Source organism: Brachycentrus maculatus, unplaced genomic scaffold (assembly GCF_059751285.1).
Source record: "Brachycentrus maculatus isolate JH-2025_06_01 unplaced genomic scaffold, ASM5975128v1 h1tg000305l, whole genome shotgun sequence".
Taxonomy (NCBI): Eukaryota; Metazoa; Arthropoda; class Insecta; order Trichoptera; family Brachycentridae; genus Brachycentrus; species Brachycentrus maculatus.
Window position 1 is genome coordinate 503,203 of NW_028281055.1, and position 219,897 is coordinate 723,099.

Consider the following 219,897-nt stretch of genomic DNA (forward strand, 5'->3'; position numbering starts at 1 on the left):
TGCGGCCAAAAAATGTTTTTTTTGTTGTTGAAAAAGCTCACTTACAATTAACAATATGGAAACACTCACGTACATATTTGAATGCAACGTTGTGTTAATATTTCAAGGGAGATTTAAGATATGGAACAAACGAATTCTGAATTTTCGATTTGTGTACATTGTCATATAAATTAAAAACTCGATCCTAGGTCTGTAAAGTGTTAAGCAAAGAAATGGCGGCTGAATGCATTGAACCGGAATTTCTCAGGGCGAAAGGTCAATTGCACATTTGATCAAGGCATGTGATATGGGCTTAATTTATGGGAATCGTACATGATACAAAGCGATGCTTTGACGTACATAAATTGCCCACATGAAATGAAAACCTATGCACCTATGCACTCATACGCACACACCTACATGCATTATGCATTATGTTATGTATCTCGAATTCTCACGCTACTCAGATCGAATTTAATCTCCTATATTATATTAATATAAATGACAATCAAATTTAAGTAAGTTTATTTATCATTTTTATATTTTAATACTTTTTTAATCAAATCACAGTTTTGTATAGGAAGTAACAATATCTCTTCGTAAACCTCAAAGACAAAGAAACGATATTTAAAGTTATCATGTCTCTCTCAAAGCTAAGGTTACTATACACATTACTTTACACTCATGTAAGTTTATGTGTATATATATATATATATATATATATATATATATATATATATATATATATATATATATATATATATATATATATATACATATATTTATATAAATATATATATATATACATATATATATATATATATATATATATATATATATATATATATATACATATTTATACATATTTATATAAATATGTATAAATATGTATATATATATATATATATATATATATATATATATATATATATATATATATATATATATATATATATATATATATATATATATATATATATATATATATATATATGTATATATAAGAATGTGCATAGATAACGTGCACATGCTTAGTATTTTTGTATTTATTACAAATAATATAAAGATAATAATAGTAAATTATTATCCACAAATTTGAAAAATATATTCACAGATATTACAAGATAACAAACCGCTCAAAGGTAAAGTAAACCGTTTTTTTTTTTAAATTTAAGTTTCTCTTTTTTGAATGCCAATATTAAAATAGTGATATTTACCAAGTAAAACTTAAAAACTCATAGATATTACCACAATGTGATTTCCTAAACAATTAATGAAATTAAATTGTTTTTAGTTGTATTAAAATCTAAATTTTGCAGTATTTTCTTCAATTTTACAAAATCTATACAAATATACATATTAATGATATATATTAGTATAAATTGATATATAGACAGGAACATTCCTTTTCAAATCGTATGATTAATATAATGAACAGGAACTACTCGTACTTGTCATGAAATCAAACGTCCATCAAATTACCGCTTTTTCCTTTCATTTACGAGTATTTACAGGTATAGCATTCGTAATGAGGGCCATTGTCAAATTACTAGTACAACATACATACACATTTACTAGTACATATATACTTGTGTCGGGTTGTGGTCCTGTGGTTAGTGTCGCGGACTCTTAAATTAGAGTTTCTAGGTTCGAACCCACTCTACCACGATTTGATGCCTATTTCTAATAACGAGCCGCTTAGACTCACAGAAATTGTATGAAATTGAAATATTTGTGTCACAAATATTTCTCTTTTCTTTTCAAAAAAAAAGCTCTTAAAAAAATTTAAATCGATCGTCATTAATAAATATTTGTAAACATACTTCCTGTACGAAATTCTCAAAAAAAGTTTCTACGTTATTTTAAGCTTGAACGTTATTATCACCACCTAATAACTAATTCGTCTGCCTCTGTAGTGTTATGGTTTATCTACCGTGCTGAAGGTCCCGGGTTCGATTCCCAGGGGAGTGAAAAATGTTTATAATATAATTATCTCTAATATTTATTTAATATTACCCTGGACTGGTTCCTGAGGCGCAGGAGTGATCACCTTGCTTTCCTGTAAGAAACGATCAAGATAACACTGCGTAAATACGATGCAATGCCTTATGCACCCTATGCATAATGGTTTGAAGACGAAGAAGATGTATGAAGAGATCCATGAATGTGGAAGTGGTGAAGAATGTTTGCAAAGACAGAGTAGTGGGGCGTTCTATCTTCTCTGCCTACCCCCGCTGGGAAACGGCGTGGTGGTTAGTTGGTAAGTTACAACCAAACATAACATAATGTTTGTAAACGTAACATAACATAATTAAAGTCCAGGTGTAATTATTTTATTGTAAAACCCTTATACTGGAAATTGTTATTGTATCTTTTGTGTGTAATGTATATAAAAAATGACATAAGCAGGAAATTAGGTGAATGATTGATCGTTGCCATTTGTTCAACAAGCCACTGTTTAAATAGGTACTACACACACACACACACACACACACACACACACACACACACACACACACACACACACACACACACACACACACTCACCCCAACCAACATAAGAATAGCATTATCGGAGGATTTTTTAATTGGCCATAGTTTGGTTAATTAATGTTGTAAAATATATTGTTTTGGCTGTAAAAATCCCAAATAAAATAAAATAAAAAAATTAAAAAAATAATCTAACAATAATAAAAAAAACAATAATAATAAAATTAAAAAAACCTATTTACATGTAAGTATTTCGGCTCTACACAGGCTATGCCTAAAGAGCCGTAATACGGGTAGTAAAAAAATAAAATGTGTTTACTTATGTATGAAATAAATAAATTTAAAAAAAAGTATGTCCATTCAACCGAAAAATTCATTCGTCGCCAAAAATGACTAAATGTACCTTGCTCATTGAATGTTATGACTAGGTTTATAATGATATGAGTGCATTTTTGCAGTCACTCTGCGATTCCACAAACAATATATGTGCGTTCTAGTTTCAGTAGCATTAATGTGATTCAGTTTCGCTTAATTCGTGGAGTTATGCGAATGCAGTTTCTTTTAGAAATTACAGTTAATCTATCAATCATATGTTTTCTTGGTGGAATTAGTAGAGAAGCTTTTAATTACTTTAATAAAAACTGTTCTACGTGGATATTACAATATATTATACGTTTTGCACGTTACTGCTACTTAATCATATCCACAAACCGCCTCTCAAGTCAGGTCTGCGTCTCGAAGTTCAGATGAGAAGTGTCGACGGATTGTCAACAGTGGATGTCCTGGCGTTTTATCGCGTAGATTTTTAAAAAAATGTTTTTTTTAACCTACGCAATAAAAAACATAAATCCTAAATTATAATAGTTGCCAAAAAGCACGCTTTCCACCTTGAGCAATATTTAATATTGCGTGTTTTCTGTTACAATCAACAGATGGCGCTGCCATTGCGATAAACAAATTTCTAAAATAAAACTAATGTTTTTACTGTCAGTCACAAAATATTGTAACACAAGCGTAATCAATTGCAATGTTGTGTAGAAAATTCAAAACTTTAGAAGATTTACGATTTTGAATAAACAAACATTTAAATTTCTATTTATACAGTTTCACTAATTTTTATTTTGGAAGGATCAATTTTTGAAAACGAAACAAACAACAGATCCTTTGAGTCGAATAAGTATTCATTGATTTCATTTTCCGTCAAGTAGGCTTCACTTTCAAAAATATTTGAAACTAATTACAAACACACGATAATTCACATCCTGCGCTTAGCTTGTACCCAGTACTTATATGGCTAGCCTTTTGAGAGCGGCATAGTGACCCAAAAACGCCCGTTTTTGGTCGAATATCCTACCGAAGCGCTGTCCCAAATCTGGGTAATTAATATGATGCGTACGCTTGATCAATATTCATACAGGGTTATTTAGTGGCTTGTTCGTCACGTCAGTATTTTTATTTGTCACGATCAAACAGGAGAGAAATTACTACATACGAAATACAATTGTTCCGCAGTGTGTTAGGCCAGCTATACATTGAGTCAGTAACTGAGTTCATAATAAAAATAGTGAAAGACGTTGGTACCATAAGCCAAGCTAGGACACAGAAAGCCAAACCCTCTTCTAGTGGAACGGGAGGCCTGTTGACGGTAGTCAACAGTATTTTTTTGTCTTTAAGTATTTATTCAAAGCTTCTCCTGAGGAGTTTTACGTGGTTTCCTCCCAGCGATGAACAGATGCTGAGGAAGTTCCTGATTGGCCCACTCTAGATTGTCCCTCCCATTCCCCCGATTAAAATAAAATATATTTTTTTAGTTAAAAGTAACTAAATTGCTTATTTTTTTTTACAAAATTTTTAATAAAATTAGTATATAACCACTCACCGAGATTTTTACGTCTACCGGTTTCGAGACGTACCCGTCTCTTCGTCAGGACAATCACTAACACAGCATGCAAACAATACTACCCTTCACCACCATAGCACCATTTACACACTCAAAACTACACAAAATGTCTAACACATGCGATTTTTGGTCGACCCGAAGACCAACATGCACTATAGTTTTCAATACAGACAGGCGTTACGAGCCGAGGTTAAACGTACATTTAAATTAGACTAGGAATCGAATCTACTTATTTTTAATACATTTTTGATAAAAGTATATAATTAGGGAAGTGATTCTATATTTTTTTGTTAGTTTTTTGTAATGATTTGCTTTTAAGGCCGTACTCGCCATTATAATATTCTCAATATTATTAATATTTAAAGCATTTACTTTGTGGTTAGTCATTTTTACTAATTTTTATTATTATTATTTTTTTCATTTTTAAAAATGACTAACCACAAAGTAAATGCTTTAAATATTAATAATATTGAGAAACTAAATTGATTTATAAACACTTTACATAATAAGCAGAGTAAATATTAAATGCCGAACCCTCTTCTATTGTAAAGTTTTTTGATGAGAGTCAACAGTCCGGCTTCTCCTGAGGAGTTTTACGTGGTTTTCTCTCAGCAATGAGCAGATCCTGAGAAGTTCCTTATTGGCCTACACGAGATTATCCCTCCTGTTCCCAGCACAGATTAAAACAAAATATCTTTTTTAGTCAAAAGAAATAAAAATGAACTTAATGATCTATTAACCCTGTACATTATAAGCAAGGTAAATAATAAATGCAACTACCATAAAAAATGAAAGAGGTTAAATAAAGCTTAAATATTAATAATTTCACTACCATCATTAATTAGGTTTTCAACCCAATTATCTCTTCTTTTGACGTATACATGAACTCTTCTAATAGCAGATGGGAAAAATTCTCAATGAATAATTGACTCGTATCAGATTCTACTGTTTTCGAGATTAATTTTCCTCACTGACTTTAATAGCGTGTTGGTAACCTGAAATAAAAACCTTGACTGATGACTACGTGTAAACAGTCAGTCAGTTTGTATTGGAGTTAGTAACTGGCTCAATGTAAATACGCCTTTACTGTCCTCTTAATTTATTTTCACCTGTTGAGACCTCCAATCGCCTTGTTTGTCTAATTTTGTCGAGTTTGTAGAGGGTGATATCAAACATATAAAACATTTTGACATCTCAGTAGGTATAGATGAAAAAAATATTGAATTCTGGGTATGTACAGAATCAACGACCTGTCATAGACTAAAACACTCTCCTTACCATCCATTGTTTACTTTGTGTAATACCACTTTTTAAAAACACTTATTTGTGACTACCGGTTTCGGAAAATTATTCCATCATCAGGTCGTTAAAATTAAATTAAAATTATTACGTTTTGACATTTGTATATTTATTTTTTTGAAGAGAGAAAGACGACAAATGAATCACAATGGGAATATTTTCAAAAGTGGACTCGAAGTTAAATTTAGTTGGTTTTTGCTAGTTTTGGTAAGTCTTTATTGATTGCTTTACTTATTTCTAATTTTTCTAGATTATCAAAACAATATTGTTAATAAAACTGGTCTTTGTACCCCATAATAAATAACCAACTAAATTTAACTTTGAGTCCACTTTTGAAAATATTCCCATTGTGATTCATTTGTCGTCTTTCTCTCTTTCAAAAAAAAATATGAAAAATATTACAAATGTCAAATGTTATAATTTTATTTTAAATACATATAATAATTTTAATGTTATCATTTAATTTTAATTTTAACGACCTGATGATGGAATAATTTGCCGAAACCGGTAGTCACAAAAAAGTGTTTTTAAAAAGTGGTATTACACAAAGTAAACAATGGATGGCAAGGAGAGTATTTTATTACCATACCACAAAGTTATCAATGCTTTTAATATACAAAATATGCCATAGACTAGCTTAAGAATTCTTAAATTTTAGTAGTATGGTTTTCAATTATGGGTAGAATGATCAGATGTATAAAATGATCACTTAAACCAACCTACGACATGACGTTAGCCCCCTGAATAAACAGATTTCCATTTTCTTCTTTATCTACGTTGAGGTGTCAAAATGTAAAAATAACTCTAACGCGGCGAAACCCAGATTTGTAAACAAGGATTTAGACACACCAAAAATGTCACCCACTTTAGGATTCATGTTTATATTTTTGATTTTTTTTAAAATTTAAATTGTAAAATATTTTTTTATAGTAAATAACTACCAAAAAATCCAGATTTCTGAACATGTGTTTGGACACACAAAATTGCAAAAATAGCAATAAAACTAGTCAAAAATATATCTTCATTTGGATAAATTTGACAAGATCCTCCAGATAGTTCATAACATGTTGACAAGGTGATCAGTCTTTTGCTAGTTCAGAGAAAAATATTGAGTTCATCTCAGCTAGAAAGGAGAATGCGATACACTTGTGAAAAAATAGTGGCAAACAAAAACAAAATAAGCTCTTTTACGAATCAAACCACTATTGTAGATAATTAGGTCAGCAAAACAACAATAGGTGACAATAAAAACGTGATGTCAATGTCGCATTGTTGGAAAAGGTTAATGAATAGCAAGAAATTGCCACCAGTATAGGTTTTCAAGATATTTATTACATATGACATATGATTTTATTTTTTAACATCTCATCAAAGATGAAGAAGAATATGGAAGTCTGGGCATTAACGGGGCTGATAACTGTCAGGCTGGTTTTACACACGTATATTACGTATTATCATTTTACACACGTGTCACATTCACCAATTCTACCCATTATCGACAACCACACTACTAAAATTATTGGATGTTCATATATATCAAATAACTCCTATAATTGGAGATAATCCAGATTTGTGAACAAGTATTTGGACACACTCAAAATGAATTAACTGGTCAAATTATAAGCTAAAATAATAAAAATGAAAACGATATTTTCTAGCGTTTCTCATGTGTGTGACTATAATACAGGATTCGGACCTCACAAACTAATATAAGAGTTTCTGCTCAATAAAAAGCTTCTTTTCAACTCACCAATAGATGTGTCTAGTGAAGTTCTAGTGATTCAAGAACAATGTTTCTAAATTGGTTCATATATATATATGTAGAACTTCCAAGAATTTGAGAAGTTTAGTTGTCAATAATGGGTAGAATTGGTGAATGTTACACGTGTGTAAAGTGATCACTTGAACCAGCCTATGACGGTCGTCAGCCCCGTGAATGCCCAGACTTCCATATTCTTCTTCATCTTTGATTAGATGTCAAAAAATAATTCGAAAAATAACTCGACTACAACCAGTGTTAAAGCCCGGCATTCGTTAAGTCGCAAAATATTTAAATCCAGGTAACATTGCACGTCATTGAATTTTTCTTGAAACACCGTTTTTGCATTGAAAAAATAAGTTTTTCTTCGAAATAATTGTATGGTTTTGAAAAGAAAAAAAACATTGAAAAATAAAGTAAAAAATCAATTAAAAATATATTTTCAATTATTATTTTTTGACATCTCATCAAAGATGAAGAAGAATATGGAAGTCTGGGCATTTACGGGGCTTACGACCGTCATAGGCTGGTTTGAGTGATCACTTTACACACGTGTAACGTTCACCAATTCTACCCATTATTTTCAATTAATTAACGCATAAAATATCATATTGAATAACTAAAAAAAAATACATAGTCATAAATTAAACCCTGAAGAGGGCAACAGGTTGTTGCCGAAATAGTTGGTTAATAAAAATGTGAGTGGATCAAAACACAAAGTATTTTTATTTCTCGAAATAATATATCAATATGATCCACAAAGTTAATGCTTTCAACATTCAAAACATAAAAAAATACTTTTCAATATTATTTTAAGTGTTGATTATTGGTTTTATAAGGCCAGGGAATTTTAATATATTTTTTATGATATTTCATATGTGTAAATGATTCTTTTCCCCATACTTCATCCCAAGGAAACAACTTTAAAAATCAGACCTAACTTCAGATACCGGGTTTAAAAATGATGCGGAATTCATTGTTACAGCAAAACTTAAATTAAAAATGGATAGATTTTACCGTAAAGTGAATGCTGAAACAATTACTGAAAATACTTGGTGTAACTTTATAAAAAAATTGACCACTTTTTTATTATTAATAAAAAGTGGTCGAAACCGGTAGGTTAAAACCTACCCGTTTCGACAAGAACCTTGTCATCATTAATTTAAACAATTTTAGAATTTAATAAACCCTGATTATGACAAGGTTCTTGTCGAAACCGGTAGGTTATATTAGGTTAGGTTAGGTTAGGTTAGGTTAGGTCGAAACCGGTAGGTTAAAACCTACCCGTTTTGACAAGAACCTTGTCATCCTCAATTTAAACGATTTTAGAATTTAATAAACCCTGATTATGACAAGGTTCTTGTCGGAACCGGTAAGTTAAAGCGTATTAATAATAAAAACAGTGGTTAAAACAAAGTTGTTTAATTTTATAAAGTTTATAAGATGTGCCGCAAAGTATCTGCGAAAAACATTCAAGATTTTTTTTATTTAATTAATAAAGTAGCAAAAATGGCTAAGAAAACAGATTAATCGTTTGCAAGAACTGTTGAATTAAGTGCTGCAAAGTAAATGGAGCACACGAGTGTCAAAAATAGTATCCATCCGTCTCAATCTAATTAAAAAAGATATTCATTGTCTATGATTCGTGATCGGAATATTAAATAGTTTTCGAATTTTAACCGTTAGCTTTATATTTCATCGCTTCCTTGAAGAAGGATCAGTATTCTTTTGTAGCTCGGAAGGGTGCGGTCGAACGATCATACAGTTGGCAGTGAATAGTATTGCAATTAATAATAAAAAATGGCGTTGGGAAAAGTCAAAGTTTTGTTCCTCGTGGTTATGACGGTGGCCATCTTGTTTGTGGACGCGGGAAAATGCGAAGAAAATTCAGAGAAGAGTGTGGATAGTGCTGGTTGGTAAAACATACAGTTTTATTTTTTATTTTTAAATATGTTTTATCTTAAAAAGTGGATTCATTTATAAATTTTAAGTTTTGAACATCTCTCATTTAAATTTCAAATATTTGCCCAGTGAACAATTTTAATTCTTTGTAATTATTGAAGTAGACATTTTATGACTAATAGTTGTTTTTATAAATGTTAACATACTTGAAACTTATAAATATACGTAGTTCAAAGGAATTTTTTTTATTGGTTTACAAAAAAAAATTAAACGGGATAGAAGTACGGAAATCAATTTAACAATATTTTTAATATTTTTACCTGAGACTTTATGGAATAAAACACAAATTATGTTTTTAACCACTTTTTTAATCTGATTTTTCAACCGGTTTCGACAAGCACTTTGTCTTCTCATGTTGGGAAATTAAAAAAAAAAAAAATTATTTTCAAAGAATTCTCGCCGATAATGTTTTTGTGCGCGGCAGAGAAAAGTAAAGATATCGACGTTATGTCAGTTTTTAAAAATATTTGATAAACTCAAGTGTCGTTTCTTTGTTTTACAGAATAAAACGAATATTGTGAGACTTATAAAATATGCGCACAGAGTAAAATTATTTCTTTTATTCTAGCATATTCTTGCTTGATTTTTCCACTTCAATATTTATTCAATTTAACCCTGTACTGGTACCTGAAGCATTAATACACGAAGGAAGGGTGATCAGCCTTCACCCCTCTGTTCAAGATAACACTGCGTTTATGATGGAGTATCCTACCCATCAACGGGTGCGGATGAGGGTTTTTAAAAAATCTTGCCATCCGCTATCATGCTTGTGTTTAAAAAAAATGTATTTTAGAAGGAAGAACGTTTGGTCACCATTTTCTGAAGAGGATGAGCTTCGCAGTTATCCCCATCATGTACAAGATGGGTATGATGACCACTCTCCTCATCACCCTGACTATCATGTCCACCAAGGGGTTGGCCATTGGAGTTCTGCTGTTGGTCCTTGGAATCAGTCAGGTAATTATTTCCCAAATTATATTGTATTTTAAACATAAGAAAAATTGGTTTGTAAGAAAGAATAATTGTGTGTTTTTAATAAAGATCTTGATTCTAAACCTTTTTGAAGTCAGGGAGCGCTTTCGATCATAATGAGAATTCGAGTTTCGCCAAAACTAAAGATTGAAAAAAAATAATTAAAAAAAACTAAAAAATTACATTGTTAAAAGCAATACATAAAAACGTGAAAACTCCAATATTTTTTTTGGGATGAAAATTATTTGCTTGAGCTTGTAGGCTTTTACAAATTTTAGTGATATTATTAGCTAATCTCGTTTCTTCATTCAAATTGCTAACCCTTTCGCGTTTGATTAATGTCGAGAAACCTAGCTTACAAAAATGTTGGCTCATTCGGGCCAATATTAAATTTTCGTTTTCATAATTTCGCGGAGCACATTAAGATCTGTATCAACGCGATTTGAAAGAGACAACAATGTTTTCTTCTTCCTTCAGATCATCACGAATTAAATTGAAACTTTAACATAAGAAAGAAGATTATAAGAAAAGGCTTATGTCACGATGTTGGATTATTGACTTGATGTGAAAAATCACAAGACTATCAATAACATTCTTATTGAAATATGCAGAGAACTAAGGGAGATGTTAAAATTTAAACTTCAGATATTTTTATTAAACGAAAAACGTGCGTTCTCATACGTCATCAAATTTCCGTCATCAAACGTTTTAATGATGTTTGGTTTATTGTCTATGGTTTAAAGAGCTGTAATAGTAGTAGTTTGGATTGTTTGTTTACCACTACACTACCATTTGTGTTATACAAATATGAGGAGAGGGGGGGATGGGAGGGTGTACCATAGACAAATAGAGTCACCAATAATTTAACAATTACATCAAGATTAAAATAACTCCATCATTTCTGTGACGTCATTCATTGCCAACTTACGAAAATAACGTTTTTTCGAAGGCCAATTTTTAAAACAAAATGATGAATGAAAATAATAATTATTTCGGCTGTTATAAACACACAACGAGTCTAATACAATCCTTTATACTATGAAGTATATAGGTTTAATATGTTATTTAGATATTCTTCCCGTCTGCAAAGATCCATTGTGTGTTTTATATCTATGTAAAGATTTGTATCAACGAGATTTGAAATAGGCAAAATGCTATCCTTCTTTTTCAGATCATCGCACGTTCCTTCAGCGTTTCCGGGCCCTTGGCAACAGCGTATCCTGCTCCATATGCTGTGCATGCTGCTCCAGCACCACCCGTATATCCAGTAGTATACTCCCAGCCTAAACCCGATTGGCCCGCAGTACTTCCCGTGGTCCAGAAACACGCCGTGCCAATAGTGCACAGCGCTCCCTCGTACGCCCAGACCTACGCCACCGGGTGGCACAAACATAGTCCTTATGCCAGAGAGGACACAGAAGAGGAACCCGAATACGTCAATAAGAACTGATCACCACCGTCAACCGTTAGATCTTAAATAAGCTCTAATTTAGATAATGTTAATCTCAGCCTTGCATTCTTTGCTTATTTATTTTATTTATTGGGAAATTACAGAACAGTTTCGTAAATACATTTGCAATAATGAGTAACAAAAAAACAGGTATTTGTAACATTCCATCAAAAAATATCTCATATCACTCACTCCTTTCAACAACGTCATAAATCGAAAAACTTGATTTTTCAGGAGATCGTTTTTAAAGTTTTAAAATACAATACAATGTATTAAAAATAAATATCAAGCCACTCACTGAACTTTTTACTGTGCAACAGACCTTTTTAAGTAAATCCTGAAGGTTTTTTCTCCATTTGAAAAATATTTAGTTTAAAAAATAATTAAACTTTTCCTTTTCTTCAAAATGCACAAACAACACTTTCTGTACTGTTGCGGATAAATATTGTGTTAAAAATATGCCTCTTTTGCTGGGATATAGTAGATTATCTGAGCATTCCGAAAACATGCATAACTGAAAATTGACGTTTTTTTATTTATGACGTTCTTGAAAGGAGTGAGCGATATGTCAGTAGATATAAATACCTGGAAGAGGGGCGGGAAGAAGGAAAAAGGGAAAAGGGAAAGATCAAAACTCAAGTCCAAGACAAATTATGTTAAAATTGGGACACAACACGACATAAATATCGACTTACTATGAATTCTCTTCTTATATCACCATTCGAACATGTATCGAATACATCGTTTTGCTGCAAATTATTCTAAAAAAATGCATCTCGACTACATTCAGCAGAGAGATCAGAACGCCAGAGCAATGTTTCTAGGCAAACAATCTTCGCCTCTTCCATATTCAAGCATCTTTTCTCATTCATACCCATCGATTATTTTTCCGACTTCCGACCTACCACTTTCAACTACATGAAATACTTGATCGTGTCAAGTTTTCCTCATTCTTACTCCATCCCTATTTCAAACTACACTCACCTCACAAATTTGTTGTACTGTTCTTTCTTCACTCATTCCATTCACTTGCCCAAACAATCTTAACACACATTTCCATCGATAAGGCTTATCTCAACCTTGTACTTTTTCCTCATATTACCATTTGAACTTTACATTAAAATTTCCCCGGGTTTTCGGGTTCGTAAAACCATTGAGAACCCTGAGTTTTTAGGATCGGGGAAACCCGCCTCAAAAACCCTAGCTGCAAAGCGAACAGGTTGATTATCAAAATACTTCCTTCTGATATTCTTTGCATACTAATTAAGGATAATATTTATGAAGGTAAAAATTCATCATTGCTGTGATGATTTAAAATTCAATTGACGGTAATTACTCACACGCAGACTGACAAATGAACTCAAATTAGAAATTGTATTTTTCTATTCTTTTCAACTTTGTCGCTTGCGTTAAATTACTCTTAATAGAATTTTGTATACCTACATATTTATTTAGTATTAATATTTATTCGACTTTGGAAGGTGTAATTATTTATTTTATCAGAAATAAAAGTCTCATCAATTTACTTATTTTTTTATTATTATTTATTCTATATATTAGACAATACCTCCATTTTCTTCTTTTTGATATTGAGATGTCAAGAATGTAAATATAACTCCTCAGTACAGAAACTCAGATTTGTGAACAAGTTTCTGGACACTTTTTGGAGTGTTTGTAAGAGATTTTTTCTTATCAAAAGTAGGTGTCAAATTGTGGTAAAATGGGTTCGAACCCATAAATTCTAAGCCTTTTACCATAAGACCACATCCTTAAAAAATTAAGAAGGATATGTTTTAATACCAATGGGAAAAGAGAGAGAAGTTATCGACACTTTATTAAATAAGGGTAATTTACCCGATTGAGGCGCTGATTGGAACTGCCCAAAACAGGGACACGTACTCTTAATGATGGTTATTATGTTATGGTTATCGATGGTTATGCCTGTAGGAAGAGCTTCCGCTATTCAGAACAATATCACGCTGGATATTGATCTGTTCTATGTATCTAAGGGGGTATTTCGAAGCGGAATTTTACTACAATTTTAACAAGAGTTTTTTGTCTTTGTATATATTTATATTTATATAATATATATATATATATATATATATATATATATATATATATATATATATATATATATATATATATATATATATATATATATATTTATATATCTATATATATATATATATATATATATATATATATATATATATATATATATATATATATATATCTATATATCTATATATATATATATATATATATATATATATATATATATATATATATATATATATATATATATATATATTTATATATATTTATATATATATATATATATATATATATATATATATATATATATATATATATATATATATATATATATATATATATATATATATATATTATATATATATATATATATATATATATATATATATATATATATATATATATATATATATATATATATATATATAAATATATATATATATATATATATATATATATATATATATATATATAATATATATATATATATATATATATATATATATATATATATATATATATAAATATATATATATATATATATATATATATATATAAATATATATATATATATATATATATATATATATATATATATATATATATATATTTAAGAATAATTTATTATTAAATAAATTGAATTCAATTTAGTGAAAGTAAACGTCGGAAGGATCTGACATGACACGTAAAGAAGAAGAATGCGTGTATAAATTGCTCACTTAAACCAGCCTATGCTAATATGTTGATATTTAAAAAAAATCATGAATATGTCAGCCGGTGCGGTTAGGGATCTGACGTCACGAGCCTTTGATTGAAATCGATTGAACCTTTATGAATATTCCAACATATTGAGTGATTGTTTTTGCGCAGCGTGTAATCACATCCTTTTACCGTTATCAGTTAATGCAGTACTTACTTTCCTCAACCTGTTGGAAAGCGGGCAGATATTTGTGTACTGTTTGACCACTAGGTCTAACGGACCGCTGACTGAGTAACATACTCTCCTGACACCCAGAACCCACCTTGAGGCCAACGGGTTATTGGATAAGGATACTTGAACCGTGCGTTTTTTAACAACCAATGCGATGCATGTATCAATTAACCAAGCATTTTTAAACAAACAATGTAATTTTCGAATCAAGTATTAAATAATGATAACACTTTTATACGACAACTTTTGAAAATTAAATTTTTTTCATGTTTACATTAAGGGGTACTCGCAAAAATCCGATTCATTAGCAATCGGCCGCGGGAAAGGCCAGACGTGTCTCCACGCTCAATTAAAAAAAATCAAAATAGGAATTTGTCATTTAAAAAAATTAATATAAGTATTGGATTTTTTAAATTATTATTTACCTTCTTACTTTTCAATTACTACTGTTTTTTTCAAAACCATATATTTATTTTGAAGAAAAACTTATTTTTTCAATGCAAAAAGGTGTGTTAAGCGAAAAAAAATCGTTAAATGTTACCCGGGTTTAAAGAAAATTAAGTTCCAATTTATCCTATATTGGGCCCTAATAAACTTAAAAAACTAAAAAAAAGTGTTAATTTTTTTTATTAAAATATCACGATATTCCACAAAGTCAATGCCAAATCAATACAGGCCAACATACTGCGACTAACGGAGGGTTAACATAATAAAACAGTTGCAGTGATCGTGAAAAAATGTACGATAATAGTGTTTAAATGTCTACCTAAGTATTCCGCCATCTATGTAGCGAGGGACTCGATTCTCACCCAAGCGAATCTTCCATTCTTGCATTTATGTAGCTTAACCGTTGCGTGCTCCGTGGGTATACGCGAGTGATCATTGGTCCAGTTTTCTAGTTAAAGCCGCACAGAGAGGCTGTCGTAGTGCATTCTACCACTCTCCTCCACACCGATACCAAAATAAACGAAAGAAAAGTTTCATCTGTCAAAAGTAGTTCTTAAAACCGCCACCAGAGGCGACGCGACGCCACTATGAGACAATCGGCACAGTTGATCCAAATTTTAACCATTTTTTTCTGTAGTAAAGTTTACTGTTTCAATGATTCTTCGAAGAGCAGTAGTGAAATAAAATCGAAAGCTGAAATTGATATCTCAAACGGAAAAAATGGAGGCTCATTTGAAGTAATTGACGGCGTTTTTATGAGTTTTTCCGGAAGTGAAGATGGCAACGGATATTTGAATTTTAAAATTGACGTTCCAGAACCAGGAAATGAAGGTAATTTTGTTTTTTTTTTATTGAAATTAAACGTAGACAGTTTGTAGATAGAGGAAGAAAGTTACAATTACTTTATATTATACAAGTAGATGATATAAAATAATTGTCTACGTAGGTAGAATAGTCTCACCTAACATTATACATATATCGCTCACTCCTTTCAAGAACGTCATATATCAAAAATCGTCAATTTTCATTTATGTATATTTTCGGAGTGCCCAGAAAATGTACTATATCCCAGCAAAAGCGGCATATTTTAAACTTAATATTTACCATCTACAGGGCAGAAAGTGATGTTTTTGCATTTTGAATAAAAGGTATTGTTTAATCATTTTTTTTAAATAAACTAAATATTTTTCAAATGGAGAAAAAAACTTCAAGTTTTACATAAAAAAATCTGTTGCACAGTAAAAAGTCCAATAAGTGGGATATTTAAAAAAAAATACATTTCATTATATTCTTAAACTTTAAAAACGATCTCCAGAAAAATCAAGTTTTTTGAAATACACATGACGTTGTTGAAAGGAGTGAGAGATATGTGCTAGAAGAAGCTTTTCTTCAAATGCAAAAACTTTCTGCCCTGTAGCGGGAAAAAATTAAAATTAAAATATTCCACTTTTGCTGGGATATAGTACATTTTCTGGGCATTCCGAAAACATTCTCAACTGAAAATTAACGATATTTGATATATGACGTTGTTGAAAGGAGTGAGCGAGATGTAAGTGGATCACAAAACAAAGTTTTTTTATTTCTCAAAATAATAAATCAATATGATACACAATGTTAATGCTTTCAATATTCAAAACAAGGCTAATATGTTTCACTGTTCCAGGTCGACATGGGGGTGGTGGAGGGGGTAAAAAGGACAAGAAATTACTGCAAAGGATCCTTCCTCTCTTCATAGTCCCTTTCCTCATCCAGTCAGCCATTATCCCGGTGTTCCTCAGTATGCTGAAGATGATGCTGATGAAGTCCCTGATGGTGGGCAAGATAGCGCTGTTGCTTATTGTCTTCAACGCGCTGAGGTTCGTCTGATAACAATGTTTATTCTGTGATAATAATGGTTCCAAATCAATAGTTTTAGTACTTACTTTGTGATTTTTTTTATTAGTTTATGATCATTAAGATACAGATTTTACTGTGAATTTACATTTAAAAGCTTTCAATATACCTGTCACTGCCAATCTAAAAAAATACAAGTTTGTAAATCCGTTACCAAATTTTATATATATATATATATATATATATATATATATATATATATATATATTATATATATATATATATATATATATATATATATATATACATATATATAAATATATATATAAATATATATATATATATATATATATATATATATATATATATATATATATATATATATATATATATATATATATATATATATATATATATATATATATATATATATATATATATATATATATATATATATATATATATATATATATATATATATATATATATATATATATATATATTATATATATATATATATATATATATATATATATATATATATATATATATATATATATATATATATATATATATATATATATATATATATATATATATATATATATATATATATATATATATATATATATATATATATATATATATATATATATATATATATATATATATATATATATATATATATATATATATATATATATATATATCAACAATATTAAATTAAAAAAGATTTTAAAAATCCTTTACTAAAACAAGTTTTATTTCAAAAATGTTTGAATAATATTGAAAAGATATTTTATGTACTTTGTTTTTTTTAGATCCAGTAATGCCTTTAAAAGTAGAAGTGAGGAGAATATAGCAGGTGCCCATTATGGATATCACGGAAGCGGGAATGAAGAATATGGAGCATATATTAATAGAAATTTTAATTAAAACATAAAACAATAAAAGTGTTTTCTTTATCCTAAAAATTAAGTGGCTAGTAATTATGAACAGGCAACAAATTGTGGTAGTGAGATTTCGAACCTGGAATCTCTGATTTAGAGTTCTCGTCACTCACTACGAGACAACAACTCGATGTTACGATTAGGTTGAAGATTCAAAAAGAAAAGGAATGAACAATTTTAATTAATTTATTATATCAGATACAAGAGTTTTCACCCTACAGATATTATAGATGTCACATTTGAGAGGAATCATTGTTTTTATACAAAAAACTATGAAATTATGGCCTCTACCTTCTTTCATATAATGATATACATCATGGGTGGCCAACCATTTGTAAAGCTTTTTCAAGATAGCAACAACCAAAGAATCATTGGATATCAGCCATGTTGGTTTTGTTTTTAATCCCGGACTGCCGGACGGTGAAATTCCGTGTAGTGCACAAGCGGCTTTAGGGCGGAGAATTCAGTGAAATGCAAAAATGGTTTATTTAAATTCATTTAGCATTAATTTGGTGTAATAACATGACGATTTTAATAAACAAAAAACTAAAACTACTTTTTGAGACTATTTATGTAAACACGACTAGTTTCGTGAACTAAGGATATTTTTTATAAAATTAAAAAACTTTGTTTTAACCACTTTAAAAAATATATATTGAAAAAATAGTTGTTTAGTTAAAAAAAAGTGGTTAAAACAAAGTTGTTTAATTTGATAAAGTTTCTAAAATGTGTCACAAAGTATCTGCGAAAAACATTCAAGAAATACGGATATTCTCATTGACAGTTGAAAATTCAAACTGGAAACAATACCTGGTAAAAATACCAGTTTGTGCTTTCACCTTTTTATGAGAAAATTTATTGTTCTCGAAACTCGTCGTGTTAATTAATAAATTTAATTTGTAAGGGATAAAATACAAGCGTTGTTATTATATTTAAAATAATATGAGAATAGTAATTTTACAATATTTTCTTGTTTTTCTTCCATATAAAACAGAAGCGTAACAGGACAATAAATTAATTAAGGATAACACAATTTGATATGACATTAATGAAAAGATTCCGAGAATTTGTGACGGTATTAATAATTCTTTTAGATTAATACTCACAATTCATTTATTTCATTATTTCTACACGGAGACCAACGAGAACCCACAATCGTGATAAATTGCATATTTTTAAAAGGAATATTAAGCAAAACCTCTACTTTAGGAGGCTTTTCTGCATTTAGGATAAAAAGGATCTTCTTCAATGCGTGTCATTCCAGATCCCCCTAATGTCGACTATCATTTGAGAGTAATTGTCATTGTGTTGGGAAACTCTTTACAGTGCCTCGACAGTCCCGATCCTCGTTTAATCTCGTATATTCCAGAACCAGGAGATCTGTCTTCAGTCTTTACCTCGTCAACTTATTATTTTTATTATTAATACTTTATTTTTATTGGTGGTAGCATACATGATAAAATAGTGAAAGACATGGGTAACATAAACCAAGCTAGGACACAAAATGCCGAACCCTCTTCTAGTGGAACGGAAGGTCTGCTGATGATAGTCAACAGTCCGGCTTCTCCTGAGGAGTTTGTAGCGTGGTTTCCTCCCAGCAATGAACAAATGCTGAGAAGTTAATGATTAACTCACACTAAATTATCTCTTGTAAAACTGTTTTATTATTATTTAATTAAATGTATATATATATATATATATATATATATATACAGGGTCCGCCATCTAAAGTTTTTTTTTCAACTAGTGCTTATTTCGTGAATGGTAACACTTAGCTCATGTCTGATTTGACAGATAATTAGTTTTATCCTTCCGCTGAGCGAATATGGTTGTGTATACGCTTGAACAACGCTGGGAAATATTGCGACATTACTTTGAAAATCATGGTAATGTTGCAGAATGTGTGCGAAAATTGCGTACGGTTTTTGGAAGAAGAGAAGCACCGTCAGCTCCGTATGTTCGTTATCTTGTGAAAAGTGAAAGAAACTGGCATCCTCATCGATAAACCAAAGCGTGAAAAGCCAAAAACAGTGCGTACACCCGAGAATATCGATGTTGTGGCAGAAAGTGTGCGTGAAGCGCCATCAACATCAATTCACCGTCGTTCTCAACAATTGAACATTTCGGAGACATCATTGAGACGAATTTTGCATAAAGACCTTGGTATGACGCCATACAAAGTCCAATTGGTTCAGGAGTTGAAGCCAACTGACCATCCAATGCGTTTTCGCTTCGCTGAGTGGGCCTGCGATCGACTTACAGAAGATGCCGATTTTGCCAAAAAAATCATCTTTTCGGATGAAGCTCATTTTGATCTTGGCGGGTATGTAAACAAGCAAAATTGTCGTATTTGGGGCACAGAAAACCCGCACGCATACATTGAAAAGCCGGTACACCCAAAACGAGTCACTGTTTGGTGCGGATTTTGGTCCAGAGGCATAATTGGGCCATTTTTCTTTGAAAATGAGCAAGGAGTGGCCGTTACAGTCAATGGCGATCGTTATCGGGCCATGTTGAACGGATTTTTGTTCACAAAAATTGAAGAGGAGGATATTGGCAACATTTGGTTTCAACAGGACGGCGCTACGTGCCACACAGCCGAAGCTACACTCGATGTTTTTTATAGCATTTTCAAAAAAAAAAAGTTATTTGGCGGACCCTTTATATATATATATATATATATATATATATATATATATATATATATATATATATATATATATATATATATATATATATATATATATATATATACCCCTATCCGCATCCCAATGGTGCATAGGGCACTGTGTCATATAAACGCAGTGTTATCTTGATCGTTTACACATGAAGGAAAGGTGATCAGCCCTCCGCTTCAGGTACCAGTCCATGGTAATATTGAATAAATATTACAGTGAAAAAATCATTTTATTTATTTTATCCCCCTTGGGAATCGAACCCGGGGCCTCCAGAACGGTAGCTGAGCGTGCTGACCATTTCACTACGGAGGCGGACACAAATATATATACATATATAAAGCATAAGTATTGACAACCCTACAAAGATGAAGAAGAGTATTCAAACATTTCATGAAGGTCTCTGCTTAGTTAAAAAAAACTTACTCAACTCAACCTTAGATATTTCCCAGAACTCACATGTGGAAAAAGCTGTGTTAAGGATAAATACAACTTCCGAAAGTTGAGTAGTGTGGTTACCATTCGGGATAGAATGATGAATGTTACATGCGTTTAATTTTTTTTATTTGAATTCTTTTATTATTATTTATTTTATTTTTACTTTTATTATTTATATTTAATATGGTTACAATATATTTTTCAAATAATTTTATTTAATTTTATGGACATTTCTACTTTTTAATCTTAAAACTGATAATGCAGTTTTCTACAATAAAGAGACTAAGCTCTTGTGCTTGGAGAGGGACTTACACTTATGGTTTATTGTTTCTGTTTGTTGGTACCTAATATAATTTATTTTTATTAAAATATTTTTTTATGTTTTTTTTCTTTTTTGTGATCACTTAAACCCGCTTATGTCCGATTAATACCCAGACTTCCACATTCATCGTCATCTATGCTGAAATATCAAAATAAAACAAATACTTACGTCTTTTGTTTTTCCGGGTGATGTATTACAGTCCGCTGTCATAACCAATATATCATGATAAAAATAACGAAATATTTTCGAGATAAGCGAATTATCTAAACGTATCTTGTACATAGATATATTATCTACAGCTTAGTTCGTCGATAGAAACATATATCGTATATATTTAATCATATATATGGAAAGATATATTGCTAGGAATACTTTGATTCATTTTCCTTGGATATCTTTTCCAATTAGTTCACTGTTGGTCGAGAAGTCGCGGTGTACGGAGTGATTTGGGAAAGTTTAGAGCAAAGTGGATTCAGTAATATATCGAGTTAAGAAACACGTGCTTTGCACGATAAATTCCCAGGTATGTAAACAAGGTGTCCTGGTTCCAACCCTTATGTATGGAAGTGAGGCATGGAGTTGGCAAAATAATGAAAGCAGACTGAATGCAGTCGAAATGCGTTCCCTCGACAAAAATATGTTAGATCGATGTTCGAATGGTGAAATAATGAAAGAATGCTGAGATAAGCATTATCGATAAAATTAAGAAAGGTGTGTTGAGATGGTTTGGACATGTGGAACGGATGAGTGAGGTAAGAACGGTTACAAAATTTATGAGGCAAATGTAGTTGGAAAAGAAGCAGGTATGTACCACCTCCGCCTCCGTAGTGTAATGGTCAGTACGCTCGGCTACCGTACTGGAGGTCCCGGGTTCGATTCCCAGGGGGGGTCAAATAAATATAAGTGATTTTTTCACTGTAATATTTATTCAATATTACCCTTGACTGGTACCTGAGGCGGAGGGCTGATCACCTTTCCTTCATATGTAAACGATCAAGATAACACTGCGTTTATATGAAGCAGTGCCCTATGCACCATTCGGTGCGTATAAGGATTTTAAAAAAATGTACCACTGTTTTAAGTGGTCCATTTATTTAAAAAAATCTTATTTAATTTTCAGTGAAGAAAAGTGAACTCAGTGAACAGTTCTAGTCGCGATGATCAGAAACGCGATAACATGGATGCTGGAACATAAAGCAGTGACAGTTCTAAGTGTTTTGTTGTTTTCGTTCTTCGTGGCGACCATCGCGGTAGCCGTGGAGAAGGCGAACAAACAAGATGAACTCAACCTGTGCCTGAAGAAGTTGAATGATGCCACGACCACTACTACTACTACCACTACCACCGAATCTCCAAATATCACCACGACATATACTACAACTGGGCCCCAGGAGGTAAATTTGTTGTAAATGTTTTATTTTAACATATCACTATACATATTTTATTTTAACTTAATAATAACGTCTACCGATTTCGAATTTAACTGCTTCTTTATCAAGTATTAATCAGTCTTGATAATGAATGTCCTGGTTCCAACTCTGATGTATGGAAGTGAAACATGGAGTTGGCAAAAGAAGGATGAAAGTAGACTGAATACAGTCGAAATGCGATCTCTCAGAAGAATGTGCGACAAAACGATGTATGATAGATGTACGAATAGTGAAATAAGGAAGGAAAGCAAAGCTGAGAAAAGCATTATCGATAAAATTAAGAAAGGTGTGTTGAGATGGTTTGGAAATGTAGAACGAATGAGTGAGGAAAGAACGGTAAAACAAATTTATGAGGTGAATATATATATATATATATATATATATAAGTCACTAGGTAAGTAACTCTATGTGAGTGACTGGTTTTTACGAGAGACAAATCTAGAATGCGTTTGCCAGACTATATGGGTATTCACACGATTGCGGCTATGTTGTTGTCATCACTGTCAATTTGTGTGTATGTTTCACAAAATTTTAACCCGATGTCGCTACAATCAGCCCTGCTACCCGTATTTGAAAGGGATTCAAGACAATTCATACACAAGTTCCAAAAATGAATGCAATATGGATATTCAATTATAAAACTGTAAAAGAAAAAACACTTGTTTTTTACCACTTGAGTTTATTTTATTAGAACGACTAGTTTCGGAAGCTATGCTTCCATCTTCAGGTCTAAATAAAGTCTAAACTGATATTCAATAATAGGCAGAATGATAAAAGTGCATAATGTGATCACTTAAATCAGCCAAATGCCTAAACCATAGCCCAATTTTCTAGAGAAAGGGGCAAATAAACAGAACACTTTTTTTGTTTTGAATATTGAAAGCATTAACTTTGTGGATCATATTGATATATTATTTTGAGAAATAAAAAGATTTTGTGTTATGATCCACTCACATTTTTATTAACCAACTAGTTAATTTAAACCCTGAAGAGGGCAACAGGTTGTTGCCGAAACTAGTTGGTTAATACAAATGTGAGTGGATCAAAACACAAAGACTTTCTATTTCTCAAAATAATAGAACACTTTTTGTCACTTTCCTTATCATTCACTTTGTATAACACCACTTTAAAAAAAAAAGTGAACGATGAATGATAAGGAGAGTGTTTTATAACCATACCAGAAAGTTTACAATGCTTTTATACAAAATGAAATACTTATTTTTTAAATGATTTGTCTCTTCAAAGTTTGTTTGTTCTAAAATCTTTATATATTTTTTTCAGACTGATTACTATCGCCTGTCTCCTGACATTGTCCCATCAAGTTATGTGATAAAACTTCATCCTGACTTACAAAAGGACACGTTCGATGGGGAAATAGATATTTCTATGAACATCTCTGCGCCAACTAATAAAATAGTCCTTCATAGTTTTGGGCTCACAATTTTATCGATGGTTCTGACCAAAGGATCTAATATTCCTGTAACCTACGAGATAATCGAGGATGACAGAGAATTCCTCGAAATCACATCCGACAGGATTCTTGAAGCCGGAGATTATGAACTATTTATTAAATACAATGGAACTTTAGATGGAATTATTGGTTTTTATTCCAGCACAGTTGACTTGGAGGGAAAAAAGTAAGTGACATTTTTAAAAAAAATCGATATCTCAATTTTTTTAACATAGATGAAGAAGAATATGGAAGTCTGGGTATTTACCGGACTTATAACCTATCACAGGCTGCTTAAGTGATCACTTTACACACGGGCAACATTTATCATTCTACCCATGATCTACAACCAGACTACTCACATTTTTGAAGTTGTATTTTTTCCTTTACACACCTTCTTTAACGTGTGAGTTCTCGGCACTATCTTTGGTTAAGTTTAGCGAGTTTTTTTTTCACATTTATCAACGCCCGTTTGCCAAAGCCAATTTGTGCATAATATATTACATATTGCATAAAATAATATGTTTTATATGTCAAACAAGGATGGACATATCGCTCACTCCTTTCAATAACGTCATAAATCAAAAAAACTTGATTTTTCAGGAGAACATTTTTACAGTTTAAAAATATAACACAATGTATTAAAAATAAATATCAAGCCACTTATTGAACTTTTTACTGTGTAACAGATTTTTTCTTCATTTGAAAAATATTTAGTTTATTTAAAAAATAATTAAACGATTCTTCAAAATGCAAAAACAAGATTTTCTGCCCTGTAGCGGGTATATTTTATGTTAAAAATATGCCTTTTTTGCTGGGATATAGTACATTTTCTGGGCATTCCGAATACATGCACAACTGAAAATTGTCGATTTTTTGTTTATGACGTTCTTGAAAGGAGTGAGCGATATAAAACAAGGAATTATGCATTACCTTGAAATATTGTAATTATTATTGCTTTATAGTTAGGAAGTGACATATTCCAGATATCGATATGGTCCACGAAATCGTTGCCGAGGTTTTGCATTCGGTGTATGGGAGTTTTGAATCCATACACTGTTTGGATGTTATTACAATAAAATGTTTGACGGTTTCTCGTGTTTCTGTTTGGGGCATAAATATTTATCATTTCCAATAACAAGGGACAGTCTAAAATATTATTTAAAACTTGTATAAATTAATAAGATCAAACAGTTATCTCCCATCACTCAACTGCATCAAATGTAGTAAAAAAAGCAATTGATTAAAATACAAATAATCCACAGGTGAATTATTTTGAATTTAGCAGAGACTTTCATGAAATTTATGTAAAATTCTTCCTGAATTACTTTACATACTAAGAGACACTTTGAAAATATAATTTGAAATTCTTATCAAACTTATAATTTGAACAGTTATTTTATTCAAAATATTTTGAGTGTGTCCAAATCTTTATTCAAAGTTCTGGGTTTTGTTTGCCTATTTTATTTTATGTTTTAGTTAGTAAATACCACTTTTTATAAAAATCTACTGTTACACGTGTTTTGATGCATTCCGCATCATTTTCAAACAACCTATTCATCGAAACACGTGTCACAGTAGATTTTAAGAAATAGTGGTATTTACTAAGTAAAACTTAAATTAAAAATGGATACATTTTACCACAAAGTGACCGCCGAATTAATTAATGAAATTACCTATTTTGAAATTACCTATATTGTATCTGGTTGAAGTGATCATGTGAACATTTACTATTTTACCCATAATTGACAACCACACCGCTCAAATTTCCTTGTATTTTTCCTAGTTGTATTTGAAGTTGTATTTTTCCTTTGTTTGACTTCATGAATTCTCGGCACCATCTATGGTTGAGTTTAGTAAGTTTTTTTCTACTTAGCAAAGACAAATTACAATATATTCACTATTCACTTCTTATTTTATATATTTTTTATAAATTTATTCGTGATTTGTGAACAAATATTTGGACACACTCAAAATACTATTTCACAATCACTCGTTTTCATTTTTTTTTTTTGCCTTAGGAAATTCTCCTTGCCAATTATGTACAAGGATTTAAAGCATATTTAGTTTGTATTTCTTAAAAATGTTAGTGGATGTGTATAGTAAATAGTTAATGATTAAAGTTGATACCTAAAAACAATACAATAGATCATTATATTCTCAATATTATTAATATTAGGAAAGCACTTAAAAATAATATTCCTCTAATTAACAACCAAATAAATTTTACATATAGTCCATTATTTGATTCGACATCGATTAAACACGATTCGTCAATATCCAATTCGAACCCCCCCCACTCCTCTCATCCTACAAGTATATAAGTAGATTCGATTCCTAGTCTAATTCTAATATACGTTTAACCTCGGCTCGTAACGCATGTCTGTATTGAAAACTATAGTGCATGTTGGTCTTCGGGTCGACCAAAAATCGCATGTGTTAGACATTTTGTGTAGTTTTGAGTGTGTAAATGGTGCTATGGTGGTGAAGGGTAGTATTGTTTGCATGCTGTGTTAGTGATTGTCCTGACGAAGAGACGGGTACGTCTCGAAACCGGTAGACGTAAAAATTTCGGTGAGTGGTTATATACTAATTTTATTAACATTTTTGTAAAAAAAATAAATAAGTAAATAGATCATTGTTCCGCAAAGTGTGTGCCGCGGCACACTGGTGTACCGTGGTTATTAGTTGGTGTGCCGCGAAAAAAAAGTTTAGTTTTGTGAAAATAACAAAATTGCACCAAATTTTGATTGAGCTTGTGCTCAGTTTAATAGGTTCACATTTCGCATTAAACATAATACGTTAAATATGTTACCAACATATGGTAATTTGCACCTATGAAATTTCTTTATTTGGTAGGTGTACCTTGTGTAGAAAAAGTTTGCGGAACACTGCAATGGACACAATGGATTCAATATCTTATGTGTATCAATCAAGATTTGTCACACAGCCCATTTATTTGTCTTAATCATTAAGTATATTATAATTACCCATATTCATTTTAGGTAATTTTTTATAATATTTTTATTATTATTTGATTCTTATTACATTCTAATCGAAAAGATTATTCTCACTTTATTGAAAATAGGATCAGGTAAAGTGTTGAGAGAGAGGAGGAGAGGGACATGATTAGAAGAAGAGATAATGATATTAAATATTGATTAGTCATTTACCCTGTAGAAATTAAATAAAAGACATTAAAAAAAAACACTACTTCATTGTATTAGATTTTTTTTTTATTTGTTATTTTAATTTTTTTATTATTTTTTTTGTTTTATTTTTTTAAATGTATATCACTATCAATATAATGACATATCAATATAAAATATCACTATCTCTTCTTCTAATCCACACTAATATCTAATATGTATAATACCACATTTGAGTTTAAAAACGATACACACAAATATTTGTATTACTAGTTTGTGTTTTCACCTGTTGATGAGAAAATTTGCAGTGTATGTATGATATTATTTATTGATTGGTTATAACTTTGTAGTATAACATGGTGATTTGAATATATAAAAAAAAATATATGACCGCATTTGGGTTTATCAACGATAAACAAAACTAGTTGTATTTTCAGTTTGTATTTTCACCTGTTTATGAAAACATTTGCAGTACCTATATGATATTATGTATTGATTTGGTATTAAGTTTGTGGAATAACATGATAATTTATATATAAATTAAACCAATTTGATAATGCAACATCAAATTATTTTTTGTTGTTGTTTATATTTGAAATTGATAAATAAATAAAAACTTACTCAACCCGATCATAGATGGTGCCAAAACTCATATTTGAAAGAAGGTGTCAACGAATGAACAAGTACAACTTTCTAAATTTGAGAAGTGTGGTTGTCAATCATGGGTAGAATGGTGAATATTACATGTCTTAAAAAGGATCACTGTAACCAGCCTGTAAATACCTACTTCCATATTCTTCTTCATCTATGTTAAGATGTCAAAACATTTTTGTACCTCAATTATTAAAACATTAATGCCCAACATACGTTAAATCGCTACTTAATTTTCTTTAAACACTGTTTTGCATAAAAAATAAGTATTTCTTCGAAATAAATATGTGGTTTTGAAAAAAAAAGTTATTGAAAGGTAACGAGATAATATTTTTTTTCAAAATATGTTCTAAAAAAACAACAAAAATCCAGTATATATTTTTTTATTATTATTTATTCGGGAATTGTACAGCTTTACATTTAGTAAAAGTATAAAATAAAAAATATTTGCATTAATAAAAATAAAGCCAATTACCCAATTCCACATTTAGGTTCTAAAAAAAAAAATCGGCGTGATGTGACGACCGGTTCTTAGCGCAGCCGGACAATTAATGAATTATATTATTGCGAGTAACGCCTTAAGCCTTTTCACGCCAACTCCTCATATCAACTTGGTGGATTTTATTATTCACAGCACGCGCATTCAAACACAGTTGATTAGACTTTTTTTTAGTATTTGTATAGTATAATAATTACCATTTTTTTGTAATCGCGGTAGTCCAGGGGTGTGCATTTTTGTATACGAAACTAAATTAATTATAAATTACATTCTCTTAGTTTTATCACATACGGATTTGGACAAAATCATCCAAATGTCTAGGTGCTACTTTTTAACATGTGAAACACTTTTCTCAATCTTTTAACACGTTGGATGCGATGTACGCGCCAGGTGCGCACTTTTAACTTCCGCCGGAGCGGGATACGCGCTAGGCGCCATCACGCCGCTTCCCCGCAGGGGTAGATAGAGAGAATAGAACGCCACACCATCTGTCTTTGGGAACAATCTTCGCCTCCTTCATACCAATGCATATCCTCATACATGCCCGCTGATTACTCCGACTCCTGACTCCTGACCACTTTCAATTATTTGAAATATTTGATGATGCCAAGTTTTCCTCGGTCTTCTTTTGCTTCTTTTACCAACCATATTTGTCTCACTTTGTCGAATTGTTTTTATTCTTCACTTTTCGTTCCACATGCCCAAACTATTTGAAAACATTTTCCAAAATTTTTTGATAATGCTTATCTCAGTCTTACATTCTTTTCATATATCTACAATTGAACATCTATCGTACGTCGTTTTACCGCACATTCATCTAGGCGTGCCGAAAACAGTGGAATATACCCAAAACCTAATTTATGATTAACACAACATTTTTTTGACAACCCTGATCTTGGGAAATATCTAAGGCAGTTCGTTATATATCTACTATTTATGCAGTTGCTTACGTAACAGTTTATGTGATTATAATAGTATTACTATGACAGGATTATGTCTGTATACGAAAACACAGGTACTAAAGTGTTATTTGATTTCGTAACACGAGGTCGCTATTCAAGCATGACTGCAAATTTATTACAAAATTTCTCATGCTCTCAGCTTTGGTGACGTTTAGGAGGATTAAAAATATATATTTTTAATATATCAAACTTCTTGTACGAGATATGTGTACAATGGGCAGCTTATTGTTACTTTATATAACTGTATTGACCCCAAGAGATTCCTTTACATTTTAAACAAATACCGTATTCCAATGCGTTTTAAGTATGTTCTCAAACCTAGCACCATTCTTTTACTTTAACTTAGTCGGACTAATAATAATATGAAAAACGTTTTGTTGATTTGTATTACATACATATAAAACAATGCAATATTTTCCCTCTGGTTTAAAATTATATTATAGAGACCGTTAAGTTTTTTGAATGACAATAAAATATTACTAACATATATTTTTACATCTCTCCAGTTCGCTAAACTTTCCAAGTTACCTGTTCGAAGATATCTAAAGTAATATATTCAAATTTAATATTTGCGATATCCTACTGACGCAAATATTTGGATAAAAAGTATAGGGGTCTAGTCGAATACCTATTAACTTATCTAATAGAAGATAAATGGTCGACCTCAGCACCAATCTAAATGTATTTTGTTAATTGGTTCCCCCTGTGCTATGTCCTTCTTAGTCATGATTATGTGTTTTGATACTCGGTCGCCATGTATAAATATTTTGTCATACGAAATGAAAAGTCAAACGGGCTATTGAAGTGGATAATTATCTAATGACAAATGTCCGAGTGATAAACTGATCATATTTATCTAACCAAACTCAGTAGATACGCGTACCTACGCACAACAAGATGATAAATATTAATTTTGTATATACCGCGATAATTTTGTTATCTTTTCACTTTTGCGAATCTATGAATAATACTGGAGAAATATCTATGGTATTCAGTGGCGGGACCGCAAACCGAACTGTCATCGGCGATAAGGAATTTTATACCCGCAATTCTAAGTTGAATTTGATCAGTGATCGTAAGAATCTACCGTCGGTTATTTCAGGGAATGCCAACAATAAAAATAATCTAGGAATTACGATGGCTACCTCCGCGACACCGCAAAAGCACCCTGCTAACATTGGTTTTCGTCTTTCAAAATATGTGACACCCACTCATTATGACTTGCACTTGATTCCCGACTTGGAAACCGGACTTTTTAGCGGTATCGTGAAGATCGAGTTAAATATTTCGAGCAAGACTGAAAGTATCGCATTGCATAGCAAGTATTTGAATATTACAAAAGGTATTTTGTTCTCTAAAGCCGAAAATGGTTGCAACCAGATTCCGATCACGAAAATGTACAGCGTCGATTCTCTGGAGTATTTTGTGGTGGAATTCGGTTCGGTCATAGAACCCGGCATATATATTTTAACATTAGAGTACAATGGTGACATGAAGAATCGCATAATTGGTCTGTACGCAAGTTCTTACAAGTTGCCGAATGGTGAAAGTAGGTAAATATTCATTTTCTAATATTGTACTTAATAAATAAAAGACGTAAACAAAAAGTAAAGAAGAACAGCAACAATCGCTATGGCAATTGGGTCACTTGCACCAAAATTTACAGTATTTCTTTTGTCTCTACCGATGGCTGATGAGTTCTATTACGGTGCGTGTAACGGGAGGGATTTTTCCCTATAAACTTTTTTACTTAACCTTTCCCTTCCGGTGCTAAAATATAAACGCGCATCTTGGTGTTGGGTAGTCACTACGCAATAAAAAATTAGCGATTTCAAATCGGAAAAATGCGGACATTCATAGGTAATCCCCTTAATTAATTATAAATAAAGTAAAAAATTATAATAATTTAGATTTATTTGCTGAAAACATTAAAAAAACATCTGGCAACGCTCACGGAACAAGCATAGGTCCACTCGGAAGCCCAAGAGCTACTGCCGCTAGCCAGCGAACATTGAGCTTTGAGCTCCTCACGCTTGCACAGTGCAAGTATGCAAGAGTGAGATGCGAATATAGTGTCGCGGTTCCCGCATACTCTTCATGCCCTGTTTAAACGCGAATTTGTTTCCGATATTCACAAAACACCTCTGATGTACCTGATAAATTCTGATAATTATTAATATTATTTTTTAAATCAATAAATATTTTATGGAGGAATACCTAAAATCTTAGCCTTGTATTTATTATATTTATAGAGATATTAATGGTTATTAGAAGCAATGTGTACAAGGTACATAACACCGAGAAGAGAGGGTTAAGACCACGATTCGGTAGGTTTCCGCGGTTCGCAATCCTATATCAATCATAAATACAGCAGGACCTCTATAATACGAACACCAAAAATTTACCGTCTATTTGGACTAGTAAAGTCTTTTCGTTTACAGTACATAGAATCTGTAGGTTATTATAATCCGTATCAAATAAAACAATTATGTATTGGGAAATGCATCTGCCTCCGTAGTGTAATGGTCTGCATGCTCGGCTACCGTACTGGAAGTCCCAGATTCGATGTCGGAAGACAGACTTCCTCGTATCGTCCTTCAAGGAAACCCTGAAGGACGTAGACCTCCAGGCAGATCCCCAAAAAGGTGGAGAGATAGTTGGCAGTCAACATCCCAAGAGCGACAAGCGGAGGCACAGACAGATCCAAAGTCAGAAGTCCAAAAGAAGTTTCTGAGGTATCTCTACATGAGAGAGTATTATCCTTGGCTCTACCCGACCGAGCTTCTCCAGGGTATGCTTGGCTACAATAGTTGAGAGACTAGAAGGAATGTGTATTTGATTACGCATTTTTATCGATTGTTGCGCGGTATGATTGACAATCCTGAAATTATCCGGAGCGTTGGTAAGCGTCTGTATGTTCCCGATAGTTACCTAAGACAGCGTCGGCATAGATTGTTTCACATTCCTATACACAGGACTAACTTGCCGATGGTTATGCCTGTAGGAAGAGCTACCGCTATGTTGAACAATATCTCATTGGATATTGATCTGTTGCATGTGTCTGAAGGAGTTTTCCAAAGCGGGATTCTTCTACACCTTTTGCAATAGTTGCAAATATTTTATTTTAATGTATACGCTTTAATTTTTTTTTTAGTTTGTAATGTATATGTTAATTGAAAATAAATAAATTGAAATTTAATTGAACCCTGAGGATCTATAAAAAGGAGAAAAAGAAGAACTTTATACTGATTATTTCATTACTTTCAGGATAATTGCCACATCTAAGTTCGAGCCTACTTATGCGAGACAAGCTTTCCCCTGTTTCGATGAACCATCCATGAAGGCTACATTCAAGGTGACGTTAGTGAGACCCAAGGATTACATTTCTCTCTCCAACATGGATCTGGTATGCTTATTTGCACACTCCTTTTTCTATATTATTCTTTTTCTAACCCTTATCTGTCCTCCTCCGTAGTGTAATGGTCAGCACGCTCGGCTACCGTTCTGGAGGTCTCGGGTTTGATTCCCAAGGGGGGTAAAATAAATATAAGTGATTTTTTCACTGTCATATTTGTTCAATATTACCCTGGACTGGTACCTGAAGCGGAGGGCTGATCACCTTTCCTTCATGTGTAAACGATCAAGATAACACTGCGTTTATATGACGCAGTGCCCTATGCACCATTGGGGTGCGGATATGGGTTTTATTTATATTTTATATATATCTGCACCCAATGCCCCATAGGGCACTGCATCGTATTGACACGGTATCATCTTGATTGTTACTTATATGAAGGCAAGGTGATCACTCCTGCGCTTCGGGGACCAGGGTAATATCAAATAAATATTCTTCTTCTTCTTCAAACCCTCATCCGCACCCAGTGGTGCATAGGGCACTGCATCATATGAGTGTTATCTTGTTCGTTAACACATGAACGATAGGTGATCAGCCCTGCGCTTCAGGTACCAGTCCAGGGTAATATTGAATAAATATTATAGTGAAAAAATCACTTATAATAATTTGACCCCTCCCCCTGGGAATCGAACCTGGGACCTCCAGTACGGTAGCCGAGCGTGCTGACCATTACACCACGGAGGCGGACAAATATATAATACTGTTTAAAAAAACTAGCAATGTATAGTATTCTATGAAACCAGTATTGTTTGAGATAATAAATACTTGACTCTATGATTTTAATCTATGATTTAATGGAATTGTTTCTTATTATTTCAAGTGATAAATTGTTTTATCCGATAAAGCTGTCACCTGAGTTTTATCTCATAACCAATAAAATTCAAAACCGATTTAATTGACGTGTTTTATTTTGATTACTTGTGATTAGGTATATTTTTTACATTACTTATCTGGAATATTATTAGATAAAAACTAACTAACCATCACGCCGTTTCCCTGCATCGGTAGGCAGAGAAAGATCAGGCTAATATAACGAATGAGTAGAAAAGAACATTACAGTTATAAATGGTTATAAGTCGATGGTTGCTTCTCGTTGGAAGGGACAAGGTAAAAAGTGAATTAATTAAAGTCCAGGTGTAATCATTTTATTGTAAAACCTTTAAACTGTAAATTGTTATTGTATCTATTGTATGTAATGTATATAATCTAATAATCTAAAAAAAAATTAATAATAATAAAAAAAAAAAATTGTACTAATATGTAAGTATTTAGGCTCAACCCAGGCTATGCCTTAAGAGCCGTAATACATATAGTATAAAAAAATGTATGTATCTATGATAAACTAACCAACTAACCATCACGCCGGTTCTCCGCAGGGGTTGGCAGAGAGAATAGAACGCCACACCACTCTGTCTTTGCAAACATTCTTCGCCTCTTCCACGTTCATGCATCTCCTCATAAATACCCGCCGATTGTTACGACTCCTAACCTGACCACTTACAAGTATTTGGCATACCTGATCGTGCCATGTTTTTCTCGATCACCTTTCCTTCATGTGTAAACGATCAAGATAACACTGCGTTTATATGAAGCAGTGCCCTATGCACCATTGGGGTGCGGATAAGGGTTTAATTATTTCATTTATTTTTTACTGTTTGTTAAAATCACAAAGCTGAAATTTTTAGCATACAAATATGTACCTAATTGGGGTTGTTAAAATTTCATTTTTTGATTGCGTATACCATTGTCTCCTTAGTTGCCTTCCCCACCTAACGACGTCGTCGATCTGTCATATTTCTCTTATCCTGGTGTTCCTTATTCTGTCTCGTAGACCCTTGCCAGATATGCTCCTTATGGTAGGGACTGACCGGAGCCATTTCGTCGTAACGTAACAGGTTACGATGCGAGCACTTCATATAGTCAGTACAGTAAGCCGAGCGCCATCCATAGTCGCGAGCGATGTTATGACTCCGGTCAGTCCCCATCTTTAAAGTCCTCATTTTTGACACTCAAAGCGCGTTTTTGTGCCTACAGTGTCCGCTCTACTCTCCATCCCATACGTCACAATGGGTCCCACACAATTTTTTTAAATTTTGACTAATTATAAAACAAAGAGCATGGTCACTTCGAGACACCCAATACGATGCAAATTTGCGATCGATAATGAATTCATAGAGCAAGTTATGCAATTCAAGTATCTGGGTGTCGAAGTGTCCAGCAGCAATAACCTCTACAATAAGGTAAGAGAGCAAGCAAATAAGGCCTCTGCTGTAGCTGGATGCTTAAAAAAAATTGTATGGAGAAACAAATACATGCTTAAAGAGAGTAAGGTGAGGATCTATAAAACCTGCGTAAGACCGATCTTGACATACGGCACGGAAACAAGAGCCAACACCGCGAGAACAAAAAGCCTTCTTAGGACATCGGTTCTGAAGACTCTACGATCCATTGCAGGCCTAACACTTCGCGACAGAGTAAGAAACTCAAAAATAAGAAAAATCTGCGATTTTGAAGATATTGTGCGATGGGGAAGAGAAAGAAGACGTTTCTGGAGAGATATCGTGGGAAGAGCGAGTTCGGATCGGGTGGTGAGGGTGGCAGCGAACAGCAGCATAGGCGGGATCAGGCCCCAAAAAAGAGGATGGAAGGATAGCTGGTCTTCCACCTCCCAGGAGCGACCCGAGAATGACAGGACCTAGTCCTAAAATAAGAAGAAAAAGAAGAAGACTAATTATAATATTTTAATTGTGTTTTTTTTTAGGAGCAACCTGGCCTTGAGGTTCCGGGTTACCCTGACTTATTGCAGGACAAATTTTCTGAAAGTGTCCCGATGTCAACCTATCTGGCGTGCTTTATCATTTGCGATTTCAAAAACAAATCTAAGGTTGTCGATGCCAAGGGAATTGGAAACGATTTCGAATTTTCGGTATTTGCAACGGAAGCGCAACTGTCCAAGGTTGATTACCCATTGGATATAGGAGTGAAGGTCACGGAATATTATATAGATTATTTTAAATTGGAATACCCATTGCCAAAACTAGGTAATTATAATTTCACAATATTTTGAGTGTGTTCAAATACTTGTTCACAAATCTGGATAATCTCCAATTGGGAGTTTTTTTTTAAAAATTATGTTTTGTCATCTCAACATAGATTAATTAACCTGTTGACCGGGCGGTCCGCTTTCCAACTATGCAACTTGTAACGGGCGCGAATACTGATTCACTCCGTGTCTTAAATTCATGTCGAGACATGTATGGATGACTAATACCTTTGTTGTTTGAAAAATATATGTCCATATATAATATAAAAACATATATTTCAAGGACGTATTCCTGTCCTACCCGTATCTGATATTGTTTACGTTTGACGTGTTTTTGCGTCCCGCCCGGTTAACAGGTTAAGAAGAATATGGAGTCAGTGGCATTTACGAGACTTACGACCGTCATAGGCTGCTTATGCTGCTTAACACATGGTAACTAAACATTCGTCAGGCGGACTACGCAATTAAAAAACGTGAAAATTATCAAATGATTATATTGAAAATAGGAACTGGTTACATGACACTTAAGTTTGGTTTATTAGGAATGAATGTAAGAGACATTTAACAATAAATCACTATTCCGTAAACAAAGCCTGGCGGGTGCGGGGTGCAGGGAAGTAAGCGCACTTGACTTTTTCAGAGAAGGGCGTCGTCGCGTGGACGAATGTTTAGCTATCTAGGGTTAATAAAAAGCTTATCTCATCTCACTATAGATGCCCATAGTGAATTTAACCACTATGTTTCAAATTTGAACAATATATTTAGACGTTCCAAGAATTTGAGTAGTGTGGTTGTCAATCATGGGTAGAATTGGTGAATGTTACTCGTTTGTAAAGTGATCACTTAAACCAACCCATGATAGGTTGTAAGCCCTGTAAATACGCAGACTTCCATATTCTTCTTCGTCTGTGTTGGAAGTGGATACAATAATCTACAATTATTCTACGTTTTCTAGTTTTATGGATAGATGGTAATATTTCGTTTTGTTGAACAGATATGATTGCGATTCCGGACTTTGTGTCCGGAGCCATGGAGCATTGGGGCTTGGTGACCTTCCGGGAGACCAACCTTCTGTATGACGACAAGACCAATTCTCCCGCCAATAAACAGAATATCGCGCGAGTTGTGGCGCACGAAATCTCACACATGTGGTTTGGAAACCTCGGTAAGTTGAACCAGACTTTACTTATCCACATTGTACCGCGAAGGTGCAATGAAGAGATTGTCTAGTACCCTGGTGATCAATCTTGAAGCCCAGGACTGAATGTTAACCCTCTCCTACATTTAGGCCTCATACGAGGTCTAAAAAATAGAGTGTCGAGTGTAGAATGAAAAGTGTCGCCAAATTGTAAAAATAGCACTTAAATTTCAAATTTGTTTACTGTGAAGACTTGCTTTATCAAAATGCCACCATAGGGGCTGTAGGAGGAAAACTTGTTACGTGTGCTAACGATGTAACGATGAACGGTTAGAAATACCTTTCCTGTCCATAGGGCGTTTGTCCACTACACGGAATTACACGGAATTTTACCGTCCGGCACATCAGTTAGCGTTTTACAACCAAGATTGTCTTGGATTGGCTTGTGCTTTTGTCCATCTTTCTTCGGATCAGCTCTTGATCGGTGCGTGAACATATTGCGCGTGAATTCGATCACGCTAAACTGCCGTAGTTGCTTTAATTTTTCAAAACCACACTGCCGGACGGTAAAATTCCGGGTAGTGGACAAGCGCCCATAGTGTGTTAACATCATCATTAAAATCTCACAATTCCATATTATGCTCCCTCAAATGCAAATAAGCCTCGTTTGATGCCTTCTGAAATTCATAAAAGATATATACCTGAATAAAATAAAATATTTTCCTTTTTTGCCTAATAACCTAAATAAATTTCACACTAGAGATATTTTATGCTTGGAAAAAATGTATGAATTAATCAATTTTATTTTTAAAATTATTTCAGTCACAATGGATTGGTGGAATGATCTTTGGCTGAATGAAGGGTTTGCTTCTTACATGCAGTACAAAGCACTGGACAATGTGACCGTAGAGTGGCAAATGGTATTTTAAAAATATTGGCTCATTTGAATTGTGATTGACTATGTCGGCGATAAACATTTGTGTTTTTACTTTTGTATATTTTTTTACAAAAATGTTCGTAATATTAGTATATAACCACTCACCGAGATTTTTATGTCGATTTTTATGTTAACGGTTTCGAAACGTACCCGTCGCTTCGTCAGGACAATCACTATAACAGCATGCAAACAAAACTACCCTTCACCACCATAGCACTATTCACACACTTTTTAAAAAAATATTTATAATGGTGTTTCATATAAAATATATTGCTTTTGCCAATGTCAAGTTAATTAACCGGATCCACGCGGCTTGCATAACCGTATGTGTTTTAACAAGACATGCCCCATACGCGGCTGACATAAGCGTTTGTGTTTTCACTTTGCTCCAAGTTTCGAACCTCAGTTCAACTTGGAGGGATTTTTTCATGGTGTGGAACTTTGGATAAAATAAAACGTCAATCCTCGGCCTTATGACATCTGTTGAAATATCTGACTAATAATTTTTAACATCACAAGGATAAATAAAACAACAGATCCCTGATTTTTCTTGCGGTCGGTAATTAGTCCGCGCCATAATCATGCCCTATATCTGTCTCACTCTCGACGCTACGCATCGCCAGTGGGTAAGAGTGACACACGATGTGTGCTTTGATTTATTTATGTTACGATCTAATTTGTTTATATTACGATATATTTCAACAATAATGTGACACACGTGTATTATAGAGTACCAAAAAGGCACAATGAATCCCATTGAACGTTTTGGTTTAGGAAAATAAATCGTTTCATAACTAAATATGTACATGATAAAAGTAATCATTTAAAAAACGGCGAAATACCGCCGCGCACGGGCGTCTCTTAGGAACAAAGTTAACGCGTTTAAAAGGTTAAATAATATAACTTAATTATAAAATATGATAGACTTATTATTTAACTATAAATTAAAGCTGTTCAATTAAAAAAAAACAACGAAAAGTTTGTGGATAGTTGGGTTCCTGCTCGGCAAACAGAATATATGGTTAAGGTCTTCCTCTTCAAAACTACCCAAAATGTTTATCACATGTGATTTTGGTCGCAGTGTGTAGTTCACATTTTGTGTAGTTTTAAGTGTGAATAGTGCTATGGTGGAGACGGGTAGTATTGTTGGTATGCTGTTGTAGTGATTGTCCTGACGAAGAGACGGGTACGTCTCAAAACTGGTAGACATAAAAATCTCGGCAAGTGGTTATATACCAATATTACTAACATTTTTGTAAAAAAAAAAATAATAAAAGTAAAAATGACAGACCAAAAAGTAAATGCTTTGAATATAATTATATTGAGAATATTTGTGTTTTACTAACCAAAGTTTATTTTCAGCTGGAACAATTTATTGTGTCCAATACGCATAGCGTTCTCGCTCTCGATGCTACCCTGTCTTCCCATCCTATTGTGCAAACTGTCAACACACCTGATGAAATAACGGCCATTTTTGATGCCATATCTTATAACAAGGTAATTTTATTTACAACGTTTTGAGTGTGTCCAAATACTTGTTCACAAATCTGGATTATCTCCAATTACAGGAGTTATTTTTCATATTTCTTTTTGACATCTCAACATAGATGAAGAAGAATATGAAAGTCTGGGCATTTACGGGACTAATGACCGTCAAAGGCTGGTTTCTCATCTATATGATTATAATCCGGGATTCAAACCTCACATGCGAATAAAGGAGTCTTTGCTCAATAAAAAAGTTTCTTCATCTCAACAATAGATGTTTCTAGTGACAGTTGTGATTCAAATACAAAGTTTCAATCATGGGTAAAATTGGTGAATGTTACTCATGTGTAAAGTGATCACTTAACCAGCCTATGACGGTTATAACCCCGGTAAATGCCCAGACTTCCATATTCTTCTCCATTTATGCTGAAATGTCAAAAAATAATATGAAGGTAATTTTATTTATGTTGCAATGTATCGTGGAGTGAGTCCTATAATTAGGTAATAGACAAGGCGAAAGCTAAAATAGTAGTGCACAACAGAGCCCTGGCACCAGATGTTGGGCAGGACGCCTCCCTGAGTGATTGTAGGTTTTACAACGTCGGAGAGCAGCTTTTTGAGATCCCGTCATCGTGAAAAGTCAACTGCAGATGGCGAGCGGTGATGCTGGTCTTCTTGTTGTCTCTGGCGGTATTGCTGGGCATCTCCAACACCTTGTGTGTTGGAGATTGTAGTGTCAATAACTGGGCTGGATCACAAACAATCCAGCTTACCCTTATGATATAATAAACTCTATTATAACTTATTTATTTTTTTACAAAAATGTTAATAATATTAGTATATAACCCCTCACTGAGATTTTTATGTCTACCGGTTTCGAGACGTACCCGTCTCTTCGTCAGGACAATCACTATTACAGCATGCAAACAATACCACCCTTCACCACCATAGCACCGTTTACACACTTAAAACTACACAAAATGTTTAATACATGCGATTTTTGGTCGACCCGAAGACCAACATGCACTAAAGTTTTCACCACAGACATGCGTTACGAGCCAAGGTTAAACATGCACTAAGGTTAAACGTATTAATCAAAACAGCTTACATACTCGTAGGATGAAAGGAGTGGGCGGGGTTTGAATTGGCTATTGACGAATCTTGTTTAACCAATGTTGAATCAAACAATGGACTATAAGTAAAATTATCTGGTTTTTAAGTAGAGGGATATTATTTTCAAGTGCTTTCCTAATATAAAAAATCTTCATATTATTTAGTTTTAACTCTTTATTATTAGTGTTTAATATTTTTACTCCTGTGTATTTTTTTAAGACGTGATTTGAATCTATGAGATGATTGGCAAATTCGGAGAAGTTATTATTGTTTACACATCGTATATGTTCTTTTATTCTAGTATTAAAATTAAAATTTGATTGCAGGGTGCTGCCATTCTTCGAATGCTAGAAAATTTTGTCGGCGAAGAAGATTTTAAAAAAGGTGTCACAAATTATTTAAATAAATACAAATTTAAGAATGCTATCACGCAGAACTTGTTGGATGAGTTGGCGGCTTTATTTGAACCTAAAAATACCGGTCTGGATTTGACGTAAGTAATATCAATTGTTTTAGTGTGGAGATTTTTTCTTATACATATGTATGCTAAAATTGGTGATGACATTTTTGGAAAAATTTTCCTTTTCATAAGGTGTATACAAAATCATCAATATTTATCTCAAATATTGACTGATTTTAGTATTTCTGTCTGGTATTGGTGGAGAACATATTTAACTACTCAAATAAAACAACATTTTGTAATAAACATACCACTTTGAGTATAATAAACATTTTCGTACGATATTTGACTATTACTTTGAATATCACTTTAAATATCACTATTGGATGCATCCGACATTATAAGGGTCGGGTTGTGGTCCCGTGGTTAGTGTCGCAGACTCTTAAGTCAGAGTTTTTCGGTTTGAACCCACTCTACCACAATTTGATACCTATTTCTAATAATGAGCTGCTTAGGCTCACAGAAATAGTATGAAATTGAAATATTAGTGTAAATAATAAAAACTCAAATATTTCTCTTTAAAAAAAAGGTTAAAAAAAAATCTATTTCTTTTATTCACCAAAAATTTGTTGGTTAAGTTTATTTGTGAATATTGTTGACAAATGATTTTCAATTTTTATTATAATTCGTACGCGCTTAAAATATTGTGATTTAATAACTGGTCAAATTTTAATAAAAATTTAAAATGTTATCTCAAGTGTCTCCTAGTATGTAAAATAATGGATCATTGTCAGATGGGAGGAATATCTAATTTAACACACTCAACCTATAAAGGATTTATTACAATCCTTGTTTTGTATTTATAACATCCAATATAATCAATATTTTCATTCAAAATTTACTTTTCGAAAATTCGCCTTCGTAAATATGGTGTTTTCGTAAGTTGGTAATGAATGACGTCACAGAAACGATGGACTTATTTTAATATTGGTAACATTGCTTAGTTATTGGCGGCTCTATTTGTTGATGTCCATGGTCTACCCTCCCACCCCCCTCCCCTCATATTTGTTGAACACAAACATTTGATGACGGAAATTTGATGACGTATGCGAACGCACGCTTTTCGTTTTATTAAAATATCTCATCTTTAAATCTTAATATCTCCCTAAGTTCTCTACAGATTTCATTAAGAATGTTATTGATAGTCTTGTGATTTTTCATATTAAATTATCAGCCAATAAACCAACATTGTGACAAAAATCCATTCGGAAAGAATTTTACATACATTTTAAAGGTCTCATTGCAGAACTAATTCAACTGAACCATAAATGGTGCTGAGAACTAGTATGTGAAAGGTGTCGGTTGAGGCATAAATACATCATCAAAAAAATAAAAATAATTTGAGTAGTGAGGCTGTCAATCATGGGTAGAATGGCGAATATTACAGATGTGTAAAATGATCACATAAACCAGCCTTTGATAGGTCATAAGCCCTGTAAATACTCAGACTTCCATATTTTTCTAAATCTATGTTAAAATTTCTATACAAATATGTACTAAGTGGACTAACCCAAATTTGTGAACAAAAGTTTAGAGACACTCGAAACCTTGTGAATTCTGTTCTCTGTTTTCAGATATATCATGGATACGTGGACCAGGCAAATGGGTTTGCCAGTGGTGAGCGTCACTCGCAAAGATGCTACCACATATGTCCTTACACAGAAAAGATTCCTAGCGGACCCTGACACAAAACCCGAGACCCCTTCGACATACAAGTATGTGGAACTTTATATTTATTTGTATACATTTACATATTCAAATCACAATTTATACATATTTAGAACTTTTTTTTTGCTGAGACCCACCAAGCCACCTTGTGTGTCTTATCGGTGGAGTTCTTTTTTAATATATTTCTTATTCTTTTATCAATTTTAACCTAATATAGACACAAAAAAGAGAAAAAAATTAAGAATTTAAATATTTTACAATTTTCATAAAATTTACTCTTGACCCTTTTGTTTTGCCTTTGTTCCGTATTTTATTTTGACCTCTAACATCCGTCGGCAACAAATTGAAAATGTTCGGAACGATACGTTGCACTGTTCGACTCCCATATTTATTGTTAATTCTTGGGACTATCAAACCTTCGTTGTGTGTAAATCGTATATCATGGTTGTGTACTAAAGGATTTCGATATTTTTGTCTAGTTTGTTGTTCAACGATGATACTCATCCACAATATTCCACGTACCGGCAGTAAAGTTTTGATATATGTACAGCGAAACCCCTATTTTACGTTTTTTTATAAAAAATAAACATATATGGAAGGAAAATGTAAATGCGGGCTATTGAATAAAAACATTTAAATAGTTTTTTGGTGAAAATAATTTAGAACCGACATTTCTTGGTGGAACTGCATTTTATAGAATAAAATAATAACAGTTGTTTCCACATGAATTCTATTTGACCAGCAACCTGGTTTTGTCGTAACCAACCTTCTGTGTCTGCCTCATTCAAAGTCAGGAAAGAAGGATTTATTTAATGTTTTTATATGAATATTATGTAAAATCTCTATGTTAATGTCTAAAGTATATGTACACAATTATCAAATCCCGTCGCCAGTGGTCCGCAGGCTTAAAAAAACACCCGTCCAAAATGTGTTAGTAGAAAAAATACTAAATTTAAAATATAAATATTGTCATTATTATTAAATAAACCCTATACAAATGTAGTAGTCATTGTTTAGAACTGGGGCATTGCTTAGCACTTCCTTCTTCCAAAAACTTCCACACACTCCGTAAAAAATCCTAAATGTTATTTTTATTATGCATTGCATAGCAACCCCAAATAACAACTAATGGAATCACCCAATAACAGTATGTATAAAGCCGCGCCTATTTTATTCGCCTCCGTAGTGTAATGGTCAGCACGCTCGGCTACCGTTCTGGAGGTCCCGGGTTCGATTCCCAAGGGGGGTAAAATAAATAGAAGTGATTTTTTCACTGTCATATTTATTCAATATTATCCTGGACTGGTACCTGAAGCGGAGGGCTGATCACCTTTCCTTCATGTGTAAACGATCAAGATAACACTGCGTTTATATGACGCAGTGCCCTATGCACCATTGGGGTGCGGATAAGGGTTTTATTATTATTATTATAAAGCCGCGCACGCATACGTAAAATGGAGCACACACACAAAAACCTACTCTGCGGAATTTTTAGGAACAGAAATTGGTGAAATATAAATAATGTGGTTAAAACAAAGTTGTTCAATTTTAAAAAGATAAGTTTAATTATATAAAGTTTATAAGTTTGAAAGTGATCAAAAAACTAAATACATGTATACATTGTTGTTTCAGTGATCGCTGGTACATTCCCGTGACATATAGGACTCAAAGTGGGTCTGAGAAGATAACTTGGTTCTCAGATAAGGCTCAAAGTGGTAAGTCTAGATTAAAATCAAGCTTTAATCTCTCTGGGAGATTTGTTAGGAAGACCATGTACAGCCGTACATGGTCTTCCTAACAAATCCTTTCTCAAAGGAATGTGGATAGAGCCCGGTGGCATTTATTTCTGTAAAGGTGAAGACTGACCGGAGCATTTCGTCGTAACATAACGTCGTAACATCGCCCGCGGCGAGCATCACCGAGCATCCGAAACTATGGACGGAGCGCTCGGCTCGGTGTACTGACTGCCTGCATGCTTGCATCGTAACGTGTTACGTTACGACGAAATGCTTTGGTCAATCTCCGCCTTAATGGTACTTGCACTATAATCTGTGGCTGTATTGAAACAAAAACCACACCTCGGATTATTTTTCTCTTTTACCTGTGACATTTTACTTAAAAATAATGTTTGCGTGAAGGCATCGTAATAACGCTATAAAAGAATACATGAAATAAAACTTCAATAGTTTTGATTACCTGAATACTAGTTTTTTTTTTCAGTGGAGTTGAAAGTTACCGCGGCTGATGATCTTTTGAAAATAAATAATGACCAAGTCGGATATTACAGAGTTAATTATTCCCCGGAAATGTGGACGGAGTTCATAACGGAATTGGGCAAAACCGATTCAAAGGTATTCATTTAAGATTTTTTTATTATTTATCAGATACTGAATCATTCAACCTATGGATGATATATCAATATATGTGGAGGTCCTCACCAAAAAGTTGCCTTTCCTATATATTGCATAAAAAATCCTTTAAATGCAAATCTGTTCTGTTTACTGTATCTATCAAAATCCAAATAAAGTTGCGACAAAACGTGACCAATCCTGTGTTAAACCAATATGAAATCATTAAATCGCACCAAAACGTAACAATTTTATAAGCTAGAATTCCTGATAAAATTTAACGTTTTCGTGAGGACTTTCACATATCGCTCACTCCTTTCAACAACGTCATATATCAAAAAAACTTGAATTTTCAGGAGATCATTTTTGAAGTTTAAAAATATAATAAAATGCATTCAAAATAAATACATATCAAGCTTTTTACTGTACAACAGATCTTTTTAGGTATAACCTGAATGTTTTTTCTCCATTTGAAAAATATTTAGTATGTTAAAAATAATAATTAAACGATACTTTTTCTTCAAAATGCAAAAACGACACTTTCTGCCCTATAGCGGGTAAATATTAAGTTAAAAATATGCCGCTTTTGCTGCAATAAAGTACATTTTCTGGGCTTTCCGAAAACATGCACAACTGAAAATTGTCAATTTTTGATAAATGACGCTGTTGAAAAGTGTGAGCGATATATCAACACATCATATGTGAGAGGCGAGTTTTACAGTCCTCAGTCCATCAATTGCTGTTTGTGAGAGATTGTGATCACAATTATCAAAAATTTTACCGCAGTAGGGGGAGACTGCGTTTTTCTTATTATATCGCAATGTTTAAGGTTTATAGTGACATCTGTTGTATTTTCATCAAAGCTTTATTATAGGAGTATAACTCGGGACTATTACACTCTTATTACTGGCACTACTCTTTCGTAAAATATTGACTTTATTACATACTATTAGTGTATATTCATTAGTGTATTTTAAGTTTATAATAAAAAATTATTAAGTGCACGTAATAAACTAAATCATAAAAAAAATCGTAGCCATAATGATTTTTTAAATTTTGATACAAAATCAGTAACTTTAATTAAGATTTTGATAGAACACAGTTACCAGAACAGATTTGCATCTAAATGATTTTTTGTGCAATAGAGGACCTCCACAGATAATCCAGATTTGTGAACAAGTATTCGGACACTCAAAGTGTTGCGATTCCTTTTTAGCTGGACAATTCCGATAAGGCGAATCTTCTCAATGATGCGTATAATTTGGCGGAAGCCTCGGAACTGGATTTCAACACGTCTTTGGATATTACTCTTTACTTGAAGAAGGAGACTGAGTATGTTCCGTGGGCCGTCGGCTCATCCATATTTACCTCGCTTAAGAGAATCCTCTCCAATTCCATCGGATTTTTAGACTTCAAGGTATTTATTGTCTGCGTAATTTTTATTTATTCGTCTGCCTCCGTGGTGTAGTGGTCAGAACGCTCGCCTGCCGTTCTGGAGGTTCCGGGTTCGATTCCCAGGGGGGGTCAAATAAATATAAGTAACTTATTTATTTTTTTACAAAAATGTTAATAATAATAGTATATAACCACTCACCGAATATATACTATTATTATTAACATTTTTGAAAAAAAAAAGTAAAAATGAAAATGACTAACCACAAAGGAAATGCTTTAAATATTAATAATATTGAGCATATTAAATGTAAGTAATTTTTTTACTGTAATATTTATTAAATTTACCCTGGACTGGTACCTGAATCACCTTTCTTTCATGTGTTAAATGATCAAGATAACACTGCGTTTATATGATGCAGTGCCCTGTGCACCGTAGGGTGCGGATAAGGGTTTGAACTAGATGAAGAATAATTTTTATACGTAAAGATCCTATAGATTATGGCTAAAGAGATACCACTGAGTCACCGCTTTTCCTCAAGATCACCAAAGAGATGGAAAGATAGCTGGTCGTCAACATCACAGGAGGAGTCACCTTCTTGAAAAACAGATCTTGACATCTAATACAGTGAAACCTCTCTTAACGAGTTATTCGCATGATGAGCAAAAAAAAGGGAAGAGAGGGAGAGGAAGATCCGCCACATGGTGGACCGATCTAGTTAAGATAGCAGCTGGCACTTTGGTGGTTGGAGCATATCGTAGTCATACAGGAGAAAGTGACCAAGTGCATTGTTTTACAAAAACGTGATCATTGACTATTTGATATCTTACTAGCTTAATATTGCCCTGAAAAACATCCCTAAAACTTGGAAGTATAATATATTGACTTGTTAAAAATGACTAACTGCATTGATGTTTATTTTCTTGCCAAGCAAAAGTGACTTAAATGGCCCTCCTGAACATTTTACGTTTTGTTAGATGGTCACTTTCTCCTGTACGACTATGATATGGACAAATTAACTCTCCAAGCGCAAGAGCTTGTCTCTTTTTTTTGGAAGATACCGCATAAAAATACAATGGAACCTCTCACAACGAGTAATTGTATAATGTGCAAAAATAAATATGAAAAAGTTCTGCCTTAACAAGCGACATTTCGCATAACGAGTACAGAGAAGGGCAAGTCCGTTTTTCCCGACACTCACTTGTGAGCCGGGAAATCAGCGCTAGTCAAAACAATTTTTTTTTTCGCTTAACAAATAAGATTCTGGAAGGAACTATGCTCGTTACGAGAGGTTCCACTGTAAAAAAAAATGAAGAGAAGTAATTTTTATGGTATACATGATGGGGCAGAATAACAGGCCATTTTGAAGAAAAAAAATATATTCAGTATTTGCCAGATTTAGTAGTATGTAGTCTTCTTTTTTTCTGCTTGGTGTAGGCCTTGTGGCCTGTTTTTAAGAGGGATTAGCCTCTTGCGATGTTAATTCCCAGCCATCAATTAATCTCTTTGGTGGTCTGCCCGTGATGTGTCTACCTTGGGTTGGTCGTGCAATGCAATGTGCGGGAGTCTGGATGGTTCCACTCTCCTCACATGCGCATACCGTTGTCTCCTTCGTTGCCTTCCCCACGTAACGACATCTTCGATCTTGCATATTTCCCTTATCCTGTTGTTCCTTATTTTATCTCGTAAACTCTTGACAGATATGCTCCATAGAGCCTTCAGACACTCTTAGCGCGTTTTTTGTTACTGCGGTGTCTGCTCTGCATTCGATTCCATAGGTCATTATGGGTCGCACATAAGTTTTATATATTTTGACTTTCCTGCCTATCTTCATGTCAGGGTTTTTCCATAAAGAATTTCATTAGTACATATGTATATAGAACATGTTTTTTTTGTTATTGTTCATATTACATGGTTAATTTTTCAGGCTTACGTAAGGAATCTTTTAGGAGATGTGTACAAACATGTCACTTGGGTCGAAATCGCCGAAGAGAAACACGTTACCAGGTAAATATTATTTCATTTCGCATAATCTTGAAAATGTCCTTCTTTCTGGCTCTTTGTGGATGGTGTCCATCTGCCATGGGCAATGAATGTTATCATAAGCTCCGAGCTGATAATAAGAATGTTATTATCAGCGTACGTAGTGTAATGGTCAGCACGCTCGGCTATTGTTCTGGAGGTCCTGGGTTCGATTCCCAGGGCGGGGGTCAAATAAATATAAGTGATTTTTCACTCTAATATTTATTCAATATTACCCTGGACTGGTACCTGAAGCGGGAGGCTGACCACCTTTCCTTTGTGTGTTAACGATCAAGATAACACTGCGTTTATATGAAGCAGTGCTCTATGCTCTATTGGGGTGCGGATAAGGGCTTGAAGATGAAGGAGATGTTACGACTTGTCACTGGCTGGTTTAAGTGATCACTTTATTCTACTCATGATTATTTTTCTTCTGCAGTTTGCTCCGTTCCACCATTCTGAGTCTGGCTTGTTCGTTTGGCCACGAGGAGTGCCTGACTGAAGTTCAGACGAGATTCAAAAAATGGTTAAATGACAAAGTTGCAATAGATCCAAATTTGAAGAGCGTTGTGTACTACTACGGTAAGGAAACAATGATAATTTGTTAAATAATATTAATTTAGTTTGTATTTCACTTATCAACCTCTTGGAAAAAAGTGGGGCTTGTTAGTAAAAACATGAGCCTTAACATAGCCCCACAAAAAATAATCTAAAGGCGTCAAATCGCACGATCTAGGCGGCCAATTGACTGGTCTCAAACGTGAAATAAACTGTTCACCGAACTTGCCTCTCAATTGGTTCATTGTTTCGCATGCTGTGTGGCATGTGGCACCGTCTTGTTGAAACCACATGTCATGCAAGTCAAGTTCTTCCATTTTGGGCAAAAAAAAGTTGGATATCATTTCACGGTAGCGCTCACCATTCACAGTTACATTGCGATTCGCACCATTTTTGAAGAAGTACTGTCCAATGATGCCACCAGCCCATAATCCGCACCAAACAGTAACTTTTTCTGGATGCATTGGTAGCTCTGTATGTCGGAATGTCCGACAATGTAAATTTAGTGCGAAATTTAGTCACAATAGCACAAATAGCCGCTTCAGTAGGTCGATCAAACTCCCAGAGATACCAGCCGAAATGTTGGAAAGTGTAAGCCAAAATTGGACTAAGCGGATGGACCATTTGAGGAGCAGCCGCGGTCAATATTTGAATGAAATAACCTTCAAACATTAAATTATATGGACCTTACTATCGATTTAAATAAAGATTTCATGCATTTCTCTGAATTTTATTTGTTTTTTTTTTAAAAAAAAAACCATAGCTACTAAAAAATCACACATTATAAACAATTTTTATTTCATATAATTTTGTAATTAAGTATTGTAAAATGTGCCCTCGGCTCGGGAAAACCCAGTAGCGGCATAATATTGTAAATTGTAATTATGTGTAAAATAAATAAATAAATACACAGTGAAGTGAAGTGCAATTTAAAATCAAATCATTCATCAATTCTACCCATGATTAACCACCACACTTCTAAAATTGTTGAATGTCACTTAGCCAAGCCTATTTTGCCCTGTGAATGCCCAGACTTCCATATTCTTCTTCATCTACGTTGATATGTCAAAAAAATAACTCCTAATTGGAGATAATACAGATTTGTAAACAGTTACATATTTGCATACATTAACCTTTTAACTGCGTTCACTTTGTTCCTGAGAGACGCCTGTGCGCGGCGGTATTTTGCCGTTTTTTAAATGATTACTTTTATCATGTATTTGGTTAAAAAACGATTTATTTTCCTAACCAAAAACGTTCAATGGGATTCATTGTGCCTTTTTGGTACTCTATAATACACTCGTGTTACATTATTCTTGAAATATATCGTAATATAAACAAATAAGATCGTAACATAAATAAATCAAAGCACGCATCGTGTGTCACTCTTACCCACTGGCGATGCGTAGCGTCGAGAGTGAGACAGATATAGGGCATGATTATGGCGCGGACTAATTACCGACCGCAAGAAAAATCAGGGATCTGTTCTTTTATTTATCCTTGTGATGTTACAAATTATTAGTCAGATATTTCAACAGATGTCATAAGGCCAAGGATTGACGTATTATTTTATCCAAAGTTCCACACCATGAAAAAATCCCTCCAAATTGAACTGAGGTTCGAAACTTGGAGTAAAGTAAAAACACAAACGGTTATGTCAGCCGCGTACGGGGAATGTTTTGTGAAAACACATACGGTTATGCGAGCCGCGTGGATCCGGTTAAAGAATTTATAAAATAGCTTTTTAGTTTTTACTAGTATTGTTATTTATTCAGAAACATGAATTCTTCAGATTATTTTCAATTGATACAGCAATCTTGTTATTCTGTGAGTGACTTGTGGCATAATATCTCAAAATTTAATAAATTCGATTGTTAATTTTAGGTATTGAAACAAATGGGGAGAAGGAATGGCTTCAGCTTTGGGATATTTACAAGGCAGAGTTGGATGCGCAAGAAAAATCTAAACTGATGCAAGCTTTGGCTGCGTCCAGAGATCCTGTCATTTTGCAGAGGTTTGTAATATTCCCGTATATATTTCTTCTTTTTTTTTTCCATGTTCGCTCCCTAGGTGAAGCATATGGCCATTGAAAGCTGTCCCACCGCATTCCCAGATCTAATGCAGAAGCATCTAGGCTTCCTGACAGACCTTCTCTTGCAAAGCTATTTTTTTATGAACTTTATTGCAAAATTAAGAGAAAATGTGAAACAAAATTGTATCGCCATTTACTGTAAATTAACATTTAACTTCTTCTACTTCTACTACTAGCCTCACGCCTTTTCTTCGCAGGGGTAGGCAGAAAGGATGGAACGCCACACTCTTCTGTCCTGACATACACTCCTCGCCTCCTTCACATCCATACATCTAGTCATACATGCCCTCCGATTACGCAGACTTTTTACACCACCAGATTTTAGGTTCTGACTGATCTGATCGTGCCAAGTCTTTTTCAGTCGTCCTCGTTCTGTTTCCCCGCTCACATTTGCCACATTTATTTTCTTAGTCATTCTCTCGTTATCCATTTGCTCCACATGTCCATACTACCGTAAAAAACTCTTCCTAATCTTTTTTATTGTTCAGCCTTAAATTCCTTTCTTATACCTTCGTTTTTAATTCTATCATACAATGATTTTCCACACATTCGTGTGAGGGAGCGCATTTCAACAGTGTTCACTCTGCTTTCGTCCTTTCTTTGCCAGTTCCATGTTCCGCTTCCATACGTTAGTGTCGGTACCAGGACGCCGTTTTGAACCGCTAGCTTGGCTTCCATGGACATATTTTTATTTGAAAGCACATTTAAAAGCTTTCAATATCCCTGTGACTGCCAATCTAAATGAATAAAACTTTGTAAAACCACCACCAAACTTTCTAGAAGTGCCCTGGTGTAGGCAGTGAAAGGGATTAGTGGTTGGTTAATTCAGCTCAGTTTAGAGGAAAATATTACTTCTGGTGTAATTCTCGGTTACGTCCACTTTACACGCTATTTTCTATCTGATTATTATATTATTATTTTATTAACCTGTCCATACACAGACATGTACACATATATGTATACGTATGTGTGTATGTGTGTATGTATGTGTATGTGTGTTTGTCTGTGTATGTGTGTGTCTGTGTTTGTGTAATAACTTTATAACTTTTTTTATGATGTAAATTTGTATGTACATAAAAGAAAAAATAAATAAATAAGCTTTATTACTTATTTGGTATTTAATTTCAGGTATTTGAATCTGGCCTGGGAGGAGGTCAACGTGCGTGGACAGGACTACTTCTCGGTGATGCAGTACATCTCCGCCAATCCCGTCGGGACTTCCATCGTGTGGGATTACTTCCGGGAAAACTGGAATAAGATTGTGGATCGATTCTCCCTTAACAACAGGGTCCTGGGAACTACGGTTCCGGCAATCACCAGGAGTTTCGCCACGGAATATAAACTCAAAGAGGTATGTACAGATAATTTTTTTTTCTTCAAAAAAGTAATTATTCCCTTTTTTATGTTATTTTTATAACTTCAAATCGTGAAATGTTTCAAAATATTGTTTTGAATTAAAACCACAATGATTCATATAGGGTTATTTACTTTAACCTTACTATGAGTATTTCAATGTTTTAGAATTAGTATATAAACCCTGATGATGACAAGGTTCTTGTCGAAACCGGTAGGAAAAAGTGTAACAATAAAAAGTGGTTAAAATAAAGTTGTTTTATTTTATAAAGTTTATAAAATGTATCTGCGGAAAACATTCAAGAAATTCCTTATATTTTTACTTTGAAATGAGACCAGCGCATAAGGTAGAAATACCCTTCCCGTCCTTAGGCATCAATCGACCGAACGGGTAAAAATACCTTTCCCGCTCTAAGTGTGTAAACAAGTTTGTTTTGATGATTCCAGATGGAGACTTTCTTTGAAAATAATCCCGAGGCCGGGGCTGGTGCCACAGCGAGACAACAGGCCAAGGAAAACGTCAAGAACAACATCAAGTGGTTGAAGACTCACGAGGAGAATGTGCGGAAGTGGTTCGAAAACCAAAAAGCTTATTAGTCAACACACTTGACAATTCTCAATTCCTTACAAACTGGAGAAAAGTGCGGGTTCATATTTTTCACAAATAAAAAATTTCAATGATTTTTTTATTATTTCATAAATAGAGGAAGTTAGAAGCAAACTCAAAATTATCCACTTAAATAAGTGAATTATGACACTGACATAAAATTGATATAATAAGCTATATTTTAACACCGTTTTGAAACGCCTAAAAATTGGGTTGAACCCTTAAATGCATGATTTATTAATTTTTCTTTTACGAATCAGCAGTGTCCAAGTTACGCACGCTTGCACAAGTACAGGTATGCAAGCCTGAGTGCCCTAATCATTACTAGCATTCTAATTTTCTAAATGTCCAAAAAACCAAGTTAAACTGTTAAATGCATGGTACATTAATTTTTCTTGTATAAATTAGCAGTGTCCAAACTACGCAAGGTAGCACAAGTACAGGTATGCAAGCCCTAGTGCCCATTGCTACTATTGTACTTTTCCTTCCATCCTTCCAACTTATCTCGTCCATTTCCTTTCCTATATATATCAGTGATGTCTTTCGCTTTGAGTTCCTTCACTTACATCACAGTATCCTGTCAAATATATTCCACTCCTGTATCCAAGAATCTGGAGCACAGGACTGTCAACATTGCTTTCACGTAATTAATGATCAAGTTAACACTGCGTTGATCCAATGCGATGCCCTAGCAATAATAAAAAATATGTATTTTTCACTTATATACTTTATTTATTATAATCCTATTTTTTCTTTTACATTTTTAAATTATTTTCATTTTGATCAATTCTCGGTTAAATTTTGCATATATAATAATGCTATTTTCTCTTTTACAAATTTTTTTACTTTTTTTATTTCTCGGTTATACACTGCATTTATTATAATGCTCGTTTCTCTTTTAATGTCTACAATAAACTTTAGTTTCATGAATTCATCTGAATTTTTTATTTTATTTTTAACCAAAACCTAACTTTTGATTTATATAATTCAGATTGCATTTTCTTTAATTTTTTTCATTGTATAGCAATAAATGGTTACTTTTTTGTTTTATGTATATTTAAAAAAAAAAAAATCTTTAGACTATTGTTTATAAAGTATGAAATAAATAAATAATGCCTTTTTTTCCTCTTTGGTATTTTATTCCTTCTTACTTAATAATGATATAATCATAATACAATTTAAAAACTGTCATTATACAATACATTAAAAATGGTGATATAGGTAAAAAATGCAAGGCTACAAGTGATAAGCATTATCGATAAAATTGAGACAGAACAATAAAACTTATTTATGAAGCAAATGAAGATGATAATAATAGCAGAGGAAGACCTAGGAAAACTTGGCACAATCGAGTATTTCAAATAATTTAAAGTGGTCAAGTCAAGTCAAGTAGAAGAAGCGAAGATTGTTTGCTCAGACAGATTGATGTGGCGTTCTATCCTCATGGTTAGTTATGTCTTTGCAAGGCTCTCATATACAAATGATTTTAGTAAGATATTGGAAATCTATGCTTGAAAGTTAAATTAAACAAACTCTCGATATGTATATTTATAAGCACATAAATGTACCGTAGAACGGAGCTACTTGAACTTTGATGTGTTACTTGAGCCCAGTACAAAACAATGATATAAATCTGTATTTGGTCTACAATAATGAACGTATCGTGACAATAAGTGTCACCTGTCAGGGAAACAATGAGTCATGTTGATACATTCATTATTGTAGACCAAATACAGATCTATTTTTTTTTAATACTAATCTCAAGTAACACATCATAGTTCAAGTAGCCCCGTTCTACGGTACATAAAATGGCACGTCTAATAAATTGGGGAAAAGGTAATTTCGTATTTTGCGCCCTTTTTTTAATGTATATCTCAGTCATTATTCGTCACATCGGATCATACGATACGGCGCTGTAAGGGTGTGAGTGTATACTGCAAACGTGTTTTTGATAGTATTAAGCTTGGTTGGTTCAGTCGTAAACTATTGTGCTTCAAGTATAGAAGTCTCAAAGGAAGAAATTCACCATATTTTACATTTATACTATCTGAAAGGGAAAAACACGTCGAAAACAACTAAAAAAAATTGACAGTTATTGAAAAATAAAGTGAAAAATACAAAATTACTTTTTTCCCAACATAATAAAAAAATTATTTTTTGACATCTCATCAAAGATGAAGAAGAATATGGAAGTCTGGGCATTTACGGGGCTGATGACTGTCATAGGCTGGTTTAAGTGATCACTTTACACATGTGTAACATTAACCAATTCTACCCATTATTGACAACCACACTACTCAAATTCTTGGAAGTTCTGTATATATGAACCAATTATGAAACATTGTTCTTGAATCACTAGAACTTCACTAGAGACATCTATTGGTGAGATGAAAAGAATAATAATGTTGTGAATAATATGTAAAGTTTGGTGTAGGTGTTTAGGTTAGATTGGGTTCCAACATTTGCTATTTTTGAACATTGAGGCACTACTTTATTTGGCAGAAAAGTATTTGATCAAATGCTATTTATATTTTCATCACATGGGTATGTCATTCAATACGTTTTCTTCCTTTTCTATTTTACAGTTTCCGCGTATTCTGTGTCGTCATCGTTCATATCTTGGTCCCCCCACCCCCAGAACTGCCCGCTATGATCGTGTTGCTCGTTGAATTTCCGAGATCCGTCGCCCGTTCTCAATGCCCGTTTTTGAATAATTTCCGTCGGCACAATCTTCATATCGTATGCCCATCCTGCAATGAATTTTATTGATTTTTTTAATATACATTGCTTAATTATTGTAACAAATGCTTGTATCACAGTTAAAAACATGGAAAAGTGGTCACATGACAGTTACACGTACGAACAAATACTAACATGACAGTTACACACATGGACAAATACTAACATGACAGTTACACACATGGACAAATACTAACATGACAGTTACACACATGGACAAATACTCACATGACAATTACACAAAGGCAAACACTCACACGATTGTTACACACACGGACAAATACCCACATGACATTTACACACATGGACAAATACTCACATGACATTTACACACATGGACAAATACTCACATGATAACTACATAAATAGAAAAATACTCACTTTACAGTTACACACATAGACAAATACTAACACGACAGTTACTTACCATATATAAAGAAATACTCATTTAACAGTTACACACATGGACAAATAGTCACATGACAGTTACACATCCATATGTGTATATTGTCCATACAAATGCTCACATGAGAGTTACACACGTGGACAGATCGGCTGTCCAAACTCAAAACACAGTAAGGGACATTTTTTTGTAGTACGTTTTTTTTCCATTTTTGGACTAAGTAGAATCTACTTTGGATAGCCGACATGCTTAGGCGATAGTTACACACGATAAAATATAAAAAATAATCGGAAGTGTGGTTTTAGTGTTTAAATTCAACCACAGATGGCAGTACAAGTGCCATTTTAGAAATAAATGTTGCCGGGTTTTAGTGGCCGTTCATGTTGCCCAAACTCCTTTGATGAAAGTTTTGTTTGGATGATCATGTACGACCACACTGTACGGCCACATGTACGGCCACAGGCTGCTGCCCATAATTTTTCCTCACCAATATTGTGGAAGAAGTCTAGTAGTCCTGTAGTCAAATTGGTGTTGTAGTTGCCAAGTTCAGCCGCTTTGTAGTCCCACGGGAACACGTGGTGGTAGTTGTGCCAACCCTCACCAAAAGCTCCCAGGGCCACTTTCCAGTTGTCCGTGGCACCGATATTTCTGAATGTGGAACCATCAAAATGTATCCATACAATTTATAAGATAAATGAAAAGATCTCAACAATACGTTGAATATTATTAAATCAATTATAATGAATAATTTTTTTTTGGAATGAATTGATGTCAAAACATAGGCAACTAGAAACTGCTGAAATGCAAATGCTTAGACGGTCAGCTGGAGTGTCCTTAAAGGTGGAGACTGACCAGAGCATTTTGTCGTAACGTAACACGTTACGATGCGAGCATTCAGGCAGTCAGTACAGCGAGCCGAGCGCTCCATCCATAGTTTCGGATGCCAGGTGATGCTCGCCGCAAGCGATGTTACGACGTTATGTTACGACGAAATGCTCTGGTCAGTTTCCACCTTTAGAGACAAAATAAAGAGCATTATCATTACGCATTCGTGGAAGCCTGGGTGCAACTGACATCAATAGTTAGGTAGAGTAAAGGCAATTGAAATGGTATGGGCACATAGGACGTACAGAACCTAAACATATTGTAAACCAGGCAATCGCCATGGATCTGTCTTGAAAGGCATCTAGGGGAATAGGTACCAAAAATTCATGCATGCTATAGAAAAATAACATGGAAAGGCATGACCTAGGTGACGTTGTATATCATAGAAGGACCTACAACCCGCGGACGAGGAGAGCTGACTCTAATTTGGATGTCCATCGTAAATTTTAGTAAGATAAAAAATCTAGTGTTAAATTAAAAAAAATATATATATGGCTAGACTTTTTCATAGTATATTTTGAAAATATAGTTTGTGCAGACCTGTCATATGGCCGGTTACCCCAGATGTGAGCTGCGCTGTTGACCAACCAAGTCATGTTCAGGGATAGCGCGAACTTGGCGATTCCGGCCACATACCAAGACACCATGGCCTTTTCGTTCCAGAAGTACCAGGGAATCACAGAGGGTATTATCAAGCAACACAGGGGTGCTAGTATTCTGTAGTATCTGGAATATTGCAAAAAGGTTGCATTTCACATGTTTACAAAGACCAAAAATGCCATGCAATATCTGTATTCATAAACACAGTGTTTATGGGTTTTAAGAAAACATCTCGACAAGAATAGAATAAAAGAGAGAAGGGCACTTTGAACAATAATATAATAATTATATTTAATAAAACCCTTATCCGCACCCCAATGGTGCATAGGGCACTGCGCCATATAAACGCAGTGTTATCTTAATCGTTTTACACATGAAGGAAAGGTGATCAGCTCTCCGCTTCAGGTACCAGTCCAGGGTAATATTGAATAAATATTACAGTGATAAAATCACTTGTATTTATTTTACCCCCCTTGGGAATCGAACCCAGGACCTCCAGAACGGTAGCCGAGCGTGCTGACCGTTACACTATTTTTCTTTGTCTTGGTGTAGGCCTTGTAGTCTGTTTTTAAGAGGGATTAGACTCCTGCGATGTCGATTCCCAGCTGTCAATCCATCTTTTTGGTGTCTTCTTCCGGATGTTATCTACCTTGGAGTTGGCCGTGCAATGCAATGTGGGGGAGTCTGGATGGTTCCATTCTCCTCACATGCACATACCATTATCTTCTTTGTTGCTTTCCCCACCTAACGACATCTTCCGTCTCGCATATTTCTCTTATCCTGGTGTTCTTCATTCTTCCTCGTAGACTCTTGCCAGAAATGCTCCTAGCTAGTCTTCATTTCTGACACTCTTAGCGCTTTTTTTTGTTATTGCGGTGTCCGCTTTGCAAATTGCAATGATATGTTATATATGAGTATAATGAAATATATGAGTAATTACAAAATGGTGTTTTATTTGAGTATGTAGTTTGAAATGTTCTTTACCAATACCAGAAAGAAATACTAAAATTGGTCCAGATTTAAGAAAAATATTGTAGATTCTATTACGTAACTAATAATAAAGACTAATTTTGCAAAAAAAATATCTTCAGCAATTTTAGCATGTATTTTTAACAATTTAAAAAAAAATTAAAAGAATTTCTAATATTTTTTTTGAAGAGTCAATATATTGATACTGGATACCCAGATAACTTTTGTTGTGTACTAACTTCTTTTGAAACATAACAATAGGATCTTGTTCTAAGTCGCTCATGTCAACTACTCTTCCTTTCTCCTTCACATCCGGATGTTTCTTCACCATGAGCCATCCTATGTGAGAGAAGAAGAAACCTCTTTTGGCATTGTGAGGATCAGCATTAGTCTCTGTAAACTTGTGGTGTACTCTGAAAATTTTAAATAATTGTGTAAAACCGGTGTAAACTTAAGCTGGTACAACACATTGAATGCTTCCGACCGCATTTCTGGATCTGATACGTAAATTAAGGCTCCAGTAAGCAGATGCCCCTACAGTCCTGACCAGCGCATCAGACACAGAGTGGTGCTAAGGCATTTACAATAACATAACATAATTGACAATATGATTATGACTATAGCCTCCCCACTATTATCTATGTTGCCACTAATGAAAAATAAGAAACAGCTCCTACCCCCTCTTCATCCTTCAATGTCCCAAGGATACAACCCTTAAATTTAGACTTAGTTTCACATACGGTGTTTGGAAATGATTGTGTCACAGTAGATTTTAAGAAATAGTTGTGTTTACCAAGTGAAATTTAAATTAAAAATGGAAAGCTATTACCTACCTTAAAATATCTATCCATTTTTAACATACATAGGGCGCTTATCCACTATCGGGAATTTTACCGTCCGGCAGTCCGGTTTTGAAAAAAGAAAGCGACTACGACAGTTTAGCGTGATCGAATTCACGCGCAACGTGTTCACGCACCGATCAAGAGCTATAAATCCAAAGAAAGATTAACAAAAGCTCAAGCCAATCGTTTTAAAACGCAAACTGACATGCCGGACCGTAAAATTTCCTGTAATTCCGTGTTGTGGACAAACGTCCATAGGCTACATCGTAGAACGTTACACATTCAATGGACCGATATAGCCATTAATGTATGCTCGATATGCTCCAGAGTAATAGCAGAAAGACAGTAGTTGCCGACTGATACCAAAGTCCAGAAGGTGCCCTATCTGGGGCATGTGCCTAGAGGGAAGAAGTACAAGCTATTGCACCTAATCATAAAAGGCAAAATAGACGGTCGACTAAGTGTGGGCAGAAGACAGATCTCCTGGCTCCGGAATATACGAGATTGGACTATGATCAGATCTGTCGAAGCGCTGTTTAGAACTGCCCAAGCAAGGACAATTTACTCTCAAGTGAACACGCACAAGGAAGAAGATTACCACAAAGTGACAGCTGAATCAATTAATGGGATTTATTTTATTTTTAAAAGATATTTTAGTTTACCTATGATCTCGAACCCATTCATATATGTGGTTTTGTAGTGCTACAGTTTGTAAAATGGCCAGCAGTAAACGTAGCTGCCAAGTAGCTTTATAAGCTCTGTGTGCCCATAGTCTGTGTGCTCCTGCCGTTATTCCCAAACCGCTCACAACTGCAGTCGCCAAGGCTGAAAAACAATGAGTGATTGATAAATGATCTAGAAATGTTCTAGAATCTAACAAGGTTCTAGGTTCTCAAACTTTTTTGGCCTAGCATCCCCTCAAAAATATTTATTCCTCTTTTTCAATCGCTTTTCACCGTTCTAGAGTATTCTAGCCAGGGTTCTAGCAAAAATCTGACAGTCAAATTGACCATTCATAATTACATGTAAGTTTATTTAGTTCATAAGTTATTAATTAAAATTGAAGCAATTTTTAATTAAACTCACCAAACACAGATGTTTTCCAGTTTGCTACTGCGATGACAAGATACAGTCCGTATATAAAGCCTAAGTGAAGGTAAACAAATGCTAAAACGTTTCTCCAAACTATCTGTAACCTGAGAAAGAAAATTGGTTTAAAAATAATTTGAAATATTTTGCATATTTAAAGCATCGTTAACTTTGTGGTGTAGTTATAAAACACTTTTGATAATATAACACTTTATGGTAATATAGACAGGTGCCGTGGCGTAGTTGGGTAGACGCTCGACTACGAATGTGGGTTCGATTCCCGCCAATTGCAAAATAATTTCAAGAAAGATTTATTTTCAATTAATTTGTGATATATGTATTTTTCACATTTACTTTCCCTCTTCTATCTGAAGACAAGTCTCTAAAATAGAGACTTTGCGGGTTATTCGCTTAAAAAAAAAAACAGTCTACATTTGACCTAATGATGTAATGATTATTCCAAAACCGTAACTTTTTTATTTTTGTATTTTATTTATTTATTGTAAAACCAACAGAATATTTCACAAATATAACATAATATTATAAAATTAAAAAAATAACATTCCAATTAGAGGTTTTCACTTAAGTAATCTAAAAATAAAAATTAACTGTCATGTACTTAAAAGTATAACTATATAATAAATTTACATTACCTACATGTTTTTCCATCCGCCTCCGTAGTGTAATGGTCAGCACGCTCGGCTACCGTTCTGGAGGTCCCGGGTTCGATTCCCAGGGGAGGTCAAATAAATATAATTGATTTATTCACTGTAATATTTATTCAATATTACCCTGGACTGGTACCTGAAGCGGAGGGCTGATCACCTTTCCTTCATGTGTAAACGATCAAGATAACTCTGCGTTTATATGACGCAGTTCCCTATGCACCATTGGGGTGCGGATAAGAAATTATAGAAATTTTCTTTATCAACTAGTCACGTAGATATCAACAATATTTCGCATAAACGTATTAAAAGAAACATTATTGATGTCTGTTTCATTAAGCATTACATTGCACATATCGCAGGCTAGATTTAAAAATGAATTTTGGTAGGACTTGGTGTGCATTTTAGGGATTTTCAATAAAAAATCTTCTTCAACTTTGATGAGATGTCAAAAAATAATATGAAAATAACTCCTGTAATTGGAGATAATCCAGATTTTGTGAACAAGTATTTGGACACACTCAAAATGTTGTAAATAAATTGTCTGGTCAAATTATAAGCTTCAATAATAAAAATGAAAATGGTATTTTCTGGCGTTTCTCATGTGTGTGATTATAATCCAGGATTTGGACCTCACATACTAATATAAGAGTTTCTGCTTAGTAAAAAGCTTCTTTACATCTCACCAATAGATGTCTCTAGTGAAGTTCTAGTGTTTCAAGAACAAGGTTTCTAAATTGGTTCATATATACAGAACTTCCAAGAATTTGAGTAGTGTGGTTGTCAATAATGGGTAGAATTGGTGAATGTTACACGTGTGTAAAGTGATCACTTAAACCAGCCTATGACGGTCGTCAGCCCCGTAAATGCCCAGACTTCCATATTCTTCTTCAACTTTGATGAGATTTCAAAAAATAATATGAAAATTACTCCTGTAATTGGAGATAATCCAGATTTTGTGAACAAGTATTTGGACACACTCAAAATGTTGTATATAAAAATTTTGTTTCTGGTAATAAAACGGTAATAATGAATCAATACATTGAATAAATAAATAAAGTCACGAAGTAGTGTTTTTAAGTGGTTTTATACAAAGTGAACAATGAATGATAAAGAGAGTATTACGATTATTATTTTTTTAAAACGTAAAATCATGAAAAAGGTCTTACTTGTACTGATCACCTGATGAAGAATTATACTGGTGTGGTTTTTCTAAGGCGTTTCCAGTATATTTGCAGTACTTTTCTTGGGTAATTGTCTCTTCCGCTAGCAGTAAATTATTACTAGCCATTATTCCTGGTGACATTTCTGTAATGTTAATCTGAAACAAAAAAAGATAAATGTTTAATTATTTTAATTTCGCAATTTTTACAGGGATTTTTAAATTAAATTTACGCAATATATTGCCACATGCATAGCCACATGTGGTCGCGACAACGCGCGACCATATGTGGCTATGATGACCCAACACAAGCTAAATGAGTTAAATTGGGATGTTATCAAGCATCCACCGTATTTTCCAGATCTAGTTCTTTCTGATTTTTATTTATTCAGATCACTGCAAAAAAAATTAAATGATGAAAAAAATTATACAATAGAGCAGGTAAAAACATCCCTTACTTAATTTTTCGCATCAAAATCCACGGAATTTTTTACTACTGGTATTAATAAGATGATAGAAAGATGGGAGAAGGTTATAAGAACTGATGGAAATTATATAATTTATTAAATAAATAATACATTTAAAAAAATATATAAAAAAAAATTGTATGTAATAAACCGTCAAAACTTTTGCATCAACCCAATAGTATACCTATGTAATAAATTAATAAAAGGTAATTTTTAGATAAATTCTTATAATAGTTGCCGTGGTTCTGTCTAGTTGAATGGAAAGAAAAGAAAAGAGAAAGCACACTTTTTATTTTATTTTTTTAATATGTTTAATATCAAAATGCTTGTAGGTATATTACATGCAATGTATCGTATTGCATGTTTCTTTTATGCTTAACAGATGGCGTTACTAAAGGAGTAAAATAAGTTTAAAAAAAATATTTTTAATTAAAGTTTCACTCAGTAAATACCACTATTTCTGAAAATCTATTGTGACACGTCGGCTGTCCAAAATAGAGTCTACTTAGTCCAAGAATGCAAAAAATCGTACTACAAAAAAAATGTCCCTCTTACTGTGTTTTGAGTTAGGACAGCCGACGTGGTTCGATGCATTACGCATCATTTTCAAACACCGTATTTGAAATGTGTTTGAAAATGATAATTTTTTATGCCCTTATCCGCTGGTGCATAGGGCACTGCATCATATAAACGCAGTGTTATCTTGATCATTAACACATGAAGGAAAGGTGATCAGCCCTCCGCTTGGTACCAGTCCAGGGTTATATTACAGTGAAAAATTAGTTATATTTATTTGACCCCCCCTGGGAATCGAACCCGGGACCTCCAGTACGGTGGCCGAGCGTGCTGACCATTACGGAGGCGAACAATGTACATATATCGCTCACTCCTTTCAAGAACGTCATAAATCAAAAATCGACAATTTTCAGTTGTGCATGTACAGAAAATGTCTATATCCCAGCAAAAGAGGCATATTTTTAACTTAACATTTACCCGCTATAGGGCAGAAAGTGTTTTTGCATTTTGAAGAAAATATATACTTTAATATTTTTTTAAAATATACTAAATATTTTTCAAATGGAGAGAAAACCATTAGGTTTTACCTAAAAAGATCTGTTGCACAGTAAAAAGTTCAGTAAGTGGCTTGATATTTATTTTTAATACATTTTATTATATTTTTTAACTTTAAAAACGTTCTCCTTAATAATTATTTTTTTTGATTTATGACGTTCTTGAAAGGAGTGAGTGATATGTACACATTATTATTGTTAAACAAGGAAGGGGTGATTTTTTATTATCATTACTGTAATTGGTGACTATGGCGTGTTGTTAGCCCGTGAATACTGAGATTTCCATATTCTTATCTTAAAGAGCCACTCCATGCATCATATAAATAGCTTGTAAGTGGGTTCCAGTCAGTATTTGTGTACAAATATTTCTACAAACTCTGAAAATTGTTTGTATTCATTGTGGAGGTCCTCACCAAAACGTTTCATTTCCATTATAAATGATTTTATGTAATCAGGAATTCTAGCTTGTAAAATGGATACATTTTTGCGCGATTTAATGATTTCAAATTGGTTTAACACAGGATTGATCACGTTTTGTCGCAACTTGAATTAAAATTTCGATAGAATACAGTAAACAGAACAGATTTGCATTAAGAGGTTTATTTGTGCAGTAGGAAATGTAACTTTTTGGTGAGGACCTCCACAATTAATCTAAGTAATTTAATTTCTCTAATATTCATATCATACATAGTCGTGTCAGCGAATCGTGCCTCTTGACATTGGGTATATGTTTAAACATAACAATATTGAATTGCAATGATAATAATTATTATCTCTGTAAAATAATTGGAGCACGTGCGCTTTCGAATTTTCAAAGCAATCAATTTTATTATTTACTAACAGTAACCGGCCATGCGTTCCTTTGGCTCAGTCTGGTTAAATGAAAATAAAAGAAAGAAAATAGATTGCGCTCATTTCTAATATGTTTTATTTCACAATGCTTTGAAGGAATGAAAATAAAAAAAATATATGGCACAGCGTTCTATGAAAATGCTAAATGACAGCTACTCTCGAGAATCAAACTCTCCGATTTGTGCGATGTTTTATTTACATTTTTTATATGTTCCCCTGTAATATGTTTTATAAAACAGGGATAACATGATACTATAAACAAAAAAGAAGAAAAAAGTCCCTCTCTAAGTTGTTGTTTTTGGAGAAGCTCAGGATATGTATAGAAATTATATTAAATTGTAAATTAAATTATTGAAAAAATGTGTCTTGAGGTGGTTTGGATATGCGAATCAAGTTCCAAAAATTTGAGCCCTGTAAATAGATTTCCATAATCATCTTCATTTATGTTGAGATGTCAAAATATATTTAGCAGTAAATTTGTCGGACACTAAAAATATAGGTTTTACATTTTTAGTCAGAAAAAATGTTGTAGTAAATTGGAAAAAAAATGTTTTCCTTTATTTAAGGGTCATTAAAACGATATTGATACATTTTTAATCGTGTTATACACTATTAAATTTGAATTATATTACATTATTTTGGTTCTTTATTAATTTGTGCTCCAACTGCTCCTGACAATCCATCAATTTCTATGATACTTCAGCGTGAAATAACACTTCACAATAAAAAGTAAATTAATGCCCATATTTGAAGAAAAAATATGACGCAATTTTATGTTGTTTTTATTTAAAAATGCGTCGTTATTGATAAAACGGACAAGGGATATTGTTTTTATTGTCGTTTTCATCATTACATATTATTATCAAAATTTATCGAATCATCATTAAACTCAATATTATAATGTAGATATCTATCGTTGTGTAAAATAAACAATTATTGTGTTATTGAACGATCAGGTGTCACCTTTGCATACGTCAAAAATTCAATCCAGAGAAAAAAAATACAAAAGAGGTGTTTCCATTCGATCGTTCAATCAATTATTCTTATTTATCTTATAATGTCCGCCTCCGTAGTGTGATGGTCAGCACGCTCGGCTACCGTTCTGGAGGTCCCGGGTTCGATTCCCAAGAGGGGTCAAATAAATATAAGTGTTTTTTTTCACTGTAATATTTATTCAATATTACTCTGGACTGGTACCTGAGGCGGAGGGCTGATCACCTTTCCTTCGTGTGTAAACGATCAAGATAACTCTGCGTTCATATGACGCAGTGCCCTATGCACCGTTGGGGTGGGGATAAGGGTTTTATTATTACTATTATACATATATAAATATATATATATATATATATATATATATATATATATATATATATATATATATATATATATATATATATATATATATATATATATATATATATATATATATATATATATATATATATATATATATATATATATATATATATATATATATATATATATATATATATATATATATATATATATATATATATATATATATATATATATATATATATATATATATATATATATATATATATATATATATATATATATATATATATATATATATATATATATATATATATATATATATATATATATATATATATATATTTATACATATATTTTTTTGTTTTTTGTTTTTTTGTTTTTGAATATATAAATAATATGTACACGAGGACTGTTCAATTAGTACGTAGATTGATGTCATAAAACAGAATGAACTTTATTTAGAATTTATTTGTCTGGGTCCTTCAATGTAGTCACCTACCCGACACACACACACACTTATCCCAACGGTGTTTCCACTTTTGGAAACAGTCCTGGAACGCTTCTTTTGTAATGTCCTCCAGCTACTTTGTCACATATGCCTTAATCTTGGAAATTATCTCAAAAGTTCTACCTCTCAAAGGTGTTTTGTGTTTGGCGAACAAGCATAAGGCAGAAGGAGCGAGATCAGATGAGTAGGGTGGGTGGGGAGGAACAGTGAACGAGTGTTTGCCCAAAAACTCACGACTTCTGAAACCAGAATTTGCTGGAGCGTTATCCTGAGGGCTGTTGTTTCATCAGCTTCAGCCCGATTTACTACGTTCTTCGTAGTACCGTATAACGCGGCTACTTGAACTTTGGTGTGTTACTTGAGCCCACTACAAAAAAATCTGTATTTCGTCTACAATAATAAGTGTCACCTGTCAGGGAAACAACGAATCATGTCGATACGTTCATTATTGTATACCAAATACAGATCTAAATATTTTTTTGTACTGGGCTCAAGTAAGTCACCAAAGTTCAAATACATATTCAAAATTTCAATTCACATTGTATCGTACATACTACACGTCTATAAAACTATAAAATTTTTGCAAGTTATATTTATTTGATCACCCGGACTGGTAACTGAAGCGCAAGATTGATCACCTCGCCTCCGCGTAACCTCAAAGATAACATTGCTTCGGAATGAGGCAGAGCCCTATGCACCATCGTGGGTGTATAAAATGAAGAATAATAATAACAATAATAATAGAAGTTTGTTTACTATGGTTTGTAAAGAACACTACCTTGAACATATGTATTGATATATTGATAAATATGAAGATTAAGGTACTACGTGATGGATTTAAAATAAAATGTGATATGTTTTATCGCTAATGAATAGATATTGGTTAATTATAACTGACGTAAAATTTATAATTAGACGGATTATAACGTAAACCAATTATGAGAAAAATGATATATAAAAAAGTAATTATATATTGTAATGATGATTTTACGAAATTTATGAGAAAAATAATGTATAAATATCGAGTTTTTAGTGTAATGATGATTTTACGAAACATCAAAACTAAATTCACTTCATTTTAAAATTTCGCTCAAATTATTTATTGAAAAAAGAAAGATTTTAGTACCTTCTTCTTTTAAACGTATAACTCATGTGTTTGCTAACTTTTTTAATTTTCATATTTCAGTTTTTTTTTGTTTTCTGTTAAAATCAAATATTTGTAGTTTATATCAGCACTTTTAATGTAATTTTATTTCTGATATCTATTGTATTCATGCCAGTGCCCCTTTGTAACCCAAAATAATACCCACACACAGGCCATGCCTTTGTGGGATCGTTTTTTTGTATTAATATTATACTTTTTTGTACTTGTAATTATAATAAATTGTGATATGCTAAAAAAGGATTTAAATAAAGAAAGAAAGAAAACGTGTATTTTATAATTTTATAAATGTTTAGCATTTATCATATAATGTAGTGATAGAAGTTGTATATATATATATATATATATACACATATATATATATATATATATATATATATATATATATATATATATATATATATATAATATATATATATATATATATATATATATATATAAATATATATATATATATATATATATATATATATATATATATATATATATATATATATATATATATATATATATATATATATATATATATATATATATATATATATATATATATATATATATATATATATATATATATATATATATATATATATATATATATATATATATATATATATATATATATATATATATATATATATATATATATATATATATATATATATATATATATATATATCACGAATAAGGCACAAGTATGAAAATGAAATAAAAAAAGTGTAAAGGATGAAAGTAGACTGAATGCAGTCCAAATGCGATATCTCAGACGAATGTGCGGCAAAGGCGATATGTATGAAGAGATGCACGAATATAGAGAAGATTGTTTTCAATAACAGATTGGTGTGGCGTTATATTATCTCTGCCTACCCCTTCCGAGATGCGGTGAGATGGTTAGTAAGTATTAATTTTTCAATCACATCTGGTTAACCTATAATAAACAGTTCACACGATAAGACGAACAGTTAAAATTTGATTACTGTAAGCAGCATGGGAGTTACGTGGATCCGACGTGACTTTGCGTTATCAGACATTGTGGCATGATGGAGGTACGCATAAACAATTACGTAAAAAATAATAAATATTGCTATCTGCCTTGGCCACGCGTCTAACACTAGATTAACCGTCGCTTTGCTTCTGATAATCGTCATATTTATTCTCAAACAACGGTTCCCAATCAGCGGTACTGCCCCCGACAGGCGTTGGAATAATCTTCTAGGGAGTAATAAAAGTGAAATTGATTGTTACTGATGTAATTTATTTATTGAATTGACATTAACGTTGTAGAATTTCATCGTTACTTCTTCGTAGGTTATTTGTGATGATTACTTTGCTTCTTTTATGGTTAGTCCCCAGCCATCTCTATCCTCCGCTCGTCCGTTCAACTCGGTATACCTGCTACAACGCGTATCGGTGATAATTTAGCCCTCTGTAGTTTTTGCCTTTGCACGTGCCTTTGTCGTCGTTTATGATTATCAGTATTATTTATTGATTTGGCGTTTAATTTGTAGAACTCCATTTTAATTTAATTAAATCACACACAGATTTTGTGAGTTGTATTTTATTGAAAACACATAAAAATTAATATTGTGATAATTGTTTCGCCTAGTTATGGCATTTTCAAACGAATGTTTGTTCGTTTGACTCAAAAATCTGTTTTTGATTAAAAAATTAATTTATAAATTATCAATATTCTTTATACCATCAATTTGAAACTCTGTACAGAATGTATGTACATTGGTAGGCTCATAAGTAAGCAATATATAGTTTTTCTTTCTTTTCCATTTAACCAGACTGAGCCACGGCAATGCGTTGCCAGGTACAGCTAGTATTATAATGATAGCTCACTCCATTCAAGAATGTCATAAATAATTTTAAAAAACTTGATTTTTCAGGAGAACGTTTTAAAAATAAATATCAAGCCACTTATTGAACTTTTTACTGTGCAGCAGGTCTTTTTAGGTAAAGCCTGAAGATTTTTTCTCTATTTGAAATTTTTTTTGTAAATTTCTAAAAATTATTAAACAATGCCTTTTCTTCAAAATGCAAAAATAACACTTTCTGCCCTGTAGCGGGTAAATATTAAGTTAAAAATATGCCTCTTTTGCTGGGATATAGTACATTTTCTGGGCATTCCGAAAACATACACAAATGAAAATGGACGATTTTTTATTTGTGACGTTCTTGAAAGGGGTGAGCGATATGTTACAACAAGGCCAAATAATATCTCCAACTTTCATTAACTCAGTTTAAAAAAAAATATATGTATTATGTATTCATTATTAAATTTGAACGAATGTGTGGAAAAAAGGTGATGAAGATGTTCAAATGGTGATACAAGAAAATAATGCAAAGCTGAGATCAGCATTATCGATAAAATTTAAAAAAAAGTCGTGTTGAGATAGTTTGAGCATGTCGGACGAATGAGTGAAAAAACAGTAAGAAAAAGCGGCAAATGTATGTAGTTGGAGACAGAAACTTGGGAAGACCGAGGAAAACTTGCCATGATCAAGTTTTTCAAATAAGAGTCGGAATAATCAGCAGGTGTGAATGAGGAGATGAAATTGACGTTTCTCCTGTGTTTGATTATAATCCAGGATTCGGACCTCACATACTGATAAAAGAGTTTCTGCTCAATAAAAAGCTTCTTTTCATCTCACCAATAGGTGCCTCTAGTGAAGTTCTAGTGATTCAAGAACAATCTTTCAAAATTGGTTCATGTATATTGAACTTCCAAGAATTTGAGTAGTGTGGTTGTCAATAATGGGTGGAATTGGTGAATGGTTTACACGTGAGTAAAGTGATCACTTAAAACAGCCTATGACAGTCATCAGCCCCGTAAATGCCCAGACTTCCATATTCTTCTTCATCTTTGATGAGATGTCAAAAAAGAATGAGGAGATGCATCAATATGGAAGAGGCGAAGATAGTTTTCAAGGACAGATTAGTGTGGCGTTCTACTCTCTCTGACTAGCACTGCAGGGAGGCGGTGTGATCGTTAGTTAGTTGTATATAATAATAAAGGGTTGACTACTCATGTGCATACATGCATACACGCAAAACACTATTTGGAGACGTGATTATTGATTGTCGTTGTATTATGAGGTCATTAAAAGCGTAATTAGTTTATCACCGATATATCTACATACAAAGACTTCAAGAACTGGTTACAAACATATAAGTTTATATTATTTCTGCATAAACAGTATCGAACAGATCAACTGAAACAAAAGGTTTTTTTATAATTTATTTTTGAAACATTATTTTTTGATATCTCATCAAAGATGAAGAAGAATATGGAAGTCTGGGCATTTACGGGGCTTACGACCGCCATAGGCTGGTTTAAGTGATGACTTTACAATCTCACCAATAGATATCTCTAGTGAAGTTCTAGTGATTCATGAACAAGGTTTCTAAATTGGTTCATATATATATAACTTCCAAGAATTTGAGTAGTGTGGTTGTCAATAATGGGTAGAATTGGTGAATGTTACACGTGTGTAAAGTGATCACTTAAACCAGCCTATGACAGTCGTAAGCCCCGTAAATGCCCAGACTTCCATATTCTTCTTCATCTTTGATGAGATATCAAAAAATAATATGAAAATAACTCCTGTAATTGGAGATTTTGTGAACAAGTATTTGGACACACTCAAAATGTTATTTTTGAAATATTAGAAATTAAAAAAGCAATTAATAATAATTTACAATTATTAAATATACAAGTAAATGATTTTTCTAAAACTCCGTTATTAAATATGTTTCCATTCACTCATCATCCCTGATCCCTTTTGACTGTGACTGCCAATCAACAAAAAATAAAGCCACTTGAGATCCATCCAAGCTCCTTTGTATAACCGTCAAAATATTTTGAATTTTGTTTAGTAGATAGTGTTTTAGTATTAATCAGTCTTGATAAAGTAGCGGTTAGCTTCGAAACCGGTAGACATTATAATTTAGTTATAATAAAATATTTATAGTGATTTTAAAACAAAGTAAAATTTTAATTATAAAATGGAAAATCACAAAGTTAGTGCTTCAAATATAAATTATAAATAATTTTTTGGCTATTTTTATTGCTATTTTTGAAATATTTTAAGTGTGTATAAATACCAGAAATCTGGATTTTTTGGTACTTATTTATTATTTAAAAAATTAGTAACTTTTTTAAAACAAAATTTCTCCTAAGTGGTTACATTTTGGTTGTGTCTAAATCCTTGTTTACAAATCAGGGTTTCGCCACCATACAGTTGTTTTTACATTTTGACACCTCAACCTAGATAAAAAAAGAAAAAGAAAATCTCTTTATTCAGAGGGCTAACGTCATGTCGTAGGCTGGTTTAGGTGATCATTTTATAGGCATGATCATTCTGCCCATAATTGAAAACCATACTACTCAAATTTAATCACAAAGTTAGTGCTTCAAATATAAATTATATTCTTTGTCTTTGTTCTAGAAAGGCAAAGATTATTATTTAGAAAAATGTCGTTAGTAAATTAAAGTGTGCTAATTACTTAAAATAATAAAAAAAGTTTTACAATCGGTAAAACACATACAAATTAAAAAATATCACTTGATTCGTCATCTTAGAACGCGTGAACATTGAATACAATATATAATATGTAGATAATTCATCTTTAATTTTGTTTTCGTAAGATAAAAATATATTTATTCATTGGAGATGTAATAAAGGTTATCATGTTATTATAAGGTCGATTAAAATATTAAGGAAAGGTGTTGATTAACCTCTTTTAGTGCAGACTTCAGGTTTCTATTTAACCCTTTGGCTACCAGGACTTTTGGGGTTACTATGCCAGAAATACCGCGATTTTAATATAAATAATTCAAAGTCAAATTAAAGAATCCCCAATGTATTGTCTAAAATGTACCCGATTATTTTATTAAGACCAAGTATTCGTTATGTCGTTACTATGTTTTCTCTATATCCAGGTAACATTTTACGAAAATGACTTTTTTCTTAAAACATTGTTTCGCATTGAAAAATAAGTTTTTCTTCGAAATAATTACACGGTTTTGAAAAGAAAAGAGTTATTGAAAGGTACATCAAAAAAAAATATATATAAGAATATAAATATTTTTTCCAAATACATAAGTATATTCTAAAAAGAAAAAAACTATTCAACATTTTAAAATAATAAAAAATTTGCTTGAGCACACGACCAGCCCTGAGCGCGGCTGAACGCACTTGACTGATTTGAACGCTTGAGACAATCTTGAGGATATAAACCTTAAGCATGACGTCAGATCCGACGGATCCGGTATTTCTCGCTAGAGTACCGAAAGCCGATATATGGGATTTTGGTAGTCAAAGGGTCAAGGTTCCCGACGCTTTTTCGGGTCAGTTTCATGACTTCCATTGGAATACACATACAAAAACTAGTTGTATTCAATTGATACCTCAATACAGATCAAAGAGAATATGGAAGTCTGGGTTTTAACGACCTGTGATAGGCTGGTTTTAGTGATCACTTTATACACATTTAAATATAGTAAAATATATCCATTTTTAATTTGAGTATTACTTAGTAGACAAAGAGATCGCTACACTAATCAGTCTTCGCACACAATACTTGATCATGCCAAGTTTTCCTCGGTCTTCTTCCGCTTCTATTACCAACCACATTCACCTCGTAAATTTATTTAACTATTCTTTTTTCACTCGTTCAATTTACATGCCGAAACCATCTCAACACACCTTTATTAATTTCAATTAAAAAATGCTAGTTTATTAAATGTTTTTATCTCACCAATAGATGTCTCTAGTGAAGTTATAATGATTCAAGAACAACGTTTCGAAATTGGTTCATTTAAACATAGAACTTCCAAGAATTTGAATAGTGTAGTTGTCTATAATGGGTAAAATTAAGTATTAAGTAATCACTTAAACCAGCCTATGACGGTCATCAGTTTTGAAACATCCAGTTTAAAATATCAATATTTCCACAATTCACTCTTTTTAAACCATTTATACTTATGTATAAATAGTATTTTTTTACATATCATCAAAGAAGAATAGGGAAGTCTGGACATTTACGGGGCTGAAGACCATCATAGGCTGGTTTAAGATATTTACTGGTATAAGCCTATGACGGTCAACGCCCCGTTAATGCCCAGACTTCCATATTCTTCTTCATCTTTGATGAGATGTCAAAAAATAATATTAAATGTTTCAATTTTAAAAGAAACGAAACATTGTATTTGTGTAGTATTATTATCTCTCATCCTAGGTAGACGTTATCATTTAAAATTATATGTTTTACATAAAATATATAATATCCAAGTTTTAATAACGAATTAACGTTATCTAATCGCTTTCTTCTTTTTTAAATACGAGGTTATCTAACAAGTCAAATTTAATAATTTAATCATCGGGATATTTTGTACAACACATAATTTTGATATTTTAAGCTGTTTTTGACCCCACAGTTCATGAAAATAAATTAAATTAAAGACACCTCAACGCAAGCAAGAAGCTTGGGCATCAACTGGGTATAAAACCTGTCAAGCGCAGGTGTGTTTAAATTTATCAACCGACTCACCTGCGGCGTTCCAAAAGATGTCAAAAAATAATATGAAAAATAACTCCAATAATTGGAGATAATCCAGATTTGTGAACAAGTGTTTGGACACACTCAAAATGTTGTATTTTCATTCCCTGTCAACCGTGGATAGAATGTATATTAAACGTATCGCTCACTCCTTTCAAGAACGTCATAAATAAAAAAAATGATTTTTCAGGAGAACGTTTATAAAGTTTAAAAATATAACACAATGTATTAAAAATAAATATCAAGCCACTTATTAAACTTTTTACTGTGCAACAAAACTTTTTAGGTAAAACCTGAAGGTTTTTTCTCCATTTAAAAAATATTTAGTTTATTTAAAAAAAAATCATTAAACAATACCTTTTCTTCGAAATGCAAAAACAACATTTTCTGACCTGTAGCGGGTAAATATTAAGTTAAAAATATGCCTCTTTTGCTGGGATATAGTACATTTTCTGGGTACTCTGAAAATATGCACAACTGAAAATTGACGATTTTTGAATTATGACGTTCTTGAAAGGAGTGGGCGATATATCTTTACATAACTTTTGATCACTTAATCAGCCTACGACAGGTCATCACCCCTGTGACTACCCACACTTTCATTTCTTCTTCATCTATGATATAAATTTAAATTTGTCTTTGCAATTCATACTTCATTACCTTATTTTATTATATTATTAACTTACACTAAATTAAATGGAATTGATATTAATTAATACGTAGGTACTTCTCCTGCATTGAAGTGGTTGATGTTGCCATACAGTGTTTTAAAGATAGAACGAAATTTTCAACTGTAAGTTTTTATCTTTTATATTTCAACGGGATTTCGAGAAAATTTTCCCAGATTACACGGATATTGACTCTGAAAGAGATAATTGGCTTGGTAACAATAAAAACACTTTATCTTTCAAAAAATTAAGAAAATTTACAGCTTTATATATATATGTATATATATATATATATATATATATATATATATATATATATATATATATATATATATATATATATATATATATATATATATATATATATATATGTATATATGTATATATATATATATATATATTTATATATATATATATATATATATATATATATATATATATATATATATATATATATATATATATATATATATATATATATATATATATATATATATATATATATATATATATATATATATATATATATATTTAAACATCACACCGTTTCTCTGCAAGGGTAGGCAGAGAGGATGGAACGCCACACTCGTCTGTCTTGACGTACACTCCTAGTTTACATCACACATACATATATATATATATATATATATATATATATATATATATATATATATATATATATATATATATATATATATATATATATATATATCTTATTATATATGTACGAGTATGTCCTCCGATTACCTAGATATTTGACTCAACCGAATTTTTAGTTTTAATGTGAAAGAAAATATCTGTAAGTTATAAAAAGAATCATCTTCATAATAAACTACCTCATCTAGAAAAAACAGTGTTAGATTATATATAAGTATACGAGAAAATATAATATATAATTTTTTAAATGTCCAAATCTGAAATCTCTCATAGTTATTATAGAATTTTGCATAACGTGTATATTTTTGTCATCTTCTTCTAACCCTTATCAACACCTTATGATGCACAAGGCACTGCATCGTATTGACGCGGTGTCAGTTGATCGTTACTTACACGAAGGCAAGGTGATCACTCCTGCGCTTCAGGGACCAGTCCAGGGAAATATTTAATAAATAATCAGGTGTAAAATTACTAATTTTTATTTTCACCCCTACTGGGAATCGAACCCGGGACCTCCGACATGGTAGCTTAACACGCTAACCATTACACATCGGAGCAAAGGTCAGAAAATAAAGATACAACTTTGCATTCAAATACTAGCGTTTTTTTAATAAATTGTGTTTTAAAAATGTTTTTACCTGTGACAGGTAAAAACATATTTTTCAAAACAATTTTTTGTCCACAATGTCAGCGCCATCTGTTGAACGTAACAGGAAACACGCAATACCCAAACATAGCTCATGGCAGACAGCGTGCCTCTTGACATCTGGTGTCATTTATAATTTTCAACGTTTTGGATTGCGTTGTTTTTACATATATTTTTAATATGTTCATTCACAAAACTTTGTGAAATTAAGCGTTTTAGAAACGTGTGCTTTTTACTATACAAGATAACTCCGCATAGTAAATATGTTCCCCTGTAATATTTAAAAAAATTAAGTAAGACGTGATACCATAAACAAAAAAAAGAAAAAAGTCCCTCTCCAAGCACAAGAGCTCAGTCCTTTTTTGGAGAGGCTCACCGCAAATGAAATTATACCAAAGGTTTTTTCTAAGTAGAAATGTATAGAAATAAAAAATAAAAAAAACTATATTTTTTTTCCATTTTATAAGAGTGAGCCTCAGCAACGAGTGGCCGGAAACTACTAGTATGAAATAGATAATAAATGTTTATGTAAATACGTATTTATTTGCAAGATTAATAGCGAATAATCATATTGATAAATCAATAATGAATTTGCAGGTCTTTTCAAAAAGGTATTTTTCTGTGGTATTGAATTTAATCGGATATTATGAAAACACTTGAGATTTTCTACTGATTCGCACTCATTTCCCCATCGGCGAGTGGAAAGAGGTGAGGTTAAGGCTAATCACTCGTACTGATAATTTATACCAAGCTTAGTGTAATAGTCAGGGATCGTACACCATCGAATTAATTCCTAAATTAATATGTATACAATTAAAAGATACAATTACATTAATTATGTATTATAAAATATAAAACATAATAATAATAACCCTTATCCGCACCCAATGGTGCATAGGGCACTGCATCGAATCGACGCAGTGTTATCTTGATCATTTCTTACATGAAGGCAAAGCGATCACTCTTGCGCTTCAGGAACCAGTCCAGGGTAAAATTAAATAAATATTACAGTGTAAAAATCACTAATATTCATTTTCACCCTCCTGGGAATCGAACCCGGGACCTCAAACACGGTAGCTAAACACGCAGACCATTACACCTGATAATAAATATAAATAAAATGATAAAAAATTACAACATTTTGAGTGTGTGAAAATACTTGTTAACAAATCTGGATTTTCTCCAATTATGGGAGAAAATCAAAATCTGACCAGTAAATGCCCAGACTTCCATATTCTTTTTTTAATAAATATTTTACTCAGTAAATACCACTATTTCTTAAAATCGACTGTTATATCCATATTCTTTTTCTTATTCTTCTTCATCTTTGATGAGATGTCAAAAAATAATATGATAAATAAAATTATCACCCTCCTTATTAATTATCCCTCACTTTGTGTAATACCACTTTTATAAACACTAATTCGTGACTACCGGTTTCAAAATAATCTTATATTTATTTCACCCCCCTCTGGGAATCGAACCCGGGACGTCCAGTACACTACGGAGACGGACAAAACACCAATTTGTAAACAAGTATTTGAACATACCCGTACATAACAACCATATATAACTATTGCGAGCTATTTTTTAACTTTTGTTCACTTCCTGTGTGTTAGTTGGTGTGAATGTGTGTAGAACAGTCTGGAAACTAGAAACTAGAGCCAGAGATCTTGTGAATTGTAGTCAGACGTATTACCTTACACTAAAAACTATTGTTATATATGATATTTTATTATTAATTTAAAAAAAATGTTGATAAATTGATGCAATTTTCATGGGATTTACTTGAATGATAAGTATAAAATGATTTCAAGCAATTAGGGTTTAAGTACAATATTATGCGTCATTTCGTGAAACAAGGTATCAGACATTATACACGCATGCATTCGTATATAGTCGGAAGGCGCATTAAAGCAGTTTAGTTGATTTACCACGCAAATCATATTAATTTTCAAGGTCCCTATACACGAAAAGTCGTTTAAAAATATAAAATATATTTTTCAACTCCTATTAGGAGTAACGATTCCATTCGTACTCGAATTTTGATAAACTCATTCATAAAACAAGAAGAAGTAAACTCAGTAGATGCAAAATAATTGCTTTCTCTCAGACGAATGTGCAGCAAAGCGATGTATGATAGATGTTCAAGTGTCGATATAAGAAAAAAATGCAAGGCTGAGATAAGCATTATCGATGAAATGAATAAAGTCGTGTTAAAATGGTTTGGGCATACGGATCAAATGAGTGAAGAAAGAACAGTAAAATAATTTTATGAAGTGAATATGTTAAGTAATAGAAGCAGAAGAAGACAGAAGAAAATTTGGCATGTTCGAATATTTCAAATGCTTTGGCGAGATCGGATCTTTGGGCATGTGGAACAAATAAGTAAAGAAAGAACAATAAAACGATTTTTTGAAGCGAATGTAGTTGGAAATAGGAGCAGATGAAAACTGAGGAAAACTTGACTTGGTCCCTTTTTCAAACAGATTTCGACTGGCACCCTGTCATCTTCTGGGATATGTATATACAAGTACATGACAAGAACCTTGTCTACTTTAGGGATGCATATGTATAAGTATATATTTATACATTTATTTATATATATATATATATATATATATATATATATATATATATATATATATATATATATATATATATATATATATACATATATATATAAATATATATATATATATATATATATATATATATATATATATATATATATATATATATATATATATATATATATACATATATACATAAATGTATACATATATTAATTAATTAATTAAATTCGAGCAAGTTTCCGCCAGTTGCGCACCCCTGTCGTATCGATAACACAATATATTCGAATAGTCCAGACCTCGGAAAGTGCCCTGATATTGCGAGCATTATTTAATACTCGCTCCTTTATGTACATCACCCATAAAGCACACACATAGCAAGGTATTAGCATTCACAAGTAGCGGAATGCTGTCAATCCATCAGTGTACAGTACCAGCGCATCACGTGTAATAAATTGGCGCGGTATCATTCGCAAACCGAATCATCCTCGAATTATCGCTAATAATTGTGATTAATACGCGGACAAAGAGACAATTTGTTCAGTGATTTGATTTGCAGTGATACTGATTGTAGTGAGTGGACACTTGGAAGATTTTTCGAGAATCGAGTAAGTGAATTGTTATAGCCTTAAAATAACGTATTTAAATACTTTTTATTTAATATATATTTTTAATTGTTTTTTTTTTTAACTTAAAAAACATTTAAAATTCTCTTTTAAAAACCAGTCCTTATAGACTCGCTAAGTTTCAGACTATAACACCTGAATTGTTATAGTCTGACACCTTAACATGACCATCAAGGATTTTTTATTATTTTTTTTTCGAAATAAAAAAAAACTTTTTTTTTCGAAACCCCTTCGAAAAACCCCTTCGAAAAACCTAGTTTTAGTTTAAACATAACTTACAAGGATTTTTAAAATATTTTTATTGCTTTTTTCATTTTACGTATTTTTATTTTCAAAACCAAAATTGTAAAGAAAAAATAAGAACACAACATAAATTATTTAAAGTAATAACAGTATACTGAAAGTGAAATGAAGATATATAAATATATATTATATTTATATATATATATATATATATATATATATATATATATATATATATATATAAATATATATATATATATATATATATATATATATATATATATATATATATATATATATATATATACATATATATATATATATATATATATATATATATATATATATATATATATATATATATATATATATATATATATATATATACTTTTATCTTTGCAAAATTTTATATTTATTATTATGTATTCACAGTGTTATTCTTCAAAATAAATGTCAAATAACTATTTTTTTATCGAGTTTAAACTACAATATATTATTTAAGTTATTGTGAAATATATTTAAAAATGCAACCTATCTCAATGTACTCTTGAGATAGGTTGAAATTATCTATCAAATATAGAGATAATATGAATGTGCGTGAGGATAAAAGAAAAAACCTAATACATTTGTATTTTTGTCTTAATCTGCTACTATGTTAAAAAATGTTTTTCTTTTCCGTTTATCGAAAAATCTAGAGTTATTGCATAGAATTTAAATTAACTCATATGCGTAAGTCATTTTAACACGATACGCGATTTATTCACAACGAAGGGTTGATGGTCTCAAGAATTTATTACAAATGTGGGAGTAGAACACTTAAACATATAGTTACGAACATTTTTAATTTGTTGTCGACCGAGGTAAAAAGTTCCAATAAAATATGAAACAAAGGTAAAATCAAGGGATGGGTGAATGATAAGGAGTTCATACTTTGAAAATAGTAAAAAAAAATATTTTTTTTCTTACTGTTTTTTGGTTGTATATTATGTTAAAATAGATAAAAAAAAACTTGTTGGGTGTCTGTAAAACAAAATGTTGATTATGTTTATGAATTTTTAAATAAATGTATGTACATCTACTTACGTATGTTTTTATTTTTATATATATAATTAACAAATAAATGTTTTAATTTAAAAAACGATTACAAAAGCAAAACTACAGTCTTTTTCTATAAAAATATATTATAAACTTCTAATTTTACTTGACATATACCACTTTTTATTTAAATTTATTGTGACAGTATCATCATTTTGATGCTGAATGCATCAAAACACGTGTTATAAAAGATATAAATAAAAAGTAAAATTTCAATAAGTGGATATATATTACTTCAATACACCTGCCGAATTAATTGATGAAAACAAAAACAAGAACAAAATACTTGAATGTGGTCAGGCCATAAGTTGGAATAATCGGCGGGTATGTATGAGGAGATGTTTGAATGGGGAAGAGGCTAAGATTGATTGATTTTAACGATCCAGCTACACCAATTTAACGATCCAGCTACTAGTATTTTTTTTATTATGTGAGAAAATCGCGTGTCGCAACTCGTAAATACAGTCATAAAAATTAATACAGATAGCACCAAGTCAAGGTCTAATGCAAATAGATAAAATTATTATAGCGATTTGACCTGCCTTACGATCATCCGATGTTTCGGGCACACATCACAGGTATGAACTATTATATACGTTTGCGAGGGTTATCGACATGGGTTATCAAGTTTTTTTGACATGGTAACATCTTTTGATCATGCACATTCGCTAAGTATTCACTAAGTTACAAGTAAATTTTCTCTATTTTTTTTATTGTTTCGTCATTTGCTTTATGGTAAGACACGTTGAAATTATTAATGAAAACACTTGAGTTTACGTTTAGACCCGAAGATGGAAGCTTAGATTCCGAAACTAGTCGTCATAAAATCAACTCAAGTGGTAAAAAACAAGTGTTTTATTTTATAAATTTTCTCTAAATTCTAGTAAAATTTTACATAATTGTTTAATTCTTCTTAAAACTCCGTTTTTGCATCGAAAAAAATGTTTTTTCTTAGAAATATTTAAATGGTTTTGAAAAAAAGTAAGTGAATGATAAGAGTTACAAAAATATATTTTCTATGTATGTTCTAAAAAACAAAGAAAAAACCAATAACCATTATTTTTAAAATCGGGCACGGAAAGACGTGTTACCTCTACGGCGGTTGGCTGGTGATCGAATTCCTTGTTGCGTTGTATCCCTTATGCTACAGACGCTATACGAAATATGTAGTAACTTCAAATGGTACAACTGTTAATTTTAGTCGGAATTCAAGCACAATTTCATATACATATAAATTGTGTCGGGTTGTGTCCAGTGGTTAGTGTCACAGACTCTATGTCGAAGTTTCTAGGTTCGAACCAAATGTTCAACAATTTTATGCCTATTTTAACGAAATTCAAATGTTTGTTTTCATAATAAAAACATATTAATATTTATGTAAAAACTAATAATTTCCTTTGTAGTCAGTCATTTTAACTAGTATATAACCCTGCATTGTTTGCATACTAGTGTAGTGATTGTCCTGACAAAGAGACAGGTAAAAACTGCTTTTTTTATTTATTATAATTATTGATATCTCTTTATTCATCGTTTAAGATGAACGATAAGGATAGTGTCATAAAAATGACTACAGATATTATATTAGTGTGGTTTTCAACCATGAATAAAAAAGTGAACGTTACAAGTGTATAAAATGACCACTTAAACCAGCCTATGACAAGTCTGAAGCCCTTTTTTAACCCAGACCTCTATATTCTTCTACATCAATATCCAAATACCAATATTAATAACTCCTAAGTGGAAGTAATAAAGATTTGGACGCCCTCAAAATATTGTAAAAACTGTTTTTACTTAAACTCTTTTCTTAGGAATCAATCCCCTGGGAAAATATTGCTTTGCAATAATTTATCGCAAAATGAAATTGATCTACCGAGTAGCGCACTTTGATCCATGATTGGCCACACAAAGAATTACACATATGATTCAACTGATAAATCTTTTATACGATTAGATTTCTCGACAGTTACGAGTTGATGATATGTAAGTGGCCTATTCTGAATGTAAATTGAGGGAGTTGTTTAAATTTAAATGACAGTAGCTACTAGCTTCAACTAAGTATGTTAGAATTTTCTATAGTGAAAAGTAAAATGAAATACGTTTGTACTTATATACGAGTAGTAAAGGTGTTTCAGCTAAGATGAATCATCTATCGCTTTGATACGAATGAAGTCCAAGTATTCCAGGGCTTACGACCTGGCATTGGCTGACTGAAGTGATCACTTTATACACCTGTGCATTAATTTGTGCCACATTACATTAATTTTTGAAAACGTATTTATATGTGCACTGTTGGATTCTTTTCTGCTGAATTTTAAATGTGGCTGAGGGTATTGCCTTCAGATGAATATTTATACATATGTACATATGTATATACGTTTATAGAATTCTCCAATTGAACATAGTTAAAAATTATTTATATTATTTCGAGAAATAAAAATATTTTGTGCTTTTATTCACTCACATTTTTATTAACCAACTAGTTTCGGGAACAACCTGTTGCCCTCTTCAGGGTTTAAATTATAACAGTATATTATTAGTCATAAATTAAACCCTGAAGAGGGCAACAGGTTGTTGCCGAAACTAGTTGGTTAATAAAAATGTGAGTGGATCAAAACACAAAGTATTTTTATTTCTCGAAATAATATATCAATATGATTCACAACATTAATGCTTTCAATATTCAAAACAAAATTTATTTAGATTTCGTTCTCATTTATATTAAGGAGCGAGAGCCAGAAATTGCATTTTAATTGTTAGTTTTAATTTTTTTCTCACTAATTTTTCAAAAAGTGTAAAATTAAAAAAAGGGTGTACGTTTCTATAATTGAATATAGATAAGCCTCGGAATATTCGGACTTCCATCTCTTTTCGTATAAAAATAATAGACGCTTTGTCTCAGTTAAGGCGCCTTTAATAAATTTTTAATTTCATCCATGAGGTGAATAACCCAACGAAAAAAGTAGTACCTTATCCTACCATGCTATTTATAAATTTTAGTTTTGTTTTAATTCGGATAAGGAAGATAACGATTTAATCAACACACTGCTAATGAATGTAAAGAAGTATAATATAAGAAATCTTATCTGGGACACTTCCGAGAGATGACAAATATTCCCTTTTCCTTACTATCATTAAAGGAGAACTTCGAAGAATTCGAGATGTTGGAACAAAAGCAGATGTCCTGACTAAAAAATTTAAGAGCATCGACAAGAGGGAGAATAAATAAACGGAATAATAAATATAAGGGAATATAATTTATATTTGAAGCACTAACTTTGTGATTTTCCACTTTATAATTGAAATGTGTCTTTGTTTAAAAATCACTTAAAATATTTTATATAAACTTGATTATTATATCTACCGGTAGACATTTTAATCCGCCTCCGTAGTGTAATGGTCAGCACGCTTGGCTACCGTTCTGGAGGTCCCGGGTTCGATTCCCAGGGTGGGTCAAATAAATAAAAGTGATTTTTTCGCTGTGATATTTATTCAATATTACCCTGGACTGGTACTTGAAGCGGAGGGCTGATCACCTTTCCTTCATGTATAAACGATCAAGATAACTCTGCGTTTATATGACGCAGCGCCCTATGCACCATTGGGGTGCGGATAAGGGTTTAATTATTATTATTATTATTAAAGTAAAATATGAAAAGTGATTTTAAAACAAAGTTACATACATTTTAATTCTAAAATATAAGGGAGTTGTTGCGAACAGCATGAGACAGTTTTCTCCTTAATGCAAAATTATCGCATAGATCGGTGGAATGTAACATGACACCCAGAGAAGACGAAGAAGAACTCACATTGAAAAAACGATCTGTCAGAATTGTCATTTCAAATTTTTATTATGTTTTGATTTGGCATTAATTTGGACGAATAAATAATATGATTTATTTTGTATATTAAAAGCATTGATAATTTTGTGGTAAGCATCGAACAAGACTATTCTTAAGTTAATCAATGTAAACACGACTAGTTTCGAGAACTTCAGATGTTCTCATCAACAGTTGAAAATACAACAAACCATAAAAATCTCGTAACTTGTCTTATTTACACAATTAATCACAAAACTGGTCTAAATACAAGTGTTTATAAAACACTCTCCTTATTATTCATTGTTCACTTTGTGTAATACCACTTTTATACAAGTGTTTGCTTTTATATTACTAAAATTATCATAATATTAATTACGAAATTCATTTTAATAATATTCACACTTAATAAATTAATCAATGAATAATATTTCACAATTAGTTAATTCCAAATCAATAAATAATACTGGCCAACAATGATTTTGTAACTGAAATTTCGATGACTGATTTGGACTAAGTTCTTACTCAAAGTCTATATGGTGACAAGCTTGTATCACGTCAAGTTTTGATGCTACAGTCACATTATTGTTTGTATGGACCCCATACGTTGAAACCGTAATAGTGGTTGGTATCTAGACATATTTTAGTCTAATGTCTAAGGGATTAAAAAAAAATATCGATAATTATGGAGTAACACTGGAAATATTTTAACTTATTAATATTTAATACGAAAGCATTATTTGTTTATACATATTTATACATAAATTATAGGATAACCTTTAGTCAATATCAGAATTCAAAATATTCATAACTAAAAAATCTGACGTGCTACGTTTTTTGCTATCGTTTTTCGATTCAGCTATGCAAAGTGCACAAAGATTAGGTATTTTCGTGCCAGTTACAGAATAAAAGTTGTAAATTGTTGGCCAGTGTAATTTATTGATATTGATCAGAGACAGTTTTTGTATTATAAAGCATTTGAATTCAAGGTTAATTTATTTTAAACTAACGTTATTTGTTTAAGTAAATATAAAAGACGTATATATAAAATAATTTAAATGATTTATTCCATATTGTCGTGTAAGAACTAGCTATGAACTTTGATTTTTTTTTAAACTATTTGATATTGAAGGTAATTTATGTAAATGTTTAGTAATGGCTGGCATTGCAATATTTACATCCAAATAATGTTTTCACTATATTTTCACTAACAAACGCTGTTGGTATCATCGCCTCTTCTACATTCATGCATCTATATCCTCATACGTACCCGCCGATTGTTCCGACTCCTAATCTTAACACATTCAAGTATATATGTACTTAACGATGCCAAGTTTTCCTAGATATTCCTATGCTTCTATTCGCCCCAAAAAAATTGTTTTAATGTTCTTTCTTCACTCATTCGATTCACATGCCAAAAGCATCTCAACACACCGTTTTTAATTTTATCGACAATGCTTCTCTGAGTCTTGCATTCTGTCCTTATATCACCATTCGAACATTACTTAATATTTATAAACATTACCATTTTGGTAATTATATGAAATATCGAATAATATTTTAACATGCTAAAAAATTCAGATATAATCTCATATTTCTTCTTCTAACCCTTATCCGCACCCAATGGTGCATAGAGCACTGCATCTTATTTACCCAGTTTTATCTTGATCGTTACTAACACGAAGGCAAGGCGATCACTCTTGTGCTTTAGTGACCAATTCAGAGTAATATTGAATAAATATTAGAGTGTAAAATAACCAATATTTATTTTTGCTCCTCCCTGGGAATCGAACCCGGGACCTCCAGAATTGTAGCTTAACACGCTAACACGGTAATCTTATGGTAATCTTATAATTACCTTATTATTTATATCGATGTTGATATGTTGGTAGGATCGATAATACTGAAATTATCCGGAGCATTGGTATGTATGTTCCCGATAGTTACCTAAGACAGCGTTGGCATAGATTGTTACACATACCTAGAGGACCAACCTGCCGATGGTTATGCCTGTAGGAAGAGCTACCGCTATGTTAAACCATATCACACTGGATATTGATCTGTTCCATGTGTCTGAAGGAGTATTCCGAAGCTGGATTCTTCTACATCTTTAACAAGAGTCTTCTTGCTTACTTTTTAATATAAACGCCTTAAATGTTAGTTTGTAATGTTTATATTAATTATATAATTAAAATGTAACTTAGTTTTAAAATCAATATAAATATTTAATTATAAATTAATTCTTATGTCTACCAGTTTCGAAGCTTACCGCTTCTTTATCAAGACTGATTAATACTTGTCTTAACGATTAAGTCTTGATAAAGAAGCGGTTAGTTTCGAAACCGGTAGACATTATAATTAAGTTATAATAAAATATTTATTGTTATTTTAAAACAAAGTTACATTTTAATTATAAAATGGAAAATCACAAAGTTAGTGCTTCAAATATAAATTACATATTATTTTATGACATCTCATCAAAGATGAAGAAGAATATGGAAGTCTGGGCATTTACAGGGCTGACGACCGTCATAGGCTGGTTTAGGTGATCACTTTACACACGTATAACATTCACCATTTCTACCTATTATTGACAACCACACTACTCAAATTCTTAGAAGTTCTATATATATGAACCAATTTAGAAACCTTGTTCTTGAATCACTAGAACTTCACTAGAGACATCTATTGGTGAGATGTAAAGAAGCTTTTTATTAAACAGAAACTCTTAAATCAATATGTGAGGTCCGAATCCTGGATTATAATCACACACATGAGAAACGCAAGAAAATACCATTTTCATTTTTATTATTAAGCTTATAATTTGACCAGATAATTTATTTACAACATTTTGAGTGTGTCAAGTATCTTGAGTGTTCCAACAAGTATTTGGACACACTCAAAATGTTGTAAATAAATTATGTATATTAATTTTGGAATAAATTTTATTGAATTGAATTGAAAATTTAAATTAATTAATTAATTGAATTATAATTAATATTGCCGAATACTCAATACGGAAATGTATTTGAACGTCCAAATATTTCATACTGATGAATTTTGTCACGTATCTAACGACGTTGAAGATTCATCAAGATACATCTATTAAAACATTATGTTTAATATTTATAAATAATAAGACCTTGCTACCTTCCTTGACGTTGGTACTCACGTATCAATTATGCCTCGTACACCCAATGACATTGAATATGGACAAGCTTTATCCCCCAAACCGTAGTAGCTATTATTCGAATAAAGAAATTTCCAATTTCCTCAAAATTGTGTAAATAAACCACAACCTTATCGTCTTGCGTCAATTGCATTGAAATCTAGATTTTTAATTATTTATTGTAGATTATTTTTTTGACATCACAACATACATAAGAGAAATATGGAAGTCTGAACATTTACGGGGCTTACGACAATCATAGGCTGGTTTAAGTGGTCTCTTTACTCACGTGTAATATTTACCAATTCTACCCATGATTCTTCTATATACTTATGTATATTGTTCAAATTCAAAACAAAGAGCTTCCAAATTCAGTAGAATTTACATAAAAACATTTATGGTGAGATAAAAGAGGCTTCTTGTTGAGTAGAAACTCTTTTATTTGAATGTGAGGTCCGAATCCTAGACTATAATTACATACATGAGAAATGCTAGATCCTTTTTATTTATTTATATTTTAAGCTTATAATTAAGCCTTGTCAATGCCCAGACTTCTATATTCTCCTTCATCGTTTTTGAGATGTCATAAAAATAATATAAAAAATAACTCCCCAATTGGAGATAATCCAGATTTGTGAACAAGTATTTGGACACACTCAAAATGTTGTAAATAAATGGTAGATATTTTCCTCGCTAAAATCACAAAAGTGTCAAATTTGTGATTATTTACAAAAGTTCCATCGTCTTTCGTCAAATTTGTGTAAATTTACAAAATCTCCATCGTCTTGCCTTTGGTGCAAGACGATGAAGTTTTGGTAAATTTACACAAATTGGAATTTTAGAGACGATAGAGTTTTGGAGATGGATTTGAATCCATGGGCATGCTACAATTATTACCGTTTGATGCCATCTTCAAACACCGTTCCAATGCTAATTCAAACCATAGTAATTTTGTCCGTATAGTATGAGTTCGGAGCCACAGTGCGTTGTCTTGCTTTAAAAGGAAATGTTTTCTATTGTATTCAAACTTATCTGTTCTGCACATGACTTGAATTATTCACGTATTGGTCAGATAGACGTCACGAGATTTACAGCCGAGTGCGACATCTGCGGTGGAAGAGGGATATTAAAATAAATAAACATCTTATACACACACACACACACATATATACAGGGTGTCCAATAATCCGACGTATTCCTTTTAAGGGGTGTTAGGCCAGCTCATAATTCATCAAAAAACGAAAATATGACCGCCGTAAAAGTGCCTTAATTATCAAGATATTTGCACTTGAATGAATTTTCCGAAAATCTACCCCTAAATCAGTTTTTTGAGTGCATCTTCTTCTAATTTTCATACTTTAGGACTCTAATTTATGTTTCACAATACTGAGTAACTATTCTATTGATAACAGTAAAAAATATTACCAATACTGGTTTGTCTTGGCTGAAAAAAAATTTAATGCCCGGTCAATGATTTTAAAATTAATTTTTAGGTGACTTTGACTCTTCACCCTGAAAAAAAATATATGACGCTAACCTGAGAAGTTATTTTAAAAGTTTTTTCAATTTATTTATTTTAGAAAACAGTATAACATTTACTTTTTTTTACATTATGAAAAAAGATATTGCTTTTTTAATGCAAAATGAGCTGATTTTATAATTATTTTATTTATTAGGAATCCTAATGTAATGAATTGCTTTGTTTTAGTAAAGTGAAAAGTATTTATGTAAAATCAAATCATTTTTGTATGTTATTGTGAAACTAAAAATTGAATCCTAAGATAAGAAAATTGGAAGAAGTAGCATCAAAAAAACTGATCTAAGGGGTAGATTTTCGGAAAATTCATAAAAGTGGAAATATCAGGAAATAAAAGTGGGAGACGCTTGAAAACTGGATATTTTTATATGATAAGGCTGCTTATCATTTGACCAGCTAGTAGTTGACATTTTGGTTGGGTCCAAATCTTTATTCATACATCTGGATATCTCCAATTAATTTTATAGAGTTATTTTCGCATACAAAAAAGTTTATTTGTGAAAATGTCTATGAGTCTGTATATATAAAATGAACTAGATCATTAATTTCACAGAAACAAGTAAATCATTTAATTACATTGAAAACAATGGTTCATCAATCAATGTATTGGTAGAGGTCAATTTAGGTTAGGAACTTTAATTATTATATTATACCACCCTTATCTGTGCTTATTGATACGAAGACAATAAATTCAGGTTAAATCTGACAGTGGAAAAATACTTCTCAAAATGAAATCATATGAAAATTGAGATAAATGAATTACTAAGAAAAATCGCGACGTAGCATTTTCAATGACATTTATTTTCATTTTACGTATTTCACATGAAACACAATATAATTTTATTTGTGTTTGGGTTTATATTTTGATACTAGTGTCTCAACTTCATTTGAAATATCTCTCATTTTTAATGAAATAAGATCTTAAAATCTAAGGATATAAGATCTCAGGATGTCTCAGCATCCCAAGGCTTTACAACCTGGCATATGGCTGGTTACACTTGTGTAAAGTTGACCATTTTGCCCATTATTGAATATCAATATTGTAAAAATTAAAAAAAAAAAACATTTTATATGCAATGTTCACAAAAATTAATGCAATATGGATTTTCAATGATAGGAATAATGGTGAACTTTACACAAGTGTATAAAATGATCACTTAAGCCAGCCAGATGTCCGGTCATAAACCCTGGAATGCTCTGATTTGTATCTTCTTTGAAATAAAATGTATACACAAGTGTATAAAAAATCATATCGATATTATTAATAATAAGTATTGTTTGCATGCTGTGGTAGTGATTGTCCTGACGAAGAGACGGGTACGTCTCGAAACCGGTAGACATAAAAATCTCGGTGAGTGGTTATATACTAATATTATTAACATTTAAAAAAAAAATTAAAATTACTAACCACAAAGTAAATGCTTAAAATATTAATAATATAGAGAATATAATAATAATTGATTTTTGAATCCTTCGAAACATGCTTCGAACTCAACTCGTGTTAAAATAACAAAAAAAATACTCACTGTAATTTCGTAGGGCAATATTCGGTTCACTAAAATCACAACACTAACTAGTGGCCGATATACATAATTAGTGGTGTAAGCAATTAGCGATAAGTTGCATCACCAAGAGCGCAAGAGTTCAGACTGATAGTGTTACAGTGGGATGAGGGGAATATATATAAGAAAAGTTACGTTTAGACACTCGCAAAAACTGCTTTAATTACAATGTACAATACAGTGTAATGTATTTCAGACAAGAAGGAGAGAAAACAGGGTTGTGCCAAACAAACAAAATTTTTGTTAAAAAAAAAATAGTACAGTATAAAGTTACTTACATTTAATTTTTAATTGTTATATAGTGCGCCTTCATAGTAAAGAGGTTAGTCTGTTAAAAATCAATTGCATATTATTTACATATCGCTCACTCCTTTCAAGAACGTCTTGAATAAAAAAACTTCAATTTTCAGTTCTGCATGTTTTCGGAATCCCCAGAAAATGTAGTGTATCCCAGCAAAAGTGGCATATTTTTAACTTAATATTTACCCGCTACAGGGCAAAAAGTATTGTTTTTGCATTTTGAAGAAAAGGTATTGTTTAATTATTTTTTTAAATATACTAAATATTTTTCAAATAGAGAAAAAACATCCAGGTTTTACGTAAAATGATCTGTTGCACAGTAAAAAGTTCAATGAGTGGCTTGATATTTATTTTTAATATATTGTATTATATTTACAATCATTAAAAACGTTCTCCTGAAAAATCAAGTTTTTTGATTTATGACGTTCTTGAAAGGAGTGAGCGATATGTTGAAATAAAAAGATTTTTTTTATTTGAAGAAGCTTTTGTAAAATGTACCACGTTATGTTCTTATCCAAATTATTTTATACACTGAAATGTACCTAAACTATCGTGCTGGAGGTCCCGGGTTTGATTCCAAGGGTGGTAAAATAAATATAAGTGTGTGTTTTCACTCTAATATTTATTTAGTATTAACCTGGACAGATCACATTGCATTCATATAATAAACAATCAAATTAACATGGCATCAATTTGATCAATCCCTCAATGCATCATTGGGTCAGTAGTTTGCCGAAGCAAATTTCAATTCTGCATACACACTTATAACTACTACTACTACTACTACCATCACGCCGTTTCCCCGCAGGGGTAGGCAGAGAGGATAAAACGCCACACTCTTCTGTCCTGACATACACTCCTCGCCTCCTTCACATCCATACATCTAGTCATACATGCCCTCCGATTACGCAGACTTTTGACAGCGCCAGATTTTAGGTTCTGATTGATCTGATCGTGCCAAGTCTTTTTCGGTCGTCCACGATCTGTTTTCCATATCACATTCGCCACATATATTTTCTTAGTCATTCTCTCGCTATCCATTCGCTCCACATGTCCATACCACCGCAAAGAGCTCTTCCTAATCTTTTCAATTATTCCTCGTTCAGCCTTACATTCCCATACACACTTATAATGTTTTTATTGTATTTTTACTTATACGGAATTTACAATAACAATAATATAGAAATCCTAAAAAATGCTGAAATGAAAAGAAATAAACTAAAACATTTTAAAACAAAAGGAATTCATAAAAATATAAATAATAAAAAATCCGTCATTAATATTACAATGACTTAAATTTCCTTCCTATTATCCGTGTTCTCATTGATAAAAATGAAATAACATCCATTTCTTGAATGTTTTTCGCAGATACTTTGCAACACATTTTATGCTTTATAAAATCAAACCGTATCAAATTGCCCGCCTCCGTAGTGTAATGGTCACCATGCTCGCCTACCGTTCAGAAGGTCCCGGTTTCGATTCCCAGGGGGGGTTTAATAAACATAAGTGATTTTTTCACTCTAATATTTATTCAATATCACACTGGACTGGTACCTGAAGTGGAGGGCTGATCACCTTTCCTTTATGTGTAATCGATCGAGATAACACTGCGTTTATATGAAGCAGTGCCCTATGCACCATTGGGGTGCGGTAAGGGTTTTATTATTATTATAAAATCAAACTACTTTGTTATAACCACTTTTTTTGTTATTAGTACACTTTAACCTACCGGTTTCAACAAGAACCTTGTCATCATCAGGGTTTATTAAATTTTAACATTAAAATACTCATAATTAATTACATTCGCTTACCAAAAACTAATCCCTTAATGTTATTGTGTATTGCGTACCAACTCCAAATAACAACCAATGGAATCACCCAAAAACAGTATGAAGCCGCCCACGCATACATAAAGAAGAGAACAAAAAAAACCTACCAGAAATTGAAAAAATATCAAAAATAGGACTGTAACTCAAATTTAATTGATTATTTAAAATTTTAAAATTTTGTTTTATGGCTTTTTTAATTTCCAAAATATCTAAATTTTAAATTTTAAGAATAAGTGGTTTTTACCGTGATTAAAAGAAATCAAAACTTACTGTCAACATACACCATGTCATGTAATATAATCATGGAAGAATTGAATAAATCTTATATCTGAGGCTATTCAGCAATTCATCACTTATCGATAGGTAGCTTTAGTCTACCTGGTATAACTCCTCAGGACCTAGGGTTTGCTGCGTAGCGCTGAGAGGTTGGTCGGTCTTGAAAATCCGTCTTCTATCATAACAAGGATCTCCTAGTAGAGTTACTTATTCCCTTGACGCTGAGCAGAGAATGTGATGGTAGATTAAGGATATCATTAAGATTTACCTTATATACAGCGTAGATAGAAATCAAGTCTTTCAATAATAAAAAAAAATTGATAAAAAATACTCTCTTCCATGGTATCAGCCCTGGCGTTCACCACCGGAATAATGAATGAACATAGCGCCATAACAATACCCATTGATTGCCCTTGGATTCTATACGAATCACTATCTGTACGTGACATTGTCTTCTGCCAGGGCTACACGTTGTGACGTCACGGCAAGCCATGGATCTAGTCTAGAATACCCAATTAATAGAACTTACTATCGATTATAACGTCTGATACTCAGCTGTGCGCGTTGAATGTATAAACTACAGTATTTTGCGAATGGATTGAGTTATAACATGTTGTTTATCCATTTTGTTATCATAAGTTTTGGTAAGAAATATTATTTAGAAATAAGTGAAGCAATTAAAAAACATTTTTTATGCCCTTTTAAAAAATAAAAGTTGATGTAAAAAATGCAATTTTTTCATAAAAAAAAGTATCCAATGAAATTCCTTTTATTTCCTTTTATTTGTTTGCTTTAGTCCTTGTTAGCCATGCACTATAGTCCATGGTTTTTACAAGCCATAAACTATTGTCGATTTACTTGTCCAAAGGGATAAGTTACTTTCAAATTTATTTTCTCATAAAGTTTTCCGTCTTTTACCCGATATACGAGTTTTCAAAATATTTATAGAATTTTGAAATTAAGGTAAATCGGTTCTTAAGATATTGATCAAAAATTTCATTTAAATCCTTGGAACAAAACAATGCCTTAGGGCGCTTGTGCACTACATGGAATTTTACCGTCCGGCAGTCCTGTTTATTAAAATAAAAGCGACTACCACAGTTTAGTGTGATCCAGTTCACGCACACCGTGATCGAGCACCGAAAAAAGACGGACAAGTGCACAAGCCAATCTTACGTTTTTTCATGCTGACTGGACAACCGGACGGTAAAATTCCGTGTAGTATACAAACACCCTTAGGGCGTTTGTCCACTACACGGAACTACACGGAATTTTACCGTCCGGCACGTCAGTTAGCGTTTCAAAACGACGATTAGCTTGGATTGGCTTGTACTTTTGTCCATCTTTTTTCGGATCGGTGCGTGAACACATTGCGTAATTCGATCACGCTAAACTGTCGTAGTCGCTTTCATTTTTCAAAACCGGTCTACCGGACGGTCAAATTCTGAGTAGTGGACAATCGCCCTTAGGCAGCTTAGCACCGATCCGAAGAAAGATGGACAAAAGCACAAGCCAATTCAAGCCAATCATCCGTTTTATATGCTAACTGACGTGCCGGACGGTAAAATTCCGTGTAATTTCGTGTAGTGCACAAACGCCCTTAGACCGCAAAACCGCGGTCCGGCTGAAAGTGTTTTCTACGAAAACGTAAATACTCAGTAAATTGTTTGAAACAATGCTAGTTTTAATTTTCCTTGATGGCGATTCGATAGTATTCATCATCTAGCTATGTGAATCAGTGCCACATATTACAAAAAATAAAATTCTATCAAAATCGTGGAAGATTTTACGTTTAAGTAGAGGTGACCACTTCACAAAATTTATAGGGTGTCCAAATACTTGTTCACAAATCAGGGTTTCTCCACATGGGAGTTACTTTTTACATTTTTGACATTTCAACATACACGAAGAAGAGTATGGAAATCTGCGTATTTACAGGGCTTACGACCTGTCATTGGCTGGTTAAGTGATCACTGCACAACTTTGATCACTTTACTTTTAAGAACTCACTCTCAAATGTTGTGAATAAAATAATCTGGTAAAATTTTAAGCAGCATAAAAAAAATTATTTGGCCTCTTTCAAGTACTTGAATCACTCACTTGGATCATGTCAAGTTTTCTTCGGTTTCGGGTTTTAAGGGATCTTACAAAAAGGCGTTTTTAATTTTAAACATTAGATTTCAATATAAATTCACACAAAATATAGGGTAAATTAAAATTTAATTTAATTTAAACCAAAAAAAAAATATATGTTATGCGTATGTACATTAATTACCATGAGTGCGGTTTTTCAATGAAAACCTACTACATGGATGGAAAGTTGTTTACAATATTATTAATCAAATTAAATGTCACGCCGAAATTGAAGGAATAAATATTTTAAAAAAATTGCTCATACTCTGTAGTATATTTATTATAAAATTAAGAAAACACAAATATTGTTTTTGACTTATATTTTCGGTTTTATTTTTCTAACCGGCTTCGACAAATACCTTGTCTAGTAAAAAATGGATTCATCCCTAAAAAAAAAAGTGTTTGTCGAAACCATTTGAAATAAATTATTTATCCACTATTTGCATTAAATTCTAAAGTATTAATAATGCGTTTTTAACATAGTTTTTTTTATTAAATCTTATTTTAATTTTATTACAGGTGCCTTCATTTGAGCTGCAGAAGATCTTCGAAGTTGAAACAACATTAAATTGGTAAGTCCTTATTTTACAATACAAATTATAAGTAATAAAATATGTACGTTTTGAATTAAAACCTGTCGATGAAATAAATGTTATTAAAAGAAAAACAAAATTATACTTAGATTTTTTTCCTAAATATCTCTTTAAAACCTTTAAAATTAATAAATTATATTCAAAAATGCATTTTATACCATGCAATATTGAAATGATCATATTTTCGGTGTATAAAACATTATATTTAATTTTTATTTCTCACTGTTATCGGATCCTAATGGTGGATGAGGCACTGCATTGCATGCAAGCAGTGTTATTTTTATTGTTATACATGTAAAGAAATGGTGATCATCTTTGCGTTTTAAGTACTAGTCCAGGGTATTAGAAAATAGATAAAATGTGATGTAAACAACAATACTTGAACAAAAACTATTTCTATGTACTTCTACTCTTTCTAATGAAACATTTTTTACAGTAAAAAATGCAAAGATTGAGATTTAAAAATTAAATCTTAAATGTGGTCAATTCGATAAATTATTTTGAATTAAAATAAGCCTTTTATATTACCATATCTCAAATTGAGATAAAAGATCTATCGTTTTTATATGAAATAAGATAAAATCTGAGCATCTCAGCGCTTATGATCTGGCATTTGGTTGGCTTAAGTGATCACTTTATACACTTGTGGAACGTTCACAATTCTGCCCATTATTGATTAAACATATTTCATTAAATTTCCAAATTTGTATGAATGCTATATGGATGTTCAATAATGGGTAAAATGGTGAACTTTAAAGAAGTGTATAAAATGATCGCTTTAACCAGCCAAACGTTAAGTCGAGAGCCCTGGAATGCTCAGACCTATCTATCTATCTATTCTCATATACAAATTAAACATGTCTTATTTAAATTGAGACACCTATAATTTGATAAACCTTAATTGATAAACGGGCCATTTACGCTTATGGAAATGCCAGGAAGAACAATACTGTTATGACTAGTTAGGTATTTGACATTAGTCAGTCTGATTCGGGAGATTGGAGGTGACAATAGACTACAATGGTGGTCACTGGGCGGTCATCGAACCCGCGACCGAACCGGTTGACAGTATCTGTCATTGGCCCACAAACTTTGCGTCCAACCTTGTGACAAACTCATGTAATGACACTAACGTCTACAACGATACTCGGTAATGCGTACAACGATTGCACGAGAAATCGAGTTAAGTTATTTTTTTACAATTATTATCCCTCAGACGACTGTACGGCAAAACGATAGATGTTCGAATGGTGAAATAAGGAAATAATGCAAGGCATTATAAGCAATTATGATAAAATTAAGAAAGGTGTGTTTTGATGGTTCGGACATGAAGAACGTATGAGTGAGGAAAGAACGGTTAAACAAATTTATGAAGCAAACATAGTTGAAAAAGAAGCAGGGAAAGACGGAGGAAAACTTGGCACAATCAGGTATGTAAAGTACGACCGTCTTAGGCTTGCTTAAGCGATCACTTTACACACGTGTAATATACACCAATTCTACCCATGATTGACTACTAAACTAACAAAATTTTCCTAACTTATGTATTGATAAAATTTGAGTAGTGTGGTTGTCAAACATGGGTAGAATTGGTAATTGTTACACGTGTGTTAAGTGATAACTTTACCAAGACTAAGACATCGTTTACCCTATAAATGCCCAGATTTCCATATTCTTCTTCATCTGTATTGAGTTGTCAAAATGTAAATATGAATTTTGCGTTTATAACGTTGTTTTTATCATTCATCGTTTACTTTGTGTAATACCACTGTTATTACACAAATTAATCGATGAATGATAAGGAGAGTGTTATATAACCATACCACAAAGTTATCAATGCTCCAATGTACAAAATATAAGGCTTTTATAAATGATTATACAAATGAATACCATTTTTTATTTTTTATTATTAAATATTTGTTATAAATTAAGATCTATTTAAAAAAACATTATTTTTTTATGTCCCTCAACCACTAAGCAGATATTTGTACGTTTTTGATGATGGTAAAATATAATTCTTCAACTAGAAGTCTTCTCCATACACTTTGTCCTCTCCAAGCATGTCCTTATCTCCCCACCCCCAGAGGTTGTCCTGGCCATCATTGAAGTGGTGAGAACCGTCTCCACACCTGAGAACTCTCCTCTTTACGACGTCCAGTGGAACTTTCTTCCGGTCGTAAGCCCAACCTGAGATGAAAGAAAGCTCAGATAATAAAATCATTTTTTACTCCATCCGAATAAGGAAGACATAATTGATGAATTAGTTTTAATGAGAACATAACAAGAAAAATATTTAATACACTATGCGATAAAGGAAAAATAAGTTAGATTAAAAATATAATATAAAAAAATATTCAATACACAATTAAGCCACAGATAATGGAAACTTATTTATCATTCTCCTGAATAAAAATAAAATAGAGAACATTATTCAATGAACTATGACATAGAGTCGCAAATCTTAGAAAAAAAGTTTGTATGAGGATATAATAAAAAAAATATATTTGATACACTATGCATTAAAGGCACATTATGCGTTTGAATAAGTATATAAGAGAGAAAATTATTTGATGCACTATGCGACAAAGGCACTAATAATGGAAAAATTGATCGAATAAGAATATAAAAAGAAAATTATATACAATGATTATAGAAAGCACTTGTTTTTTATCACTTGAGTTTTATTATAGACTACATGTTTCAGAAGTTAAACTTCCATCATTCAGGTCTGTATAATAACAGATTATTATACAGACCTGAATGATGGAAGTTTAACTTCTGAAACATGTAGTCTATAATAAAACTCAAGTGGTAAAAAACAAGTGTTTTCTTTAATCATTGTAACATGTCTTACCTCAAAATTAATTCCGAAACAATAAATAAAATAGAAAATTATTTGATACATTATGCGATAAAGGCACAGATGATCGAAAAAATATTTGAATGAGATGAATATATTAGTATATAAATAAATGGTGGAAAAAATATTTGAATGAGATAAGATATTTTTCCATTATTTGCAATTTACAAATGATGGAAAAATTTATTGAATAAGAAATTTATTCAATATTCAATAAAAAATATTTGACATACCAAGAAATCCAAAATCGCTAGTCCTCAGACCCCCGCACAGTCTCGACCAGTACAGCAGCCAGAGTATAATGTTCTTCATCTAACCCTTATCGGCACCCAATGGTGCATAGAGCACTGCATCTTATTGACACGGTGTTATCATGATCGTTACTTACATAAAGGCAATGTAATCACTCCTTTGCTTCAGGGACCAGTCCGGGGTAATATTAAATAAATAAAATCACCAATATGTATTGTCATCCCCTCCTCCTGACCCGGGATCTCCAGCACGGTGGTTAAACACGGTAGTTTAACCATTACACCACGGAGGCGGACAATATTAATAAAGGCAGTATAACCTAGCCCAATCAATCCCGACGGTGGCTGGTACCCAGATGCCCACACAGCCTCGACCAACACAGCAGGCAGGGTGTAATGTCGACGACTCCTACGTAAAGTACTCTATCTGCAAATCTGTTACTTTACAGGAGAGAGCTTAGAAGATTTTTTCAACGTATTCTTTTTTATTAATTAACGGTTTTATCTGAAATTCTAAACTAGTATTATACATTCAAAAACATGATAAAGTAATCTATTGAATCGTTTAAAAACTTTATGCTTTGTCAAAATGAGGTAGTCAGCGTTTTAGGAGTTCAGTTTTCGAAAATTCGATGTAGATAGCGCCTTATACGCCCGAAAGCTAGGCGTAATTTATTTTATATATAACTAACTAACTAACTAATCATCACGCTGCTTCAACGCAGGGGTAGGCAAAGAAAATCGAACGCCACACCACTCTGTCTTTGCAAACATTCTTCCCCTCTTCTACATTCATGCATCTCCTCATACATACCCGACGATTATTACGACTCCTGACCCGGCCGCTTTGAAGTATTTGACATACCTGATTGTGACAGGTTTTCCTCGGTCTTCTTCTGCTTTTTTTTCCCAACTACATTCACCTCATAAATTTGTTTAACCGTTCTTTCCTCACTCATACGTTCCACATGTCCAAACCATCTCAACATATTTTATATATTTTTTTGTTTATTTATATTTTTCCGCCTCCGTGGTGTAATGGTCAGCGTGTTTAGCTATCATGCTGGAGGTCCCGGGTTCGATTTCCAGGGGGGGGTGAAAATAAATATTAGTGATTTAACACTGTAATATTTATTTAATATTTCCCTGGACTGGCTCCTGAAGCGCAAGAGTGATCACCTTGCCTTCATGTAAGTAATTATCAAGATAACACTGCGTCAATTTGATGCAGTGCCCTATGCACCATTAGGTGCGGATAAGGGTTATAATAAAAAATATTATTGTAGATAATGGTCTGTTGATAACGTACTACAAATATCTCAAAATTAACAAAAATGTAGTTAGAGCACTTTACGTAGGGCACGTCGATGTGATATCATTATTTGTAATTACTCACCGAATAACGCAAAGAAGTCGATGAAGGCAGTTGTGAAGTTAAGAGAGCTATCTCCAAGTTCGGCCGAGGCGTAGTCCCAGGGGAATGCGTGGTGGTAGTTGTGCCAACCCTCTCCAACAGTCAAGTAATGGAGGAGCTTGTGTTGAGCTCCAGCTTCGTTTCTAAATACAGATGTTAAATAATATAAAACACCTTTATTTAACCACTTGAACAAAAAATACCTTTTGACATTCTCCCAACATATCGCTCACTGTTTTCAACAACGTAATATATATATAAAAACTTGATTTTTCAGGAGATCAACATTTTGAGTGTGTCGAAATACTTGTTCAAATAATCTGGATTATCTCCAATTACAGGAGTTATTTTCATATTATTTTTTGACATCTCATCAAAGATGAAAAAGAATATGAAAGTCTGATCAGGAGATCGTTTTTAAGGTTTAAGAATATAATGTTTTATATTAAAAATAAATATCAAGCCACTAATTGAACACAGTAAACTGTGCAACAGATCTTTTTAGGTAAAACCTGAATGTTTTTCTTCATTTGAAAAATATTAAGCTTATTAAAAAAATAATTAAACAATACCTTTTCTTCAAAATTCAAAAACAACACGTTGTGCCGTGAAGCGGATAAATATTAAGTTATAAATATGCCGCTTTTGCTGGGATATAGTACATTTTTTGGGCATTCCGACAACTGAAAATTGACGATATTTGATATATGACGTTGTTGAAAGGAGTGTGCGATATGAAATAACAAATGCAATGCTTAAAATAATGTTTAAAACGACTCACAGCAACACCAAACAAATTTTTATCAGAGAAATTCATCATTATATTCACAAAAACATAATAAAACACATGTGGAGCCGACAAACACAATTAACTTGTAGTTTTGTCCTTACAATATATTGCCTTTACCTAAATTAACCAGCTGCCTGACATATAATATATAAAATATTAGTTTTTGACATCTCAACAAATGAAGATGCAGAAGAATATGGATGTCTGGGCATTTACGGGACTTACGACCGTCATAGGCTGATTTAACTGATAACTTTACACACGTGTAACATTCACCGATTCTACCCATGATCGACAACGACACTACTCAAATTTTCGAATGTTCTATATATTTAATCCAATTTCGAAACATTGCACAAGAATCACTTGGATGTTCACAAGAGACATCTATTGGTTAGATGAAGAAACTTTTTTATTGAGCAGAAACATTTATATTTGTATGTGAGGTATATAAACCCCAGAATAGGACATTTTCTGGCGTTTCTTATATGTGTGATTATAATCCAGGATTCGGACCTGGGTATTAACAGGGCTTATGACCTGGCACAGGCTGGTTAAGTGATCACTTTACACATTTACAACATTCTCCATTCTAACTTCACTAGAGACAAATTTTAGTAAGACGAAAATAATATGAAAAATAACTCCTGTAATTGGAGATAATCCAGATTTGTGAACAAGTATTTGGATACACTCAAAATGTTGTAAATAATTTGATTAACGAAGCGAATTCAAAATTTGTGAAAAATTGTTGCAAAATTTAGGCAATCACAAAATATCATTAACGACAAATTTAATTTAATCGATAAGCCATGCAATGTCAAGTAAAAAACTAAAGGTTACGTAATATTCATAACATTGAATTCAAACAGACGCAATAAAAACTAAATTTAAATATTTACAACGAACTCGTAAAACGTTGTATTTTAATTAGGAAGTTTTCCGGAAAAAGTTGATTGTTATTCGTGATATTTGTTTTTAATGACTTGCGAGCGACGTTTTATATTTGCGACCTTTGCGATCAAGCAAAAAGGATAACGAAATTCGAATATTCAAATAAAGCAAAAAAAAAGTACAAAGAGTGATACTTACCTAGGAGCAGATATTAGAAAAATATTTTTTAAATCTATTTTAAAAGTAAACATATTAAGGCGCAGTTGTAGTAAACAAAAGCCTAACACCGAAATCTTTACTAGCAGTACACAACAAAGTCTTCGTACCAACCCTTATATATATATATATATATATATATATATATATATATATATATATATATATATATATATATATATATATATATATATATATATATATATATATATATATATATATATATATATATATATATATATATATATATATATATATATATATATATATATATATATATATATATATATATATATATATATATTTATATATATATATATATATATATATTTATATATATATATATATATATATTTATATATATGTATATATATATATGTATAAAATCATTGTGCATTATTAGTTAGACTTCAATTTATTATGGTAATTAAAATACTGTTTTATCATTATTTAGGTGTCTCATCTTTAAACGAAGCATGTATCGTTTTTATAAGAAAAAATATTAAAAAAGGGTATTTACAGGTCTCATGACCTGTCATAGAGATCTTGGATACAAATAAAAGGGTCTCTGCTCAATAAAAGGTTTTCTCAATCCTACATCTATGTTCAACTGAAGTTAGCTATATACTTGCATCTTTCAAACATTATTTAAATATGAATGATTTTATTACTTGATGCAATTAAATATAAGTTTAACATAGTAATTCTCCAATTCGTTAACCATTTAATAGATTTAGCTTTTGACAAAGGGTATTGCATATATATGTATATATATATATATATATATATATATATATATATATATATATATATATATATATATATATATATATATATATATATATATATATATATATATATATATATATATATATATATATATATATATATATATATATATATATATATATATATATATATATATATATATATATATATATATATATATATATATATATATATATATATATATATATATATATATATATATATATATATATATATATATATATATATATATATATATATATATATATATATATATATATATATATATATATATATATATATATATATATATATATATATATATATTTATATATATGTGAAGCATAGAGTTGTCTAAACAAATGTATCTTGTAAGAAAACTTTACATGTAGTTTCACAAGCATAGTAAAAATATTATTGTTGTATAAATGAATAAATATATTTTATATTATTTTTTGACATCTCGTCAAAGATGAAGAAGAATATGAAAGTCTGGGCATTTAAGGGGCTGACGACCGTCATAGGCTGGTTTAAGTGGCTACTTTACACACGTGTAATATTCACAGATTGTACCCATTATTGACAAACACCCTACTGAAATTCTTCGAAGTTCTTTATGTATGAACCAATTCCGAAACGTTTTTCTTGAATCATTAGAACTTTACTAGAGACATCTATTGTTGAGATTAAAAGAATTTTTTTTATTGAGAAGATTTTTTTTGTTAGTATGTGAGATCCGAATCCTAGATTATTATCATATATGGTACATGAGAAACGCCAGAAAATATAATTATCATTTTATTTATATTAGCTTATACATTTAAATTACTCCTGTTATTGGGGATAATTATGTGGATACACTCAAAATGTTGTTAATATATTTGAAATAAAATGAGTGCTAAAGAGTATGAAATATAATATTTCCATTGATATACATAATAGTAAAATTCACATTGTTGGGTAATATATCCAAATTTAAACACGGTTATTGCTTTAAATTCTACTTTTCTGCTTTTAAATATCTCTAATATAATTCTCATTTTAATTATTGTATTTATTTTAAAGCCATACAAATTGTTTTCAATATACCCTAATTGACCCACTGAAATACCCATCATTATATGTACCCCTAGACCTAATAATAGCAATTATTTTAGTTAAGTGACATTATCAAACACTGACAAATATTTTTAGTCAGTGTTTGATAGTGTCTGAATAAGACGAAACGCGTAACATATCATTTATGTAAATTAAAGTAAAATTCAATCCAATAACCGTGTTTAATTTAGGATATATTACCCAACAATTCAATATGGAATTCTAGCAACTGTCTGCAGTTACAATAAATATAATTCATATTATTTATTGATTATGTATGCATTACGTTCGTGGAATAACATGATGATGTAAATATTAAAATAAAACAGTCGTATTGTATAAAACCACTTTTGAAATTATTCATGTAAATATGACTAGTTTCGAGAACAAAATATGTTCTTATCAACAGGTGGAAATACAAAAAAATATTCTTGTATTTTCACTTTCATCATTTTCACGAACATCTGCTGTTCTCGAAATTAGTCGTGTTAACATCATTAACTTAAAAATTATCTTTGACTAGTGTTATATTTATTTGTTTTCTTTTATAATTTAAACAAAGGTACATAAACATATACTTTTTTATAGAGAAATATTTGTGTTTTTATTATTTACACAAATATTTCAAATTTATGCTATTTCTGTGGGCCTGAGCGGCTCATTATTAGAAATAGGTATCAAATTGTGGTAGAGTGACCACACTTATGGATCAACATATCTCAAAACATATCTCAAAAATAATAATATTTATTTATTGAAAATTTAAATAGCGTCATTTTCGTACAATACTACCTGAAGGGCGCTTTTCCAAAATAAAATCATTGTTTTTTACGGTTGACGATTCAAAACAGCCCTGATGTTAAATGCTAAAAATTGGGCTTCGTGTCCTTTTGCCTTCCGGTGTCGACACCGGAAGTCCCGAATCACCGAATCACCATATAACCGAATTGATTTGGTGATCCAGACGAGTTCGATGACCATAACAACAATCGAACCCGTGACATGTGACCCATGTGTAACATAACTTCTCATAACTGTGGAAATTTTATTGCCAAACAATATAAAAAATCAGCGATGGAAATTTATGTATCGCATTATCTATAAGGTCAAGGGACCCTATAAATTTACAGGTATACCTCTTAAAATTCCGGCTTTCTGGAATAAACCGTCGACTGATTATCATCCTATACATATTATAGGAATCTAACTAACTAAACTTACTAACCATCACGCCGCTTCACCGCAGGGGTAGGCAGAGAGAATCGAACGCCACACCACTCTGTCTTTGCAAAACATTCTTCGCCTCTTCTACATTCATGCATCCCCTCATACATACTCGACGATTATTATGACTTCTGACCCGGCAGCTTTCAAGTATTGTGCCAAGTTTTCCTCGGTCTTCCTATGCTTCTTTTTCCAACTACATTCGCCTCATAAATTTGTTTTACCGTTCTTTCCTCACTCATACGTTCCACGTATCCAAACCATCTCAACACACCTTTCTTAATTTTATCGATAATGCTTATCTCAGCCTTACATTCTATCCTTATTTCATCATTCGAATATCTATCAAGCATCGTTTTGCCAAACATTCGTCTGAGGGATCGCATTATAGGAATGTCAACATGATAAATAAGGTTTTTGCATTCTGAATAAATACCTTGTCCAAGAACTTAATAAAATTATGGATATGCCGCGCACAGTACGGCATATCATCTAATACATATTATAGGAATCTCAAGAGAGACAAATTTGGTCAACCTTGCCAAGAAACTTTATAAAACTACTGGTATACCTCGCACAGTCCGGCTTACTGGAATCAATCTTCAACTGATTATTATCTGATGCATACAGGGTGCCACAAAATTATTCACCCTATCCAGATGTTATAATTTTTGCAAATAGCAGATAGCTTAAACGGGCAAAAATGTGTATCAATACTGGCGGCAGCTACTTGATGGATATCATCTTTTCCACTTAACAGAAAAAAAACATTAAAAGTTCAAAAAAAGATTTTCGTAACTCAAAACTTTTTGTTTTTATTCAGTAAAAAAAAGAGTTCAAAACAAAATTGGATGATTAAATTTGCGCCACCCTAAATCTCTTTATATACTGCAGCTATCTAGTACACAAACGTCAAATACTATTGACGCACAACGCGTTTTGCAAAAATTAGAGTATCATCTGATAGAGTGATTAATATTGCGTATTTTAGGATTCTCATAAGAGACAAATATAGTTTTTGAGAGTGTGAAAAAATGAGCTCATCGATTTATCGTTGGGCCATTAGATCGATCACTGCGATTATGATTAAAGTTATAGCCTGAAAAAATAAATCAAATCCATCAACGACAGCCGATTAGTTTAGTAAGGAATTTTTCGTTTTTATCACATGGATAATTACTTATATTTTCTAATATTTTTTGTTGTGTGATCAACTTGTGAAACAAATAAAGCGAAAAAAAATTCATTGTGCATTATTGGTTAGACTTCAATTTATTATGGTAATTAAAATACTGTTTTACCATTATTTAGGCGTCTCATCTTTAAACGAAGCATCTATCGTTTTTATAAGAAAAAATATAAAAAAGGGTATTTACAGGTCTCATGACCTGTCATAGAGATCTTGGATACAAATAAAAGGGTCTCTGCTCAATAAAAGGTTTTCTCAATCCTACATCTATGTTCAACTGAAGTTAGCTAAATACTTGCATCTTTCAAACATTATTAAAATATGAATGATTTTATTACTTGATGCAATTAAATTAATGTTTTACTAAGTAATTCTCCAATTCGTTAACCATTTAATAGATTTAGCTTTTAACAAAGGGTATTGCATATATATATATATATATATATATATATATATATATATATATATATATATATATATATATATATATATATATATATATATATATATATATATATATATATATATATATATATATATATATATATATATATATATATATATATATATATATATATATATATATATATATATATATATATATATATATATATATATATATATATATATATATATATATATATATATATATATATATATATATATATATATATATATATATATATATATATATATATATATATATATATATATATATATATATATATATATATATATATATATATATATATATATATATATATATATATATATATATATATATATATATATATATATATATATATATATATATATATATATATATATATATATATATATATATATATATATATATATATATATATATATATATATATATATATATATATATATATATATATATATATATATATATATATATATATATATATATATATATATATATATATATATATATATATATATATATATATATATATATATATATATATATATATATATATATATATATATATATATATATATATATATATATATCATCCGAAGGGTCAATAATTTAACGCCTGAGAATGAATTACAACACTAAATAATTTTTAAAATTTTATTTTGTATGGCCATTAATTTTTTTAAAAATCTTTATCTAAAAAAAACAAATGATATATAAGTACAAAACATGTTTTTATGATAACCAATGTTCGAATAATATGAGATAACTATGTTTAAATCCAATACATTGTATCTTATCGACAAAAATTGTTGAATCAAAGTTATTTTTTCGTTACTGGTATTTTATCTTTATGTAAGTATCTAAAGAAAATCAATCAATCATTAGTACAATACGTAACATACGTATAATAGTAAAATTCTATTTTTACTTCAAATCAAGTTTTTTCTGCTCCTTTTCCAACTACAATACATTCGCTTCATAAATTTCTTTTACCGTTCTTCCCTCACTCATTAGTTCCACATGTCAAAACCATCTCAACACAACTTTCTTAATTTTATCGATAATGCTTATCTCAGCCTTGCATTATTTCCTTATTTCATCATTCAAACATCTATCATACAGCATGGGGTTATCAAAAGATGGCTGAAAGTAGACTGATTGCGTTTCGACTGCATTCAGTGTACTTTCAGTCATATTTTGCTTCACTTCCATACATCACAGCCCAAACTATTGATTTTTAATAATAGTGAAAAATCATATGAGAATATGTGATCGCCACAAACCCATTGGAAATAGGATAAGCCATGGCTTTTTGAATACTTACACGTCATAAGGTTGCATTCCTTTGACATGCGCAAAGCTGTTGACGAACCACGTCAGGTTGGAGATGATGACGAACTTCATGCACGCCACCACGTACCAAGATACCCAGAAGTCCTCCCCCCAGCACAGCCAAGGCACGAGTGTGGGCACCACAAAACACGCAACCGGACCAATGATGTCAAAATACCTGAAAGCGAAATATTTCAGAATCTTTCAGTGTGTACACAAATACCGGTTTCATCTCACAACTATTCACTTATTGGTACTTTGAAATAGACGTTTGTGAGATTATGGGTACAATAGTAAATTTAGCACATCATGTAACTTTTTTGAAGAGATTATGGAAAATGGGTACAATAGTGAATTTTGCACAGAGAATACTATTTTTATAGAGATGTTTGTGAGATTATAAGAAATGGGTACAATAGTGAATTATGGGCATCAAATAACCTTTTTTTATTAAGATGTTTATGAGATTGTGGGAAATGGGTACAAAGGTGAATTTTGCATTTCAAATATTTAAAAAAATATATATAATTGTGAGATTTTGGGAAATGGGTACAATAGTGAATTTTACACATCAAACAACTTTTTCATATGAAATGGGTACATTGATGAATTTTGAGCATCAAATAACCGTTTTTATAAATATGTTTATAAAATTTTGGGAAATGGGTACACTAGTGAATTTTGGACTTCAAATAACTTTTCGTTTGTAATGGAAATTATTGTGAGATTATGAAAAATGAGTACAACAGTAAATTTTGCCAATGGAAAAAGTTTTTTAAAGAGATTATTATGAGTTTATGGGAATTGGATTAAATTTTAAATTCTTCATAGTAATCACTCTTTTTACAAAAATGTTTATGAGATCAAGGGAAATGGGTTAAATAGTGAATTTTGCAAATTTAATAACTTTTTCCAAGAAATTATTGTGAGATTAAGGGAAAAAGGTACACTTGTGTATTTTACACATGAAATACCTTTTTTATAGAGATGTTTGTAAGATTATGTGAAATGGGTACAAAAGTGAATTTTGTACATCAAATGTCAGCGCCGTGGACTCAGAATGCTCAGAATTTCTCGATTTGAACCCACTCTACCACAATTTGATACCTATTTCTAAAAATGCGCCGCTTAGGGTCACAAAATAGTAACAAAATAACTCGATGAAAATCTTGATATAATTTACTCCTAAACAGAGACAAACCCAGAAATGGTAGCAAAGATTAGACACAATAAAATAGTGTAGTTAAGTCGTTGAATAATTAATAAAAAAAATCATATAAATAACTCCTAAGTCAAGACAATCCCTGAAATTATGAACAAAGATTTGGACAAACGAAAAATATTATAGTCAACTCGCAACAATAATCGATTACGAAAATTCTTGATATAAATAACTTAAACTGTGCAAAAAAATGTGAAAGATTTGGTCACTTTCGAAATACCATATACATAGTGGCCCATTAGTGTATATATCGCTTACTCCTTTCAAGAACGTCATAAATCAAAGAACTTGAATTTTCAGGAGAACCTTCTTACAGTTTAAAAATAAAATACAATGTATTAAAAATAAATATCAAGCCACTTATTGAACTTTTTACTGTACAGCAATTTTTTTTGGAAAAATATTGGGTTTATTTAAAAAAATAATTAAACAATACCTTTTCTTCAAAATGCAAAAATAACACTTTCTGCCCTGTAGCGGGTAAATATTATGTTAAAAATATGTCGCTTTTGCTGGGATATAGTACATTTTCTGCGCATTCCAAAAACATGCAACACTGAAAATTTACGATTTTTGATTTATGACGTTCGTAAAAGGAGTGAGCGATATGTAGATGTTAGATGAATAAAATTATACAACGTACTTGGTTTGAAACATAGCAATAGGGTCGTTCTTTATGTCAGACATGTCAATAGTCTTTCCTCCCTCCAGAACGTCTGGATGCTTGGTTACCAGCAGCCATCCTATGTGCGAGAAGAAGAACCCTCTTTTGGCATTATGAGGGTCTCCGTCGGTCTCACTGAACTTATGGTGACATCTGCAAAATAAACCATTAAACCCATGAGTTATTTTATATGACATGCCATCGTTTGTGAGGTTACATTGCCTATTAATTTATAGATGTGTTTAATTTGTAGAACTCCACTTCAATTTATGTTTTAAACGTTAAATGAAACATTCGTTTGAAAATGTCATAACAAGACGAAACAATTGTCAAAAAAATTGTGTTTTTTTTAAACAGTAAAATATAACTTAGTAGACTCAAAAAATCAGTGTTTGATCTAACATTTAATACATAAATTACATTGCCGATTGCTATTTCGTGTAACATTATTTATTTGTTAAAACTTTATGTACAATAAAATGTTAATTGGCAGGCTTATTGCTAAAAGCAACATCTTCCAACCAACCAAAAACAGACAAGTGATATTAGTTAAAATGATTGAAATATTCTTTAGCTGTTTACAATCAGATAGTGATTGAGCATCAAAAAACCATAAATTACAAATTACTGATGTATTAATTAAGCAACTACTTGAAAAAATAATGTTACCTATATTTTGTATTTGTAATCAAAAACATATTTTTTGATTCCACATACTAAGTTGTATTTTATTAACAAAAACACATTAAAAATACATATTTTGACAATTGTTTCGCCTAGTTATGGCATTATCAAACGAATGTTTAATATTGATAAGATACGAAGGACATTCGAAGAAGTTTGATAATGCCATAACTAGGTGAAACAATTGTCACAATATTAATTATTTATTTGTATTTGTTAATAAAATACAACTAAGTAGACTAGAAAAATCTGTTTCATTTAAAATTAATACATAAATTAAAATGGAGTTCTACAAATTAAACGCCTAATCAATAAATAAATGAATTACCTATATTAGTATAAAACTCACCGAGATTTTCTGTCTACGGGTTTCGAGACGTACCCGTCTTTTCTCTAACTACATATAATGTTGATCACATGCGATTTTGGTTGACCCGAGGACCAACATGCACTAGGGATTACAAAACCAACATGCACTAAGGGACGAGGTCTGACATGCACTAGATATATTATTTTGGATTGTTTTTTGTACCTGTGATCTCTGACCCATCTATAAATGCTGTTTTGGTTAGTAGTCGCATGTGCGTAGGCCAATATCAGTTTGAGTTGCCAAGTTGCCTTGAAAGACTTGTGTGACCAGAATCTGTGGCCTGCTGCAGTGATGCCCATCCCGCTGAGTAGTCCATATGGCCAACCTAAAGATTTACAAAAAAAATGAAGTTAGCCTCTTCGTGAGAACTTTATGTCGATGAACCAGAGCTACTTTATCGTCCCGAAGACTGAGTAGTGATTTGTTGATTTGATTTTGAATTTAAAAATCTTTATTATAAAAATAAACACATTGATGTCGTATGTGTGCTATTTATCTTATCCTTTCCCTGATATACTATAGACAAAAATGTGTGTGAAAATGTTGCGCGTCAGTCACATTAGAATTAAAACATTTTACGTTATTACAAAAAAATGCGTTATTTTCTTGCAAATAAATCAATACAATACATGGAGGATCAGGACCGTCGAGATGACGTTTAGAACTACACAAAACAAAGACAATTACACTCAAGTGATAGTCGATGTCAGGAGGATCTGACACGACACGCACAAAAGAAGAAAATTATAACAAAGTGACTTAATAATAATGAGATTTAAAAAAAGAATATACAAAAATATTAATAATATTAGTATATAGCCACTCATATTTTATTAATTGTTTTGGCATTAACTTTGTGGTAAGACATGTTACAATGATTAAAGAAAACACTTCGTTTTTTACAACTTGAGTTTTATTATAAACTACATGTTTCAGAAGTTAAACTTCCATCATTCAGGTCTGTATAATAACATACAGACCTGAATGATGGAAGTTTAACTTCTGAAACATGTAGTATATAATAAAACTCAAGTCGTAAAAAACGAAGTATTTTCTTTAATCAATATAACCACTCATCGGTGAGTGGTAATATACCAATATTTTTAACATTTTTGTAAAAAAATAAATAAGTATTTTAATATATTTTGAGGACATACCAAAGATCCATGTGGCCCATTTTGCGGCAGTAAAGTGCAGGTACACACCATATGCAAATGTCAGGTGCATGTATATGTAGACAATAATGTTTCTCCATTTATACTTGTAACTGAAAAAAATAAACGATTTTTGAAAACAAAATTTAAAGCCAAAAAATTAAATTTTAATCGATGAGAAATAGTGGTATTGTTATCATATATTTTCTTATTCGGTAGTCCTCAACAGTTTTAATTATTTTTATTTTTCATATTTTTTCTTATGCGGTAGAGTTTAACTGTTTTTTACTGTGAGTATTTATCAAGCGACCCTCGTACAAAAAACATACCGATACAGAAAGGTATTTAAAAAAAATCAATAATGGGTGAGTTTTGCACAAGGAGATTAATAATAAAAGTATATTTTGTGTTTATAAATTTTAATAATGATTTCGAATAACTTATAACGCGAAATTTTAGTAAAAAAAAACTACCTCAAGGGCGCTTTTCAAATGTTACGAGGAATTACTGTCAAGCAAAATTATATACATTCAAACAAAAAACCGTATAATAATAAATTTGTGTACATAATAATTTAAAAAAAATCTGTTTCATAGTTATCATTGAACACATTTATAAGATTATTAACATAAACATTTATATTATCTCCATAGAAAAAAGTTATTTACTGATTTCTTTGGAATTTTGCAGAAACGTCGTCTTAAAATACCTTCGCGTCTGTTTTTTATATACCTATGACGGGCAAAAACATTATTTTTTTGAAAAACAGTTTTTTGACCACAATGGCAGCGTCATCTGTTAAACGTAAACGCAATTCACCCAATAAGTACTTAACATTACTCTTCGCGGACAGCATACTTTTAGACGTGTATATGTATTAAGCATATTTTGTGTTTTCTATTTTATTTATTTTACATTTGACCAGATTGAGCCATAGCAACGAATTGCCGGGTATAGTTATTAAAAATAATAATTAAAATAAACAATACTCATATTGTACATATACAATGGAAGGTAGATTACGCATTTAGAAGTCATTTTTCGTTACACCCAGAATTTAAAACAAATATTGTGAAATTCTAAAAAATAAACAAAACAATTTTAAAACAAAGTTTGTTTAATCAATTAGACGATATTACACATATCAAAAAGCAAGGTTTCAATTGATTAAAACCGGTTAGGAAAAAGCAAAAATTAACATTTTAATATAAATTTTATTTTAACTATTCGTCAGGCTTTTAATTTGACTTGACTTGTTGTCGAGGTCAAGTTCACATTAAGAGGGGAGCAAACAAATTCCCCTCTCTTATTGCCGAAGTGACGTCAGTATTTTAAACCGGTGAAGTGATATGATACCAAGTTATTTCCACAATTTTAAAAAGATAATTTTTCATTTGGAATTCTCCTAGTTTCTAGTTATTATGATCTAAATTGTGTTAGTCATTTGACGAACTATTAATTTGAAATATTTAATTAAATTATGTTGGTCATTTGACGAACTATTTATTTTAAATTTGAAATCAAATTGAGTTATAGTCATTTGACAAACTATTAATTTGAAATATTAAATCAAATTGCGTTAGTCATTTGACGAACTATTTATTTGAAATATTAATTCAAATTAAGTTAGTCATTTGACGAGCTATTTATTTGAAATATTAAATTCAATTGTGTTAGTCATTTGACGAACTATTTATTTGAAATACTAACTCAAATTGCGTTACTCATTTGACGAACTATTTATTTGAAATATAAACTCAAATTGCGTTAGTCATTTGACGAACTATTTATTTGAAATATTAAATTCAATTGTGTTACTCATTTGACGAACTATTTATTTGGAATATTAAATTCAATTGTGTTAGTCATTTGATGAACTATTTATTTGAAATATTAAATTAAATTGTGTTAGTCATTTGACGAACTATTTATTTGAAATTTTAATTTAAATTGTATTTATTTGATGAACTCTTTATTTGAACAGTCTTTTTCTTCTACGAAAACAATAATCAAGATTGACACCCACGAGGAACAACGAAGGTGTCAGAAGTAAACTTAGTATCATCCACCAAATCTGGAATGTTGTAATTAGATCCAATAAAAAACTACTTCGATCGAAGTCCTCCAAGAACATGAATATAATATTCACAACATTTTTTGGTGTGTTCAAATCCTTATTCACAATTGTGGATTTTTCCACTCAAAAGTTAATTTTACATTTTCGAAGTTATTCATACATTTTGTTCCTATGTGGAAAACCCCGAATTTGTGAACAAGAATTTGGTCCCACTCAAAAATTTTAAAATAATCTGGTCAAATAATACGCTGCATAGAATTTGAATATCATGTTTTCAGACGTTTCCCAGCATCTTGCATACATCTACAGACAACAAGAAGGTCTGTGCAACATAAAAAGATTTCAAACCAACCATTGATGGCTCTAGTAAACTCACACATTAAGCGACATAAGATTTATGATACATGTAAGAGTTCCAAAAATTTGAGAAGTGTGGTTGTCATGGGTAGAATGGCGAATGTTACTCATATGTAAAGTGATCACTTAACTAGCCCATAACAGGTCATAAGCCTTGTTGTACCCAGACTTCACTTTCACTTTTCATCTTTGTGAGATATCAAAAAAAAAAAAATTTAATAAAAATAAAAGTATTTGCCTTCAAGACTTCCCTCTTAAAAAACATGCTTCCGTCACTACTTTCCATGAATATTTTTTATAGCAAATAAATAATCAAGTATGACACATCTTAGGTTGTTAGTTTGTCAGCAGGTGTGAAAAAAACTTAGTTGTTGTACAAATATAGCACCTTAACAAAGTGGAATTCCTAAAAATATATAAACATTGGTCCAAAGATTATTATTATACGGTGAGATAAAAACTAGCACCTCATATGTTTTATATGCATGAAAGAAAATCTTCGAAATACTCTGCGCACAATAAATTCTTCATCGTTACATCGTTGGCATACGAAACGAGTTTTCACCCCATAGCCGCTATGGTGGCATTTTGATCAAGCAAGTCATTAAGTACCTAATGAAAAGTTCTTTGAGATTTAAAAATGATTTTGCAATAGCGAAATGTAATATCAAATAATTCCGACAAGACTTCAAATGAACCAAATGTTTCAATAATCTCCTACAAATTCATAATAATAAATTAAATGACTCCGGGTAGTGCTCGGAAAACGATGTAAACCTAGGTTTATTGGGGTTAACTTAGCATTATCCAATTCTGTTGGGTAAACTTCGTAGTTTACCCGTGTACATCTAGATCTACACAATGCTGATTGGATAATGTTAGAAAAACGTAGACAATATAAGTGCACAGTCAGGGCAAAGGAACATTGTAAAGTAGATTTTTAAACCCTAAACTGTCCTAACCTATGTTTTTAATATTGAGAGCATTAACTTTGTGGATCATCTTGATATATTATTTCGAGAAATAAAAATACTTTGTGTTCTGATCCACTCACATTTTTATTAACCAACTAGTTTCGGCAACAACCTGTTGCCCTCTTCAGGGTTACATTTATTACTAGTGATAAATGTAACCCTGAAGAGGGCAACAGGTTGCTGCCGAAACTAGTTGGTTAATAAAAATGTGGGTGGATCAGAACACAAAGTATTTTTATTTCTCGAAATAATATGTCCTAACCTAACCTAATATTACCCGGCCAATGTTGGGTAAACTGCAAATTCCAATTTATTTTTGTCAGTTTTCGAACATTACCCGAGAGGATTGGGTATTAACGTTTACCCGGATTAACCTAGGTTTACTTCGCATTCTAGCATTACCTGTAACATATACATGTTAATTGAACAATTATACAAATATTTTTTTTGATATTTATTAAGTATAAACACTTAACATTAAGTGTAAGTCCCTTTCCAAGCATAAGAGCTTAGTATTTTTTTGAGGGGCTATAAAATAAAATAAAATAACTAGTATAAAATATGTTAGAAGTTGAAATGTCTAATAAATGAATTGAATAATAATACTTGATGTTACTATGTTTAATTGAAAAAAATAAAAACAGAAATATGTTTTCGCAGATAAAATATCCATGCTTAAGAAAAAAAAGTTAGGAAGCAAAGAACTTCCTTATTATTTAAATCTTACTCGTATTTTGTGTGAACGAATGGAGCCCTCCTACTGGAATATTTGTACTGAGTCTTAGGGGGTTCATCTGACGTCTTCTGGATTTCTGTGGTGTTCGTGGCTTCCGACATGAGCAGGTTGTTTGGAACCATCATCCCTGGCGTCATTTTGAGTGACCTTAAATAAAAAAAAATCCCCGTAATATTTTTTTATGCGTCGCAGGTAAAGTGCGTCACATCACCGTATTGAGAATGTGGACAAGATAAAGGGAATGCAAACTAAAAGTTCTTTCAGTGTCCGATCACAATAGAGAAAGATAACTTTCTAAATACCTTAATACAGGCAGTAATCCAACTACCCATTTAAGTATCCACCCTTTTTTCTGAACCTAATTCTAGAATTGCGGTTATAATTTCTAAAATGATAAAATTAAACGCATTTAAACTTTGATATTTTTAAAATAAATTGTTTTTACAACATTTTGAGTGTGTCCAAATACTTGTTCACAAAATCTGGATTATCTGGTGTCCAAATACTTGTTCACAAAATTGGCTTTAATAATAAGAATGAAAATGGTATTTTCTGGCGATTCTCATGTGTGTGATTATAATCCAGGATTCGGACCTCACATACTAATATAAGAGTTTCTGCTTAGTAAAAAGCTTCTTTACATCTCGCCAATAGATGTCTCTAGTGAAGTTCAAGAACAAGGTTTCTAAATTTGAACCAATTTAGAAACCTTGTTCATATATACAGAACTTCCAAGAATTTGAATTGTGTGGTTGTCAATAATGGGTAGAATTGGTGAATGTTACACGTGTGTAAAGTGATTACTTAAACCAGCCTATGACGGTCGTCAGCCCCGTGAATGCCCAGACTTCCATATTCTTCTTCATCTTTGATGAGATGTCAAAAAATAATATAAATTGTTTTTAAAAGTTATTATTTATTATTATTATTTTGTTTGTAAATATAAATAAGAATTAACACTGGCAGAAACATCCTCTTAGGGTGACTGCCAAATAAAACAGTAAAAAATAAATATTTATATATAACTCCACCAATTTAATACAATATTTTCAATATTAACAATGTTTATTTCATACAAGTTTGCTTGTTTATTCGACCTTTTACAGCTTTCGTCCATTAATAGACATTTTTATTACTCTCCCATCCCTTATCTGCATCAAATGGTGCAAAGGCTACTGCATTGAATCAACACAATGTTACATTTTTTGTTAATTACTTGATGTCAAGATGATCAGTTCTCTACCAAGTAGATTTTAAGAAACAGTGGTATTTCCTAAGAAAAACTTGAATTAAAAATGGATAGATTTTACCACAAAGTCACTGCCGGATCAATTAATGAAATTATTCCAAAAAGTTAAAGCCAGATTAACAATTTATATGAATTTATTTTGTATTTGATTTTTGTCGCCTTGGTTTATAAATAAAAAAAATACAAATACATCTTATTACCAGTTCGAATGGTGAAATAATGATAATGCATGGTTGTGATAAGCATTATCGATACAATTAAGAAAAGTGTAATGAGATAGTTTGAATATGTGGAACGAATGAGTAAGGAAAGATAGCAAGTGTCTTTGCCTAGAATTTGTCACTTGAAAATAACATGGAATTATAAAGAGTAAACCCACTCACAAGTAGGTACAAACTATAAAACTTTAAAAGTCGGAGCCTAAGTAGAACCATGATTAGAGGTGTTGCATAAGCCGTAGCTAGATTTCAGAGTCACATATCAAGTACTTGAAAGTTAATAAATCAGGAGTAGGATAAATCAACGGGTTTGTATGAATAGATACAGGAAACTGGAAGAAGCGAAGATTGTTTGTGAAAACAGATTGGTTTGGAGTTCTATTCTCTCTGCCTACCCCTTCGAGGAAGCAGCGTCATGTTTAGTCCATCATAAAAATATTTATACTTATTCACATTCCCTGATTCATTCGTTTGTAACTAATTGCCATTCATCACAAAAATAGACACCTGAGTTTTTAATCAAAGCTCTGTCAACCTCCAATTCTTTATTTTTTGCTGTAAAGTTATTAATTTTTTGAATGAACTAATCTTGAGGAAGAAGCTGTTTGGTTTTTAACTAGTCGACATTAAAATAAAGTTAAAATAAGAGATAAAGTGGTTTTGAAAGAATTTTTTTTTGTGTTAAAAAGTGGAAAAACACATTGTTAGGGCTTTGAATATCGATTATATATGGTAATTTAATAACTAAGAATGTACAGATAAAATAAGGTAAATTATTACCTGCTAAATAATGAGTATAAACTGTATAACTCTACTGTATAAATTAAGTAGGGCTTTTTCATATAACGGAAATAGTATTATAAAATAAATGGATTCTATAATTATTTTTATATACGTCACACAAAAAAAAATCAATTATCTTCAAGGAAACATTACAACTTAAGCATTCACGAATAATTTTAAAAGGGATTATCTAATTTTTTACTTCCTCATTTAAATTTATTAAAATTTAAGGTAATTTTTTAGATTATACAATTATATTGTACTTTGATAAGATGTAGGTTCTATTTAAAGTTACAATGTACTCACATCTTTTAAAGTATATATTTATAAATATATTTTAATATCATTGAAATATCGTGTTATATTTTCCTTGATATCAAGGTAAACATACTATTCTTATACTATCAGAGTTTTTTTAGGAAAATAATTTACAAAACTCGCGCAACGCATTTTGATAATGGGTACTATTTCTTAAGGTTAAAGTCATCAATGTTTTCAATGTTGCCAGGAAAGAAAGTGAAATAATTCAGAAATTATATTTACACCCACATCGAGGACTATATCCATCCTGCTGTTGGTCTACAGTCTCGTTTGTTCATATAAAATGGCTCGGGAGTCCTGGTAAGATAACTATTTTTTTTAGAAAAATCGGAAGTTATATGCATTAAGGGGGACTTTCAAACACACAATTCAGAAGGCAACCGCCTGCATAAGAAGCAAGACGTGTCTCCATGCATAATTATTTTTACGAATATACATATATTGAAAAATACTTGAAAGTGGTCAGGTTGGGAGTCAAAACAATCGGCGGGTATGTATGAGGAGATGCATGAACGTGGAAGAGGCGAAGAATGTTTGCAAGGACAGAGTGGTGTGGCGTTCTATTCTCTATTCTACCCCTGCGGGAAAGCGGCGTGATGGTTAGTTCGTTAGTTAGTTACATATATTGAATTTTCGTAACTCTTTTTTTTGAAAATCACATATTTATTTCGAAGACAAACGTATTTTTTCAATACAAAACGTACGTTTATATTTACAAATAAAAAATTCGAAAAAAGATCGATAACCAAAGAAGGTTGTAAATATAAGATTATATGAAAACACTGCCAGATTTTATGTATTATGCATAATATCATTTGTTTGCAAACGTATCAACCATTTAAGGCGAGATATTTGATAGCCCGAAACTTAATTTTCTTAATTTTCTTATTAAATTTACCGTAATTATTATTTTTGCTTAAAACACCACATTTGTGTTGAAAAAATAAGCTTTTTTTCGAAATAAATATAAAATTTTGCAAAGATAACAGTTATTGAAAGGTAAAAGTTAAAAACAATGGTAAAAATATTTTTTTCAATACAATATAATTATATTTATATATTTATAAATATATATATATATATATATATATATATATATATATATATATATATATATATATATATATATATATATATATATATATATATATATATATATATATATATTTATTTATTTATAAATATATATATATATATATATATATATATATTTATATATATATATATATATATATATATATATATACATATATATATATATATATATATATATATATATATATATGTATGTATTTATCTATATATATGTATATATATATAGATATATATAAATTGTGCGAGGAAAAACTTGTGGCCCCTAACGCAGCCGGTCGCTTACTGAATTGTATGTTTGAGAGAATCCCATTAAGTTCAATATATCCGCTGTTAATCTACCACGTGCATACCACATGATTTAATATTCTCCGAACAACAATAACCGGTTTCTTCCACATGTGTCTCTTTGGAAGACGATCGCTTTCATAATGTGTTCATTTAAAAGTTGGTTATGTAATTTAAATAAATTATAAACTTTATACTATTCTTTTAGTACCTTTAAACGGACGGCAGTTTTATTATCTGTATGACTACTCACCGATATTGAATAATTTTGCTTCTAATGTGATGTGAGGTAACGTAGAAAGGATACATATCAAGGATATGCTAAATTTCATCATAATGCCTGCGCCACACTTTAGCGCAAATATTTGAAAAGTATCTCTTATATTCTCCTTCTCCTTCCTGCTAAATCTTTTATTTTATATAATACCCTTTTTTTTAATCTCTGAATGTTTTTTAATAGTTTTATAACATACATGTGGAATTGTTTAATTGGCTTTTTTTTACAACATTTTGAGTGTGTCCAAATACTTGTTCACAAAATCTGGATTATCTCCAATTACAGGAGTTATTTTCATATTATTTTTTGACATCTCATCAAAGATGAAGAATAATATGGAAGTCTGGGCATTTACGGGGCTTACGACCGTCATAGGCTGGTTTAAGTGATCACTTTACACACGTGTAACATTCACCAATTCTACCCATTATTGACAACCACACTACTCAAATTCTTGGAAGTTCTATATATATGAAACAATTTAGAAACTTTGTTCTTGAATCACTAGAACTTCACTAGAGACATCTATTGGTGAGATGTAAAGAAGCTTTTTTATTAAGCAGAAACTCTTATATTAGTATGTGAGATCCGAATCCTGGATTATAATCACACACATGGCTTATGACCTATGACGGTCGTAAGCCCCGTAAATGCCCAGACTTCCATATTATTCTTCATCTTTGATGAGATGTAATAATATGAAAATTAATATGAAAATTAAAATTAAATAAAAAAAATAATATGAAAATAACTCCTGTAATTGGAGATAATCCAGATTTTGTGAACAAGTATTTGGACACACTCAAAATGTTGTAAATAAATTATCTGGTCAAATTATAAGCTTAATAATAAAAATGAAAATGGTATTTTCTGGCGTTTCTCATGTGTGTGATTATAATCCAGGATTTGGATCTCACATACTAATATAAGAGTTTCTGCTTAATAAAAAAGCTTCTTTACATCTCACCAATAGATGTCTCTAGTGAAGTTCTAGTGATTCAAGAACAAAGTTTCTAAATTGTTTCATATATATAGAACTTCCAAGAATTTGAGTAGTGTGGTTGTCAATAATGGGTAGAATTGGTGAATGTTACACGTGTGTAAAGTGATCACTTAAACCAGCCTATGACGGTCGTAAGCCCCGTAAATGCCCAGACTTCCATATTATTCTTCATCTTTGATGAGATTTCAAAAAATAATATGGCTTTTTTTTAACGTAACTATTTTTTGTTAATGTAATATAATGTCTATTATTATTAATGTAACTATTGTTTATTATATCATTTTTTTAAATGTAAGCTGTACAATTTTCGAATAAACAAAAAAATATACATATTTATATATATATATATATATATATATGTATATATATATATATATATATATATATATATATATATATATATATATATATATATATATATATATATATATATATATATATATATATATATATATATATATATATATATATATATATATATATATATATATATATATATATATATATGTATAAATATAATTTTATATATTTATATAAATATAATTTTATATATTTATATAAATATTTGCTTACATATTTATTGCCACTATCACCAATTTAATAAACAATGACTAAATATGGTCTCAGTTTTATTTGTTGGCATTTCATTGTCTTTTTCACTAATAAACTATCCTAAATCACTCCGCTTTTTCGCAGGAATAGGCAGAGAGAATATGTAGAACACCACACCAGTTGGTATATTTAAAAACATTTTTTTTGCACACAAAATTTTGAGTGTGTCTAAATACTTGTTCACAAATCTGGATTGTCAAGTTTTGGCATCACAAGTTTGGGCATTTACAGGGCTTACGACCGTCATAGGCTGGTACAAGTGATTTCTTTACACACGTGTAACATTGACAACCTCACTGCTCAAATTCTTGAAACTTCTCGATATATTGATCAAACTCGAATCACAGTGTGCGAGAGTTTACTGGAAACATCTATGGTGAGATGAGGAAAGTTTTTATTAAGCAGAGAATCTTTCATTTGTATGTGAGGTTCGAAACCTGGATTATATTTACAAACTTTAATTTATTTTATTATTTAATTCATTTACAACATTTTGAGTGTTTCCAAATACTTGTTTAAATGAGTTGACTGAAGTTTTAAAAAATCTGTAAGCTTTATCTAGGAAGTTTAAAAAAGCGTCTTTAAAAGCCCTTTTCAGGCTTACAGGAAAACCATTCAATGTAGAATACTAAAAAAACATATTCTCGTTTTTACAAGTCAAAAAATTCGCACTGTAATGAATAAAGGTTGAATTAGGACTTTCTGTATTTTTTTTCGAAATGGGATTTCAATGAAATCACTGAAAGCTGAATATACTTTGATAAAATTTAATTAAATACCGTAGGGGTTCACGTTTTGTTTCAGTTTTTCCAATTACATTTTTTGTGTGTTAAAAATATTTACGGCTAACTAAAAAGCTGATTGAAATATTTATTGCTTAAAATATTTATCATGTGTGTATAACTTCCATTCTTATTTTTATATAAATGAATAAGATTAAAGAAATGATAAATTTATAAACTTACTTAATAAAAATTAATGATAAACTTCCGTTTATATAATTTCATTATTTTATTTTTACTATTTTCACTCTTAAAAAATTGCATTCAATCAATGATGTTGATTTTTGGAAGACACTTTAATAATGGGCTAAATAAATATAATACGCTAGAAATTTTAATTTTTTTAATTAATTTTTAAAATAAATTTGTGGAGGTCCATTTTTATATATGCGTGTGATACGTGTTTTGATGCTTCAAAGCCGGACTTTCATATTCTTCTTCATGAATGGTGAGATGTAAATAATAAAAAAAGTGGTATTTACCCTTAAAATACAACAAATAAATATCAAAATTTCTAATAAAAAGTGAGATTATTTAAGTAAGATTTCTATAGAGAATAGAGAAGTACCATTTTTCTTGGAAAATATCACATTTCTGATAAGTAGTGGTATTAACCCAGTACAATTATAAAATATACTTACAACATTTTGAGTGTGTTCTCACTTGTTCACAAAATCTGGATTATCTCAAATAACAGGAGTTATTTTCATATTATTTTTTTAAATCTCATCAAAGATGAAGATAAGAGTTCCTGCTTGATAAAAAGCTTCTTTACGTCTCACCAATAGATGTCTCTAGTGAAGTTCTAGTGATTCAAGAACAAGGTTTCTAAATTGGTTCATATATATAGAACTTCCAAGAATTTGATTAGTGTGGTTGTCAATAATGGGTAGAATTGGTGAATGTTACACGTGTGTAAAGTGATCACTTAAACCAGCCCATGACAATTGTTAGCCCCGTAAATGCCCAGGCTTTCATATTCTTCTTCATCTTTGATGAGATGTCAAAAAATAATATATAATAAACTTTTATATATTCTAATAATTTTTTGTCATCTTAACTATTTTAGCTTTAAAAAAAGTTAAACATCGTTGTTTGGTATTTACATATCGCCCACTCCTTTCAAGAACGTCATAAATAAAAAATTGTTAATTTTCAGTTGTGTTTTCGGAATGCCCAGAAAATGTTCTATATCCCAGCAAAAGAGGCATATTTTTAATTTAATATTTACCCTCTACATGGCAGAAAGTGTTGAGAAAAAAATGTATTGTTTAAATTTTTTTTTAATATATACTAAATATTTTTTAAATGGAGAAAAAATCTTCAGGTTTTACCTAAAAAGACCTGTCGCGCAGTAAAAAAGTTTAATAAGTGGCTTGATATAATTTTTAATACATTGTATTTTTAAACTTTAAAAACGTTCTCCTGAAAAATCAAGTTTTTTGATTTACGACGTTCTTGAAAGGAGTGAGCGATATATTTAACTAATCAGTATGAAAAATGAGTATTTAATGTTTGTCCTTAAAAAAAAGCTTTTTAGTATTAAAAAAAAACCTAGCATAAAAACACCAAAAATCACGTTATTATGTTAAACTTGACAATTGGTTGCAATTAATATCGTGAATTCAATCTTGCTGACGGATTTTCGACAGATACAAATAAAACTATTCGCGAAAAAATATCATTGAAAAATTAACTGCGTGTAGGTACTTATTTTTTAAACTAGTATAAAAATTAAAATATAAATTGGATTAAAAAAAAATCGTTTAAAAATCCTGATATGAATATTTTTATTTTAAACGCAACAGTTCAATTCAAACCCTTATCCGCACCCCAATGGTGCATAGGGCACTGCATTATATAAACACAGTGTTATCTTGATCGTTAACACACAAAGGAAAGGTGATCAGCCCTCCGCTTCAGGTACCAGTCCAGGGTAACACTGAATAAATATTAGAGTGAAAAAATCACTTATATTTATTTGACTCCCCCCCTGGAATCGAACCCGGGACCTCCAGAACGGTAGCCGAGCGTGCTGACCATTACACTACGGAGGCGGACAACGCAACAGTACGAATATGATTTTACTTGAATAAGTATATTAAAAAAAGTAATGGTTTTTTTCATTAAAAATACAAAACTTTGTATAAACCACTAACTTGAAGTGTTTTTAAAACCAGTATAGTAAATATGAATATAATAATACGGATTTTATGAAAATGTTGTCTTTTTATAAAATCCGTGTTAATAATACGTACAAAAGTACGTAATAAAATAATACGTAATAATACAAAAGTACATCTTTATAATTAAATTATTGTGTTTAATTGAGCAGTACGAATAGGATTTTAAGTGAAAAAATATCATTAAAAACTAAACGTTTTTAAAAAAAAATATACAATACTTTATATAAACCATAAACTTGCGTATATATATAAAACATAAGTTTGCCTTGCATTTTTAAAACCATGAAATTATATTATTTTAATGTGAAGGAATAAAATAACTGTTATATGAAAATCCTGATAATTACATAATCCTATTAAACTTATCTATTACATAATTCTATTACATAATTCTATTAACTTATTAAATTTAAATTAATAAAATGAATTCAATCTTTATGACGCTATATGAATAGGATTTTCTGTGGAAAAACATCTTTAAAACAAAAACCCTAATTTTTTGTTGTTCAAAATACAAACTACAAAAATAAATTATTAACTTGCGTTTTAGAATGTCTACATTTGTATACAGAAAAATTTAAAATCACAGATAATCATGATTTTTTTACCTTTCTCTCAGTTTCACCACACAATTTTTTTGAAGTTTAAACACTGAAGACTGATCGACTTAAACTGACTGATTGAACTGTCCGTCAACCATCTTAATACTTACTTAATTTAGCGTAATTTTAAGCATACCAGTTTGGCTTATAATTCAATTCCCACCGCTTGTCCTTAGTTGGCTGATCTGCCGATGTATCCTTGTCAACATTTGTTTAATTGTTTAAATTATTCTCTGTGGCGGCGAGACATCAGAGGCAGGCTTTTATTGATCCAGTGAAAATGTTTTAAATCCATTTTACCTGTGTGCTTATTATTTTAACATAAATGATGTAATATGTACTTGCATGCAAATTTAAAAATAGAAAAATAAAATATTCCAATAATAATAATAATAAATAATATAAAAATAAAAATCTTGGAAATATTAAAATGTATTTTCATTTAATATACACATATGCAAAATCCACAATAAATCGGATTCTCCTTTGTTTATATATTTATATAAACAAAGGAGAAACTTTGTTTATATAAACAAAGGCGAAACTTTGTTTATATATATATATATATATATATATATATATATATATATATATATATATATATATATATATATATATATATATATATATATATAAATATATATATACATATATACATATATTTATATATATATATATATATATATATATATATATATATATATATATATATATATATATATATATATATATATATATATATATATATATACATATATATATATATATATATGTATATATATATATATATATATATATATATATATATATATTTATATATATATATATATATATATATATATATATATATATATATATATATATATATAAAGCTATTATTTTTATTGCCAATCATATGATGGACAAGGTTCGTTGTTTATGGGTTTTATTGAATATTCATATTTTTGCTTTTGGAAAAAAGTAACGTCTCTTGTAGTTGGCCTTGCTAAGCAAAGTCATATGTATTACATAATTATTGCAATATTCAAGGTATTAATATATATGTACCAATGATCTGTCGTTGGCTGGTTGATGTATTCCACGATTGACAATTATTCGAATGTTGTAATGTCAATGTAATTAATTTTTCACATTTAATTGAAAGTAATGAGCTGCCATTCATTGCTCTGTGCATTCGGTGATTACAGAGATTATTTATTTAAACTGAATTATATGAGAATTTTTAACATTATTTCAGAATCGAAAAAATGGCTACAAATATATTGAAAAAAATTGCACTGATTTTTTAAACTTATTTTTTTTAGGTTAAAATGTTTTTTAATTTGAATTTCTTTAATTATTTTAATGTTATTTATTCCTTGAACAGTATTAGTTCAATCTTAATATAACAGAATTACAAGCCGAAGTTTAGATGTTTGATTTCTTTCTAAACCACATTAAAACTTAATCCCAAATGTGATTTAAAAGCCTTCAGTCTTTTAGTCATACAATGATGAAGTTTAATAATCCGTTTCCAAAAATCCGTTGAAAAAAGTTAGCTTCAATATTTTCCTAATTTTTTTCGTGTTTTCAATATCCTTTTCATTGCTAGTCTAATGTTATAATAACAACTCCACTTCAGTAGCCATAGCTAGTGGATTGAATTAGACTTGTTCATCCAAAAAAATACAATTTAGCATAACACAAAAAATTGCTGCAAATTATGATGTTTATGATAAAATACAGCGGAACCTAGAATAAAAAATAAGGTTATCGTTGCACTTCCGTTTTACGATTTTCTATTTAGGGGATATCTTCCTTTAGCAAATATTTTTATGGAACATGCCATATAATTTTGTATCGCATTTTGCTTTCTACATAATGAATTCCCAGTTTTATTAAGAAAGATATTTTCTACGATTTTCTCAGATGTATATTGGTGAATTATTCACAAACATCTTTTGCCATCAATATTTAATTTAGTTTTGTTTATCTAAAAAAAATCTCGAGATATTCATTTTTTAATAATCGTATGTATATGAACATGTTTGTATGTAATGTCATCAATGTTTTATTTAGTTTTTACTTCCAAAAAAAATTCATTCCCTTTTTATGCGTAAATGAACAAGTAAATATCGCTCACTCCTTTCAAGAACGTCATAAATCAAAATACTTGATTTTTCAGGAGAACGTTTTTAAAGTTTAAAAATATAATACAATGTATTAAAAATATATATCAAGCCAATTACTGAACTTTTTACTGTGCAACAGATCTTTTTAGGTAAAATCTGAAGTTTTTGTCTCCATTTGAAAAATATTTAGTTTTTTGAAAAAAATAATTAAACCATACATTTTCTTCAAAATGAAAAAACAACACTTTCTGCCCTGTAGCGGGTAAACATTAAATTAAAAATATGCCGCTTTTGCTGGGATATAGTAAATTTTCTGGGCATTCCGAAAACGTGCACAACTGAAAATACACGATTTTTGATTTATGACGTTCTTGAAAGGAGTGAGCGATATGTACTATTGGTTTCATTTATATGGAAAAAAAATTTTTTAATCATCCAAAAAAAATAGGTAGGTAAAACAAAAATGTTTAATAAAATGCCCTTAACCATATTTCTACTCTCAAATTCGACGTAATTTAATTAATAATAAAATATTTAAAAACAAACAAAAACGCTTCAATATGAATATAATTTATAAGAATAAGGAAAACAGATTTAAAACATTATGTTCAGGCCAAACAGAAAATCAAAACTTCGAATAGTTAACGTTATACGTAAACTGTCCGTCAAGCTCGAAGATCTTTTTAAAACGTATCAAGAGATGGCAGTAATACCAATTTTTATTAGTAAAAAAAATTGAAACTAATTCAATAAAATGCATTTTTTTGTCCGCCTCCGTAGTGTAATGGTCAGCACGCTCGGCTACCGTTCTGGAGGTCCCGGGTTCGATTCCTAGAGGGGGGGGGGCAAATAAATAAAAGTGATTTTTTCACTCGAATATTTATTCAATATAACCCTGGACTGGTTACCTGAAGTGGATGGCTGATCACCTTTCCTTCATGTGTTAACGATCAAAATAACACTGGGTTTTTATCTGCACCCCAATGGTGCGAAAGGCAATGCATCATGTAAAAGTAATGTTATCTTGATTGTTAATACATAAGGGAAAGGTCATCCGCCCTTCACTTCAGGTAAAAGTCCAGGGTTATATTGAATAAATATTAGAGTGAAAAATCACTTATATTTATTTGACCCCCCCCCTGGGAATCGTACCCGGTACCTCTAGTATGGTTGCTGAGCGTGCTGACCATTACACTTCGGAGGCGGACAATAACGTTTTAAATAGATTCTTAATTCAAATTGGACGTTTTATAAACCAAATTGGACGCGTTACATTTCGACTGCATTCAGTCTACTTTCATGTTTTAGCAATACACGCAATGATAATGGCGAATAGCGTGCTTCTTGACAGGTGAAAAAATATTATTGAGGCGGACAATACGTAGTGTGTAAATATAATGAAGGATTTAATAATAAAATCACAGAAGAGCTCTAGTTTTTTTAATGTTTTTTTTTTCTGATACCACATAATTCATATTACCACACCAGTAAACGAATAAGAATAAATAATTATTTAGTTACTATTGTTGTATACTTCGGCGAATTGCTTGTCTTCTTCCAGCATGTCCTTATCCCCCCACCCCCACAGATGGTTCTGGTCCTTACTCCAAGGGTGGGAACCATCCCCACACCTCAAAACCCTCCTCTTGACAACGTCCAGGGGTACTTTTTTCCTGTCGTATGCCAAGCCTGAAAGAAACCCTTATTAAAATTGGGTATTTGTAATATTTATAAAAAAAAGATGACGAATCACGCCCTTTCACCGCAGGGGTAAGTAGAGTGGATGAAATGCCTCACTCTTTTGTCCTGAAATACACTGACTCCTTCACATCCATACAAATAGTCATACATGCCCTCCGATTATCTAGGCTTTTTACACCAGATCTTCACCGAGTATAAATCCGATCTCCAGACAGCTTTCATACTGTTAAATGCGGACCTTGCGAGTCCTAATCGCACTCCCATTCCTTTTGAAGGCTGCCATTTTCAGTCGCGTAAACTACCAAGTACTTGAAACTCTCGACCATTTCGATGCACTGGTTACTCAACGTCAAGGGTTGTTGGGCATCTAGGCATAAGCTGTTGCACAACACATGGGTTTTTGCAACATTTATTGTAAGCCCCATATGCGTAGAGTACCTATTTACCCTGTTATTTTACTTTATATATATATATATATATATATATATATATATATATATATATATATATATATATATATATATATATATATACATATATATATATATATATATATATATATATATATATATATATATATATATATATATATATATATATATATATATATATATATATATATATATATATATATATATATATATATATATATATATAAATATATATATATAGTCATATATATATATAAATATATATATATATATATATATATATATATATATATATATATATATATATATATATATATATATATATATATATATATATATATATATATATATAAACGTGTGTGTATTTTAGTTGAATGTTATGTATATAGTTACCAAATAAGGCACAAAAGTCAATGAAGGCTGTGGTGATATTGAAAATTTTCTCTCCGAATTCCGAAGACTCGTAGTCCCACGGGAAGGCGTGGTGGTAGTTATGCCACCCCTCCCCAACTGTTACATAATTCAGTATTATATGTTGGGTTCCGGCCTCGTTTCTAAAAATAACAAAAATACAACATAAAAACCTCCTTTGTACCATTCGACTCATTTTATAGAAGGATATGCCTAGATGATAGTATTGAAATGTGAAGATAAGTGAAGAATAATATAAAGACTGTATAGTTTTTTTCCACATTTATTTTATTTGATCAGTAACCAGATTTTGTTGTTACTGACATTATCAGACTGATGTGAGGCTAGACAAAATTCTGTTATGTTATGTTATATACACAATAAGGGGTTAAAACCATGATTTTATATATATATTTTTTTTTCTGGCAAAATGAGTTTAAATTGAATGAGTTTAAGTATTGTGTTATAAAAATGATTACATTTGAATATAAGTATGATTTGGTATAATTTTATTTTAGAAATGGATTTTGTATGTAAATTTTAATCTAATGAGCAAATATAGGTAAAATTTTGAATTTTAAATATCTAGCGAGGACAATAAATATTGCGAATTATATTATATTATATTTTTTTAATTAATTTTTATTGTTTGATTTCATTGTTTACGCAAAAAATGAAAATCCGAAACTAGTAGGTATGGCTCATACACAGGCATAGATCGTGAGTTTGTAGACATTATTTCAATCAATTAGTTAACTAATTTTTAATTTATTACTTAAAAGAACACACGTATGGTTTTTTTTTCAAACGAAAATTCGACACTGGCCACATTTATTAGAACTCAATGGAAATTTATTTTAAATTCATTTATTAAATAAAAACACACATTTATGACTTTGTAATAATTTTAACAATATTGTAATCGTTTGCGTCATTAAAAACTTGTCAACTACGGGTAAAAATGATTATTTTCAAACTGTCATCTTATAAAAAACAAAAAAATCTCAGGGTTTATTATAGCCCCTGCAAAAAAAACTCATAACAATAAAGCTGATTCTAGAAGTATAAATATATACTAAACTTATGCTATTATTCCTCAAATTCACATAACCTGTTTAAAAAGAGCATTTGACAACAAGCGGTTGGTTTTCTGGAATCGCTAGTATGTTATGTTAATACATATTTTTTAAAACTCATTGTTATCATCTCAAAATGTTAATTACTTTGTATGTTCATTACTAAATTCTGTTTTATTTCAGTAGTATTATTTACGGATTCGATTCCCTTCAATAGCAAAATAAATTCAAGAAACATTTATCTTGAATTGGTTTGTAAAATAAAACTACATAGTTGTTATTTTAATATATAAAATGCAGTTCCACCAAGAAATGTAAGTACAAAACTTAAATCTAATTACATAATTGGTTTGGGTGTTTGAAATGGATTCTTTCACATTTATTTTCCCTATCTTTATTATCCTTCCCGGTCCCGGGTTCGATTCCCAAGGGGGGTAAAATAAATAGAAGTGATTTTTTCACTGTCATATTTATTCAATATTATCCTGGACTGGTACCTGAAGCGGAGGGCTGATCACCTTTCCTTCATGTGTAAACGATCAAGATAACACTGCGTTTATATGACGCAGTGCCCTATGCACCATTGGGGTGCGGATAAGGGTTTTATTATTATTATTATCTTTACTATCCTACCTGCAGAAAAGTCTCTGAAAATAGTAGCTCTGTGAGTAATTCCTTTTAAAAAATGCATTTATGTATATTAGAAAAATAACCTCCTGTGTATAATCTCAAAGGGGGTCTTTTACAAGTTTGAAAAATATATTTAACACGTAGAACTTCACTAGAGACATCTATTGGTAATTAGTGATTCAAGAATGATGTTTCAAAATTGGTTCATACATATAGAACATCCAAGAATTTGAGTAGTGTGGTTGTCAATAATGGGTAGAATTGGTGAATGTTACACGTGTGTAAAGTGATCACTTAAACCAGCCTATGACAATCTTAAGCCCCGTAAATGCCAAGGCTTCCATATTGTTCTTATATATCTTATATATTAGATATCAAAAAACAATATGAAAATAACTCATGTAATTGGAGATAATCCAGATTTTGTGAACAAGTATTTGGACACACTCAAAATGTTGTAAATATATTTAACACTTACATGTCGTACGGTTGCATTCCTTTAGAGTGGGCGAAGCTGTTGATGAACCAAGTCGCATTAGCGGTTACCAAAAATTTAAAACAGGCAAACCCATGAAAAGAATGCCATAGACTTACATCCCAAATGTACCAGGGGATGAGAGTTGGAATAACGAAACAGCAGAGAGGAGCAAGGATATCGTAATATCTGAAAAATTAAACAATCGAATAAAACAGGAGTAAACAGTTGCTTTAGTCGAAGGTATGATTACTTTACTCAGAAATATTTTAAGAACACTTCATGGCAAACAAAAGCTTATTTTCTTTAAAGATTTTTATCAATTAAACACATAAATTGGAAGTTTAAATAAATTTGCAAAGTCATTTATAAAGTAATGTATAATTTCCTCTATTTGAACACATATTTCACAAATTTCTAAACTGATGGTGGCACATCAGCCATACATCCAAATGTATTGAACTATTACCCATGTATGAAAAAGATCCAAGACCATTGCATATGTAAAATATAATGAAATAACAACTATATTTTTCACATTTATTTTATTTGACCAGTAACCGGGTTTCATCGTTACTCTCACCAACTGTTATTGACTTCATTACCAGTCTGATTATATCGGTAACGATGAAACCACATCACTGGTGAAATAAAATAAATGTGAAAAAAAACACGATTTCCTTTTTATTTTTGTTTAATCAAATGCAGCTCCACCAAAAAATGTATTTTCAAAACTTAGAGCATATTACTTAAAAATATCGATAAAATATGGATGTTCAATAATGGGCACCAAAGTAAACGTTACACAAATGCATAATGCATGGCTGGATAAAATGATCGCTTTACCCGGCCAAAAGTCTTAAACCCAAAGACGCTCAAACTTCCATCTTCTTTTATATACCTGTATAAAAAAAACGATAGATATTTCATCTCTAGTTGAGAAACCTTTATATTGATAGTATGCATCCAAAGGCTAAAAAATCCGGTGACCATTATTTCAGTGTCTAAAAAAATGTTTAATATTCATATTAATATTTAGCACATTTGTAAAAGACTTTGGGCGATTAAAAAATATATATGATCTTCTTCAAACCCTTATCCGTACCCCAATGTTGCATAAGGCACTGCATCACATGAACGCAGTATTATCTTCATCGTCAACACATGAAGGAAAGCAAAGCCCTCCGCTTCAGGCACCAGTCCAGAGTATTGAATAAATATTGGAATGTAAAAATTACTTATATTTACTTTTATTAAAAAATATTTACATGCAAAATTTCGACAGTATTTAAAATACGTATCGATGTTTCAACTGTTAAATAAAGCACAGATTTTTTGAGTTTACGAAGTTTTATAAAAAATAATATTGTACAATTCACATTCGTTTGAAAATGCCATGACGAGGCGAAACAAATGTCAAAATATAAATTTTAAAGTGTTTTTTAACAATAAAATACAACTTAGTAGATTAAACAATCTGTGTTTGATTTAAAAATTAAAATGGAGTTCTACAAATTAAACGCCAAATTTATAAATAAATACGTTTATTTTCTTGTTTTCCGCAGATACTTTGTGGCACATTTTATAAACTTTTAAAAATAAAACAACTTTGTTTTAACCACTTTTTACGATTTATAAAAAAATAATACGTATGTACTTACTTGGTTTGAAACATCGCGATGGGATCGCTTGTGATATCGCTCATGTCGATGGACTTGCCCTTTTCTATGACATCTGGGTGTTTAGTTATCAGCAGCCACCCGATGTGGGAGTAGAAAAAACCACGTTTAGAATTTTGAGGATCAGCGTCAGTCTCGCTGAACTTGTGATGAGTTCTGAAACACTCAGTTTAAAATATCATTATTTTCACAATTCACATTTTTTAAATTGTATATAAGTATGTATAAATAGTATTTTTTTTACATCTCATCAAAGATAAAGAAGAATAGGGGAGTCTGGGCATTTACGGGGCTGACGACCATCATTGGCTGGTTTAAGACATTTACTAGTATAACCCTATGACGCCAATGTCAGCCCCGTAAATGCCCAGACTTCCATATTCTTCTTCATCTTTGATGAGATGTCAAAAAATATTATGAAAATAACTCCTGTAATCGGAGATAATCCAGATTTTGTGAACAAGTATTTGGACACACTCAAAATGTTGTAAACTATCCTTATCATTCATTAGATGTTCTTTAGTTCTAGTATTGAATTTACGCGTTAGTTCTAGTATTGAATTTATGTTTTTTCTATGTAAAAGGCTGAAAATTGGATAAATTTAATTTATAAACACCAAAATGATTCAATTTATCTAATTTATCTTTTCATTTCAGTAAAAAGAATTTTAATTTAAAAATAAAGTGTTATTCATTCAGTATCTTAGAAAAAATGTATTTTTTTCTCTCATTTTTAAAACACTCTGTAATCTGAGCCACACACTGCACGACGTACATTTGGATTTGCGAGCTAACACCGTACAGAGTTTTTGGAATAAATTCATTGACAGTCGTCTGACCTCCGTGCCTTTTGTGTGTCCGAGTTCGTTCAAACAAACAATATCAGGCCCAAGAGCGGGTAATTAATATTTGATCACCTGTGATCTCGCACCCATTTGTGTATGCTCGTCTGGTTAGAGGTGACGTGTCCAAAGGCCAGGAAGAGGCGCAGAGGCCACCTCGCCTTGTATGCCTTGTGGGCCCACAGTCGGTGGCTTCCGGCCGTGATGCCCATCCCGCAGAGGAGCGCGTATATCCAGGCTTAAATATTCAAATCGTAACACAATGAGAGGTAGAAAAAGAGCGACAAAAATATATGAAAGGTCACTGGTCTGGATGAAAGCCATCATAACTCGAAAACAGATAAAGTTTAAGTTAGGATGCTTTAACATGTGGTCATATATTGTAATGTCGAAATTGCACACAAACAAATCAACATTTTCCAAAAACACTAATTTAGGAATAGATCTGAATCCTGGATCTGAATCCTATAATCATACACATCACAATTTCCATCTCACCAATAGATGTCTCTAGTGATGTTCTATTGATTCAAGAATAATGTTTCAAAATTGGTTCACATATATAGAACTTCCAAAAATTTGAGTAGTGTGGTTGTCAATAATGGGTAGAATTGGTAAATGTTACACGTGTATTAAGTGATCACTTAAACCAGCCCATGACTGTCGTCAGCCCCGTAAATGCCCAGACTTCCATATTCTTCTTTATCTTTGATGAAATGTAAAAAAAATAATATGAAAATAACTGCTGTAATTGGAGATTATCCAGATTTTGTGAACAATTTTTGACACACTCAAAATGTTCTGTTAAAATTGATTCACATCAATTTAAAAAACTCAAGAGGAAAAAAAGTTGTCTCATACAAGAGTTTTATTTAAATCGTAATGTTATTCCACAAAGTAAATGCCAAATTAATAAATAATATGAGATTGCATGCGTTTTTAGATTATGGTAGATTGTTAAACCCGATTGCATTCTGTGTGTCCCTTATGACCTTAATTTAAATAGAAGTTCCCAAAAGACGGTATATAAATTATCACACTTACGTCAATGGTTCCTACAGTTGTAAAAAAGTCATTTAAAACCACATCCAAGGGTTAGTGACTCATTTTAAATAGTTGTTTATTCCCATTTCTACCTCTGTTTTGTACTAAATGGTGTTTAGAGTATCGGGGACAGTACCCTAAACACCATTTAGTATGAAAAGTGGTATAAGTGGAAATAACAACTTATTTTTTGACATCTCATCATAGATGAAAGAGAATATAGAAGTTTGTGCATTTACGGGGCTGACGACCGTCATAGGCTGGTTTGAGTGATCACTTTACACATGTGTAACATTCACCAATTCTACCCATTATTGACAACCACACTACTCAAATTCTTGGAAGTTCTATATATATAAAGCAATTTTGAAACATTATTCGTGAATCACTAGAACATCACTAGAGACGTCTATTAGTGAGATGTAAAGAAGCTTTTTACTAAGCAGAAACTCTTATATTAGTATGTGAGGTCCGAATCCTGGATTATAATCAGACACACGAGAAACGCCAGTAAATATCATTTTCATTTTTATTATTTAAGCTTATAATTTGCTCACAACATTTTGAGTGTGTCCAAATACTTTGATGAGATGTCAAAAATTAATATAAAAATAACTCCTGTAATTGGAGATAATCCAGATTTTGTGAACAAGTATTTGGACACACTTAAAATGTTGTATATGAAGAAAGGTCGCTGGTCTGGATGAAAACCATCACAACTCGAAAACGAAATCTGGCCATATATCTTTGATGAGATGTCAGAAAATATTATGAAAAAACTCCTATAATTGGAGATAATTCATATTTGTGAACAAGTATTTGGACAAACTCAAAATGTTGTATTTAAAATGAGTCGAAAACCCTTGGATGTGGTTTTAAACGGGTTTTTACAACTATAAAGCTACTGACGTATGTGTAACAAATTTATTTACCGTTTTTTGACAGTCGGTTATCGCTGGCTTGTACACATATCGCTCACTCCTTTCAAGAACGTCATAAATAAAAAAATCGTTGATTTTCAGTTGTGCATGTTTTCGGAATGCCCAGAAAATGTACTATATCACAGCGAAAGAGGCATATTTTTAACATAATACTTACCCGCTACAGGGCAGAAAGTGTTGTTTTTGCATTTTGAAGAAAAGGTATCGTTTAATTATTTTTTTAAATATACTAAATATTTTTTAAATGGAGAAAAAACCTTCAGGTTTTACCTAAAAATATCTGTTGTACAGTAAAAAATTCAGTAAGTGGCTTGATATTTATTTTTAATACTTTGTATTATATTTTAAATCTTTAAAAACATTATCCTGAAAAATCAAGTTTTTTGATTTATGACGTTCTTGAAAGGAGTGAGCTATATATGCTAGATTGTAGTCAGCTTCACTGACCAACAATGCTTGAGCTGTGTGTGTTGAATTATACAGTTGCATTAAAAGAGTGCTTCAAGGGCTAATGGTGAGAACTTTGAGTAGTATAAATGAGTGCTCGTTTGGAGTAAAAAAAAATTAACTAACCATCACACCGCTTCTCCGAAGAAGTGGGAAAAGAGAAAAAAATGCCTCACAACTCTGACCTTGCAAACAATCTTCGCCTCTTTCACATTTATACATCTCCTCATACATACACGTCTCTAGATCTGATCACTTTCAAGTATTGTAAATACTTGATCATGCCAAGTATTCCTCGGTCTTCCTCCGCCTCTATTGCCAACCACATTCTCTTCATAAATTTGTTTTACTATCCTTTCATCTTTATTTAAACAACAATATTAAAGAAAAGTTAAAATGTGTTTTTTTTTTAAAATACGTTTTTCATTATTTTAATTATAAATATTTACTCATGGATCGAAATAATATATTATTATTAAAAAAAAAATTCAATCATAAAAATGCAATAAATGTTGAAAAATGCTTTTGTACGGTATGTACCTTATATTTTTTTTGCGAAACAAGTACTTTTGAGACGAAATATTGTCAATTTTATTGACCGTCCCTAGGGCGCTTATTTGAATTGAATATATATCGCTCACTCCTTTCATGAACGACATAAATCAAAAACCGTGATTTTTCAGGAGAACATTTTTAAGGTTTAAAAATATAAAACAATATATTTAAAATCAATATCAAGCCTTTTATTAACTTTTTACTGTGCAACAGATCCTTTTAGGCAAAACCTGAAGGTTTTTCACCATTTGAAAAATATTTGGTATATTTATCAACAAAAAAAATACAATACCTTTTCTTCAAGATGCAAAAACGACACTTTCTGCCCTGTAGCGGGTAAATATTATGTTAAATATATGCCGCTTTTGCTGGGATATAGTACATTTTCTGGGCATTCCGAAAACATGCACATCTGAAATTTGTCGATTTTTGATTTATGACGTTCTTGAAAGGAGTGAGCGATATTTGACTTATGGCTATATGTTTAAGCTATAAGGTTGAAGATATTAAATGCTTTTACATTGTTTGAATACGACTGACGCAAAAAGCCATTGAATACAATAATGCAATTATTATTATGGAATAATTTCTAGTCTTAAATGTTTCCAAGAAATAATAAAACACACAAAGATAAAAATCCTTTGTGGATATTATGTTATTGATATATAACATACTTGTTTGCTATGAAACTACAAGACTCTTTTGAACTTGACTGCTACGTTATTTATTTGCGATGAAAAATTTCTTAACGATGATTTAATATTGAAACGTGACCGTTAATATATTAGTGAAACTATTTTATCTATATATATATATTTTCATTTCATTCAGTGAGAATATTGTTTCAAGAATTGTGTTTATACAAAAAAAACCTCACAATTCAATATATTTTTATCCGTGCATTTTGATGAAAGAAAGAAATATAAATGATTGTAATATTTGAGATGATATTGAGGAGATTAATCAAATAACTTGAAAAAAATATCTCTACAAATAAATAGGAATTTAAAATATATATATATATATATATATATATATATATAATATATATATATATATATATATATATATATATATATATATATATATATATATATATATATATATATATATATATATATATATATATATATATATATATATATATATATATATATATATATATATATATATATATATATATATATATATATATATATCTGTATAGATAAAATGGTTTTACTTATATACTGTATAATATAATATACTACTATCATGCTGTTTCAGGGGTAGTCAGAGAAGATGGAACACCACACTTTTTTGTTCTGACACACTTCTAGCTTCCGTTATATCCATACATCTAGTAATACATGCCCTCCGATTACGCATACTAGTCTGAGGTTATTGGTTACGACGAAACTTGGTCGCTGGTCGAATGAAATTTATGTGGAAAAAACAAAATAACTGTTATTTTATTCCAATTATAATATTATATTAATATTTTTTTTGAAAATTTAGACTTACCTTACCTTACTTTTTTTGAAAATTTTGAGTAACCTAAGTGAGTGCTTACAAAATAAAGAGTGTGTACAAAAAAACTAACTATCCGTCGCGCCGCTTCCGCAGGCGTAGGCAGAGAACATGGAACGCAATATCAATCTGTCTTTGCTTACAATGTTTGCCTTTTCCACATTTATATACCTTCTTCTGCACACACGCCGATTATTCCGATTCCTGACGTGACCACTTTCAAGCATTTGAAATACTTGATCATGTCAAGTTTTTCTTGGTTTTCCAATTTCACAATAAAATATGGCAAAAGAGAACAACGATTAACCGCACTATCCATAAAAAGTAAGCACAATAATTTAACTTGCTGAAAGATACTTACAAAAAATAATGACTGTCCAGCTGAATTTAAATATGTGAACATAAAGTTGGTACACAAGAGTGATATGTACATATGAATGTACGAATATATTCAACCATTTGTATTTATATCTGAAAGAAAAAATAAACATAATTATGTAGAGCACTTAAAAAAACAAAAAAATTAAATCATCATAAAAATAAATAAAGATAAGAAAAAGCTACTCTCTCTTTATTCTCCAACGTCCCAAGAACAAAATTCTAAAATTTAGACTTAGCTCCATGTATTTGATTATAACGCGGAATGCATCAAAACATTGTATATAATATTTTAAGAAATAGTGGTATTTACCAAGTAGACTTATAGATATTACTGTACTACGAAGTGACCGCTGAACCAATTGATGAAATTACATGAAAAACAGTAAAAAAATTACATATTTTTTATATTCAACTGATTCTCAACATAAATATTCCTGCATTGTTAAATTTGTATAAATATCGTGAAAAGGTGAGGAGTGTAAATATTTTTTTATATAAGATGTCTGTCGTAATATTAAATATTTTTATTTATTGTTTCGGCATTAACTTTGTGGTAAGACATGTTACAATGATTAAAGAAAACACTTCGTTTTTTTACCACTTGAGCTTTATTATAGACTACATGTTTCAGAAGTTAAACTTCCATCATTCAGGTCTGTATAATAACCTGTATAATTAAATATTTTTAATGAGCAAATAAGGATGAAATAAATGGTATACAAAATACTGTGTAAGCTTCCGTTTCTTTCACTAAAAGGTATTGAAATTAACTAACATGTAATTCATTAAGGATTATTTTAATATTTGCAAGTTTGTATAGCAAACATCACTAGTTAAAAATTTTGAGTAGATGTTAAGATGAAGATCTCAAAGAGTAGAGGAGTTGAGAGATTTACTCGATTTAAACATATCAACCCAAAAAATATATTTCTCCAGTTGAAAGAACTTCAAAAATGAGAATATACAAATACATTTTCATGACTTACTTATACTCCGTAAGAACACATGGTTTTTGAATGGTAACGATTATCATAACTTGATTAAAATCCGCGAGAACACACGGTTTTTGAATGGTAAAGATTATCATAACCTACTTATACTACTTGAAGACATTAGGTTTTTGAATGGTATAGATAGTCATGACTTACGTGTACTTCTTGTGGACATATGGTTTCTTTCTTGTAGAGTATTCGTATACTTTAGGAGAAGGTTTCTCTTCCAAAAGGGTTTTACAATTTGATGCTTCTGACATCAAAAGGTCATTCACAGCCATCATTCCAGGAGCCATTGTTTTCGGACGTCTAGAAAATAACAGATTTTCAAATATGACAAAATGATAACACGATAATTCCTATTTCATTTATTTAATTTTTCTTAAACGGTTATTTTATTAAAAAATACAAAATGAAAAATATTATATCCAATATTTTAAATACACAAATACGTATTAATTAATAATAAAAAAATTGAATGAAAAACATATAAAATTCAAGATTAAAAAATATATCATGTATTTCCAAAAACAAGAAAAAAGGTATAATATGGATTAATTAGGAATTTCACATTTCCGCTCAAATAAAAGGTACATAGGTTTATTCTGTATAAGAATTAAAATAATTAGATAATACAACTCAAGGCATAAGCGATATTCATAAGTCGTGTAAAAAAAATACCTGACATACTGGAATGATTTTTAAAGTTAGAAGGTATTCTTAGTCAACTAATGAAATGGTTAATTATTCATTGCTTAATTATTTGCTTTAATTTAAAAAAAATATTTAACCGGAATTCAATCATTTACAAAATTTAAAGAAATCTGAGGAGTGCATTTTATAGAAGTGAAATGTATTTTAAACTTATAACAACTTGTTATTAATTCATCGTTTTAAAAACATGTCTCAATCGAACTGAATAACATTCGAACATGAATATTTTATAATTTAATAAATATGTCATTTTCCTTAAATAAGTCGAATACTCGTATTTTATTCAAAGTATGTAGAAATGAATTAATTGCTTGCGATTTTTTAATAAAAAGAAAATTTCACATTTATATAAATTTATACTTATCAAAATAACTGTCACATCAAAAAATAAATATAAAAAATAAAACCCTCATCCGCACCCCAATGGTGCATAGGGCACTGCGTCATATAAACGCAGTGTTATCTTGATCGTTTACACATGAAGGATAGGTGATAAGCCCTCCGCTTCAGGTACCAGTCCAGGGTAATATTGAATAAATATGACAGTGAAAAAATCACTTATATTTATTTTACCCCCCTTGGGAATCGAACCCGGGACCTCCACAACGGTAGCCGAGCGTGCTAACCATTACACTACGGAGGCTCACTATATTTGATTTGACATTATATTTGATATATACTTTGATTTTTTTATTTTCTAGTTAAAGCAATAAATTGTTAATGCATATATTACTAAAAACCAAATTAAATATTTTTTATCTTAGTGAGTTATCAATTTTTGTTACGCAGTTGATTGTATAATAAAATATAACTTGTCTTTTAAAGTACAGGTAGCTATCGTTTTACCGGTGCGGTGTTCCTATCCGAGATACACCGGCGTAACATGAAATCAGCGTAAAATGAACACAAATATAATGGGCGTATAAGAATAGGTTACGCGTCAAAATTTTAAGAAAAATCTAAAGTGTTTATTTATAACCTGTATGGGAAATAAATTGGAAATAGATTTAGCAAATAAAGTTTTAATTCGTTTACCTAATAAATAATATCTTAAAATAAATCATGAATTTTTGAAAATAAATACTAATTTACCACTTCGTCGGCAAGAAATTAAATTCTTACACTTTAAAAAAAAAATCAATTGTTTATTTTTTGCAGAATCACACTCCGCTTGCTCATCTGTTAACTTTTCTTTAGAAGAAAATATACGAGTTAGATGGCTCGTTTTTAGCGTTTTCCAAATATCTTTTTTCATCCTCTTCTTCTATCAAAAGGTTTTTCTGTCACAAAACTTAGGGCAAAAATAATTTTTATACAATTTCAAAACAATTTCATTTATACAATAACATATCGCTCACTCCTTTCAAGAACGTCATAAATCAAAAAACTTCATTTTTCAGGAGAACGTTTTTAAAGTTTAAAAATATAATGCAATGTATTAAAAATAAATATCAAGCCACTTATTGAACTTTTATCTATGAAACAGATCTTTTTAGGTAAAACCTGAATGTTTTTTCTCCATTTGAAAAATATATAGTTAATTTTAAAAAATAATTAAACAAAACCTTTTCTTAAAAATGCAAAAACTTTCTGCCCTGTAGCGGGTAAATATTAAGTTAAAAATATGCCGCTTTTGCTGGGATATAGTACATTTTCTGGGCATTCTGAAAAGATGCACAACTGAAAATTGACGATTTTTGATTTATGTTCTTGAAAGGAGTGAGCGATATGTGCAAGCAAAAATTAAATTTCGAAAAAAACAGTAAACTAAGTTTTTATTTTATTCGACATCTCATGAAAGATGAAGAAGAATATGGAAGTCTGGGCATTTACGGAGCTAACGACCGTCATATTTTTGGAGATAATCCAGATTTGTGAACAAGTATTTGGACGCACTCAAAATGTTGTAAAAAAAGTAAATTAAGTGAAAATAATACTTTATATTGTATGAAATGTAATTAAATATTTTATTAGATTAAAACTACTATTTTTAGCTGCTGGTCAAATAAAAATAAAGTGGAAAAGCTAAAAATATTGGTTTTAATCTAATAATATATTAAAAATGCAATTCCAGCACGCAGTGTCAGTGGATAATATAAATCTATTAAATGTAATTTGAGCTTACTTTTGAAAAAAAATGCATACTAAAATTATGTATTTTAGTGTACATATTTTAGTATTTCTTATGTGTAATGAAAAAGACGCATGCATAAATTTAATACCAGAAAGTGAACTCTCATATTTTCGAAATAAACAGTAAATAAGGGGTTGTTCTGATCACTCACGTTATTTCTTAAGGGTAAATCCGTTTATCACAAATGTAAAATAGAGCCTTGTTTGTTAGGCATTGCACTAGTAACTCAACGTCAACTGGACCTGAAGGCTTCGAGGCTAATGAGGAGGATCTGATGTGAAAATGTTTAAATAACCTGTTTACCTGCAATATACAATACATCGTTCAAGTTTTGCACATATCCATTAAGTTCAATTTCAATGGCGATTGCGTCATTAGGGACTCATTATGGGATTAACATAGCAACTAACTAACCATCACGTTGCTTCTGCAGAATAGGCAGAGATGTTTACATACATACTCAAGAAATAATTTCTACTTTTGCTACTATTACAACCATCATACCGCTTCCCCGCAGGGTAGAGAGGATGGAACGCCACACTTTTCCGTCCTGACTTACACTCCTCGCCTCCTTCACATCCATACATCTAGTCATAGCCCTCCGATACTTTTACGCAGACTTTTGACACCACCAGATTTAAGGTTCTAATTGATCTGAACGTGCCAAGTCTTTTTCGGCCATCCTCGTTTCTCCTCCCGCTCACATTCGCCAAATACGCTTTCTTAGTCATTCTCTCACTATCCATTCGCTCCACATGTCCATACCACCTTAAAAAAATTATATAAATATATATATATATATATATATATATATATATATTTATATATATATATATATAAATATATATATATATATATATATATATATATATATATATATATATATATATATATATATATATATATATATATATATATATATACATATATATATATATATATATATATATATTTATATATATATATATATATATATATATATATATATATATATATATATATATATATATATATATTTATATATATATATATATATATATATATATATACATATATATATATATATATATATATATATATATATATATATATATATATATATATATATATATATATATATATATATATATATATATATATACATATACACATATTAAGAATGAAATTTTATATGGTATTACTTTTACTATGTATTTATTAATTTGGCGTTTGATTTGTAGAACTCCATTTTAATTTATGTATTAATTTTAAATCAAACACAGATTTTTTGAGTCTATTAAGTTGTATTTTACTAACAAAAACACATAAAAAATTACTGTTGTGACAATTGTTTCGCCTTGTTAGGGCATTGTCAAACGCATGTTCAAAAGTATACTCATCAATCAGTAATTTGGCAATGAGGTAAGCCTCCTTCCTTTATGTACATATTCCTACTGAAAATAGTTTTTACCCCCTTTTCATCCTTCAGCATCCTAAGAGCACATCTCTAAAATCTAGGTTTCTATATTGATGCGGAATGCATATTTGATGTGTAACAATAGATATTTAAAGGTAGTGCTAACTATATACCAATTTGGCAGTGCACAACGGAGTCCTGGTTCCAACTCTAATGTATGGAAGTGAAACATGGAGTTGGCAAAAGAAGGATGAAAGTAGACTGAATGCAGTCGAAATGCGATCTCTCAGAAGGATATGCGACAAAACGATGTATGATAGATGTGCGAATAGTGAAATAAGGAAGGAATGCAAAGCTGAGATAAGCATTATCGATAAAATTAAGAAAGGTGTGTTGAGATGGTTTGGACATGTGGAATGAATGAGTGAGGAAAGAACGGTAAAACAAATTTATGAGGCGAATGTTAGTAGGAAAAGAAGCAGAGGAAGACCGAGAAAAACATGGCACAATCAGGTATGCCAAATACTTGAAAGTGGTCAGGTTAGGAGTCGTAACAATCGGCGGGTATGTATGAGGAGATGCATGAACGTGGAAGAGGCGAAGAATGTTTGCAAGGACAGAGTGGTGTGGCGCTCTATTCTCTCTGCCTACCCCTTCGGAGAAGCGGCGTGATGGTTAGTTAGTTTAATTTAATAATGGATAAATGATGTACAAAGCGATTGCCAAATCACTGATAAAATAAAGTAAGAAACTATTTTCCTTTAAATATTTAAATATTTAATCCATTGACACAAATTATTGGAAAAATAAGTTTTACAGAAGGTGGAATTTTCGACAAAATGCTTTGAAATGTCAAAAACACGTATTGCAAACTTGTTATAGCTATTACTTTTTATTGCTAAATGTTGCGATTTTTATATAAATGAATATATATGTGTGCCTGACGTGTGAGCACGTCCTGTTCAAGGTTTCATTATCAATTTCAGTTCTGCCTCAGGCTTCGCCTACAGAAGAATTTATTATGCCTCAGACTTCGCCTACAGAAGCATTTATTCTGCCTCATATTTTGCCTACAGAAGCATCAGTTCTGCCTTAGACTTCGTCTTAGGAGCATCAGTTCTGCCTTAGACTTCGCCTGCAGAAGCATCAGTTCTGCCTTAGACTTCGTCTATAGGAGCATCAGTTCTGCCTTAGACTTCGCCAACAGAAGCATCAGTTCTGCCTTAGACTTCGTCTATAGGATCATCAGTTCTGCTAAAGACTTTGCCTTTAGAAGCATCAATTCTGCCTTAGACTTCGCTTATAGAAGCATCAGTTCTGCTTTGGATTTCGCCTACAGAAGCATTTCTTCTGCATTAGACTACGTCTGCAGATGCATCAGTTCTGCCCTACACTTCGCCCACAGAAGCATCAGTTCTGCCTAAGACATCGTTTATAAAAGCATCAGTTCTGCCTTAGACTTCGCCTGCGGAAGCATTAATTCTGCCTTAAATTTCGCTTAAAGAAGCATCAGTTCTGCTTAAACTGCTCCAACAAAAGCATCAAATCTAGCTTAAACTTTGTCTATAGAAGCATCAGTTCTACCTACTTTGGACTCTTTCCGAGGTTTTTTTGGTACTGCACAGTTGCACCATCTCTTTTTGATGAATCTGATGAATATTTTTAAGACATTAACTTTATAAATATATTTATATACGAAGCACGTACAAAGAAATGCGTTAAAAAGCATGAATAATAAAATAATGTCATATTGTTTTACAACATGTCTCTAGTGAAGTTCAAGTGATTCAAGAACAAGGTTTCTAAATTGGTTCATATATATATATATATAACTTCCAAGAATTTGAGTAGTGTGGTTTTCAATAATGGGTAGAATTGGTGAATGTTACACGTGTGTAAAGTGATCACTTAAACCAACCTATGACAGTCGTCAGCCCCGTAAATGCCCAGACTTCCATATTCTTCTTTGTCTTTGATGAGATGTCAAAAAATAATATAATATAATTTTTTAAATTTTTTATATATTTTTTGACATCTGATGATTTGATGTCAAAATATGAAATAATATGAAAAAAACTCCTATAATTGGAGATAATCCAGATTTGTGAACAAGTATTTGGACACACTCAAAATGTAAATAAAATAATGATACTATTTTCTCGAAATTCAAATTTTATACTGACATTTCCTGTTGGAGCTTAATTAAAAAAAAACTTACAATAATAACACACCTATAAACGCAACATGTAAATAAAGAGTCTTTTCATGTTTTTTCATTATTTTTTATATCCTTCTAATTAAATAAGAAGAGAGAGGTTTTATTACTCAATTACAGTAAAAATATTTCGTTTTAAGATATAAAGAATTGAAGGTTTCAAAAGAGCTTACTCAATACATAGTCCAGAGATTGAATCGCGGTGAAAAGATAATGACAGGTGTCTCAACGTAAGATGAAGCATCTATCGCTTTTTACAAAAGTAGATGGAAGTCCGTACATCCCAGGGCTTGCTTTATCATAAATAAGCCTTGGAACTCTCAGACTTCCATCTTCTTTGTATTAAAATAAAATGACGGTTGCTTCATGTTATCTTTTATTTTTGCAGTGTGGCACGAAATTAACCACCCTTTCGGAAGATTATAAATTTTTTTAAATGGCATCGCACGTCAATCATATCTGACATTTGTGTACTATACAGCTGCAGGATACAAACAGATTGATAAAATGGGCACAAATGTGTATCAAAACTGGCGGCAGCTACTTGACGGATATCATCTTTTCCACTTAAGATTTTAATAACTCAATTTTTTAATGTGGTAAAAAAGTGATTTAAAAACAAAATCGGATGATTAATTACACGCTCCTGTAAGTTCGTTTGTATACTGCAGTTGTTCAATTCGCAAATATCAAATAGTATTGACGTACAACGCTTTTTGAAAAAAAAATAAAATTCTGAAAGCGTGATTAGTTTTGCGCCATTCTGTATATTGATATATCATCCATTGATTGTAAAATCCAGTGTCTGATTACTTTTTAGTTATATAAATTGGTACATAGGTCACTTTAAAGATCGATACTACGTCTATTAAATCGTCAATGATATGAGATGATCAGTCTTGCTCTCTAGACTCTTAGATTTAAGAGAAGAATAATAAAGGGGAGATGGATAATACGAGTGAATGTGAGTTCAGAATAGAGGATATTACAGTTATGTGGGAAAAAAAATGAAGAAAAAATAGGAGGTAAAAAATCAGAACACTAGTTTTCTTCTTCTTTATGTGGCATGTCAGATTCCCAGGATGTCGACTATCTTTTGAGAGTATGTATCCCTGTCTTGGGAAGCTCTAAACAGCGCCTCATCCTATCTGATCCCCATCCAATCTCGTATATTCCGGAGCCAAGAGATCTGCCTTCTGCCAACTCCATGTTTCACTTACATACATTAGGGTTGGAACCAGGACTCCGTTGTGTACTGCCAGTTTAGCTTTCGCTGATAGGTTTTTATTTGTTATAACTGATTTCAGTGAACTATTCACTTTCTTCCCAGCATTCACTCTCCTTTCTATGTCTTTATCAATCTTTCCATCCCTAGAAAACATACTACCCAAATAAACGAAATCATCTACCTGTTCCAAAATCACTCCGTTTACCAATATTTCAACTCAGATCTACATTCTTCTCTTTCAAAAACTATAATTTAACACTTAGCCATTTATAAAATTTTTGGTGTGTCCAAATCCTTCAAAAATATGAGTTCTTTCACTTAGGAGTTTCTTCTACATTTAGACATCTCAAGATAGAGAAAGAAAAATATGGGAGTCTGGGTATTTACAAGGTGGTGTTACTTTAACTAACCAATGACCTGTCATTGGTTTGTTACGTTATGTCCAACTACAGATGGCTCCAGTGTACAGTGTCATGAGATTAATGATATTATTTTTGACATCTCATCAAAGATGAAGAAGAATATGGAAGTCTGGGCATTAACTGGGCTGACGACCGTCGTATTCTTCTTCATCTTTGATGAGATGTCAAAAATATTATGAAAATAACTCCTATAATTGGAGATAATCCAGATTTTGTGAACAGTGTTTGGACACACTCAAAATGTTGTAGATTTATGATATTTGTTTTATTTTTTATTTGTATTCATTTATTTAAATCGCAATTTTTACATATTTAGAACATTTTTTTTTGCAGAGACCCACCAAGCCACCTTGTGTGTCTTGTCGGTATATGTAAGAGTTTCAAAAATTTGAGTAACGTGGTTGTCAATCATGGGTAGAATGGTGAATGTTGCACGTATGTAAAGTAATCACTCAACCAGCCTTTGACAGGTCATAAACCCTGTGTATGTATGTATATGATTTACGTACGACGCCATTTGAAAAAATTATAACATCTTCCGATAGGCTGATAAATGTTGTGCTATCCTGTATTTACTTCACAATAGTATGGTATTTTTCAATAGTATAATGTTTTATTCATCGTATCTTTCTAGCATATCGCTCACTCCTTTCAAGAACGTCATAAATAGAAAATCGTCAATTTTCAGTTGTGCATGTTTTTGAAATGCCCAGAAAATGTACTATATCCCAGAAAAAGAGGCATATTTTTAACCTAATATTTACCCGCTACAGGGTAGAAAGTGTTGTTTTTGCATTTTGAAGAAAAGGTATTATTTAATAATTTTTTTAAATAAACTAAATATTTTTCGATTGGAGAAAAAACCTTCAGGTTTTACCTAAAAAGATCTGTTGCACAATAAAAAGTTCAATAAGTGGTTTGATATTTATTTTTAATACATTGTGTTATATTTTGAAACTTTAAAAACGATCTCCATAAAAATCAAGTTTTTTGATTTATAACGTTCTTGAAAGGAGTGAGCGATATGTGTTAATACGACGTAAATATATTTTTATGAATACAATTTTAGGATGTTTTGTCTCATAATTTTCCTTCTTTTATCTTAATGATTTATAACTTTGAAATGTAAAGAATAAAATGAACAATAACGTAACATAACATTCAAGTCTAGAATATAAAAGAATTTAAATTATTCACAACGTTTTGAGTGTGTTTAAATACTTGGTCATAAATCTATATCTACATGGGATATTACTAGGAGAATGTAAGTGGAGAAACCCAGATTTGTAAGCAATGATTTGGATACACCACAAAAAGTATTGTGCATAATAATTGGAAATTATATTTTCAGGCATCTTCCAGTGTGTAAAAAAATCCGGTTAGAATCATGCATACATCTAAATAAAAGTGTATCCTCTAAATAAAAGCTTTCTTAAACTAACCATCAATGGCTTCTGTGACCTCAAACATAAATCGTCTTGAGATTTATGATATTTGTATGAGTATCAAAAATTGAGTACTGTGGCTGTCAATCGAGGGTAAAATGGAAAATGTTGCATATGTGTAAGTGATCAATTAATCGGTGTTTAGTACGTCATAGGTCCTGAAATATTCTCCTTCATCTATGTTGTGATATTAAAATAATAATAAAAAAGTACTCCCACTAAGGACCACTCAAAATGTTGTGAATCCTAATTTTTTTATTCAGTATTTACTTTGTAAATATTGTATTTTTTTGAATAATAAAAAAAATACATAACCTACTTTTTGTCATATTGCTATAAAAGCGGCTATTTTTCTATATAATTGCATTTTTACAAAGTAAAAATTCACAAAAATTTTTTTTTCGCAATCATTTGAAAAGTATAACTTTGAAATAAATTAATCAAATTTAATGGATTATAAACATAATATATGTAATTTTTATCACGCAAAAATTTTATTAACTCAATTAATTATAAGTTGTGTAATTTTTTTAAAATTATTGATATGAATTTTAATTCCGTACATTAATAGTCGATTAATTTATTGAATCGTATCCTCTTACATATTTTCACCTTGCCTTTAAAATAATATTTGCGATATTGCCAAATAAATTTTGGTAAAGTAAAGTTAAAAATAAAGGTAGGTATTCCTAAGGTATTTCTTTAAAAATATCGTTTGTCAATAATATTATGCTAAAAGTTTTTCATGGTCAATTAATTCTTACATTCTGCGATCGTTTACTGACGTCATTCAAAATGGCGTCCGAGAATTGCAAAACGAGCTATCTTAAAAACAGCCATTTTAAAATAATATCAAAAAAGTATCATTTAATTTCTTAATGGTCTCGTTTTGCGTTATTAACCTTTAACTGCTGATGATATATATTTTGTAGTTGTCATTCGGAGTTGACGTATTCCCTACGCAATGCACAATAAAAACAACATTTAGAAGTTTTTTAAATCATATTTTCATATGGGGTACGGAGTGCGTGGAAGTTTTTGATAAGGGAAGGGTAATTAACTTTGAGTATTTCAATGTTTTAGAATTTAGTACATGAACCCTGATGATGACAAGGTTCTTGTTGAAACCGGTTGGAGAAAGTGTACCAATAAAAAGTGGTTCAGACACAGTATTTATATAAGTTTAAAATTAGAAAAACCTTAGTTAAATCTTTAGTTTGGAGCATATTGTTGAATGAAAGAGAAACGTAGACTATCGGGCAGGCAGGAGGCGGCTAGAGGCGTTTGAGATATGGTGCTACAGGTGCATGTTGGGGATTCATTAGTCGGAACATGTACAGAACAACGAGGTTTTAAGTTGGGCTGGGTAGGCTAGGTAGGCTGGGTACTAAATAAAGTAAGGCAACAGCGAGCCTAATAGATAGGCCATAATATAAGACACATAGGCCTGCTTCTTACAATTGCAGATTCGCAGTTGATGGGAATTCTGAATTCTTACCTTGACTATGTCAAATTTAGGATTTTGAAGAGTGATACTATAGAAGAATGCTTAAGAAGAACGAAAAAATCATAGTTAATAAATCATTTTCAGTTCGAAGTAATGATATTTTAATGCTTGGTTTCTTGCATTAATGATTTGGCATTAACTTTGCGGAATGTCATGATGATTTCAATTTAAAAATAAAAGCGTCACAATACAGTTTCATTTTCACATGTTAATGAGAACATCTATAGTTCTCAAAACTAGTCGTGTTGACATTAATATACATACTTAAAACTGGTCTTATATAAGCGTTTATTTTTTACATTTATTATTATTCTATGTATTTTTAAGTGTGTTTATGTATTTAATTTGTGAAAATTGCATACGGCCGTGAGTTGATAAATAGATTTCCACGCACACGATATATGGTAGCATTACCTTTCAGTGAATTAGGGGTTAAATATACCAACGCGGTGGAAAAGGTTTTTAGATGATACCCGAAACATCTCAATTTAGAAAGCAAAATCAATTTAAGAAAGTAAATACGACCTAAATTTCCCCATCAGTATTAACGTAACGTTTCTAAAAAGGATTATTTATTTCTTCCTTTTTTTGAGAAACTCATTGAAATGTAAAGAAAATAAAATGAGATTACCAGAAAAAAAAGGTTTTTTTTCAATATTGACTCATATTCTAGAAATCAAAAGCTTTAGAGTGAAAGTTGAGATTTTTACCACTTATTCACGCCTGATTAGCTTAAAGTGACTGAAAAGAAAAAAAATAAAGACACAAAAATTGTGGTAATCAGTAGTTGAAAAATGTATTAAATATTATTTTGTTATTATTTGCAATGGAAAAAGTACCTTCAATTCTAACCTATTTAAAATAAAGTACTTTCTATATTTCTCATGAAACTTTTAATTTAGTAATATTTTAATATTATTTATTAATTTGGCATTAACTTTGTGGAATGATGTATTGTGGAAAATTTTAAATATGAAACACTTATGTAATACCACTTATTGCATATTATTTCATTACACACGACTAGTTTCGAAAACTACAGATGTTTTTACAAAATACATCACCATTCTGGTCCCATTATGTCCCATTAAACAAAACCACGCCTCTCTAGTTGTTATTTCGCCCACCTCTTTATATTCCGGAATTATCATTTTTTTACTCGTTAATTTTTAAGATCACATGTTAATGAAAATATATGTAACATTCGAAGCTAGTCATGTGTGACGAAATAAAACTCAATAAATCAAGTGATATTATACATGTGTTTAATTTTTTAAATACTATTTTTATAGTTTTCGGACAATTTAATATTTGATCTTTTAACGATAGCTCGTTTGTTCATATGACCGTAGGATAGGTAAAATCTATGACACGTCCCAATATTCCATCATCTATGTTTCGAGAAGCAATGTTGTCAACAGGTAATAAAGATACTAAAATATTTTTTGGAAATCATATTTAATTTCTTATAAATACTTAATCATATAAATTTAAAACATGATATAAAATTTAATTAATATTGCAATATTTTAATGATCTAATTTTAAATTGTGTAACCTTGACCCTCGGTTAGAAATACGATAAATCTTAAAAAGTTGTTTTTGAAATTCTTCAAATATAATTGTTGGTTTATTGATTTATTGGCTTTCGCTTTTTTGGATAAACGTATGGGTTTTTACTATGTTTTTTCTTAATTTTTTGAAAACGTTTATTTTTTCCACTTTGAATACCGTATAAATAATACACAAACGCATCGCTTGTGTACAGAATGAAAAACTTATCTCGTGTTACTGTACATGAATATATTAATAGTAGTCATAAATAATGGATAGTTAATATACCCCTATTTTCGTAATTTATTACGTCAAGAGCACTTTATACAATACTTACACGTGGGTACCTGTATATAAGGACAACTCTGATGGAGATACCTGTACCTTTGTTAAAACTTGACTCATAAAATTCATATAATTACAATATTTTTAGTGTATGCAAATCGTTAATCACTAATAATTGTGATTCGGCATTAACTTTGTGGAATGACATGTTGATTATTTTAAAAACACTTGTACCTTCAATACTTGTATAATTTAACACTTGTATAATACCGCTTATCGAAATTTATTTCGTTACACACGACTAGTTGCGAAGAATACAGTTACAATGATTAAAGAAAACACTTCGTTCTTTACCACTTGAGTTTTATTATAGACTACATGTTTCAGAAGTTAAACTCAGGTCTGAATAATAACTTAAATATAAAATATAAAATTGTTCTATAAATAAGGACAGGGGAAAGTAAGGGGAAGGGGTTAGTCAAGGAACGGAGTTTGAAAACAAAGGAAAAATGGAAAGCAATGGCGGAGAATTTTGAAACAATATATTATTTAAAAAAATATTGTAAGAACTCAGGTTTTTTTGTATTTCTAAATTTTCAAGATAATTCATAATTTGGCCTTTATATGGAACAAGGTGTAATAAAAGAATACAGTTGTTTCCATCGAATGATGATCTTGTCAAAATCTCTTGTCGATAAAAATATCTTTAGTTTTTGAAGCTAGTCATGTGTAATGAAAAAAAATTCAATAAGCGATATTATACAAGTGTTTAATTATACAAGTATTGTACAAGTGTTTTTAAAATAATCAATATGTCATTCCATAAACTAAATGCCATTAATTTTTTAAATATCCAAATCTTTGTTCCCAAATCTGGGGTTAGTCTACTAAGGTTATATTTTTGTACTTTTTTAAACATTATTTGAATTAAATTGACATCTCAACATAAATGAAAGAGAATATGAAAGTCTGGGAAAGCTTTCAACCTATCATAGAATGGTTTAAGTGATCGCTTTACTCACGTGTAACTTACTGAAATCAATCATAGATGGAGCCGCAAACTACGATGTAAATCAATCAAAAACATAAATATAACTTTCGAAATTTGAGTAGTGTGGTTATCAATCAAGGAGAAAATAGTGAATGTTACATGTCTATAAAGTGATCACTTAAACTAACCTATTGCAAATCTCAAGCCTAATAAACTCCCAGAGTTCCAAATTCTTCTTTCTCTTTGTTAAAATGTCACGTTTAATCAAATCATATTGATTTTCTGAAGGACGAGTAGGTATTTTATTTCACATTATTTGTTGACATCTCATCAAAGATGAAGAAGTAAATGGAAGTCTGGGTATATAAGGGGCTGACGACCAACATAGGCTGGTTTAAATGGTCACTTTACACACGTGTAACCTTCACCAATTCTACCCATTATTGACATCCACAATACTCAAATTCTTGGAAGTTCTAAAAATACGAACCAATTTAGAAACCTTGTTCTTGAATCACTAGAACTTCACTAGAGACATCTCACATTGGTGAGATGTAAAGAAGCTTTTTATTAAGCAGAAACTCTTATATAATTGACGATCGACAGCCCCGTAAATGCTCAGACTTCCATATTCTCCTTCATCTATGATGAGATGTCAAAAATAATATAAAAGTAACTCCTGTAATTGGAGATAATCCAGATTTTGTGAACTAGTATTTGGACACACTTAAAATGTTGTAAAAAGGTATTTTATTTATTTATTTGAAAATCGATTAACGATTTTTTATTAAAGCAATCAGCGAATTCTTCATCTTGTTTCTCAGTGGTCACATCTTTACTTTCTTTTTCCACTATATTTCTTTCTTCTTGCGTCATATCCGTATCACCCCAGCCCCACAGATGGTTAGATCCATCTCCACATCGTAACGCTCTCCTTCTGACGACATCCAGTGGAACCTTTTTTCGATCTGTCACCAAACCTGGAAAAATACACATTTATCATTTATAACAATATTAATTTCTTATTAATTTCAATTTATACACATTAACAACTATTTCTTATTATGAAAATTAAAAAAAAATAGATAAGACAACAATTGCTTGTTTTTACAATTTCAAATGTTAAACATTTACAACAATTTAGTATTATAACAATTTAAATTATCTAACATTTATTAAAAAATATGATTACAGCACTGAAATCAATATCAAGAAGAACGAGTTTTGTAAAAACGTGAATAGTACTGCGAATAATACTATAAAATAATAAAACTTAGGCTGTGATGTGCTAAGGACTGCATTCCTGTTATAGTAGAAAGTAGCAATATATATGTACATATATTAAAAAATACAGAAATATCCAGAATAATAATAAAAAACAAAAGTCTTTAGTGTAAATTATACTATATATACTATTCATACTTCTGTATGATCATCATCAACATTTGTCTTCCGATCTTGATGACTAACTTGACATTTTGGTAAGAAAATAAAAATCGGATAAAATTTTATGTCACATTAAACGGGTTTTAAATAATACAAAAATCGTGAGATACAACATAAGTTTTCTCTTTCTTCTTACACTCATCCGCACCAGCGGTGCATAGGGCACTGCATCGAATTGATGCAATGTTAAATTTAATATAAATTATATAAAACGTTACGCTTATTATATGGATACTTTAAATAAATAAAGATGTAAATTTTCTAACTAACTAACTAACTAACCATCACGCCGCTTCCCCGCAGGGGTAGGCAGAGAGAATAGAGCGCCACACCACTCTGTCCTTGCAAACATTCTTCGCCTCTTCTCAACACACCTTTCTTAATTTTATCGATAATGCTTATCTCAGCTTTGCATTCCTTCCTTATTTCACTATTCGTACATCTATCATACATCGTTTTGTCGCACATTCTTCTGAGAGATCGCATTTCGACTGCATTCAGTCTACCTTCATCCTTCTGATACAATGTAAATTTTCGTTTGTTGAAAATCTCCTAAAACAAGTCACCGATTCCTTAAAAAAAATTGACACGTTGCATTCAAATACGCGCGTGTTTTTATCGAATGATATAAATAAAAATGAAAATGTTCGTTTGTTAGAAATCTGTAATTTAAAATTGACTAACTAATCACGCCACTTCCGATAGGCAAAGCTATTAGAGAACCACACACTAATCTGTCTTGTCAAACAATCTTCGCCTATACCACATTCATGCATCTCCTCATACGTAGCCGCCGATTATTCCGACTGCTGATCTGACCGTGCCTAATTATTTGAAATGCTTGATCATGCCAAGTTTGCCTCTGCTTTTATTACTTACCACATTTGCCTCATACATAAGTTTTACTATTCTATCTTAACTCATTCCATTCACATGCGCAAACCATCTCAACACACCTTTCTTAATTTTATCGACTATCTCAGCCTTGAATTCGTTCCTTACGTAACAATTTGAATATCTATCATATGCTGTTTTGCCGCACATTCTTCTAAGAGAACCTTACCTATAAATTTAACCTAGTTTATTTAATATTCTTATTCACAAATCTTGTTAAAATTTTACTACATGCAAAAAAACCCAGTTTGGATGGTAAGTAAAATCTAGTTCACTAAAGAATTATTAGTTCTACTATAACTAAGCTAAAATGTGGTAAATATGCTTTTAAAATGTTCATAAAAATCAAATCAATCAACTGGTGTGAAAATATAAGCTGAAACTATAGTTTTTTTTTTAATCATTTATATATTTTTTAAATCTTATTTAAAAAATCATATTTTCATATTTTACGGAGTATGTGGAAGTTTTTGGCATTGTAAGGGAAAGGTTATTAACTATTTTGTAACTATGAGTATTTCAATGTTTTAGAATTTAGTACATAAATCCTAATGATGACAAGGTTCTTGTAGAAACCGATTGGATAAAGAATACCAATAAAAAGTGGTTAAAAAAAGTTGTTTTATTTTTTAAAGTTTATAAAATGTGCCACAAAGTATCTGCGAAAAACATTCAAGAAACAAAACTATAGTGTTCGATTAAAGTTTAGTACTGACATTTCTAGGTGCAACGTATACAACTGATAAACTGAAAGTGAAAAAAGTCACAAAAAAGTCAATTTACATTAAAAATAAATGTATTTAAAAATAAATTTATGTCAAATTTTAAAGCGTCAGTTTGCAATATAATACAAATTATTTCATTTTATGTCACCAAGCCCGACATTGCAAATACGCCATTAAAAACAAGCCGGTTTATCTACAATATAATCCGGTTATTGTATCACCGGATATTACTGACATTTGTACATTACCTATGTAAGCCAAAAAATCGATGACTTGTTTGGTGAAATTCAACGTGGTCTTCCCGAATTCAGCATCCTCGTAATCCCAGGGGAACGCATGGTGGTAGTTGTGCCATCCATCCCCCAAAGTGAGGAGGTTGACAAAGACATTATTTCTTCCAGAATAATTTCTAAAAAAAAGGAGTACAAAATACAGAGATCCATAGTAAAAAAAGGGTAGTAAATATCAAATTATTACAATCAAAGCACTATCCACTAATATATCCCTAAATAAAATACGTATACACATTATGCGAAAAGACTACCCAATTAAATGACACAATTATTTTAATTTTCACTCTACATGTAAAATCTCATAGAACCAGAATATCAAAATATTGAAAATCTTCTTTTAATATTTTTTTTTATTTCTGTACATATATATTTAGATACAAACATATACGTACATAAACATATAATTTGGAATTTCATATATGAATTACTGCTTCTGTCTTCATGGTTTACCCGTAAGAATGTTATTTATTTGTACATAATATTTTGAATCTTTGTTTTTCACTATCCATTATTCTATATATATTATATTAAAAATTATTTTTAATTGAATTACCTCTCTAATACAGAGTATTTCTCGTGTTTAATAATAATAATAAAACCCTTATCCGCACCCCAATGGTGCATAGGGCACTGCGTCATATAAACGCAGTGTTATCTTGATCGTTTACACATGAAGGAAAGGTGTTCAGCCCTCCGCTTCAAGTACCAGTCTAGGGTAATATTGAATAAATATTACAGTGAAAAAATTACTCATATTTATTCTTACCCCCCGTGGGAATCGAACCCGGGTCCTCCAGAACGGTAGCCGAGCGTGCTGACCATTACACTACGGAGGCGGAGGTCCTCGTGTTTAAGGAGGGGTTTTTTTTTTACAAACTTTATCTTTAACTGATTCGCAAATATAATTTATAAGTAGAATAATTACGAGGCTTAAAACTATTCATGTGATAATTTAACATAATAATATAAGATTAAGTATACGGAAAAAGATAAATAAGGAAAAATATTTATATATCCATTTGTTTGTATAATAAAAACGTTACACTATTTATCTGTGCAATTATATTTTTATTGAAAAATATATATTACCTCCCCTAAAATTGCATGATAGATATGGTATTGTCAATTTTGTCAATTGTATATGTTCCTTCTTAAACACGAGAATTTCCTAGGCTCTATTACATTGTGAGGAAACTCATTACTGAAATAATGTGTCATTACGTACTCATATTATTTGTATCGTAACTTACGTTTTCACCACAATAAATAAATTTTAAAATTAAAATTATGAATATTTTAATGCATACCAAAAAAAACTAAAACTTGAGTAAAACAACCCATCCAAGTATATTTTCACGTTAGGATGTGGCATTTACTGAATTGACAAATTATCTGAAATATATTTACACGTCATAAGCCTGCATCCCTTTGATGTGTCCAAAGCTGCTCACGAACCAAAAGCAATTTGACGTGATGACGAATCTCAGACAAGCGCACACGTACCAAGCCACCCAAACGTTTTCACCCCAGTAGTACCAAGGGATGAATGTAGGAAGGACGAAACAGAAGAATGGTCCGAGAAAATCGTGATATCTAAAAAATCAAAAATTAAATTAATGAACATTAATTTTTTCCATTTATATTTTTTATTTCTGGCCAATAGTCGATCAAATACGGTCATTTTTAATAAATACATCTAACATTAACATATACCACATAACACACGAAAATCTACAGCTCTATAGCTGATGTCAACTTTATTTTGAAATGACGTTTATTAGGAGCTTCAAATATTTTGAAGAATAAAAATACTCTTTTAAAAAACCGCTTTTGAGTTTTTGAGTTTTGTATGGTAAACAGGACTAGTTTCGAGAAGTACAGATTATCTCATCAACACGTGAAAATATTACATGTACAAACTCTTTAAAACTAGTCGTATTTATACAAATAAATTACACAAAATAGTTTTATACATAATTAAAAGTGTTAAATTTATATTTTTCAATCATCATTTTATTCATTTTTTTATTAAAAATAAACATCCAAGTCTTTACTTTTAAGGTTTGTAAACATGTAGGATAGTGTGAATAGAAAAGGTAAATGCGAAAAATAAATAACAAACATTTCTTGAATTTCTTGAATTAACTTGGTTCATTCATTAAGTGAGGATATGGGGTGAGAAGAAGATTTTTCATTCTAATATTTACTTTATATTACCCTGGACTGGTACCTAAAGCACAGGATTAGCCATCTTGCCTTCATATAATTAACGATCAACTTAACATTGCGTCTTACTGATGCAGTGACCTATGCATCATTTGGTGTAGATAAGGGTCAGTAGTAGTAGTATAAATTCGACATTTAAAAAAATATCGTTCTTATTTTTTTTTCTTTAGGAATTTTGTGATGAATTAAGATTATAATAATAAAAAAGTGTTTTTTACTTACGTTTCTTCGAACATAGCTATTTTATCATTCCTTATATCTGACATGTCGATAGTTTTTCCTTTGGCTATTACATCTGGGTGTTTTGTAACGAATAACCATCCGATATGGGCGAAGAATGCTCCTCGATTTATGTTGACAGGATCAGCATCAGTGTCGTTAAACTTATGATGGGTCCTAAGAAGAAAATATAACAAAATTAAAGCGGTTGCTTAAAAGAACAAACATAAATATTGATTTGAAGTTCAATTTGTAGAACTTAATTTTAATTTATGTATTGATTTTCTTCTTGAAGTCTACTAAGTTGTATTTTAATGAAAACACACAAATATTAATATTGTGACAATCGTTTCGCCTAGTTATGTCATTTTCAAACGAATGTGAAGATTAAATGGACTGATGGTCCTTATATGGCTATACAATTTTAGGTACTTAAGAATTGTATAGCCATATAAGGACCGTTAGTCCATTTAATCTTCACATTCGTTTGAAAATGACATAACTAGGCAAACAAGTGTCAACACAAAATTTTTTTGAGTTTAAAAAAAACAAAATACAACTTAGAAGACTCGTTGAGAAAATTTGTGTTTGATTTAAAAATAAATACATAGAAGAACAAGCATACATACAAAAAAGCTAATCTAAAAACATGACATTTTCTTTGGTTGGTTGGAAGATATTGATTTTTAGAAATAAGCCCGCCAATGTACTTATTTATTTTCTGTACATGAAGTTTAAATAAATAAACATTATTATTTGGGAAAAGCACTAATTCCATAAAAAATGACATAAGCAGGAAATTAGGTGAACGATTGATCGTTGCTGTTTGTTCAACAAGCCAACTGTTTATAATCCCTGTTTGTTGGATGATTTATGTTGACATGGAATAGGTACTACACACACACACACACACACACACACACTCACCCCAACCAACATAACTTTCATAAGAATAGCATTATCGGAGTATTTTTTTTAATTGGCCATAGTTTTGTTAATTAATGTTGAATAATATATTGTTTTGTAGTGGCTGTAAAAATCCCAAATAAAAAAAAATAATAAAAAAAAAAAAAAAAAAAAAATATCATTTTACCTGTGGTCCCGAGCCCAACTGAGGACGCCATCTTGATTTTGGGCAGCGTGAGCAATTGCAAATATTACTCTTAACGGCCATTTTGCTTTAAACGATCGGTGAGCGTAGTATCTATGGGCCACCATGGTTACACCCATCCCAGAGAACATCAAGTAAAATAAAACTGAAAATAAACGCAAATAACACATCAAAATATATCACCAAAGTCATCTTCATGCTTGTCAAATTTAATCTTTTGCATATTGGATTCAATGTTCTTCTTATCATATTAAGCCTTTTTTCAATCAAATTATTTTTTGAATTGAATTCTGCAGCTCTGCCAACGTTTATAATTTTACAAAAAACTCAACCTTTTCATTAATTTAATTCAATTTTTTCTTTACCAAATTCACTCTTTAGTTAAAAGTGCGTTTGTATTTTATGTATTTTACGATGTTAAAAGTGAAGTTTGAAGTTTGAGATTAAGAGTGATAATGGATTTTCTTAAAGTTGTACAGGGTACTTATGAAAAATAACTTGCTAATTGTTAAATTTCATTTTACTACGCATTTTTCATAAGTTAACTTTAACGGTTTTAAAATCGTTTTTTATTTTCAATCTTAATTTTAAATATTTTTGTCCCTTTTATCTTGAATATTGATAATGTGTTAATTAACTACTCGAAAGACATCGAATCCAAACGCTCTACCTATATACATAATCCAGTAAAAAAATATTTAAAGTTATTTAGAAAAAATGTTCAAACTTACAAAATAATATAGAACTCCATGTAGCGGCTGTCAAAAATAGGTACACTCCGTAAAAAAACGTCAAGTGTAGATATGCGTAAACTATTATATTTCGCCACTTGTATGTTCTCCTGTTGGATAAAAAACAACATAACATACGAGTAATTATTACACTACGCTTTAACGAAAATCATGGATAAAAAGTATCTGAACTTGATATGAAACATCTATTGTTCCTCTTTATATGAAAGAAGATAGAAGTCTGAGCATGTTGGGCTTATGACCTGGCATTTGGCTGGCTTAAGCGATCACTTTGTATTATTTTAATCGAATAAATCTATAATATTGACTTCTCTTTCGTAGGCTGAATAATCCAGTGTCTGATATAAGTAATACATACTAATATTAAATGTGGAAGAATATGAAAGTCTGGGGATTTACGGGGCTTACGACCGTCATAGGTTGGTTTAAGTGATAACACACGTGTAACATTCACCAATTATACCCACGATTGACAAGAACGCTACTCAAATTCTTGGAACTTCGATAAATATTATTCAAATGGGAAACATAGTGCTTGAATCACTAGAATTTTACTAGAGACATCTATGGTGAGATGAAAGAAGCTTTTTTATTGAGCAGAAACTCTTTTATACTTGAGATTTCTATGTCTAGACGTCAAAAAATAATTGGAAATAACTCCTAATTGGAAATAATCCAGGTTTGTGAAGTATTGGACACACAAAAAAATGTTGCATATTAATGTTGTTGAAAATCACAAAGTTAATTTAAATAAAAATTTAAGTCCATTAAAATTATTAATAATTATTGTTTCAAATAAATAACTAAAAATACCTTTACCTATATACTTTACAGTATTTGAGCAACGTCTTCTCACATGGTCAATATTAAATAATACACATGTACACGTGAATTATTGTATCAACAAGGAGACGCATGTTGTCTTAATATAATTTTATCTTATGTGACGATGTTATACGCGTACATTTTCTTCGGAGAATTTTTCGTCAGAATAGCATACAGAAAACCATGAGTATTTTGATTCAAAACCTTTTGAATTTGTACAAATACTTGCGTTATTTTTTTAATTTTTGACATCACTACACAGATGAAGATGGATATAAATGTCTGGGTATTTTATGACCTGTTGTAGGCTGGTAAAGTGATTCTACCCATGATTGGCAACCTACACTACTCAAATTTTTGGAACTCCTAGTTATATGGTCAATTTCATGACACAATACATATATCGCTCACTCGTTTCAACAACGTCTTATTTAAAAAAATTATCAATTTTCAGTTGTGCATGTTTTCGGAATACCCAGAAAATGTACTTTATACCAGCAAAAGAGGAATATTTAAAACTTAATATTTACCCGCTACAGGGCAAAAATGTTGTTTTCGCATTTTGAAGAAAATGTTTTGTTTAATTTTTGTTTTAAATGAACTAAATATTTTTCAAATGGAGAAAAAACCTTCAGGTTTTACCTAAAAAGATCTGTTGCACAGTAAATAGTTCAATAAGTGGCTTGATATTTATTTTTAATACATTTCATTAAAAAAGATTCTTGAAAAAAAAAATTTTTTTTTATATATGACGTTGTTGAAAGGAGTGAGCGATATGTAAGTTCATAATAGCTATCTATGTTGGATTGAGAAGGCTTTTATTTAGCAGAAATTCTGTTGTTTTACTGTTTTATCTTCATTCATTCGAAACACATGGCCAAACCATCTCAACAAACATTTTTATTTTTTCGTGATTGATTTGTAAAACTCGTGTAAATAATAATTTACTTTTTTTATTAAAATCAAAGTTTTATCAAAGATGGAACCAAACGGTTTATGTTAAATCTTATTAAGGCTTGTTTGTCTCTTATAATAAAACAAATAAAATGAATGCGTAACTTACTTATATTTCGTAGGCTCGCGATAGTATGGGATATTTTTTGCATTTTTTTTGGTTTTAATGTAATTTTTTTCTTCTTGTTGTGTTGACTTTATTTGAGTTGCTTCCGACATCAAAATATCGTTGCCATTTAGAAGTCCTGGTGCCATTTTAAGCCTAAGTTTCCCTTTAAGGTTATAATTTTAATAATTAGGCCAGACTAATGAATAGTATTTAAATTGTTTTAAGAATCGTATAAATACGTATTAATCAAAAAATATTTATGATATGAAGAAAAACACATTTACATTTTTTTCTTAAGAAAATAGTAAATTCGATTCATTGATTCGGCAGTCACTTTTTAGTAAAATCTATCCGTTTATAATTTACGTTTTACTTAGTAAATACCACTTTTTCTTAAAATCTATAGTGACATGTGTTTCGATGTATTCCGCATTATTTTCAAACAATGTATGAAAATGATGCGGAATGCATCAAAACACGTGTTAATTTAGATTTTAAAAAAAATGTGATGAAATTGTATGTACAGTACGTTATATAGTATGTCATATGTACAGTAACATCTTCTATGTATCTGTGATATAAAAAATGTCACATAACGAATTGACAATGTTGTTTGTCCTCATTAAAATATAACTTGATTTTCATCAACCGAAAATTCGGCTAATTGTTGCCAAACGATACCTTGTCTATAGTTACACACAGCCAAATAAATGATTGTGTACACACATACACACACACACACACAAACACACATTCACACACACGCACCCTCATACTCGTATGTCTCAAAATACTAACAAAGATATAATGTTTTGACTGTTTTTTGAAAGGATCTTGAGTCATGTTAAATTTTCATCCCGAGGTTTTTGAATATTGTATTCAAGTACCCTTAAAACAATTTAAGGGCAATGTTTATTGTTTATATATAGATACGTACTTCAATTCTTATTTATTTATAACTAAATATAAAAACCAAAAATGCTGACAGTCATTTATTATAAGTATTATTTAAAATTTTATTTTAAAAAATGTTGAAGAAATGGTTAAAATGATATCACAAAAAGTGTACACAAACATCACATGGTATTCAAAGCATCATGCATAATTTAAAATGGTTTTAAAAATTAAAAGAGTTAATTAAATTTAGTTTAATTAACTCTTTTGACAATTAATATTGGTGACACTTTAACTTACTGGATTGCTGATAGGTCCTTGAAGTATCCAAAAAACTTAACGATATCCTAAATAAGTCCTTCCAATAGGATGCTAGAATGACACTAACGCTTACACGAGGAAAATGTTCATAGTAAAAAAATGTCTCAACAAACCTGTTTTAGAAATAATACAAATTTAATTTGTTCGGATTTGTTTGCAATAATCCACTTCTTATTAAAAACGTGTAAATGTATTAAAAACATGGTGTTATGCAACTGTTTTATTAAAAGTTGGAAAACATAAACGAATTAATTTGTTTTAATTTCTTACTTTTAAATGTTTTTTGTTGCTGAAATATGTAAAAGTTTTACCAAGTTGAGCACGTTTCAAACAATAATCATTATATCTGTTATATTTTTATGAATTTATTGATTTATAATTGACAGGATCAAGGTAATATAAGTAAAAATATAAAGGTACTGGTAGGCATGAAACGTAAGGTAATTAAAAACAAATAAATATTTATTTTATAACTTTTTACGTAAAAAGACTTCATGCAATATAAATACACAAATATAAATAGAGTATATCTTTGAATATTTGGTAAATATCCCAATTTTTCAAAATCTATAGTGACACGTGTTTCGACGCATTCAGTATCATTACCATTCTGATTACGTTATACGTGTTTAAAAATTATGCGGTATGGATCGAAACACGTGTCACGATAGATTTGAAGTAGATGTGTTTACCTAATTCATTTTAATTTAAAAAAAGATAGATATTGTTACAAATCGAAACAATTTGTGAAAATAAATTCAAAATTATTAAATAAAACATTTTTTTACCACTTGAGTTTATTTATGACTACTTGTTTCGGAAATTAAGCTTCCATCTTCAGGTCTAAATAATAAAAAAAAAACATAAAAATAAAATCAAAACTGTTCTATAAATAAGAAGAGGGGTATGTTAAGGGTTACTAGTTTATTTATGACTAGTAGTCATAAATAAACTCAAGTGGTAAAAAAACAAGTGTTTTATTTAATAATTTTAACAGGTCTTACCACAAAGTAAATGCCGAAAGAATAAATAAAAATATATTCAGATATTTGGCACTTTAGAGGGTGGGAGAATTTGGGATTTTTTTTTCTGTTGCCAATTCTTGTGTGACATTATACTTGTTCATCAGATAGTACAAACTCGGTTTTCAGTTTATTGAACAAAATTGTAAATAGGTTTGCTGACACATGTAATGTTAGCTTTTAAGTAGATGGAAGTTGATGCTTGTTGAACATCTGGTTGGAGTCCTTGTGAATAATGGAGTTCCACCACAGTTCTATTAGGTATATTTTGATAATTATACACATCGCTCACTCCTTTCAACAACGTCATATTTAAAAAAAATCGTAAATTTTCAGCAGTGCATGTTTTCAAAATGTCGAGAAAATGTGCTATATCCCAGCAAAAGCGGCATATTTTTAACTTTATATTTACCCGCTACAGGGCAGAAAGTGTTGTTTTTACATTTTGAAGAAAATGTATTGTTTAATTATTTTTTTGAAATATACTAAATATTTTTCAAATGCAGAAAAAAACCTTCGGGTTTTACCTAAAAAGTGAAAAGTAAAAAAATCTGTTGCTTAGTAAAAAGTTCAACAAGTGGCTTGATATTTATTTTAAATACATTTTATTATATTCTTAAACTTTATAAACGATCTCCTGAAAATTCAAATTTTTTGATATATGGCGTTGTTGAAAGGAGTGAGCGATATGTATATACGTATTTACATAATACATTAATTTTGAATAATTATCGTTGATATATGGATTAAATTTAATCTTTTGTTATTTTTTAAAAATATTATTCACTTAATTATCATAAAGATAAATATAAATAAAAAAACATTCTACATAATTGATTTTTATTAATAAAATAATGTAAATTTTATTCAAAAATAAACAAGAAAACTTGATGATAAATCTACCAATATTTTCAACCTTATCTTCCACAACCATGTTTAAAATATATCTTTTTAACGAAAGATTTTTGAGTATAAAATTAAATATAATAATAAATATTCAATGAAAGAGTGAACTAAAAAATATTGAAAAAATAAAAATAAAATATGTGAATTTTTGTCGATGACCAAGGAAATTATTAATTAAACTGAGACTCCTCCTATGTGTATTTTTAAAATATTTTTATATTTATGACTATTTTCCCTGCAAAATATACTTTGATAAATGCTCGTGTCTTTGCTCGATTGGGAGAGATAATTGGAAATAATAAAACATCGTAATAACAAAGGATGTAATAAGAGAAAAAACAACTTAACTTACAATGAAATTCGAAACAATGTAAATAAAATATTCTACGTATGCAGACAAATTACATGATAATGCAATATGGTAATAAAAAAAATAGTTGTCAATAAAATATAATGGTGAAATATGGATCGTATACTAAGAGGCATTTCGTAATTGAAGACAAACAATTTATTTTATAAAACAATATAAAAATTAAAAGAATTTAATTAAAATTGTATGAATATCTCTTAATAAATTATTGTATCATAATAATAAATAAAAAAGGTTTTGGAATAAATTTCCAAACGAGGTATATCTGGCGAAAAAACACAGGCATTTTAGTAGCTTTTACTTGCAAATATTTTATTGGTAAATATCTCATTGACCCCAATAATTAAGCGATAGGTCTGCTACTAGATTATTTTAAATTTGACCATCCGATATTTCGACATCGGGTCATAAAGGAAGTTTCAATACTACCACAGTAAAAGCGAATACGGATCAATTCGAACTACAACATTATTTAGATAGAGGGATGCGCATCTCACCACACGCAAAGCACGTCTCTGAGTATGCCAAAGTTTCTCTAGCATATTGCGACCATATTGAAATATGCTTGTTTAATGATATTAAAAAAAAAAAACATTTTCATAGACTCATGGTATAGAGGTTCTCTCCATGCTGGTGGCAAGTATTACAAAAATAATATTATAAATTAAGGTAATAATAAGAACAAAAACATATGAAGTAAAACACTCTCCTTATCATTCATCGTTTAGGTACTTTGTGTAATACCACTTTTAAAAAAAAACACTATTTCGTGATTACCGGTGGCGGAATAATCATTACATCATCAGGTCATCAAAATAAAATTGTTAAGGTCTGACATGTTTACAAAAAAATATTTATACTGGTATTATACAAAGTGAACGATTAATAATTTATTATTAGATTAAAACCACTATTTTTAGCTTTTCCACTTTTTTATTTGACCAGCGACCGGGTTTCGTCGTTACCGACATCACCAGTCTGATGATGTCGGTAACGACGAAACCCGGTCGCTGGTCAAATAAAAAAGTGGAAAAGCTAAAAATAGTGGTTTTAATCTAATAATAAATTAAAAATGCAATTCCATCACGAAGTGTCAGTGGATAATATAAATCTATTGAACGATTAATGATAAGGAAAGTTTTATACTACTACATCACAAAGTTAATAATGCTTTTTGACAAACGAAAAATATTATCTAGTAACTATTTTATATTTTAACATAAACCGTAATAATTTTATAATTTGATGATTTAGAAATGGTACGGTCTAATCGTGAAAGACCCGACCCGAAATTTTTGATTCCCGATTTTCAGTAAAGACAGAGCGATTATATTTATATTTTAATGAAATGATTAGTGGTTGATTTCTTCATGGTAATTATGGTATTGTTTCGGCGTAGTCTTTTTCATCTCCCGTCATATCCTTGTCTCCCCATCCCCAAAAGTGATTTTCATCTTCTGCTTCTTTGTTAAACTTGTGAGAACCGTCTCCAGTTCTTATAACTCGTTTTTTCACTAATTCTAATGGGACAACTTTTTTGTCGTAAGACCAACCTGAAAACACCATCAACAAAAATATTAAAATTTAATTTAAATTCTTAATTACATATGACTAACAAGGATGTCTAATAATATAAAAGATGCTGTATGCTTTATATTTATTGAGTGACAATTTTAATATGCATATGTGCAGAAAATCTTACAATATGAAACGGAAAATCATTTAAGATTTTGGAATCTAGATCTTTAACTAAAATTAATGTATAAATTTTTTAAAATTAAATGAAAATACTCCCCTTATCATTCATTGTTTTCTTTGCATAATACCACTTTTGGTACTACACAAAGTAAACAATGGATGATAAGGAGTTATTACTATACCACAAAGTTATCAAAATGTATTAAATTTAAATATAAAAAAAACAAAGAACATTGTTTTCAACCATTATTTTACTAGTAATATTTTTTCCAACCGGTTTTGACAAATAGCTCCGTGTATTGACAATACCCAATGAATAAAACCAAATCCAGTTTTTGAATATTTAAAAAAAAAATTAAGTCATCCTGTATTTTAGAGGATACATAAAAATCGTCAGACTTGGAATATACATTTGGATTGGTAGTCATTAAATTATTCAAACATAAGCTAACTCGACAAAATGTGCACAAAATTTTCCAATAACGTCATCTTTTTGTAATATTTTGTTTCTATTTTAACATTGGCTATGTCTTGATATAATTATGTGGATTGTACATAATTAAAAAAAACTTTTAAGTGTTTAATTGAGATGAATAATCTTTTTCACCTGTCTTAAGTTTATTAAAGATTTAGTATTTTCACCAGTCTTAAGTTTATTAATGTAAGCTAGTCGTGTTTTTTTCAATAAACTCAAATAAGTAGTCGTTTACTAGTGTTTTTTGTATAATATAATATGTTTAGTGATCAACCATAATGACAAATTGTTGCATAAAATAAAATATTTCTAATTATTTCATATTTACCAAAAAGAGAGAAAAAGTCTATGAATGCAGTGGTAACGTTGAACTGATTGAGTCCAAGTTCAGAGGAGGCATAGTCCCATGGAAATGTATGGTGATAGTTATGCCATGCTTCTCCCATCGCGCTGTACTTCAAGGCCATATTGTCAGTACCACCTTGGTTCCTTAAAAATGGTAAAAACAAGCATGTAAAAAAGTAAATTTAAAAAAGTTACTTTTAACCAAATTACGTGAATTAAACTGGTAGTCTTGATCCAAATTTGATGGTCACCGACCTTTTTGCGTTAGGCGCTATGTTGATCTACGTATTTTTTACTTTAGGCAAAGACAATGGGCTGATTTATTAAATTTTTAATTTTTACTTAGTAAATACCACTGTTTCTTAATATCTACTGTAACACGTGTTTCGATGCATTCCGCATCATTTTCAAACACCGTATGAACACCGTATAAAATGATGAACGTATAAAATGATGCGGAATGCCTCGAAATACGTGTGTCACAGTAGATTTTAAGAAAAAGTGGAATTTACAAAGTAATACTTTAATGAAAAATGGATAGACTTTAACACAAGTGACTTAATTAATTAATGAAAAAATGGTAAAATTAATTCAATGAAACCACCCTACAGGTCTGACAAGTCATAAGCCCTGTAAATACAAAGACTTCTATTATATTATTCATCTATGTCGACATGTCAAAATGTGAATACTAATTTTTTTGTCTTTTTTTCTTTTTAGTAGTCAATTTTTGAATTTCGTAGTATATTTGTTGCACTTATCGCTCACTCCTTTCAAGAACGTCATATATCAAAAATCGTCAATTTTAAATTGTGCATGTTTTTGGAATGCCTAGAAAATGTACTATATCCCAGGAAAAGCGACATATTTGTAACTTAATATTTACCCGCTACAGGGCAGAAAATGTTGTTCTTGAATTTTGAAGAAAAGGTATTGTTTAATTATTTTTTTAAATATACTCAATAATTTTCAAATGGAGAAAAAATTCGGGCTTTACCTAAAAAAATCTGTTGCACATTAAAAAGTTCAATAAGTGGCTTGTTATTTATTTTTAATACATTGTAGTATACTTTTAAACTTTATAAACGACCTTCTGAAAAATCAAGTTTTTTTATTTATGACGTTCTTGAAAGGAGTGAGTGATATGTTATGTCACATGACTAACATATTTAAAAGAACATAACTTCTTCTTTTTTATTTATAAAAACTAACTAAAAAAACTAAAACTAACTAACCATCACGCCGCTTCTCCGCAGGGGTAGGCAGAGAGAATAGAGCGCCACACCACTCTGTCCTTGCAAACTTCCACGTTCATGCATCTCCTCATACATACCCGCCGATTGTTACGACTCCTAACCTGACCACTTTCAAGTATTTGGCATACCTGATCGTGCCATGTTTTTCTCGGTTTTTTATTATTTTTTTTTATTTATAAACGGTTCTAAATTCAGCCTACTAAATTATTTCAAGCGTTAGTTAACCGAATACCATTCTGCAATGTCGGTTTTAATGTTTTCAATTCTCAATTCCCCTACCTATCATAGGGTCTCATGCCATTCGTGTGGCCAGCGCTGTTAATGAGCCACGTAAAGTTGGAGATCAGAACGAACTTCATGCACCCTGCTAGGTACCAGGAGTACATGAAATCCTCATTCCAGAAGTACCACGGGATGAGAGTTGGAATGACAAAACTGAAGACCGGTCCCAGAATATAGAAATATCTGAAAATGAACACAATCAATCATGTTATTTTTTATTTATTATTTTATTTATTATTTTATATTCTTCTTCATCTTTGATGAGATGTCAAAAGATAAATTAAAATAACTTCTGTAATTGGAGATAATCCAGATTTTGTGAACAAGTATTTGGGCACACTAAAAAGGTTGTAAACAATCAATCAATTACAAAGATGTAAAACAAGGACTTTGAAAAAGAGATGTATTGAAAAAGCAAGCAATACACGATGTTTTGTGAGTTTCTTCTTCTTCCAACCCTTATTTGCACTGAATGGTGCATAAGACACTCATCGTTTGGACGCAGTGTTATCTTGATCATTGCTAACATGAAGGCAAAGTGATCACTCCTGTGCTTCAAAGACCAGTTCAGGATAATATGAAACAAATATTATAGCGTACAATCTTATTACCCTTATATGCACCAAATGGTGCAAAGGGCACTATATTATATTGACGCAGTGCCCTATGCACAATTGGATGCTGATAAAGGGTAGAAAAAGAAGAATAGTGTTATGGTAGTGACATGTAGTGTATTGTGTGCATGATGTTATAGTGATTGTCCTGACGAAGAGACGGGTACGTCTCGAAACCGATAAATGCTTTTAAAATGAATAACATTGATTTTTTATTTTTATTAATTGTTTCCATACATTTTTAACAAACATTACAAAAAAAATTGGCACGGTAAGGGGGCCTGTACACTACACGGAATTTTACTTTCCGGCAGCTCATTTTTTTTTAAAGTTAAAGCAACTACGACAGTTTAGCGTGATCGAGTTCAGGCGCACCGTGATCGTGCACCGATCGAACGCACCGATCTGAAGACAGACGGACAAAAACACAAGCCAATCATCCGTTTTTTCATGCTAACCGGACTGCCAGACAGTAAAATTCCGTGCAGTGCACAAGCGCTCTAAGGCATACCTTGTTTGAAACATGAGTATAGGGTCACTTTTAATGTCACTCATGTCAATAGTTTTTCCCCGCTCCAAGACGTCTGGGTGCTTGTTGACCAGGAGCCATCCGATGTGGGAGAAAAAATAACCTCGCTTGGCATTGTGCGGATCTGCGTCAGTCTCGCTAAATTTGTGATGACACCTAAAAACCAGAATACAATTTTATTTTCCTTGTACGCAATACATTAATTTATTTAAGTGATATACTAAGCCCGGATGAATTGAAAATAAAGAACATAGAAACCACATTTTTAATACATTAAATGTCACAATGTTTATGGGTATAGGATATTTTAGTAGCTATTTTATTTATTGTTTCGGCATTAACTTTGTGGTAAGACATGTTACAATGATTAAAGAAAACACTTGTTTTATACCACTTGAGTTTCATTAAAGACTACATGTTTCAGAAGTAAAACTTCCATCATTCAGGTCTGTATAATAACTATAACCATATATTATTATACAGACCTGAATGATGGAAGTTTAACTTCTGAAACATGTAAGTATTTAATAAAACTCAAGTGGTATAAAACAAGTGTTTTCTTTAATCATTTTAGTAGCTGTCAAGAAACACTTTATTCGTCATGAAAAATATTTATTGTTTTGTGAATTGCTGTAACTTTCAACATATAGAGCTGCCATTGCAATCAAAAAACCTTTTTTTTTTAGCAACAACAAAAAACTTTTTTTGCACATTACTCATAGGAAAAAAAGGAGGCAGAAAAGTAGGAAGGAAAATGAGATTATCAGCATAGCTATGGCTTTCGGAGTTTCCTACCCGTACTCGTACAAGCTTGTAGAAGCTATTTTAGAAGTGTACGAGCCCCCTGAGAAGACAATTAATTAATTAAAGCTATTAAATAGAGTATACTATTGAATACTAATGGTTTAAAAAACTCATAAAAACTAATAAGCAAAAAATATTTAGGTATTGATAGAGGTGGGTGGGGTAGTAACTAGTGGAGGGTTAGTTTTCGTGAGCACATGTCGATAAAAACATTTGTAGTTTTCGAAACTAGTCATGTGAAATGAAATAAAACTCAAGTGGTATAATACAAGTGATTTATGTTTAATAATAAATTTGTCATTCCACAAGGTTAAGGCCAAATCAATAAATAATATCCTTAAGATTGCCAATATCCTAATGATTGTAAAAAAGCTTTATATTGCTTGTAAAAAAATTTTGAACTTGCTGCCCGTAACCATTAAGAATTCCAAAAGTGAGAATGCTTTTAAGAACACTGTCTGTCGATGGTTGCTCCTCGTTGGTAGGGACAAGGTGGAAACATACTTAATTAAAGTCCAGGCCTAAAACTTGCGATTATTTTATTGCAAAACCTTTTTATTGTATTCAATAAAACATCTTGTAATGTATTCTGTTAATTTTTTTTTAATATTTAAGTATTTCGGCTCAACAAAGGCTTTGCCTAAAGAGCCATAATACATATTAATTAATAAAATATAAAAAATGTATCTATGTACCTAAAATACAATAAAAAATAGAAAAAATAAAAATGTTTTTTGAGATTTTGTACCTGTGATCTCGCGTCCATTTGAGCATACTGTTTTGGTTGGCTATGCAATGGCACATGGCTAGCAAGATTCGAAGTGGTGTCTTTGCCTTGTAAGACTTATGAGCAAACAGTCTGTGAGATCCTGCTGATATGCCCATTCCGCCAAGAACCCCGAAAGCCCACACTGAAACTCACATAAGCCCATATTTTTTTTATTAAAGTATGAATTAATGGAATTGTATTAAATATTGGATTAAAAGTAATATTTTATATGATTAAGAAAGATTTCATTAAATAAAATTCTACATAACCGATTTCTTTTCCTTGATTAGTAAAATCGTAATCAATTTCAAAGAGAGCAATGCTTTTTTACATCAACTGTGTTTATAACCTAAAAAAAATACTTCTTACCCGCGAGAGTCACATACATGGTTTCATGGTAGAGCGTGTTTTTATGAATATTTTTATTTTTATTTAATTTTTATTTTACAAGAAGTTTAATTACAAAGACCTTTCATACATCCATGATTGAGACCAAAAGAAGTGTCTAATTTAGATTTTTTTATCTTTTTTAAATATATAATAGAATAATAACTTACAAAAGATGCAGGTTGCCCATTTAGCATAAAATAGATGAAGGTATATAGCGTACACCATCACAATATGCATATAAGTATACAGTATGATGTTTCTCCATTTGTATTTCACTCTGAAAATAAATTTAAATGTCTCAAAAATGATCCAATATGCTAAAGTAAGGTTAAAATATAAAACTAAAACACTTATTGTAGACAACTTTTTGAGATTAGTCATGTAAACACGACTAGTTTTGAGAACCTCGAATATTCACATCAAGTATTTATTTATCATTATCATTATTATATGATAGTATTTTAAGAAATTGGCGTTATATAAATTATCCAAAATAATGATTTTTACTATAAACGGGTGAATATATGTCTAGTTTCATATTTTCAACTGTCGATGAGTACATTGGTAGCTCTCAAAACTAGTCATGTTAACATTAGCAAAAAGTGGTCTTCCAAAAGTCTTTTTTATATTTAAATCATCTTGTTATCCCACAAATTTAAAGCCAAATCATTAAATAATTATAATATATTAATTAGATTTACATATTATAAATTGTAGAATTTTAAAACATACTCGTATGGTTTATGCACAAAAGGTGGTAGAGGTGGATACGGTCGCGGAGTATTTTTTTTAAATGCCATAGATCCTTTGAGGTCCTTGAATTCTGTTACCGGGGTCGCTTCCGATATTAGGAGATTGTTGACAGGATGCGTTCCAGGTGTCATTTTATCGATAAATTATCTATAAAAATAATGTTAGTTATTTTACAGGAAATTTTGTACTTCCGTTTCTTTGAATTAGTAAATCATAAAAATTATATTGCAGTAAAATATTATCAATAAATTATTACTGTTATTTATTTTTGTAATTACAAATACAATATTTTATCCTGCGGTAAAACCTCGATATAATAGACTAATTGGGGGGGAGGGGGTGCCCGATTCAGCCGAAAGTCCGTTGTATAAAAATTGCTTTAAAATAGCAAGGTTTTTTACTAAAAATGTAACACCGTATTTAGATATAAATCAACAATTCAAAGCAATAGCAAAATTCTATTCATTGTCTTCAGGCACACAGGAGTCGTAACAATCGGCGGGTATGTATGAGGAGATGCATGAACGTGGAAGAGGCGAACAATGTTTGCAAAGACAGAGTGGTGTGGCGTTATATTCTCTCTGCCTACCCCTGCGGGAAGCGGCGTGATAATTAGTTAGTTAGTTAGTTAGTCTTCAGGCACTCGTTGTGAAGTGACGTTGATGTTTGACTTCGATGCGCTTGCTTTCGGTAACCCTGCTTTGAAAAAGACATTAAGTTTTGTTTGTACTTTTGAATTTTGCTGTTTTTTTTATATAATCAACATTACGATATTGCATTTAACATTGTTGAACTTCGTTATCTTCGTTATTTGTTATATCCGAAGTTAGTTAAACATAGGTCCATTATATCGAGGCTTTACTGTATGTCCAAATCTTTGTTCACAATTTCTGGAAAAAAAATATATGAAGATTCTTTGTTTTTGTCTCATTGTGGATGAAGAAGTTTATTGATATAGGAATATTACAAAGGCAAAATAAAGGAATGGGTTAATGATCAAGAGTTAATTTTATGAACATTGTAAAAAATATTATTTTCTTAATTTTTCTCTCTTTTTTGTGTGTATATTAGGTTAAAATGGTTAAAAACAATAAGAAATGTATGCAAAAAATAACTCCACCGACAAGACACACAAGGTGGCTCGGTGGGTCACTGCAATATTTTTTTTAAATGTTTTAAAAAAAAATTTTAAAAAATAAATGTATTAATTTTATTTTATTTTTTTAAATAAATTAATACAATTTATACAAAAAAAATATATCCAAATTTATACACATTTTTTAAAAAATATGGAAACCTTTATTTTTAAAAGGCTAACGATCTGTCATTCGCTGGTCTAAGTGATCACTTTATACAATATGAAACAAATTTAGAAAATTTGTATATACGTATATTTGTATCCCTTCGTAAGCGACATATCGCTCACTCCTTTCAAGAACGTCATAATTCAATAAACTTGATTTTTCAGGAGAACGTTTTTAATGTTTAAAAATAAAACACAATGTATTAAAAATAAATATCAAGACACTTATTGAACTTTTTACTGTGCAACAGATCTTTTTAGGTAAAACCTGAAAGTTTTTTCTCCATTTTGAAAATATTTAGTATACTCAAAAAAATAATTAAACAATACCTTTTCTTCAAAATGCAAAAACAACACTTTATGCCCTGTAACAGGTAAATATTAATTAAAAAATATGCCTCTTTTTCAGGGATATAGTACATTTTCTGGACATTCCGAAAACATGCACAACTGAAAATTGACGATTTTTGATTTATGACGTTCTTGAAAGGAGTGAGCGTCATGTGTTTGTAAATTATAAGCTAGAGATTTTTTTTATATGTTTGGACTTGGATTCATCTGATTTTTTTTACATCTCGTACAAGGAAATGTCTACAAATAAATATTTATGACAAATTTATAAAATCAGTTATTTTATTCATAATATTATAAAATGTGTCACTTGATGAAAATTGTAATCAGGCTGATTTCTTTTATTTGTGGAATTGAAATTCATTTGAATAAATTTTTATACGAAAAAATGTCATATTATTTGTTTACCACATTTAAACACATATTTCTTTGCAATATAATATGTATTCTAAAATATGTTACTTAGTACATTTATGCAACTTTAAGACATTTTTGTAATGTGGTTGTCAATAATGGAGAACATGACGAATGTAACGTAGTTTATAAAGTGACCACTTAAACCAGCCAATGATAAGTTGAAAGACCTGTAGATAACTCATCTTAATTCCCATAAAACTAATTAACTAACCATCACGCCGCTTCCTCCCAGGGGTAGGCAGAGAGAATAGAACGCCACACTACTCTGTCTTTGCAAACATTCTTCACCTCTTCGAATCCAAATTCACGCACCTCCTCGTACAAACCGGCTGATTATTTCGACTCCCGACCTAACCGCTTTCAAGTATGTGACATAATTGATCATGCCAAGTTTTCTTTGGACTTCCTCTGCTCCTTTTATCCAACTACATTCTCCTCATAAATTTGTTTTACCGTTCTTTCCTCACTTATTTCGGTCACTTGTCCAAATCATCTCAACACACCTTTCTTAAGTCTGTCGATAATTTTTATCTCAGCTTTGCATTATTTCCTTACATCACCATTCAAATATCTATCATACGACGCTTTGACGCGCATTCGTCTGAAGAAACGCATTTCAACTTGTCAACTGTGATTGTCGATCATGTATTAAATGGTGAATGTGACATAGTTTATGAACTGATTACTAAATCCAGCCAATGATAATAAATCCTGTAAATATCGTAGAGTCTCGCTTATCCGACCTTCGGTTATCCGACCTACCGGGGACTTTTTATTCAAGCTAAAATTTAGTTTCGTATTATAGTTCACTGCATTGAATGTGAGTATGTACCTACTGTAAAACATGTTTTTTTACTATGACGTAAGTTCATATTGATATTTAGCTCGTTACATTTAGTTATGTTTCATGTACATATATATTTGAAAAGTTTTCGATGTGCAAATAAAATTAACACATTTTCGATATCGTTTTTATCATTTTCCGTGTTATCCGACCATTTCGTTTATCCGACTTAGCCGCGGATGGTTTAGGTCGGATAATCGAGACTCTACGATACTCGAACATTTTTTTTCCAATCTCAATAAACTTCTTCATCATTATTTTAATTAAATTAAACACTTGAATAATCCACTGAAATGAGTTTTAGTTTTAATATCAACTATTCGTAAATAAAAATAAAACTCAATTCAGTGCATTATTCAAGTGTTTAATTTAATTAAAATAATTATGTCATTCCACAAAGTTAATGCCGAATCAATAAATAATATTCTTCATCATTGATGAAATATATATATTTTTAATTAACACACGTTTTTTGACCAAAATCTTGTCAAGGTTATTTAGACTTTAGCCCTCGGGTGGTATTCTTTACGAAAGATAAAAGTTTAACTACGCAGTTGAGATAAATATGTAGACAAAATCTTGTTACGAATTGTTACGAAAAATATCAGTTTAAATAATTAACACCTCGATAACATATCGTAGCTATAAATATTGTAAAGGTATGGTTAATAATGGATTTGTAGGCAAACAAGAAATGATACTTGTTAAAGTGATTTAAAAAATAATATGATAAACGCTGTGTAAATATTTTTGCGAGGATTTTTAAATTAAAAAACGAAGGCTAGTCGCAAATATCTTGAATCTTTAAAATATTTCATGTTTAATGAATTCACCATAGAATACAAATTTATAAATTTTCTCAAACATAAATTGGTTATTTTACAATGATTAAAGAAAACACTTGTTTTTTACCACTAATGTTTTATTATAGACTACATGTTTCAGAAGTTAAACTTCCATAATTCAGGTCTGTATAATAACTAAAATATAAAATATAAAAATGTTCTATAAATAAGGAGAGGGGAAAGTAAGGGGAAGGGGTTCGTCATGTCTTACCACAAAGTTAATGCCGAAACAATAAATGGTTATTTAATGTTTACAAGAAATTCGTCTTTTTTGTGGTCTGCCCAGAACGCATTATGCTATACTTGTGTGATAAATAAAATGCTAGGTACTTTTACATCTTGAATAACGTGACTAAATGATACGATTTCTACTCGTTTCCATTCGACAAAAATTAAGTTGTTAAGTGTTGAAAAAGTTAATTTGAGTGGATTTTATAAATTTATTGCATTTTACAAAAAAAAATCATTTAATACGCGTTTCACTGTGTTAAAAAAATGCGCTATAACTGCTTCTCAACGCAGGTTTTCTGCCAATGTATGGATGGGTGTTCCTAATGACAAATTGTTCACTTAACAAAAGCGTAACAATTCAAAGAAAGTGTTGGAAAAAGCCAGACACTCTGTAGTAGTTAAAATTAGTTTTTAATGATTTTTTCAAATAAAAGTAAATGTTTTTATACCTTTTTGGAAAGCTTATAAAACCAGAATATTTTTAAGCAATTTGTACGTTTGATATCATAGTAATTTTTTGGAAAATAACAATATTATTATCAAATATTCATAAAATGAAAAACACTATTAGTCATAGTAATCCAACCATAACTGTTTTTTGGTATTATATTTTTACGTATTAGGCTTTTTTATTAGATCACCTACACATAAAAAAAAATATGGCATTCAATAAGCCATTTTTTTTTCTGTCACTAACGCCCAAAAATGGGTATTTTTCATGAAATTGCTAAATTCCAAATATCTCATAAACTATTAACATTCGGCCATACATTGTCTTAGTTGAATTTCTTGCGAACCCCTCGTCCTACCGGAAACACATCAAGTTATCATTGCCGGAAACACATCAGTTAACCCTGTATATAGTTTTTAAAGTTTAAAATATAAGAGAATATAACTTCAACCCCTATTGATCTATTATGACGATGTTTTGTAATAATAAAATAAGAAATAAATTGATTTTTAAAAAATCAACGGAATCGGTGAATTAAATCAAAGAATTAAAATCAATTTCTTGATTTTTATTGACATTACGACGTTGGGATTATCAACTGTCCTTGGCTGGTTACAGCTAACAATTGTAACCCGTATAACATCATATCATACCGTATCAATCTACCTATGATGGACAACTATTTAGTCAATATTCGAATGTTGTAAATACTCATTCATAAATCAATGATAAATTAAAATTTCACTTGGTAAATACTACTTCTCATTAAAATCTATATGACACGTATTTCGATACATACTGCATTCTTTTCTAACACCAAATGTGAAGCTAAGTAGATTTATTTGAATTATGTTCTTGCGACGTTGAAGGGTGAAGAGATAGTAGAAGTTATTTCTAATTAATATATTTTTATCAGTAAGAACATGGAAAATATATATTTCTCATAATGAGCCGCTTAGGCTCACAGAAAAAGTTTGAAATTTAAATATTTGTGTAAATAATTAAAACACAAATATTTCACTTAAATGAAAAAAATAGAAGGAGGCTTTTGTCATTGTCATATAATCATTATTACAATGTGACCGCCGAATGAATTGATGATAAAATAAATAAATTGTATTTAAAAATAGCATTTCATATTTTCACATACAAATTTTGAGTACCACGTAAGCACAGATTTAATATTTCTTTATTATTTTTTTAAATCTCATCAAAGATGAAGAAGAATATGGAACTCTGGGCATTTACGGGGCTGACGACCATCATAGGCTGGTTTAAGTGATCACTTTACACACGTAACATTCACCAATTCTAAATAGACTATTGTATAGACTTCCATATTCTTCTTCATCTTTGATGAGATGTCAAAAAATGATATGAAAATAACTCCTGTAATTGGAGATAATCCAAATTTTTTGAACAAGTATTTGGACACACTCAAAATATTTTTAATATTTCTATTTAAAACTTTTGAATTTACTTATAAATATATATTAAAAACAAAATAATATTCGAGATTATGTTACCGGTATCAAAATATTTTTATATCCTTCTGGCGTTTCGATGAGATCTTGGTATCCTTTATCACACTTTGCAAGTTCGATTGTCACTGAGTACTGAAAAAATCTTTCTTCCCAAGAGATTCGTATCAAATTGTGCTAATTTTATGTACTAACATTATGTACGAAACTTTGGCCACTTTATGCACTTCAATGTCATGAATAAAAAATACATAAGGCCTGCGTATGACCATTTGTATATATTACATATGAAAAAAATTACTAGCTAGCCATCTCGCCGCTTTTAGAAGGGGTAAGCAGAGAGAATAAAACGCGTCACTATTCTGTCTTTGCAAAAAATCTTTGCTTCTTCTAGATTCGTGCATCTCCTCACACATACCCGCCGATTATTTATACCCGACTCCTGACCTGACCACTTTCAAGTATTTGATCATACCAAGTTTTTATTTTATCATACATCGTTGGGCACTTTTGAATACACAATGGAAAATGCCCAATAACCTTCTTCTTCTTCTTCATGACCCTCTGTCCTCCACTGCTGGATATAGGCCTCTTCCCTTTCTTTCTATTTCCTCCGGTTGGTTGCTGCCTTCAGCCTGTTTTTACCCTCCATAGCGACTATGTAGTCGGACCATCTCTTTTAGGGTTTTCCGACACCTCTTTTGTTCTTCCAAGGTCACCATCGTAAATTTTTTGGAGTCCATCTTATGGGGTCTTGTTTGCAATATGTCCTGCCCATTGCCATTTGAGTTTTGCCACACGATCCATGATATCCTCTTTTTTTGTTTCTTTTCCTACTTTCTTCATTTTTTATTTTGTCCATCAAGGATTGTCATCAACCGAGCATGGATCTTTTCATGGATTGCCATGGATTCTCAGAGTCATGTTCCTATCAATAAGTGAAAACACAAAAATCGGTTATCAAAGACAAAAATGTCATTTTACACAACAAAAGATTTTCCATTTCTCTTTCTCTTTTATTATTTATATTCAAAACAAGTACTAACTAGTAACTTTGCTTTGAATGTGTTTTTCTCATTTTGATATTTTAATATTAACCCATTAAAAATATTCACAAGACGTGCTACGAGGAGAATAAACAAAAAAAATTCTCCTTCACTATATAAATAATCATGTTAGCCAATGTACTATATTGACTTTAAAAAAGTTCATTCTGAGAATCAAACAGTATTAGAGTATCAATATTTATTTATAAAACAAGTTTTAGAGAATCAATGAACCAAGAAATATTTGTGAACCATAATTTTTTTCTGAATTTAATTTATTATTTAAATTATATTTATTTATTTATTAAAACGCACATTTGCAGTTTCTACACATCCTTGAATAAGACAAGTTATTCGTCAAAACCAATGGGAAAAAGAGTACCATTTTTTTTAAAACCAAAGCTTGTGTTTTTTTGTAAAAATTCATAATTTATTTCATAAAAATAATTTCCTCAATTAAACCTTTGAAAAACATCAACATATTTTACATAAAACCTTTATAATCAATTAATGGAAGGAATGCTCTACCGAAACAAGTCGTGCTTACTTTCAACCATGTTAATTGAGTCTTAAGTCAACCTTACAAGTCTTCATGAATGAAATTTTATAAAGTTGATGCGGACATCGTTACTCAAATTAAAAATCAAATGTTTATTTGTATTTTTAATTAGAAAAATTCCTTTAAATCACTTGTAAAAAAGATCAGTCGTTAATAAACTTTCAAAATTACATTAATTAAATACAACAATTTTTGTCCTATAGTCGATGGGAGAGAGAAGGTGGTAGTCTAAATCTTTGGTAGTCTAAATCCAGATTTTCAGGACTCTAATCCTGTTACGTTGACTGTCATTTTTAACTAATCCCATTTCAAATTAGTGTTTTTCATATTTAAACTGGGAACTGGTTATAGAGAAATACGGTGTGATCATGGAATTAGCATCCCACTTTCGAGACCACTATCGTAAAGCGCCACATGACGCTTCGGGAACAACGACCAGATTATTTTATTTTTAGTACTTCACCAAATTATTTAACCAAAAACTTATTTTAAAAGTGTTATATTTTTAAAGAATTTTTTAAAAAACATTATAAACCACAGCATCAGACAAAATAATATTTTATGCTTTGTGACACGGTGCAGTCCTGTTAAAAAATGCACTCAGAAATATGGGAATACGGCATTTCATTGACGGGAATAAATGTGTCGCCTACTTTCAAAACCCGCCAGATCCAATTTTATAATATTTAAAATAACTACTCTTTCGGAATGCCAATTGTGGGTTTTATTGTTTAAATATTTATATGCTTCAAAACCCTGCTAAAATACTTAAAAACAGCATTGTATTTCAAATTCCGCTATATTTATGAAACTTGCCTTCTGACCCATATCGGCCAATCAGAGAGCGGGGATGGGTCAAAAATTAAGATGACTTCAATTTCGGTTTGTGTCTCATATTATAAGATGTCTCTTTGAAACATAAATGTTACCCGGAAAATTTTGCATTTTTTGAAAAATCGACTTACATGGATCTGGCGGATTTCGAAAGTAAGCGACACAAATACTATTCCAAATTAATAAACTACAGATGAATAATTTGAATAAAACATTTTGATAGAGTGTATTATTAGGTGATTATTAACATAACTAGTAACCAAAAAATTATGAAAAAAATGTGTGCGCAATTTAGAGATGTAAGCGCATATATTATATTACCAAAAAACATTTATTTATTATTTTTTCATCAATACAGATCTAATATCACTGACGTACTTTATAATTCGTTTATAAAACATATTTATAACCTTAAAATTTAGTATCCTTCATAAAACTCGGCTGCAACAACAGTTTTTTGCTGGCACAAATAATAATAAAATAAAATCTTTTCCCAGAATACTTTCTTATTAAAACATGTTTTCTCATTTACTAACCAACACGCAGCTTACCGCAGGGGCAAGCAGAGAGAATAGAATGCCACACCAATCTGTCTTTACAAACCATCTTCGCCTCTTCCACATTCGTGCATCTTCTTTTAAATACCCACCGATTATTCCGACTCCTGATCTTACCGCTTTCAAGTTTTTTAAATACTTGATCATGCAAAACGTTCCTCGGCCTTCCATCGCTTCAATTTGTGACTAAATTCACCTTAAAAGTTTGTAATATTTATATATAATTCTTTCTTCAATCATTCGTTCCACATACCTAAACCATCTCAAATTTGCTTATAAATAATAATTAATGATAATGCTTATCTCTGCCTTGTAATATGTTTTATAATTTTTTGACATCTCGACAAACACGAAGAAGAATATGGAAGTCTGGGTATTTACGCGGCTTACGACCGTCATACGCTAATTCAAGTGATCAGCTCTTCTTTATGTATGTTGAGATGTCAAAAAATAATTTGAAAAAACTCCTATAATTAGAGATAATCCAGATTTGTAGACAAGTATTTGGACACACTCAAAATGTTGCTTGTAATCTTTCCTTATGTCACCATTCGAACATCTATCGTACATTCTTTTGCCACGCGTTTATCTGAAAGATCGCATTTCAACAGCATGCTACACTTTCATAAAATAAAAAATGAAAATCTAAGAATTTAATTTTGTACTACGGATAAAACACATATTATTATGATCCTCCAATCATCTTCTTCATAAGTTTATTTTACTTTTATTTCTTCCCCTTTACCTGTTACAAGCCTAAACCATCTCAATAAATCTCTCTTAATTTGATCGATAATGCTTATTTCAGCCATGGATCTTTTCCTCATTTCACTATTAGAGCATTTATCATATGTAGTCTACTTACATCCTTCTTTTGCCAACTCCATGCTTCACTTCCATGCATTAGGATCGGTTTAAACTAAATACAGTACAGATGCATTGACGTGATCTAGGGCTCACACACTATCACAGTTTCATTTATCCAACACACGGATTTCCAAACTTTTTTGGCCCAACACCTCTTAACGAAAGTAATAATTAATAATATATATAATAAAACCCTTATCATAGGTGCATAGGGCACTGCGTCATATTAACGCAGTGTTATCTTGATCGTTTTTTTACACATGAAGGAAGTAAGGGTAATATTGAATAAATATTAGAAGTCTAGGGTAATATTGAATAAATATTACAGTGAAAAAATCACTTATATTTATTTTACCCCCCTTGGGAATCGAACCCGGGACCTCTAGAACGGTAGCCGAGCGTGCTGACCATTACACTACGGAGGCTTAATAATTAAACAGCTTTCTTATACATAGCTATATTTGCAAACGCCATATGTCAGAAAAATTTTAGATTACTGTTGCATTTACTCCATTTCATAAAAAAGTTATAATTTTTTCTTGTCAAACCATTTGTTACAACTAAATTATATTTACTATTATAATTTGGATCATACATATTATTTGGAGTTCAAATAACTTATTTACTTACATTTATGAGATTGTAATGAAAATGAGAAGAAAAAAGCATGGGAATGGATGAGATATTATCGAATTATTTCGAATGCTTGGAAATACCTGATATTTTTATTCTCTTTAAATTTTCTATAAGTTACTTATATACATACATACGATATTTTTTAGGGTGTTCAAACCCAGAATTTTAGACATAGGTACTAAAAATATCTTGTAAATATTTTTCCTTAAAAATATATCTTGAATCAATGATTCAATACATCGTCTTATGAGAGTAACTAAAAAGTTAAAATAAACTTGTTTCAACTTTATATGAAACTTTATCGATCTTTTTACGAGTATATGAAAAGTGATAGTAGAGTGAGCATCGCAGGGCTTACGACCTGGCATTTGGCTGGCTAATCGATAACTTTATACACTTGTGTAATAATAATATTGGCCTATACGTAGGGTGAATAATCCAGTTCCTTAATAATAAATGATCATTATATTGTTAAAAACACTACTCCACGAGAAAAGGCTAAATTTATAAAGATTCACTAGGGATGGGAGCACTAACAATTATCATAACCTTAAATAATTCTACATTTGACCTGATGATGGAATGGTTATTTCACAATCAGTGGTCATGAAGTAAGGGTTTTAAGTAGTATAACACGAGTTTTTAAGAGTATTACAAGTGAACGATGAATAATGAGATTTTTAATTACTCAGACCAACAGATTTTTTACTATTTGGCTAATCAGATTCTAATTTTGAGTAGGAAATTTCTATTTCAGCCGTAAAAGATACATTAACTTCTTTATTTTTGGCTAGTATCATAACATATAATAGAGACTTTGCGGGTTATTCCTTTATAATAAAATAATAATGATAAACATCAATTGACCTGTATCTCAAAAACTACATCTGGTGGCGTTTTTTAAATCAGCGCATAAAAAATATTTAAAATTTGTTGATGAATTTCCAGCAACAATTTTTTTTCTTAATTTTGTTAGCCAGTGTTATAGTTATATCCATAAGGCGCTCGACGTAAAAAGTTCGGGAACCAGCGATCTACATACCTACGGTGCATTATGTTACATACAACCTTTATAAAACATTACTGAAAGCACTTTTAAAATCCATTACTACTAAATGAGTAATAGTTGTACTCTATTATACTGTATAACTGGTTTTTTAAACTCTTAAAATTGTAAAGACCGCTGCGTTTAAAAAAATTATTTTCTGTTTATATTTTTCGTAGTTTTTTTACCGAGACTTATATTCCAAAGTACTCATACATTTTTCATCACTTGTGCATTGGTTTTAAGAGGGCAAAGATTTGTTATCTGTAAGTGAAATAAATTAAGTGATTGTTTATGTGAATAACTAAAGTGAACTTTTTTTTACTGAGAATACATTTATAAAAGGCGAGCTGATAAGAATTATAATCTATTTGCTTGTGATTTTCTTTATAAAACAGGTAAGCATTTTAATTATAATTTATTATTGGAATTCTTCAATATTTAATATCAATTTTAATTATAAACAAAGGGGTTTTAAAATAATAATAATAATAAAACCCTTATCCGCATCAAAGGGTGCATAGGGCACTGCTTCGTATAAACGCAGTGTTATCTTGATCGTTTACACATGAAGGAAAGGTGATCAGCCCTCCGCTTCAGGTACCAGTCCAGGGTAATATTAAATAAATATTACAGTGAAAAAATCACTTATATTTATTTTACCCCCCCTGGGAATCGAACCCAGGACCTCTAGAACGGTAGCCGAGCGTGCTGACCATTACACTACGGAGGCGGACGAAATTTAAAATTAAAATTAAAATTCAATTCATTATTTGAATTCTTCAATGTTTAATATGAATTTTAATTATAAACAAAGGAGTTTTAAAATACAATTTATATTTGAAGGACAAACTTTGTGATTTTCTATTTTTTAATTTAAATGTAACTTAGTCTTAAAATCACCATGAATATTTCATTATAACTTATAATTGTGTATAATGTCAACCATATAAGCAATTATTATATTATTGGGTTTAAAATGTTTAAAAATAAGAGTTCTGAGAAATAAAAGTGACGTCTCTAAAGCCTTGAGAATTAAATTAGAGGTCGATAAAGCATCGAGAATTAATTGTATTTTTTTAGAATTTGAAGAAAAGGTATTTTTGAATTATTTTTTTAAATACGCTAAACATTTTTCGATTGGAGAAAAAAAAAGGTTTTACCTAAAAAGATCTGTTGCGCAGTAAAAAGTGGCTTGATATTTATTTTTAATTAATTTCATTTTATTTTTAAACTTCAAAAACGATCTCCTGATAAATCATGTTTTTTGATATATGACGTTGTTGAAAGGAGTGAACGATAAAACATCCTTTTTTATCCTTTGTTAATTTATGACGTAATTGTGTGTCAATTTTGTATAAAGATACTCGTTTGTGTGTGTGCACAGTACTTTGTGTGATACGTTTTAATTATCACATATAATGCATTTGTTAAATATGTGTGAACTTAGCTAACATACACACGTTCTTTGTGACATTGAAGACCTTGAAACTATGTAATAGTACTTAATAGAACGATTAAAATAAAGAATCGAAGAAACTTTTACAAAAGAGTACCTCTACTTAACTTCGATAATTGCATATCAGAATAATGCAAACTATTGAAACAAATTCGCACCAGTAAAAAATTGGTTTTAAAAAAATTGTTTTATAATTGAATTTTATAATTATGATTGAATTTTGTCCGCCTCCGTAGTGTAATGGTCAGCATGCTCGGCTACCGTTCTGGAGGTCCCGGGTTCGATTTCCAGGGGGGTTTAATAAATAAAAGTGATTTTTTCACTATAATATTTATTCAATATTACACTGGACTGGTACCTGAAGTAGAGGGCTGATCACCTTTTATTCATGTGTAATCGATCGAGATAACACTGCGTTTATATGAAACAGTGCCCTATGCACCATTGGGTGTGGTAAGGGTTTTATTATTATTATTATTAATTGAATTTTATAATACCTTCGTCTCTTTAAATATTATTTTATAAAAACATTTACTAGTTGTCTAAAAATTTTTCTTTTAAATACAAGGATTTATAGCATATTCTTAATTTCTTTGACATCTCAACATAGATGAAGAAGAACATAGAAGCCTGGGTATTTACAGGACTTTTTCACCAGCTGGTTTTCCCGCCTATGTATGATAGATAGTTCATAAGTCCTGTACATATACAGACTTTCGTATTTTTCTTCATCTATGTTTGAGATTTAAAAAATGTTATAATAGAATATGCAGAATCCTATATGGAAAAAAATAATTATTTGGACACACTCCAAATGTTGTGAATATAGCGTTACCTATCTTACAAATAATAGGAAATATGAATAAAGAATAATAATTGAATGAAATAATAATTCAAATAATAATCCTAAGAAACAATAAATTGACTCAAAGGATTTATTATTTTATATCAATCAAGATTTGTCTCATAGCTAATTTACTCACCCTTTTCTACTTGTCATATTTATTTAATTATTTTAAATCATTATCATTAAATTAGATCTACATATGTACTTCGCTTCATCAATTAAAGAGTTTTTCGTGATATAACAAAAATATGACGAATTTTCAACAACGACAAAATATATATAATAACGGTTATTGGATTTTTGTCCGCCTCCGTAGTGTAATGGTCAGCAAGCTCGGCTACCGTTCTGGAGGTCCCGGGTTCGATTCCCAAGGGGGGTAAAATAAATATAAGTGATTTTTTCACTGTAATATTTATTCAATATTACCATGGACTGAAGCGGAGGGCTGATCACCTTTCCTTCATGTGTTAACGATCAAGATAACACTGCGTTTATATGACACAGTGCCCTATGCACCATTGGGGTGCGGATAAGGGTTTTATATTATATATTGGATTGAGTTCTACTTTTACTCACATATATGTACATATATGATAATATGTGACGCGTTTCGTCTTATAAAGACATTATCACGCTCAAAGAAATATATGTGTTTTTATTATTCACACAAATATTTTAATTTCATACTATTTCTGTGAGCCTAAGCGGCTCATTATTAGAAATAGGTATCAAATTGTAGTAGAGTGGGTTCGAACCGAGAAACTCTGACTTAAGAGTCCGCGACACCACAACCACGGGATCACAACCCGATATATAATGATAATGTCTTTATAAGACGAAGTGCGTCATATATTATCATTTATATATGCAAACAAACGTGTTTAATTTTTGATATACATATTACCCAACAATTCAATATAGACTTCCATATAAAAAATATTCATTCGACTTTCAAGCATTTACTTTTATATTATTGTTATTATCAATTAACAAAATACAGTATATAATTATGTTAACGCTGGAAAGTCTGCGCAGACAACATATTTTTTTTCATGTAGAATTTGAAAATCGGGCTTCAAAGATATTTTTTTAACTATGACCTAAAAAAGTTTTGCTCCAAAAGAAACTTCAAGGAGAAATACATAATATGAAAAAATTCAGTGGGTCAAAATCGCGATTAATTTAATACGATGGATCGATCTAAAAAAAAACATTTTAATAACATAAAACGTTATTTGGGTCTACAATTATTTCATTTCTAAAGTAGTTTTTTTAATCTATACATATGTAACCAATATGACGAATATTAAATAATGATGTTAATTCTCAGTAAGTTTAATAAACCTTGACCAAAATCTTATTAAGGTTAAATTTGAAATTTCCAAGAGAAAAATTAATTTTATTATTTATAAATTTAAAAAAAATCGTATATCTTTTTAATAGCAATGATTGTGACGGCAGTTTCAAGATCCAAGGGCATTATCAAATTTACAATTAAACTTTAAATCGTCAAATTTTTCATCACTTTTCTCATAACAAGGTTATATGTGAATCGATATGTGAGGAATATTGCCAATGTTTTAATTTCCATAAAATACAACTTCGCTCTAAACATTATCATTTGCATTTTTTTTAAAGAGAAATATTTGTATTGTTAAAATGTAACTATGTTTAAAATGACTACAAATATTTTATTATAACTTAATTGTAGACATTACAACTAAGCTATAATAAAATATTTATAGTGTTTTTAAAACGAAGTTAAATTTTAATTATTGAATGGAAAATCACGGAGTTAGTGCTTCAAATATAAAGAAATATTTGTATTTTTGTATTTTTATTATTTACAAAAATACTTCAGTTTCATACTATTTCTGTAAGCCTAAGCGGCTCATTATTAAGAAATAGGCGTCAAATTGTGGTATAGTGGGTTCGAACTGGGTAACTATGACTCTAGAGTCCGCGACACTAACCACGGGAATACAACCTGACACTTTAATACACGCAGTTAGAAGTGATACGAATAAAATAAAATATCTCTTTTAAAATTGTTTTCTTCTTTTTCTTCCTCTCGGTGTAGGCCTTGTGGTCTATTTTTAAGAGGGATTAGCCTCTTGCGCTTTCGATTCCTACTAGCCCTTCCTCTCTTTGTGGTCTCTTTGGAATTCGTCTACCTTGGGGTTGGCCATGCTGTGTAATGTAGGGAAGTCTGGATGGTTCCATTCTCCTCACAATCGGTGAATAGATTTTACATATTTAAGATATTAAAAACATTGGTATTTAAAATAAAAAAAAGACATGATAAATTACGCGCCTACTTGGCTACATTGTGTAAAAATTTCAAAGCAATCGGCAAATAGCTTCATAAGATATTTTGTATTTTAAAAGCATTGTTAACTTTGTGGTTTGATAATATAACACTCTTCTTAGCATTCATCGTTTACTTGAAATATCACTTTAAAAAACACTACTTTGTATCTACCGGTTTTGGAATAATTATTCCATCATCAGGTTAAACAAAGTGAACGATGAATGATAAGGAGAGTGTTAACTTTAAAAGATTTATGATCATCATAAAACTAACATTTCATTTTTACTAAAAATCGTCATACTCTTTTTTGTCATAAAAAAATATAAAATGGATTGGACTTTTACCTGCGTTTGTGCATGAGTTTCAAATGATTGGTAATTGATTTGTAATTGAGGTCAATATTCAGTTTCTGACAAAATGTTGAGTTGTGTAGTGGTCTATAAAGTGAAACGATTATCTCTGGTAGGCTTTAAATAAATTTTGTTTTCATTTTCAATCCATTTATTATTGATTTAATTATTATTTTTAATCTCATGACATTGAAGAAGAATGTGGAAGTCTGGGCATTTACAGGGTTGACGACCGTCATAGGCTGGTTTAAGTGATCACTCTACACACGTGTAACATTTACCAATTCTACCCATTATTGACAACCGCACCACTTAAATTCTTTTTTTTTTACCTAACGTCCTAGTGACTCTGAAATCTAGCTACGGCTTATGCAACACCGTTTATCATGTCCCTATTCAGGCTTCAACTTTATAAGTTTCATAGCCTATGCCTACTTGTGAGTGGATTTACTCTTTATGTTTAAAGTTACTATAATTTCGTGTAATTCATGAGTGAAAATTCTAGGCAAAAACACTCGCTCTACTTAAATTCTTGGAAGTTCTATAAGTATATATGAACCAATTTCGAAACGTTTTTCTTGAATCATTAGAACTTCACTAGAGACATCTATTGGTGAGATGAAAATACGCTTTTTATTTAGCAGAAATTTTTGTATTAGTATGTGAGGTCCGAATCCTGGATTATAATCACACACATGAGAAACGCCAGAAAATATCATTTTCATTTTTTATTACTTAAGCTTTTAATTTGACCCGTTGATAATCCAGGTTTATAAACAAGTATTTGGACACAATTAATTTTTTTTCAAAGTATGTGTAATGTTAGTGTCTTAAAATTAATACGATTTAACATTTCACGGTCACAGGTCAAAGATACTTTTTTTTATGTCTAAATTTTATTTTTGTATCGGGCTGTGGTCCCGTGGTTAGTGTCGCCGACTCTTGAGTCAGAGTTTCTCGGTTCGAAGCCACTCTACCACAATTAGGTATTTATTTCTAATAATGAGCCGCTTATGCTTAAAGTAATAGTTTGAAATTAAAGTAATTTTGTAAATAATAAAAAAAAAACAAATATTTATCTTTAATTGAAAAAATAAATATTAGTTACCTAAGAAAATTATCCTTGCCTTAAATAATAAATCCTTGTATACAAGAACAAGGATTTTTATCATATTCATTTTATTTTATCATTTTATATTATATAGAAAATAATAAATGAATAAGGTTGATCCCTTAAAATAATATATGGATACAATACAAAACAATAGAATCAATGGATTAAATATATTATATCAATCAAGAATTATAATTTAATTCACTTAATTAAGATTCTTACTTTCCCTGAAAATAAATACATGTGTACGCACCTACATTTCCCATTAACCATTGTTGTCTCCCATAAATTATTACTGCACATGTTAAAACTATTACTTAGGTACCTGGAAATGTATAACTACATAAGGACCGCCAGTCCATTTAATCTTCACATTCGTTTGAAAATGCCATAACTAGGCAAAACAATATTAATTTTCATGTGTTATTAAAAATAAAATAGAACTTAGTAGACACAAAAAATATATTTTGATTTAAAAATTAAAACACAAAATAAATGTTTTGTTTACTGTAAGAATATGAATATATCGTAGTCGTACAGGAGAAAGTGACCAACGTCAGTTGGTTTTGTTAAAAACGTAAAATGTTCAGGAGGGCCATTTAAGTGACTTTTGCTTGGCAAGAAAATAAACATCAATGCGGTTAGTCATTTTCAGAAGTCAATATGTTATACTTCCATGTTTAAAATCCTTTTGTATTTTTTCAGGGTAATATTAAGCTAGTAAGACATAAAACAGGCAATGATCACGTTTTTATAAAAAAAAATGCACTTGGTCACTTTTTCTATATGATGAAGATTAAGTTTAAAAATAGTTTGTATTAAATGTAATACTTAAAAAATAATTATAAAAAATATAAAAAAAATTAAAATAATGAAGACTAAGAGGAGAATAAGAATAGCAGTATCTTTGAACATTCTCTTCTCTTTCAGATAAGCTAAGATGCCACCAAATTCATCGGACCCAGTGACAGGTATCTTGTTCGAGACGGATGGGGAGGCTGTCGAGAACACCTCCACGAAGGGGGTGGGCAACCATTGCAGGGCGGACAACAGGAAGCCCAAGCTCGTATGGAGGAACATCATCCTGTTCGCGTACCTCCATCTGGCGGCCGTGTACGGGGCGTACCTCTTCCTGACAGCTGCCAAGTGGCAGACGGATATCTTCGGTGAGTTGTACCTTATATTTATAAATATAAAAAAAAACACCTTCTTCCAACGCTCATCCGCACCCGATGGTGCATAGGGCACTGCATCATATAAATGCAGTTAAACCTTGATCGTTTACACATGAAGAAAAGGTAATCAGTCCTACGCTTCAGGTACCATTGAATAGATATTACAGTGAAAAAATCTCTTATATTTATTGGACCCTCCCCCCTCCCGGGAATCGAACCCATGACCTCCAGTACGGTAGCCGAGCATGCTGACCATAACACTACGAAGACTGACAATAAAAACTAGAAACAAAGTAAGTGCTAAGAGCTTATGTGGATTATTTAAAAACACATAAACTCTTAACACATGAAGGAAAAGTGATCAGGTACCAGTCTAGGGTAGTATTGAATTATTATTTAAGTGAAACAAACACTTAAATTTATTTTTACCCCCCCCTGGAAATCGAACCCAGGACCTCTAGAACGTTAGCCGAGCGTGCTGACTATTACACTACGAAGGTGGTTTTTTCACTTTGTAATTATTATAAAATAAGAATTTTCTAAATTATTACATATCATAGATTATTTAGATTCTTTGCTTCTCCGATTTTATAGATTTTTTTCTTGGTACAATAAAAATGAACACAGATACGAGTTTTCTGAAAAATACTGCTCATATGCGATTTCATTTATTTTTGGCCCAATTTACATAATATTGCTCAGGTTGGTATTCAAAAGTGGTCGTAATGATGAATATTTTACGATTTTATTACATACTTATTTATTTTCCAAACGACGTTTATACTGCTTGATATTATTTTCATCGCTTTGGACTTTGTGGTCGATAATACTTTTATTTCACACTTTGGACAGAAGAATACAATGAGTTTAGATTTTATTTTCATTTAAATTTATTGTGCGCAATTCGCTCACTCCTTTCAAGAACGTCATAAATCGAAAATTGTCAATTTTCAGTTGTGCATGTTTTCAGAATGCCCAAAAAATGTACTATATCCCAACAAAAGAGGCATATTTTTAGCTTAATATTTACCCGCTACAGGGCAAAAAATGTTGTTTTAGCATTTTTAATAAAAGGTATTGTTTAATTATTTTTTTTAAATATACTAAATATTTTTCAAATGGAGAAAAAACCTTCAGGTTTTACCTAAAAAGATCTGTTGCAAAGTAAAAACTTCAAGAAGTGGCTTGATATTTATTTTTAATACATTGTGTTTTATTTTTAATCTTTAAAAACGTTCTCCTGAAAAATCAAGTTTTTTGATTTATGACGTTCTTGAAAGGAGTGAGCGAATTGTTTAAATTCGATGAAAAATAGGGTGTTTTTTTAGAGGTATACAAATTCAAACTTTCTGAAATAAATGGATGTTGACACCTGCCGTGTGGCATGTTGCGCCATCTTGTTGAAACCACATTTCTATCACATTAATGCCATTCAACTGAGGTACGAAGAAGTCAACAATCATGGTTCTATAGCACTCTCCATTGATTGTAACATTCTCAAAAAAAATATAGGCCGATGATTCCACCTGCCCATAAAGCACACCAAACAGTGACTTTTCATGGATGTAAGGGCATCCCAATAAAGGTTTTTGGGTTTTCTGCACTCCAAATTTGGTAATTCTGCTTATTAATATTGCCATTTAACCAAAAATTTGCCACATCGGTGAACAAAATTTTGCGATGAAAAAGAGGATCAAGCTGAATATTGTTTTCGGCACATTCACCGAACCTACGACCTGCATAATTATCATTCAGTCTTTTCATGGTAAAATGGCAATACGTACCGACTACAAATCAACTGCTACTGTCAAATTGACAGTCTGCAGAAACAATGTTGCCAGTTTAAAAATCAATAATAATAATAAATAATAAAACCCTTATCCGCACCCCAATGGTGCATAGGGCACTGTGTCTTATAAACACAGTGTTATCATGATCGTTTTTTTTACACATGAAGGAAAGGTGATCAGCCCTCCGCTTCAGGTACCAGTCCATGGTAATATTGAATAAATATTACAGTGAAAAAATCACTTATATTTATTTTTACCCCCCTTGAGAATCGAACCCGGGACCTCCAGAACGGTAGCCGAGCGTGCTGACCATTACACTACGGAGGCGGACATTTACTTAAAAATCAAACCTCTAAAAAAACTTTCAATCCATTACTGTCATTTTTTGTTGTATCTAATAATTTAAATTCACAAGATTGTAAGTGCCTCCAAATACTTTTTCACAAATCTGGGTTTTCTCATCTTGGGTGTTATTTTTATGTTTTGGCATCTGAACAATGACGAAGAAACCTTTATTTTCCATTGAACCATATTAAATCACAGCAATGCGTTACCGGTACAGACCACATAATAATATAGTTGAATACTAAATATAACTTAAAACAGGTGTCCATACATTTTAACACATTTATTGACAGTTTTAAGAGAATAAGAGTGTAAAAAGTATTGACATCTCAACAAAGATGAGGAATAAAAAAGGAAATCTAGGTATTTACAAGGTTTACAATCAGTCATAGGCTGGTGATCACTTTATTTACGTGTTATATTCACTAATCTACCCATTACTGACAACCAAACTGCTCGATAGAGTATTCAAACTTGAATATTCATGGGTAGAATGGTGAATGTAACACGTGTATGGAGTGATTAATTAAACCAGCCTATGACAAGTCGAAAGCCCTTTAAATACCCAAAATTTCGTTTTTTTCTTGATGGAGAATATAAACCTAGATAAAATTTATATTTGAAGCATTTACTTTGTGATTTTCCATTTTATAATTAAAATTTAACTTTGTTTTAAAATCACTATATTTTTTTATCATAACTTAATTATAATGTCTCAATCACTCATCATCCCTGATCCCTTTTGTCTGTGACTGCTAATCAACAACAAAAAATAGCCACTTGAGATCTAACCGAGCTCCTTTGCATAACCGTCAAAATATTTTGAATTTTGTTTAGTAGATAGTGTTTTAGTATTATTCAGTATTGATAAAGAAGCGGTTAGCTTCGAAACCGGTAGGCATTATTATTAAGTTTTAATAAAATATTTATAGTAATTTTAAAACAATGTTACATTTTAATTTTAAACATAGGTGTTTGTCGAAATTTTAATATTTTAAGGAGAACTCATCACTGGAGGAACCTAGGTTTGCGAACAATGATTAAGAAAAAGGAAAATATTGTGAAAACATAAGTAACTTCTTAACATTATCACTTCTTAAATCATTTTACGTATGTAGGTAAAAAAAACTTTAATATACTTCCGGAAAACTTAAAATCTACAAAAAAATCAAACCTTTTAAACTAAATTCAAAAAACATATAAAACTTACCCCTACCTAGACCAAGGAATATTTATTTTAATTTTAAATTCTTTGTTTATTTTTAATTAACCTTGTTTTAATTCCGCCTCCGTAGTGTAATGGTCAGCACGCTCGACTACCGTTCTGGAGGTCCCGGGTTCGATTCCCAAGGGGGGTAAAATAAATATATAAGTGATTTTTTCACTGTCATATTTATTCAATATTACCCTGGACTGGTAACTGAAGCGGAGGGCTGATCACCTTTCTTTCATGTGTAAACGATCAAGATAACACTGCGTTTATATGACGCAGTGCCCTATGCACCATTGGGGTGCGGATAAGGGTTTTATTATTATTATTATTGTTTTAATTTACTTTGTTTATTAAAAAAATAATAATACTTGTAAAACGAACTCCCTCTCTAAACACAAGTATCTACTTTATTAGAGAGGTAGAAACGTTATATTTGAAATGTTTTGTATATTTACCAACTGTTTTGTATTATTTAAATATGTATTTTGTAAACAAAAAAAGTCTAACTCATAATATTATTTTGCTATACTCATTGAGAAGAAACAAGTCCTTATTCTTGTTCCAAAGTTCAACCTTAATAATAGGAAAAATGACATATTGTATTATCGTCTCCATCTGAGGCTAGTAATTGTTGTATAACCATATATGTGCATAACAATTTAATACCGATACGTCAGTAAGGTATTTACATACTTAAATCACAGGGTTACTATGCATATTAATGTTTGTCAACTAATAAATCATTAGAGCACAGAACAATGAAGGTCATAGTTAATTAACCTTCATAACATACAAAGTAATGAACAAGACTTACATGATGAAAACGTTAAAAAAAAAAACAAAAACAAAAAAGTGTTCGTAAAATCGTACTGCTCTTAAGAAAACCGATGAAATTTAAATTAAAAATTGAAAAAGAAACAATTTTAGTATTTTTTTAATTAAAAGAGAAATATTTGTGTTTTTATTATTTTCAAAAATATTTCCATTTCATACTATTCCTGTGAGCCAAAGCGGCTCATTATTAGAAATAGGTATCAAATTCCAGTAGAGAGGTTCGAACCGAGAAACTCTGACTGAAGAGTCCGCGAAACTAACCACGGGACCACAACCCGACACGAATACATATATATCGCTCACTCCTTTCAACAACGTCATATATATACAAACTTGATTTTTCAGGAGATCGTTTTTGAAGTTTAAAAATATAAAAAATGTATTAAAAATAAATATCAAGCCACTTATTGAACTTTATACTATGTAACAGATCTTTAAAACCTGAAGGTTTTTTCTCTATTTGAAAAATTTTTGCATATTTAAAAAAAAAAGTAAACAATACATTTTCTTCAAAATGCAAAAACAACACTTTCTGCCCTGTGGCGGGTAAATATTAAGTTTAAAATATGCCGCTTTTGCTGGGATAAAGTACATTTTTCGGGCATTCCGAAAACATGCACAACTGAAAATTGACGATTTTTGATATGTGACGTTGTTGAAAGGAGTGAGCGATATTATAGATACATCTTATAACATCTTGTATTCCGTCTTATTAATTTTTAATTTATTAAATGGCTGTATAATGTAAACCATTTCGAATGTGTCCAATTACATGTTCACAAATATGAATTATCTCCAATTATAGTTGTTATTTTTTATATTATTTTTTGACATCTCAACATATATGAACAAAATTTGGAAGTGTGGTTGGAATATGGCTGTCAATCATGGGTAGCGTTGGTGAATGTTACACGTGTGTAAAGAGATCACTTAAACCAGCCTATGACGGTCGTAAGCCCCGTGATTACCCAGACTTCCATAGTCTTCTTCATCTATATTGAGATGTCAAAAAGTAAACTGTGTAAAATAATTAAAATTATCTTCTTCTCTTCTCCGTCTTAATCCTCATTGCTGAGGGCTGTGACCCTTGCAGAAGCAATGACTCTTCTCCAGTTATCCCTTGACTGCGCTGCACGTAGCGCTCCAACCACTGAGGTGCCTGCTGCTGCCTTAATTTGATCGGTCCATCGTGTGGGGATCTTCCTCTCCCTCTCTTTCCCTCCAGGCTACCGATCACAACTAGTCGTTTCAGGCTATCCTAGTTGCAATTATATAAATGAGTACAATTATATAAATGAGTAAATTATTTTATTGGGTAATGCATAAGTATTCAATGTATATTCCAATTAAAAATTTTCTTCTGTGTACAAACATACGGTGTTTGTACACCGTATGTTTGCACACAAATGAAATTATCAAAACTGGTGCCAATTATGTATGTTTTATTTATTTTACACAGAGACTTTCATTTAATGTATGTTACAATAGATTATCTGTGAACAAAGGTGTTTGTATGAAAGTTCATAAAGTTTAATCCTTTTAATACTATGCGTTCCTGCAATTTGAATAATTACTTACAAACTGTAACTGTTCAATTACTCCGTGTTGAAATGTCTATACCATATTATTTTGTAACGATAATGAGACGCTTTACAAAGAAAGGAAGGTAACTTTATATTGTTTTTATAGTTAAGAGGATCTTCGATGTTGAACATTGTATGAACATGCTGAGTTCTAATAATTGTAATTGGGGTCATTGTAGATTTCTTTTGTCTGGGGGTTTTGGGAGACGAATTCTGGTCGCGTGCAGAATTTGGGCATTACCTTACTTACATATACATCCGCATATGTAAGTACGGTGCCCGCACCCCAATGGTGCATAGGGCACTGTGTCATATCAACGCAGTGTTATCTTGATCGTTTACACATGAAGGAAAGGTGATCAGACCTCCGCTCAGGTACCAGTCCATGGTAATATTGAATAAATTTAACAGTGAAAAAATCACTTTTATTTATTTTACCGCCCTTGGGAATCGAACCAGGGACCTCGAGAACGGTAGCCGAGCATGCTGACCATTACACTACGGAGGCGGACAATATATATATATATATATATATATATATATATATATATATATATATATATATATATATATATATATATATACATATATATATATATATATATATATATATATATATATATATATATATATATATATATATATATATATATATATATATATATATATATATATATATATATATATATATATATATATATATATATATATATATATATATATATATATATATATATATATATATATATATATATATATATATATATATTTATATTATTAATTAATTACTGACAAGAAAATGCTATCTTTATTAGAAGTGCTTATTTTGTTCAAAATTTTATAATAGTTTGGTCAATTAATGCCCATCGTTTTTGGGATTCATTGTCTGAACTTTAAAGGTTTTTTTTATTCAATAATAATAAAAAAATCATTATAAAATAATCACCCATCTCTAAATATAATATTTTTTCCCAGTTAATTTTTGTAATCACCTTTCGATGAAAATACTTGTTAAAGTTAAAAGAGAAATATTTGTGTTTTTGTTATTTACAAAAATATTTAATTTCATACTTTTTCTGTGGGGCTTAGTGGCTCATTGTTAGAAATGGGTATCAATCAAATTGTGATATTAATTCTTGAAACTCTGACTCAAGAGTTCACGACACTAACCATGGGACCATAACCCGACACTGTAGTTTTAGAAACTAGTCGTGTTTAATGAAATAAAACTCAATAAGTGGTAATATACAAGGGCTTATTTTAAAATAAAACATTACAGTTTATCGCATACATTAAAAAAAATATAGAAAAATGTAGCAAATCTAATTATGGCAATTTTTGCATATTTGCATAAGAAGTTTAAAAAAAAAATTTTTAGAGGTCTACAGTAAAAATAGAAAATTGATTGTAAATATTACTTCAAATTCATTTTGCAACTGGTGGGAATCGAACCCGCCAAGATTATTTCTCAGTCGAGTGTCTACCCAACTATGCCAAGGCACCTTTAAGCTTATACATTTTTTCTATGATAGTGTTTTGAAAGGTAAAAATCTTAAGTTAAAAATCATTACAAATTATTCCAGGAATTTTTGATCGTTTTATTTGCTCTTCCTTAATACGAGATTTTCATCTCGGTAGGGAGTAGAAGTGGATAAAATATGGTATTTGAAATATGAGAGATTTGTCCACCTTCGCAGTGTAATAGTCAGCTCGCTTGGCTACTGTTCTGGAGGTCCCGGGTTCAATTCCCAGGGGGGGTCAAATAAATAAAAGTGATTTTTCACTCCAATATTTATTCAAAATTATCCTGAATACCTGAATCAGAAGGCTGATCTCCTTTCCTTCATGTGTTAATGACGATCAGGATAACACTGCGTTTATATGATGCAGTGCCACCATTGGAGTGTGGATAAGGGTTTGAAGAATTTTTAAAGATTCCGTCTCTTCATAAAATCGAACTTCCTTTAAGAAATTCTTAAGACTTTGTTGTATATTAGGTCTCTGAACTTGGTAATATTATTAACATATTTGAATAATATTTTTCGATCTTTAGACCGCTAAAATAAAAAATATAAAAACAATAAGTGAATATCTTTTACGACTGCAAACGAAATTTTGTTGACACAAAAAATAGCTTTGAAATATAATGGATATTATTTTTCGATCGTTTTTCATTATTTTTCAGAGCATTGGGAAGTAAAACATGTCAATTTGTTTTTGTATTTCGTATTACAAATGGTTTAACGAGTATTATTTGTCTTGAAGATTTTTTACCGCGTTTGGTGGTTCTATATGTAAACGATAAATGGTAATATATGTATGTAAACAAAAAATTTGTAAACTAAAAAAACAGATAACTGTAAATTTATAGGTTACATCTCAAATACAAAAGAATTATTTAAAAATTATATCTGTCAATCATGGGTGGCATTGGTGAATATTACACGTGTGTAAAGTGATCACTTAAACCAACCTTTGACGGTCGTCAGCCCCGTAAATGCCCAGACTTCCATATTCTCCTTCATCTTTGATGAGATGCCAAAAAATAATATGAAAAATAACTTCTATAATTGGAGATAACCCAGATTTGTGAACAAGTATGTTTCACACTCAAAATGTTGTAATTATGTGTATGATGAAAAACGATCAAAGGCAACTTTTGATAAGTTTTTTTTTTCTTTTCAGCTATTTTTCTGTACATCATATCAGGATTGGGAATAACAGCAGGAGCACATAGACTCTGGGCCCACAAATCTTATAAGGCTAAAACTCCACTTAAGATAATGTTGGCTCTTTTCAACACTGTCGCTTTCCAGGTAAATTTATCAATTAAATATTATAATAAACCCTTATCCGCACCCCAATGGTGCATAGGGCACCGTGTCATATAAACGCAGTGTTATCTTGATCGTTTACACATGAAGGAAGGGTGATCAGCCCTCCGCTTCAGGTACCAGTCCATGGCAATATTGAATAAATATTACAGTGAAAAAATCACTTATATTTATTTTACCCCCCTCGGGAATCGAACCCGGGACCTTCAGAACGGTAGCCAAGCGTGCTGACCATTACACTACGGAGGCGGATAAAATATTATACCGACTTTAAAAAAATATATTTTCAAGATCCAATCTACATATCGTTTGATCAATTTTATTGTTTTCATTTTCATTTTGTGATGATTATGAAACTGCATTGTAAAATCTTATCTGTAATTCTTCATTGTAAAACTGTGCTACTGCTGATTCTTATCGGTACATAATGGTGCAATGTGCATACTTTCGAAAATCTATTTAACATTGTGGCACATTCTTCTGAAATATCGCATTTCGATAATATCCAATCTACTTTCATCAATCTCTGAGTGTCGAATTCTGTATTCTGCAACTTGATTCCTTTATTAATTATAAAAAGGTAAAGAACAGAAACTCAATAATTTATATCATATTATAAACAATGCAAATGGATATGTAGAACAAAATAACAGCTACTTATGTAGTTTTTTCCAAACGAATTTTATTTGACCAGTGACTAAGTTTTGTCGTTACCGACATCATGAGACTGGTGTGAAGTAAGACAAAATTCTGTGTTATATACACAACAAGGCAATTCTATCGGTACAAAGCTTTAATCTTATGGAACATAATTTTTTGACATCTCATCAAAGATGAAGAAGAATATGGAAGTCTGGGCACTTACGGGGCTGACGACCGTCATAGGGTGGTTTAAGTGATAACTTTACATCTCACCAATAGATGTCTCTAGTAAAATTCTAGTGATTCAAGGACAAGGTTTCTAAATTGGTTCATATATATATAGAACTTCCAAGAATTTGAGTAGTGTGGTTGTCAATAATGGATAGAATTGGTGAATGTTACACGTGTGTAAAGTGATCACTTAAACCAAACTATGACGGTCATCAGCCCAGTAAATGCCCAGACTTCCATACTCTTCTTCATCTTTGATGAGATGTCAAAAAATAATATGAAAATAACTCCTGTAACTGGAGGTTATCCAGATTTTCTGAACAAGTATTTGGACACACTCAAAAGAACATCATATATATAATAGAACATCATGTTTTGATGCCAGTGGAGAAGTCTTAATTTTACGTATATTTCGACACTATTGAATTTGGTGTTTATTTCTTCAAATATAAACCACTCAGGTCCGTAGGATTGTATTTCGATAAAAAAAGGATAAACGAATTTGTTCCATAATAGAAATACTAAAACAGTATATCGATGGCTGATCATACCAAGGGCAATGTTATAAGAAAAGCAATTTAATACGGGGACATTAATGATGTTCCGGAATATCTGCAGTTTGCTGGTCATAATTTTGAATTTCATAGATAATCCTAAACGAATATCAGGTTTTAAATTAAATCAGGTTTAACCCAAAGGAATTGAAGACCTTGATTCTGTGGAAAAGACTTAAAATATTTTATAAAAACAAACATCAAACCCATTTAATGAATACAAATGTATCGGTATTAGGCAATTCGACTGTAGTCAACCCAAAATTTATTAACATAATTTTCATCTTATATTCATTAGCAATTTTTGATGGACATTAATATGTCTTCATTGGGTTTTACCGTGTCGAGGGCACATTTAACCCTACGGGCGTAAGAGGGGGATTTTAAATCTTCCTTTTTAACACCGTTTTTCTAGACAACTTGATTATTATTCAAGAAATTTGATCCATATTTTTTGCTATCTTGAAAATAAATTTGAATTTTATGTGTAAGACCGATTGCTACAAATCGCTCACTCCTTTCAACGACGTCATAAATAAAAAAAACTAGAATTTTCAGGAGATCGTTTTTAAAGTTTAAAAATAGAATAAAATGTATTAAAAATAAATATCAAGCTACTTGTTGAACTTTTTACTCTGCAACAGATGTTTTTAAGTAAAAATTATGTATTTTTTTGGTATATTTAAAAAAATAATCGTCCAATACCCTTTCTTCAAAATGCAAAAACAACACTTTCTGCCCTGTAGCGGGTAAATATTAAGTTAAAAATATGTCGCTTTTGCTTGGATTTTGTACATTTTCTGGACATTCTGAACATCAGTCAATCTTCAGTTGTGCATGTTGCAGTTGTAATATTTACCCGCTACAGGGCAGAAAGTGTTGTTTTTGCATTTTGAAGAAAGGGAGTTGTTAAATTTTTTTTAAGTATATTTTTATTAAGTATTTTTTTAAGTATACTAAATATTTTTCAAGAACCTTCAGGTTTTACCTAAAAAGATCTCTTGCACAATAAAAAGTTCAGTAAGTGGCTTGATATTTATTTTTAATACATTGTTTAATATTTTTTAACTTTAAAAAGTTCTCCTGAAAAATCATTTTTTTTTATTTATAACGTTCTTGAAAGTAAAATTCTAAAGTAAAAAAGTAAAAAAGTTTTATTAACACTATTAGTCTAGTTCTACTTACAAAACCTAAACCCTTGTGCCCTTTACTATGACTAAATTATATTGTATACCCACACACAGGCCATGCCTTTGCAAGATCTTTTTTTGTATTCATTTTTATATTTTAATAATTTTTTTTTTGTGTCTGAATTTTATTAATATTTTTTTGTATCATAATTTATGTTATTTAATGCAAAAGAATTTAAAATGAAGAAAAAAAATAGGAGTGAGCGATATGTTTAGTCATAAATTAAACCCTGAAGAGGGCAACAGGTTGTTGACGAAAATAGTTGGTTGTTAATAAAAATGTGAGTGGTTCAAAAAACAATGTATTTTTATTTCTTAAAATAATATTATCGTGGAAAAGACTAACTAGTTATTTTATTATATAAAATGCAGTTCCATCAAGAAATGTCAGCACAAAACTAAAATTTTAAAAAATCAATAATGTTCTAGTAATTTAGTATTTCCTGTTGGTTTTGATCGACTGTGAATTACGTCGCCATTTTCTCGTAATAATTTTTGCTGTTCGCTAAAATCCTGAAAAATGTTTTCAGGACGCTGCTATCGACTGGGCCCGCGATCACCGCATGCACCACAAGTACAGCGAGACTGACGCCGACCCCCATAACGCCACCAGGGGCTTCTTCTTCTCCCATGTCGGTTGGTTGCTTTGCAAGAAGCACCCTGAGATCAAGGCTAAAGGACACACCATCGACAACAGCGACCTGCAGGCTGATCCTATCCTTAAGTTCCAAAAGAAGTAAGTTTAATCTTACTACAATTTATATTTGAAGCACTAACTTTGTGATTTTCCATTTAATAAATAAAATGTATGTTACATATTTGGTATTTTGATAAATATTTATAGTGGTTTTAAAATCACTATAAATATTTTATTAAAACTCAATTGTAATGTCTACGGTTTCGAAGCTTACCGCTTCTTTATCAAGACTGTTTTTTAACCACAAAGACTTGACAAAGAAGCGAAGAATCTTTCTAACAAAATTTAAATATACTGAAAGGTTTCGTCACATTCCCAGGCCAAAAAACTTTTCTTTTCTTTTTTAAATCTTAAATCGATATTAAAATAATCGTGAAAAGTTTCTCGCGATCAAAATTTAAAATGATTAGTAATGATTTCAAAGTCCCTATCTATGACTGTCAGTGGGCATGGAAGCTCATAGTAAATAGTATTGGACATTCGTACCATAAACCAAGCTAGGGCACAAAATGCTAATCCTCTTCCAGTGGAACGGAAGATCTGTTGATGACAGTTAACAGTCCGCCTTCTTCTGAGGACTTTTACGTGATTTCCTCCCAGCAATGAAAAAATGCTAAGAATATCCTGATAGGCCCCCACACTAGATAATCCCTCCTGTTCCCAACACAGATTAAAATAGAGCATTTTTTTTGGTTGGAAGAAACAAAAATCCTCTTGGAATCCTTGTACAAAAGCAAGGTAAATAATAAATGCAATTTTCATTTAAAAAAATGATAAATAGTGTGTGTAAATATTTAATGGACTGAGAACTGTAAAACCCGCCTCCCGCATAAGATAAGTGTCGGGTTGTGGTCCCGTGGTTAGTGTCGCGAACTCATGAGTCAGAGTTTCTCAGTTTGAACCCACTCCACCACAATTAGATACTTTTTTCTAATAATGAGCTGTTAGGCTCTCAGAAATAGTATTAAAATGAATATTTTCGAAAATAATAAAAAACAAATACTCCTCTTTAAAAAAGTACATATTAGTACATGTTAAGAACGATTTTGTGTTTAAAAGATATTAAAACATTGGCAAATTTTCTCACATATAACCTTAACCTGTTAACCGGGCAGGACGCATAAATACGTCAAACGCTAACAATATCGGAAACGAGAAGGACATATGAATACGTCCTTGAAATATATGTTTATATTATTATATATATGGACGTATATTTATCGAACAACAAAGGTATTAGTCATCCATACATGTCTCGACATGAATTTAAGACACGGAGTGAATCAGTATTCGCGCCCGTTACAAGTTGCGTAATTGGACAGCGGACCGCCGGGTTAACAGGTTAAACACAAATACTTCTCTTCTTAAAAAAAATAAATGTTAAAAAGCTTATTTTTATATTTTCAGTTACTACTTGATACTGATGCCTCTGTGTTGCTTCATATTGCCCACCGTAATTCCCATGTACTTTTGGGGTGAGACTTTGACCAATGCCTGGTTTGTAGCCACCATGTTCCGCTACACGTACGTCCTCAACGTGACCTGGCTTGTCAACAGCGCGGCCCACAAGTACGGCTCCAAGCCGTACGACCGCCACATCAGCCCTGTTGAGAACTTTTCCGTCGCTGCTGTGGTCCTGGGAGAAGGCTTCCACAACTACCACCACACCTTCCCCTGGGACTACAAGACCGCCGAGCTGGGAGGCTATACTCTCAACTTCACGAAGGCTTTCATCGACGTGATGGCTAAGATCGGCTGGGCCTACGACTTGAAGACGGCCTCTGTTGATATCATCGAGAAGAGGGTCAAGCGAACCGGCGACGGAAGTCACAACCTATGGGGATGGGGCGATAAAGATTTGCCTCAAGAAGATAAAAATTTAGTCACAAGAATCAACCCGAAAGAAGATTAATATTATATATAATGTATTAATATACATATTTATATTTTTATATTGTACACATATGTATTCTATATACACCATATGAACCGATTAAAAAAATAGTCACAAGAATCATCCTATATATATATATATATATATATATATATATATATATATATATATATATATATATATATATATATATATATATATATATATATATATATATATATATATATATATATATATATATATATATATTTATATATATATATATATATATATATATATATATATATTTATATATATATATATATATATTTATATATATATATATATATATATATATATATATATATATATATATATATATATATATAGATATATATATATATATATATATAGATATATATATATATATATATATATATATATATATATATATATATATATATATATATATATATATATATATATATATATATATATATATATATATATATATATATATATATATATATATATATATATATATATATATATATTTAAACTTACAGTGGAATGTCTCATAACGGGCACAATTCGTTTCAGAATCTTACTCGTTAAGCGAAACACCATACAGTGAAACTTTTTTTTTGTTTGGGCTGGCGTGGAAGTTCTAGCTCACAAATGTCGTAAAAAGGAACTTGCCTTTTCTCTGTTACTCGTTATGTGAAATGCCGCTCGTAAAGGGTGCAAATTTTTCACCATTTTTGCTCGCTATGCGAATTACCTGTTATGAGAGGTTCCACTGTACATATAAATTTATATATGTACATAAATATAAACTCTTTTTGTATTTTTATATTGTATATACATGTACTATATACCCCATATGAACCTAAAGGCATCCATACACCCACTTATGGTTTGTAATAAATAAATTATTACATATGACTTTACAATACAAGTATCGTTATCTTTAAATGCCTCTTTAAATTTATTTTATGTCATTAAAGCCTTTACGATTATATTGAAGAAAGGACGAAGATATTATTTTTTCAATACTACGTTTTCATGGTATACATATTAATTTATAAATAAAAGCTCTTATTGTATTTATTTGCACCATTCATAATTAAATTAAAAAATTTCAACTCATAAACTGGTTTATTAGACATAGAAGATTTGTTTCCAAATATTAGTATTTTTAAATGAGGTCATGATTTTGACTCAAAAAGTCGATGAAACTGTGTGATATTATAAGTTGCTCAAATGATCGATGTACATATTTATGCGACGAAAATATTTATATTTTTTGTTATTATAATTATCATCGCTTTTCTTCCACATGTTCCTAAATGTGATTTTTTCATTCACTTTAAAAAGTGCCAAAAATATTTATTATTATTTTTAATCATGTGGTTTTAATGTGATGATGTATGGTTATCTTAATCAACGGTCATGTGATAAAATAGATGTAATCTGATAATGTGAAAATGCAAATTTTATATGAGGTGAATAAAACATTTAAAATCCATTTTGTGATTTTTATCATTTTTATTTTAAATTTATTCTTCTCTTTTCCTTATGTCCGCCTCCGTGGTGTAATGGTCAGCACGCTCGGCTACCGTTCGATTCCCGGGGGGGGTAAAATAAATATAGGTGATTTTTTCACTGTAATATTTATTCAATACTACCCTGGACTGGTTCCTGAAGCGGAAGGCTGATCACCTTTCCTTCATATGTAAACGATCAAGATAACACTGCGTTTATATGACGCAGTGCCCTATGCACCATTGGGGTGCGGATAAGGGTATTATTTTATTTATTATTATTTCCTTGTGTTGTTGTGTTGTGGTCTTGTGGCCTGTTTTTCCGAGGGATTATTCTCCTGGGATATCGATTCTCAGCTGCCAATCCATCTCTTTGGTGATCTACCTTAGGGTTGGTCATGCAGTACAATGTAGGGGAGTCTGAATGGTTCCATTCTCCTCACTATCATTTATATTATTTGAGTAGGTAACGTCTATGGTTTTAAATGACCGCTTGAGTAGTGCAGCACGCTTGGCCACCGTTCTGGAGCTCCCGGGTTCGATTCACAGGAGGGGAGTTAAATAAATTTAAGTGATTTTTTCACTTAAATATTAATTCAATATTACCCTGGACTGGTACCTGAAGAGGAAGGCTGATCACCTTTCCTTCAACGATCATGATAACATTGCGTTTTATATGATGCAGTGCCCTATGCACCAATGAGGTGTGGTTAAGGGTTTGTAGAATAAGTGGTCAGAAATCGTTAATACTGATAAAAACATCGAAAAACAAAAAATGTGAAATATGTTTAAAGGGTAGAACTACCCGTCCCGTAGATAACCACCAGTCGCGCGTGTAGAAATACCCTTCCCGCACATAAACAATAGACGTTTATGTTGTTAGGAGATTTTATTTTTTAATATATATCTTTCTTTCTTTCGATTATGGTGATAATGAAGATAACTTCATATTTTTATTATTATTATCTACGTGATTTTTATCTTGACAGTATCAGCCGTCAGTAGCTTGTCCGATCATGTTAGATCATTCTTGCGTGAGCAAATTAATGTTGTCATGTATCCAAAACGTGACTATCATCTCTATATCTACTAAGTACCGAAATTCATTGATGCATTCAATCACATTGAGAAGCGAACGCTATCTTCGTCACGTATACAGAATCCTGGTACTCAAATTAAATAGATATTTTATTATAATTTCATGCAAAATTAATTGATAATGTATACGTACAAGTATGTACCATAATATCTCGAATTTTATCCTATTCATAGTCAAGTGGTTATCACATTTGACTTTCATTGGTGGATATCTCGGGTTCGATTCCCGGGGAGGTTAAAATAAATATTCAGTATCGAACAGATTAATTGAAACAATACTTTTTTTGTTGTATTTTCATAAAAAAACTAACTAACTAACCATCACGCCGCTTCCTCGCAGGGGTAGGCAGAGAGAATCGAACGCCACACCACTCTGTCTTTGCAAACATTCTTTGCCTCTTCTACATTCATGCATCTCCTCATACATACCCGACGATTATTACAACTCCTGACCCGGCCGCTTTCAAGTATTTGACATACCTGATTGTGCCAAGTTTTCTTCGGTCGTCCTCTGCTTGTTTTTCCAACTACATTCGCCTCAAATATTTGTTTAACCGTTCTTTCTTCACTCATACGCTCCACATGTCCAAACCATCTCAACACACCTTTCTTAATTTTATCGATAATGTTTATATCAGCCTTACATTGTTTCCTTATGTATGGAAGCGAAGCATGGAGTTGGCAAAAGAAGAATGAAAGCAGATTGAATGCAGTTGAAATGCGATCCCTCAGACGAATGTGTGGCAAAACGATGTTTGATAGATGTTCGAATGATGAAATAAGGAAAGAATGTAAGGCTGAGAAAAGCATTATCAATTTTCATAAAAAGTTTTGTAAAATCTTTTATTTGTTAGTTATATCACTAATTAAAATTAAATACAATCTCATTTGACCTAAATCAAAGATTTAACTCTGTATGGCATCGATTTCATGAGGTTTTTCGTCTGGAAACCATACCTGAATTATGGACAAAATGAGCTTTTACATCGCAGTGCAATCAATTTTAGAGAGCCCAATGTTACAGATTGCTTAAGTCCTAAAAATTAATATAAAATTTGCCTGATTAATAAACTCAAAAAAGTGGCATTATGTACGTAGTTTTTAAAGTTTATTTAAGAAATACGACGCACTTAAATTATGTTAAAATTAAAAACACATAAAAACGAAAGCTCAAAGTCTAGTTTTGTTGCGTCATTTTCGAAGAAGAATGCTATTATTTTCCATAGACTTTGCATTCCGTCTAGTCATCGCTATCATTATTGCCGGTTGACATTTGTACTCGTTTATTTTTCACTGAAGTTAAACAAAAATAAATTCAAAGACGTCAAGACAGCCATTGAATTTTGTTTTCCGTAAAATGCTCTTCTTGTATTTGTTAAGTAATCTTTTTTGACATGTTAAAATACTCACCAGTTGATAGAAATTGCTGTACATATATTTATATACATATATATATATATATATATATATATATATATATATATATATATATATATATATATATATATATATATATATATATATATATATATATATATATATATATATATATATATATATATATATATATATATATATATATATATATATATATATATATATATATATATATATATATATATATATATATATATATATATATATATATATATATATATATATATATATATATATATATATATATATATATATATATATATATATATATATATATATATATATATATATATATATATATATATATATATATATATTTATATATATATATAGATATATATATATATATATATATATATTTAAATATATATATATATATATATATATATATATATATATATATATATATATATATATATATATATATATATATATATATATATATATATATATATACATATATATATAGAAAGAAATAGATATAGAATAAGGAACACAAGGATAAAGAAATATGCGAGATCAATGATGTCAATAGGTGGAGGCGTCAACGAAGAAATCAATGGTACGCGTTGTGAGGAAAATGGAACCATCCAGACTCCATCCACATCGCACTGTACGACCAACCGCAAAGTAGACGACTCCAGGGCAGACCACCAAATAGATGGATTAACAGTTGGGATTCTGCATAGCAGTGGTCTTATCCCTATTAAAGAGTCTTATCCCTCCTAAAAACAGGCCCAAAGGCCGAAGTAGTAGAAGTTTTTTTGGAAGTTAGATATTAATCACTAAATTATCTTAACAAGAATACATGTTGAAGACAATGTTCCGTTTGTTGTGAATAAAATAGTATGGTCAAATTACAAGCTGCATGAAAATTGAAAACATCAGGCGTTTCCCAGTATGTAAAATAATCCGGTTAGCATCTTGCATACGTAAAAAAGGGTCTTTGCTAAATAAAGGCTTTCTGAATAGATGGTTCCAGTGAATTCACACATAAAGCGTCATAAGATTTACGATATACATATCGTAGTCATACAGGAGAAAGTGACCAAATGCATTTTTAAAAAAAAACGTGATCATTGACTATTTGATATCTAATGAGCTTAATATTGCCCTGAAAAAAATCCAAAGGATTTTAAACTTAAAAGTATATTATATTGACTTGTTAAAAATGACTAACTGCCTTAATATTTATTTTCTTGCCAAGCAAAAGTGACTTTATTGGAGCTTGAACATTTTACGTTTTGTTAGTTGGTCACTTTCTCCTGTACGACTACGATATGTAGAAGTTTAACAATAATTTTAGAAGTGCGGTTGTCAATCATAGGTAGATTGATGTTAGATTTATATGAATGTTATTGGTGTGTAAAGTGATGACAAGTCATAAGCCCTGTAAATACCCAGACTTCCATATTCTTCTTCATCTATGCTGAGATGTTGCAATATAGAAATAATTTTTTTTAATATTATTTTTCCAGAAAATATAACAAACATAAAACCCTTATCCGCACCCCAATGGTGCATAGGGCACTGCTTCATATAAACGCAGTGTTATCTTGATCGTTTACACATGAAGGAAAGGTGATCAGCCCTCCGCTTCAGGTGCCAGTCCAGGGTAATATTGAAAAAATATAACAGTAAAAAAATCACCTGTATTTATTTGACCCCCGCCCTGGGAATCGAACCCGAGACCTCCAGAACGGTAGCCGAGCGTGCTGACCATTACACTACGGAGGCGGACAATAATTTTTTTTTTCCAGAAAATATACGTCACATAAAAATATAATACTTTAGAGGAGTTTTAAGATCTTAAGGAAACAAAGTCCCTAACTTATAAGGTTTTCCTCTCTCTAAAATCACAATGGTGATACATATTTCGTAGCTCATATTTTTCCTCACAAAAAAGCGTGTATTGTTATGAGAGTTTAAAATTAAGTTTTTGCGTACGTACTCGCATATGGTAATCTCGACGGTAATTTAAAAGTTGTGTCCAAAGTCATATATTTTTTACCCTCAGTGTATCAGTTGTTTTAAAATTCAATTAAAATTTACATACAGAGTATGTTGAATAAAAATACGTCAAGGAAATATATAGATACTCGTACATGTATGAATATAAATATAAGTAAAAACATATCGCTCACTCATTTCAAGAACGTCATATATCAAAAATCGACAATTTTCAGTTGTGCATGTTTTCGGGATGCCCAGAAAGTGTACTATATCCCTGCAAAAGACGCATATTTTTAACTCAATATTTACCCGCTACAGGGCAGAAAGTATTGTTTTTGCATTTTGAAGAAAAGGTATTGTTTAATTATTTTTTTGAATATTAAATATTTTTCAAATGGAGAAAAAACCTTCAGGTTTTACCTTGACAGTTCTGTTGAACAGTAAAAAGTTCAGTAAGTGGCTTGATATTTATTTTTAAAATATTGTATTATATTTTTAAACTTTAAAAACGTTCTACAGAAAAATCAAGTTTTTTGATTTATGACGTTCTTGAAAGGAGTGAGCGATATATCGCTCACTCCTTTCATATGTAAAAAATCAAGACAACGTCATAAATAAAAAAATCGAAAATTTTTAGGTTAGTTGTGCATGTTTTCGGAATGCCCAGAAAATGTGCTATATCCCAGCAAAAGCGGCATATTTTTAACTTAATATTTACCCGCTACAGGGCAAAAAGTGTTGTTTTTGCATTTTGAAGAATTTTGCATTTCTCGGCGCATTCCACAGCATTTTCAAACAGCGTAGATTTTTTCGTTCCATTTGAAGAACGATCGGTACCTATTTTAAGTCTCTTGATTTATTCGTAGCTTTTACACGAACCATGTTGTATATAAAATCACATGTTGTTATAATTCCCCATGAAAAACCCCTGATTCACAAAGGATATAAGGGGTTGGGTTAAGCCCTAACACATGTACATTAAATCGCAACTTGATTTTCTTTAAACTCAGGTAAAATTTGACGTAATTGAATATCATTATTGAAACACCGTTTTTGTTTTAAAAAAATAGTTTTTCTTCGTAATAAATATATGGTTTTGAAAGGACGAGAGTTATCGTGAGGTAACAAAAATATGTAAGACTATTTTTATAATTTATATACCAAATAAAAATCTAATTATATTTTTTATAAAAATCGGGGGTAAAGTGACCTGAAGGTGTAAAACCTACGTATGTATTACAATATACTAACAACAGAGCCGCAAAAACATTTGCACTGAGCACAATCATTACATGGCCAATCATCATACAATAGAACGAAATACACAAATTGAGGATATTAACTTTTTTGTTTCACTCGTATTAGTGGTTCTGTTTTGCAAAAACATACGGAATAAAATTTTTAATCAGCTTAGCGTTTTTCTTTTGTAATTGTGACACCAATATGTGTGATTTTGTGAACAACGTTTTTTACAAAAATCTTTTATTTTGTAAATGGAAAAGATATGTTTATTTTTAACTCCAATTCTTCTGGTAAACTTAAAAGAAATATATCAAGAAATTTAGTTAAAAAATGTTCAGAAAATATTCACCGAACAAGGTTATAAATAATGTATGGTTTTAATAACGAATCCTTAATTTTACGTTTTGTTGCTATGGAAAAGATAGAAGAAGAAAAAACATGAAGTATAAGGTAAATGTAATATAACAACAACGAATTAAACAACAAGTATACAGTTTTATTCCACTTTTATTTTATTTAAAAGTGGCTTGGTTTTGTTGGTACTGAAATTTAATCTGGGCAAAAAACTATAAAGTTGTTGTTTTTTATTTATATTGTTTTATTTAAAGCACCAAAAAAATTCCATACAAAACTTAAATCCATGAAATATTAGGTAGTACATTCATGCTGTATTTTAATTACAATTTGTAACAATAAATCTTAAATTATATGTTGAATTTTAAAACCAAACACTGATTTTTATAGTTTACTATGTATTTTATTAAAATATTATTATTTAATACACAAAAAATTGTGACAATTATTTCGTTTTGCTACGGCATTTTCAAACTTATGTGAATAACAAACCCCAAATCTATAAATACCATATATTTTTATACTGCCTCTATCCAACTTATCGTCTTCATAGAATGTTGGCGTCAGCTCTCCTCGTCCTCAAGTTATAGTTTTTGTCATAAGCAAAGTCATCGAATCCATGCCTTTGGAGCACGTTTTTATTCTGCAGCATCCAAGAGTTCTTCGGTTTTCTTCTAGATGCTAGAATCAATTCCTCCATTGATTTTTTAAATTTTATTTGATTGCCAAAAAGAAACACAAAATGACAAACAAAAATAAATTTTTCTTGATTCTTTTAAGTTCCATTTTAAGGTTTAATAAATATTAATTGAATAATTACACTTCTAAGAGAAAGATGTATACCACATGGAATTGACCAGAATCATCACTGTTGGACTATAATGCGTAGCACATTTAGTCACCATCATCTTAGAAATACCATTATTGGAGTCGTTAGCTTATATTAAGGTGGTGTGTAATTTTTACTTTAAAAAAAGAATATGCTTTAATATATGCTTTAAGGAACTGGGAGTGCGATTAGGACTCGCTGGGTCTGCATTTAACAGTATGAAGGCTGTCTGGAGATCGGATTTATACTCGGTGAAAACCAAATGCCGCCTAAACAATGCCTGCATTGCTCCTGTTCTCTTATACGGCTGTCAAACATGGCACCTTACAAGGGCCCAGAGCAGCCGTGTACTAAGCTTTGAGAATAGGTGTTTGCGGAGAATCTTAGGCGTGCGGTGGTTTGACTTTGTGAGGAATGAAGAGATAAGGCGTAGGACGCAGCAAATCTTGGTCACAACTGTCGTCAAGAAAAGGCGATTCAGTTGGCTTGGCCATGTACTCCGCATGCCTCCCGAGTTAATCATTAATCCTTTAATCAGAGTTCCTCATTAATCAATCTTGCCTCTTTTATAAGGCATCAGGTTCGCGCCGCCCAGGACGACCACTGCTGACAATTCGTCGGCAGTTTAGTCAGAACTTCGGGATGCAGATCTGACTTGGGAGAATGCAAGGGAGCTGGCAGCCGACAGAAAAGCCTGGAGACAGTTCGTGGACTCCATATGCTCCACCTAGGGAGCGGATATGGTTAATAATATGCTTTAATAAGAATATGGATTTCAAAAGCATATGCCGAAGATTATAGGGATGTTTTGGACATAAATATTTCCTGAAATAACTTACGAAAAAAGGTAAAAAATCTTTTGAATTCTAAATATTCATGTAAGGTAAGTCGGAATTCCAAATACTCGTAAACGGTTATAAAACTCATAAAATGGTTTAAGAAAAAAAAATTAAATTATTTGATATTTTTTTTATTAAAAAAGATTTGTTTATAACATATTGGGCAATTAATTATTGTTTTCAATATTTTTTATAATGTTTAATATATACATAAATATTAATTTTTAAATAATTTCATAAGATTCAAAGTATTTACATAATTTAAAAATTATACTTAGACCCTTGTTCCGGGATAAATAATAAAATAATATGCTTAAATAATACAATGCAAGTCTTTTTGAAGTCGGTAGATTTATTATATATTTACATAATACGAACACTTATTTTATTTAATAATAATTATTATTAGTGTGAATATTCAAATATTCAAATCATTTCACTATAGTTAAATTATTTTTATTAAGAAGAAGTACGCTTAATAAAAACAAATAGGACGTACATTGAAAAAATATATATTTAAGATTATTTTATACGTCTGCCACCATAGTGTAGTGGCTACATTGTTTGGCTACCGTGCTGAGGGTCCCGGGTTCGATTACCAGGCGGGTAAAAATAAATATAAGTGTATTTTCACTATAATATTTATTTAATATTACCCTGGAGTAGTATCTGAAGCGTAAGACTGATCACTTTGCCTTCATATAATAAACAAACAACCGTAAAATAACCCCGATTTGACGCAATTCTCTATGCACCATTGGATGCGAATGAGGATACAAAGAATTGTTATAAACACCTAATGTTTTTTAATATCTACATATATATAATGTACATAACTAAGTAACCACTTCACCGCTGTCCTGAGATTTAAACTTCGAGATGATACGATCTCTCAGATGAATGTGCGTCAAAGCAATGGACTGTAGTTGTTCAAAGTGTGAAATAAGGAAAGAGTACATGGATGAGATTAGCATTATCGATAAAATCAAGAAAAATGTGTTGCAATGGTCTGGAATGAGTATGGAAAATTATTAGAATGGTAAAATATACATTCGAATGAGGCGAAAATATTTGAGAATAGGAGCAGAGGGAGGCCGAAGAAAATTTTCAATGATCAAACATGTCATATACTTTAAAGCAGTTAGATACAAAGTCGAAATATTCGTCGGGTTTATATAAGGGGATGCATTAATGTAGAAGAGGCGAAGAATGTTTGCAGAGACAGAGTTGTGTGTGGTTCTATTTTTCTGCCTACCCCTGGGTAAGGAAAACGAGGAAGTGACGTATTGGTTAGTTATTTAGTTATTTAATTTTAAAAAATTATGTTTATTTTGAGATTGTTACCAAGTTATGTCGAAACAGAGATCGGACATTGAATCCTAGATGCAAGTCCACAGCATTACGACTGGACCACGGATGGAATGAATTCGTTAACCTGTTATAATTAAATATAAGTTCATTACCCTTTGCTTATTTTAAAGTTTTATAGATCCTAAATAATTATGACTAGAATTAAAATAACGTAAGTTCAATATCCTACAAACAGGAAGGACAAAGGTATATATTTTTAAATTTTAAATAATACAATATTAAGCTTACCATATTATTAGTATACGAATAT

At 30.9% G+C, this 219,897-nt stretch overlaps 8 protein-coding genes and 1 non-coding gene across 12 annotated transcripts; 4 read left to right on the forward strand and 5 right to left on the reverse strand.

Annotated features, from left to right (window-relative positions):
- The first annotated feature begins 9,146 nt into the window (after positions 1-9,146).
- Positions 9,147-13,332, forward strand: apn (apnoia). Its single transcript, XM_088267761.1, has 3 exons — positions 9,147-9,339; positions 10,186-10,346; positions 11,533-13,332. Exons 1-3 carry the CDS (start codon positions 9,228-9,230, stop codon positions 11,809-11,811), a joined length of 552 nt encoding a protein of 183 aa, XP_088123887.1. The 5' UTR covers positions 9,147-9,227; the 3' UTR covers positions 11,812-13,332.
- Positions 13,333-15,727: 2,395 nt separating this feature from the next.
- Osi22 (Osiris 22) lies at positions 15,728-18,016 on the forward strand. Its single transcript, XM_088267775.1, has 3 exons — positions 15,728-16,078; positions 16,911-17,103; positions 17,902-18,016. The coding sequence occupies exons 1-3, from the start codon at positions 15,835-15,837 to the stop codon at positions 18,014-18,016; spliced, it is 552 nt and encodes a 183-aa protein (XP_088123901.1). The 5' UTR covers positions 15,728-15,834.
- Positions 18,017-22,607: 4,591 nt separating this feature from the next.
- Positions 22,608-54,366, forward strand: LOC148304772 (glutamyl aminopeptidase-like). 2 transcript variants are annotated; one of them, XM_088267750.1, is made up of 18 exons: positions 22,608-22,859; positions 24,177-24,532; positions 31,157-31,159; positions 32,874-33,012; positions 35,783-36,062; positions 37,059-37,229; positions 38,025-38,122; positions 39,502-39,636; positions 41,064-41,230; positions 42,772-42,912; positions 44,498-44,580; positions 45,086-45,216; positions 46,430-46,630; positions 48,534-48,613; positions 49,068-49,210; positions 51,071-51,200; positions 52,407-52,629; positions 53,079-54,356. In XM_088267750.1, exons 1-18 carry the CDS (start codon positions 22,623-22,625, stop codon positions 53,226-53,228), a joined length of 2,868 nt encoding a protein of 955 aa, XP_088123876.1. In that variant the 5' UTR covers positions 22,608-22,622; the 3' UTR covers positions 53,229-54,356. The 2 variants fall into 2 exon arrangements, with proteins under 2 accessions (XP_088123876.1, XP_088123875.1); XM_088267749.1 differs by lacking the exons at positions 22,608-22,859; positions 24,177-24,532 and having other exon boundaries at positions 30,496-31,159; positions 53,079-54,366.
- Positions 54,367-55,683: 1,317 nt separating this feature from the next.
- On the reverse strand, positions 55,684-91,197 carry LOC148304773 (acyl-CoA Delta-9 desaturase-like). Its single transcript, XM_088267751.1, has 8 exons — positions 91,073-91,197; positions 62,600-62,751; positions 60,763-60,872; positions 60,339-60,501; positions 59,074-59,247; positions 57,806-57,991; positions 56,868-57,028; positions 55,684-55,988 (listed from the first exon to the last, which is right to left on the reverse strand). Exons 2-8 carry the CDS (start codon positions 62,734-62,736, stop codon positions 55,813-55,815), a joined length of 1,107 nt encoding a protein of 368 aa, XP_088123877.1. The 5' UTR covers positions 62,737-62,751; positions 91,073-91,197; the 3' UTR covers positions 55,684-55,812.
- On the forward strand, positions 79,475-209,127 carry LOC148304774 (acyl-CoA Delta-9 desaturase-like). Of its 3 annotated transcripts, XM_088267752.1 has the most exons (6): positions 79,475-79,669; positions 96,166-96,218; positions 194,950-195,185; positions 203,645-203,775; positions 206,941-207,146; positions 208,515-209,127. In XM_088267752.1, the coding sequence occupies exons 3-6, from the start codon at positions 194,960-194,962 to the stop codon at positions 209,017-209,019; spliced, it is 1,068 nt and encodes a 355-aa protein (XP_088123878.1). In that variant the 5' UTR covers positions 79,475-79,669; positions 96,166-96,218; positions 194,950-194,959; the 3' UTR covers positions 209,020-209,127. The 3 variants fall into 3 exon arrangements, with proteins under 3 accessions (XP_088123878.1, XP_088123880.1, XP_088123879.1); XM_088267754.1 differs by lacking the exons at positions 79,475-79,669; positions 96,166-96,218 and adding an exon at positions 188,165-188,336; XM_088267753.1 differs by lacking the exons at positions 79,475-79,669; positions 96,166-96,218 and adding an exon at positions 192,944-193,017.
- On the reverse strand, positions 97,805-126,804 carry LOC148304775 (acyl-CoA Delta-9 desaturase-like). The gene is made up of 8 exons (XM_088267758.1): positions 126,381-126,804; positions 116,953-117,108; positions 112,821-112,930; positions 111,826-111,988; positions 110,589-110,762; positions 108,716-108,901; positions 100,747-100,907; positions 97,805-98,426 (listed from the first exon to the last, which is right to left on the reverse strand). Exons 2-8 carry the CDS (start codon positions 117,096-117,098, stop codon positions 98,263-98,265), a joined length of 1,104 nt encoding a protein of 367 aa, XP_088123884.1. The 5' UTR covers positions 117,099-117,108; positions 126,381-126,804; the 3' UTR covers positions 97,805-98,262.
- On the reverse strand, positions 129,911-144,709 carry LOC148304776 (acyl-CoA Delta-9 desaturase-like). Its single transcript, XM_088267757.1, has 8 exons — positions 144,599-144,709; positions 141,756-141,908; positions 140,588-140,697; positions 135,806-135,968; positions 134,871-135,044; positions 133,213-133,398; positions 131,011-131,171; positions 129,911-130,174 (listed from the first exon to the last, which is right to left on the reverse strand). The coding sequence occupies exons 2-8, from the start codon at positions 141,893-141,895 to the stop codon at positions 129,999-130,001; spliced, it is 1,110 nt and encodes a 369-aa protein (XP_088123883.1). The 5' UTR covers positions 141,896-141,908; positions 144,599-144,709; the 3' UTR covers positions 129,911-129,998.
- On the reverse strand, positions 156,239-182,586 carry LOC148304777 (uncharacterized). The gene is made up of 16 exons (XM_088267776.1): positions 182,440-182,586; positions 176,451-176,618; positions 175,886-175,995; positions 175,308-175,470; positions 173,738-173,911; positions 172,610-172,795; positions 171,058-171,218; positions 169,943-170,109; positions 166,238-166,361; positions 165,044-165,206; positions 163,135-163,244; positions 162,386-162,548; positions 161,296-161,469; positions 160,255-160,440; positions 158,803-158,963; positions 156,239-156,469 (listed from the first exon to the last, which is right to left on the reverse strand). Exons 2-16 carry the CDS (start codon positions 176,600-176,602, stop codon positions 156,240-156,242), a joined length of 2,424 nt encoding a protein of 807 aa, XP_088123902.1. The 5' UTR covers positions 176,603-176,618; positions 182,440-182,586; the 3' UTR covers position 156,239.
- On the reverse strand, positions 188,599-188,671 carry TRNAG-ACC (transfer RNA glycine (anticodon ACC)). Its single transcript has one exon. It is a non-coding gene; the product is annotated as a tRNA-Gly (tRNA).
- Positions 209,128-219,897: the final 10,770 nt, after the last annotated feature.

Bases quoted from the DNA above. Each gene is read 5' to 3' on its own strand.
- apn (XM_088267761.1), top strand. From the start codon at position 9,228: ATGGCGTTGGGAAAAGTCAAAGTTTTGTTCCTCGTGGTTATGACGGTG. The intron at 9,340-10,185 runs GTTGGTAAAACA...GTATTTTAGAAG, and splicing joins GAAGAGTGTGGATAGTGCTG to GAAGAACGTTTGGTCACCAT. The intron at 10,347-11,532 runs GTAATTATTTCC...CTTCTTTTTCAG, and splicing joins TGGTCCTTGGAATCAGTCAG to ATCATCGCACGTTCCTTCAG.
- Osi22 (XM_088267775.1), top strand. From the start codon at position 15,835: ATGAGACAATCGGCACAGTTGATCCAAATTTTAACCATTTTTTTCTGT. The intron at 16,079-16,910 runs GTAATTTTGTTT...TCACTGTTCCAG, and splicing joins TCCAGAACCAGGAAATGAAG to GTCGACATGGGGGTGGTGGA. The intron at 17,104-17,901 runs GTTCGTCTGATA...TGTTTTTTTTAG, and splicing joins ATTGTCTTCAACGCGCTGAG to ATCCAGTAATGCCTTTAAAA.
- LOC148304772 (XM_088267749.1), top strand. From the start codon at position 30,504: ATGATAAATATTAATTTTGTATATACCGCGATAATTTTGTTATCTTTT. The intron at 44,581-45,085 runs GTAAGTCTAGAT...TTTTTTTTTCAG, and splicing joins CTCAGATAAGGCTCAAAGTG to TGGAGTTGAAAGTTACCGCG. The intron at 51,201-52,406 runs GTTTGTAATATT...ATTTAATTTCAG, and splicing joins GATCCTGTCATTTTGCAGAG to GTATTTGAATCTGGCCTGGG.
- LOC148304773 (XM_088267751.1), bottom strand. From the start codon at position 62,736: ATGTCACCAGGAATAATGGCTAGTAATAATTTACTGCTAGCGGAAGAG. The intron at 59,248-60,338 runs GTAAACTAAAAT...TAAAATTTTCAG, and splicing joins GAATGGGTTCGAGATCATAG to AGTACACCACAAGTTTACAG. The intron at 55,989-56,867 runs GTGAGGAAAAAT...AATTCATTGCAG, and splicing joins AGACTTCTTCCACAATATTG to GATGGGCATACGATATGAAG.
- LOC148304775 (XM_088267758.1), bottom strand. From the start codon at position 117,098: ATGACGCCAGGGATGATGGTTCCAAACAACCTGCTCATGTCGGAAGCC. The intron at 112,931-116,952 runs GTAAGATTTAAA...TATTTTTTTCAG, and splicing joins TTCGTTCACACAAAATACGA to TTACAAGTATAAATGGAGAA. The intron at 111,989-112,820 runs GTATGTCCTCAA...GTAAATCTTTAG, and splicing joins ATGGGCCACATGGATCTTTG to GTTGGCCATATGGACTACTC.
- LOC148304776 (XM_088267757.1), bottom strand. From the start codon at position 141,895: ATGGCTCCTGGAATGATGGCTGTGAATGACCTTTTGATGTCAGAAGCA. The intron at 140,698-141,755 runs GTAAGTCATGAC...TTTTTCTTTCAG, and splicing joins TATGTCCACAAGAAGTACAC to ATATAAATACAAATGGTTGA. The intron at 131,172-133,212 runs GTAAGTGTTAAA...TGTTATTTTTAG, and splicing joins GGAATGCAACCGTACGACAT to AAACGAGGCCGGAACCCAAC.
- LOC148304777 (XM_088267776.1), bottom strand. From the start codon at position 176,602: ATGACACCTGGAACGCATCCTGTCAACAATCTCCTAATATCGGAAGCG. The intron at 172,796-173,737 runs GTATGCCTTAGA...GTTCATTTTCAG, and splicing joins ATACTCATGTTTCAAACAAG to ATATTTCTATATTCTGGGAC. The intron at 166,362-169,942 runs ATACCATAATTA...AGGTTTGTTGAG, and splicing joins AAAAAGACTACGCCGAAACA to ACATTTTTTTACTATGAACA.
- LOC148304774 (XM_088267752.1), top strand. From the start codon at position 194,960: ATGCCACCAAATTCATCGGACCCAGTGACAGGTATCTTGTTCGAGACG. The intron at 195,186-203,644 runs GTGAGTTGTACC...TTTTCTTTTCAG, and splicing joins GTGGCAGACGGATATCTTCG to CTATTTTTCTGTACATCATA. The intron at 203,776-206,940 runs GTAAATTTATCA...AAATGTTTTCAG, and splicing joins TCAACACTGTCGCTTTCCAG to GACGCTGCTATCGACTGGGC.